This window comes from Carassius auratus, chromosome 36 (assembly GCF_003368295.1).
Source record: "Carassius auratus strain Wakin chromosome 36, ASM336829v1, whole genome shotgun sequence".
NCBI classification, from domain to species: domain Eukaryota; kingdom Metazoa; phylum Chordata; class Actinopteri; order Cypriniformes; family Cyprinidae; genus Carassius; species Carassius auratus.
Window position 1 is genome coordinate 11,858,752 of NC_039278.1, and position 222,643 is coordinate 12,081,394.

Here is a 222,643-nt window from a genome sequence, read left to right on the forward strand (position 1 = left end):
TTTTAATGTTAATCACTATGGTATTTAAACTGTTTCCTACAAAGGCGGGGTTGTTTTTAAAAGCTTTTATGATATGAAAAGAGATTAGATACATCTACCCGAGGCTGTTTTTCCAATGTAAATTATAAATCTCATGTTGATCTGCTGGATCAGTATTCACTTTTTTACTATCACAATTAATAAACATTATATAAAAACTATGCAGTAATGATAATAATAATAATAATAATTATTATTATTATTATATTTTGTGATGAAGCACACTTACAAAGTTTCTTTGTTGATGTGTAAAAAGATGATCTAAAATGCTCTCCTAATCTGGCGAACCAGTTGAATGTCCAAAACCTCTCTAAAATTACACAAAACAAAAATAGCTTTTTTAATATTAATTTATTTAATTTTTAAAGGAAAACAAAACCAAAAGTGTTTCTTAAAATGCCACGTCCCGTCCATGAATTACTCTTTACAAGAAAACGAAACTTTGAACGCAACAGCCAGCAAAGCAGCTCTTTAGTTTCGGATAGTCAGAAGCTTTTTGAGTTTGTCCCCGCCCACTTTTGCATCAATAAACGTAGCCCGCGTCTCTTTCACACGTCTTAGCCTGACCCCGCCCACTTTCCACCCCGTTGTGTGTGATACTGGACGATGCGACCTATCCGTGCGCGCCCTCACATATACAAGATACTGAGCTGATCGTATTTCACTACATTTTCTTCTGGCATATACCCGAAAGGTATCGAAAAGGAAGGTTATTGAGACCGGTGTCACGTACATCACATACAAAGCGGAGAGAAGCGACAACGTTTCGCTTTTAACGTTACTTTGTCCTCTATGATGGCAGCTCAGGATTTCAATTTTTTACTTGCGACGGACTCTTATAAGGTAAGAATCATCTTGCTCGAGCGGTTCAACACCAGAAACGCAGAGACACATGACAGCACTTTGCCTGTTTTGACAGTAGCCCTTTGTGCTTTAGCCGTCACGTATATGTGCGGATAAAACCAACTTTGACCTTGTGAATCGATGAAATGTAAATGAAAACATGACTCAGAATAACCTATAGATAATCCAATATCGCGTTTATTGCGTTTTCTTCTCGTTTTCTTGGAGGAAATCGATGTAAGCTCACGTTCGTTTTAAATGCCCCACTCATTGAACGCTGAGCGCGGGAGGAGGGGCTTATGCGAAATGACCTCGTGCAGCCTAGCTTCGCCGAAGGCCACTGCGCGTGACGTCACGTAACTCATTTTTTTTTTTTTAGAAAACCAAAAATTTTTAAATAATACAAAAAAAAAACTTATTCAAAATGACTACATATTGTTGTACATGTACTGTTTTTGTAAGCTTAAATATAATCTAAATAACCAAACATCAGAGTCTAGAAATCCAGTCAGATAGTAACAGTGGGCTTCAACCGATTTAACCCCACCTGTAATATATCTGTAATCAGAAGCTACGTGTTTCACAGAGTCATAAACTATGAATGAAAGTTCTGAGTGTATTGTTTTTGTTAACTTTTTGTAAAGCTGTTGTAAACATTCACATGATTAGAGCTGTTTAATATCACTTTTAAAGTCTGACTCCGTCAAAGGTCCAGATAAGGAAAGATGCAACTCCCATGCATGAAGCAGCATGATTTGATATATTTAGTATTACAAAACAATTTTGTTAAACTAACAATATATTACATAATAAGACACTTGCGCAAAAAAAAAAAAAAAAAAAAATTAACCCCACATTTTATTATGCATTTTTTTTTTAATCTATATAATGTTATATTATGTAATCCTATGTAATGTTCCAAGCTTCTTGGGAGGTGACTCTATTTATTAAATGTCCTTAGTTGAGTTTAATGCTCTTTACAACAGATTTAGGAATTTCACCTCTGTAATTCTCCATTTTGGTTAATGCTGAATGGCCAAGGTTGTGTAATGATCTTTGTGCTTCTCATTAGTCTTTGACATCTGACAAAACAGCCAGCTGCAAGTCCCATCTGGATCTATGCTGAAATGTCACCCGACAAAAATATGATATGGATACGATAGGATAACTAATTGTTTTATGAGATTTTGACACCTGGCCATGAGAATGAATGCACTGTTGTTATGTCACAAAAACGCTCCTCGAATGCTACTTAGAAATCTATTGTCTAGCTCTAAACAGGTTGTACCAGGTATCATTGATGAGTGATTCAGGTTTAGACTGATGTTCAGCTCCACTCAGAATTCCACTGAAAACTAAGCAGATTTCCTGTGATGGGGAAAACCCAGCATTCATAAAATGTTTCACAAACTGGTGATGTAGAATTTGCAAAAGTCATCAGATTGCACAGCAGATTGTCTTTCCATTTCTTACAAATCGCATGGAAGTTATTTCTGTCTTTATATAAGCAAAATGAATTGGATTTCAGGGTTGATGTCATAAATGATGTTGGACACGTTGGACAACCAAACTAATGGAACATCACAGACCTTTATTCGTTTCTTAAGTAGCAGATAGAAATATATTTAATTTGTTTTGCTTTGACACAACTGTGTCCTCTATTTTGGGGGTCAGGCCACGTGATGTTTATGCAGAGATTGTGTCTCAGGGCACTGAAGGCCAGACCTTTTGTTAAATTAAATAAAGATATAATGGCAGGTTTGTGCTTTATCAAGACACTGTTTCAGCCCACCCCAGCTGTAGCTTTACAGTATGAGTGTACAGTAAACAATACTTTTTTTTTTTACTTTCATTTAGCAAGGATGCCTTAAATTGATCTGAAGCGACAGTTAATAAATGCTGTTTTTGTTTTTACTTTCTGTTAATCAAAGGATCCTGAAAATGCGTCTCAAAATTAAACTTTGGTAACAATAAGAAATGTTTCTTGAGCACCAAATCATCACATTCAAATGATTTCTGAAGGATAACGTGACACTTAATACTGGAGTAATGGTTGCTAAAAATTCAGCTTCGCCATCACAGGAATAAATTACATTCGAAATATTTTCACAATATTACTGTTACTGTATTTTCAATCAAATAAATTCAGCCTTTTTTATTAAATTTTTTCAAAAACATTGAAAAAATCTTGCCCCAAACTTTTGAACAGTAGTGTATTATTAATAGAAGTACTGATTTTGAGAGTGTGTAAACAATTCTAATACTCAAAGCTGTCTTTCTTTCAGATTACCCACTACAAGCAATACCCACCCAATATCAGTAAGGTGTACTCCTATTTTGAGTGTCGGCGCAAAAAAGGGTCACAGTTTAATGAGGTGGTGTTTTTTGGCCTCCAGTATCTCCTGAAGAAATACCTAGCAGGTGATTCTAACTACTTTCATCATTGTGTAACTCCTGTGGTGATCACAAAACTTTTGTGTAGTTTGACTTGTCTCACATGGATGTACTGTTTGTTTTTGAGTCATGCAGTAGAAGTCTGTTTTGGGCCATTTTAATGCTTTTACCCATTTCATTTTTTATAAAAGTGGCCATGAACACAGGCCAGCTCTGTTAGAGAAAGTAAAAACAAGCAGAATACATTAAGTCCCCAAAAAACATTCTAGTTACATAAGGCTGATTCCTCTTAAGCTTCCCGTTTAAGTATTCTAACCCAGAAAGTGTGTATTTTGTGGTTTGCGTTTCAGACTGCAATCATGAACCAAATGTGTGAGCGACAGCATGTGTTTTTGTTTAGTTTTGTTATGTCTCCACTGATTTAGAGTTTCTTTCCAACCAAACTATTTGTACTCTCTCTTTATACAATGAATATTTCATTGAATCTTAAGACGATTATTCTGGTATTGCATTCTCCCTGAAATCATGGCTGTTGTAAACTTTGCAATTTGTAACTACAGAGACGTGCCATGTAATATCTTGCTAAACAAATCTGTGCATTTATTGTCTCATCATATGGGCATATCAGTGTGTCATTAAATGGCCTGCCAGTTTATTGTTTACATATTGGACATTTTCTAAAGAGCATATGCTTTTTATATAAAGATCTTTAAAATGCAACTCACACAATAGTCTGTTTTCCATATACGTGCTGTTCATTATATCTCTAAGCTCATGTATTTATATAAATCTTGCAGGTCCAGTTATCACGGAGGAAAAGATTCAGGAGGCGAAAGTCTTTTATCAGATGCACTTTAAACAGGCAGTGTTCGATGAAGAGGGATGGAGGAAAGTTTTAGAGGTACAAACAGAAGTTCATATCAAAGTTTCTTTTCAGATATTTCACCGTTGCATGACTTTGAAGTCTTCGTACCTTGTTCCGGAGATGAATACAATGGGAGATAACGACCACCTGCCTTCTTCCTCTCCCTTATTGTGTTGTCAGAAATATGATGGCCGTCTTCCAATCCGTATCAAAGCAGTTCCTGAGGGGAAGATCATTCCCAGAGGGAACGTTCTTTTCACTGTGGAGAACACAGATCCAGATTTCTTCTGGCTCACCAATTATATCGAGGTATTACTTGTCGTCTTTCAACATATTATTTTTTTTTTTAAGATGACTTCTGAAGATAATGCAAAAGCATAATTTCTGAGATGTCCCAATCAATGTTTAAAAAAATTATAAGAACAAAAACTGTTCAAATATTAATGGAAGTACACAAATACATAAATATTTATGAAATAAATCATATTTAACATATTTCCCATATTTGTCCATAAAATAATCATTAAAAAAATTGCGTCATGGTTTCCACAAAAATGTAAGAGGTACAAGTTTTTGATAAGGGGTAATGGTGCTTAAGCAGTTAATCAACATATCACAATGATTACAAACGACTGGCATAATGATGCTGAAAATTCACCTTTCCCCTCACACGAATAAATACAATTTTAAATATTTAAATTAAAAAGGTAATCATGTTTTACTGTTTCTACTGTATTTTTGTTCAATTAAATGCAGCCTTGTTCAGTGTTGGGGAAAGTTACTTTTAAAAGTAATGCATAACAATATTGCGTTACTCGCTAAAAAGTAACTAATTGTGTTACTTAGTTACTTTTTATGGAAAGTAATGTTATTTTACTTTTTGCGTTACTTTTTCTCATCTGGGCTGGGCGAATTTTTTTCTTTTCAGCAATAAAAAAGCAAACACAAATGTTATGTTTATCGTAACTATACAAATTTTTGCTTATTAGTATAGTTGAATTGGATCATTGAAAGTCATCAGCAAAGTCACTGGTTAATAAAATTAGTTTAAATGCATAAATTGTTTGTGTTATTGAACCTATTCAACTATTGCAGTTTACTAGTTACTTGAAAAAAGTAATCTGATTATGTAACTCGCGTTACTTGTAATATCGGCTCTCTTAATATTGGATGATGTACTGTTGTTCAGGATGACAGCAGGCTTTGATTTCCAGCATGCTCTTAGCTGCTGATCTTGGACCAAATAACTGAGGGAGGTTAGGACAGGCTGGTGGGGTCCGTGAGGACAGGAGGTCGTTAGGCACTGACCTTGCCTTCTGCCCTGTAGACTCACACAACAGCTGTTACTGTTGTCATTATGTAGACAAATCTTTCTTTCTTTCTTTTTGATATCAGGTCTGGAGATGCATGCCTGTAATCAATGATGAACATTAATTGACTCATTTTTTTTTTTTACTATAGAATTAAAACCATAACTTTTGAGTATTTAGATTTACATTTATTCATGCATTTGACAAGCTTTTATCTAAACATTTTATCCATACATTTTATCATTTTTATCAGAATCAGGCCCATCACATTGGCACTGAAAGCGCCATGTTCTACTGTACTACTGAAAAATTGTGGTATAGAAAATTTTGTCATTACAGTTCCTGAGGGTTCCATCATAATGAGATGCAAAGTAGTTTTCCAGATCCTTCGCTCTCTGATCCTCAGTTGGAACAAGCTTTCTAACACAAACTGATTTCCTAAGACCATCACAATCTTCAAAATTAAAAAGAAAAGAAAAACACTTTTCTTCTGCAAGAAATTTGCATAAACTGCCAACAACCACAATCAAAGACACTTCTTTTACTTGCCATTCTCTTGAAACTTGATTGTGCCTGTAAGGTATTGTAAGTTGTTGCTTTGGATAAAGGAGCCTGCTAAATGACTACAACTTGCAGAAGAAATGACATTTATGCCTATGATTAGAATGTGACATTAGTATATGCACTATTGTGTCAACAACATAACAATCCTTTTATTCAATATATCATGAACAATTTAAGCCAAACCTTATTTGCCTTATTGGCATTCTGGCAGCTTAATCAGCGTGCACAGTTTATTAATTGATGTGAGAAAATGCATAACCTAAAAACATGTAGAACCACTCAAACAGTACAGAGTTCTTTGATTTGGGGCCCCTTTAAGGATGTGCACGTCAGGGACTGACAAAGACAATGTGTTGCAATTAAAATGGTCAGGGCCATAAAAATTGTGAGTGCTATTACAAGCCATCTTTGGTTTTCTCTGACGTCCATGTGATTGTGTGTACATTCTGTCCCTGCAGACGATGCTGGTCCAAATGTGGTACCCCATCACCGTAGCAACAATCTCCAGGGAGTTCAAAAAGATTCTGGCCAAGCACCTGAAGGCCACGTCAGGGAGCCTGGAGGGACTGGACTGCAAACTGCACGATTTTGGCTACAGAGGGGTGTCCTCACAAGAGGTACGATGGGCGTGGATCAGTAATTACACTTCCTGTTCAGGACTGTGTTGTTATTGTTAACTAAAAACTATATGAAAAATATATAAATGTTGTCCTTGGTAACTAACAGAAATAAATGTGTATGCTGCAGTAAATTAATATAACTAATCTGAAATAAAGAAATAATAATTGATGCTATACATAAATATTAAAAAATAAATACATTCATAAAAGCACATATAGCTAAATTACTAAAATGTAAACTAAAATGAAAATAAAAGGTCAGTTAAAATATGAATAAACACTATAATAGTGAATAAAAATAAATAATACTGGATCAGCACTAGAGTTAATTTTGTCAGCTATTTCTTTTTTATTTAGTCTAAGTCTTAGTCCTGTGTCAAATGTAACTTAGCTTTGAACTTTTGGCTCCATTTTTGTTCTTTTAACTTCTTTTCATTAATAATATTGCATGTTCATTTAGTCTCAGTTATCGTTTAATGACCTTATTAGAGTCTCGTCATTATCTCGTTTTTGTTAGGGGGAAGAAACTTGTTGAACATTTTTCGTCATAGTTTTCATTAAGGAAATCAACACGAATCAGCACAGTGAATAGTAGCGGTACTGTGTTTTTTACCATGCATGGTACCTTGCTCGTAATTCTGGATGTGCAAATCTTTGTTTTCATAATCGACTAGTCTGTTGTGTTGTGTTGTTTGATTGATACTTACAAAAAACAATCTTTTATATGTTTTGACTATAAGAGGCTTTATAGAAAACTAGAAAATTACAGATTTTCATGTATTACTGATTACATGATATTGTTTTGCCCTGAAGATCTCATTTCTGTAGCCATTCCCTGCACATTTTGAAAAAGAATCATCCAAAGCACTGAAATATCTTTTAAGTTAAACAGGAAGTGCTTCTGGTGTGAAAATCTCTACCTTTATTCTTTTTTTTAGCTTTGAAATCAAAGCTCGAGCCAAACGTGGTCTTTCCCTCTTCAGTGCTTTTTAACGAAAGTTCGGTCATCTGGGGCAAATGAAATCAGACATTACTTGGTCAAAGGAGAAAATCGATTCATCATGAGACAAGGCCATTCCGTTTAATCAAAAGGAGATCAGACCTGACCTTTTGAAATGCTTATGATTTCTGTATTTCTCAAAGGTAGGAGCCCTGATTGTTGGCTGTGTTTGAGTGAGGTTGTCGCGCTGATGGGTTTTGGGTCATCGGGTGGTGCTGTTTGAAGAGTTGTGTGGGTAAAGATGACCGTTTGGCTCTTGAATCAGCCCGTCTGCTGTGTAAAGGTCACCTCTGCCATGTTTCATCTATATCGCACAGTGGCAGGTTCAGGTGTTGGGTGACTAGTGATAAGCAGTGAGTCAGTTACTGATTGGCTGGATGTATTTCGTGCAGGAGACCTTTGTGTGTGTGTGTCTGTGTGTGAAAGTGAGACCACTGGATTCTGATGAGGTGTGACAACCCGTATGTGGTGCCCTTTTGAGACCAGTGTGCCATGATCTAAAACTGGAGATGGTGACGCAGACTTCATACATCAACCCAGCAGTCTGACTTATTAGAAAAGGTGCACTTTCCATTAACGTTAAAAATACGCTTTAAGGTTTAGGTCATTTCACAGGCTGGATTTTTACATTTAAGTCATATTATACTTAAAAAAAAAAAGAAGGTTCATGTGAAGTGATGCTAGACCCATCATCACTAGACCTGGTTAGACTCAACTCAAGGGCAGACCACAGTCTTTAGGACACTGACTCTTAATATATATTGACTGACATGCAGTTGCCTTTTATATTTGTTAAAAATAATCATAGTTTATAGTTCCTCAGAGATTTGAACTTGCAACTTATGCCACTCCATAGCACATATAATACCACTGCACTGAAAAGGTTTGATTTAATTAAAAAAAAAATGTATTGGATGATTTATTATTATTTTATAATTTAATTAAAAAAAAAATTAACTAGCAGAGATTTGAACTTGTGACCTTTGTAGGCTCATAGCAAATATAATACCACTGTACTGAAATTGATTTAAAAGCTTAGATTAATAATTGAATTTGTAACTTAAAAAATAAGCAAGGTTTTGCAAATTTGAACTTGCAACCTTTGTAATTCCATAGCAAATGTAATATGATTATTCTAAAAAGTTGTAACTTTAATTTAATTTTTTTTATTGTTTTGTAAAAAAAAAAATTAAACTAGCAGAGATTTAAGAGACTTGAACTTGCAACCTGTATAACCTCATTGGAAAATATAAAACCACTGCACTAATATTTTTTATTTATTTAGTTGTGTTTATTTTTTCACAATCAGTTAAACAATCAGTTATATCCTATTGAATTGTATCTGTCAGGTCACATGACTGTCCAATGAAAAACCATCCATCTGGACGTCCTAATCAGGGCCCACATTATATCTAGCTTTGTGGCATATTTCTCTGCCAACTGTCAATGTAATATTGCTTGTGTGCGTGTGCTTGTGTGTGTGTGTGTGTGTGTGTATGTGCGCACGTGTGCTTGATCACTGGTGATTACATTAAATATTTCCTTGTCATCTCATGTGGGGCTTTGTGGGGAAAGTAAGTGCAAAAATTTTTTTTTTAAAAAGGAAAAACCGAATGAATTGGAAGAGAAAGAACATCAGTGTGGGATCTAAGAAAGCCCAAAGCGCTTCTCCCTCAGCAGCTGAAAACAGACTGAATCATGCTGTGTTAAACTATCGAGTCTTCATTAGGGACAGAGGGATATTGATAGTGTATTTTCTAGGATGTGGCTGACTGGATTAATGATGGCTTCAAGAGGAGATTAATGATGCCAAGCAGAGTTTAATGCCTCTGATACTCAAGGATCCTGCTCACTCCCCTGCATCACTCTCTTCTGATCAAGGGACAAGCAGTGATGGATTTGAATGACTTGAGTGGTTCACAAGTGAAAGTTCTGTCATCATTCACTTAAATCCTTTTAAACCCATATGACTTCTGTTTTCAAGTAGAAAAAGTGAAGTACCTTAAAAACATTACTCCATACAAGTCTTGTGCTATATTTCAAGTTTAAATAGAATAAGTAGAATATAATGACAAAATCACAAAATGACCATTATTTAAACTGAAATAAAAATGAAAATTGTAAAATGAAAGCGATTTCAAAATATCGAAAGCGAATCTTCAATAGTATATAAATAATACTAAAATAACACTGGTATTTGTGCTGATCCATCATATTGTGCTGCTCTGTGCCCCTCTGCATTGACAATCACATGAGGTCCCTAGATCCTTGCTCCAATCACAGCTGCAGACTAAAGCCTTGTTACGGATCTGATTTCCTTGAGTTGATATCAAGCCCAGATCTCATCAGTTCTTAAAATAAAAAAAGAGAGAAGAAGAAGAAAGAAAAGCAAAATAGACTTGCTCTAAAACACCTTGTAGTAGAGCAAGAAATATTAAAGCGCTCCTCAGGTGGCTAAAGAGATTTTACTTAGAATTGTTCACTTTTTAGAGCAACATCCTTCCCTTGACCATCACTAAAGGGCAATTCCCCCTTGATTACTGTGACCTTGCGATGAATGAACCGAGACAGACTCGGTACTCTGAGCGTTAAATCAGGGGAATATAGAAAATGTTTTTTTGGCTTTAAACGGGCATACAATTGTACAGTCAAAATCTTTCTTATGATTTGCTTCTTAAAAGCCAGTGTCTATAATTCAGTTACTAAAATAAGATCAACATAATGGGCATTGGCTAATGTTTTAAATGGCTTGAGAGAAATCGCAACATTTGATCTTTTGGATTCCACTGGAGACTTATGAGCCTTAATATACAATAAAGACTTCAGGGACTGGGTTTGACATTAAACAGGTTCATTGGCTCATTTCTGCTTTGTTCTTTCTCTCTTTACTGAAACAGTCGGCAGCACTTGGTGGAGCTGCTCATCTGGTGAATTTCTGCAGCACAGATACAGTGGCAGGTCTGCTGATGGCACAGCGATACTACGGATGTCCTATGGCTGGATTCTCCATCCCTGCTGCAGAACACAGGTAGTGCACGTGTACTTATTGCACACTTATTTTGTGCAGGCATGAACCAATTTCATCCTGCCTAAAATCTGCTGAGCTGAATTTTTTTTTTTTTTTTTATATCCAAATAATAAAAACAAACACTAATAAAAATGACAAGCACAAAAAATAAAAAATAAAACTTTAACTAAAATCAAAAAGGAAACAGAAAAAGTATAAATGGAATTTATATACTATATAATAATAAAACAAAACCGTTTTAGATTGTTAAACTTGACACAGTCTAGTTTAGTTTATAAAATTAACTCATTTAAAAATTATAAAATCATTACCCATTTACGCTTGCAACTTACCCTTTTATCACTCCAAATCCATATGACTTTCTTTCTTCCCTGAAACAGGAAATATTTTAAAGATTATACTGGTTGCTTTTTTTCAGTGCAATTACAATGAATGGTTGTCTGGAGCTTTCAAAACCTCAAAGAATAGCACAGAAACATTATACAAGAGGTATATGTGATCATGTGCAGTATTTCAAGTCTGAAACCTCATGACAATATAGAGCTTGTGTAATTAACGGAGAGAGAAATTTAACTCCTTTTTTTCCATTCCATGAGCTGTTGTTCATTGTGACCAGATTAAAGAATGATTAATTCACAAATCTCCTGAACTCTCTTGAACCTGCCAAAGGGCGTTGGATAAGACGCCAAGATTTTGAGTCATTAACAGCTTAACTTTTGGTCTGTGCATCACATGCAACTATTATGGCTTCAAAAGACTTGGAATATAGTGAACAATTTGTGTGGACCACTTTTTAGTGTTCTTTAGTAGCTTGAAAGCTTTATCATATTCATTGTAATTGCATGGAAATTAGTAGAGAATTTCCTTTTAAGACGGACTGGGCAGCGAGTCAGTCAGACACTACAGCTGCCTTCAAATTCAAACAGCCTCTGTCTTGGAAATTCAGCGCTGACGTTAAACACCTGCGTGTTAATTTGCATTTGTTCCATTGATTTCTAATTAGTTCTATTAGTAGCTACATGCATCTCGCAGCTGTAGCGCCTTTTGTCTGTGTGGTTGAGTGCATTTCCCAGTATAGCTCTCACTCTTTTTCAGATCACACGACGACATCTGTGACGTCATTCCATTTTTCAACCATTCCATGAATCACTTGCTTTATTAGCTCTACGGCTAGAGACCCATTTGCTGCAAATGTTTGCTTTTAATTCTTCTTAAGCAAAGTGAAACCGGTTAATTTTAGTCTTAGCCTTATGCACCGTCAAACTAAATAAAGCAGGAGTGGGCGAGACTTCAGTAATTAGTGTTGTCGGACATTTGATGAAGGATTGTAAGACTTTGTTTTTCATGTCTCTGTAGCACTATCATCTCCTGGGGCAAGAGCCGAGAGAAAGACGCATATGAGTGTCTGCTGGACCAGTTTCCCTCTGGGCCTGTAGCTGTGGTTAGCGACAGTTATGACATCTTTAAGGCTTGTAAGCACATCTGGGGGGACAAGCTGAAGGAGAGAGTGATGGAGAGGAGTGAGGATTCTGCCCTTATCATTCGTCCAGACTCTGGGGACCCTGCTCAGACACTCTTAGAGGTGTGTGTATCATGTATCAATTGTGTTCTAAGTAGAGTAGTGTTCACTACAGACCCTAATGCAGCCGTTTCAGTGATTGAACTTTATTTTAGTGAAGTAAAGCTTCAGACAAATGGGTTTGCTTAAAGCAGTCTCCAGCACTGTGGTACATTGTGACTTACAGGGCTTGTAGGATTTGCAGATTTGCATCCATTGCTTCGATGTGTTTATGGAAGCAATGCCTTTGAACAGGGTTCTCCAAACTCGGTCCACTTCATTTGCTTCTTCTGTTTCACTTTCAGGTGATAAAGATTTTGGAGGAGTGTTTTGGATGTTCTCTGAACTCAGTTGGTTACAAGGTGCTCCCGTCATACCTGCGCATTATCCAGGGGGATGGAATTGATCTGAACTCAGTCAATGAGGTAAACTAACCTCAGACCAAGAGAGATCAAACATACACTACACTTCGAATGTTTGGGGTCAGTAAGATTATTTTAATACTTTTTTGTCAGCAGGGATGCACTAAATTGATTGAAAGTGACAGTACAGAAATTTATAATTTTACTTTAGATTTTTATTTCAAGTAAATGCTGTTCTATTGGACCTTTCTATTCATCAAAGTTTCCTGAAAAAAAAAAGTCTCATGGTTTCACAAAAATGTTTTTAATAACTGTTTTTAACATTTATTTTTATAAGATATGTGTTAAGCAGCAAATCAGTATGAGAGAAACATTTTTAAAAACTCTTAGCAACCCCAAACATTTGAACTGTATAGTGTATGTACTTCAATAATTAATATTGGTTTCAGTGTGATTTAAAGTGGGGTCCAAAAGTCTGAAATTTAGAATTTAAAAACAGAAGTAATTTAAAACTGTAAGTTACAAATAAAATAAATATTTAAAGATTCTGCACCATTTAAACATCCCTTATCAAATTTGTGACCTTGATCATGTGAACTCCTTCATCCAGAGAGTCAAATGTTCTTAATTTCATTGAAGCACAAGATGCTTTTTGCTTCAAATCCTCTATAAATCTATTTAGGATTTACAAAAAAAGCTAACTTGAGCACTGCCACCAATAAAGCAAAACAACAAAACCATGTCAATTTTTCAATTAGCACACACATTATGCACATTTTTTCACAAATTAAATGCAAGCAAAGTTGTTATAAGTAATGAATGTATCAAATTACAGAAATTCAAATTAGAAGCATTTACACTTTGGTTTCAGACCTCACTGTAGGTGTGCTCATACGACTAGTACAGGGATAACTTGATATTGGCTCTGAATGTTTATCGGCTATTCATGACCACTTAATTCTAAACATTATTACGGTTTACACAGAGGTAAATCAGTGATCATACTCTGGTCAGTATTACAATATTCGTTGTTTTTTTGGCTAGCGCAGATTCTGGAGAAGCTGAGCGATGAAGGTTGGAGTGCCGAAAATGTGTTTTTCGGCTGTGGAAGCGCACTCTTGCAGAAAATCAACAGAGACACACTTAACTGTGCATTTAAGTGCAGCTATGTGGAGACCAATGGCAAAGGCGTGAGTTTAAACGAGTGCAAAAGGTAAATTTGATCTGTTTTGCTATTTGTTTCTTTGACTATCATGTCATTTGTGTTTGCATAGATGGACGTTTATAAGCAGCCAGTGACGGACCCATCTAAAGGATCCAAGCGTGGTCGTCTCTCTCTGAGGAGAAACTCCGATGGCTTCATTGAGACGGTGGAAAAAGGAGCGGGCAAACCAGAGGAGGTCAGATCAGCTGTATATCTGCTCTTAACCCATTATTTCATTATTTTTCCAAAATGTATATAGATTTTTTTTGCATTTGTTTTTTTGCAAACATTTTCCCCCCACATTAAACTTTCAATGGTAGTTACATATAAATATATAAATAATGAATTTAATTCTATGCCAATTCTAGGCTGAATATATGAATATTGTGAAATCTTACAATTAAAAAAAATACTTTTACTTTTTAAGCATTTCTTTTTATTATCAATGATGAAAACAGTTGTGCTGCTTAACATTTTTGATGTCCTCCGTGAGCATTTTAATTTACGAAGTTCAAAAGAACAGCGTTAGTTTAAAACAGAAATCTGTTGTCAGTTTTTTTATCAATTTAATGCACCCTTGCTGAATAAAAGTATTCATTTTTAAACCATTGTGTATGTAAAAATATAAACATGGCTGATCCTTGTTGGTGATTCTCATTAATATGATGATCTTTTGTAGGACATGTTGGTGACTGTGTTTGAAAACGGGACCATCCTGCAGGAGTACACTCTGGATGAGATCCGAAAAGCTGCTCAGCTTTGGGAGGAAGACGTGAGCCCTTCCCAGCACAACGAAGAGGACAGCACTACTCTGGAGATCCACCAGAAATGCATAATGAACGGCGTGCATTAATATATATACACACTGTTCTCATCACTGCCCCCTACAGACCAAACACAGTCCTATTCCACAACACTTAGATGTTCATCAATATAACCGAACACAGTGTTACAGTACACTATACAAATACACATCACATCTGACGTTTCAGGAAATCCTTAAATTTGGGATTTGGTTGCCAGAGTTTTTTTTACTAGTTCCTCCTTCATTTTACCACACTTTAAGATGCCAAATATCTTTGTTGGTGCTTCAGCAGGGTTTGCATGCGATTGCTAGTAATGCTGTTAAAGCATCACCTGGCAGTACATTGATAGATGAAGAAAACTTCATTTGGAAACTTCATCTGCACATGACCCTGGTTTCGTACAATGAGACGCTCTGAAAATGCAAAAATTAGATTTAGAAAACACTAGCTATTTAAATTTTTGGAGGATTCTCAGTGTTCTTTTTAATATATATTTTTTTAAGGATACCCTTATTGTCAAGATAGCGCTTATGCATTTCTAATTTTTTTTTACTACAAAAGAAATCTGTTTTAAGCTATTCCCGTGTTGTGTTCAACATAGAGATGGCAGACTTGAAGGTTATCCACCCACTTTGTCTTCTCGCTGTTACATAGCTCACTTAAACTTGCTTCCTGACCTTTCAGAATAATACTTTCATTGGTAAAAATGGACAAATGTCTTCTCTGGAGATAAGTGGTTTTCTTAGAACAGCAAATTGATCCTGATGTTATAAACACACTCAATGCTGCATAGAAACGAATAGAAAGTTATCCTGATAATAGTTATAGTGTGATTTTATGTCGAGTTGGTTTTAGACTTCCATCTGAGATGCAAAAAACACATCATGCAAACACTTCCCAGTAGTCTGTCTGTCTCCATACAGCTGTTGATGGTGCCTTAAAAACCTCTCCGACCTCAGCGCCGGTCACTCTTTCTTTTGCTTTTCCTTTGGTCTTATTTTTTTACACTTCATATTGTCCATCACGCTCGGTTTCTCTCTTTTATCCTTCCCTTTGCTCTCATTCTGTGACTCAAATATGAATGATGTTCAGTGATTTATTTTTTTTTTTTTTTTTTTTTTGCTGTCAATCTTCTGTCAATGAGATGTGCAGTGGGTTTAATTACAGTGAACATTTATTATTGTGTCATCATCTTTGTGTTGGATCATGGAAATGACTCATTTCTGGGTTGTTGTGAACATCTGAAATGAAGCAGTTTCGCCTTACCTCTTTTTTTTTTAACTAATAAAATTGTATAATAATATGAAGTGATGATAATTACACTTAAATAGCATTTATTCTGTTGTGTAAATACTCTTTAATGGTAGTTTCAATGATAAAAATGTGTCTTGAAATGTTTGCGTCCCTGTTGCATTTTTTTGATTTTACAAAAGTGATATTTTGGATTACAAAAAGACAAGCAAACAGAAAAGACCTATTAAAAATAGATTGAACTGCTTCGTCTTAATATTCATCATGTTTGATTCCTTCTTTAAGGGAGTGTTTTGGCAATTTTGAAATGCATATATTTTGTACAGAATATATACCAAAAATAATGATGGTCCAAGTATTTCTGGATTCTGTCCCAGTTTTTAATTGAATAAAAAACACTGTGTCCTAGCAGAAAGGGAATGGAATGCCAAGGAAAGGAATGTGGCTTTCAGAATGAAAACAGTTATGTGTTATTTTGCTCTGCATGTTGCTTTGAGTTGTGCATAACAAAATAGAAATGTCTGTATTTCCAAATTCCAGTGAAACTTGACAATGGTTTGTATCCTCAAGTTTTTATTCCCCAGAAGGTGGTTTGCCATGTTTTATTGTTGAACAAATATATTGTATTCACATGAAATTTACTTCTCAAACACATCTTAGTTGGCATCCCAAAGCTCCTACTGTCATTACGTTTCGCTCTCAGAAAAAAGGTACAAATCTGTCGCTGGGACGGTAACCCAAGGTACAAAGATAAAAGGGCCATCGTTTTCCCCTAGTGCATATAAGTACTTTAATCTATTTTATTATCTAAAGTGTACATAAAACATTTTAAAGCAGGATGTGAGAGCCATGGTTTTATCACTGCAGAGTTTGGGTGAGGTTTTTTCAGTCGACCATGTGCAGCATATTTGTATAATGCAATTTTGTTCACTGACCAAAATAGTCACACACTTTTAATTTATACAAGGGTTTGGTCAGCACGCTTATGTGAGTATGAGACATTTTCAGCATTTAAAATAATAACCATTCTAAAATCTTAAATTGCTGTTCAAAGGTTTAGGATGTACTTTTTATACTCACCAGACTGCATTTGATCAAAAATACAGTAAAAAATAAAATAAAATAAAAATTCCCCCCAATCAAATTTTGGATGAATACAAACTTCAAAAGAACAGCATTCATTTGAAATATAAATATTTTGTTTCATTATAAATGTCATTACTGTAACTTTTCGACCATTTAAGGCACGGGTTTTCCCATCTAATCCAAAACTTTTGCATAAAGAAAAAAAAAACTTTTCCTTATGGAAGCTAAGGATGTTTTTTTTTTTTTCAGAATAAAAAGGGGGCCCTCTATTGATCATTTTGAAAAGTGCATTTCTAATTTCCACCGACAACAGAAGGACCAATTTATAATCGTGGACGTACCAATCAGTACATCTCATCAGACAACTGCTCGCACTCATAATTGATCATTAATCCAGTTGCGTATGCAATCTATTCAGTGAATCCAGAAAATGAAAGCTATGCTTACTTAATTCAATAAGGCTGCTAATGTTTGCTTGCGCAGGTTTGTTTTGTCCATTAATGCCAGTCAGAAATTATAAATCAGCATGTCTCAGAGAGTAAATGGCATGCAGGAAGGAAAGCATTTACAAAGTATCTGTTAATTGGCTAACACTGTCACTACTGATAGGCCGCTCGGCGCTTTGAGGATTAGTTGCTAAGCAACCTATTTGTTAAACGTGTTGGAAGCAGATGTTCTGGTTCTGCTGACCACTGATAACAGGGTGAGGGCAGAGGTCACACTCCAGCTCAGGATGCGCGAGGACGGCTGTGTCGCACCTGTCTGACATTTGCGATGTTAAATGTCGTCGGGGAGCGCGTGCATCATTATAGACTGCACCAGAGAGAGACTGCACGGCACGCATTGTGTAGACATGCAGACGAACATCAGTTGCATTCGCTCATTTGTACGACGTTCACAAAGAAGAGCGAATCGTAAGCTGTGCACCGCTGCATTAATTGTGTCTGCTCATTATTTGGTTTCTCTCATTTGTTCTCATTTCACCCCCGGAATCCAAATTTTAATCCTGATTATTTCCGCCAGATTAGTGGTGCAGAATAAGAGGAGGGATAATGCATTTACACAGCACAATTCCAGAAGTTCACGTTTTGTCTTTTATATTTAAGCATGTTTCATTTTCTTTGTGTTTTGGTATGAGCATGGTGATTGGTTTAGCAGCATGGTGTGAAAATGGAGCTGAAACCAAATTGAACTTTTCACAATCTCCATTTATATATAGATGGCTGTCAAAAATAAAATAAAACAACAACAAAAAAGTGTGAATTTTGAAATTCAGAAGAAGTGCTCATTCAGAAACAGCCAGAGGGTTCAACACTGCAGCAGCACACCAAAGGTTCATCTTCAGCTCTATAAAATAGTTATAAAATAGTTTAGTTTTAGTTGAATAACTTATGTCATTCCAAACTGGTATGACTTTGATTCTACTATGGAACACAAAAGACGTTTAGAATTTTTTGTCCGATACAATCAAAGTTAGAGGGTCCAGTGTTGTTTTGGAAACCAGTAGCATTCATTGTAAGAGATAAATAAATACATTTTCTATTGTGTTCAGCAGAAGAAAGAAAATCATGGAAGTTTCGAATGACATAACAGTGAGTATGCTAGCAGTTTTGTTATTGTTAACTCAAATATAAAAATATATAACTTTTTACATTTTTATAAAAAAATGGTAAATGAAATAAAACCATACATATAAATAAATATATAGATTTAACTAAAAACATATTTAATATAAAAACATTAAAATACGCAGCTAACTAAAATAGGCTAAAGTACTAAAATGACTGAAACTGAAATAAAAAAGCTAAATAGACATAGGAAATCTAAACTAACAAAATTACTAAAGCACATTAAAAAAAATTGCTCAAACTAAAATCAAAATAAAAACTGAAAATATATACTCTGATGACAGAATGTTACGTTTTGGGTGAAATATCCTGTTCTTTAACTGATAGAACTGATAGATCTTTTAAAATTTGACAATTTCCCTTTTAAAATTTGACAAGCATACTTGTGTTGCTATATGATTATGTGACCCTGGACCACAAAACCAGTCATAAGGTAAAATTTTTCAAAACATTTATACATCATCTGAAATAAATAAGCTTTCCTTTGATGCATCGTTTGTTATGATAGGACAATATTTGGCTGAGATACAACTATTTGAAAATCTGGATTTTGAGGGTGCAAAAAAAAAAAAAAAACCTTTGAAGCCTTTAAAGTTGTCCAAATGAAGTTCTTAGCCATGCATATTACAGCAGGAGAATTAACAAAATATATTCATGGAACATGATCTTTACTTAATATCCTAATAATTTTTGGCATAAAAGAAAAATCAATAATTTTGACCCATAAAATTTATTTTTTGCTATTGCTACAAATAAACCCCAGCGATGTAAGACTGCTTTTGTGGTCCATATGTTTTGCATCCACATTTTAGCATGGTGGCGATGCGTTAACACAGTTAACCAACATGGAAAGAATGAAACCATATTATTCTCACTATACATGGAATTTTTTTTTTTTTTTTTTTTGGGGGGGGGAAGTTGCATGCTTATTCAATGTGGCAATTGTTGGCACAACTGGAGGAAGAAATCCAGGCATGCAGTAATTGTTCTGGGAGCTGCGCTGTGCCTCTCAAGACTCTTAAGTGACTGTCTTGGCCGCTGCCATAATTCCTTGGTGAGCGAGCAGCGGTGTGAAACAGAATGATGTTGATTGTTCCCCAGGTCGCTCCATCATGCGTGTGCATTCCCTAGGCTTATGTCTGTGCTATTGTGCCACATTTTACTCCAGATGCCAGTCATGCCACATCTAGCCTCTTCCCAGGCAGAGAAATTAGGACAGACAAGTGGCACCATGCCACCTCACATTCAAATATAACTGCTCCACAGTAAAAGGGTGTTACATAACATAATTCACCTATTATATAGTACACTACAAGTGCTTGAAATGATTGTGGGTGTATATGTGCTCTTGCTATTCATTAAGTTAAAATTTTATGCACTTTATCCAAAGCAGCCTGCAGTGCATTTAAGGTAGGGATACATTTATGTGCTCCCTGCTCAAGTAATGTCTGTAAATGTCATGCCACAAGTGTGGCTTGTGCAGTGCAGGGATCGGTTTATTTTCTGTGCCCACTGTAAGCATTACAAATGTGTTTATTGTCAATATACATCAGGGATAGGCAACTCCGGCCCTGGAGGGCCACTATCCTGTAGAGTTTAGCTTCAGCCCTCATAAAAACTCACCTGCCTGTATCTATCTAGTATTCCCGAAAACACTGATTGCCTTGTTCAGGTGTGTTTAATTAGGGTTTGAGCTAAACTCTGCAGGATAGTGGCCCTCCAGGACCGGAGTTGTCTATCCCTGCTATACATGTTAATTTATTTAAAAAAATAATCTTAATACAGTAGTGTACTACTCTGGATCTGAACCCAGGTGTTCTGCAGTATCAGGTTGTGATGAGTGTGGCACCTGTCTGTGTCATGCACCTGTAGGGAATATTGTTAGTCTTACTTCAGTATCACCAAATATGCATGCAAACAACATTACCACAGTTTTGTGACATTTCACGTTTGTTGATCCCGGGAGTCCTTCTTTTGAAAAGGTGAGGGCAACAGCTGAGATGGCATCAGGTGTGTTTATCATAATACCTGAAAGAACATTGATCGGCATAGACTTGACTTCGCCATGGCTGGCAAACACAGATATAAACACACAGTAATACACAGTGAACTTTAAATGAACAGTGTCTAATAAAAAATCTCTTTGGGGCTCATATCCCTAAAACCTTCATTTTGACAGTTACACTTCCTGAAGTCTTTTCCCCTCATTTTCAGTGAATGCTTGAGTCCCTTTAAGCAGTATATGATCTAAGTGAAAGGAGTTATGTCAGAGTATGTTGCAAGCAAAATGAAAATAAATAAATAAAAAATGCATTTGGTGACTTAATTCCATTTGTCTGACTTTGTATATTGTATATTGTACTGTGTACATGATGACAGATATAGGCTAATATAGTATTATGTGAAGAATAAATGGACACATTTAGTGTGCACTGGTTCTTTAACCCAGCCTTCTTGGTCGAGTCAAAGGAGATCATGATTATGTAATGTAGCTGAGTTAGAATCTGTACTGTGTTGCACACACTTGAGTGAGCTTTAAGCAAATGTCACTGGGCATAGAACTACTCCTACAAAATGCTAAATGGTAAATTGAATAAAACACAATATAGCCTAATAATTATGCTACACATTCAAATAGCCTAATCTTGTCTACACCAAAATAGTTTGTGCAAGCTGATGAGTTTGAAGGTAACAACTGCTTCATTCCCACTTAAATTTGAATGATTAAACAAATATGTTCAGTAAATATTTGATACCCGTTTCTTAAACTGACAAAGCTCTGTTTTATAGTGTAAATAAATTGTAATTAGATACTGTCCAGAAGAGAAAATATTATGGACACGGTTCATTTTATCAAACCCATTCCCCGTCTGTCTCCATGGAGCTCCAGAGCGTCTTTAAAGCCGAACACACTCGGTTCTTTCCGTAGAAGCGGTTTTTGCCGAAGACACTCGGCTCCTTCCTTGTCACTGAGCGGTTTATGATAAGGGTATTCGGCTTATCCGGTGTAGAGGATTGACTGAAGCAGAGGTCTCTCGGCTATTTTCGTATCGCGAAACGATTATTTCCGATGTTACTCGGCTCTTTCCGTAAGTAGCAGCGATTGCAGCCGATTCCCCGCTCCGCGCTCGCGACTCTGGCACATCACTCATCTAGTGTTGTTTTGGTCTTGACCTATCCTACTTACAAGCTCATTTCTCTCAAACAAGAAAATGGAAACCGCTAATCAGGTAGAAAATAGCATTTGTGCATTTGACTATCTAATATAAATGATGATATATAAAATGTAGCCTACTGACATGTGCCTAATCAAACTACATTAAATGACGCTATTGATTATGATAATTTGTTATTGCAGATTGTGTCACTTGGGACATTCCAATTGCTTAAATTACCTTTGGGATTTATCCGCGTTCTGGAATGGGTAAGTGTGCGTAAAGCACGCGTTTTTCCTGTTCACCTTTTTCTCGTTCGAACTCTCGTACCTTTACTTTTCTCAATTGGCTCAATAAACTTGGTCCAGGCCTGTGTGGGGGAGATTTACTATCTTTTATTACCATCATATGCTGTAGTCAGTTTTGAATAAGTAGCCTATATGTGGTACAGCCATATTTATAATAGGACCCAATCCATTTGCGTAGCCTATATTATAAATGGAATTGGATTTGGGCATACTGAACGGATACGTTTAAGTTTTGATAACCATGTCATATATATTTTAAACATGTAAATTACTCCTCATAAGTGTAAGTGAGATTCTTTTGATTCTATTGATCAATCCCATACATGAACGGAGGTGCTCGGGTTTATATAATGCACTCATTCATTACATGGGATTTGCTGAACTCACATTTCACTGCTGTAAAGAAGCAATCGGTAAATGTAAATAGATTGAATATTAAGAAGACCCCCAAACGTTATTTCTGAATTGAATGTAAACTGTAAATATATAATTAGTGATATAAGATTTAGCTTTTTTTTTACATAAGAAATTGTGTAAATACATTTATTCCTTACATTTATTTATTCCTTGTGTCTAATCCAATATTGGTGCATGCAGTAAGAAGTGTACAGGGAAGAGTTCATAACGTGTCACTTGTTTTAAACTTTATGTAGCCATGAACATAGGTTTAATCGTTTGGACATCCTGCTTGATGTATTAGGATCAAATAATCCTGTTCAGTTCAATCAAAAAAAAAAAAAAAAAAGTCAGTATAAGATGTTTGAAGTTGTTTTATTTTTAAAAAACTGTAATAAAACTATAGAAATGACTACCCTGCCACTAGTATAGCCTTTAGTGTGAAAAATGTGTTTTCCCAGAACTATCTGATGAGTGTGTGTCAGGGAAGTGTGTGTTTGACTTGCCATGGTGTCACACTCTGCTGCTCTGACATAATCTGCTTGATGAGACTCTGTATCTTAAAGTATCTGATCTCTGAGGACATGTCCAGCTTCTGTGTATGTGCGTCCATCTGTAAGGCTTTCTGCATTGTTAGTGCTGGTATGTGGATTGTGTGCCCTATCAGACACTTTGCAGAACACAAGCAGGAATCCCAGAAAGCAAAATGTTCAGGAAATAGTCTTTTGAAATGGGATGCTATCATTAGCACATGGCAAGACATTTGTGCTGCGAGCTTGTAGCTTTTAAGGTTAATTTACTGTGCTTGGGGGGGGGGGGGGGCAGCCTAAATCACTGATAAAATCTCTTTCCCAGATAATAGAATAGAAAAGAAAAGATATATATATATATATAATTATTATAATTATTTTTTTACAGATATTTTATTTATAACCTCAAAAACAGTATTTCTAAGCCTCGCCAGTGCTGGCCCCTGTTCTCAGCAAAGCTACTGCACAAAGTCACAAGGCCAATTGCTTAGACCCCTTTTTCATCATCAAATATATGGAGAGGTGAAAATGAAAACATTTACAACACCAACCATAAATGGCTCTGAGCTATGCAAATGTGAGGCAGGCATAAGTGGCAACGCCATTTTGGATCATTATTGCAATTGAATGCTGGGGGATTGGAGGATGCGATGCATCTTCTCCTGAGGAAATTAATCTCTCCGCTCTCCATTTAAAGTGTCCTCTGGGAAAAAAAATGAAAAAAGGAGAAGCTTATCACTGGGGAAACATGCAGTCTTAATCACTTTTGGTCACACAGTGGCTTTTTTGTCTGTGTGTCTCTCTCTTTATATTATTATATTATATTATATTATATTATATTATATTATATTATATTATATTATATTATATTATATTATATTATATTATATTATATTATATTATATTATATTATATTATATTATATTATATTATATTATATTATATTATAGACAAATACAATATGAATACTCCAAATATTCAATTATAAACATTATAATTTGTTTACATTGGTAAGACTTTGACCAAGATACATCAGTAAGCTTATAAAGACACTTAATAAAGTCAGTTTAAAGTCAATAAAGTGCTTATAGGTAGAATATCAACAGAGATGACAGACCACTGAGAGACTGAGCAGACATGTGTGATTCACTGAGGTGAAGCTGACTGAAAGACTGAAATTCACAGAAGAAAGAATGGTTGACTACATGGAAATGTCTGTCAGTTTACTGCAAAGGCTGACTGGCTGTGGGCAGATGTGCAAAAATTCATCTGTGAAAGGTTGGCTGTCTCTCCATTTTTCGATCTTGAGCCTGCAATAGCATGAGGTGCCTGTTTCATGACCCACCTTATTATCAGATAAAACACAACAGCGGAAAGATCAAAGAGCTAAACCAAGTTGTGACATAATGTCTAATAAAATATAACAAATAGTAGTATTAAAGCTGGAAAACGATAAAATCTTCTGGTAAAATCATTGAATAACCAGTTCTTTTACATGATTTGTGATCAGTTCATGACAAAATCCAGAGCTATCAGTGTCAACACATAAGCTCCAACAACCTACGTGAATATAAACAAACTCAAACACACACACACACACACATTCTCAAATATACAGTCGGATCGCATCCTAGTCGGGTGGCCGAGTCTGACTAACCGCTGTGACAGTCTCCTCAGGGCAGGGGGAGGGGCTTTGTCATGTCATATGACCAAGTAGCCATGGAAACTCCATAGGGAGACAGCAACTGAAGAAAAGAAGAGGGGACAGTGTTTTGAAAATAAAATGAGATTTTATGCCTACTTTTGATCAGTGAAGCATACAAAGAGCACCCAGATACACACTGGCTGTTTTAGGCTTGAGCGCATTGTACAGAAGAATAATGAGCTCTGGGACCATCCAATGAGTGTTATACCCATTTCAACACAGATTATTTCATTAAACACTACTTGCAGTTTCCAAGAACATCTGGGAGCTAGAAATGTTTTCCAGTGATGTACATACTCATAAAATAAAAGACCAAAAGTGGGTTTTCAGTGGGTTTTCACTTGCTTTGAAAATGGTCAGAAAGACATTTGTGTTCCTTTTATAGACTTATTTAGATCCCTTTAGATATAGTATGCATTCATCACGTTATCTGGTTAATGCTAAATCACTGTTGTTAAACCAGTCTGACATCTTGAAAGAAGTGGCTGTTACTGTTACCTCTGTGAGGGAGCATGGGATAATTTTATTACCACCACATACTGGGAATCATTTAAATGAAGCGTGGCATGAATGCAGCGGTTGGGGGATGGAAAGGATGGCAGCATTTTTATGTGTGTGTCTGTATATGTGTATGTGTGTATGTATTCAGCAGGATTTAGTCACCTACCAGAAATATTCAGGAAGTGCTCTGCTGTCTGAGAGAGATGCTGAAGTGTTCAACACAGGATGAAAGTGAACCCAGACGCAGCGCTCTTGAGCATGTGTTGTGTGTTGTGTGTGTGTGTGTGTGATCACCCGTGGTTAAGGGATGAGTGGGTGCTTTAATGTGACACAGGTGCATTATAGTTTATATCAAATGACAAAATAATTTTAAATGTAGTGTACATAGGATGACATTGCTCTTTAGGGTTTACATCTGTTCTGCAGTACTCTATCAAATGCTGTAGTAACTTTTCTAGTTCTTCCTTTCTCCTTTCCTAAAAAATCCATGCAGTGCAGTGATTATATCAGATGGTAATAGTTATGGTAATAGCAACTTTGGTATAGTTACCCAGTTGTAGTTGTTAAGACTTAAAATATGCGTTTTTTTTTTTTTTTATAAAGATTAATCGAAAGAAACTCTGTAGTGGTTAAACATCAGATATAATTTGTTTTTGTTAAATCTAACGGGTATCCTTTGGTATAATTAATCTATTATTTGTTCTTGAGCAAATAGTTTTGGCTGAGGGCAAAGTCTAATAATGTTTCCTTTTAATTTATTTAACTTTTAATGTTGTTTATCAGAGTGCTGCCTTTGTACTTTTGACTGAATGGTTAAGCAACTTTTATGATGGCTGTTGTTGTTGCTAATGAAATATTATTATTCAATAAATAATATTTTATATAAATAATAGTAATATTTAAACAGTATATGACAGATTTAATGAGTGAACCAGTAAAGACTTTTATACTGAAAGAGACTGAAACAGGTTTATAAACAAGGAAATTATTTTTACTTTCAGCAACACCTTGTAAGACACAGCCAACAAAAGCAGTGAGCAGCGCTGTCATTGGAAATCACCCTTAACAGATGAAAGGACAGTATGACGAAGATATCGCTTTCCTCAGTGGACATTCAAACTCATGTTTTATTGTGAATATGAGACTAAGCTGAAGAATGCTGTATCAGACGGAGGTAATCACACTCAGTCCATCTCTCTCTCGTAATATTTAACTCTACAAAATACAGTGAGCTTTTAGTAATACAATAAGCTTTCAAAGAAGCAACTCAACATTCCTTCGTTACGAGTTCTAAAGTGACATTTGCGAATAGGCTTGGGCTCAACTGTTACTGGCAAACTGAGATTTGAATCCATGGCAGAAGATAGTAGCTCCACACAAAAGACGTTTAAAGGCACCTTGTTGTTGTCCCTTTTTTATTTACACACGTATGCCATCAGACTGTTATATAAATGCAATATCACACTTGTAGCTGTGCAATATGGCTGTATATCAGCACGCTGTGATTACCTACAGCTGAATCAAAGCCTTGCTGAAAAACAGCCATATCGTACTGCTACCCGTGTGATATTGCTCATATATTCTAAGTTGTTCAGTACTTTAAACACCAGTAGGGCCGTGAATTAAATCATAAGATCAGTCCAAATCTTCTAAAATAGCTGTTATATTCTAAAATAAAAAAAAATCTTTCCATCAGTCTCTCTTGTTCTCTGTCTCTCATTCAGAATTGCTGTGTGTCTGTGAAGGCAGTGCGTCTGTGTTGGTGTAATCTTCTCCCTCTCTCTTCCTCTCTGTGCTCTTCATCCTTGCCCTGCAGAGCACAGCTGGGAAAGCTTGATAAACAAGCCATGGCATCGTAACACTCACCCGCTCGTAGTCACACCAGTGTGCGCATGTGAGAAAGAGAGAGACAGATAGAAACTGAGAGTGGAGGGATGGAGAGGAGAATGCAGCTGTGACGGATGAGGGGAGAGGGGGTGGGTCTCCAGAGCTTGATGCGAGTGTGTTTGGGGTATGTGTGCATGTTTGTTTGGGCAAGCGTGTGTTCATTCATGTGAGAACTGTGAGAGTGTGCATCTAGTGCAGTGGTGTGAGCTTCACTGGCTCACACATTATGCCACACATAGTCACACACATGCTGGACACTTTGCCTTTGATTGTTTTATACTGACACTAGTGGCATAATGTTGTATACCACAAACAAAATATCTGGGTTACAGTGAGGCACTTACAGTGGAAGTTAATGGGGTCAATCTGGAAAACAATGTTATTTTGGAATTATTTATATGATATAATAGTAATGTAATAAAATATTTGAATTATATTTTTATATTTCTTCTTCTGAATAGCACAAAAGTTTTTTTTTTTTTGGTCCATACTAAGTCAATTGTCACCAAAACTGGTTACCAACATTCCTAAAAAAAATATCTTCTTTTGTGCTCCGTAGAAGAAATAGTCATAAGTCAGGATAAGGGTGAGAAAATTATGGCAGAGTTTTCATTTTTGGTTGAACCATCCTTTTAAGTTTTTGTAATTTAATTATGTATTTTTTTATATTATTTTTTTTATTTAGCTTTTATTTATATTTATTTTGATTTCAGTTTGAGCATTCCTAATTTTCAGTTGGGTGTTTTAAGTCTTTTTTAACCAATATTTCTACTGTATTTTAATGAAAAAAAAATATTTTAGAGTTTTAGTTTTATATAACAATAACAACACTGCTGTAAATATTAAAACACTCACTGTTTCAATTGCCTCAAGATATCAGCGTTGTTGTTGTTAACATGACTTCAGAGTGGAAAAAATAGCTTATTAACCTTTCAAATTATAACCTTTTACCTTTTAAACCCTACAAAAATTGGTCACATTTATTTCATTGTTAGCTCCTCACTATAACCTCCTTTTTATTTTGAAGGACATTATTTCTTGTGTTAATTAAAATGATGCCACAAATGCTGTTGATTAAGCTTAACCCTTATTAAGACCCTATTAATTCACACATGTGGTACTCCACAATTTAGGCAAAACCTGACTAAAGTAGGCATACACACACCAAATGTGAGCTACATCAGGATGAGTTCCTCTGCTTAAATTACTGCAGAAGAGATAAGTGAGTAAGTGGCAGTCGCTTGAGCAGGAACAGACGAAATCTGAAGCATCATCATTGTGACTCACCTGCCCCTTCTGGGTCTTGACTAGATCCCACAAGTCCAAATTATCTGTAGTGCATGCTCTGTAATACAGTTATGTGAGCAGTCCACACTTATTGACTTGGTATTTTGAGTATAATTTACCAGAATGTTTCACAAGTTATTTCTAAACAACTGTAAGAATGAACTGTAGTGAAAATCCCCTACAAACTTATCACTGTGACTGTGTTATTGCTCATTCAAAGCGTTTTATTAGATGCTTATCTTTGTGCTGCCACCAGATGGTGCTAATTGCTTCATTTTCATTTCAAGTTATCACATCCAGTTACATAAGCATCCTCTTTCATTTACAGTACAGTCTAAATGGCAGAAAGACAAAAAGGCAGAATACTAGTTACGATATAGCTTGTTTTTCTATACATTTTAAGGTTATGTTAATTATTACGGGGTTAAAGTTAAAAAAGTCTTATGCTGGTGCTATTACACATTTAACGAATATTATTTTTTTGCTTAGAATGGAAATGGTTTAAATATGTTATAGTCTCTAATGATACAGTGTAAGTGTAAGGCACTCAAATGCAATAATATTGTTTATTATTTATTTTATAATATTTATCTTTTACAGGCTTGTATTTCCTAACTAAAACAGATGAGGGCACCAGAAGGGCTCATTTAAAGAGGTCTTAAAGAAATGACAATGTCAGAATAGCTAAAAAGAAAAAGTAACTTTTCAATTTGTGGTATTTTGTGTATATGTAATGTGTGTGAATGTGTCCTGCCTGTTTATTTTATTTTTATTTTAGTCCGTTTTTTATTTGTTTTATTTAAGATACACTTGTTAGGCTATTTAAAAATACATTTTTATTAATTTAAGTTAATTTAGTTTTAGTTAAGTCATACTTAAATTGAAACTAAATGAAACTGAGAAATGCCTTGATAATTAGCTGACATAAAATAAAAAGATGTTTATATTTTATTTTATTTCTATTAATGTTTATTACAAATTTTATTTATTTATTTTATTTATTTATTTATTCAAATTATTTTTACTTTTAGAATCCTGCTCCAAACCTATATGATTCTTTCTCTTTCAGGGATCAACATGAATGAGTCTGTCTCTTTTCTGTACAACAAAACAGTGACTGTGGTCAGGGTTCAAATCATCAAAAAAAGTACCATAAAAGTAATCCATGACACATTCAACCTGTGTTACACTGTTTAGACAGAGAGCTGTAGCCCCTTTCTAGTGGCCTCCATTACAGTGAGCTCAATGTTGAAGCCACATTCAAAACAAATGAGTTCTCTGATGACCATCAGTGCGCTGTCGATACAGGGCCACTTCTTCTGCCATGCTCTACCGATTCACATAAATGAGATATTGGATTCCCTGAGTCTCTCAGGCTAAGGTTTAAATAAATACTTCCCTCTGTAACTCAATACTAACCACAGGATAAATTAATTTCAAGCACGGTTTCAAAGGGCTTTTCCTACACTCAGCTGTGAAATATAAAGGCTGTGTGATTCCAAAGCTCTAACAATAAAACACCAGCCAAGCTCTACTGTGAATTCAGGCAACACAATTGTATGAATTTTTGACTAATTGAAATCATGGAAAATTAGATTTCAAATTATTTTTTAAATGATGAAGCATCTCTACATGTAGATGTATATTTTCTGCATCCCTGCAATACATTTCAATGACATGGATCATTGTCAGCGAAATCAGTCCAGTGCTCAGTTTGTTCTGTTGCTTTCTGGGAGTCTGTGTGAGTCTGGATATCTGTGCCTGTGGTTGTGTGAAAGTCAAGTAAGTATCTGAAGTTGTTTAACAGCCCCAGTTCTGGTGCAGTGAAACTGAATGACCAATAAGGGATTGTGAGAGCTCTTTGCAGTGACACTGTGGCGTAGGTGCACATACTGTATCTTTATGAGTTCTTCATTGAAATGCATCTGTTACCATTTATTTGAGATGAGTTATCCTGATATACAGCAGGTCATAACCTAAATGTAATGTCTATTTGTTCTGTTCTTTATAAATTATGTCTTGATATTGCATGTTTTAGGTTCACTTAAATTGTTTTATTTTAAAACATGTTTAACTATTTTATTTTATTTTATTTTATTTTACAGCTGTTCTAGAACTACCAAAAATGTAAGCATTTTACATAATGATTGCAATAGAAATGACCTGAAAAGATTGTCACAGAAAATTAGGTTTCATTGTTTTGTGGATAGACACCAGAACTTATAAATTTTTTAAATCTGAGTTTCTCTAGGGATTTGAAGACCTATATAGTAAGCCACAGGCACATACTATTTGGTACCCACATCTTTTACCTTACAAGAAGGTCTTCTATTTCTGTGGAAGCTCTTCATCTTAAAATTGAAGTGAGGCATTCCCCAAACCCCAGGTCACCCACAGCCTCCACTGAAGATGGAAGCATGACACAGTTTCTGTTTGACACAGTTTGAAGTCGTCTCGTTACTCTGTTGTTTAGAAACTATTCTGGTAGGGATAGACAAACAGGGGACACCTCTCCTCATTACCAGCTCAACAGGTGCTCTGCACATATGGGTCACTGAGAGAGAAGCATCTTTTCTACTGGCTGTCGAGCTCCCACGCACTGCTCAGCGGTCTCCCATGGGTTTCTCACACCTGTCCATTAGATTCAGCTAAAGTGGAATGTGATTCTATTGCTGTCAGACTCACTTTCATTCGATTGCATCAGCTCAGGTTTGGACTCCTTGTGGTGAGTGTATAAATCCGTCACAATAGGATCTCAGCTTTTGGACTGGATGCTAAGTGGAGTCTGAAGGCCACCCTGGGGTGTCCTCATACTTAAAACTTGTTGAACACTAGAAGGCAAAATAAAGGGAATAAAGTTTTCCTTTAACTTTTATGAAAACATACTGTAGCTTTCAGAACTTAAGTGATCTTACAGCCCTGTGAAAACAGCATTTATTGAACATAAATGTATAAGCATATAAATTCATTTGTATTTAATTTTGTTTTACACACATTAATAAATACATTCTTTTTAATTAATAAATGTTTTTTTCTAATGAATAACTAAAGCAATTATATAAAATAAGATATATAAAGAAAAACTAAAATAGCCTAACACAAAATAAACTAAAAGCTTTTTGAAAAGTAAAAGACAATAAAAACTATATAGACAGATTTTTTTTTTAAATAAAAAAGGACAGAAACACACAGCAGTTTTAACAATATGTTTATCTAACAATAAACATTATATTAATGATACTAAATGTATTAAAGCTTGCAAAATATTTCATCTTATTATGGAAAGTTGGAAAGTTTTTGCTGGGATAAAACATCCTGAATGTGTGAAATTCAGCACCAGTTCTGTTATGTTGAGATGTTCTAATGCACATCATGAGATTCTAATTCGTATTCCCATTACCTAGACATAAGCTTCATTGTCGAGGGTTGTAGTTTTTCCAAGTTGCTTTGGCATGATATGTGAGAAGGCATTTTGTTGTTAGCCTTGAGACTGCATCTTTTTTTGCTATAATGAACGGCCAGTGCTGGTAATTAATCATGTTGTTTATTAGCAGAGCTGGCATTTTCCATAGATCTGAAATAAGCATTTACATCATGACACTGGCGTTGACAATAAACTCTAAAACTGTTATCTGTATGCCATCTAACAGCTTCATAACATGCAAATCACATTTTTACAGTTTACCCTTAAAGATAAAAGTGCAAATGCGCACAACCTTTTTAAGGGACAACCGTAACCCTTATTCGTAACAGAAATATTCTGTATTGTTGATATTATCAAACTGTGATTGAAAAACTCCTGCATAACAGGATGGTTAGAACAAATGAACTGAAAAAGAACAACAACAACAACAACAAAAAAACATTTGGAAAGCGTTCACTATTTTAGCATTATTATTATTATTTTTTAAAGACATTTCTGATAAGTAGACCTAAATAAAATCTATGTAGCGAATCTATGTAGCTGAGACTGCTGGTGATTATTATACATTAGCAAAATCAATATATGGACTCTAAAATTATTTACTTTCTTAAACATTTATTTATTTGTTAAGCATTGGTATCTTTTATCACTGATATTGCCACTATTGCAGTGATGTTGCTTTGATTAAGGGTTTAGACTCTGGTTTAATATGAATTGTTTTAATCCATTAACATGCTAATTGTTTGATATAACACAATGTATGCACATATCAATCCTTCCTTTTTGTTATGTCAAAATCACTGTGTTCAAACCACTGTGCCACACAGTGATCTCTCTCATTTAAATGTAAAAGTATGACACGTGACTTCATTGTGAAGTGATATGAAGTTGGGGAGACCCTCTGTGTTCAGGCATGTGTGTCTGTGACTGTGAAGCTGCCCCCATCCTCCGAGCAAAAGAGGGAGTGCAGGGTTCTACTTAGAGAGCCACACAGAAGCACCAGCCCTCTCCTGAGCTCACATTCCCCCCTTCAGCATCTACACTATAAGACGAGCAGACAGAGCAGAGAGAAACGACGTCAAGATACATCTAATATGTTCTGAAGCTGGATATCTCTTGGGCTTTTAAATGTGTATGGTCATATTTGCTCCGGTAAGTCCTGGCTTCAGAATCTCTGTATGTCTGGTAGCAGTCATCAGGTGGTACATATTCATAGAGTTAAACTGACTTTATATTAATATTATGTGGTAGTTTTTGTTGTAAGATATGGGAGGTTTATGAGTTTTGTGGTGCAGTTTCTTCAACAGTAAGGCTCCAGATCTCCCAAAATCCCATTCATCAGACCTTTAGGTGCCGACATTCGACTGAATCATTTGTAATTCCAAAGGAGTGAAATGTCTATTTCTGGTAGCTTATGAATGAGTCATTATTTACGATCAATGATAGAGGTGCATAAAGGCGATTTGGTTTGCAGTGTTATATAGTAGATGTTTAGAGGTCATTGAACTCACACTGATTCTATGCTATTGTGAGCTTTTTTAGGCTTACTAGAAAAAAAAATTAATAACTATAATTGAAAAGATTGTAGTGATCAGGTTGAGGAGAATCACTGTATATTTAATTTATCTTTATGTCACATGGTGACATTCTGGCTATTATTTGTTATGAAGATATGATGTTTGAAACCTGTACCCCGAATAGACTTTTACAATAACAAGCTAAAATGTAAAAATATGAAAAACTAGACTAATAAAGGAATAAATATGTGGGAAAAAAGTGGGCAGGCTTAGTAGTCCAGTCCAGAAGAGCTTCTGAAGTCTGAGACGCTGGCCCATTTACATTTTTCAACATTTTCTGAGCTGATTTTGTGTTAATCTGTGAAATGTATTTAAGTATGGTATGTTTTTTATACACAGCCATTCAACTATACAAATCAGTCGTTCAAAATATTGTGGTCGGTAATAATTCTTAATGTTTTTGAAGGAGGTAAAAAAACATTTTTTGTAAAAAAAAAAAAAATCCCTTTACTATGTTCATATACAGTATTTTAGAGTGTAATTTATGTGATGGCAAACTGATGTATTCAGGTGAATTTCAGCATCATTACTCCAGTCTTCAGTGCCACATGATCCTTCAAAAATAATGTGAATATCCTGATTTGATGGATATTCAACATTCCTTATTACAATTATGTTGAAATCAATTCTGTCCTTATTATTATTTTTGTGGAAACTGTGATACGCTTTTCCAGAATTCAAGGACAGCATTTATTTGAAGCAGAAAAACATTTGTAACATCATAAATGTCCCTTCCCTGTAACTTTTTTATGCCATTTGAATGTTGATTTCCTACACTTTTGCTCTGTTTATTTGAGGGGCCTGATATAGAAACAACCAGTTGAGTTTACAGGACCGCATTTTTAGATGACCAATGACAGATTGTGCAGAGTATTTGAGGAAACCTTTCTGAAAACAGATGTTAGTAATGGATATAAGTTACACATTTCACTTTTAAAAAAGTTTGTATTCTGGATCTTCTTTTTTTATTATTATTACATCGACTGACACTGTCATTGCACCATTAATGTATTTTTGTCCCAGAATTCTTAGAACACTATTACAAAAATAAATAAATGAATAATGTGTTTTGAGTTCTATAGCGATGTGTGCATTCGTTCCTTCACATTATGCTCGGTCTTGAATTTTGAATATGTTCTCATCATTGATTTTCTTTTCTTTTTTTTTTCTGGCTTTCATCATTGCATATCCGCAGAATAACTTGTAGGAGCCTATATGGGTTCACTGAGATGTATTACCTCTTACAGAAAGCCCATTCTCATATGAGTATCACAGAAATGTGTTTTATGCTAGTCCGTTTAGCTCTCAGACAGCTTGAGCATGTGCTTAATAAGACTTCACAATAGATCTATGGCCTAAATAAAATGGGGTAATGGACATATAAAGAGAAAAATAGTGAGAAGGAATGGGACAGATCCAGGGCTATAAAGGTATTGGGAGAGGTTGTTTAAAAGAGATAAATGACACAGAAAGACAGAGAAAACTGTTCAGGCATCATAGTTTCACTCAGTGTTGGCAAATATCCTTTTTTAATCAGGGAATTAATCAGTTGTTTACTGTGGCTTGGACTTAATTGAAATGGATCAATTTCACACCAATGCAGCTAATACAGTTTCTAAATTCCTGAATGAATCAGTGGTTTTGAAAGAATCGGTTGAATGAATGAATTAACCGACGAACGACTCACTTGGCGCCACCTACTGACGTGTTAATGTAACCCGCAGTAACCTGCATTTTTCATGCACCGCAAATTTCAAATGTCACAATTATTATAAATAATAACAGTTGTGCCTGTTATATCCCCTCAGCTTTTTGCCATCTTTGCATTTGCAACATGTGGAGGCTACTCTGGGCAACTGCGGGTTAGTGTGGACTGCATCAACAAGTCCGACAGCAACCTCAGTATTGGGATCAACTTCGCTTACCCATTCAGGTAAGGCTTATTTAAAGCACCCCTGCATATTCTCTGCAGGGCAATAGAGAGAGATAATTACCTGACTTTAATTCAATACTCTAATACGCAGGAGCATTTGAATATGTGGTAATGGTTTATCTTTATATTCTATATGTGTGCTATCAGTTACAAGTTTGCTTCTTGGTAAGCATCACTGAATACAGTGTTTTACATGGAAACTTTTTTTATTAGTTGATTGTGCTAACTGGACAGATTGGACTTGTCTGACATTCTGTCCTGATGAATGAAATTTTAATCAGTTCATGCTATGAATCAGTGAATCTAGTGGTTCATTCAGTGTTTTCTTGACCTAAGTCATATTTTCTTCCAGTTCAAGTATCTCACAGCATTCTCTTACAGTACTGTTTTAAATATACATTATATTCTGCAATGTCAGAGATGATAACTTATTTCTGAGTGACAGAATCACACTCACCCATTTGTGCTCAATAAATGAAATGGCTGACACATACACCAGAATCACACATCAGGTCTGTCTTCATTGTTATCCATTGTGGCAATAGAGTTACATACAGTCACAAGCTGTCAATCTAAAGAACAGAAGATATACAATAGAGTTCTGGAACGGATCACCAATATAACTCTGCATACACTGGAAATGTTTTTGACAGACTGAATCTTTTTTTAGTCTCAGATTCTATGTGTCCAAGTTGCTGTTGTTGTTTTGCCCTTAAAGGTCATGCACACACACACACACAAGATGCCCACAACAATGTGATGCTTTGAATAGCCCTTAGGTCTCACTGTATTCTAGAGCTGAGCTTCAAGTTCATAGTTATCAAAGGAGGATAAGGCAGAAATAGACAGGGACTAAAGTAACCTTATGACAGAAACTAAATATCTTACTATCCATTGTGCTTATTCTTTTAACATAATGGTAGACTGACACTGAAGAGTAGCTTACCTAACTGCAAATTGTTTTAAAAAGTATGATGCTTTTGTGCCTGACATGAAACAGGTTGAACCGGGTGGATTTTGATGTCCCGATGTGTGAGGGAAGGAGGCAAGAGCGGCTTTACCTGATTGGAGACTTTTCCTCCTCTGCCGAGTTCTTCGTCACCATCGCTGTGTTTTCCTTTCTGTACTCCCTGATGGCCACTGTGGTCTACATCTTTTTCCAGAACAAGTACCGCGAAAACAACCGTGGACCTCTCATTGTGAGCCCTGGTGTTATTTTAGACGAGCTAAATGCTTGAGCCTTTGTGGACTGTCAAAGCCTTCGCAATTAGAGATGATGAGCTATTTGTACTGTAAAACACCCACATTAAATGTAGTCCTACTTAGCATACAGTAATTCATCCTTGCATGCAAATCATTGTTATTGAGTCTAATTGAGCTGAAGTGTGTAATTCTTTCAATGTTAAAAAAGTTCTTCTTCATATTATTCTTTATATATACATTTGACCAGAAATACATGCAACACATGTACATATTGATGCTCTGCAGGACTTCATAGTGACGGTGGTGTTCTCATTCATGTGGCTGGTGAGCTCATCTGCCTGGGCAAAAGGTCTTTCAGATGTAAAGGCGGCAACTGATCCGGATGAGGTGGTTCTGCTCATGTCTGCATGTAAGGTCCAGACCAACAAGTGCAGCTCAGTTTATGGACCCAGATGGTCTGGCCTGAATACATCTGTGGTAAGGCATGAGATACTCAGATTACACCAACCGAGCCACATATATCAGTTGTATTTCAGTGTCTAATCTTTCATTTGCTACCCCGTAATAACCACATGCTTCATGTGTTAAACTATTAAAAAAAAAAAAAAAAAAAAAAAAAAAAAAAACAGTATGTCTGGGTATCAAGGATGCATTAAATTGATTAAAAGTGACAGTAAAGATGTTTACATTGTTACAAACAATTATATATGTACTGTTTGTAACAGAATTTAACAGAACCAAATCAGTGCAATAGAATGATTTCTGAACGCTTGTGTGAAAAACATATTAAAAAACTTTAAATATTAAATGTAAATTGTAATGATCATATGCAATATTAACATTTTAATCTTTGACACATTTAATAATTTAATACATTTGAATAATATTTAAATATATAATATTTGCACAACTGCTGAAGTGCTTCAATTTTATTCAAAAGGCTTTGGAATAAAACTATGTTCATTTTGTATTCATCAAGGCATTTTATTTTATTTTTTGCACAGGTATTCGGTTATTTAAACTTCGTGCTTTGGGCTGGAAACATCTGGTTTGTGTTTAAAGAGACTGGATGGCACAAGGGAGGTGCAGTAAGGTACCCTGCCTCATCCTCAGAAAAACAAGCCACGGCCTTCAACCAACAGGTCTACAATCAGGGAAGCTTTGATCAATCAGGAGGTGCTTTTACTGGAACAGGGGATTTCGCCCAATCAGAGTACAGCCAGGTGGGAAATTATGGTGGGCCCATCTCCTACACCAATCAGTAACAACCTCTGCCTCTTAGTAATCCCTTAATACAGGGGACCCATGTCTTAGGGCAAAGTTCAACACTGAGCACATGAGAAGAAGGAAACGATTAGTTTAATAGATAGATCAATAAGCATCCTTTATTCCTGATTATATAAATAAATAAAGGCTTGTTTGTCCAGAATATTAATATGTTTATAAAACGAATGACAGGGATCTTCATATGTATGGTTTTTTAATTTAACTGCCTGTAAATGTCACTGAAATATCACTGTTTACTGAACAAAAGTCATTACATCCAAATGTGAAGAGCAATGCAATAGTTCTTGCAAAGAACACTGCAAATCCATTGGTTTTAATGGAGACGGTGCTCCTGAAGGACGAGAAATAATGAAGAGTTTACAAAAGTGACATAACATCACTTAGACCAAACTTATTAAGAGACACTCCATATGTAATTTAAATAGTGTTCCTGCTGGACCGTATGTATCCACAAGTTTAAAATGATTCCTATTCATCAGAGCTTTTTCAAGTGTGTAGGCAACCTTAGAATCAACATTAATTGATGTTTGCAACCTAATTTACTTCCAGAAGGTGAAATATTTGACATAATGAAATAACAAATATGAAGTTGCTAAAATAACAGCTATTCAGTCACTACCCATCCACTATTGATCAACACCGGAAAGAGGCAGAACAAATTATAACATTTTTTAAAAATAACATTTACAGATTAATCATTCATGATAACAGCATAATTGTGCATTAAGAAAGTAAATGCGGTCTGTTTTGATTTCATGTTGATTTTTAAAGAAATAGCTCAAGCAAAAACTCATCCTCGGGCCATCCTAGATGTCGACGAGTTTGTTTTTTTATCGGAACAGATTTGGAGAAATGTAGCATTATTTAGAAGTGAATGGGTGCCGTCACAATGATAGTTCAAACAGCTTTTGTCACAGTAATCAACAAGTAATCCACACGACTCCAGTCAATCAATTAACGTCTTATGAAATGAAAAGGAAAAATGACAATGACAACAAGGGATTGACTTTTCAGGTGTTATTATGGATTATGGACTGGTATTTTGGCCAGAATCAATGCTTTAAAGTTAAAACAGCTCATTGATGGATTTCTAACTTACACATTGTTTACACATAGCTTTTCGCTTTCCAAGATATTAATTAATGGACTTGAGTTGTGTGTATCACTTGTGGATTATTGTGATATTTTTATCAGCTGTTTGTCGGCTGACGGCACCCATTCATATACATTGGTGATTAAGTGATGTAATGCAAAATTTCTTCAAATCTTTTCCGATCAAGAAACAGATGCATCTACATCTTAGATTGCCTGAGGGTAAGTTTTCAGAAATGTTTCATTTTTGGGTGACCTGTTCCTTTAAGTGTACCTGTCCTAATGGTATGACGCAGGTGTTTGTAATTGACATTATATAACAGATTTCTGTTTTCATTTGTCAGTATAGATGTTAAGTTACTGTTTGTCTGGTTTCCCCATGTCATGCTAGTGCTCGTTGGCTTGGTGTTTGCACTACTGTGTTTCCACATTTATATGGCTCTTTAATGTTTGCACTGTATTGATGAACTGCATGAAGTTGTGCCATATTAACCTGGTTTAAGTTTGTATATAATTTCTATCCTCACTAACAACAGGGTCATACCATCTGTTCTGTGACCTTTATTATGATCACAAGGTGATTGAAATACAATCAACACTTAATTATCTTACATTTTTATGTGTTTTCTTCTTCCTCAACTGGTCTTTTTAAATGCATGAGGCTTTATTAACCACAAAGGCTATAGAGCAAAACAAACAAACAAAAAAATGTCAATACGTTAATGTTCTGATTGCTGTTGCATTTTAATGTGAATGGGTTTCTGTCTTGATATACAGTAATTGCATTTTCAATCAGTGGGTGTGAATGCTTTGATGCACTTTGTGCAAGGCAATAAAGATATTGTACATTCCTCTAGACTGAACGCACTGCAGTGTTTTCTGTTCTAGGAGCCATTATCGTATTGATGAATCCTCAGTTCACAACAATGAATCAGCTGTTTCAATAATATGGAGTTATACAAAAGAATCTGATGACTTTCTGACTTCCATTAAGTTAATAGACAACAGCCCTAATCAAATCTAAATTTATCACGAGCAGACAATTGCTCAGAAAGTGCAGAATAAAAGTCTCTCTGATATCTTATTTCTCACGGACATTGCTTATATGAGATTTGTGATGACAGCTCTTTTTTTTTTTTGACATTGAAAACTAAACCTATACTGAGAAATAAAAATATACTGAGAAATATTCACTGGATAAGAAATGTGACAACTTGTGACTGCACAGTCTTCTAAAATCCATGCATTCAGGATGAATAGATCCCTAGGTTTTTTAGCCAGGATCTATTAATGTCTTTAAAAAATATGTTAAGTATTCAGTTTATACATGCAATGCATGATTCTATGATAAATGTCTGTTTAAGTTCTTAATCAAATATATTTTTATATTTTGTTTTGTCAGATTGAAGTCAAAATATCAGGGTGATACAACTGTCATGATATCAAAGTGAAGAAAAAGCTCATTAAAAAGAATAAAAATCTTAAAAAAAGAAACTGACTAGTTATTAATTAGTTAGGCACAATATTTGATTATTTCTTAAAAAAGAAAACATTTAATCACTATGTGTGTGGGTGTGTGTGATATATATCAGATGTGATGTGGTGTGACACCCTTATAACCAAATTAAGTTTATAAACTAATTCATAACATCTTTTAAATCTACTATTAACTTTTCTTGAAAATGCCATAAAAGACAAATCAGTATAAAACTAAAATGACTACAACAAGCACATTTATTAGAAGTTTCAACATGTGTTTAAAAAATAAATAAATTACAATCTATTAGTGGACACTCTTATGTCAATGACCTTGCTATCAACTAGTAAAAAAGTGAATTGAGAAGTTAACTCGCCAAAGATGCAGGCTGCAACATTTCGAGCTCAGAAATGTGACTTATTCAGAGAGACAACTAGAAGTGAGTGTCATTGTCCAACGGACTGCCTTGGTGAGTGAATGGATCACCAATAGCGGGCCATTCTGACCCAGTCCTGATCTAATGTTCTTGTGTTACAGCACATTGGTTTGACTTCTTTTCATGTACACCTCAGTGCCGTTACCATAGCGATGGAAAGATGTGTCACGGCATGTTATAGTCACTCTCAGGGAGACGAGCTCTATCTCTCAGAAAAGGAAGAATAGGGCTATCTGGAGTTGCATTTACTGGGAGAAAAGTATACAGTGAAAGGAGAGAGTGTCTGCAGAAACACAGACACAGGATAGATTAGTTCTGTGACCTCTGGCCATTTAAATTACTTTAAAAGAACTGACTACAAAAAGTTGTACCGCTTTAACACATTTCTATCAGCATATGTAGTTTATCTCAGGATGCAAATGCAGATTTTCACATTGTGTCATCTCCTTTCCAGAAGGGAATTTGACTGTAGACGTTTTAAACCAGGAACCCAATTAGAATCACTGCAGCTGACTGCTGGGACTCCTCTAGACTGTTCATGGGATGTGGCAGAATGCGTAATACTCTGCTGTTCTTCACATCTCTCTGTGTGCATTCAGAGCAGCACAGCTCAGCTGTAATTAGTCAGTGGCAATAATCAGACATCATGCACAGGGAAGCCTTTACCTGTGTTGAATAAACTGAATAACGGAGATTTGGCTCTTACAGTAAAACTGCAGATGAATCAATAATGTCATATGTATTTGGTTAGATAAACAATGTAAGGATTTTTTCTGTTACAGATTCCTTTAACACAAACTCATAAAAATTATATTTGCAGTGTGATGAATTCATATTTCTGTCCAGTGATTCTGGTATTCAAAACATTACCATCTTTAATAACTGAATGACTAACTGAATTATGTCCAGTATGCAATGCCTGTATTCAGGCACTACCCTCTATAAAATAATAATAAATCCAGTTGTCTTTTCTTTTTCTTATCGATCCTAAAACAAAAGAAAATATACAAAAAATAAATAAATAACCGAATTTGCATCCCTAACTATTTTTCTTAGATGCACCCAATATCAGTGATTTGGAAGGGTAAAAGCCATCATGATGTCTGAAGTGTTAATATGCCAAATGTGACCTTGTTTGAAACCTTTAAAATATTCTTGTTTTGAATAGACATAGTGCAAAAGGTTGTGGGTTCAATTCCCAAGCAACATGCATACTGGTAAAAGAAAAAAAAAGAAAGAAATGTATAGTTTCTGCTTACTGCCTATATGTAAAACGTTGTCTTTCAGTGTGCACCACCACACTGCTGATTAAAACAACCCCGAACTGCCAGAAAGAATAACCTTTTCTCTAGCATGCTATTTGAAACCTTTAAAATACAAAATGCATGCCAAAAGCACAGTACATAGTTATTTTAATAATTAGGAGTTAGGCCTATATTTATTTCTAAAATCTAAACTTGACTTTCCATTTAAAACATGCAGTATTTTTTTTTATATTTGCATTACTTCTGACTGATGTGACTCCATGCTACTCTTCTGACTTGAGTGGGAGCTCTGTGAATGACGACAGCATCGCAGCTCTTTCTCTACTCTTTGCCTATATGTCACTTCTGATGTGCGGTCAGAGAAGTGGAATACATCTGCACAGCATAATAACATCCTCAGTGTCCACACTGTTCCCTCACTCCATGTCTGAAGTCATTAAACTCACTCACACACTGCACTTCAGAGTCCTCCTGCAAGATCTGCTCACCCTGACCTTGCATTTATGAGGTATATGTTGCAGTTCTGAGCATTTATCCTATGCTGTCAATACATACAGTAGAGTTTAAGAGTATTACTACATCATTTACAGACAGATTGATACATTTTCTATGGATACAAAGTTGTGTAGTTTCAGTAAGTCATGTCAAACATTGTATCAACAGCGACATCTGCTGGTTAAGCGGCACGAAACATCTTGCCTTAAAAAAGTGTGGTTGTGCCAACTTTCCTTAAAATAAACGCTTCTTTGTTTGATGTTTTATCATATTTAGTTTTTCCAAGTATTGCATAGGTGTTGAAATAAATTTAGATTTACCATTATTGCAAGTGTTTTTTTTCTTCACATTTTATGATGTCTATGTGTCTTGATTTATTTACTAAACAATAAATAAATAGTTAAATAATGAATTCATAAATGATTTAATGTTGCATCTTCATTCGAATTCATTTTAGTCTGAACATTTACCTCATCTAAGAACAAAACCACATATAGAAAGTGCCATATGCTAAAATTAAACAACTTAGATTCAGTTGGTAAAGAAATCACTTTAATTCTGTACATAATCAACTTAAAGAAAAAAAGAGACTAAAATGAGAGAAGAGGGTAATACATAAATCTTCAGGAAAAACTGGACAAATGTAAATCTAGTCTCCATTTTCCATCGGGCTGTCCTGTGTATCATCACTTTCCATCTTCTCATCATCTAAAAAGATGACAAAACACAAATTTAGACCATGACACAGGCATATGATTACAACCTGATCAGGACGAAAACTAATTTGGCAACTGCAAAGCAGATCCTTCACTCTTTATTCAGTTAAACTTCTTACTCTCCAAAGTCTGCTGAAGTTCCTGAATCGTGGTGAGAAGGACGTGGAACTGTTTCTTGCGAAGTTCTAACTAAATATGGTTAAAAAGAAAAGAGAAGATCAGAGTGAATGTTAAAGTATACAGAATGACCAAGAAATACCACATTCCCTTACCTTGTCCTCCACATTCTCCTTGATGTGTGAAAGCTGCTGAAGCTCTTTTTCTAAAGCCTCAAGCTGCCTGCAGAAATAAGATCACATAAGGAATTACAGGATGTACAGAATACAGATTTAATACACAGTCAACCAGGTAATAAATAAATGTTAATATAGATGTGATTTGAACTAAACCTACTTTAAGGTCTCATGTCTGTCTGGATGTTGCTTGATAACTCTGGCCAAAGCATCATACTCTATAAATAAGAGTGTTAAATTAGAGAGCAGAAATTAGTGATAAAAAACAAACAAAACAAAAAAAACACATAAAAGTACAAAATGTCTGTTTTTTTCAAAAGGAGCTGAACTGAACCTTGGCGGTTTTTTCGTATCCTTTTTGCTCTCTGGATTTCCTTTTTGCACTCTGCAATTTTTTCATGGGCTGATGTTATACTTTTCTCTACATTGAAGAGAAGAAATAAGAATACTTTGCTTAGTAAATGAACTAACGGTAATGAAACCCGACAAAGTCCTACATGCACATCCACTGGAGGTCTTACCAATATCTGCATAGATTGCTTCATAATTCTCCATTTCTTTCAGGTTCATGTCATACACAAGCAGGGTTTTCCCCATGGAGAACTCACACTGAGCCAAAGAGGTCACCATCCTCTGATATTGTGAGAACCTGCAGCAACAGAGACGAGCATGCAAGTCATTACACATAAGGCTATGGTAACTAATCAGTGGAATAAGGTACATCATAATGAATTAGACAGATCACAGATTATAATAATAGTTTAAATTACCCTTCCTCTGGTGAGAAACTGGAATGGCACCATTTGGTAAAGCTCTTCATAAGCACATTAATGCGCCTGTCATCTCCAGCTCCATCTCCATCGATGAGAAGACGCTTCCGGATGACCTCATCTGTGAAACGATACAGACACAGATGCCATTTCAGAAGTATTGTTGAAGCTATCTACACATTAAACCATATGAAGCATATCGCATGGCTAACTAGCTAGGACTCCTCATATTGATCTCATTTAAAGTGAGTTTATTTAGTTTACAAAAACACATAGTCGGCCACCATTGTAATGAATCACGCTGATATGCCGCATAAATAACAAACACAAACTAAATATACACCAAAACAAAGAAATCCTTACCATCAGTGATGCTACCCATTATCCAACAAGCTAACTAAGCTATTTGAAAAAACTTTATTGACATGCGTACACGGACACACGAGAGCATCAGAGCTCCGCCTCTGTTGCGAAGCAAATGAGCCGAAGCCGCCGACCCCCACAGCGCGAATCACAGCAGTTTACTAAATTACAAAGTTTTGTTTCATCGTTATTCAAGTCATTTACAAGTTGTGGGTAAATTACTCTTTCAAACGTTTAAACTACTCGCGTGACTTCCAGTATAAGTAGACAGTTCATTAGTTTTTGACAGTGGTGAGAAGTCTTACTCATTTCTGAGAATCGGTTCATTAGAACAATTCGTTTCAAAGAACCGTTTAAAAAATAAAAAAAATAAAAACAAGATTTAGCTTAGAAAAACATATAGTCATTTATATAAAATTAAAGTCATTAAACATAAATATATATATGAATTCACATTAAAAATATTAAAATTATTGACAAAGATTACTTGTCATGTTACGAATTTGACGTAGAATCGACTGTTCGCGGTTCAAAGTGTCGGTTCCATTGTGAATCAAGATCCGACTCAAATATTCGCTTCAGTTTTTTGACCGTAATGGTCGTAGATCTGCGTATCGGTTCATTCAAATGAATGTATTTTAATGAACCGTTTTAAACACGGATTCGGCCTTTCTTTTAGTTCGTATCAGAAGTTCCGTTTTCTGTAGCCACGAGTCAGCTCATGAAACATGAAGTAATTTAGAAAATCGATAAAATATGCATTCACATTAAGAAATTTAATCAGCTCAGTCACTCATCGACTCTTGGCTAATTACGAATTTGACATTTTCGAACATATGTTCATATTCATGTTCAAAGTGTCGGTTGCACTGCGAGTCGGATCGGCTTAGTGAACTTATTCATTGAAAACCCGACTCAGATTCACAAACGGCTACAGTATACTACAGACAGTACATCCCTGAACGACAATGTTTCCACCCTCATTATTAAATCGCCAAAGTCATTTCAAAGTTGTAACGTCTGCGCGTGGCTTCGATTAGTATGTTTTAATTCAGCAGACGCAATAGCGTTATAGCCGAAGTACAGCAGCAGCAGGCTCTGTTTCAAAACCCACTGAACCGCTTAACGTTACCTAGACAGTCTATTTGGGCTCCGAGGGCGCGTCTGGGACGCTCGAAAAGCTGTTATGAAAGCATCCCAACTAAATGACTAAAAAAAACTCCGCACTGGAGCGTAACAAGCCCGCGAACTACGCCCAGAAATGCTGCCCAGACAGGCAGCACACTCGTTTTTGACACACCACCATACTGTGCATTGACAGGCGTGCTCGGTGCATGCGTGCTGCTGGAATCAGTCAGTGACGTTCTTGTCCCAGAATGCTGCCTGGTAAACAGACATGGAAGCACCTGGTGAAGACCTCCACAGTCACTGAGCACTGCACTCGCTCTTTGAACTGATATTCATTTTCAATACACTCTAAAGCCTGCGCTTTTGTTCTCTGAGGAGCTCAACCAGGACCTCTGAAGTCCAGGGCATTGGTAAGAGAACAATGATGACATCGAGATCAGCTGCTAATGTCTGTTCTGCCAGTTAGCCAGTTGCATGCTACAGCAGTGCCACCAATGGCTGGTTTGAGCTGCTCAGCTAGCGAGGAAGCTAAACCTGCTGTCGTCCCCCTCCCCCTCTTATGTGTCTAACATTTTATTTTGGTGACGTAATACTCAAGTTTACTTGGTCCGTTTCGCTTTGTGACAAACCCGCTATGTTTAGTCCTTAAGGAAAAGTTGTTGTAGAAGCCATTGTGGATCTTGCCACTATTGCTTTCACTTTCCCAAGTGCACTTGGTTAGTTGAAGTTAACTAGTGGATGCAAACAAGTGGACAACGCTAGAAATGAATGTCATACGAATTGAGAGGGGGGTCTCGGGCCTCACATAAGTATTAAGGGTCTCCCCCATAACCCCCCCCCCCCACCACCACCTCCCAAATAATAATAATACTTGGGTGGTCCCTTGGTTTAAAAAAAAAAAAATAATTCTTTAGATGAAGTTTCGATTACTGTATTATAGTTAGACCTGGTTATGCTATCCTACATATTTTATTTTTAATGTTTTACAGTGTTGCTCATTATAACCAATCACACACGACTCACTGTTGTGAAAGCAGTAATCAATCAGAGTCATTCAGATGTGTCATCGCTGAAACACCAGAGTTTTGTTCAGAGTGAAACTCGCAAATTCCCTCATCATAATCAACAAAGAGTAGATGCTCATATGATGCAAGTTAGAGATTAATTTGTCATACCTTGTATGGACAGCTTCACTGATTATAAGAGGAGTTATGAGTGCTTAAACACTAGCTAGACTGAATGCTCATTTAAGACCCTTTCACACTGCACGTCGGTCCCGGCATATTGCCGGAAAATTGCCAGGTCGCCTTCTGTGTGAAAGCAACCACGTCCGGGGATTGATTCCGGCATTGAACCCGGGTCGGGGACCTAGTAACATTGCCGGGTTCGACCCACTTCAGTGAAAGTATAACATGCCTAACGTTTTCGACTCGTACATTACACGTCACGCCCTGATGTCCCGTGTCGTTATGGGATCTTTACGGGTTGTGTGTGAAACCACGCACATATCCCGACTAATCACTGGCAGTGTGAAAGTGCAAAATCTAGTGACCCGGGAATAATTGCCGGGAAACTTTACCCGTGTATTTGCCGGAATGGCAGTGTGAAATGGGCTTTAGAGTGTTCTTTCACTGCATGATTTCAGTATAATAAAATGCATTTAGAATGCTCCTAAAATTTAAGATATTGGGGCAGAACACACACACACACACATACATATATAATTTCATAAAGTTGATCAATATTACATGAAAAGTGCAATTTTTTTTCGCAAAAATCACAAATGTGAAATTTATTTTATACAGCATTTCAATAAGAAAGAAGTTATTAAGAGACTTATGTTTTAGGCACCACATTGCCAATAATTATATTTTATTTTTGCTGTATTTCACCAACAAAATGGTTCCAAACAAAGCCATAGGACTGTTTTGCGTCTCTGAAAAACATAGCCAGTGTTTCGTTCCTGAATGAATCAACTGTTTTAAATTCACATTTTGAAGTACCTTTATATATATATTTATATATATATATATATATATATATATATATATATATATATATATATATATACCGTATTTTCCGGACTATAAGTCACTTTTTTTCATAGTTTAGCTGGTCCGGCTGCGACTTATAGTCAGATGCGACTTATCAAAATTAATTTGACATGAACCGAGAGAAATGAACCAAGAGAAAACATTACCGTCTACAGCCGCGAGAGGGCGCACTGTGCTGCTCAGTGCTCCTGTAGTCTACACTGACGACATAGAGTGCCCTCTCGCGGCTGTAGACGGTAATGTTTTCTCTTGAATCTTGGTTCTAAATAAATGTGACTTATAGTCCAGTGATACTTATATATGTTTTTTTCCCTCATCATGACGTATTTGTGGACTGATGAGACTTATACTCATGTGCGACTTATAGTCCGAAAAATATGGTATATATATATATATATATATATATATATATATATATATGTGTGTGTGTGTGTGTGTGTATATATTAGGGGTGTAACGATACGCGTATTCGTATTGAACCGTTCGGTACGACGCTTTCGGTTCGGTACGCGGTACGCATTATGTATACCGAACGGTTCGTTGGAGTAATTAATTATATTTGAAAAAAAAAAAAAAAGAGAGAGAAAGAAATATAATGATATGCGTTCAACAAGGTAGCCCAATAACCCAAACAACGTAACAGGCAACGCCCCTGACACTCCCGAAGAAGAAAAAAACACCATCTTATATGTTTATGTTAGGCTACTCAGCAGGCGCTCGCTCACTCAGTACGCGCTGAAGGCTCGTTGCAAAATAGCCAATGCGTTTAACAGACTAGAAATGAGAAGATCCTCCAATAACCAACAGGTCTGGTGTTTGGGTGCACTTTGGATTCCCTTTAAGCTATAATGGTGATGGCAAGAGAGTGGTGGATAAAAAAACAACGGTATGTCGCATCTGCAACATGACAGGGTACACCAGCGGGATTACAAAAAAAAAAAAAAAAAACAGCGGGAATATCTGGGATATATGCGTCAGTACTATCTGGGAAAAGACGAAAAAAAGGAGAAACATGCACGCAGCAAACTATCCCTGCAGCATTTAGACACTATAGCTTACAGGGAATCCAACCCAAACACCAGACCTGTTGGTTATTTTAGGATCTTATATTTCTGGTCTGTTAAATGCATTAGACATTTTGCAACGAGCCTTCAGCGCGTGCTGAGTGAGCGAGCGCCTTAGGGGCCGTTCACATATCGTGCCTAAAAACGCATGGAAAACGCTAAGCGCGTCTTTCTCCTGAGGCGTCTGTCTTTGCTAAGCAACAATGACGTGCTCTCTCCATGAGACGCGGAAATTTCAGCGAAGGATAAATGGATTTGCAGCTCTAAAAATCGCTTGCAGTAGCTCTGCTACTGAATTTATTTCAAAATTGCAATCCATATACAACTATGATCAGCTGTTCCTTCATCTTGGCTGAGCTCTCAACGTTGTTACGGGAAAGGATGAAGCTGATTGGTTGGTTCTTGTCACATTACCCGCGGTGCGCTTGCGGCATTCTGAAAAGTTGAGATGTTTTTACATGTTGCTGTATCTAAAACGTATCGAACCGAACCGAACCGAACCGTGACATCAGTGTATCGTATCGAACCGAACCGTGAATTTTGTGAACCGTTACACCCCTAGTATATATATATATATATATATATATATATAATCATTTCAAATATCAGTAGGGCTATTCAGCATTTTAGGATTAAAATATCAAAACATTATTTATGAATTTGTAACTCCAGGTTAAAGCATTCACGCCTTGCATTAAACAGTGCATGCATCCAAATGCTACTTCAGATGCAGCTTCTGTGTTTCCTCTGCATTGCATGAATTTAGTTAATGATTATTTTAATTTGTTTGGTAACAGCCCCAAATATTTTATTTTTGTAATTGACTTTATGGATTAAATGTAAGAATTTGACACATGTAAAAATGCCTAAGAAGGGTAAAAATAATTTAAAACTTGTTGGAAAAGATTACTTTCTGTCAATCCTTGTGAACTGACCAGCACACAGAATCTTCTGTCCATGCCAGTCCTGCAGTGCAACACACTTAGCAAAATTTGCCTTTTTAAGGTCATGCCACAGCATCTCAACCAGATTCAGGTCAGGACTTTGACTAGGCCACTCCAAAGTCTTAATTTTGTTTTTCTTCAGCCATTCAGAGGTGGACTTGTTGTTGTGTTTTGGATCATTGTCCTGGTGCAGAACCCAAGTTCGCCGCAGCAGAATTCATGGTTCCATTTCTCACAGCAAATCTTCCAGATCCTGAAGCAGACCATCACACTACCACCACCATATCTTACTGTTGGTATGATGTTCTTTTTCTGAAATCCGGTGTTACTTTTATGCCAGACGTAATGGGACACACACCTTCCAAAAAGTTAAACTTTTATCTCGTCAGTCCACAGAGTATTTTCCCAAAAGTCTTGGGGATCATCAAGATGTTTTCTGGCAAAACTGAGACAGGCCTTTCTGATCTTTTTGCTCCGCAGCGGTTTTCGTCTTGGAACTCTGCCATGCAAACCATTTTTGCCCAGTATCTTTCTTATGAACACTGACCTTAACTGATGCAATTGAGGCCTGCAGTTCTTTGGATGTTGTTGTGGGGTCTTTTCTGACCTCTTAGATGAGTCGTCGCTGTGCTCTTGGGGTAATTTTGGTCAGCCGACCACTCCTGGGAAGGTTCTCCTCTGTTCCATGTTTTTGCCATTTGTGAACAATGTCTCTCACTGTGGTTCACTGGAGTCCCAAAGCTTTAGAAATGGATTTATAACCTTTTCCAGACTGATAGATCGCAATTACTTCCTTTTTATTATTTTGCTTTTAATGGATCTTTTGGTCTTCTTCACTTTGTCAGGCAGGTAAATTTTAACTCAGGTGTGATAAACCACAGTTTTAACAGGGGGGCAAGCACTTCTTCACACAGGGCCATGTAGTTTTGGATTTAGCTTTCCCTTAATGATAAAAACCTTCATTTAAAAACGGCATGTTGTGTTTACTTGTGTTATCTTTGATATAAGTATTTAAATATTTAAATTTGTTTGATGATCTGAAACATTAAAGTGTGACAAACATGCCAAAAAAAATAATAATCAGGAAGGGGACCAACACTTTTTTCACACCACTGTATATATATCCATACACATACATATTTTTAAGCATGATATGTATAAAATGTAATATTATGTATAATACCTTGATTGCATATTTTTACTAATCATTTAACATATAAAACTGATTATTCCTTCAAATTAAAATCTCATGTGTCATGCTATTTTCACAGTTCTTCAAATATATTGTAATAAGCAAGCTTTGTACATCATGGCTTAAGCTGTGCATGCTAAATTTAGAATATTATTATTTTTTTCAGTTTAACTAATATGCACCTCCTGTAAGGTGTTGATCAAGAGTGGGTGTTTGTGCTGCAAACTGAAATGCTTATGTAGCTTTGCAGAATGATCGCAGACTGAAGGGGAAATCTTTGACACCGCAAAGAACATCACATCATAAGTCATAAATTAGCCTCCCATTTCACTCATGCCAACGCTTGATGCGTAATGCATTCATCACTTTCCATTGACACAAGCAACAGGCTGACAGTCATCCAATTAACATCAGAACGATGCTGTTCATGTATATCTGTTATTTCCCCTCTGTTTTCAAATTAGTTTTAAAGGGATACTCCATCCCTAAAATGAAAATTTTGTCATTATTCACTTACCCCAATGTCGTTCCAAACCTGTGAAAGCTTCGTTTATCTTTGGAACACGATTAAAGATATTTTGGGTGAAAACCGGTAGGCTTGTGACTGTTCCATAGACTGCCAAGTAAATAACACTGTCAAGGTCCATAAAAGGTATGAAAAGCATCATCAGAATAGTCCATATGCCATCAGTGATTCAACTGAAACGTTATGAAGCGACTAGAATACTTTTTGTAGGTGAAGAAAAAAAAATAACGACTACAATTCCTTTCCTCTGTTTCGCTCCACTTAACCATTTTGGAGATTATGAGCTGAACGCAGGCAGCATACGCTCTTCTGTATCAGTGGCGCCACAAGGATAATTTTTTTAACGTATATTTACGATTTGATTTGAAAGAAAACAGCGCAACCTTGTGGCGCGGCTGACTCAGAAGAGCATATGCTGCCATTCATGGGTACAGCTCATAATCTCCAAAATGGTGCTACAGTGATGTGGAGAGAAACAGAGGAGAAAAATTGTTGAATAAAGTCGTTATTTTTGTTTTCTTCGTCTACAAACAGTACTCTCGTCACTTCACTGATGCAAATTGAGTATTCTGACGATGCTTTTCATACTTTCCTGGAACTTGACACTGTTATTTATTTGGCAGTCTATGGGACAGTCACAAGCCTCCTGGTTTTCATCCAAAATATCTTAAATTGTGTTCTGAAGACGAACAAAGCTTATACGAGTTTGGAACGACATGGGGCTAAGTGATTACTGACAACATTTTTATTTTGGGGTGGAGTAACCCTTTAAGTCAATTATAATTTATTCAGATATGTATTTTGCAATGCCTTATTTTGAAAATTCATACTGGAAACATTTTTCGTCTTAGATAAATGCATGAAGTCTTACAGTGAAAACGTTGCTTATTATTATGTTAGTTAATAAGGTTATGAATTTGACGTTACACTAAGCATATGATGGAAAGTCAAAATGTTTTCACTGGTTCCTTATATCCCTGAGACGGATTATCAGGCTGTCAACTGAAGGGTTCTCAGATGGTTAGCCGGGGATAGTCGTTATTGGATTGGATTACTCTGTAGCGACGGGCTCCTTTATAAGTAGATCTTGAGCTAGTAAAAAACTGTAGAGAAGAAATCCAAAGGCTCCTTTGTCAAAAAACAAACGGCTAATTCCCGAAATTCTGATTATTATACAATGACTACTTAAATAATGCTGCTAACATTAATCCATCCCTTCATCTGTTTCCTTTCTGCAGATTCCCTTTCCAGCTTGTGTGGCAGTCTGGAATCACCATAGCCGATGAGGATCTACTGACTTGACCAGTTTAGTTTTTTTTTTTTTTTTTACTTTTGACGAGGTATGAAATAATGATAACAAAATCACTCCAGGTTTTTTATTTTATTTTATTTTTTTCTTGAAAAAAGGCATATTAAATTAATTTTGCGATTTCTAAACATATTCCTTTTTAACAACTCATTATTTTTTAGTCCCTCACAGGTGTTACTATGTCTTTAAAAGAATAGTTCACCCACAAATGAAAATTTGCTGAAAATGTGCTCACCTTCAAGGCATCCAATTTTGTTTCTTCAGAGCGGATTTGGAGAAATTTAGCATTACATCACTTGCTCACCAAGGGATTGTCTGTAGTGAATGGGTGCCGTCAGAATGAGAGACTCCGGTCCATTTGTTAATGTCTTGTGAAGCAAGGAGCTGCCTGTTTTTAAGAAAAATAAATCCATCATTAAGGCGTTTTAACTTTAAACGGTTGCTTTTGGAAGTAATTTCAGTCCATATTTCATAATAGTGCTTCTTTCAGTGAAAAAGTCCATCCCCTGTTGTCCTCCCACATCAAAATCCAACTATGTATTTGTTTCGACTGTTAAAGAAAACTATATTATGGATAGAGGACTCCTCTAGGATTTTACATAGAAGTAGTAGAGTATCCATTGGTGAGCAAGTAATGCAATCATGCATTTCTCCAAATCTGTTCCAAAAAGCAAACAAACTCTTCATCTTGTATGGCCTAAGGGTGAGTACACTTTCAGAAAAATTATATTTTTGAGTGAACTAATCCTTTAAAAGGCTTTAATAGTAAATTATTAATACTGTAGGTCCATATTATAAAAGCGTAATAAAAAAATAAATAAATACAGTGGAATTTTTGGCCACTAGGGGTCACTCAATCAAAATAATAACATAAGACGTACTTTGATGACGTCGGGAAAGAGCGTAAGGCTCATGGGAGTTGTTGTTCATTGGAACACGCGCTCTGTCGCTCCCTATCATTCCTCACTCATTCTAACTTAGTATTTTGACAATCACGTCTTTTCGAACGGAGAGATATAGAAGGTTTCAACGGCAACAACATAAACAAACGTTACTGCGCATGAGCGCTTTTGTGGACCTAACTTAACTTCCAGTAAACTTCCAAATAGAATCAATAACAACAGCCAAGTCCGTCTAGAGTAGATATTTTTTGATAACAAACAAAATGTTTGCTGCGTGGATCAGGCGGACTTAATGAAAATGCAAATTCATTATTTGCCAACAGGAGATGTTTTAAAGCATAGACATAAAGCGCGAGAAATAGAGGTTTCCCCAGTAACAGCTGTAAACGAAGCTGTAACATTACTCAATGAAGCCTTTTTGAAAAAAGTTTTAAAATTGTGGCGAGTCTCCAAAAATAAATAAATGTATGGGAAACACATCCCACAGCACAACCACCTGAGCCCAACTTCAGTCTACTCACCACCTTAACTTTAACTGCGTTTGTAGAAGGCACTGCAGCCAGACCCATATACACAACACAGACCGGAAGTTAACTTAGGGCCAGGCGCGTGCGCCCGTTGAAACCGTCTACATGAATTATGAGACCCCTATCAAGTCGTGTCATTTATTTCACCCGTGCGTTTGCGCTTCACAGAACGTGCAGGCAAAGCATAATCATGATCCATAACTAAGTTATTGATTGAGGTTTAAATACAAATATAAACAATATAAATATAAAATATAATAGTCTAGATAAAGGCTACTACATTTTCTTCTTCGTCTCGTCTTTGTTTCTGTTCGCCTTTGTATTTGGCGGTTCCGCAGGAAGTTAGATAAACTAGAGGGGTCAAAGTTTATATGACGCCATAGATGGGCGAAAAAAGGAAATAAAGAAACGTGCCGTGTCTTCTAATTAAACTATAATTTTCTCCGGATTTGAAAGCTTGTGGAAACTGTCGGGATGATGTAAGTACACAACTAAAAAATATATATAACATACATATAGTGATTTCTGCTATTTTTAAAGCAGAAAAATTACATATTGCGCCTTTAAATCCTAATATCAAATATTTTTTGCTGTCAATTTTCTCAGTAGACCAACTCCTGCATATCTTACAGACATAACCTATCTTTAAAATGAAAAAGTATAATATGAAAGGGTAATCTTAAAGGGACAGTGAAAAGTTTAAATATTATCATCATTTTAGTCACCCTCATGCTGTTCCAAATCTGTATGAATTTCTGAATTTCTTCTGCTGAACATTAAGTTCTTTTCAAAAGAAGTTATTTTGAAGAATGTAACTAAACCATTGACTTACTCATTTTTGGGGGAACTATCCCTTTAATGATACAATAATAATAAAAATAATAATAATAGACCATTTAAATATAACACAACTATTTAAACTTGTTTCAGATAGGGTCATTTAATCTATATGAATGGTTTTACATGCTTCCTTTCAGAGGGACAAACTGTAACTATTTACATTCGCCGAGCAAAAATGTTAACGTGAAATCAAGACAGCCTGCATTTTTATTTCTATTTGAGAACTGTATAAAAACACATAGGCAACATATTCTAGACCCTTTTTTCAGTTGTTCACAAATATTACTAGTGGGATTAAATGGGTTACATTTGTTCTAGGTCAAACAAAGTCATACAAAGGATTAGGTATAATTTTTATTATTATTATTATTCCTCAGGAAATGTATTTTCGTGTAATTGGGGAATTCCCAAGCCGATTGATTCACCTTTTTGATCAAAACATATTCAGATATTCGTTTTAATGTGTGTGTGACAGCATAATAAAGTAAACATTCCTCCCAGATTTCCCTCACTATTTCGCACATTCGCTTCAGGGAAAGGAAGTTTTGAGGTCGTCCTTAAACTTTTATCTCTGTAATCTGCTCTTAACGTGCGTTTCGTGACACGCTGCCTCGTGCGGCACGCATCGGGAAACGAGAGACAGTCGAGCTCGCTCTCTAGTGAGTGACCAGCGTATTCGGCTCGATGTCATTCATTGAAGGAATCCGCTCGGCCACCTAAGCGCGCTCACTGCTGTGTTTGTTACATTGTAGCGGAAAGAATGTCGGAAAGGGCCGATGATGACGTCAGGGGGGAGCAGCAGCAACAGCAGCAGCGCAGAGCGGCCAGGCAGCTGAAGCAGCGGGGAGAAGCCTCCACAGCAATGGCGACTGTAGCGGAGCGCAGATCCCTGCCTAGTCCTGACATAATGCTGGGACAGCCTTGGAGCAGCTGGGTCGATGCTGTGAAACTCTACGGGAGCGACGGTGAGTTGATCGGCCGTCGGCCATTGCGTTTCAGCGGGCAAGCCGCGTCAGATCGCGAGCGTTTGCCCGATTGCGTGCAGTTTTGAAATACTAAGACTAACGCGAGAACAAGCCAGCAAGTGTAACAATTTATGTAACACGATCCAAATCGCTTCCTCAGGTACAGAATTGGAAGAAAGTTTGAAAGAGTGCGGGAAAAATCGCGAAGCCATGAGACTCTGCAGAGACGGTAAGTAATGTTGCTTTCTCTGGTCAAAGGTGTGTTTTTGTTTTGGTGCTGTGTTGCACACTTTTCACGCACCGGCTCACCGTGAAACAAGTGCAGCTGACTTTTGATAGTACTAGCCCTGAGAACTCTGATATTACGACAGTTACACGCGTTAAAAACAAGCTCTTGTATGCCTGTTTACACTGTTTGTAGAAACATTAGTTACTGTACAAGTCTGGGTTGCATGTCGGAACTTGTGGATTTGAATTGAAATGAAAGTAGTACGAATATAATACATGCTATATACATTAAATCGTCATGTTTGCAATGTCTTAAATATGTTCAAACACTGGAATTACATTTGAACCTAAATATACAAGCATAATATTTTTGGTTACGTTTATTGAAGTCACACATTTTATGATACACTTATTGTTTAAATGGTAGACTTATAAAATCTTAAACATATGTAGAACTATATTATTACATGACTCTCTGAAATACTTATATGTAAATACAAATTAAGTGTTTAATGCCAAAGTATTTGCTCATTTGGTATCCTTTTAATAAAAAGGGAATTACAGTCTAATTTTAAACACGTACATGTAGAGATTTCTTTAGTGTTCCTGGACACCTCAGCGACTTTTTTCATCTCATACAATAAAATAATTTACGCTCAAATCAGTATTTCATTTATATTTATTAAATATTTGTTAACTAGGTCTTTCACGTTAAAGTTCTCATCACTCTATATTTATTTAGCGAGCTGGATGAATGTTAGATCTTACTTCAATTTAAATAAATGTAAGTGACTCAGCTGTATTATTTATGCGACTGATGATCAAGGTAATTGTCAATAAGATTAATCCACCTTTTATAAATTAAATGTGTAACTAGCATTTTAGTAACCCCAACAAAGCAGGTGACATCTTACAGTGACCATCACGCCTGTTTTTAAATACATTTGGATTTCTTAAATTGACAATAGATTATTTGAACAGATCTTATCTTTATACTTAGTTGCCGCAAGGTTTATAAAAATGTCATCGCCAGGCGTCTTTATAGCTCATTTCTGTTAGTATAGGAAGCACCAGATACTGTACCTGTCAGGGCATTTATCAACTGTGCATTTGCATTGACAAACAACAGAGTTATCATGTGCACCGCTGCTCCATTGAACAATTTAGAGTAAATTGGTTACGTCTTGGAAGACCAAAGTCGTCGCACAGGAATCTGTCAGATGTGTCAACCCCTAGGGTTACATAAAATGAAAAACAACACCTTTTTGCCTGTGTGGACTTTAATCAGTGCTGGTTTTCTGTTGAGCTGTTGTCAGTGTTTTTATTTTTATTTTATTTTTTATTTAAATCCAGAATTAAGCAGGACTGTTCTCAGGTCAGAGTAAAGTCAAAGCTTCGAACACATCTTTATTAAGATTTAAGTTTCAGTTTCAGCTTTGTCTACACCTAAAATATTAATGTGTGAGGATGTATTGAAAGCAGCATATGTTGTGCTTTATATGTGGACTTTATTGCTTCTATACCTAAGCTTAAGAGCACTCTTGTGCTCTAGTATGTTATTGTATAGTCAGGAAAGGGTTGTCAGTCTGGCCTGATTGAGGGGGGGGGGGGGATGAATAAAATATCCTTAAAACATTCACGTCTATGTATTGTATAAATATAATATATTCATACTGATTAAAAAGAAAGTTCATTTAAAAATGAAAGTCATTTATTCACTCTCATTGTGTTACAAACCTCTTTGACATTCTTTCTTCTGTGAAACGCAAACTTCAAAGTTGAAGGATGTTGGTAACCAAACCATTTTAAAGACCATTGACTGTATGGACAAAAACGCATTTCTCAAAATATCTTCTTGTGTTCAACAGAAGAAGGAAAATCAGACAGGTTTGATACAACATGAAGGCGAGTGAATGATAGCAGAATGTTTTTCTGGTGAACTCTCATTTTAAAACTTGTACAGCTCTTGGTTATCAGCTGAAACTGAAACCATATAAATACAGACAGGTACATGGGAGACTATTAGAGGTGAAAAGAGAATTTCACCTTTCAGTATTCCCTGATTGATTTTTAGAGGTAAATTAATACTAGTTTATCGTCGCAGGTAAATGTTCAGTTTTAAAAATAACAAACTAAAGCTATCCAGCCAATTGCAGTGAGTGAGTTGCACTTTTTCTCGCCAAAATGATATGATCAATATTTGACGAATAATTCCTAATTAACAATTGTGTATTTACACTCACCTAAAGGATTATTAGGAAACACCGGTTCAATTTCTCATTAATGCCATTATCTAATCATCAAGCAATTTTGAGCGTGGCATGGTTATTGGTGCCAGACGGGCCGGTCTGAGTATTTCACAATCTGCTCAGTTACTGGGATCTGCACGCACAACCATTTCTAGGGTTTACAAAGAATGGTGTGAAAAGGGAAAAACATCCAGTATGTGGCAGTCCTGTGGCCGAAAATGCCTTGTTGATGCTAGAGGTCAGAGGAGAATGGGCCGACTGATTCAAGCTGATAGAAGAGCGACTTTGACTGAAATAATCACTTGTTACAACCGAGGTATGCAGCAAAGCATTTGTGAAGCCACAACACGCGCAACCTTGAGGCGGATGGGATTCAACAGCAGAAGACCCCACCGGTACCACTCATCTCCACTACAAATAGGAAAAAGAGGCTACAATTTGCACGAGCTCACCAAAATTGGACAGTTGAAGACTGGAAAAATGTTGCCTGGTCTGATGAGTCTCCATTTCTGTTGAGACATTCAGATGGTAGAGTCAGAATTTGACGTAAACAGAATGAGAACATGGATCCATCATGCCTCGTTACCACTGTGCAGGCTGGTGGTGGTGTAATGGTGTGGGGGATGTTTTCTTGGCACACTTTAGGCCCCTTATTGCTAATTGGGGATCGTTTAAATGCCACGACCTATCTGAGCATTGTTTCTGACCATGTCAATCCCTTTATGACCACCATGTACCCATCCTCTGATGGCTACTTCCAGCAGGATAATGCACCATGTCACAAAGCTCGAATCATTTCAAATTGGTTTCTTGAACATGACAATGAGCTCACTGCACTAAAATGGTCCCCACAGTCACCAGATCTCAACCCAATAGAGCATCTTTGGGATGTGGTGGAACGGGAGCTTCGTGCCCTGGATGTGCATCCCACAAATCTCCATCAACTGCAAGATGCTATCCTATCAATATGGGCCAACATTTCTAAAGAATGCTTTCAGCACCTTGTTGAATCAATGCCACGTAGAATTAAGGCAGTTCTGAAGGCGAAAGGGGGTCAAACACAGTCTAAGTATGGTGTTCCTAATAATCCTTAAGGTGAGTGTATATGAAATCTAAATGCCTCTGGTCAGTGAAAATTCACTTCATTTTACGTTTAGTTGTACTTGAGTATTGGTTATTAAAGAACCCCCAAAACGATTCTGAACTTTAGAAAGTCCAGAATAGCTAATTGATCATGACCATGCAACAAATAAAAAATGTAAATTTTAATTGTGTGTCAGATAGATGTTGCCTTCATGCACGAATCTGACCAGCACGCTTAACTCCTGTTCTTGCAAAAGTGCCCTGAGATAAAAAAAAATTAAAAAAAGCCTGAACGATGACATGTCTGACCACATAACTTAGGCCTGTCTCAATAATCAATATATCGACTTATCACGCAATATATGTACATGACCTCAAAAACTTTTGGTTGACGCAATATGTTGTAGATTATATTTACTTCAAAATTTGTCACTGTTTTGTACATTCCACTTTCCCGTGTCTTTTGCAGCTTCTTGTACATAGCATTGTGTAGTTGGTGCTAGTTAAAAAAAAAAAATGCTTCTACAACAAAAGTTTCATCTGCAGATATAATCTTGTTTAGGGATCTGTGCCTTTGTGCAAATGGACATCTGACTGCTAAGTAGTGATTGTGTTTTTCAGCAAAAGTGATCTGTGAACCTTAATTTACAGAGAAAAGAAGGTCAGGGAAAAATCTGTAGAAGGACAAATCTCCATACCATTTGTTTGTGAATTTTTCTTTTTTCTACTTGTTACTTTGCACTCTTTGTTAGAAAATGTTTATTTACTATGTTTATTTTGGAGAAGTCGTGGCCTAATGGTTAGAGGGTTGGACTTCCAATCGAAGGGTTGTGAGTTCTAGTCTCAGGCCAGACGGAATTGTGGGTGGGGGTAGTGCACGAACAGCTCTCTCTCCACCTTCAATACCACGACTTAGGTGCCCTTGAGCAAGGCATCGAACCCCCAACTGCTCCCTGGGCGCCGCAGCATAAATGGCTGCCCACTGCTCCGGGTGTGTGCTCACAGTGTGTGTGTGTGTGTGTGTTCACTGCTCTGTGTGTGTGCATTTCGGATGGGTTAAATGCAGAGCACAAATTCTGAGTATGGGTCACCATACTTGGCTGAATGTCACTTCACTATTTATTTATTTTTTTCACTATTTTTTTTTCCACTATTTTTTTTTTTTTTCACTATATATTCAAGTTTAAGATATCTAATATTTTGATACTTCATTTCCATGATCTAAATATATAAAAAAGTTTGTTGTCATTTGGAAGTTTGTAGGCCTTCTTGTATTATTATGCTATTACATTATAATTATATATTCAGTGGCATACGTTGTTAACTGACTTAGACATACCTGTTATTTAGATTCTATTATATTTAAAACTGAATATTTAGTCAATTCATGCACAAACACTAACATTTGGGGTTGGTAAGATCTTTTCGAAAGAAGTCTCTCATGCTCACCAAATCTACATTTATTTAGTAAAAAATACAGTAAAAACAGTATTATTGTGAAAAATTACAATTTAAAATAACTTATTCTATAGTAAGTATTTATGTGATGGCAAAGCTGAATTTTCGACATCATTACATATTTTTCTTTTCAGGATTCTTTGAGCAGAAATTATTTAAAATAAATTTGACAATAAATAACTTTTTGCAACATTGTGAATGTCTTTACTGTCACTTTTGATCAGTATGATGTATCCCTGCTGAATAAGTTTTTTTTTATTTTATTTTTTTATTACTGCTACGAAAAATATTACTGACCCCAAACCTTTGACCGGTGGTGTGTTTTTATATAAAGCTGATGGATTTCAGATGGAAAAGATAAGTTTAGTTTTGTTAATTAGTTTCAGTGCCAGTTTTTGAAGAGGGTGTATAACATTAATATATTAACAGTCCTCATTGTCATCAGTGACTGAAGAGTGATTACCAAACCTTGCGCTTGCATGATTGCTGTAGGATGATCAGTGAAAGGTGACTATATGGAGAGATGTGTGGAGAGGATCTTGCAGCTCTTCATCAGATGGGGAAAAGCGAGCGGGGAGGAGACACAGACACACCAGGCGTGGAGTTAAACCTGCGAGTGTGTTCGTGTGCTGGGCTTCTAAGAGCTTCTCTACTTAGATCGTTTATCAATGACAATGAAAGGGATGGTCAAATTATCCGCTCGCAGTCTCTCTCTCTCTTCCTCTCACTCTCTTGCTGTCTCTTACTCTCACCTTATCGCCATCTCTGTCTCTCTCGCTTTGTCACAGTCTCTTTTTCTCTCCCTCTTTTCTCCCTCCTTCCTTTTCTTATCCATCGCTTCCATCCCCATCTCTATTCTCTCTATTTCAGCACATTCTGTCTGTCCTCTACTTCCTCTCAGACCTGAGACACATCATTAGAAGACACTAGAATATCCGTGGTTTTCATGTCAAGCCAACCCGGCTCTGATGGAGTGAGCGTATCCTGTCTGCATCTCTGATATGCTGTCTTAAGCATGTTGTTGTCTAACGTTGGGATTGATATCCGGAGGAGCTCTAAGGCTCAGATTTTGTTTTCGCTGTTATGCTGGAAAGCTCATTTTTAATTTTTAAAGGACACATTCTCCTCATGTTCTTTGAAATGGATGTTTCCTTCTGTGGGAATCCCTCAAAGCTTTAGTTAAAAATATAGCATGTAACCTTTAAGGCTACTCCTGAAAATAGGTCCTTAGTCCCTATAAATCTTTGCTTGTATGACACGTTTGCATTTGTATACTTCGAATGTGTGTGAAATTTGTCTGCCTTTTCTTGTTGAGGTTGTGCTGTCTGGTCTAGAAGTGACTTACTGACAATTTAAATATACCTTGCCAACTTAGATGACTCAGCTTTACGTCAACATCTGCATGTTATGAATATTTTAATTTCTTGGTAAATCATACAAAAAAGTCAGGTCTATGTATGTATGAATCAGATGGACATATTTGTTTGGTTGTTTTGCCGTTTCTTAATTGTTTGTATGATGGCATGTCAAAAACGTAACCATTTTTTATATGATCAGTTCAATCAAATTAATGAATTAAACTTGCAGCCCTATTTCTAATGTAATGCAGTGTTTAAATGTCTATGTGATCTGTGTATATTATAGTACATATACAACCATTTTTCTTTTTATACGTTTTATTTTTCATACAAGAATGCATTGTTAATTAAAAGTGACAGAAAATACTTAAGTGACAGTAAAAAATTCCAAATAAATGCCATTCTTTAGAGTTTTCTGTGCATCAAAAAATCCTGAAAACTATTAACATTTCCACAGAGATATTAAACAGCTCAATTGTTTTAACATTGATAATAAATGTTTCTTGAGCAGCAAATAAACATATCAGAATGTTTTCTGAAGGATGTGAAAATGAAAACTTGAGTAATGAGTGCTAACAATTCAGCTTTACCAACACAATAATACATTACATAAAAAAATCTGTTAAAATTGTTAAATTGTAATAATAATTTGCAATATTACCCTTAATATTTATTTATTTATTATTATTTAAATTTTTTTTTTATTTATTTTTTTTTTTATCAAGCATATGTGGCCTTGGTGAGAATATTGATAATTTAATATTTCGTCCATTGACATAACAAAAAAAAAAAAAAAAAATGTTTTACATATACCTGACAGCAGTGACTGATATGTATGATGAGTCATATTTGTTTTGCCTTTTTGACCTTTCCTTTTGTATTTTTACCTTTCTTTTTAATTGTTTTGTTTGAAAAGGAACACAATTCAGTTGGACTCACAAAAGAAAAGGCGTTGTTTTAGAGATTAAAAAGTAATGTTATGTAATGTTATAATTATGTAAATTATTCATTGAACATTACTGAATTGTTTAGTCATTAGGCGCAGCTATGACATTACAAGACAGATGCTGTCAAATTTAGTTTGATAAATAATGTAATGACAAAATAATGAATAATAAAATAATAAAATAATGACAAATGTCTTTGAAACAAAAAAACATGTTGAATTGCAATAACTGAAAAAAATAAACAATGCATTGCATTAACAGTCCTTGCATTTTTATGCCTTGAATTTTCAGGGCTTGCATTTTTAGGGCCAGAAATTTAACAGTTGTTTATTTAAGCTGTCAATATTTAAATAAAAAAAATTCACAAATATTTTCGTAATTAAAATTTCAATTATTCATATTCATTTTCCAGAGTTCACTTCCAAATATTCAATCTGTTTAAAAAATATGATGTATAATATTTAGACAGACAATTTTCAGTCCATTTCATTTCACTTTACAAGTTACTGCACGAAATTCGGCAGAAAATTCTGCATATGACACCCGGGAACTGCAGGAATAGCAATAGAGTACCGATGCATGATCTGCATCTGCTGTTAGTCGCTCACCAGCAGGTGGCGCAAGCGGGTGTTGATGGAGACCAAAGCAACAGATAGAGCAAGTAATTAATTCACAAAAACTGATCTGCAGAAATGGAGCAAGAAGTAAGTAGAATCTATGATTTATCAAGATCAGTATGTATATACGGAAAAGCTATTTGAGACTCAAAAGCTGTGTTTACGTTAAATTCAGCATCTTCGCTATTACTCGTTTCGACGTGAAGCCACATGTAAGCAGCTCCATAGGAGATTATAATACTATTTTACCCAACGCTGATATAAAGAACTAACATTACGTCTAAGACGTGTTGTTTTTGGTTGCTTTGTTTCCTTAACTTTATATCATGGCTTGGCTGACTCGGAGTTGTAATACTGAGGTTTCCCTCTCCCAACGACGCTTAACGCGCCTCAATGAGCTAAAAGAGTGACATGAACAAGACCTCAGATCTCAGTATCTTTATCAGCTTTTCTGCAAATACATACTGGTTCTGATGATCATAATTCCTTACATTATGCTACAGAAGTCCTAACTAAGAGTCCATCGATTAATATTTTTCTTTGTTTTCTTGTGATCACGACTTAATTTTCTCATTATCTCACCATAATTAAAGTTGTTTTCTTGTTATAATGAATATTTTCTCATTATCTTGACATAATGAAAGTTTTTTTTTTGTGATCACGACTTCATTTTCTAGTTGTCTCAACATAACTAAAGTTTACAATGTTTGATTTGTTTGATCTACTGTTGCTATAGTAATGAACGCAACAACGCTCCTCTAATGGACAGATAAACCGTGAGCTCTTACTATGTGTTATGGATATTTCTGCACATTTTGCTTCACTTAGTATTAACGTCTACAGTACATAAAGGCTAATCAGTCACTGTTGATATTTCTTACAGAGACAGCTTAACATAAACCCTAAACATTTTGTTTGTGTAATTAATGTTTTAGTGGTCAAAGCAACACTGCAAACACAGGCAGAGCACCTTCAAAAGGATGCAGAGAACTAATATCAAATCTTTTAGAGCTGCTTGAATTCAACTCGCTTTATTTTCCTTTTATTTGAAATAATTATACACATTTAGTATTTTTTTTTTTAGTACTGATGACTCATGTAGGATATGCTGTGACTGATATCATGTATGTTAAAAGCTTGTGATGCTGATTGAATACGGACATCTGATTGATATGTAGTGATTAGGTTGTTCAGTAATACAGTGCACCCTTAATTTACAGAGAAAAGAAGGTCTTTTTTTCTACTTGTTACTTTGCATTTTTTGTTAGAAAATGTTTATTTACTATTTATTCAAGTTGTTTAAGGTGTTTCATATTTTGACTTAATTTCCATGATCTAAATATTCTTAAGAATTAAAAATGTGTTGTCATTTGAAAGTGTTTTGGCCTTCTTGCATTATTATGCTGTTATATTATATATTCAGTGGCATAAAATGGTCTTTAAAATGACAATGATATTGTTTATCTTAATCATTTTTTTATGAGGCAGAATATCACATTGTTATCGTGACAGGCCTGATGCTGACGATTCAGTGACATCTTTTCAGGCAGTGATGTTTTTGGAGTGTCCCTGTGTCTCTGTGTGAATGAGCTTCAGTGAAACGACGAACATAGTGCTCCTCCTTTCCCCTCACTTAACAGGGCTCGACAATAAGGATGGCCCGGGGCCAGCTTGAAAGATGCTCGGGACAGTTGACGGATTTGTCACTTTCATTTGTAGCAAAGCCTGCATTAAGCCTTGCTAAAAAGCAGAGACTAAGAGTGAATTTCTTTCTTTCTTTCTTTTTTTTTTTTGTGCAGATATTTTTTTTCTCTGCTTTCATCTATTTTGGGTAGACTGTTTTTCACAAACTCTGCTGTCAATTCAGAGCACTTTCTGAAAGTATAAATTTTGAAAGCCAAATGACACCTTCTACACGGCTCTCTATCGCACGCTTGTTTTTAATCGTTCGGTCTTGCAGATATTTCACAACTTTATAACTGCCATTCTTAATCTGCAATCTCACTTTCTTCTTCTCCTCGTTCTCCCACCCAATTACTCTCTTCCTCACTGGCTCTCCCACACACTTCGTTCGGTGGAGGATCCCCTCCCCAGACAACCTTTTGAAAGGCTGGCTGGTACTCTGTATATTTCCAGTCTGGATCTAAATGAAGTTCTGGTGTAAAAAATGTACCCCTCAGAAAGTACCTGCTCGCTAGGTAGTATCTTTTAGTAGTATTAGTATTAGTCCGGAACTTTCGGGGGTGGGATTTGGTCACTGAGCATGCTGATTGGTTGATTTCACGCTTCATTATATTTCAGCCACCATATTCGCATAATTTGTTAAAAAAAAAAAAAAAATAGTTATTTTGTCAGGAAATGTAATTTTAAGAGTATTTCAGGTGAGAATGTAGTTGTTTTAAACTCAAATCTGTGGTTTATTCATAAAGACCATGGCTATTTGAAATTGTGCTTCCTGATTTCGGAGACGTGAGCTCCAGGCAATCACCGGGCACTCGGTGCTCATGTATCCCAATGAGAGCAGCCTCACCTCGGCTAGTCCTTCTGACAATTGCCCCCAGCTGTGATGTCTCTGTAGTGGTTAAGCGAAATATGTAATTCATTTTGGGTAAATCTAACATGTAATCTTTGATCTTTATTCTGTTATTCAATTAATCTATTAATATGTTAAAAGGAAAGTTAAAAGAGAATTAAAAAATACTGTTTGATATAATATTTTGTTTCACTGTAATGTATGCATGTTCCCTGAACTACATTCTGGGGCTATTAATATGTTTAAATGAAACTGAAAAGAGGCAGTGGTGTTTCATATCATATTTTTGTCTTTTTTTGACAGCTGAAGCTGATGTCGATATCTTGTAAAGCAGGGAGTCTGATATGTGTATATATTTATATTATTATTTTTTTTATTCATATTAAGAAATCTGTTTTCACATTAAGAAATTTGAAATCATTTGACAATGTATTAAAAAATAAATGTGTAAAACCAACAGGGCACTCATTATTCTGTGAAGTCTGTGTGCATTGGGAATCATATTTTTCAAATAAAGCCAAAGTAACACTTATTTACACAGCACACAGTCAAAATGACATGAATATGACAGTGGGTGAATGCATAAAGTGCAGCATAATTTAAAATAATGTTTAAAGTTTAAAGCATTCAATTAACACGGACTGATCATCACACAGAGATCACGTAATCATGCTGGATAAAAATGCACACTTCAAGATCTCACAGCTGGATTCGACTAAGTTTGCATGGTTTGTGAAATTAAATGCGTATTTGCTTAATGCTGATGACAAAAGAGAAAGTATTATAATGTTTGCCTTTCTATTATTAATAATATAGAAGCAATTGTTATAATACTTTCTGTATACATTAATTCCTTTATTTAACCATTCTATCTGATTATTAGATAGACTTATATTCGTATTAGACAGAACTGTTAACAACGACAGCGAACAAGAGAGACAGAGTGAGCACTGTGTGCGCTCAGGTGCTGCCTTTCTTAGCGCCGTCAAAATAAATGTCCCACCTCGAACACATCGGCCGAGCAGAAAAACTTATTGGGTGATATTTGAAAAATGCCAAATATCGGCCAATATATCGGCCTTGGAGATATATCGGTCGACCAGTAATTGTAAATTTGAGGTAAATTGCAGTAGCCAAGGTGAGCTGACTGATGTTATATTTGCAGAATTACCGAAATTTCGTTGTTCCGGCCGCGGGAGTTCACACTTTCGCAGTCCAAACTACCAATGATGCAGGTCCAAAATTTGCGCAAGTTACTTTGTATTGAGAAATGTGCAAAGACTTACGTCCAGACTATTTGCCTAATCTTCTTGGTACTTTAGACCGTGATGCAAATGCTGACAGCAACAGGTCTGGGGGGAAAACAGTTTCTGGGACAAATTGTTCCAGGTAATTTCGGTGGAAAAGCGGCTTTTGTTTCCTTTCTTATGAAAACGGTAGCGCTGCTGCAGGTGAACCCTGCACCACATGAACTCACCCAGGCACCTTTCCCGGAACATCCCCGTCATGGTCTGGGTCACCTCACCTGAACCGGGCTGTTGATAAAGTGTAGCGGATAGAGACTGTTCATCAAGTCTGTGCACTGTTTACACAAGTGTGCTTAGGTATTGTGTGTGTGTATGGTCTGATGGCAAATTAGGATGTTTCAATTCAGGGTCCATTCACTGGTTAGGGCAGATTCTACATGCAATTTACACTCGATTACACTGTGTGCCTTAATCAGGAGTGACATGATTCTAGCAAGAAGTAATCTGTTCACAATGAAAGAGAATGCTGCACAAGAACATGCAACCAGAAATAATTTGCTCTATAATATACACTATAGAAATGTGCAGTGTGATTTTGATGTTTTATTTAATTCATGTTTAAACCAGTTGTTAATTCTACAATTACCATTCAAATTTTTCTATGTTGTTGAATGAAGTTTCTTATGCTCGCCATAAGAAACTTCTTATGCTTTACTGTATTTATTAGATCAAAAATACAGTAAAACAGCAATATTGTGTATTATTATTACAATTTGAAATATATATTTTCTATTTTGATATATTTTAAAATGTAAGTTATTCCTGTAATGACAAAACAGATTTTTTTTTTTTTTGATTGTCACGATCCTTCAGAAATCATTCAAGTCTTTGCTGAAAATAAATTTAGAATGAACATCTTTTGTAACAGTGTAAATATCTTTACTTTCACTTTTGATCCGTTAAATACATCCTTGCTGAATAATAGTGTTCATTATTTTCTAGAAAAAGAAAAAAAATCGTATTGTCCCCAAACTTTTTAGTGCTGGGGAAACAATGCATTTAATACACGAAACAAGAAATTTCTACATTTTCATGACGCATTTACATATAGCTTTTCTTCGTCCATTTGTGTGTTAAACATTTAAACTCATTAACTAAACTACATTTAAAAATAAGTAAATAAACCGTATTAGATGTTTATCTATTTGTAGGTTTGTTTTATTTACATCTTTATATTTAAATGAATACATTATTTTTGAATGAATCAGTAGATTTTTGAGTTCTTTAGTTATATTGATTTATTTTTTAATTTTTTTTATTATTACATGTAAAGACTTTATCAGCATTGTAGAGAGATGAGAGAAAAGCCATATTTGTTCATTCATTGCATTGTAAGCTTTTTTCCTTATGAGCTAATGAATAATATTGACTTCTACAGTCGTGCAAAGCTGAAAGTAGCTACATCTTACTGCATTGTTACAATGGCCTCATGCTGTGTTAGAAGAGCACAAGACATTTTGACTTGCTAATGAGTGTCTGTGTGTGTTTTCGCAGACATGCCCATCTTTGGCCAGTGTCCTGCACAGGATGACTTCTACCTGGTCATGTGCAGCCACTGCAGTCAGGTAGTCAAACCCCAGGCCTTCCAAGCACACTACGGTAAGCTGATTCACTCTGTTTCTCTAACTCTGCTCTCTCTGCCGTCTTCAATTAAGGTGTTTTAGTAAACTCCTAAGACAGAAATCCCTCCTGCACCCACCTCTGCTCTCCCTCAACTATCCTAACATGAAGAGGGAAGAACACAAGCCTTTGATACCCACCGCCAGAGTTCTGTTTACTATCCTCAAGTTAATATTTGATGTGCTCTTTTTAGTTGGCACGTCTGTGCTGTTTTATCCAATCTAGATCATGTAAAACCTCCCGTAAGCCAGCAGACGTTTTCGGGAATAAAAAATAAAATCACTCCAACTTTAACAAAACTCTGATCTGTATTTTGAGGAAAATAACTTACTTGAGGATTTATTTATTTTTAACTTGTCAGCCGTGGTTTAATACTATAGCATTTGTTTTAGCATATGAATGTGACACATTATTCTGTTAAAATGCTGAAATTTGAGCATTTTTACAAATTTCAAGAAAGCGCTGTTAATCGTATGGATGTATTGTGGGAGAGAACTCTTAATGGAGCTGGGATTTTTTGATGTAGAAAATGCTTGGCCCAGTCAAGGTCTTGCTTTATTCCCGCTCTGAACATGATAGTTAAGCTTGAACGAAGTCTCCATTACCAGATGATGAATCAATTCGTTTTTTAAGATACTGTAGTGAAAGTAGCTGTTCACGTGGACTCATTATTTCAGAATTAACCACAAGGGGCAGCCAAAATGTCTTTAAATCTCAGTGGTAAATTATTTGGTGCTTTTTTCATGCTGTAAAGTAGGGCAACAGAAAGAATGAACGAATAAATAAATGAATACAAAAAAATCCACACCTTTCTAATGTGAAGTGCATATGGTAGTTTTTTATATTTTTATTACTGTCACAGTTCAAAACATGATTCATTTTTTTTTTGATGAATAATACTTAAAAATGTAAGAATTCTTTAAAAAAGTAGTACAATTTTTCTTTGTAGCATATATGCAGAATTTCTTTTCAACTTTTTTTTGCCGTTTAACATCTTCCTAATATGTGGATATTTTAGTTACTCTCTCAGAGCAACATGTTTGGTGTACATGAACGTTCATGAACCATTAATGACACTGTGCACCGGTTGTCAGGCTATCTGGACCCAAAATTAAACCGATATTTGAAAGAAAGATTTCCTGTGGCCATAATTGAATCCAAAAACATGTCACAGGACTGAGATTTTGTGCAGATTGTGAAAGTTGCAAAAGAGGCTAAACATGTTGACATTAGTGCACTTGACGCTTTGTTCAGCTTCCAGAAGATCAGTTTTTCAGGACGGCATTGATGGTTTAATATTCTACAGTATGATCTATTTATTGCACTGTGACTGAGCCAGTTCTGCCGTTTAATATTTTTACTTTTATTTATTTTATTTTTTGTGTGTGTGTGTGGTCAATTTACACAATCACACAAATGTTATGAACACTGGGACTCTTTTATTCTAGAAAGATTAATGAGCAGTTTTACTACACAGACCATGAAACTTTTACATACTCAAGTGCTTGACTAATAGCGTAGGGAAGAATCAAGTTCTGGCAAGTGCTTATCCAGCATGAGAATTAATAAATCATAATGAGCTGAAACAAGCTGTGGTGCTAAGGAATATGTATTGCAAACAACACATGAATCTGCAGTCAGAAAGTTAAGTATATTTTAGAAGCGATTTCTAAGATGATTGGTAACCATTTTAAGTCATATTTTGTGTGTGTTTAAATCTTGCCATCATTTCAGTTTGCTGGTTTAGATCTGCATGTTGAACATTTGCATGTTAAACACTTTGCAGGAGACTTTTGCACAGTTATTATGAGTATTTTATTACCTTCTTAAATAAGAAACAAATTTGTATCCTCTTTAGTGATCATCAGTTTAAAATGGTCTCAAAACATCCCCTGTGCTTTTATTGACCAACTGACTGTATATCACCTTTCACTTTTCTAAATTATGCTTCTGTGGTTATTTCTGGATTATGCAGTCACACTGAACCGCAGGATGCACAGATATTCTTGTATATAGAAAGATTGCACTCCCTGTGATCTGCTTGACATACTTTTCCCACTTTATTGGTAGTATTTCAATTTTATTGATGATAGCGAAATTTAAATTTGCAGTTATAAAGAGCTCATTTAAAAAGTGGGAATATTTGCGTTACAGTATTTCTTTGTCATCATAAATGAGCAGCAGCATCATCATCACAAAGTGAACTCTTATACACGATATTAGAGTGCTTAGATTAGATTGTGGCATCTGCCATTTTTCAAATGCATTTTAGAAATATATTTTTTAGTTCTGCAAAATGACATCACTGATATAAGATCTTGACAAACTATTCTAGAGACACAAAAAGTTTTGAAGAGATGCTGGCTTCTTGATTTGTTCTCCATTTAAAAAAAAAAAAAAAAGCTCAAAATGGTACATTTCTACACTGTGATTTTGTCCACGCCGATCATCCTTCTTTTGCACAAGGCTCTTGTTTTTTACGTCTTTAGTTCCTTGTAGTCATTTGTCAGGTTGCAGTATTTGGTGTTCAGCTTCCTTACAATAATCTCAGATTGCGTGGAATGATATTGTAGATTGTTTTGTTGTAATTGGGGCTTTGTTGATTGGGTCTTTGGTTACTCAAATTACTGTTGGCTCACTTTCTCAGAGCAGCGCCAACAACCCAGCAAATAGCTGCAAGCGTCTGTGAGAAATAAATAAGTCAAGGATTTCTTCCTGGTGTCCTTCATTTTTTATTTTATAAGTGTGTCGTGTCATGTGTGCTTTTGATGTAGTTTTATCAGCACAGATAAACACAGGCGAGACATCAGGCTTGTATGTGTGTGGGTGTGTGTGTTTGCCCCCGGTTTGCTGGAGGGCTTAGTGACGAATGCTAGGCTGAAGTAGCAGGACTGTGTGTGTGTGTGTGTGTGTGTGTGTGTGGTGTTGACAGGCAAGTACAGAGAGACCAGAGTGTTTGTTAGTGCAGCACAGCGGTTCACTCATTTGACTAAATGCTCTTGCACATTTGTGTCTGGTATTTACTACTGAGAGAAAGCAAATGTGTGTATTTAGAAGCGGAGAGTGTCTGAATGTGTTTGTCTAAGTAGTAATCATCTTAGCTTAAATGCAAGTTTGGTCAGCTTCCCATTAAAATAGATGTCTTGGACAAAATGGTAAGCCAGATGAAGATTTTTGTAGTCAAAAATCCTCAAAAGTTAAGCGTTTATTTACTTTTGCCATCAACATTTTGAGCATTCAAAGAGTAAAACCTTGCAAATGTCTTTGCCCCTCAGAGAGAAGACACAGCTCCAGCAGCAAGCCCCCATCCAGCTTTGCAGCGTTCGCAAACTCTCGAAACAAGAGCAGCAAATCAGCCAAAGAGAAGCCGCCTCACTGGAAGCCTCCCTTCCCCTATAGGGTGCCGCAAGAAGAGAGGTGTGTATGTGTGTTTGATGGAGTGTAAGAGAATTTAATGCATAAATGTGTTAAGATAAGCAGCCCATACTTGACTAACACAAAAGATGTAATCTGAAACACACCCACATTGGGACAGTATAAGACTCTTAATTTCTCTGCCTCCCAGTCCCATCCCTGCAGCTAAAGGAGAGAAGGACCTTCTGAAGGTGGAACCCTCACCCAAACTTCCCCATGTGCCCGCCTCTTCTTCCACTTCCTCCTCTCCCTTAAATACTGTGAGCCCCTTTACCTTGAAATCAGGCCATAACTTCCCCTCCATACCAAAGGTTCCACAGCTGGCCTCAGGTCAAACCCTTAATGGAAAGGGCCACCTCTCATCCCAAGACAAGAAACAAGACAGTAGCAGAAGACTGTACAAGAGACCAGGTGAATGCTAATACTCACTGCTGCTACTCTATATTTATGTCACAGAAAAAAATAAAAATAATAAAAGAATTATCTAACTTTTTTTTTTTTACTGTGTGTTTGTTCTGTTCTGCTATTTTCCTTAAATCAGAGCGAGAGTTTAATCCAGATATCCACTGTGGGGTTATGGATATGACAGCAAGTAAGCCATGCACGAGATCCTTAACATGCAAGGTATGCCATCGTCTACACTTTGAAATATGTTTTTAGTTGGAATTAGCAATGCACTTTGGACATTATGGTCCTCACAAATAGGGAGTTAATATGTTATTAACAATAATCAGTATTGTAGAAATATTTAACACTTTACAATAAGGTTCATTAGTTAACTACTTCAGTTACTTAGAATGAACAATACTTCTAAAGCATTTATTGATCTTAGTTGTTGTTGATTCCAACATTTATCAATACATTATAAAACTCAAAAATTGTGCTTGTTAACATTAGTTAAGGCACTGTGAATTAACATGAACTAACAGTGAACAACTGTATTTACATTAACAAAGATTACTAAACACTGTAATAGCACCAATATAATATTTACTTTTTGAATTTTCATCCTAATATAATAATATAGCATTAACACACACACACACACATTTTGAATATAGTAATATTGCAATATAGAATTAATAATACAGCAAAATATTCGGTTGAGATTGCATTTTATTTTTGTATTTGGTTCTAATATAATAATATACCAATATAACTTTGATGTTATGCCGAAAAAAGTTCAAATATTATCCCAGTTTTATATAATTTCTGAATATCATCTTAAACAGAATGGTCCTGACCTATATCAATATGGTCACCATCAGTGTATTCTATATAGGATGTCCCTAATGTTCAAATTTCTTTGAATATGTGAACCAATTATTTAATTGTTTGACTGAACTGTTAAATATCCCCTGCATTCGACCACAGACACATTCCATTAGTCAGAGGAGGGCGGTGCTCGGACGGCGGCAACTCTTTGACACGCTGCTTGCTGAGCACAAGAGCAAAGCACGCGACAAGGAGCTGCAGTTCAGGTTGGACCCCTCACACCCAGCACCCCCTCTCAGGGACCCTCACCCTCCCCCCTCCCGCCTCTCTCAAGACCTTCACCCGGTGTCCCATGGCAATGGCACTGCCGATGCCACCAAGCCTTTGCCCCTCAGCAAACCCAAACCTCATATTTCTGGGCTTCCACGGTGAGTTGCTTCCTCCTGCCGCACTACTTACTCTAAACCAGCTTCCTTTTGATTCATTCGCCAAATTTATTATAGATCTCCAGTTGTTGTTTTTTTGGTCTTTGTTCGGGTGGTTGAGGTTAAGGTGCTCTTCTGTATCTTCAGACTCAACAGCAGTAACTCTCACAGTGGAGGAAACCCAGCCATGGCACACGACCAGGCCCACCCCTCTCACTCGGCCCCTGTCGGTCCCGAGACCAGCCGCCTCTCCAGTGACGAAGGGGAGAACGAGGAGAGAGAGGAGGCCATGGAGAAACTGGACTGCCATTATTCAGGTTACCACCCACGACCAGCAGCTGTAAGTACAAGAAACCTTGTGATCTTAGTGTTAGGGAGTTTTTTGTTGTTGTTGTTTTTGTTTTTTAATAAAAGTAGTGAATTTTTCAATCTGAAGTGCCTGCTTAGAAAGTCACTGGCATTTATTTCCCATTTTTGAATCACTAAGCTGTTTTAAAAGGAGTTTAAATGAATATCCATGGCCTCATCTGAATCCAATTTTGTGTCGAGCCACCCTCTTTAAAGTGGGTTTCAGTTTGATTCTGCCTTGATCTGAATGCCTGAAGAGGATGTTCAGTACCATGTACCAATGTACGATATTTTTTAACAAAATTAGATTTAGGATTAATTATAAATGTACTCTTATTTTTCTCAGAAAGAATTCTGCACATTTCTTTGTGAAATTGAAATCTATCAAATAATAAAACTAACATGAAATATTTACAAATCCAAATAAATAATACAATCAATTGTATTTTAATCACGTCTGTGTTGTGTATCTTACCAGTACTGCTCTTTTGGAAGTCGGTTGTACGGTAGAGGTTGTTACGCGTTCGACCGGCGCTGGGATCAAGTACGTTGTACTCTCACCACCATGTTGGACAAACATGTCAACTCACAAATGTGGAAGTAAGTGTGTGTGACACCATTCCCACAATCAGCTGTTTTTCCATTAAACAGAATCCTAATTGTGATTTCTTGCATTTCATTTGTAGGAAAATCCCTCTGGCCTCAGAGAACTCTGCAACAACACTGACAGCCTCTCACCGGACAAGCACAAACTCCCATTCTTCCTCATCCTCCTCCATTTCTGCAGGGTTTCTCAGCCTGTCCTCACCACCACCTTATGACAGCAAGCCGGTCCTGTCATATGGCACCACCCTGAACGCCCGCTCTTCTCCGCAAGCCTCCGCCACCGAGCAGCCTGCCTACAGTGGCGCTTCTAGACACGTGTCAGCCTCATCACCCCAGATGCCTTCAGCCCACTCGTCCTCGCTACCCTCGTTGGGCTCCAACCGACCCCTCAAATCCCGATCTGGTACAAAGTCCTTTAAGGCTCGGGAGCCATCCTCCAGCCTAAGTAACTCTATGGTCAAGGGCAGTACTAACAGCAGTGTTAGCGTCAGCGGTAGTGCAAGCAGTAGCCTCAGTTCGGGAAAGAAGCGGAAAAACAGTTCCCTGTTTACCACCCACAGCACTTACACCTCTGAATCCTCCTCCTCCTTATCTTTTAAAAAGAACTGTGCGATAAACTCCTCAAGTCTTGGCAGTGCCTACCACACCTCGCTCACCTCCACTCCTTCTTCATCTTCATCGTCAACAACGCTGTCGTCATCCCACAGTGGGGTGTACAGTGTGGGGGTAAACTGCACCCCAGGCAGGGCCAACTCTTTGAGCTTGAAGCAGGAGTCGACAGGACGTGGCCCTCCTTCAGGCAGCCCAGCCGAGTCCATTAAACGCATGAGCGTGGTGATGAACAGCAGCGACTCCACCCTCTCCCTCGGGCCATTTGTTCACCAGAGCAGCGATCACCACGCAGATGCACGTCTGGAAGCAAAAAGGAGGAAGGGCTCACCTGGCTCAAGTAGCCTCAACAGCACAGGTGCATAAACCTTGTGTTTGGTTTTATTTATTTGTTTTTATTCTGATTCCTGTGTCATTTAGGGTTGGGCGATGGCTACAAATTTGGCATCGGGCGATGTCTACAGTAAAACATTGTGATGGACGATGACATCAGCGGGGGCGAGCGCGGCGGGGGTCGGGGGGTGGATGTGGCGTTAGGAGGTGTGCCCAAAGCATGAATCCTTATAAGAGAAAACAACTAACGAATCCTAACACTGTATCTACACCGTGCGAGCGATATGGTGCGACACGACAAAATACTGCAGAACCACTGATCTATAATATAGATGAATTTATCTATAGATCAGTCAAAACTCATAATCAGTGATCAGATGTATAGCTGTAACGTCTGAAGCTGAGACAAATACACACACAGCAGTCCAAATGTCTTTCATGTAGAATATCTCACATAAATACAGTTTATGGATTAAGTGATGGTGAACAGGTAGGTGAAAACTGAAAGTGTGTCAGTATCGCATGCCTTTTGTTTTAAAGGGACAGCATTCCTACCTATCCGTGTCATTATAATGTTAACCAACCATTTTAAGTAAACCTAATGTATCTGAAAAAATATATTTTATAGTTTTTTTCAAAAATTGTAAATTATATATATTAAATATATTGTATATGAGCAACTATAATTTTTATAAGTTGCTACCTTTTCACTACTGTTAAAGGAAAAGTTCACCCAAAAATTATAATTGTCGTCATTTATTCAAGTTTTTCCAAATTCAATCAATCGTTGATTAAAGTTAATGATTTTTAATTAATTTGGTCTAAAGAGAGAAGAATTAAGGCCCGTTCACACCAATTATGATAACTATAAAGAAAACGATATTAGTGTCCACTTCAGCGAACGATATTGTCTGTGTATTCTAAGCGGACGCGCGTCTGCTGCTTTAAATTCTCCAGCTCATTACAGCAGGATTGATTCTGATTGGTTGGCAATGTTTTTATCGTTCATCAGAAGAAAAAAAATCGTTCTGAAAGTGATTCCAACGATAACGTTTCTCTGTGCCTTTATCGTTATAGTTGTGGTGTGGACTCCGCTATTCTTTAATATTGAGAACGACTTATAGAACTATATCTTTATCGCTATCTTTATAGTTATCGTGCTTGGTGTGTGAACGGGCCTTTAATGACGGTTTTTGTTTAAAGACAGAAAATAACTACTAAAATGTTGCTAACTGCATCTTGACTAAAAGTAATGACTAAAAATGCATCGACTTTTCATCGACTAAAACTAGACTTAAACTATATAAGACTAATATGACTAAATATGTGATATTAAGCATTTTCGTCTGAAGATAAAGACTAAGACTAAATCAAAAATCCCTGTTAAAATTAACACTGATCCTCAAAACCACTGACAAACATATAATCTTGTAAAATGTGTGTTCGGTATTATAAACAGAGATTATGTGTGATCGCGAAGTGAAATTAAAAAGTGATCGGGAATTCTAAAACGGGTCGGGGGGTAATCACGATGCCAGCTCATGATGTCTATCAGCCATCGGGGATGGATGATGGGATCGTCTACCGGCCCAACCCTAAGTTCATTTTGGTTTTGATCTAGATGTGGTTTCATTCTAGTTTATTTCAGATTTCATTTGGTTTCTGTTTAATTTAGTTTTTATTTGAATCTAGTTTCCGTTTCATCCTATCTTGGTTGCAATCCAGTTCGTTTCATTTCAGTTTAGTTGTAATTGAGAATCTAATGTCACTTTGGTATTAGTTCAGGTTCGGTTTCACTTTACTATTAACTGCAGTTTCTATTTCATTTCTTTTTTTTTTCTTTTTTTTTTTACATTGAGTTTAACTTTGATCAAGTCTGTATTTAATTTTAGTTTAGTTTTAATCCAGATTTTTGTCTGCAGTAATCTTTTTTTTTTAGTATTCAGTTTCTGTTTCATTCCAGTTAATTTGGTTTCTGTTTTATTTCAGTTTTAATTCCATCAGTTTCTGTTTTGCTTTATTATTAATATGATTTCAGATTTAAATGAGTTTCTTTGATCCAGTTTCTGTTAAGTTTTAATCCAGGCTGGCTAATGCCTTTTTGCCAATTTTTTATTTATTTAATTGTCTTTCTTTAGATCTAGTTCCCATTTCATCTCATTTTGGTTTCAGTCCTTTTTTCATTTGGTCTAATTGTAATTTAGTCTAGTTTCCATTTTGGTTTCTGATTAATTTTAATTTAGTTATGATCCAGTTTAGATTTTATTTCTTTGTAGTGTTGATCCAATTTCTTTATTGTTTCAGTTTTACTCCGGTTTTGATCCGGTTACATTTTCATTTCAGGTTGAATAGAATTTTGCTATTGCTTCATCATACACATCATACAGAACTCTCAGGCTGACTAATCTTAATTTTTTTTTTTTTTTACATTGTTATAGAAAGTCCTGAAACACTAAATACCCAATTTAATTTGTAAACATGGAATAATTATTATATGCTGTTTGCTTGATTATAAAAAAGTGTTGTCTCTTATTTATATTTTGCAATGACTTTGACAGCGTCTGGAGCAGGAGGGGGAGGGGGACAAGGTCCTGGCAGGCTCAAAATGTCCAAGTCTCCATCAATCAACAACATCCACAGCAAGCAAGCTCGCTCTACACCTGGACCACCAGGGCTCCCTAACAATTCACTCATACATCAGGTTAGTAACCGCTTCTGATTCACTGCTTTAGTTTAGAATATAATACTGTCTCTCACTCATTACATTTCTGTATTTGTGTGTGTGTGTTACCCACAGCCAAAGGCTCGTCCCTGACACAGGTGTGGAGGCTCTGAGCGTGCTGAGCAGTAGGCTGGACCCAGAGCTCCCTCAGCCCCCTCATGCCACTCTGCACGAGGCCTTCTTTTTCTCTTACTCTTCCCACAATCCTCAGGGTGGAATGCATACTGGGTGGCCCATTGATGCCCTTCGTGGGGATTTCCTCCCAAAGCCATGCAGGGGCACTCTCCGGGGATAGGATAATAAGCCAGAGAGATCTAGTTCTACTGTCGGAGGTTATGATGAATCTATACAATGCACCACTGGGTACAAAGCCTGCTACATAGAGCGTGAGCTGCCCAGCCTGAGCACTTGTGCTGGGGCCGGAGGGTACAGATTTTGGCTGGTGCGTAGCCTCACCAACACTACCAAGCATAGGAGGGATGTGAGACACGAACAAGATAAGTTGCTTTACCGGTGTTCTCCGGTATGTTAGTTTGAGCGTGTGGACATATGGGAATACTGGAAACTGAAATCCCACTCAGCCTTGGAGGAAGTGTACAGGAGAGAAACATCCCTAAAGTCTACACACAATCAACTTAAGTTAATCATACACATGATCTCTCACTGGAAGGCTGTATTAGATTAAACTACACTCACTGCAGGAGTGGAGTTTCAACATGAGCAACCTAAACTTAAAGATTATGCAAACTAAACATTTCTAGACCACATTTTGTTTACAAGTTAGCAAACAGAACAAAATATTTATCATATACCATTTTTCATGATTTTTTTGGGGGGGGGGGGCAATTTCTTTTTTTGCTGAAAAATCCAACCCCAAATCAAGCTCGTTAGTGTAAGCACTTGTTCATACAACATGTTTATTTTGAATAATTGTAGGTTTATGTTAGTAGCCTAGCATGTTTTTACTGAATCTCTGAGCAACAGTCATCTCTTGAAGCTCCAAAAAACTCAAGACAATACTGTAATCCTCTTAAAAACCATAACTTGGGACAATACGGATATTTAGTTTTAGGTACATTAAGGGCTCGATTCATTAAACCTTTCAGCACGTTCTCCGGCAGGTGACGTTTCACCTCTTTCAATTACCCATAAAGAAGCATGTGCTGAAATCTTAATGTACTCAAATCTGCAGTCTCGCTCTCATATGATTGTAAGAGTGTTTCCTAGTGAAGATGCCTTAGGCGTGGTATCGTTATGTGCCGTTTCAGTCTCAGAATGGGGCTTGTGGCTAGCTGATGTTGAGCCATAGACCAACATTACAGACACACTATCATCTCAGCAATGGAGTAGACATCTACACAACACTCAATACTGTGAGACACATATACAGTAGTCTGGTCAGCACCATCTCAACAAGTGAGACTTTACACCGCGACTGAACGTTTCTGCATGGATCCGACACGAGCTTTTGTTCTTTGTGACCCTAAAGAGGTTGGTAGCTGGACATTCTGATTTAAATCTCATTTTTAATGTGGGTCTGTCAACTTAAAGGCAATAGATCCTTTTTTGACTCGTTGATCTTCATAAGAGACGTTGAGCTGGATTTTCTTGTGTAAGTTGGGGCTTCTCTTTAAAACTCCTGTAAATTCCTGAACTCCACTGATGTCAGTCAGCAATGGTCGCTGAGAAGAAGAGCATGGTTTTTTTATTTTGTGTGCGCGCGCGTGTGTGTGTATTTTTTTCCTTCAGCTTTTTCGTACACAAAACCGAATACAAATATTGAATTATCCCTATTTCAGAATACATATTTTGTTAAAGAATTGTACATATGGAGATGTATTTTTGCACAGGCATTTTCGTAAAACGATTTTTGGTACAATTGAGATCATTATTATTTATTTAGTAAATGGAAACATTCTAAGATTATTAGAAGTGGTTCACTGCCAAGCCGATGATGCAATATGCCACTCTATCAGAACACAGCTTCTAGTTTATCACACACCGAGTTCACCTGGACAGATTGTTGCCAGAGTAGTGGGGAATCATTGTATTATTTTTTCGGTGTCAGTAGTGCTTCTTTTCCCCTTTGGTTCCTCCCCGTCTCAAACCAAGAGGTCAGAGAATGTGATCAAAATGGCCTGTTTAACTGTGCAAAAGATTTCTGGCTGGCTGATGTATTTTGTAGGACTTTTCTAACTGGGAGAGGGAACAAAACAGTTGTACAGTGCAAAATGTGCACCACTGTTGCCAAACGTTGTAATTGGATACACTGCTTTTTAATTACTTGTTCGTTTGCTTTTAACGAGAAAAAAAAGTGCCTGAATTAGTTTCTCATCAACTGTTGTTATGGCAGAGCTTTTTATTTCATGCATTTTTTTTTTCACAGTACTTGAATGTTATAAAGGTTTAGAAACTTTTTAAACCTGCCTAGCAATCTCACACATCGCCCTTTTCCCCTTCAAGTAGAGCGGTAACTCTGATTGATGAAATGCATGGCAGAGTAACACTTACTTGACAATGACATGAGAAAAGCTTCCCGTCTATCCCTTGTATTCTTTTATGACTACTTTTGATATTAGAAAATTTCAAAGCGAGAGGGATAGATATTTTGGTGGCTAAGTCTGTGATTTCAACCAATGATTTAGGCAGATAAATGTACTGTTTACCTTGAAATTGTAACTCTGCTTTCAGATAATGAAAGCTTTGTGAAGAGGTTTTATTTAACGCCACAGATTCGGAATGTGAACCGAAGATAAAAACAGTTTGCTTTTTGGGGAAGAAGCCTCTTACATATAAACTTATGTACAAGTGTGTATATTTCGATTTTTTTTTTTTTTTTTTTGTATATGTATTCAAAAATCATTTGATCAGCTGGACTTTTGTGCATTGGCTGCTATGTAATTCATGAACAAACACAGTAGGGTAGATTTACTTAATATTTAAAGAAAAGATTGTATAGTATATTTGTTTTGTAACAAGTTTCTGTAAATATGAAAAAAAAATAATTTATACAGTTATTTATAAGAAAAATGTGTCGGACTCATTTTTTCCCATTCGCTCAAACACCAAAGACAAGCTCAAACATTTCCTGCAATTCATTTTTATTATATACTGTACATAAAACAAAAGTCAGGTTGTTCACAAGAAAAGACATGGCTATCGATCAAATGCCACATGTTGGACTACATGTTGATTACTCTGGACAACTTCTGCACCCTGTTCAGCAGAAGATCGCCCTTCTTTATGGTTTCCTGGTACTGCCAGTTCTTACTGTCAGGTCTGAGGGGACAAGAAATACACAGTAGGCTTACAGATCCAACAGAGATATAAACCAATACACACAAATATTAAGGTCTTCACCTGTTGGTTTCCACAATCTCATTAACTTTGTCGATCTTGCAATGTAAACGTCCTGCGGCGATGAATCGCGACAGCTCCCTTAGGGAAGAAAAAGACCAAGGTAAGCCTAGAAATACTGCATGTTTACATATTTGTTTATATGACGGTGGGATCGTACTGGTCGATGAACTCTGTGCTGACTCCAAATGCTTCGGCCATGTATCCCAGTGTCAGGGAGCGGTAGGATTCCAGCAGCTGGCCATAGGCCAGGATGCGCATCTCTCGGACATAGTAACGGTAATGAGGAGCAAACAACCAGTCTTGCTTCATCTCCTGTTCAACTCGAGCTACAGAGGAGAAACGGATGGAACATCTGACCAACACATTTTCAAACGATAACAAGAGCCAAGTTGGAGAAGCACTTTCAATAAATAACATTAATCTTAAAACAGTGCGGCTAGTTCAGTAATAACATTTTCCTCAATTGTTCTTTAAAGGCTAAATGAGCTACTAACATGCTCCGGCAATATTTTACTTACCCAATGACTGAAAGAATACGGAATAACGGCACTCATAGAGAGAGAAGAGGTACTGACGGACAGCAGGTAAACTGTGCAACACCTCTAAGATCTCAGCACCCTTAATCACCTGAGAAAACAGATCCTGCTTAATATTTTGTGCAAAATGGATTAGGATTAAAGGATTCTTTTGGGATGAATAGAAAGCACAAAATAAAAGCATTTATTTGAATTTGAAATCTTTTGTTACATTTCTTTTTTTACTATCACTTTTTATGCATCCTTACTAAAAAGCATTCATTAATTAAAAAACAAAAAACTCTTACAGACCCCAAACCGCAGTGTATACATACTGTTTTTGTTTTTAAGGCTTAGTTCTTACCTTCTCTCTCAGGTCCGGCCTCTTGAGTGCGATCATACACACATACACAGTGTATGTGACGAACGTCTTGTAGTCCATAAGCTCATACGAGGTGAAAGTGGAGACAGTATCCAGAAAGAGCTCCGCTGCCTGCTTGAAATCCCGAATGGCCACGCAGTAGAGGCCCTGATACACCTTCAGCCGATTCCTCCGGTCCCAGTCACCACCTTCTTCAATCAAACTGTTGTTCACACACGCAGAGTTCAAGCATCAGGCCAACATTCCCGGGTGAGATGCATTTAAGTCAGTCTGCACTCTATACTGTACCTTTTGGCTTTCTCAGTGTTGCGGGTGATGAGGTCATTGTCCATATAAAACAGACCGATCCTCAGCAAGTAAAAAACAATATCTAAGCGATGACCAAGAGCAACAGTCTTGTCATACGTCTTCCTGAAGGCAGTCAAGGCCCCTTCCTAAATGAAAGAGAGAAATATTATCAGTGTGTACAGAAGAATGAAATATACATGTTCGATGCTGGCAATAAAATCCAATGTAACATGTAATCAAACTATAAGAGTTGAAAAATGTTAAATATTAAACATTATTTATAATCTAGCGTGAACCGTTCAGATTTGCACCTTGTCACCGATGCGTATGAGATATTCAGCTTTGGCCATCATGGCATCTCTGATCTCACTCTCTCCCTGGTTCTTCTCAGCATCTTCCAAAACATCATCCAGCCGTTTCAGCTCGTCCTCATTGGCCTTCTTCATCTTGCTCAGCAGATCCGTGTCCGTCTGCCATTTCAGCTCTTTACACAGGGCTTCATAGTATGGGGCCATATCTACAAAACACAATCACAACATCATGACATGCACATTTAAGGTGCTTCACTTAAATATTTTCACTTAAAAAAAAAATGTATTTACTGCTTCTTAAATAAAATGACACTGCTATAAAATGCACGTCAGCCATCATATATCTGAATACATTCATATGTAAGCACATGCACATCCACACGCATGTACATACCTGTATGTGCTCATAAATATATGCACAGATTACATATACTGTGTACATATTAAAGAAGAGAGGAAAACAACTATGTACTATAGGAATGATTTTTCTGATTAAAAAATAAAATCAGGTCTTTGAGATTTAGCATATTTGGTCCATTTTTCCCAGTGCAAAACAAATTGTTCCAATTTTTTTTTTTTTTTACAAATGCAGTAATTCTCTCCATTTAACAAATGTCTACTGTAATTTCCATCCATGCATTTAAGGTAGAACTCTCCTGTGGCAACCAATTTTTTTTGGTAAAACTATTTTTAACAGCCACTAACAGTATATTTAATAGGTATTTATCTCCTTGTAACCATTCCTTTTGTATGTATCAAAAAAATAAGTTTTACTATCAAATGGTAGCGCACATGTAAAGATATCTTGTAAGGCAGTATGTATACCTTTCCTATATATTAATAATATATTATTAATTCCCTTTCCTCCTCTGCTATAATGAAATCTTCCTTCTCCCATTTTATTTTCATATAAGAAGTCATGGGTGTTTTAAGATTTAACAGACATTTGGATATGCATGCAATAATTCTATGAAAATATGATTCATATGATTTCTAACCGATTCTATTGAGCCTGTCCTTGTCTCAGTCACATTCTTCATCTTCATATATACAAAATGTTGAATCTATAAGTGTTTCTAGTGAATGCTTTTCTTTAAGTGCTTCAAAGTGGGTTAATTAAATTATCTTCTATTATATTACATAAAACTATCCACCCCTTATCTCTCCAGTCCTTAAATCCAGCATCTAATCTGTAAACTCAAAGTAATATACACACCATTTAAGAGCCATAATTTCTCCTTTTGATTTATATTCTACTATAACAGATTTCGTTACATTAAGAGTGCGTTTTACCTATGGATTATCAATAACCTTAATATACTCTTGTAAATTATAGAAAAATCAACATTTAAATGCGCCAGAAGACCAAGTGTGTGCATGATAACAAGCAAATACATTAGTAGCTAATTAGCTGGTGTGCTAACGTTACTTGGCTTAGCCGGCCAGCTAACTAAACGCAGAGAAATTATAAAGCTCGTGCATGAAACAGCTTCATATATTGAGGTAGTACCTACAGAAATGTTGAAATATAACATTATATCTGCTAAACGAGCAGCGTGAGCGAGTGAATGAACTCACTGTTGAGTTTGATGGCGTCCATCAGCTCGCGCTTCACTTCAGCATCATGTCTGTGATCATCCAGAGTCAGTAAAAACTTCAGCTGGGCTATTCTCAGGTTGGGGTTTTTAGGTAAACCCTCTTCCTCCAGGTTTTCCAAAGGCATATTTGCAGAGTTAAACGCGATTTACAGGAGGACGGGAGTCTGTGTTATGGCTGGGAGTGATAATGACAGTGACAACGATGACTAGGGGGAAATCTAATCAAAGAAATGTGTAGATTCACTTCCTCTTGCTCGAGACGATGACGCAGGGAAAAGACAGTACATCGAAGTCAAACAACGTATTAAAAACTATAACACTGCCCCCATCTGGTTAAGCGTTATATTTCACCCACAAGGGCTTTTAATCTTTTAGAAACCACGGTAAAATGTTTTTTTAATCACATTTATTTATTACTTCTCATATATATATATATATATATTTATTTATTTATTTATTTATTTATTTATTTATTTATTTATTGGAGAGAAGCAGTGATATACTTCATGGACACAAGACAAGAAGATAGACACCGAGCAGATAGACATGAGGAGAGTGTTGCAGGAACTGGTAGGAGCATGTTATTGAATTATATTGCCAGATCTAAGAAATTAGATGAAATCTGAAATTTTTATAGAAGAATTAAAGAATTGTCGTCTCACTATATTTCTGTGCTGGTTTTGCAGTTTAATGTGAAATATCTAAAGTATTGACTTTGTTGAATAATAGTCAATGAACATTGTCTGTATATTCAGGTTGATGTTGGTAAAGCACTTATCTTTATCGTTGTGTTGGGATAGAAGGATCTTTTCAGAATGGATTTCATCTCACAACGATCAGCTCTCCATCTCCAGTGTGCACTTGAATTTCATTTATTCTTTTCCTGTACTTTAACAAAGCAGGTCACACTTTATTTTAAATGTGCTTGTTGCAGTGTAATTATACTGAGTAACAAGATGTCCAAAAGGGAGGTCGGAGATTTTTTTTTATTTTTAGTGTGGTTCCTCAAACAGCCTTTCAGTAAAACATTCTTGAACAAACAATTTTGTGTGAAGAGCATTGGAAGAAGAAGAAACTTTGGTGCAAAAGGAATGTTCCATGGATGTTAAATGTTGTTCACGGAACCATAGAAGCCAATAAAGAACCTTTATTTTTAAGAGTGTACATACTATAGTTTAGGGTTTAGTTTAGTTGCTTGTAACAACAACATCAAGTGTAACCAGAAGGCCATTTAAGTATCACTATTTCTATTGCCATTTCTATTACCACCATTTTTGGATTCATTTTCCCATTCCTTATAGTACGTCCATCACCATGCCAATAACAAAAAAATAAAATAAAGCAATGTTTGTGGATTCAGCCACTTTATAGAATATGACATTGTGCTCCACAAATGCAGCATTAGTAAATGTCATTGCTATTAGATGTTTCACTAGTTTATGTAAGAAGCTTTTGCCAGCATATAAAGCAGTGATTATGACTGTATTGTGAAAGTTTCTCTTCTCTTTATTTTACACTGTCATAAAAGACCAGAATTGTTCTTTTAGTTATGCCCTGTTATATATCTTGTTCTTGAACAATGTATAATACCAGGCTTTCAGCACACCTTTTCTCTGTTCTACAGTCTGTTGTCTCGCTTTAACAAAAGCCCATGTTTCTTATCCTTGTTTCTCCAGGCCGTTCTGAAGTCTCTGTGCTTTGTTCTTTTCTCCTGCGTTTCGTCTGATAGCTGCTCTCTACGTCTTCTTCATCCTTCCTGAAACACAAGGCAAAACTCCCCTTGAGATTTCCCAAGAGTTTGAGAACATCAGAGCATGTGGATCCTCCAGAAGATGTCATGTGCTTAGAGACCAAGCTGTAACGTTCGAGTCTTGGTATATTGATGTAAATATGGACTAGATGTGGACTTGCACAAGAAATAATAACTTATCATCAAATTTATCAACATTATATTGATAAAGACAGACTGCTGTCAGTTGGATGGATGGACTTTAGTGTTTATTTAGCAATAATGGGCAGATGACAGTACATTATCCTTCTTATCAATAAATAAGGAAATGTACTGTTAAATTAAATTATTTGGTGAGAAGGAAAATACTGCATTAAAACAGCTGTGTAGAAAACTGGAAGCCATAACGGTCAATATATTATAATGACCCGAGAGCTGTTTAATAAAAGACATTATATTTGACTAGTTTTTTATTGGATGAAAACATTTAAAATATGAAACTTATGTTATTTAATCTGCATGTTCTGTTGTGAGATGTGTCCCAGGTTAGAAAAAAAAGGGTAATTGTATTGCTATTATTTTCACTACCACTCAGAACACCTGAACAATGTCCAATTACATTACGTATTGTCTGAAGTAACCCATGCTTATTCCTTACATGACCTGCTGGTTGTTCATTGAAGGCTGGAATTCACTATTACTTTTTCGTCCAGATTTTTGCACTAATGTACATCTGGATGAGTACAATCCACAAATTAGAAAATTATGTAGTGAATGATGAACACAGACTTTTTCTTTTTCTTTCAGCTTTGTTTTCATGTTTTTATTAAAACATGATTGATATTTTGAGCCATTTTTTGATCACCTATTGTTTTAAATTGTCATGCTAGCAATGATGCATGTGTTTCTGCATGAGTTTTATTTATTTATGAGGTAATTTATCAAGTCGGCAAGTGTATGATGCTTATTGACATAAACAGCACGTAGTCTATTCCAACATTATAACATACATCTCTGCATGATTGCCGTCATTACATTTCTATTATAGTGCAGATCTCTGAACTATTAAGTGAGGCTGACCCCACTGAATCAGCCCACCATGTTATTGTACAGGGCCTTTGGGTTTGTAGAACCCTGTGAAGGTTCCGCTCAGGGACTTTCTGTCTTATCAGTTCTTGACAGGCTGTAAGGGACTTCCTAGCCTCATTAGCAGTTTAATAGGTACTTTGTGAACTTCACAGAACAATAATGTCTGACATAACTAGATGCTTTATCGCTGCCTCAGTTATTTCACAGGATTAATTTAACTGGCTATCAATGATTATAGACATTCCAAAACACCCAAAATATACTGTATCGGAACAACATGTGCACAACATGTTCCCTAATGCAAATGACCCAGTTTTAGTTAGAAACTAGGAGATTCAAATATTCTATATGCCAGAACCTATTTAGACAACATTTAGTTATGTGCATGCGTGTGTTGCAGGCAGCAAAACTAACCATGGATATTAGGAATAATATCACATATATGATATATTTTTGTGTTTCTTTAGCTTTGTTTAATAGTTTTATCAATTAAATGAAAAAAAAAAAAATTGTTTTTTTCACTCATTATTTACATCATCAGTTTTAATAATGTAATAATATAATTTTTATATTTGTTTCTATTTGTTTTTATATTCTCAGATTTTAAGATTGAATACTGGGTCTAGAGTAAAATATAACATTTAAATATAGCAAAAGTAAATGATTAATATATAAGTTTCCAAGACTTTTTATATGAACTAAATATGATAAAAACAAAAGTTGAAATCAAATGAAAAGTTTTAATAAAAATAAATTCCGTGACATAAAATTAAAGAACCATGCTATATGTATATAAATAATAAATCATTTAAATTATGGGACAATACCTTAAACTGTCAATGGGTGGCGCTGTTTATTCACTGCAGAGTACTGTGTGATTATTAGATTTTAATAAACAAGGAGTCCAAGAGTGCAGATGTATTATTAAATTCGTACACGATACATAAGAATGCTATACTGGAAGCATGTTTCTTTATAAACAAATATGCTTTTACTTATTTAGCAAATTCTTTTATGAGAATATTATAATTGTCAGTAATGTTTCCTTTAAATGTGTTTATTTGAGTGATCATTAACATTCAGATTCTTTTGTGACATACCTAAATTGTGACTTTTACTCTATAATTTACACAAGTGCAGTCTCCCATTAACTGAAGTGGGACTTATTATTGTCTAATGAAATACTTTGCTATTAATGCAGTTCTCCCTTGCTTTTCCCCAACATTCTTTGGATAGAATGGATTAAGATATAATCAGACAGACAAGATATATATAAATGCAAATCTCAGCTGTGTGCTGTTCAATTTTGCTAAGAATATTCTTATAGTTTATTTTTGCTAATTCAGTAAGAAGAATGAGTTACACTACCATTCAAAAGTTTGGGGTCGGTTATATTTTTAAAAATAGTTTAATCTTATTCTCACCAAGGCTGAATTTATTAAGTCAAAATTTTAGTAAAAACACTAATATTGTGAAATATTTGTACAGTTTGACTACAACATGACACCAGTTCTCTGCACATGGATTTTGTTCATTCTGTGTGTCCTTGGCTTTTTAAGAGTTGGACAATTCTGAGAGCAAAAATGTTTTAAAGGTTGAACACACTTATAATAGCTGGCACGGCACTGAGCATCAACAAAGTCATTTGTCCTTGACTCATATCTCTGCTAATCCGCAAATGCAAATTACATAATAGTATCGAATCTGTGAAGAGATGGTCAGACTATGTTAATATAATTAGTTTCAATAAAAACAGCTCGTTATTAATACTCAGGTGTCATCCTGTTGAGTGCGTAGCTGAAATCGATCATTAATCTAGGGAATGAGTGCGCAAGCAGATGCACTCAGACTTTATCATCACAAGGTCAATATGAAAAGCAAATTCTTCATGACTCAAGTCAATGCTCACTATAAACTGGTGGTCTAGTCTAGTCATTTTAACATTTTAAAACACCCATCTGAATTATAATACAAACAGTACTAAGTATTAAATAGGGCTAGGAGATAGAAAAATGTGTATATATTTTGTTATAAATGCGATACTTTTTATGATTTTTTTTGTATATATATATATATATATATATATATATATATATATATATATATATATTTTTTTTTTTTTTTTTTATTATTATTATTTTTTTTTTTCAGTTTCTCTTGAAAAAGTTCAAATAGTGATGGTGACTTATATTCGCAATTTGCATTGTCTTAGCATACAATTTAAAATTGTGACCCTGGACCACAAATCCAGTCTTAAGTTGCTGTGGTATATTTCTAGCAATAGCCAAAAAGAAGAAAAAAAAAATCTTGTATTTATTGGTCAAAATTATAGATTTTTTTTTTTTAATGCCAAAAATCATTAGGATATTAAGTAAAGATCATGTTCCAAGAATATATTCAGTAAATTTCCTAATAAATATATAATTATATTGGACAAATTTAAAGGTGATTTTCTCAATATTGTAATTTTTTGCACGCTCAGATTCCAGATTTTCAAATAGCTGTATCTCGACCAAATAAGGGATCACACATGCCATACATTATGGACTAAATGTTACTGTTGTGGCAAAAAATACAAAAGACCCTTAGTAAGAGTAGGGCAATTTTTAATTTTTGACAGGAATGAATTGCATAGTTTTATGCGTAATGCCAACGTGTCCCAGTTAACAAGCATTAACGTGTGTAAGTGCAAAGAAGGGCATGTTTCAGTAAAGTCATTAATGTCTGTATATGACTGGGGCTGCAGATGGAAATCATGGGGCTTTTGGCATAATGGGATTATCTCCTATGTGTGAGTAAGAAATAAATGTCTCTATGAATGCTAAACAGTCCTGAGACCTCCTGATCTGAGAACGGAGCTCTGAATCAGTTTCATTTAGCTGAGGGTGCATCACAATGTAGACATGCGGTGCTCATTGTGATGGATTTGTGTGTTGTTATTGTGTACAAATAGCACAGGTTGCTGTATGGATATTTCTGAATCTGAATGGAACAAAGAGCAGAATGGATTCAGATTCAGTGTGTTGTATCATGGATCATTGTTTCTGATAATACATTCACAGTATTTTAAATTAGCTACATGCATGGACACACACACACACACACATACATCCTTATACAAGGATGGGCTTTGAATTATTAGGGGGCCAAATAGAAACCATAACCAAAGAAAGTATACAATGAATGTTTCTCAACAGTTTTGAAATATTTCTCAAAACATAAAAACATTGAATCAACATCAGTGTCTCTGGCAGGGGTTTTTTTTTTTTTTTGCAACACTGATTATCTAACATCTTTTTGCTCAAAAGTCATGTTGAATTCACATATTCTTTCTGCCTGAGATCAGTCATCACCAAGTTACTCAGGTCACATATTTCTCTGGTAAACAGGCACTTGCAAAAAAAATAATCACTTTCGCCTGCCATGGTAACCATAGCAACAGCAGGCAGTTTAAGCACTTTTCATTCTTTTTGGAATAGTGACTAAACATACTGTCAATATATATATATTAAATTAAAAATTAATTCTATCAATATATGTATCGCATTCTAGATTTACATTACAGATTTACATGCCACAAAAAAATGCACCCTTTGCTAATTTTTTTAATGCACATTTTAATCTTGATCTTGAACAATTAATCTAATAAAATTGTATATTTCTTTTAAAAAAATAGTCAGCATATTCAATCAAACTGCCATAACTGGTCCTTCCATTGAAATGCATGCTTTTCTCTGGTGATGTATTCAAGGTCAAAACTCCTGAAAGACCCTCTATCGCCATCTAACTGCACATGCTTGAAGGCCAGTCCAGGAAGTTCTTGCTCTAGGCATACACCTTGTTGAGGAGCATATGATGCAGCAATTCTAAAGCATTGTAAAGCATTTGAGAACTGAATCTAGCTTTGTTGCCAAGCAGTATAATTATAAGCAATGTTCCCTAATTGTGGCTGTTAATAACACCCAGAAGAGTGTCTGCACTTCCCTTCAGTAACAGTAATGCTTTGCAGCCTGAAATGAAGCTGGGCATGTTTTTTTTGTTTTATTCAGCTGTATGTACTTAGTGCAAAATGACCACAGATGATCACAGTTAAGAGTAAAAAAAAAAACTTTTACCTGCTCCTGATTGAGTTTACATCTCATTTTTAGGAAAGGGGTAATCCTTTTTCCAACTCAGTGATTTTTTTTTTCTTACATGTTGGCGTTATATCTTTCACTTGGATGTTATAATTTTAACTGAATGTTTACTAAATATTTGATCAAATAAAGCTTGTGACATATGTAGCTCCAGTGACATCATCACAGTGGCATTCTCTGGTTCTGAGCCCGACATGCTTTGAAATTTTGGTTTTGAAAACATGTAAAGGAATATTTGAAATCAGACAACAAAGATAAACTGATTTTAAACTCATAAATTAAGTGAGATTAATGGACATTTACACATGTAAATATAATATTTTAAACTAACATATTATAATTGTCCCAGCCAGATTTGAAAAAAAAAAAAAGGAAAATCCTAAAAGAGACCCGCTTGTCCAAGTAGTTTAGTTTACTGTTGTTTGAGGTCATTTTTGCTTAGTCTTAAATATTTCAGTTTGAAACTGGATGACTTTAATAGGACATGGCTTTGAAAAATATAAAGGGTGTTAAAAATGTCCTAATATATATCAAACTCTATATAAAAGACTGTGGCTTTAACTTTAATGCTCCAAAGATAAATAAGCATAAAAACTCTGGATAAAAGACATTCATGTTTAAATAGGAATAACAGCATTCAATTCTCTCAAGTCAACAAATAATGATGGCAATGGTCATGCCACATCATTGAAGTGCTTTCTACATCAGTTACCTCTGACATAATTGCTCTAAACGCATAAAATTAAACCACAAATTGGTTTTAAATAAAATGCCTGCTCTCAGCTCTGGTCCTTAAATTAATTCAGTCATGGCCCACAGATTAATATAGGGTCATAACGTCAGCTCAGAGTCTCTTTCTGTTTTATGAGGTATTCCTTCAATAAAGGACAGAAAGAGGACTATCTATAAACGATTTAAATGCCCAAAGAAAAAAAAAATCTGTAATTTGCTACTTGTGAACATGTCAGTTCTAATCTGATAAAAATTAAGATGTAATTAATCTCTTTTAAAGGTCAGGGAACATACAATTTAAGTAAAATGACTTAAAGGGGCCAAGTCAAATGGCTTTGTAAAAAAAAAAAAAAAAAATGTGGTAAATGAGCATAGATAGGAGGCAATTTGCAAATGATTTTAATCTGTCAGGGTAAAACAGACATGGGCCACTGCACAAAGACAGGTCTGACACTTTCCATTTTGACTTCAGTTACGCCTGGGCTGTTTCACAATTTCATGCTTTTGCTTTGTCTGCAGGATCAGCCCTCAGTGGACCTCTGGGAACTATTTTTAACATTATGTCATGTAGTCCGTGCCAATTTGCTGTGCCTTTAGAATTGCCCCTGACATTCAGCAAAACACACACTGAAAAACAGTGTGAATAAATATCCATCAAACAGAAATGTGTTTCATTTCCTGAAGTGGTACATGAGGTTGAGCAATTGACCCTTCGCCAGGATCTGACCAATCATAACCCTGAATTTGAAACCCGATATAGCGATCTGTCATGACCACTAATCTATTATCTTTAACACATTAAAGTTCACCCAAAAATGAAAATTAGCTCATAAATTACTCACCCTCAAGTCATCCTATGTGTATATGACTTTCTTCTGCCACTGCATCAGTCCAAAAGAAGTTAAATAAAAAGTGACCATTTATTTAAGAAAAAAAAGGCTCCTGTAGCGAAGCGATGCATTTCTATAAGACAAATATATTCCAAACATAATATTCACTTGAATCTAGCTTGCGCTCACTGCTGTAAACTAAGCAGTTCCAGGGGAATGATGTATGGAGGGCTTGAAGACCCTCGTTTGATAACAGGATCAAAGGAAGTAAAGTTTCCTTACTTTAGCAAAGGAAAATCTGTCTCCTCTTGACTTATATCGAAATCCTCCCACATTTTTCTTTACAAATCCTTGTTTTGTATCTCTAATTACGGACCGCTGTATTGATCTTTCCATTTTCTTACAAAAATGCATCGAGGCCTTTGTTCAACTCGCAGAGCTGTGAGAGACACTTTTTTTAAAAAAATATATATACAGATGGGCGCTTTTTAGCTAACTTCTTTTGGACTGATGCATGCAACACCCGCTGAGTGGCATTTAACAGCTTGAAAGATCAAATAAATGTTTTTATGTAACTCCGACTGGATTCGTCTGAATCTATGCCAGCTTTCATTGGCCAAGGCCTGGCCATGAGGCCCTTTGACCGACATGTCAAACAACCATTTCATTTGATCAGTGTCATGTTTCGGGGCGTGGAATTGTCGCCACAATTACAGACCGGTGTGTAAAATTCTAAGATGTATTTTAAAGATCATATGCCGCGAACTTTAAATATTAAACATTCTTTGTAAAATCCATAATTTAGTTGATCCTGATAAGGACTCGTCGTCACAGTTGTATACTCGATGGCTTTCTTCTTTCGTGAGGGGGTTTGGCACCAAAGCATTTTTGTTTCCAGGTTGAATGGCAAAGAACGCGACACACATGTGTATTGTTCAACCACCCTCATGTTGTTCAGAACCCACGACTATTTCTGAAGAAAGCAAGCAAGCAAAATTTTTGAAGATATTTTTGGGGGGTACTGAAGCATTTAAGCTTCAGAAAGAATACAAACCATTATAATTTTAATCAACACGCATGAGTCTTCTGAAGTCATGCTACAGAAACAGAAGGAAATTTAAGTCAATATTAATTGAAAATCTGTTCATTCATTCCACACTGACTAAATGATCCGATCGTTGTCGTTAAAAGTTGGCTGCCGATTATCAGTATACTTGAAGCTTGGTCTGTTCCTTTCACATTTGTGAAACAGATGAACATTTATATTTGAAAAGTAGGATTTATTCAGAAATCAGATATCTCTACAAAATGCAGCTTGGGTGGATGTCAAGATTCTCAAATATTGTTGGACTTTAAAAGACTTGGAATCTAATGCGTGACACTACTTTATTAAGCTAAAAATTATTGAATTGTGACATAACGTTCTGGTATTATTTATTTAGAAAGATATCAGTTTCTCAGTTCAAAATTTTGTAAATTTTTATATATATAAGAACCACCAATTCATCATTCACTAGCGAAAATGAGAGGAAACGGATTGTAAGAGAGAACTTAAAAAGATGAAAAGCTCTAATGTTGCGCTCATTTATGCAGCTGGTTAGGTCATAACACTGCAATGTAAACTTTCTTTCAAGACTCTTCTGACCACTACTAAGTGGGCAAATATTCCACAAGACAGTAACGCAAAGCATCTCATGTTTCTGGCCTGTCAGGGACATTAGCCACTTTTTCGATAAGTTCCGATACATTTTTTGCTCTTATAGCACATGGGACTGTGGTCATGGTTTATGGATAAATATCTGAAAACCACATATGTATTATCCAGCAGCTAAAATAACATTCTGAATCTCCACGTAAAATGATATTCTCAAATCTTATTGCTAAAACAGATGCACTATTGACAGAATGATGGTTTAGAATCCAAACATAGAGCAAAGCATGAACTAGAGATGCAAAAACCTTTCCCCATGGTTTAATCCCCAAATCGAAGATGGAGATCTAAATGAATCCTTGTGTTTTCATAAGCACTGTCATTAGCAATGAGGTGTATCGGTAAGCGAGACTAGCCATTTGGATCCTGCGGATGCTCTGTGGTCTTTAGCATTAATGCATGGAACAGATGGGGAGGGTGTTGGTGTCTAATCGGAGTCAGAGATCACAGAATGCTCTGATGAGGAAGAACCAAGAGCTGTCAATCAAATCGCTCACAGAAATACCTTTTAATTTCCAATACAGGACAAAGTTCAGCAAATTAACGTGCATGCCTTTACTATTTTCTCTACATTATGCTTAGTACATAAATGATTCTATTGATACAAAATATAAAAATATGTGGTACATTTACAATTTATTTACAGTACATCCTTAATTTAGTGAATTTATTCATTCAAATGCGTATATACATCTTATTAATGGGATTTTCAGCCCAAAGCAAACACCATACAAAAAAACAAAACAAAAAACACTGTGCCTGAATGAATTACTTAAAAAAAATAAAAAATAAAAAAAAAATTGCACATTAGCTGTAACAAATGCGGCAACAGTGCTGCAGATTTAATAATTAAGAAGTCCTAAAAATAAAAGTGTAACATCCAGAATTAATTTGGAAATATCACATGGGGAAGCATGCATATGTAATTGAGCTGTGAACAAATTAAATTACTGCGTATTATTCACTGACAGCCTCACAACACCAAAAAGCCTTTCAAACTACAGGGACAGGGAAAAATGATTGTGCAAGGTTGTGGAGCATGCAGCAGGAGCCACTTTTAAGATATAATGCAATTCTTGCTTTTCCTACGTTTGCGTGTGTGTAACTGTCCTCGGCTCCCAAACTGACCGGATGCTCCCAGTCCTGCAGAGTTGTATTTGCGTAGCAGCTCTTCGCTGGGCATGTACCTCAGCTGGACCGGTCTGGGAATGGGCTCGCCCAGAAAATACCCTTCATCTTCTGACTCGGAAGATGAGGAACAGGTCGAGCACCAGTCATCATCGTAATCATACTGGTCCCATGAATAAGGGCCTTGGTGTCGGTGCAGCGCAGGGTTCTGAAGTGTAAGGTCAGAGGTTGTCCGAGGGCATGGTCTGAAAGGCTGCTGTCTCAGCCTGCTGCTTCCACTGCCATAGTGGTCCCGAGGCCCACGGGGTGGAGGGAACTGGTCATAATCCTCACGAGCATGAAGTTGAGATCGTATCTGAGATGGGCGGTGCTCGGCAGCGAGGTTAAGTGCATTGTCTGAACGGGAACGCCTGGAACGATGGGAGCGACGGTGGTGGTGGCGACGGCGTGGCTCATCATGGTTAATGCTTCGACGACGGGAACGTTCGCTCATGGGTGGTAGACGAGCATTGTTGGCGTTGCTAACCAAACTCACACGATCCTCCTCCTGATAGGTAAAACCAGATGGCAAAGCATTAATTCCAGGTTGCTGACGGGGGTATTGCACAGGGAATTTGACTTGCACAGGGGCTTTGAGCTCCAAGTAGGGCTGTGTGGAGTTCAGGCTGCGCAGAGATTCAGAGCTGTGGAACTGCAGAGAGGAGTTGAGTGTGCCCATGTTACTCTTTTCAGACACATTCATGCCAGAATCTTTGCTCAAATCTGGCATTGAGAAGCGAGACAAGTGCTCCTGTCGTTTACTGCCACCATCTGCAGAGGTGCCTGTAGACCGGAAACACATGTCAGACAGTTGTAATATTCTCTTGCATCTCTGAGTGTGACAATACACAACAAAGTTGAGAAACGCAAGTAAAGATTTTTAATCCCAAGAAGGCCTTAAATTGATCAAGTGACATCACAGACTTTTAAATTACATTTCTGTTCCAAATAGTTGGGGCTTAATGGTGAGAGAGTCGGACAACCCAAAGGCTGCAGGTTCGAGTCTCAGGTCCAGCAGGAATTGTCGTTGGGGGGAGTGAATAACCAGCACCCTCTTTCAGTCTCAATACCATGACTGAGGTGAGACCCTTGAGCAAGGCACCGAAACCCCCAACTGCTCCCCGGGGGCCACAGCACATGGCTGCCCACTGCTCCGGGTGTGCGTTCATGGTGTGTGTGTGTGTGTGTGTGTGTGTGTGCATTTGGATGGATTAAATGCAGAGCACAAAATCAGAGTATGGGTCACCCAACATGCTTGGCACACATCACTTCAATTTCAAATAAACGCTGCTCTTTTGAACTTTATTCATCAAAGAATCATGAAAAGAAATGTATCACCATTAAATATATTAACTATTTCCCTACAAGGAAAATGTTTCTTAATCAACAAATATAAGAAGGATTTCTGAAGGATCATGTGACACCGAAGACTACCACGGGAATACATTACATTGAAATATTGAAAAAATTACATGAACTTTTATATTTTAAAGTATTTCTGCTTTTACTGTATTTTAGATTTTTTTAATGCAGATTCTTTAAAAAAAAAAAATTACAAATCTGTAAACTTTTTTTTATATTTAAAATAAAAATAAAATGGAAAAAAGCAACAAAGAAAATAATGAAATACCTGTAGCATTAGATAGAGCCAATGACTCCATAGATCCATGTGGCGTCTGCTCCATTGGTGTGAGCTGTTCGCTATAGCCAAGAGCACTGATGGGGTTCCTGCTACGGCCCATCTGCGGTCCAACATCCTTTTCCTTCTCCCTCTGGAATACATGCAGGCTCACGGAGCGCTTATCCATGAAGCTGTTGTGTGGAACCTCTTGAAAGCTCATCTGTGTTTGCAGTCCAGGTGGGTAAAAGTCCTCTGGTCTGGGTTGGAACCAGTTCTCATTCATAGACTGTCCTTTCAGAGCTGATACGGGGGGTCTCTTGGAGGCCACAGGCTCCTTGGGCCTTGGATCTGCTGGGTGACCAGGGGACAGATTTGAAGAATAGGAAGTCCGGGTGTTGCACTGACTGAGCAAATGAAAAGGGTTTGAAGAGAGGTCATTACGGCTTTCGTACCCATACACCTCAGCCGGTGTCTTCCAGGACGGAGATTCTCTGTTCAGACTTGGCGTTTGACTGGACAGACTAAGCAAATCCATTTGCAGGGACAGTGGGTCAACCTCAGCAGAGTAACGCCCGGTTGAACCTTTTCCACCCTGGTTCCCATCTCCTCCACTACCACTATTATTGCTCTTGTTGAATTTGGAACTGCTGTGGTGGGCCTCACGTGAACGAGCGCTCTGAAATGCAGAATCCGAGGAATCAGAGCCATTCTGGTCGTCGCCAACACTACATGCCCGAGAGCAGAAGATCTGACCCTGCTTTGGTAGAAAAGGACGACCGAGCAGGGACTTCTTACAGCGAGCACAGCTAAAACAGGCCTCGGTGGCATGCCAGTGCTGGCCATCATATGTCATCTGACCCTGGTCAATACCTGCACAATCAGAGGATATCCATTACACACAGAATATATGCATCTATGCCAAAAAGCAAGTAGTGATTGCTCATAAATGGGTCACAAATTATTATTATTGCTATACTTTGTTCTCAAATGGTTAATGTTATGCCCAATAATTGATTTTGGATCATTTTTAACCAAAAAAAAGTTGAAGGAATGCAGCTTTAAATTCATTCTAGTTACTTTTTATATTACATAGTTATATTTTTACCATAAAAAAACACACACACATATATATCCTGAACTAACCTTCCCTAGTAGTCCTTTAGACACAAGCACTTAACAGCACTGTGTGAAAATCTGAGCTTAAAAATGTGTGGATTTTAAATGACAGCTCCTTCAGGTAAACAAATGCAGAACAAAGATGTCTTTGAAGGATCACGGCCTCATGAGGTGTAGTCGTGTTTGGAGAAATCTGATTAAATGGGGTGCCACATATTGCAGAAACGCATTTGATTTTAATCACAGCTCACTTTAAGCAGCCACGGAAACCATCTGTTTTAAAAACCTGCACTGTTGCTTCCTGTTTAGAATACGTTTCTTGAAAATACTTTCTTGTGATTCTGTGTGGAAACTAATTCCAGAATAAATTTCTACGAAACAATCTGGCAGAATGAAGAACGTGAAGACCAGACTCCACCATCAACACAACGCAGCTATTCATTCATCTTCTAAACATTAGACAAAAAGCAGGTCAGCCGTCTCTTGGCAGTTGCTACAGGGCAATTTCTGCAAGAGCAAAGTAGACCGGCCTTGCATGGACACGAGAGGATTCTAGGATGGCACTGATAGATGAGCTCTTACCGATGTGTTCCCCACAGGAGTCACAGTACTCTGCGTACAGGGACTCAAAGCAGGTGCAGCAGTACGGCCGGCCCTCTTTCATGATGTAACGCTGGCCGCCCAGAACGGTCTCACACTCAAAACAGCAAAAGTGCTTCATGTGCCAGTGCCTGCCCTCTGCCTCCGTGCACTCATCTGAAAAAATGATCTAGAAGACAGATAAGAGATAAGAGTAAGACCATTTTTCTGCGATGGAAGTGACAGGACTAAAACTAAAGGCTCCACTGAGGCAACAGCCGGAGCTGCAGTACAGCAGTAACTCTATTATCACTATAGAGATGAAGTTCTGTAACCATGGCAATCATGCAATGTATTCAGCTGTCTTTACACAAAATCAGAACTAGAGAAACAGGGCTCATTGTGTGCTGTCTTTAACTACACAATGAGAGACGTCTAAGTTATTAGCATTTTGCAGCGTATTCATCATTTTATTTTCCCTTTGCACTTCAAGAGTGCAGTCACATTTGTTTTTGTATGGCAAAATTTCATGAGTGAAATGGAATCTCAATGAAGGGAAAAATGATCATGGATTTCACAATGGATTCCAGTTTGCTGTACTTTGCACACAATATTTCGCTGGGTTTACCAATATGTCCCTGCAAGACCTGGCCCAAGGATTGGCCCACATCTTCACATGATTAAAGGAACAGTTCACCAAAAACTATTATTAAATTAAAAACTGAAAATGTAGCCAAGATATTTTTGTGTCTTTATTGGGACAGATTTGAAGAAATATATCATTCTGTAGTGAATGGGTACCGTCAAAATGAGAGTCCAAACAGCTCATTAAAAATATCACAATAATCCACACAGTGCATCAATTAAAGTCTTGTGAAGTGAAAAGCTGCGTGTTCATAAGACACAAATCCATCATTAAGCTGTTTCAAACCGTAACTCGTGGATTATCATTATGTTTTTATCAGCTGTTTGGACTCTGACGGCACCCATTCACTGCAGAGGACAAACTGGAAAGCATATGATGTAATGCTAATGAAAAATAAAGAAACAAAATCATCTTGGATGACTTGAGGGTGAGTACATTTTTTTAGCATTTAAATGTTCTGTTACAACTCTAAGACAATTATAGCATCATTCCTTTGAAAAAAAAAACATTGATAAACAGAGTGATTTGTGCTGTTTAGATATTTTCTAATTTAAAAAGGATGATATTGCAAATATGTGCAACATTATATAAGGTAACAATGGTTTATTAGCACATACAAGATACATACTAATGTACAGAGGTTCATGTCTTGTAATGGCAAGGTTAGATTGTCTAACCTCATCGCAGGCCGAACAACGGGGTTTGAGTCTCTCAGCGTGGTGACGGCCACAGAAGATCTTCCCATCCTGGGAGAAGTAGATGAGATCCACCAGCAGCTCGTCGCACATGCTGCACACAAAGCATTGTGGGTGCCAGCACATCCCATGGCCTGCCCGTGATGCAAAGACGGCAATGTCACCTCCGTTTATCTGTCCCCCACACTGAAAACGAGAAAAACAGATGGAAAGAGAATTGAAAGGTAGGAATGAACGTTAAAAAGGAAAATTGACATTTAACATGAAAAAATTTATTTAGCAGCAGGGTAAAAGAGAAAATCAATAATAATATCTACCTTTTATTTAGTGTTTACAGACTGCCTATTTATCTACCAAATGATCAGATAAAACTAACTAATATAAAAGTTCAATATAAAAGGAAGAAAATGCACCTCAAGACTCTTGTATTACTGTCAGTTCTGAATTTATAATATATTCATACTGAATAAAAGTATTAATTTCTTTCCAAAAAAATTATCTAACTGATCCGAAACCTAAGAATAAAAGTATATTTTTGCACATCCCCTGACAAAGCATAGAGAATATTCAAATTCAAAATCTGAATTTATAACAAGCGGTCAACATATTGTATCTGAAAAGAGAAGGGAACAGCTGATATGAGCTGGTTTCTTCATTAAAGCTCTCCTTCAGCATTTTCCAATATCTTGTGCTATGGAGAGTCAGCAAATGTTAAATGGGATACACAGATGCTTGCAGCTACCCACAAAAACACACACTTGTGTGTCAGTTACTTCAGAAACCAATATTTATTAGAAAGCCTGCATCTTTTCAACAGCGCTGAGGGCTACATAGGGGCTTTATATCTTTAAGAGCGTCACTGCAGAGGATACATTTAAAACGTGAAAAAAAGCCAAACTGTGTCAGTGTGACATCTGTTCCTGAGAAGTAACGGAAGAAGAGAGAAACCAGGCAGGTGGTCACCGACATGCATATCCAGCTTATATTCAGCTCTAATTCACTTACTGGCACTTGCACGACATCCCAGGTGGGCTAACACACACAACCAGAGGAAACCTTAAAACCGACAATGAAAATAAGCCGCTACGAAAAAAAAACTACCCATTTCAAACAATCACTGAAGCTGAACTCTTCCTGTGGCCAGAAACGTCCTCCATCCCAAACCACGGTTCATTTGGATATCACACACACACCTGTTCACAGATAGCTCCAGTCATGGTGACCGGGAAGGGCCTGACATTACCACGGCCCAGGTTCTCCCTCTTCCTCTGGTTGCTGAAGAGCTTCAGCTCTCGTTTTTCCTCATCATCCAGACTGTTACAGTATCGCACCTGCGCAACAAGAGCTCAGGTCAGCTGTGTCACATAAACATGGACATACATGTGTGTTAATGATGGCACACACAAACATGCATGCATTCTGACCGGTGACCTTTTCACGCAAGACCCCGAGCTAATCTTACCTCGTTGTCATGTGGGGGGAGCTGATGCAGAAGCTGCTTGATGCGATGCTTCTCCCCAGGACTGTTCACGTATGGTACTTTATCCTCGGGCAAAGAGCTGTAATACTGATGTACCTGGAATGACATTTGAAAACTATTTAGAATTACTATGAATGATGCGAGTACGGTAAGTAAATAAAATATTGTTTACATAAAAATAAAGATTTTGATGCTTGGGTGACAAGGTCACAAACACAGGTGTATATTACTTCAGTATAATTTATGCTAGAGAATAAATAAAGCACCAGTGGGTTTAAGGGCATCAAAGTCATATTTCTTTTGATCCATCAATTGGATTTTGTTGTTTGTAATAATAATATAACATAATTAAATAAACATTATTATGATTTTAATTAAAATATTAAAAAACTAATAATAAAGCACCAGTGAGTTTGAGGGCAAACAAATCTGGTTTTCACACGCTTAATCGAACGCTTGGATTTTGGCACTTGGGTGACAGTCACAAACACTGGGGTGGAATTTCTATATCCCAGTTGTTGTTAACCCCTTCCCCCCAAACTCGCCCAACATCCTTGCATTGCACAGACCGCTATAACAGCCAGAGTGATTTATGGAAGAGCGATGCATGAGTTAATGGAACCGGCCCCTTCTATCCCCCCCATGACACGCTTATATGGAGGACCCTTTATCTCAAGATAATAAGAATGTCCAGAGCTCATCCCAACTTAATTAACCATACGAGGCTTACATTTTTGGATGAAAATGGACATTATCACAGTTGTCTAATTAACATAATAAAATTTTAAATGTAACTACATCATGCATTTCATTTTATAATTGGCCAAATAATGAGAACACAAGTCTAGATTACATTATAATATACATGTAATTGTCTGTTGACTTGTGGCTGGAGTATTGTTTTGGAAAGCGAACAGGCCGGTGAAGAATCCAGACTTAGTAGGAGCCATAATAAAGTCCTACAGCCTCAGACCACCCATCCAAACCTATTACACAGATTTGATGGCGTAATCTGATATATCGCAGGGGCCATCTCCCTTCGTCCCCATACCATATAAACACAGAATAAAAAACAGTGCTTAAGAGCAACTGAGAACTGTAATAAAATACATCATGAAATAAAACACAAGCAAGCAGCATTTCTCCTTTTTTAAATTTGAAATAATACAATTGAAATTAGAAAAACAAATAATAATAAAAAAAAGACTAGATTTTTTTTTTGAAAAACTAGGCAACTAACTGAAATTAAAACTAAATTGAAAACTATGTAAAAAATTCAAGCTAAATTTAAATGTTTGAAAATTAAATCTTATTAAATTATATATATATATATATATATATATATATATATAAAAGTATATTTCAAAAATACTAAAATAAAACTGCTGCAAAGAAAATTACATTTATCTCAATGCTCCCCACTAGCACAGGACATCACAGGACCGACTCCATGAGGAATCTGCAATCTTTGCTCATGGACATTTTTTTATGCTAATTACTTGAGCTATAAATACCATGTGTGACTAATTTAGCTGTATAAAAAAATTTTTTTTTTTTATATTAAACATTTGCCTTTAAAGAATGACATGAATGTGGTATTACTCTACATCGACAGTGTTTTTAAACTGTGTGAATGACTGATATGTAAAGACACGGATGAAATATTGTTAATCTCAGACATCCATCAAAATGTGTTTTTACAAGGACCAAGAAACATTCTGGATAGATTCCAAAACAAAATCATCAGCTTCTTCGGTGAGGCGTGGGATTTGTTTTTAGAGCTCCGTCCATGTCCGGTGTTTAATGCCTCCCTGTAATAAGGAGCTGTCTCTTTAAACGTGCTGATGGCTCTTCCTTTGCCTTTGTTGGCCGTTACAGTGTCAGCAAGGGGTTTCTGGAGGACTCGTGCAGAGGTTCTTTTGGGATAGCTGAAAATTTCACGAAACACCAACTGTGGTTTGGTCCTGGTTAATTACAGTGCAGACGTCCAACAATAACACGCTCCCTGGGCCAGCAAAAGAACTGTTGTGATGCAGCGATCAGAAGCCCAAAGCACTCACACAGAGGAACAGCTTGTGGAAATAACTATAATCAGCAGGAAGAGATCTGGCAACCTGCCCTGGTGTCAAGGGGATCTGGCAACTGCATTTTGCATCAGACAGAGAGGGTGAAAAAAAAATGCAAAAGCTCTTGATTTGAGGGCAAAACAACCAGAGCTCAAACAGCTGTTTTCCACTGAATAAATAAAGCCAATGCCTCAGAGAAAGGAGGCATAGCATACGCTGGATGACAAAGCAAATCTGCAACAATTTGTTGATGAAAAAAATAAAAAGAACTATAATCAAGTTTTAATTAAACTGGCTACACATCACTAACACTTAGGGCTGGGTCACATTTCCTGATTTTGATTCACATGGTCTTGATTTGATTCCAATTATTTGTTATAATATACATTTTGCTTACATATGAAAAGGCTGTTTCAGACTGATTCAAACCAGTGATTCACATTTTTGAAATATTCATTAAAAGAGCCAGTTTATAAGATTATTTTGTATCAGGCATCTTGCAACACTGGTTACACAGTTTATTTTTGATTCGCCAAAAAGAACTGGCTCATAAGTCATTTGCTTGTAAACTAGACTGCACTGATCACACCGTATGTCCTTGATTCACTAAAAAGAACCAGTTCATAAGAGTCATTCATTCTGGAAATCAAGCTACAGTAGTTGTACAGTCTCTTTTTTATCTTTCTAAGAAGAACTTACTTAAAAGAACATTTTTTTCAGTAATTGGACTACAATGGTTATGAGGTATACTTGTTTTGTATGGAGCCCATCTGAAAATACAGCAGATATATTACAGCATATTTAGGAGAAGAGGAACAATATTTGAAGCAAGTGGAGCTGCTTGATATGACATTTCTTAGCAGCTAATTGGATTACTCGACTAATTCCACTCATGTGAGCATTTGTGAGCATCAGAGAGATTTTGGGAAAAAACATGGTTGGTGTCTTCACTGCAAGGACCATATTTTTAAGTATTTGGTGGATAATGACTTTTGCCAAGATGTTCACACTTTCAAATTAATATGGTACAACATTTTTTTTTTTTTTTGCCCATGGAGTCATGAAAACATGTTTTCTTGTTCTAAACCAGATCACACATGTTCTGAAACGCATAGCAGAGCTGAATCTTATTTTATTATGGATGTGGATGGCCTAAATTTCCCACTCTCTGTCTAAGCGAAGCTAATTTGTCATGGCCTGAGGTAATCACTGTCTCTGGGTGAAACTGCAGATACCAGCTTTCAAAGTGCAGAGAAAGGCATAATTAATAGCTTGCTAATAACATGCATGGACACAGAGTTCTTGTATCCCAGCAACTTCCTCCCATCCATCTGCCTGAACGGTGAAAAACTGCTGGTACTGACTTAAGCCAGAACCTCTACAAACCGAGGGCTCTTGGAGCATAGCTTAGAGAACCATTTAGGAGATATACACTGGCTACTATCATTTTTACCAAGTATTCATAATAAATAAGGGATTAAAAGGCTGCATATCAGTCTAATGTCAACCATATGATCATTCAGCCAGGCAAATTTAAATAAATAAACAGAAATGATCAGATGCACATGGTTTGACCTCCAAAGACCCAATATAGTCCACAGCCCTTGCAGATGGTAGAGGTGCTTTATTGCTTATTGACCCGTTTTGCTGTTGCGTTAACAAGGCTTTCTTCAGTTCATCAAGAAAATGAAACTCACATCTATAAATGATTTCACTGGCCCATAAAGAGTTCACACACACCGGTGCCTAATAAACCCCATAACACCTACTTTCTGAAGCAGAGAAATTTCTATAGTCAAAAAAAAATCAGTACAGAAGGAATGAAGGGTCATAAAGAGAGTATTCTCATAGATATTCCTTGTCAATGTCATGCAGAATGCTTTAATGCTTCTTCGAACATCCCAATTAGAGTAAAAACTACATTGTTAACATGCCGCATTCCATTTATTAACCCATCTAAAAATTATTCTACCATTCACATTTTTGTGGTCAGTAAGATTTTTAAAGTGCCTTTTATACTTACCAATGCAAAACATCTAAAACAAAGAATAAATGTATTATTTAAATCTGTATGATGACAACCAGTCTGAATAAGAACGCATATTTCAGTGCCTCTTAAATGCCTAAGCAATCGATTGAAATATTTGTCTTGGCTTTTTTAGCGGGGCTGTAGCATTTAGCTCCATACACCGTACATAAATTCTCAGAGTCAGTGCACTTTAAATTTGATATGAAAATGGAGGCAGATCTGTCTCCTCTCAGTCTTTCAGCGCGCTCTTTAATCCACAGACCACAGCGGAGAAGCATGGGCGGACGCAAACAGAAATACACGGTGCATGTTTATCTATAGATTGTTCGAATATCTGTATCTGTGTAGTTCTTTGTCATAAATACGGTTTACAAAAGGTCACGAAGAAGCAGTCTGTTTCCCATCTATTGTAAAGTTTTCGCTGCGTTTACCGCTCATCACAACACGGCTGTTTCCTCCAGCGAAAATCTAGCCCTTAACACATATGAACGCATACTTTAATTACACTTATTTAAGTATACTTAATTTAATCATACATACTTTATAAATACACTACTGTGCAAAAGTCTTAGTCTGTTGTCAGACTCTCACTAGATTATTATTAAAATGGCAAAATGAATGTTTGGAAATGTAAACTGATATTTCCTACTGACATACTAAAGCAAAAGATATAAATAACTGGATTAAAACCCTTTTTTGGGGTGAAAATACTAATGTGCCTCAGACTTGTATGTAATGGAGCCAGGGCATTTAACAATTTAACAATAAACTGTATTATCCAAAATGAGTCTTACATCAGTGCAATGAACAGTAAAGTTAATCCAATTCAATTCCATTGAACTTTATTCTGTTGAAGTTATTTCTCTTTCGGAACATTCATTCACGAATCTGCGGATGTTTGTCTTCACACACAGAAAAAAACGTACTAAAGAAGTGTGAAATAATATACCTCTGTAAATAAATACAATATAAATTCAAGTCTCACGCACTTTAATGCCCTTCGAATGTAACGCATACGCTCCCTTGGAACTGGAATCATGGTGGAATTTCATGTGAAGTCCACTTCATAGGGCACTTACGGTCGAATAAGACGATGCTTGAATGCTGTTGCCTGAACAAGAGACTTCCTTACTGAAGTGAGTGTGGACTGGTGTCACTATCTCACGAATGCGCCAGCAGATCTCCACCAAATTCAGGAGATCCCTTCAGCTCGAGGAGCCCTCTCGAACGTCTCCCTCCACGTTTTGACTGCCCCCCGGGGTTGCTAGATTGGTCAGCGCCAGACCGTGAATTTAACCACCCACTGCCCCGGAGATATAACGGCGACAGGCTCATATCAGGTGACACATTTTTTATATCGTTTTGCCGATATTATCGGCCGGGATCTATTTAGTACTGTAAGTCTGATTTGGGTACAGGGTTGTAAAATGTGTCACCTGTTCAGGTTTGAGTCCGGGCGGCACCCAGGCATACTCCTCCAGAGCACAGCCAGAGTCATCATCAGATGTAGAGTTCCTCTGGAAGTCGTACATCAGCTTGGTCACGGTCTTCTCCATCTCCAGAGGCATGGCGGTCACAACATGCTCCTCCCGAGGGCACTTACAGTGGAGGCAGATTTTCCTAAAATGGCAAGGTAAAACAACTGTCAAATTAAAACGTTTAATAGTACACCTTGCATTTGTTTATTATTAATGGAAATCCCTGTTAACAATCTTGATTAGTTTGGTTAGATATAAGACCCTTGAAATGGACAGATTCTTCCATAAATTCTCATATATTACAACTGATTCCAGATGTATCATGATTAACTCATTTAATATATTGTGTTATAAAACAACCAAATGAAATTGTTTCCAATGTTGACTTGGACAAATCATGATGAAGTGCTTATTTTACCACGTTTTTTCAAAGATGCCGACATGACATAAATATAAGTTTGGAATATAAACTTATGAAATATAAACTGAAACAGGTTTCTAAGAGTAATATATCTCAATAAAATGTGTGTTTGACACATTAAAACGTTTATTTCTCCGCTCCCTCAAACAGTAAACTCGTTTAACACAAAGAATGAGCGATACATGAGCTGCATACAATGAGTTCACTTTGTGCTAACATCTCAAGTTACAATTAAAACTCCCAAGCAACCCTCCCACACACAGCTTTTCTCTTTTTGTTCTTTTACTTTGTCAATCAGCATATCGACATTTGGTTAAAACCAGGAGCAGCCCAAACATTCTAACAAAACCCCTCAACACGTCCAATGACTCATGTCACGATGAAACATACACTCCACGAATCAAACACGTAGTGTCTGGTTATTGTCCAGACAAGCAGACACAGGCGTCAAGCTCTGCCAAAACCACACTTTCGGAGCACGCCGGCCAGTTGGTCAGATTAACTAACCTCTTAGACCAAAGGAAGAGAAAACAAGCTGCCCACTTAGGGCCAATCCCATTAGCACCTCAGAGGCCTGACAGGCTGCAAGGTGTCAAAGACAGACACCGGCCAGTAACACAATGATTGACTGACGTTTTCACATCGGCCAGATGGTTAATTTAAGGACATCTATAAAATCATGTGCGTCAAAAAACTCTAGTTGCTATGGAAGCAAGACAGGAAAAAAAAGGCTTGGTTCAGTTTAAGCCATCAGCAGATCTGTCATCATGCTTCTATTGTCCTAAGGATATAAAGAGTGAGTCATGGTATTTCTTCAACAAGCTTGCAATAACAAGCACTTAAACGTAAGATTTCATTCGGATTAAAACAATTATTTGTCTTTTCAAAATGTCATGTAAATACACACCAGTCCTGATTTAGTTGTCTGACTAACACACCTAGATAATGCAACTGCACAAACATTTGAATGGTAGCGTACAACTCTTTTTACATGAAATTCATATCTTCTCAGCACTGACTGTGTATTCACTTGAAAACTTCATTTAACACTAGTTAAGTCTCTGTAGTATTTAAATATCACCATGCAAAGAGTGCAAATGACTTTTGTTAAACATATGGATTTCATTCTCTGTTAGATCTCTCAGAGAAAGTTTGTCTATGATAGCCTGCAAAACGGTCAAAACTTGCCGACACCAAACAACCTCTGGTGTCTTGGTGGCTAGGGATGCACCAAATCTTCGGCAACTGAAATTATTCGGCCAAAAAGAGCAAAAATATATATTTCGTGTTCAGCCGAATAAGCGAAAAGGCAGAATAACTGAACAATAACAGAATAACTGTACTGAACAATGACTAACGCAATCAAATAGAGGCAGTGTGAAAGTAGGCTATTTAAAACTTTTAGAGAAAGACGCAGAAAACATTACAAGCATGAAGCACCGACAGCGAGAAACTGTTTATTGCTGCTGCATCACATCTCCGATGAGAAGAAGAGGTGGCTGATGCTGGTGGTTTGGTTACTGTATGATGATTGAAATCAAGAAATTACCTCAAACGATTAGTAAATAAACTGCAGAGTGCTATATTTTCTAATGCACGCAGGAAGTGCATGTATTACAGTACTGGACGAGCTTGCGGTGCAAGGGTGCAAAGTCCAAAACGAAAGAAAATTTTTAGAGGCATGTGACAATTTGATACGTGCGACAAATATCTTCCCAAATTCATAATGAGAATAATTTATAAATATGCATGCTGTTGTCAACAAAAAGAAGTACCGAGATCTTTCTCTGGGTTTCTGCCAAAATAAAAGAAGCAACTTCATAAACATTCATAAATTATAGTATTGTAATTTTACCCTACAACAGTTCTATTATACATTTATTATAACATTCACAAACAGTGTTCAAACTGGGACCTGTAATATATTCTAGTTCTCTTATACTCAGCAAGGTTGACTTTATTTGTACAGTAAAAAATATATTTTACTAACTTATTAATTTTAAGTTCAATTGTGCTTTGTTGGTATAAAGTCTTCTAGAAATATTTTGGCAATTTAATACAATGGTGAAAAAAAAAAAAGACAAAATAGGCCTACATGGAGGGAAAATGTGAAAAACCATGTTTGGAATTTGGCCATCAGCACAGCGTTTCATTTTATTCAGCTTCTGCCAAGAATTTTCATGTCGGTCCATCCCTAATAACTGCCACTTTAATAACATTAAATTCAATGTAACAGAAGTAGCAACGGAATCTTTCACATTGTAATGTAGATCCAAGTGAAATGGATTAATGGAAAAAATGCAGGTGCTTGATTCTTTCCATGGGTTGTCGATTTGAAGGCAGATTGCAATGCAATTACAAGCAATTGGTTGGACAAAAAGATTAGAAAATTCTGGCATACATCGCCAGAGGGAAGTCTACAGTTTCACCAGAAGATCTAGTTACAAGAATGGATGAATTGTTTACAAGATCAATAACTTGCATTCAGAAAAAAATATTTAATTTCATGCTCACGATAATAATAATGCCAAATAAAATTCCAGTACAATGAAACTCAAAAGAAAACAAATTCCTTGTAATCGATGAATTGGTACTTACAAATAGGGCTACGTCGGTTCACTAGAGAAAAAAGGGTTGGGAAACCCTAGCCTAGAACACAATAGTTTACTTATATTTAAGATGAAGGATGCATGAAGCTCTTCTTAAAAGCATTTCTTTAAATCAAAATGAAAGACTCAGAGACTAGATACAGGGTTTTGTGGGAGGTAACTGTGAGCAGACTTCATATATATATACACTGTATATATATATAGGCCATGCAGCTGGTCTCTCTGCAGTTCCAACACCCTTGAGCAAGGACAATTCACCTGCATTACTCGAGGGTGGCAACTTCACAACTCGCATTAATACTGAACGCTCACAGGAACATTAGAGGCCCTCACATACAATCCATCTGTGAAACACCAAACACTGATGACACTGATGCTCTCTCACACAGTGCTTGGTCTTTCTGCAGAGCATATCAACTAAAGGGCGGAAAACAAAACAAAAAGGGATCACTACGGAGTAATACAGCCCTCTTGGAAAGTGTAGTCTTGGACCAGAACATTTTAACCAGTCATAACTAAAATTGTATGCTTATCTGGGAAAGATAAACCCATTTAGCTGCAGTGAGATTTCTGAGATGAATGTGAAAAGAGTTCCATGGAGATGTCAGTCTGGTCTAGATAAATGAACTGGACAAAAATGAGGTCACTGTAACTTCCTTCTTAATCACACAGAAAGGCCTGAGTGAAACTCCTTCCTTGTTTTGACATGCTCATGACTGCAAATTCTAGGCTCAATACCACTCCACAGTCCAATGTATGCTCTTCTAATTGTCTAAATGTGATCGGAAATTAAAAAAGATGCCGGGTTGCAACTATGCATGCTGATTTCAATAAAAACGTCATGCTTAAACCAAGTCAATGTGATCTACAAGACTGCACTTTTGAAAGGGTTTGTCCTACATAGCAAATATGGAAGACTGGGAGTGTAATCTAGAGATGGCGCAGAAGGTTGTAATGCCCCTGAGGCCTCCAAGAGGAATGGTAAATGTGATTTATGATCGGATCGGACAATTGCATATTGTGGGTTAATCATTGCATTTTTAAATTGCTCAGACAACAACAGATGTGGACTTATTGTTAGCTTGAGGGAAACTTATCCCTTAAAATTAAGGCCTGTGCAACCACCAGACTCATCTCATCTAATTCTCTTTAACAACAGCCTATGTCTAGACACAATGGCATTGTCATCTTTGATACAACTTCCATTTAAATAAAGGGAGGTCAGCTGTGGCCAGCATTATAGTTAACTAAAACCATATATAAAAGTAAACCTTTTTGTTACTTAAAAAAACAAACAAATTAAAATTCATCATTCCGGATGGATTAAACAAGCTTTTTAAAGGGCAACTCATAGTGGAGGACACAGCTGGTCACAGCTGGGTGGTAAAAACCAATTCATCTTCTATTCTCACTTATCTTTTGTGTATATGCAACAAAAAAAGATAAGTGATAAGTGATTGATTCTGTAATTTTTATGTCAAAAGCTTTGTGTTGTGGTATTGACCAGTGTTGATATCGACAGGCATTTTTGATTTAGTCAGTCTTAATCTTTATCTTGAGACGAAAATGCTTAATAGTCTCAGTCACATTTTAGTCATATGAGTCTAGTTTTAGTTGACTACAAGTAATTCCATTTTTGTCTACTTTTAGTCATTATTTTAGTCAAATTGCAGTTACCAACATTTATTTTGGTAGATATTTTATTTGTAGTTTTCAAACAAAAATAGACATTTATTAATTCTCTCTTTAGACCAAATCAATTACGCTTATGAGAAATTTTTATCAAGCATTGAATTTGGAAAAGCTTTAAATAAATGATGACCATTTTCATTTTTGGATGAACTATCCCTTTAACAGTAGTGAAAAGGGAGCAACGTACAAAAATTTTGACAATACAGATTATGAAAAAATATATATAATTTATACATTTTGAAAAAGCAGCACAATAAGACAATTAACACTGGTATTAACTGAGTTTCAATAATACAGAATACAAGACAGCTGTATTCCCTGGAAGACCTTACTACTGTTGTCACTTTTCTGTGCCTATATTACTTTAAAAGCTCCCATAATGTAAACACTGACACAAGTAATTGATTTAAGACAACCATCATGACTGATAACCTACTACTATATGAACAGGGAGGTAAATCAATTATTCAACGAAAAAGAAACCAGTTTAAATGGAGGCTGCTTCAAATGGATGAGGGGTGTGAGAGGAAACGATATTGATTTAATCAAAATAGTGCGGTAAAATAAGATGGATTCAGCCCAGAGTAACATCCCATTGACAGCAAACAAGCAAAGCATCAAAACAGTGATGGAAAGCCAGAGTCATTCCACATTTCAGTTCTTTTGATGGTTATATAACTGATACAGATATTTTTACGTTAGTGATCGAGTCAGCTGTTGCGTTGGGTAAAACTTTGTAGTTCTTGGTGTGAACCGGTTTTTATCATAGGCGAATTAATCGATTTGCGAAATTGACTGTTCTCAGTTTAATAAAGTTGTTGACTGGAGAACCACTTGGACCGATTCGTGAACTAATCATTCAACCCGGTTTCTTTACCCGGGTCAACCAAATCACTGAAAAAGATCCGACTAATAAAAACGATTCATTGACGAATCGGGTATCTGAGATCTGCAAACGCGAGAAGCGTGAAGCGTCTCCCCCTTTTACGAATTCAACTCTCCTGGTATTATTATCCGATTCGTCCCTTCATGTGTTATTCCAACAAAACACCACCAAACAAAGGCCTAATGATTAGTAATCCGACTAACTGGAACAGGTCACCGAGCAATGACTCAAGATTAAAGATAACTAAACTGAAAAGTTCCATTTATTTCAGTGTTTCAGTCATTTTCGTAATCTTGTTAGATGAAATCAGACGTAGAAAAAGGTAAACGCCAGAAAAGACTCTTTATAATAACAGTATTTTTAACAGACGCGTCGATCCGTAACATTCGCCTAATAGTTACGTTACTTGACCTGCGTTTGATTTTTAAGTTTATGGATCGACTTTCAAGGAATACCTCGACCACATCACGCAGCGAACGAAGGGAAAAGTCATCACGCATCATTTTAAACTGCAGTCCCGATTAAAGTAACAGAGCCACAAACGCTTACCTTTCACCGTGAACGAAGACGAGAGTTTGATGTCGTCCGTCGAGAACCGATCCGTGCACGCACTAAACATATCCAGCATTAAAGGCGATCAGTTGGCGCACTTTCACTTCTCCACAAACAAGCGCTCAATCCGCACGGCTTTTTCGCACTATTGACCAGCCTTAGTTCGTACAAAGGTGTCGTCCAGGAATGACATGCCTAAAGCGCTAATGCTTTTGATAAATCATCTACAATAAGGTGAAAGCACGAAGCGTCTCCCGCAGATCCAGCGCGATTCTCCGTGATAGCTCCACCAGCAGCAGTGGCAGCATTCGGGGCTTAAAGCCATGAACAGCCTGCGCTTCTCCTCAATAACAAGCTATGAGAGCTCGAGAACTCAAGGCTTGGACTCGACTGGCTCGCTGTTCGCTCTGCCCACTCGAGCTTGTGAATGGTAATGAGCGTCCATGATGTCAGCAAGTCAACCTTCTTACATTAGTTTATTTAGCGACGTGAACAGCTTGTGTTCTTGAAATCATTTACATGCAAATCAGTCGCTTTCCCTCCGACTGTAAAGACCCCAGGCAACAGCCTACACAAGGCAAAAGTATCCGAGCAGGAGAAAGAATACCCGTTATATGTAAATAATAGCTACCATAACTTCAGAGGTTTTGTTAAATTTATAAACTGCATTAGCTTAACTTCATTAAAAAAAAAAAAAAAAAATCCTGATGCCAACGTTTCCTTTAGGCCTATTAAACCCTAAGACTATTTATTTTTGTATTACTTGAACTTAACTTACATAATGCATAACATTATGCAGAGTTTGCAAGAATAATTTACCCAATGAAACATTTGACCTACTCTCCCCTTATCCAAAATCTCCCAGTCAGTCAAAGACCACCAAAACCCAACACAGAGCATTCAAAGATGATGCTTAACAGCAAGAGTTGTGCCTGGCTGGGTAAATAAATTCTCTTATCAAAAGACAAATATCACAACATTATAGGTCACAACAAAGAGAAAGAAAGAAATTTGCCAACAGTATTACTCAATAAAACATCCATTTGAATGCAACTGGCTTTAACTTCCAGGTTGTTGGTGTTGATGTGCATCCATCTGAATGAAGAGCATCTCCTATTGGATTGTGCTTCTCATTTCAACCTGAGGCAAACCCCTACACGAACACACACACACACACACACACACACACACACACACACACAGTAGTATCAATTACCCCCATCTCCAGTGCTTTAGGCTTTGGAGTAACATACACTGACAGCCACTCGGTTCCCCACAGCCACAAGCATACACTGCTGAAATCCAGCAAACCCACTGTTTCCCAAATCATGAGGCTGATTGGCTTCTTTTATGATTACATTATTCTGCCCATCCGACATCAAAAGAACAAAATATAGCTTGTTGAAAGCATGACAGTTTTCACTATATAGAACTTTGAATCATGTGCTACTAACTTCATACCAGAGTCATTTTTTATTTTACATTGTACATTGTACATTTTCAGTTAGTTTAATTTGTAGTGTTTTGGGAATATTCATTATTTACTATGTAGGTTTAATCTATATTTCACGTTTAGGTTTATTTCCAATTAATTTACATTTATAGTTTTTACGTCTTAATATATTTTTTTAAATTTAATTTCAGCTTTATTTCAATTTACAAATTGTTTACGATATAACCTTGATAATAACTAATACATTTGGTGAAATAAGAAATGCAAAGGTGCATTACAATTTATGTCCTTTAATTTCACAAATGTACCACATCCCCTTTCTTAGCCAAAATGCTGATTGCTATCATTCTAAGTCAACACTAGGGCAGCTGTACAGCTCAACAGCTGATTGCAGAGGAATGCTTACATCTCTTTTTCTGGTGTGACCTCAGGATGAGATAACCAAATTCCATCTGGGGAATAGGCTTCAAGGAAACAAGGTACAGGAAAACACATCAGCTTTAAGTGCAATTGGCTGTTTTATTTTATGCAAAATAACGTGCAAAAAAAAATGTGATTGTGGTATTAAAAGTGAAATAATTTTTGTGTTACAACACAGACTTTGCTTGAAATTAAATTTGCTCGGGAGCTTTGTTAACTATTTACAGCCTGTACATGTGAAGAAAGGGAAGAAAAGACAGGCTGTGTATTACATTAAGCTATCCAGAGCTGCATTGGGACCCTGAGCTCCTGTATGACCTTGTGGATTCACTGGCTATTTCTGCCCCACTTCCACTTTGAAAGGGCTCTTCACTGTGTGGAAGTACTGCTGTGCCACATCCATCAAAGAATCAGATTAAAGGGAGGACAGCAGCTGCACAGCACGATGGGAAGTTTTCTGAGCCATCCAGATCTATTTTTTCAAACTCAAGCCAGAAGCAGAGAACATTTGCTTTGACAGTACCAAAGAAGGTTTTTACCGCACTGAAGAGTTACAAGTGGAGATACAACACGACACATGGACTATTATATTCTACATTTAATGGTGCACTTGGCTTGTTTCAAGATAGAACAATAAAGTGTCTCTAAAAATACCCAAAGCATTCGAGCTGCACTGATGATTCATCTACTCCAAACATTTCTCTCTCCCTCCATCCCTCGATCCTGCACATAGCAATCATACGAACAAATATAAACCTGCGCTTTCAGTCGGAACAATGTGAGGGGGCTGGATCACTGACTCTCAAAGGGTCTTACATCACATTCCAGAGCCCATTTCACTGAACTTCCATTCATTCACTACTAGTAGATCCACTCAGAGATGGTTGTAGGTGTTACATCCCACAGCACAGTCATGTTATTTCTCACAAAATACACAGGAGATGGTCTTGCCAGTGGTCTTTTTATTAAGTTAAGAACTATATGCACTTAAATTGGCATTATGTTGCCAGTAAGCTACTGAAATCCTTAAAGTTTTAGTAAATATAAGAATAGATATACTGTACTGTAAAAATGACAGTGATAAAATGTTAATGGTGAACTAAGTCACATTACCATATGTAAAAAAATTGTAAATGGTTTAAACAGTGCATTTTATTTTACTATAAGATATTGTCCAATTTATGGTTCTTGCATGGTAAAACTATGAATTTCCCTATAATTTAGAGTGAAAAACAATCAAATGACATTAGCCTGTGTAACACAAAGATTTTTAATTGAAACCATGGTCCTTGGTGATGATTCGTGAAATGCAAATCAATGGCTACCGTCGTTTGACAGTTAGAAGGCAACATGAATGTCTGTGGCTCCTAATGAATATTATGGTCTTAAGAAGTACAATATCTGTCAGCAAGAAACTATACATTATTTACAACCTTAATCCATTCTGCTAAAATCATCTTTTCTGTTCTATGGAAGAAAAAAAAAGTCATCTACATCTTGGATGGCCTGAGCCATTGCATTACCATTGCATGCAATTTTACATAAAATACTGTCAAATGTATGGTTTTTGCCTTTTAAAACTGAATCACCATATAAATTATGGTGAAAAACAGTAAAAGGAAATTACCCTCTGTGACATATGACATATATGCTTTATATAAATAATTAAGTTTCTTCTCATTTTGGTATCAGTACTGATGGGTTTTGTCTTTATAAGTACTGGCCATGTTTTATGGAAAAGCCACTCACAATAAACTGATTCATAATTTCTTTGTTTGTTTTCTTTATTAGACAAGGTTTAAAACAATTGTACAGGAAAGCACCATATAGTCTAACCATAAAACATTTCAAAAACTGCAGATGATATATATAGCCTATATATACAGTTCACGCAAAAAAAGCAGTAGGCTTATTTCCATTGTGTTTTTTTATTGTGCCACCTGTATTATTTTGGTGGTTATCAGTACATTTTAACGTAAAAAAAAAAAAAATTAAATCTCCTACTGAAATGGTGGTAAATTGTACAATATACATGCACCAATATGCCAAAACCTACAAAAGAACAGGAATATTTTGATAATTATACCATTGAGTGCAAGGATATCTCTAAGGAAAGCATTCTAGCTTCCCTTTAGCGATTTTCAATGGTTTTAAAGCAGCAAGTTACATTTTAAAGTTAAATAAATGGGTGCTCAAGTATGCCCTGTTTAAATATTTAGTTTGAGGAGACTGCAGCAGTCAGGGAACAGTTATTTACACAGACCTGAGCCTGAGATAGGCCTGACATGTCCGGAAGAGAGACAGATGAAGTGGAACGGTAAGATAAATGTGCATGTAAAGTTTATTTGGCTATATTTTGGCAGAAAAAAGAAACTAGTTCTCACACTTATGCTCCACTTCCTCATAACTAATAACCTTGTGTCGGTATAATGTATCATCCTAAAATCTTCCTAACACATTAAAAAACACAATTTTACTCTGTTTTAAAATAATTTATTTAGTTAGATTATATGCAATACATCTCACATTTCAGCAAAGTAGCTCTGGTGAAATCTTATTGATACTTTATTAAAGTTACAATTGCCCAGAAAATGTTCGTATTAGTATTTAAACATTGATATCATTGATATCATATCATTGACATTTATTATAAAGAACAATGGTTTAAATTTTTCATCAGACAGAGACGTAGTAACTATCAGCCCAAAATGCTCTGCATACACTCCCTTCTTACAGCCAAACCATGTCAGGACTCACTTTCAACAATTCATCTTCAAAGGAGATATATTACCTCTGGACTAGCCTTGTACCTTTGAGATTTCCAGAGGCCAGCGGTGGAAAAACAAGAATACTAGTATCCATTATAGTCTGATTTCACCCAGAAATGGGCAACAATCTATTAGAGGAAGAGGGAGCCTCAGGCTGCTATGGAAACAACAGAAGATAAAATAAAAAGGATGTTTCAGGAATGACATAAGAAAAGGAGGAGACTTTTAGAGAAGACTTCACCTATTCATTATGAATGTTAAAGAGTTTAAATAGCATATGGTAAAGGAAGAAATGGAATTAATTTGTTTTACTGCTCCAAGGCAGAAATTCCAGATAGAAGAACAAGCAAGAACGGCAGAAAATGAACTAATTCAATTATAGATGTGAAAATATTAGAGAACAGAGAAAAGAGCCTATTGAACATCGTCTCTATCTCACTCACATGCATAGTGGGTAATCTGAAGTTCAATAAGTTCAATCTGATGATAAACTATGTCAAATATATAATGTATCTTGGTCCAGAAAGGAAGAGGTTCTTTGGATGGTAGTTTTTTTTTATACACCACTGTTTAGGGTCAGTAATAGAAAATAAATAAATAATGATCATTTTTATTCAGCAAAGGATGCATTAAATGGATCAAACGTGACATTAATAATGTAAAATAAAAAAAAAGTCTTTCAAATTAATGTTATTCTGAGCTTTCTTGTGACAATAAAGCTGGAGGAATGACACAAATTAAGGACATTTTAAAACATTAAAATAGTAAGCTCTTACAACTGTAATAATATTTCACAATATTACTGTATTTTTGACCAAATCAATCTTATGCTGAGAATAAGAAACTAAAACATAAAAAAAAAAAAAATTGTACTGACCCCAAACTGTAGTGTTAATAATATTCATGAAGTAAAACCTCAAATATAAAAACCCGAGAAAAGAGTGAGGTGATCAATCTAAACAGAAACAGAGCGAGAAAGAACGATGGACTTTATTTCCCAATATTAGATCTTTGCACTTCAACAGTCAACACTCATCTCTCTAAATCTTGCCCCGTGGTCTGTGCTTATTTACATTTCCCTCACATGAATTCAAGAAGAATGTTACACCCTACACGGCATTAATGGCCCGGGCAGGCATCAAGCAGAAAGGGGAGCACACACATACACACACACTTACCATTTTGGTGTTTATTTGAATTGCAAATGATGGGGGATACAGTGTTAGTGTGTTTGTGAGGGACACTGGATATGGAGAAGGTTTGGAGTCTATTTCACACATATCTACACTCTTAGTATGCTTTTCACAGTGCGCTTGTTTCTCGCAGACTCCCTCTGCTTCATACACAGACACTCCTCTGTGCAGGCCGTCCCAAAAATGGATCAGAGCACAGGGCTAGAGGGGAGTTATACACTCATCCCAAACCTCTGAGCCTTGGAATTAAGCCGTCTTGAGTCTTTACTTATTTTCCTAACTTACTAGGAAGAAACTGAGGCACAGTGGGAATTGTCGGGCCAGATATGAACCATGTTTGAAAAACAGCCTTTCTGCCACACAATGGCATTGACTAGAGGCGTTCCAAATCTTCACAGTCTTAAACAAGCTGCCAGTGATTAAATATGGAGATTTAAATATTCTGTGAGATCCAGAGCAGATATTTTGACATTGTATGAAAGACACTAAGATACTAACTCACTACCTAATGGGTACAAATTAAAAAACAAATTAAATAAATTAAAAGAAAAAAAACAACAACAACATACTGATACTGTTTTCCAAATGTGAATCAGATCTGCCCGACAATTCAGTTTCGATGAACGTTTCCATAGACGTAATGATTTTTAGACTGTATTTTCTATCCCCTTACCCTAAACCTATCCCTAAATCTACCCTTCACAGAAAACTTTCTGCTACTTAAGATTTATTTATAAGCTTGTCTCTTCATGGGGACCAACAAATATCCCCACAAAAACAAGGATTTTCTCCCATTTCTCCCCCATAATGTAGGGTATACCTGAATCACACACACACTCACTCTGACGTGGCACACCTGCCTTTTCGGAGTTATTTTTTTATCCCTGTTAATTGCCGGTTGAAAGTCGTTGAAATCTAAAAAAACGTTTATGTATGCCGTGAGATGCCGGAGAGGAGGTAGGCTGTATAATTCTACAGTGCCAAATCAGAGCGGTTTCTTAACCCCCCCCCCCCCCCACCTTCTGTGGGTGTAGAAAGGACATAAATAGCATGCTTTCACTAAACACACAAAAAACGAGCCATTTAAAACCCTGAAATCTAATAGGTGAATTTAAAGGAACACTGTAATAAATGCTGCTGTGCTTAAAGCATCATTAATTTGTTAAGTGTTTAAGAGACTGAGCTTGTGCCTTCTGAAGATTTTAGTTTAAAAATCACCAACCAAATGAACAACAACTCCACATTCAATAATGAAAAATTAAATCCAGTTTTTCCTGCATCTACCAACGGCATGATGTTAATTACTGATTAAAATGTTAAAACTGTTTAGCTTGTGGCTGGAATATGTAATCGCTCTACTTTATCATTCACGGCTGGTGCCGAGAGACCAATCCACCAAACACTGCATCTGTCATCCCCTCCGGCGATTCGTTACTGTGCGGGTGTAACAAGTCACAGGATATGACATAATTATCCCATTTTGTTCATCTGTGTTGCACGCTAGCTATCATACCCTGAATAAAACCCCATAAAAACAATGAAGCAACTATGTGTGACAAGACTTGAGTGCCAGGCCAGAGAAAAGGGCACCGTGTTTGTTTTCATCATGCTTATTACGAATTACCATATTCAGGCCAGAGGTCAGTAGCACAGTGGCTAGCTTTTGAGCTATCGATGTTGACACACACATGCCTGATAATTAGCACTTTTGGCATATTAAAGGTCTTGTCTTACAGATATGTTGCTAATATAGAATAACAGTACAAAACAGCATTAGCATGCATTAGTAGACACTATATCCTGCAAAAAAATACCAAATAGTAGAATATATTGTGTTAGATGCTAAAGTGCTTGACTAGTTACTTGAACCAGCAACACCAGCTAAGTTTTGAGGCTACAATATGGCTATGAAACTCCATTCGCTAATCGAGAGCCATAATTGGCATAAATTAGCATGCGCTAGTTGCAGTTTTTTGACATCCTCTGTAGAGACGCTAACAGACACACAGCTGTTCTTGATCATATTATTGATCTGTTTATACTATCATTTAGTGTTAAATCTAGGCCTAAAGAGGTCTTCCTATCAGCTATCCACAGATCTTGTTTTATTTATTTATTTTTGCTTAGTATGAAGCAAATGATGTAGCAAATCAGGCCATATGTGCATCTAAACATGATCTAGCAGACTTCTTAAGCACTCATATCATATGTAGTGCAGAGGCAACGAAATTAAATAAATATGTAAGGCTCACAGATTTGTAATGACGCTAGTAAGCAATTTTTCCTTCCTCACAGGATTATGTGTGTGGGAGTGTGAACAATGTATGAACTCAGCCATCTGGTCTATTTTACAGCCTGTGTGCAAATCCTTCCTATTTCTGAAGTATCATCTCAAGTTTTCATTTGTCCACTTTTATTCTTCCCTCAAGAGAGTCGTTTTTGTTGGTACTAAGCAGACGAACATGCCTTCTACGAGATGTTGTTGAGATAAGAACAAAAGAAGTCCAAGACAAGAACGGTCACACTCACACGAGTCTCCACCACAGAGCTCTGCTTAAAAGGCCAGTTGAAGAATTCGACACACTAAAGCTGGTGACCTTCGTAAACTTTAGAGATCCTGTGTCGGCCACAAACAGACAGATAAAAACAGCTCTAACCCTCCTCACACCCAGGCCAAGATGTTTTTCATGAGGGAAATTACTTGGGTTTATCTGCCAATTATTGGGTCTCATTCACTAATAATTGCATGGATTTTTTTTCATGTGTGTACATACAGAACATCTCACAAAAATGGTCTAACTCATTACATTCATACAAACGTGAATTTGTTCTTAACCTCGTTCTAATGTTAACCAACTCTGAGTATTCCAAATGAGTGACCACATTCCCGAGGTTAGTCATTTGTAATAATTTTAGAATAAATTTAGTTTTTTTTGTGAAAGCATATAGTCTATACGCAGATTTCACGAACAAATTTTCGAATATACAATAGGGGTATAACGATACACTGAGAAGTCATGGTTTGGTACGTATGTCCATTTTGGGGTGGGGTCACATTGCAATACGAGATCGGTATTGCAGAAAATGTTTTTTTTTATTTGTTTTGAACAGGCAGTAGGCTAGTGCTATACATGTAGCATGAGCAGTTGTTTATAATTTGAATTAGATTGTATAGTTTCAAGATTTAAAGCAAAAAACATAATGGTCTGACTATAGATTTGTGAAAGAAAGCTACATAAGACACCTGCAAATGGACTGAATGAAAATGCTGATTTTTTTCTCTGACAGCAGGTGGCGCTTATGGAACAGCAGCAATATTAGTGTATCCTTGGTTAATGTGCTAAACAAAGTAGCTGTGCTTAATATAAACGCTAAAAGCCTATGCATTATATGGAGGTAAGAGGAAAAAAAATGCCATTGAAACATTTGTTCTTTCCTGCTGTGACGGTTAGAGCTGAATTAACACGCGCACCCCTTTTGGACTGATCGCCAATGATTGGCTGTATTTGTCGTCTGACCCCATGAACCGAATCGTGGTGTCCATACCGTGATGATTCAGGACAAATACATATACCATTACGCCTCTAGAATAGGCTACATGCTTGGTGAATGAGCACTGTTTTTGCAAATTCAGTGACATACAGTAAGTGGCACAGAAATGACACACTTCAGCTATAAAGCAAAATTTCCAGAACAGCGGAAACAAAATTCAGCATATGAGTCAGACACACAAAAAAGACAAAATGGAAATCAGTTGTATCAAAATCTGACACCTGCTTAATGGAGGAAACAATCACTATGATTCACTTCTATGTCCTTTATATTTTCGAAGCGAGTTTTGCTGCCTCTAATTGCCTTGAGTTGACATTAATACTGAAGATATGACTCACTGGGGGTCTCACCCTCTCTCTGCTCATCTGCTTCCAGCTTTCTCAACTACACTTTTTAGGCCATTGCAAGGGCTCTACAAGGTACAATCTTAGATTTGTTTAAATGGGCAATTCATCGCATGACTAAGTTGCCTCTTCATCAGCCAATAAATTACAGAGATGAAAAATGACAGCAGCCCATTAATGACAGACATTGTCATGATGAGCATTATAGGGCTGGTTGTATCTTAAACTATTGGGCATTAAAATTAAACAAAGCTTAAAGGGACAATTCACTCTGTCACCATTTTTCATCTTTCTTTGGTTGACAGAAATGACATAACGAATTGCTTGCTCTTTTCCATGCAATTACAATGAATGAGGACTCAAATTACATGATATCACCACAGAAGTACCTTAAAAGTGGTTAATACAATTCATGCACTATACTCCAAGTGCAATATTTGTTTCCCTTCAGATTTAAAGTAATAATTTACCAAAACAAAATTTACTCAAGGCTCAAGCCATCCAAGATGTAGATGAATTTGTTTCTTCATTAGAACCGTTTTCGCTTGATACTTGATCTGTGCATATTTCTCCCCTGATTCAGATGAGATGACTGTATCACTGGAGAATTCAACAGTTAGAGCATTTACATTTTAACCAGAAGAAACAGTTTTAAAAGGTCAAATTTCTTAATGAATTTATTACAAACTGGTAATGAGTATATTTGACAGATTTGGGTTAGGTGTTACAGAGAGCTGTTTGTGTGCGTATATCTCAATAAGATTGAACAAATTAAGAAATATTTAGGCTTGAAAACTCATCGTGGCCATGGGAGATTCTCTTTCATTACTAGAGAAACAACCCCTCTTCAAGCCCCAGGGAGTTGTGTGCATGTGTGGAACCTTCAGGAGGAACCTAATTGTTTGCAAATGGTTTAGTCAAGCAATGATGAAAAAGCGCTATGGGGCTAAATGTGTTCATGTGAGTAAATGTTCAACATATAACAGGCAGACTGAAAAAACAAACAGAGAACGGGACAAATCAACAATCCAGCTCATTTACTGAAGCCTGACTGTTCAATGGGAGGGATCTATCAGACATCTCCTCTTGCTGGCGTCTGTTGTGCCAACCATTTATTTAGCTTCAGGTTTAGGGCTTTGTGTGTTTTTCTCGGGGGAAATATCAAGGTTGGGTTAGGGTGATAATGGTTAAATGTTTCGCTCACCTAGTTCCGTTGTCATTGGATCAAGACATCTTCCGTAACGACACAGCATGTGGTTGAAATTAGACCCCAAATGCAAGGAAAACCTGGTTCTATGTGAAATCTTGAAATGCTTAATTTCTGGTCATAGATATCAGACTGATCTTAGAAAAATACTAACAATTAACATTCTTTCTAGACTTTCTTTTTCAACATTTAACCCAATGTTAAACAATAGGGTGAAAAAGTTTGAGGTCACTGTCCATATTTAATGACATACTGGTTTTATTTGACAGCATTGCCATTTATTTCGCTGAGGAATCGGACAGAAAGATGTATAGGTTTCTAGCAGTGTCAGTGTTTAAAATGAGGAGGAACAGATGAAAAAAGCAGAGAGAGGGAGGAGAAAGAGATAATATGAAGTTTGCTCTCTCATGCTTGCACTGACAGTGTCAACATGAGTCTTGCATTTGCTTTTTTGAAGAAAGTCACGAAGTCACATTTTTCAATAGTGCTGAGCGTCAGAACAAACACTATCTATTGTGAGCCTTAGAAACAACTTAAACCAACCGTTAAATTGTAGTTTTCATAAGAAATACATACAAAAACATTATCATGATTAATGGTTTAGAGTTTAAGGGAACAGTGCATAGAGATAAACCTCATTTCTTTCTTGTCCTGCATGCATGCATAAGTGTTAAAATTCACTCGGGGCAAATCTTGTGGATAGCTGGGTTGTGTAAAGCCCGAGGGAAGCTAAAGAGGAGGTCTGTGTAATTTGAAAAAAAGCAACGGTTGAAACCCAGAATGAATGCCAGCAACGACTTGAAGGGAAGTAATATTTGACTTGCCCTCTGGAGTTACACACATGCAATATGAACAAACAGAGGGCACAGTACACACCTCAGCCAAGTTTAAATAGGTCATATGATGCAATTTAAAATGTTCCTTTCTCTTTAGAGTGTTACAAGCTCTTGGTGCATAAAGAAGATCTGTGAAGTTGCAAAGACTAAAGTCTCAAATTCAAAGAGCTATCCTTTATAAAAGTTAGGACTTGTGCACACCCCCCTGAAATGCCTCGTTTAAACACACCCCTACATATCTACGTCATTGTGTGGGAAGATTTGCGTAACTGCCACCCAACTGTTCACGCAAAGAAAGAAGGTGTACCTTTTATTCTCACTGTTGCCGCCTGTGTGTTTCATTGTGAAAACAAAACTACTTTGGTCTTCCAAAAGAGTACGATATCCGCTTCGTCATACCTAGAGCTGATCCGAGCTGGTCGCTGAGGAAATACTTCAACTTTACGCTGTGGATCGCCAGATCGGCTTTCACCGTGAACGAAGCGGAATCCGCCGGCCGATCCTTCGTCGAATTCACTGGCCGTTCCTCACTCTAGCCCCCGGCCTAGTATGGTGAGGGGCATAACATTTCAGTCATACCCACATTTTGCCAATCACAATGCAATGGATAGCTGGCCAATCAGAGAACACCTCACTTTCAGACTAATAAGCTTTTTTAAAAATGAATGAAAATAATGTGTTTTTTTAACCTTAAACCACATAAACACATTTCATTACACCAAATACACAAAATAATGTCCTTTTTACCATCATATGACCTCTTTAAGCACTAAAACTCATGGTCTCTACATATTTACAGATCTTGCCCACCTAATTACATTTGCACATTTGTCAATCAGTCCCAGTGAAAGGCTACAGAAGTGTGTTACATTAATAACAATCACTAGCAGTCTTATCAAACTCACTACAGCTTTCACCAGCTTAATGAGCAAAGGACTGCTTAGCAAGACCTGCAAAACAATACCACCAGGTCCGACAGCAGTGGCCGAAAACTGCACCCTCAGTGTTATTCTGATAACTAATGCCCTTTTAATATTTCTGATGTGTGGTTTGCACTCAAGCACTATATATTGCTATGTGTGAAGAGCAGAAGCAGACTGGATGCTGTGAGGTGCATTTCTAGAAAATCTGGTTGTAATTCTCATGGGGACTTTTTGATTTATAAGTTTATTTTTTTATGATAAAAAAAGACAAAATAAAATAATAATAAACACTCCTGGATGGTATCCTCTCTTTATGTCTGCTGTATTTGGCAATTCAATTACAAGCAACTGTGCATTTTTACTTGTTTGGAAAAGATTCACCAAATGATCTTGTGTCCCAGAGGAAAAGAAGAGAGGAAACGGACAGAGAGAGAGAAAGAAAATGGGGGGGGGGGGGTGGATTTGCAATGCTTGAAAGTGTGCCAGGCTTGGACCTGTATCTGTATATTGCTGTGCATACGGACGCCAACAAAAACCTGATCGAAGATCAGATAAAACAGTGCATGATGGCCAAGTGTTGCCTTTGCTGGAAGAGCTTTGTATGCAAGGAGGCCAACATTGGGAATTTAATCTCTACTGATTATTACAGGACTACAGTCATCAAGCCCACACACACACTCACACTTCAGTATGAATCTTTAACTTGAATTATGATCAGCTAGGACTTAATCTTGGCTGAACATTGCCTAAATTAATGGTTTTGAATGAGGAGAAAAGAAACATTAGAGTTGAGTATGTTTAGGATTTGAACACTGTAATGTTCTCTAATCTGAATTAGGCTACTACTACATTTAGATAGTAGAATATCATAGTAGAATCTTTGAACAAATGCATTGGTGGGCTTCTAAAAGCTTGAAAAAAAATTAATTTAAAACAAACACTATCATTCAAAAGTTGATCTAAGGAAAATGTTCATAATGTTATGAATGTTATGAAAGATTTCTATTTCAAATAAACGCTGTTCCTTATAACTTTCTATGCGTCAAATAATCCTAAAAATTGTATCATGGTTTCCATAAAAATATTAAGCTTTAAAAATATCAAGTTTTCATCAATGATATAAATAATAATAAGAAGAAATGTTTCTTAAGCTGTAATTGAGTCTATATGCAAATCTGCGACAATAGATGCTTTTAAGAGCTCTCCAAAAATGGGTCAATTTAAATAATATACAAAAAACTACAATAAAATGTTATTAATAATAATAACAATAAATCTGTCGAAGCCACATAAAGTATAATGCTTAAAAATGTTACCTGGTTTTCTTAAATTACACAAATATATGTAACTCTCTGTCTCTCTATTAGTTTATTGTTCTCTTTTTCCATTTTTTCTCCGTTATTTTCTTGTGTTTTTCATTTTCCTGCCATAGAATATCTGAGGGCATTAGCATAACTTGGAATCACGCTGCTTTCTGCACGATTACGCACACGCACAAACCTACAATTTTTCTCACTCCCTTGGACAAGAGCCTCCAATTGTGACAGGACTATGAAGACATCACGCACAGCAAATTGGTGGAAAAAGTCCCCTTATGTCACTCAGCGCACAGAGGAAAAGCTGTTGTAGAGTTCTTGCATGTTGTCTGGCAAAACACCCAGAGGTATCTCAAGCATGCCCAGCCGTTGTATCCTCTTTCACACACACACATACACACTACGGGACATTTGGAAAGTTCCAGAGGTATACAAACATCAATGCTAGCTCTACTACAAATTTAGAACACACTTCATTTGGGAAGCTTCTCTCTCCTTTTCTTTGTTCTAGACATAAAATGCCAAAGTTTTGAGAGTCTAGTAGTGGTACATGGCCCATGATACTGTCACAGCCTGACAAATATAACCATGCATGGTCCGTTTCATCTGACATCCATTCATCTTATCATATCGAGAAAAGGTTCACGCTTGTCACACTTAAGCATGACTTTTTGAAAGTCATCCCTGGGGGTCTGTTTGCCATTTTGTGCTGCAAAGCTCTGAAAACGAGTGTGTATAGACGAGGTCCGCTGATTGCGCATGGCGTGCTGTGATGGAGTGGGGTGTTCGCTGCCAAGGCTGCGGTTTTGGACAGCCAGCGAGAGAGAAAGAGCCCCTTTTTTCATTCTCGATGAAGGAGAAAAGAAGGGGGGAGGGAGAGATATATTCATTATAGACTCATTCATCATCATAGGTATTTTAGCTGTACCTTCAATATTTCTTTGTCCATTTTATACGTTCCTCTTTTTCTTTCTCAATCTTGCTGACTCTGTTCTCCATCTAAATCTTACAAACAGTGACCCCAGACCAGTATCCAGTTTTCAGGCTGACTCTGGATCAGTACTGCTAGTTCTAAAGGCGCTTGTCCACCACCTGTTCCCAAAACACATCAGAAGATCAGCAGTTTATACATTTAGAACAGGCTTCTTATGGCTATACACACACACACACACTTGCATTTGTGGTTTTTACAGGGATTGTTTTTATACTGTACAAACTGTATTTTCTATCGCCCTACACCTAAACCTATCCTTTAGAGAAAACTACAAAAACAAAAACAAAACCAAATCTACGATTAATATTTGTATGTGGGTTATTTCATCATAAAAATGCACACTGTCTATAGATATGCACGTATTCACAAGCCATTTACTGAGTCATAGTTTTCTAATCATGCCGAAGTATTCCTGGGTAAATTAATCTTTTCAAAATCTCACACACAGTGAGGCCACATGACTCACTGCATTCAATTCAATGTCACCAATAACACAAAGACGCTCTTTGCTACATGTTAGTCAGCGACCTATTTTATTATTTTTTTTTTTCAATAAAAATCATTGCAACTATTAAACACACAATATTCAGGACACAAGTTTTCCCCCATTAAAGCTCAAGTTTGTCATCCAGCCTTGTCTTTTCCGCTCACCCTCTCACGGTTCACCATTCTCACATGCCACAGACATTCAGACTTGCCAGCAGCTATGAACATTACCATCACAAATGCTGCAGACACACCATTTTCCAACCAAGAGGATAATTTCACAAAGTATCCACAAGAAAGAGAAGATTGCAGGTCTTAGAGAGAGCTGATACCCCTATATAATTCAGTTATTGTGAATGAAATCATGTCTGTTTCAGGATATAGTGATATTTTATGCGCATATCTGACAAATCAGCCCCGCACTTGCACGTACACAGCAGATATTAGACATGCCTAGGGGCTGCCTCACTTTAACTTGACACATGACATATGACACTTGGCATTAACACACGACCTTTGGCTCCCTAGTGTTTGACTTTAGTGGTCATGTCAGTGTCTGGGAGATGATCTATGATCCCAATTAGTGTGTGTCATCAATAATCACAGACGGCTCCATGCAAAGTGATTACGACCGCAATGGTTGCAAGAGTCCTTGGTTTAACCATACATGCTCTATCTGGAGCAGCCCTCAAAGTTTCCATAGGCGAAAACTCTACCAAATGGTCTGCCAAGACATGTGCATGTGTTTGTGGGTGTGTGTCAGCAACAGGGTTGAGAACTATTTTTAAAAGATACTGGAACCGAATGATCTTCTTCTTGGATTTTGAACATCTGCACTCTAGCATTGGTGCATTCAGTGTAGTCTTATTAACAAACAAATGACTCTTACGATTCTGATCTTTTTTAATTAATCAGATGAATTGGTTTAAATCGTTCTAATGTGTCTTACTGAATCAGTCAGAGTGGTTCTTCACAGCTCGTTATTTTGTCAGGCCAAATTGAACCATTTTAACTGCTTTTATCCTTTTTAACCCAAAAATAAAAATGCTGCTATCAACTACTCACACTTATGTCTTTTCTTTCTTCTGTGGAACAAAAATGGTGATTTTTAATTTTTTTTTGGATGCACTCTTCAAAGCTTAACTGGATTAAAAAAAAAAACTTTATAAATAAAAGTCTTGTTGTAATAAATGTCAGTTTAATAAAATAATAATAATAATTCTGATAGAAAATACTTCAAGAACCATCAGAATTGAAACCAGAATTGTTAAATTCCTTATAATTCTCATCCCTACTCCACAAAAAACCCCTGACATTCTGTCTCTTTTTAAACATCAAAGACTATGAGCCAATAAGAGACTACAGTAAAAGCACATTAACCCAGTTAATCCTATAACTCAGCTTAGCATGACACCATTTAATTAATCAAACAGCTCAGAATCAAGCTAGTTAAACCCAAAAAGAGCTCCTTATGGTTCAAGAATCCGCAAAGCAGGCGACCAAGCCTTTCTAAAAGCCCTTTCCTTGTTTGGTGACACATGCGGCTCCACTTTGAAGACTAATTGCTTGGGAAGAAAAAGTGCACTCTGTCTTGTCTATGTTCAGATTGATTCTAATGGATATATAATAGCATGCACGATCTGTCTTTAAGGAAGATTAGAGCTTCATGGCAACTTGTCGTTAATTTGTTGCATGCTTGTCTGTGTGTGTGTGTTTTAAATACAGCAGTTTGGAAAGCTAGAATGTAGAACAAAGATGATCAGTGAACCAGAGACTGGCAACCAAATGATTTGACCAAAAGGGATTATGGACGGTTGAAAAAAATCAAAGAAGAAACCTTTCCCTTTTCATTCTCTCTCTAGGTGTTTTTCACTGTCATCACCTTTCATTATTCTACCATCTCTCTGGCATTTCTCTTTTTCTCACTCCTTCAGAGGATGGACAGAAGCACCTGTGTTTGACTGACAGCTCCTCAGAATAGCGTCTGGTTTGTTTGGCTCCCTGCCTCTGTCTTACACGATGGGGGACGTGGGGGGTGGGGGGGGTGTCGCAACATACCGCAATCTGATATCGTTGACACTTAAACAATGAAAGGAGCTGTGAATCAAATGTGTTCTTTTATAAAACACCACTGTCTTCCCACGGACGCACGTCATGCTTTACGTCACTGAAAAGAAAAAAAATGATGAGCAATCTTTTTCAGTATAAATTTAGCTGCAATTAACAAAGACATTGGTTTATGCTACAGAATCAAGCATTACTGTGAATGCAGAGGGATGGAAGACATACATTTACTGCAGTAAAAGAACATTATATTTGCTTAACATGAATTGGATTTTTCACACGTTCATGGCTTTTTGTACTTGTAGGGGTCAAAATATGATAATGGCCACACTGTAAACCCTGATAAGTTCACAGAACTCAAAAAATATTTTGTAACAGATTACACAAAAACATTTAAGTGATGTTTTTAAATGTTTTAAGTTTACATAAACTTAAAAAATTTAATTCCAGTTGCCTTAAATTATCTCAGAGTTATCTTAAATAATTATATTTCTGAACTTATAATTAGGGAGTAATTCACTCATAATTTTATCTATTTTTCAACTCCTATAATGTGGGAAATACACTCAAAATTAGGCTTTTGCTGTCCATCCTCAGTCTAACCACAGGCTCTACTCTTCACCACAACGGTAACACTACAAATCCAACATAACATAAACCTTTGTAAAATCTAATATAACACAACATTTATGTATTAACTTATGTCCCTCTATGTTAATCTTGTGTAAAAACACACAAAATAACACTTAATTTCTAAATTTATTTTCCTTGTTTTCTGATGCAAAGCATGCTGGGAACTAGAAAACACAATAATTTTAAGTTCACCTCACTACAACAAATTTTTGAGTTAACAGAACTTATTTAAATTAAGTCCAATGAACTTTCGTTATTATTTGAGTGCAATTAACTAATTTCATTTGATTAATTTCACTGTTCGATTTTACAGTGCACTAATCTGAAATAAAAGCGATATGGTTCAGTTAAGATGAGGTTTATCGTCCATTACTAGCTATAGCCTAAATGAGGCATAGCTTTCAAACCAAGCAGTTTTCCGTTGGTCAACATAGCAAATTCACGTGACCAACTTGAGTGCAATGTGAAATATGTTTGGGGAAATCTTACATTCTTTATTGTGAAAGATTCCTATTTAAATGATTGGATTTCACACAAGAAAATCGGCTGAACATCCATCATAAAACAGAAATTAAGAGAAGACGACACAGCATGAAGCTACTATTACCGCACTAAATCATGTCAGATGAGAAGACAGGCATAAATACTCTAAAAAAGTTAGTTCCAGTGTGGGAGTTTTTTGGATTCGCCTCCCTTTACTCATATGTAGAGTTTGATTAATTTGCCAAAAAAAGAGAGAACATAAAATAAAATTAAGCATTAGTTTGATAGCATTATTAATTATTATTTATTTCTAAGATATTGCTATATTATTGCTATCTTTTGGGCAGGATAATCATGTAGAAAATTAGAAATTGAAAAAAGACCAGCAACTATTTGATTTACCTGTTGATTTAATGATGGCATCAAGTCGGTCACTCAAACAATGTGTTTTGCGTGACGTAGCCTCATAAAATGCTGAACAGAATTCAGCATTACACAAGCAAGTGTGCTTTTTTCCCTGAATACTTCAGAATCATAAACAAAAATGTTAATATTGTGAATAAAATTTTTGACACAATACTGCTAATATTGTGTGTTTTGCCAACGAAAATAGTTCCAAACAAAATTGCTCTTACAATGGTAAAAACACCTCAGGAAATCTATAAGGTAGCAAATATCACCCTTAATGAAAAAGTTTATATCTGTCACTTCTGTGAAGGAACCACTGCACACAATATGAAGAATATGAAAGGTTTTGGGAATCAGGAACCAGTCACACAAAACACTCTCAGGAAAAAAAACTGTCTAATTATCATTATCAACAATATGCCAGAAACTGAAGTATCATTTTTTGTCAATATTGCACACCTACAACATTATCATATGACAGCCCAGCTTTACACATCAACACCTGTTTGCTGATGCTTGGCCCATCCATAAGGATTAAGCATAACAGATAATGTTATTTCTAAACACCAATTACTGACAAACTAAAATTGAAAATGTATGACTGTGAATCAAACATTGTTCTGGGAGTGTACTACCTTCCATTCTGCATATCTAACAATCCCAGAATATTCAGAAAAACTAAACACATAGGTGCAAACAGGCTGTTATTGAAGAATGGGGCATGTGCAAAATCCATCATACTTGCAATTCTACAAATTTCTAGCATTTAAAATCAATTTAATGAACCAGCAGCAACAGCTTGTTTGAAATCAAGGGTCAAAGAGAGGTTAGAAAATGTTCATGAAAAAAAAAAAACTTTAGCAGTAGAAAAAAAAATTGAGTCATGTAAAATTAAAGAATAATAATAATAATAATAATAATAATAATAATAATAATAAAAGTTATACTTATGACCTTTAGTTTATTGATGCTATAATATACTTTGTGTTTACATATGGGGTATTAAAGAGGGCCATTATGAATCACTGGTGACCCGAATGCCGTCTGGGTGATGAACTCAGATCTCCTGGAGCCCTGCATGCTGAGCTTTGATTGGCTGTGACTGTGAGAGCAGGAAATAGAGCAAGCAGCAGGAGGGAGGTAAGATTGTGCTTAGGAGGCAACCAAAAAAAAAAAAAAAAAAAAATCAATGGCCACATTCACAGCCTGCAGTGTGCATGAAGGTAGACTGAGAGTTTTGTGTCCTTGTCACCTCTCAACATGCCTTCTCCTATCTACACATTCACCTCATAATCACTATTCTCTAAGTACGGCTAGACTCTTCATTCACTGGCTACTGTCTCTGTATTTATCTTCAGGCCACAGCGTGCTCTCTATCCTGAAAGAGCCAGAGAGAAATAAAAGATAAAGTACAACAGACGGCAGAGAAATAAGACAGGAATTTTGTGTAGTGAATGCATAAGGCTCACAGAGAAGACCACTCCGACCTTCATGACTGTGTGTCAAAGTAAAGCAATCTTTAAAAATATTGGATAATTCGACCTTTTTATGACAAGGCAAAGTAGAAAAACTTTGCGACGTGACTCCCAAAAAATATATATTTACAAATACATTATTCATGATATTTGAGGTAAAATATGCTTATTTGCAGAAATATTTGTTAAACTTCATTTCAAAATAATTCATTTAAAAGGTTACTCCACCCTAAAATGAAAATGTTGCCATTAATCACTTACCCCCATGTCGTTCCTAGCCCAAAAAAGCTTTGTTCATCTTCGGAACACATTGTAAGATATTTTGCATGAAAACCAGGAGGCTTGAAACTGTCCCATTGACTGACAAGTAAAATACACTGTTAACGTCCAAATAAATATGAAAGACATCTTCAGAGAAATCCATCTGCCATCATTATGAAATGACGACAATACTTTTTGTACATGAAGAAAAACAAAAACAATGACTTTTTTCAACATTTGTCTCCTCTGTGTCATTTTGGAGAATATCCACTGAAGGCAAACTGCATATGCTCTTTTGTATAAGGCGTGACACAAGGATACATCTTCTATGTGAATTTATGCTTTGATTTGAACAAAAACAACACATCTGTGCAGCACGGAAGAGCATACACTGCTTGCGTTCAGCTCATAATCTCCAAAATGGTGCTATGGTGATGTGGAGAGACACAGAGGAGACAGATTGTTGAATAAAGTCGTTTTTTTTTTTCTTCATGTACAAAAAAGTATTCTCATCGCTTCATAACGTTACGGTTGAACCACTGATGGCAGATGGATTTCTCTGATGATTTCTTTCATACTTTTCTGAACTTTGACAGTGTAACTTGGCAGTCTATGGGACAGTCACAAGCCTCCCGGGTTTTCATCCAAAATATCTCAAATTGTGTTCTGAAGGCGAATGAAGCTTTTAGGGTTTGGAACGACATGACAAAATTTTCATTTTGGGGTGGAGTGTCCCTTTAAGATACACTTGCATGTATTAAAAAATAAAAGTAAAAATAAAAACAAATGAACTTGGTTGTCTTTTTTAATTTTATTTATCATGCACACTTAAGGTCAAATGCTAGTTGACTACAGAGCACGTGACAGGAAACCCCCCTCTGTGCGTGTGCAGGATATCACAGGGTGGCACGTTAAATCTGTCTCTGATGCATGCCGTTGCCACGAGCCTTCACACATGAGTGCCATAAACAATGACAACAGCAAGTACTCGTGAAGTGCATCATCATGATTTACAGTCCTATCCAGATGCACAACAGAGATAAGCTGTCTCAACACTAGACAATAACAAAACATACTGCCTATTTCCTGTCTCAGAACGCAGAATTACAGGCAACAAGGACAGTGACCCCAAACTTCAAGGATCTTGCAACAAAGGCAAAGTTCATAAATATGAATGTAGCGGCATAAATTCCTATACTATGCAGCTCTGGACTATAAGCTGGCCTGCCCCACTAGCACTGTAGACCAATAAAACAACAGCAGAGGTTAAAAATAAAGCAAGAGGCATGTCCCACAGCTGTGAGATACTTTAAGATTTGTGTGCTGTCAGTCTGCTTAAATCTCAACAGCTGAGATGACAAGAGGTTGTGGATTTCTTTAGCTCTTAGCATTTAGCCTGGTCTGTTAATCATATGGATTGCATTCAAGACACATTTGCTCACAATACAGCCATAAAACAAAGACATTCTCACCAAAGCAAGATGAAAAGCAAGCAGCACAAAAACTTTCAAATTCAGCACAAGAATGACAGGTGATGTATGACAGCATATGGAACACACAAAACCAGAATCCTAACAGTGTGTAAAATGTACTTACCACTTCTCTTTGGCACTCGGTTTCTGAGGAGAGTTTAAAAGTCGTTACACCTTCATGGAATAATCACTTCTGAATAGCAGGCCTCAGTAAAACCTCTCAGCCTTTCCTTAACTTGAAAATATGCACATTTGAGTGCAGAGAGCAGGCCAAATGGGATAAGCAAGAGAAAGACAAATGTTTGGAGCTAATCGTTATGCCAGAAAGCGAATTCACTCTTTCACTCCACAACCTGTGGCAAAGCCATTAAAAACAAGAGCTGATCAAATGGAGGAACAAGCAGTGAAGACAGACAGAGAGAAATAGTCTAAAACGAATACATGCATTGCTGAGAGGTGGCAAGTCTGCTTCCTCAGACTAAAATTGCTTCCCAGCACCCTCCACCCACTAAACTCTCTCCCACCGTCTCCCCATCATGAGTCATCAATCTCTCTGCCAATCACAGCTCAGCAGTCCAGCTGATTAAAACACCTCTCAGCTGAAAAAAGGTAAAATAAATAAATAAAAAAGACCAAAAGTGTAATGCATTATTCAGTGTCCTACACACAACCTACGAAGCTCGCCATTCTGTACCAAGTAATGTCACCAGCAATATCTCCCAAATATTGCTAAAAAAATCTATCTATCTATCAATCAATCAATCAATCAATCAATCAATCTATCTATCTATCTATCTATCTATCTATCTATCTATCTATCTATCTATCTATCTATCTATCTATCTATCTATAGTAAGGTTATAGTTATTATAGGTTATAGGTATTATAGCATACAATAATGGAGTAATAACAGTTGAAAATTCAGCCTTACCGCCAGGGGAATGAACACTTCATTTTAAAATGATTATTATTATCGTAAAGGTATTTCACATTATCACAGTTTTTACTGCATTTTTGATCAAATAAATGCATCCTTGACAAGCATAAAAGATTACTTTCAATCTCTTTCAATTTCCGACTCGAGTCTTTTGAAGAGTAATATATTGTAAATAGAATTCAAGTAACATTAAATCACATCGAGTCTAGTGGCTCACAAAGGATGAACTGACATTTTTGGGAGAAACATTCCCATAAACCCAATTTTTCGCACCCCATCTTGCTTGCTTTTTCCACAGTACATAGGCACATAATACGACCACGTAAGCAACATTCATTATCTCTTAAGGTGGAGACTATGCCAAGACTTAGAGTGGTAAAAATTCCATGGCTGCTTGCACGACTCTTTAATGTAATTATATGTTAGCTCGGCACCAGGCAACCTGCTCTGAATGCCTTTGTGAATGGAAGCTTTTTAAGTGCAATTTAAGTGTGGTTGGTCATACGATGTGAGATAGAGCACCTCGACAATCAGCTGTTGTCTTCTGACTTATGCAGTTACACAAATTTGCATTCCGCTTATTACTTGGTGTTTTTTTATGCTCAAAATATGATGTTTTTTATATTGTGAGTGCCTGTATTTCAATCAAAGATGCAGTTAAGGAGTCTGTAATGACACCTGAAAATAAATCTTGACTGTCCTATTAAAATAGTAAAGTTAAGGGAAGAGAAAGTCTTTCCCTGCGTGTTCCAGTGAACACGTAAAATCTCACATCATCACTAATTGAAGTTATCAATCATAGGGACGTCCCAAGAGAGAAGGGTTGTGGGGATTTGAGAGAAAAACAGACAGAGAACTGTTTCCACATTTAATGAACGAAACAGCTTGACCTGCCAGTTAACAAATGCACTCTATTCTTGTTTAAGTGGGAAAATAATGTGACCCATAATAGACATCTTTGACTAAGCACAGAGTGCGGAAAACCTCAAAATATTCTGAAGAGGGCAAAGACAAAGGATGAGAGAGCTCCATGAATAAAAAGGCATTAAGAAATGCGTAATGAAATCTGAGAGCGAGAAGGAAAAGTAATTGACGACAGGACCTTTTTGGACTATTTGGACTGGTACTGGATAGTTAGACACTCCGACACTATTTGCATATAAGACAATGTTTACTGCACTTTGTTTTTCTTCTTGTTATTTCCCTACAGCAGCTAATGAAAAGGAAGTCCCGCACATTCACAGAAAACAGCTTACTTCCACGTCGAAAAATAAGGTAGACCTCCAAAAATATGCAATTTAATAATTACAAGAAAGAAAAAAAAACATCTTAAACCAGATGTTTTATTTTTATAATACTTGGTTTTAAAGGATTTTGAGAGGGGGTAAGAAGCCATGAGGCCAGTTAGCCAATCAGTTAAACCAGGTAAAGCCAGTTTGACTACATTTACGCAGGCTGGCTTGACTAGGTTTTGTTTTTGTAAGCAAGAATACCAGGGTTTTTATTTATTTATTTGTATTTTTATTCCTATAGATCTCTTGAGAAGTGATGAGCAATAGCTGGTCTAAGCACAGGCTAGTGTGGGAGGGAGATCTTTCACTGCCTGCTTCTCATTATAGGGACTTCTGCAGATCAGAGTTTGTTCTTGTAGAGTGAAGAGAAAGAAAGGAAATGATTATATACAAACAAATTAAATAATATAAACAATTTGTTATGAAGATGAATATTATGAAAATTATTATAATTAAGATGAATTACAAAAGCATAAGTACGGTTATAAGATGAATGTTTTACTTTTTTTAACACACAAATAAGAAATGTAATGATACTTTTAAATATGAAACCAAAAGACCAGTCGCTAACAGCAAAGGACAGTTTAAATTAGTAGCCTAAGTAATTTAGTCATTCATTCAAATGATTCACTTGGTTAATGTTAACCAGAATTCTTGTGCGAAATGTTTTGGTGGAAAATTACTTTTGCCTTATATGTGTTACAAAGTGTGAACTTTATGTCTTCTTCACTCACATTGAAGAACTTCCAAGCCAATATTTACATGTGGATGTGAGCGTAGCTGTTACATCACAACTGACCGGCTCGGAACCAGTGTTACACCGAATTCTGTCCCCGAATTTCCGGTCCTTGGTCAATTGAGTTACGCATCTCTAATTAATAATATAACGACAATGATGGAATCTATAATGTTTAGCAATTTCATAAAAATGCAACTGAGATGCAATGACTTGTAGGGTTGGGAAGATAAATGATGCCGTCATCTATTGCCAATGGCTGACAGACATTACCTCATCGTGATTCCACCGTGACCTCATGAACATATAAAATTAGGTTTCCAAGAGCACTCTCTACTTAAAACCAACAGGAGAGATATCAGACAAAGGACGGGAGAGATGTGATGCAAGACCTCTCCTGGAAAGCACAGCATCAGCATATTGAGGGAACTGACAGTGTTCAACGTGGAGGAATGTCTTAAACGATAACAGACTCTTTGAGCAATACAAAGATAAATCTTGATGTTTACATCCCAAAAGACATGACCATTTTTGGACCCTTTGTTATTTTGTAATGCATTCTGGGAATTGCTACTTTTCCTTTTTTTAACTCTTTGTGGTACTAACTTTGCTAAGAGCAGCTCACATGTACAGAAACCTTGTAAATGATTACTTATTTGCATGATGTGGGTTTAGAGACATATAAACAAAACAAATAAACCAAGACCACATCAGACCCACCGAATGTTTGAAGGGAAGATCTTAATATAGAACCAAGGATGATTGATGGTTGATAGATGGAAACTGTGCCACGCAAGCTTTATTGGGTTTTTCTACTCTATTTTAAAAGCATTCTTTGGTTAGTAGGTGTAAACACAAAATGCTTGTTTATCTTATCAGCATTGCCATTTGTAGAACAGCCAAACAATAGCCTATAAAACCATCTCCAATGATACAAAACAGGTTTCCTGCTGTAATTAAAGACCTATTGCCTTGAAAGCGACCCAGACAATAGACCAGTCAAGTAATCCTGACCACAGAATTGAGTAGGTGTGGTAAATTCCTTTCAGAATCTATTATGGCTGGCAGGATTCCCTGTTACAGAGCTCTTGAATGTGACATATGATGCTCACACTCTCACAAATAAAACAGAATCCAATCAGGGATACCTCATCCTGTGATGCACTGACAAAATCAATCGGCAAATATTACCTCTATTGACAAGCGCAGAAGAGGCCCTGGTCTGTTGGTCGAAGCACTACCCTGCACACACAGGTAGGCACACATATCCTTACTGACCAAAAACAGCAAAAACTTACTATTTCCCCTCTGGGAAGACCTGGGCTGGCTTGATGAATATTACATTTTGGTAATATTGCATCATTTGCATTAAACAGTAACATAAAAGGGGAAAAGCCTATTAGAGAAATAACTTAATATATTATGGGTGGAATAAATGACTTTATGATTCTCAGTATGTGCACTTTCACTAAACTCTCTAAGAACAGTTTTTGGAAACCTTGTCATCCACTTCACGTATTTAAAAATCTATATGATGTTTTTCTGGCCGTGAGATGCAAAGGAGTTTCCATTTAATGAAAGTGGATGGTGGTCATGGCTATCAAACAAGATTTTCAGCGAATAACAACTTAGACTTCAGCCTGTTCCTCACACAATGGCATACAGTGAATGAGTTGTATGGTCTACTTTTATGATGCTTTATAGTAATTTTTGCTGTTTTAAACAGAACTGAATCAACAATGAACTGATTTTAACTGAATAGAGATCAGAATTAACTTATGTTTGAATCACTGAATTATTATTTAGCTGTTTATCAATCAGCTTTGAAACAATCTGTATTGTATAAAGGGCTATTTTTTTCCCAATGTATGGAGAAGAACAGCATGAGCATTCTTCAGAATATCTCTTTTTTTGTTCTGTAGAAGAAATAAAGTCATACACATTTGGCAGGTGGGCAAATTCATTGTTAAAGGGTTTACTATAAGTATATAAACAAAGGTGATGGAACTAATCATTCCGTCATTTTTGTAAAGTGATCTTAGAACAGTGCTTCTGTGAGACTAAAAGTGGGGAAAACCTCCAGAGGATACAGACAACAAGGGATAGGAGCTGCACTCAGAAATGCGAGAGAGAGACTACTATGGAGTCCAACTGCCATGTGGAAATAAGCAATTCACTTACTGACAGTGAAGTGTAAAGTTCACAGTGCTAGTGTTGGCCCATCTGCCGGTTACGCATCAGAGAGTTTTATCTGTGACGAGACCACAGAGACCATCTTTCTTTGTGCTTGTTCCATCCTTCTTGCTGACTTGCTCTTGTTATCTATCGCTTTTATTCTTTCACATTTTTCACATCTCTCTTACCTTGGCTTTGCCGTTCTTGTTTTATAGTTTTCTTGGTTTCTACTCAGATTTTGTAAAAACTATTTTAAATATGATCTGCTTATAAACATGGTATCATGCACACCATTTATTTCCTGAAGCTTGAGATTATATTAATAATTAATGTTTAAATGTCACCTAGAGACTTTTGTATATGTATACAGACATTTAATATATAAATGGAATACAACATATGAATATAATATAATAATTATGAAAAATTTTATTGAACCATGGTAAAAGACATTTCCCAAAATGCTCTTATTTTTAAGTCTTCAAGATGGAGCCAAACAACAAGTTTATTAGAATTTTATTAGACAATTTCAATATGTTCTTTTCCATTATGTTGGACTAATGAAATTCCCTTTTTGTTTCTTTGAACAATTGCAATTCCTCTACCTGTCATTCCGATTCAAATTCCAATTCAACATCCCGTGGAGCATGTGGCCAGCTAAATTAAAACTCATGAAATGAAAGAGAATCAGTTGTTAAATTCTGAGTTTTGCACAACCCTGTATAAAAATACAGGAGACATTTGACCGGCTGCCACACGGGACTCACTGAAATCCAATTTCACATAAACAGATGTCATATATCAGAGAGTGAGTGAAAGAGAAAGAGAGAGAGAGAGTGGGACAGGAGGGAATTAAAGAGCGAAGAAGCTTGCAATAAGAGCCAACTGGTTTTCCGTCTGCCCTGAGAACAAAGAGTCATCTGCGGCCTGCTCTGCAAGACAGACAGACTCTTCCTCTTTTGTTTTCTTTTATTTTATGAAGTGTGGATTCCATCCCACAATCCCTCTAGCTGCATGTGTTGGGTGTGTATGCGTGTTTCTGTGTCAGAAAGCTTGGGAATGATTTAATCATGAGGAGGCAGCAGGAAGAGCCAGAGAGATGGAAGAGTGCTGAAACGCGACCCCTTTCAGACATCATTCCTCAAACAATGACCGACCCCCAGCCCCTCCCTCTCTCTCTCTTTCCCTGTACAGATGAGAAACAATGTAGAAGGCAATTTACCATGAATGCAATCATTTCAGCACTGAAAGGCTATTAAAATGGGCTCCTTCACTTCTGAGCAATTTATAGAAATTGGCGCACAATGCCAGCCTGTCAAATACAGCACTATTATTGGCTTCAAACAAGGCACTCGTGCTGATTTCAAAGTGAAATGTGTTATTATTTGAAACAATCAAAGAAAAAAGCTTTTCTCTCTATTGAAGTTTCTGATGGGGAGGGGGTTGGCATACAACATCAGCTAATGAGTGGCATTAGGGCAATGACAGCGGGGTGAACGTTTCATTTTGCAACGTAAATCAACAACTGCAATAAGTTTTCTGCAAATTGTATTGTCCTGGACCTCAAACAGAACATGTGGGTAAAAGTGTCCCCCTTCTTTACTTCAACTCATTCTATTTTAGTTGTACAGCTGAACATGGGATTTATATGTCTACATAATGTGAGTTAGAGTGAAAATGGAATAAAACTTCTTTCCTCAACTCCCTCTCTTTACAAACAATCAGCCACAGTCAATATTAAGGACACTTGAAGGTCAAACCTTTAAAAAAAAAAAAAAAAAAAAAAAAAAAAAAAGATTTCTGCACTCAGATATTAGAAAATCACTGCATTGACATGAAAAACATTGTTTTAAAATTCTAGGAGATATAGTCTGTTGCTCTAATAAAAAAATTGTGTCTTTTATTGTCCAGTCAAGTAAAGACAGAAGATACCGTGAGATTATGGTACTTTCCCATTTTTTGTACACTCTCAAAGAGACAAGATAATTTGAAAGCAGAGAAAATAAACACTTAACATGAATTTGTCCTGAATCACTCACAGCGTTCAAATGTGTGAAACAGATGTGCACGCAGAGACTCCGGGAGACATTTCAGTCTGTATAATCATTATCAGACGACTGTGAGCTTGCTCATTTCCAAGCAGCACAACAAGGTTTGGAGGCGCGAGCTGTCAGACTGATATTTATGAAGAATACACAGCTAATTTGAACTTTGCAGAGGTCAGAGAGCCATATCAAAGTTAACTGAATATGTGATTATAAATGCAGTGAGGGTTAATGTTAACTGATGTTTGTGTCTGACATGAATCATACTAGCAACGTGATTTCTCTCTTTTTCTTCTCCTCATTTGTCCACAAACTCTTTATGTATCTGATGTCACTATCCATCCATCTAAAACGCTTTTGGATGGTTCACTTCACACAAATATTCACTGCACTGGATCAGAGCTCATTAAAGTGAGGTTAAACTCGATTCGGGTTTGCACTACAAAGGCTCAAATCATTCGGATGCAAATAAATGCAAGAGCGAGATAAAAAGAAAGAAATCACTTCAAAGTAAGTCTGCATGTGTGTATGCGTGTGTGTTTGTGTCTGGATAACCATTCCCTCTGGTGCTTAATCAACAGGTTATCCCAAAATCCTCTCCCCAGGCTCTTGGCCTCATTGCCAGCGATTACACTGCTAATTTACACCACTTGGAACAAAGACTGGAGCACACACACACACACATGCAGTGTAAGAGAGACAACTGAAACATGTTTTACATTTTCCTTCTCACAAGCAACTTCAAATTTAACAGCCATCTGTTGGTGCAAAAAACATATGTGTGTCAATAAAAATATAGGAATAATACTAAAAGCAAAATATTTAATTTGATCATAATATTAAACTTAAAATAAGTAGTCTGAGTGTTAAAATCAGCCTTGTTACTGTGGTTGGTAGCATGATACTAACCCACAGTTTGGCAAAAACGGCACACTTTGAGGCACACCTCAAAGAATAATAATAATATTAATAATAATGGATTACAAAAATTTTATATTTATATACTTATTAATAATACTAAACACAATATGTATTTTTATCTATTAAAAATTATTTCAGTTGACAGGAATAAAAAAGGTTTTACAGTAAAAGTGTTGCCAACATTAGTATTATAAAATAATATATATATATATATATATATATATATATATATATATATATATATATATATATATATATATATATATATATATATATATATATACAAATAAAAAGATTACCATTTAAAAAAAATTACATTTTCTTTAGTAAAATATAAATCACTGGTTAAACCAAAACAGTCTATATACTTTTATTTAAATTATGTTCATTATATATATTTTTTTAGCTTTAATCTTTTAATTAATTAAATTCTTTATATCTAATGATATAACTATCATTTATAAATACAGGACAAAATATTAGCAATAAATACTGAAAAAATAACTTAAACTTTACTGAACTTACAATCCAGACTCACCCAAAGAATACCTTATCAGTTATAAAAGAGTTTAGGCAAACGACCACAAAAACGTTTTGTTATCATTATTAATAAAAAAAAAAAAAAAAAAAAAAAACGCTTTAAGTGGAGTATTACACAGGCTACCATCCTTTAAAATTATTAAGAAACAGCTTATGCACATGGCCACCAAATCTTTTGTATGTCCTTAGACTCTGAGGCATAAACAAGTTTAAGTGGAGAAATGTACAGACCACCAAAATTATTCAGCATTATATACAAACCACTTGTGCTCTTGAACGGGTGGGCAAGTTTGCTTAACTTCTATTGCTCTTCTGAGAATCTTTTTAAAGAAATAAGGTGGTCTAATAAGATGTGACTTTTAATAAAGCACACACACACACACACACAAAAATCTGTTTGGCGTGAAGCTCAGAGCCTGGGACTAATACCATCTGCTTACAGCCCACAGACCAAACATTTACATCACTGCTTTGGATAACAGGCTTAAATAGACCATCTTAAATGTAGAACAAGTCTACAGAGGGAACGAACAGGAGAGGGAACGAATGAGAGACAACTTGTAGCAGAAAGAAGGAACACGCAAACCCATAATAATTTATCTAAGAAGCATTACATCAACAGTATTCCTGCATGTCATTCCAAACACAAACAGTTTTCACTGGTGGTTCTGCGAGAAGCAACAACACTTCAACAGAGGTGAAGAATATACTGTATGTACCTCTCACAGGAGCACATTGTCTGGCATGTACTACCGTAGCATATGGGAGATGTGTCAAGTCCAACACAAATCACAAAGTGTTTCAGTATCCACTGCCAAGCTCTCAGTTACTCCTCGTTTCAGGGATTTGAACTATGCTCATAATTAAGAGAGGAGACTTCCAGGCCTGGTGGGACTGCACTCAATTACCTAATTTGATTTGAAACATTAGCTGGACTGGTTTTCAAATTCATTTTTATTTCTGTGAAAATCTGAACACAGATAACAGCCAACAAAAAGTTAGCTTACTCTCCTGCAGATAGGCTATACGAACTCTTCATGACAGTCAGACATGACTCAAATCATGTGCTTGAAGAGAGCAGAGAGATCTGACTGAATAAAGCAAATCAAGTCATCAAGAGGAAGCTGATTGTGATGAATAGGTGCAGCAATCAGCAGCACTCATGGCAAGTCTGTCAGGAGGCTGTCAGCATCATTCATGTTCAGCTCGACCTTTGCTGTTGGTTTGGATCTTCTGTCATGGTAACACGAGCAAGCAGGTAAAATTACATGGTTTTTCACCTATAAAGAACAAGTTACATAAAACAGATTATCATAGACTCTGATGATAGACTAATTCTAATTTAGCTGCAAAGCAATCAAAATAACACTTGTATGAGGTAATTAATGAATATGGATGGAAATGTATTGATCACAGGATATAAACACAGAATGGAATTAACTGCAGTAAAAATATTTAAATATTACTTCAATTAAAATGAACTGCTTTCTATTGAATTAAGATGCAATTTATTCCTGTGATGACAAAGTTGAATTTTCAGCAGCCATTTCTCCAGTCTTGCTGATTTGTTGCTCAAGAACCATTTATTATCAATATCATTGTCGAAAAAAGTCATGCTGTTTAATGTTTTTGGTGGAAACCTTGATACTTTTTTTCAGGATTATTTGATGAATAGAAAGTTCACATGAAAAGCATTTATAGAAATCATTATAAAACAACATAGAAATCATTATACATTTTTATATCACTTTTGATATTTCTAATGTGTCCTTGCTGAATAAATGTATTCACTTTGTTCAAAGACATTAATTTTGACCCCAAACTTTTGAAAGGTTATGTATATGCTGACATACTCCTAAATGTTGACAAAACTGAGACACACATACACTTTCTCTTCCTAAAATACACACTTACTATCAACACAGACTTTACAAATGTATTAAACAAAAGTGGAAATCCACATAATATGCTTAATAATGATACAATCAGCCTCCTTATGCAGATTACACATGAACCATGGCTTCTATTTTAGTTAGCGAATTTTGGTTTCCAAAAATAGTTGAAAGTTTTGCTGTCAGAGGGTATGATCTAAACTCTAGACCTATCAAAGCCTGACGTCAAAGCCTCTTCAAGGTTGCAAAAACTCTGATGCATACACCCAGCTTTGATCAGTGTAGAACAGAACACACAATCTCACTCTGACAACAGGAGGTTATTTTAAAAGATAATCCTAGGGGTTTTTCACATTTGCAAACATCCAGTTGAGACAAACTGAGAATTATAAGTATCATACAAAGGTGTCATTCACGAAATAGCATCATTAGATCATCAGAAGGTTGTTATGAAGAACGGCATTGCCTCTTGTTGATACTTTATGACCATAACCATCTTCTTGGCTCATGCTGGAGAGAATTATGTGTGATTTTTGATGACACAATGGACAGGAGACAAAGCCGGAGGTCTCAGCTCTCACTTCACTTGTAATAGGCACTGGAAAATACATTATAACAGTTTATTTCCTCTTTACAAATGGGGCAATATTAATTTATTTCATAAAATCTCCCCATAGATAGTTTTAGCATATGGAATGTCCCTTACTGGATCACAAGTGCTCCATAAAGACTAACCCCAGTGGATCCAGGCCTGTCCGAATGTGTGTGTGTGTGTGTCGTCATGGCAGGCCTATTGTATTTGCGCAGTAAGGCCTGTCAGCTCTACAGTCAATTGTCTGCTGTCATTAATCAAGTCAGACTCTCCATTGCCTTCGGCTAATATATGTACTAGATCTCAGCGGCTAACACAGTCACTGCATTACAATGACCTGGGCTTCAAGGAGAATTTACAAAAACTCTGCAAGTGAAAGTCCCCCCTTTGATTTATGTCTAATTCACATCCTGATTTTAACCATAAACTGAACCTATACTATGAATGTGAACTGATAAAACAGAACATAATTTGGTAATGTCTTATTGCAGAAAGGTCTTTTTATCTAACTTTGGCTAAGTCAGCATTTTTCTTCATTAGATACGATATTACAATCTACCACCTTACCACTTCAAGTGTAGCAGCAAAAATAACTTTAAAGAGCACTCTTTAGATTTACTCCAAGAATTCATCTTCAATTATACTGATCCTGAACACGTGTTTTTAGTAAACATGATACTTTATAGTACGCTATTGAAGTGTTAACTTTCAGTGCATGGAAACAACATCAAATATTCTACTTGCTGTGTATATTCATTATTCATACTAAAGGTGCACAGCTTGCAAGTGTGCTAGCATTTACAATTCAAACAAGGTATTGGGAGGGACTGATGGCAAGGTGAAGTTGCAGTCTATGGCAACCTAACAGCAAGAGATGGACAGAGAGAAATAATGAGCCTGTCCTCCAACAAAAAACGACTGTATAGGTCGTTTGTGCAAGCACCTTATTACGACCTATATTTAAGTTTTAAAGTAAAAAAAAAAAATAATGACAGTATTGCGTTGTGTCTGTCGTCATGAAATGACGTATAACGTCATTACCAATCAAAACGCACGTTTATTTAAATACAATGTGTGGGTTTTTTACACCGATCTCACAGTATTTCCTACATATTTTACTAGGTGGCTTATTCGTTCGAATGAACACACCTTACCCCTCCCCTAAACCTAACCCTCACAGAAATCATGCTAAATTATGATTTATTTAGCACATTCATTTTCGTGCACATCCGTTCCCTGGGATCGAACACATGATGGCAAGATTACATATCAAGGTATAACACAATAATCTACTAACTGAGCTACACGAAACGAAAATAAGGGTGCAAATAAAAGAGTACAAAACATTAAACGACCTTATAGGGACGAATTGTAGTATGCGCTCTAATGGGATTTAGACAAATGACCTATACGAGCGTATTGGTTGGAGGACAGGTTGTCATCGTCCATAGCCTCACAGGACATTCACTCATAGAAGAGCAAACTGATCCCAGACATCCCAGCCAGCAGACCGGGTAACATATGACTAGATAATCGGAATGTTGCACTTTCAAATTTCCAGTCAGCGTGCAGGAGCCCCCCAGTGCACATGCAGACTACACCCAAATCCACCAGCATGGTTACACCCGTAAACACAAATGCAAACACATGGTGCAAATGGTAAGCGTTTGCCTCAGGGCAGGAAAGCAGGATCACCCAGCATCTGCTGAGTCTACTAATCCACACACACATACATACAATAACCTGCACTGGAGAAGAAAGTGCAAATGTCATCTGATGGAGAAACAAGAGCTCAATCTTATCCCATGCCTGTCTCACTCCCCATGGAACCATAATTCAGATCTGCTCGCTGTGTAAGAGACTAGAAGAAAGACAAAAGCACGCAGAGGAAATAGAGGATTAAGTGGCATAGATCTCCTTCAAGAGGCAAGAAAATAAAAGTACCTCTCCAAAGCAGGAGAGAGTCAGCTGAGAGATTCACTCAACATGTTTGAGCATGAGTAGGCTCTCCTTTAGACAAATGGGTTGATCATTGTAAGAAGATGACAGACTTCCTGGAATGCAAAAACAACACTCAGACACGTTAAATAATGGAGGATGTTGTCTATAAATGAGGACAAACCATACTGCTTTGTAAAACCTTTTGATATCGTACATCCCACAATAAAAACACAACAGATTTTGTCACAGTTATGAAACTGGGAGTCTTAGACATCGATGTTTATGTTCTTATTCGGAAAAATAAAAGGAATGTTAAATTGTAAGATAATTATATTTACTAAAAAGTAAACTAAATTCGCAAATGAGGATGGCCCCAAATGTCCCTAAAGGGAAGTTTTGTTACGTTTAGCTAACCTCCAGGGACATTTTTTCTCCCAAAGTATAGCTAAGTATAGATATAATTAGGTGCCTAATGAACACTAGCTGACTAAAAGCTGGCAAATGAAGATACATTTTCTTTGTTTTTCAAATGAAGCAATTACTAACCCTTATCCAAACTGTAATCTGAACCCCAAAACAGCTCTAAGCATTTAAAACTTAAAGATTCTAGGCCTGGTTACACAGACAGGGCTTAGACTATGCCAGGATTAGGACATAATTCAATTACATTAAAGTAATTTTTATAAAAGTTTCTTTCAGCTGAAACAGCTCAGACTTAGAATTTAGTCTGGCATCAGACTTAAGACTTGTCCGTGAAACCAGGGGCTATAGTGGGTTTTACCAAAGAACCAGTTTTGCATTTAAAATATATAACAAGAATTACATATATATATATATAAATACTAACTTTTATAATTATTTCAGCTCAAAATGTTATTAATGTTGAACTTTTAGTTTTCTTAAATGCAACAGTCGACCTTGTCATGTTTTGATATCGTATACCCATTCATATGTGGCCCAAAGTGTCTCTTTTTCAGATTTAGCTAACTTCTGGGGATAATTATGTCCCCAAACGATCCAGTAGTGCTTGAAAGTCTGTGTACCCTATAGAATTTGCTCTATTTCTGAATAAATATGACCCAAAAGATCATCAGATCCTGAAAGTCCTGAAAGTTGGCAAAGAAAATAAAATCAAACTAACAAACAAAATATATACTTTAAGCATACAAAAGCATGTAAATCTTTGTTTTCAGAACCTGGTCTGACCACCGTTTGCAGCAATAACTGCAGCTAAATGTATCTGCACAATGGCTTGTTGGAATTTTAGCCCATTTCTCAGCTCTGTGATGTTGGTGGGTTTCCTCCTTTGAACTGCTTGCTGAAGTTCTTGTGAAGTTGTCCTTCCACAACATTTCAATTGGATTAATTATTCTAAAACATTAACTTTGATCTTCTTTAACCGTTTTTGGTAGAACCATTTTTGGAAGAGTCTTGTCTTGTCTTTCTCCATGACCCACATTCTCTTGAGATTCAGTTTTCAGACAGTCCTGACATTCTCCTTCAGAGTTTGCTGGTTTTATTCATTGTACTGTTTGACCCTCTGATTTGTCCACATGCTCTTTTCCAAATTCAGAATGGCAGCATTGTTATTTTTGGAGAGCAGTGGCATTCTCCTTGCAACTCTGCCATGGACACCATGGACACCATGGTTGCTCAGTGTTCTTTTGATGGTGGACTCATGAATATTAACATTAGCCAATGTGAGAAAGGCCTTTATTGAATGTTCTTTGCTGGCCAACCAGTAAAGGGGAGGGTAACAATGGTCTTGAATTTCCTCCATTTGTACACAAATTGTTTGAATCTGGATTTGTGGTGTCCAAACTCTTTAGAGATAGTTTTGTAACCTTTCCAGTCCGATCCAATCTTGAATTGAGGGCGAATGAGGGGGGACAGCATCCCCCTGGTTGAAAAAAATTACAAAATGCATTGCCTTGGTAAAACCACCATCCCCCCTTACCATCCCCTTTAGATTAATAAAGTGTATTATGTAAAACTTATCATGCAAATAATAAAACAATCTCTACTTTATGATAATTCACAAAGTAAATAGTTTAAGCTTAATGGTTCAAGTGCAACTTTTGAAGTTCTTTAAAAAGATGACAACAGAAAAGGTATGATTTTTCCTTGATTATAATAAAGACACTCCCGACATAATGTTATTGTGCTGTATGTGGGACTATGAGGGATTGAGAGACAATAGTAGAGCTGACATTATAGACTTTAAAAAACACGTCTTGAGAGTCCAAAAGCATGATTAAGCCTGTTAGAATATAGACAGAATGTCCTTATAATTCAATCAATAAAAAAATACCCATGCATGAGTTTTTACGTTTTTATATTCATTGCACAAGCAATGTACTGTTCTGAATATTAGCACATGTGTGGGAGCACAAATGTGCTATTCAGTTCATACAGCTGTGCATAGCAACAGTGTTTGGGTCCTTAAATTGATCTGATTCAACAGTCCATTGAGATGGACTCACTTGTATCATTTTGAATTGAATCAGCTGTTTTGAACGAATTGTTTAATTTATTAAAACATGAAATTGCTGCCAACTACTTGTTTATGTGACAGGCCTAAACCAGACAAGGTGCCAAGCACTACCAGCACAAAAACACAAAACTCCTCCATTTCAGGCACTGGTTCACGGCGCTGTTGATGTATGACGCTGCTGATGTGTTTTCTGGTGTGCCAAATAAAAAGGTAACACGTCAGCAGCGTTGAACTTCAACAGTCACAGTAGTCGCACTCACAACAGACACGGAAGAGAAGACAATGCTAAATAAAGTCGTTGTTCTTGCTATTTTTGGACCAAAATGTATTTTCGATGCTTCAACAAATTCTAACTGACCCTCTGATGTCACATGGACTACTTTGATGATGTTTTTATTACCTTTCTGGACATGGACAGTATACCGTACATACATTTTCACTGGAGGGACCGAAAGCTCTCAGACTAAATCTAAAATATCTTAAACGGTGTTCTGAAGATGAACGGAGGTCTTACGGGTTTGGAACGACATTCGACATTTGGAGTCATTAAACAACGTTTGGAGTCATTAATAACATAATTTTAATATTTGGGTGAACTAACTCTTTAATTCTAGCTCGTACCTAAACTTAATAACTACCTTATTAACTATTAATAAGCCGCAAATAAGGAGTTTGCATCATTAGGCTTTACTTCCTCTGAGTATAGGAGACTGGAATGCTTTTATAATGCAGGGCATCTGCATCTGTCATTTGCGAAGCTGTTTCACAGTAACACTTCAAAGACTTTAAGGAATAGGTCATCCAAAAATTAAAGGTCTGTGACCATTTACCTGTGCACTTTCGTGGCTTTCTAAACTCATTATTTTTTTCCATTGAACAGAAATGCAAAACTTTCAATTTTAAGGGGAATTATCTCAAATGTCATCATTGCAGCAAAAAGTATTTAATTTAGATTCTAAAATGCACATTTAGAGGCATAATATTGCACAGTGCATAACTCTGTCTAATGTGAGTATGCCTGAGCAAAAGAATTGTTCCTTTTACAAATGACTAGAAAAAAATGTGGATCTCAAATCTTCTTTGTCAAATTCAGCTTTTGCAGCTGGATAGATAAAACATGCAGTTGCTGATCTGAAGCTCACAGCCAGAAAATCAATGTAATTATTGGCCTGTAGTGACTTATTACTCCGTGATGTCATCGACAGGACGTGTGAAAATTTAACAAAACTAGTCAAAACAAATTTCAATGCTTTCAAGTTCAAAATCAGTGACTATTGCATTTTGTTCGAGCTACAAATATATCATATCAAGAGATGAATAGCTTTCAGCCTTTGAAAAATGCATGACCTTGTGCATGTTTCGTATTTCTGAGGCACGTGCTCACAAAACTGCCAAATCTAAGACTCACCTTAGGTCACTAAGTGAAGGCTATCTGCATTCTCTTGAGCCTAGGATTCTTTTGAAATGATCCTCACACAAGTTTATTTACATTACCAATAATCTCTGTTAAAAATGCTCTTCTAAAATGAATGGAAAGAGGCCACATCTGGTTTTGATTTTACACTCGTTGTATGTTTGGGTGGGGATGTCAGATCTTAACAGCTGGCGACTTAAAGCATGAAAAAGGAAGGTGGATTATTCCTCTTAAAACTTTTCATTGGCTCATTGTCCAAAAGTAGAATATTATTCAATGATTTCAAACAATTAGGACTGTCAGGGACGTTAAGAATGCTATGAGATTTTGGCTGAGATTTTCCACAGTTTATCTCGGCTTTTGGGTTTAAAAGATGGCCTATCTTCAAAACAGCTGTCAAAAACATGGAGAGATGAAACTGAAGGAGAGAGGATCCTCCTCAGATTGTTTGTTCATGTCTCGGGGGTGTCGTGTTTGATTTTGGACCACTCTCACCCTCATTCGTTTGCCTTCTAGTGTGGTTGTCACAGCACCAAAGGAGTGGGAATAGTACCATCACCCTGGAAACCGGCGCCTAGAAACACGTCTTTTTATATGACTCACTGAGAAAAAGACAGCATTTCGAATGAGAGTTGCTTCTTACATTTATGTTTCTTACATTTGAGAAAATGTTCCTTCCATTTAGCTACTCTTGGTTAAATTCACAAAAGCTTGGATGTGTTCAGTCCAACCGTCTGTCCTATAATAATTTAAACACATCCTTTAAATAAAAATGCCTTTTTACAGATATAATTATCTAAGGTGAGTGATATGCACTTACAGTTTATAATGTATTAGTACACTAGGTTATCAAAATCAATATACAGGATTAACAAGATCCTGTTCAGTTCAGATAAAAGGCAAAACATGCATTTGAGTGTGTGTACGTGCGAGTTAAACTCACATGAGAGCGCCCGTTCTGTGATCAGAGGAAATTGGAACTACTTCCTATTTCCTGTGCTTTCCTTTCAGATGGAATGATAGGCAGCGGCAGAAAGGCCATGACTGCTTTCCAGTCATCCGTGAAATGCTGTGCAGGTTATGTACTGTACATATGCATGCATATGCTAAAACACATGCATATAGGGACATAGCTGTAATTTATATATTAATTCTCTCTTCACCTACTAAATGGCTGAGATTTATTTTGTCACAGAGAGATTATTCAGATAAATCTGAGCATCCTCTCTTCTATTCCTTTAGAACTCATATTTATGTTCACCCAGGCACCTAAAATAGTAACTACCGATATGTATGATTAGGTAAACTGTCAATCCATCAGCATTAAAACAAAACTGATCTATAATAAAAGCTGATTTCGGCCCCAACACTAGATTGTCAAGTTTTAAATGTGTTCTTTTATTAAGGATAACATCCAAGGGTCTGTAGAAGTACTAAACAAATGCAATGGTGCCCTCTGTTGACAAAATAAAGTTACAGTAACCAAATATTTCAGGGACAACAACCATCTAGTCTTATATATTCTAAAGTGTATCATAACATAATTTTTTAATTTTTGTAGACTACTATTAAATTAACTGGAAATGTGTGGTTATATTGAGAAATTTTATTTTTCAAATGCATTTAATACAAATAATGTTAATAGTATACAAATTTAAATTATCCTACTTAATCATCCTTACTAAAATATAGCTGTTAAGTCAAGCACTTTTTTCAACTAGACATTAAATTTAACTTTAATTAAATTGTTTAAGTGTTTAAAAGTGTTTAAAAGCCTTTCAATTCTGTCATACAGTTTTTACTTATATTGTTGCAATTGGCCCTCACCTCACAGCCGTGATCCAATCACGTTTTCCAGAAGCAGCAGCAGTTAGTCACATGTATCCATTTAAAGCTCATTCACAACAGAGCAGTTTGCACACAGATGCAGTTTCTAATGAATGACAGCCATCTGAGAGCTAAGGAAAGAAAAGACGGTGATGGAATAGAGTAGAGAAGAGACAGAACATTAAGTTGAGAGATCAATAAAAGTTTCAATTTGCAGCCTCGAGAACAACCCACACTACTGCAGAGGTGGTGTAAAAGTTCTCAATGTAAGTGAGAGACAGATGACAAAGTGTGTGTGAGTAAGTGAGTGAGTGAGTGAGTGAGTGAGTGATTGAGTGAGAGTGTGAGAGATAGAGAGAGAGAGCGAGAGAGAGAGGAAAGAAAAAAAACTGAATCAAAGGACAGTTTGAAGTGCTGCAGGGAGCCGTGCAGATATCTGCGGTTCACAGGCTGTTTGAATGTTTGTGGGTGTATGCGTGTATATGTGCACATGTATATAAAATACTACAGTGGACATAGCCCTGTTTTCCACACTTCACAATTAACATCCACTGGACACTGGAGACACAAGGATAAAGTCTACCCAATCCTAAGTGCATTCAAAGAGCCTTTCTTTCCTATAGCTCTCTGGTAGGGTTACAGATCAGCAGTGTCACAGAGACACGTCGCCAGCAGCCGTTTGTTCTCTCCATCTTGAGATGCAGAGAACAGTGTACAATGAAGAAGAATTAGTATGGAGCCAAAATCCGATTGTACACAGTACTAATACCTCAAGAAATCTTAATAGCCCAATGTGGGTGGGTGCTTATAAATTGCCCTAGGCAAGATAAAACACACACATATATATATATATATATATATATATATATATATATATATATATATATATATATATATATATATGTGTGTGTGTGTGTGTGTGTGTGTGTGTGTGTGTGTTACCAATTTTAAATCCAAATCCGTTAAATACATATATAATACCAGTCAAAGTATTTATTAAATTGATCGAAAGTGGCAGTACAGACATATACAATGTTACAAAATATTTACATAAAAAGTTTTTCATATTAATAATAATAAGAACCATTATTAAAAATTAAGTTCCCATAAAAATAATAGAGCATATAATAATATACTACAATAATAGAGTATAAATCAACATATTAGAATGATTTTCCTGATAGATCATGTGACACTGAAGTATGAAGTAATGGCTGCTGAAAATTCAGCTTTGTCATTACAGGAATAAATTACATTTCAAAACAGTTCATTTAAATTGTAATAATATCTCACAACATTACTGTTTGTATTATAGTTCTGATCAAATAAATACAGGTAATGCAGCTCAAATAAATGCGAAAAATGTTTTTTGGTAAACGTAAGAGATTTCTTTCAAAAACATTAAAGAAATAGGAATTATTCCAAACCTTTGACCAGTAGTGTATTCATACATATATTAAATTTCATCTTTTTATTTATCTGGAAAAAAGAAAAAAAAAGAGCAGTTTTGAAATATGATGGAATAGGCGTGATCTCTAAATATTACAACTTAATAAAAATGTGGAAAAATGCTTTAAAAAAACAGAAACAGAACAGAAATGACCCTTGTGGTCCTATAATTCTAATGATATATAAAAAATAGTGCTGTTTGTTGTTTAATACATGGATATTAAGGGGAAAGTAATTTAGAAGAGCTTTCAGAAATGAGCTTTTAATGCCTGCTGCAGATGGAAGACAAAACACCAAATAAGGACTAAATGAATTTTTAATGTAGCATTTGACACGCACACATTCCATGCATTTATTCTATCACTTAGCTGGGTGTGGATTCCAGTGGCACTGTGAGGTTCTTGTGTAAGTTAATTAGCTGTGATAAAGACATGATCTGGGTATTTAGCAGCTGCAGCTGGTCTTGTCTGGTCGCATGAATACTGTGCATTTTCACTTGGCTTAACTATACATCTCTCTCTCTCTCTCTGATTACAAAAAATATGAATACAATTTCAAAAGCTTAATAATGAGTAATCACTGTCTTCAAGCTCAATGGTATTTGAATGTACTTGCATAACAATCAACTTAGCCTCAGTTTGTTGAGTTTGCCACGGTTCTGCTGAGTGGCATTTGATTTGAGTTTGAGGGGTTTTTTTTGTGAATGACGTAAAACAAAATACTAGAAAACAAGTATAAACTTTTAAATGACCGACTGTAATTTAACAGCACTGGTATTACATCAGCAGACTCAATGAATGTAATGCTTTGTGTGATTGGACAAGACTGCTGAAAAACATTATTTTGTTAACAAAGACCTATATGATGACATAACTACAATTAAGCATGCTGAAAAGCAAAAAAAAAGAGTGAATCGAAGGCAATGTGACACCAGTATCAGGCTCCATCCTGTCATCATGCGCTCTCTCTCTCTCTTACACACATTATAATAGGAAAGTGAAAACCAAGCTCACCATGGTAAAGATGGAGTACCCAAAAGCTGGCACATACACACACACAGACACACACACACAGACACACACTCTCCTCTGTAATCATTAGCACAGCTTAAGAGACAAAGAAAACATTCTCCACTTACACCCACTCCTTTGCATCTGCTAGGTGTAAAATATGAAGGGGCAATAAAAACAAAACCCTAGAGATGTTCTTTTTCTTCCTGTGACACAAATGCATGTTCAAATTCATCTTTTCAAAAGGAAAGCTCTTGATACGAAACTCCTCATGCCAGAGAAGCTCTCCATAAATGAGCACTATGTCTGATGTTAAGACATGGCCTCTTACGTCAGTCTTGACCAACCAAAGACTTCCAAACCCATATAAAATAGTAAAGCTTCGACTTAGATATTAACCTGAATGCCCATGGCTACTTTCACAAGCACTGAGCTGTGATTTGTGTATCCAGTGGGTCTCAGTCTGCATGCATGTGACCCACACCCCACCGTTTCCGTGACCACAATGGTAAACAAATGACCCTATCATTACACCCAATCAAAGTTAACCACATACACACGCAGTCATCGCAACCCCACAGTCAAAGCACTGTCTGAATCTGAATAGTCAACTTGTGAATCATCTGCATGGCTATACTGCAGCCCATCTATTTACACAGGCCCCAAAATATCAATCTTTGTTCAAAATAACCTCAAATGGCCACATAAGCAACAAAAGCTCATTTTAGCTCATTTAGCTGATGAGTGGACTAAGCATTAGCAGGCAACATAAATGCATCTGGTAAGCACGTCAAAGCACACTTGGAGCAGATATAGTGATTTCGTTCCATAAGAGGTGAAAGTGTTTTAGCAGCTCTGTAGGACTATGCTTACCTAAAAAAGGCCCAGTTGTTATGCTATTTTGCCCTCTTTGTATATGTCTAAAGAGCAGGGTGTCCCTCTCTTTTTCTCCTCCTCTGACTTACTGAAAAGGAGACTCCACTTTAAAGGCCCATTCAGTGTGCTAGACTGCCCTGATGGATTGGTTTGGCTGGGCCACTTGTTAACACACTGAAAGACACTGTTATGCAGATTGGAGCAGGTTACTGGGAGGACAGAGCCCAGCGGCTCTCACTTCAGCCACAACTGACTTTAGAGACATTTTGGTTGCACTTTATTTTACAGTATGTGTACTTACATGTACTTATAGTGTACTTATAGTGTGTTTATCTAAGAGAGTTCTGGTAATACAATGTAACTAGATTGGGTAGGGTTAGGTATAGGGGTAGGTTCAAGGTTAGTACCTAGTTATTACATAGTTATTGTAATTACAATAATAAGTACATAGTATGTACAGTACATGAGGACAGGACTGTAAAAAAAGTGCTACTGAGATTTTATACACTGCAAAATTAATTGCAATCAGTATTTTGTCTTGGTTATCATATTTACATATTCTTAAAACAAGGTAATTTTACTTTAGAAGCAAAATGTACATAATATTATGATTTTCAGAGCATATATCTTGTTTAAGTTTATTTTTGTTGGCAGTTTTGCTGGCTCTCTAACAGTTGTTCCAAATGGGAAACATTATTTACTCACATATTAAACCTTGGCAACATAAATATTTAATAATGAACAGACTCACAGTTCAGCTTTTAAGGGCTTCTTATTTTATATAATTTAATTACAAAATATTTTAAATGAACACCAATGAATTTGATAAAATAAAATAAAATAACTTATTAAAAGTGAACTAATCATCTTTATATTTCACATTTTGCAAAAACTAAAGAAAAGTGTGGAAACAAACCAAAATAAATAAGACTTTGGGGTATACTGTATACTGAAGAGTTGGTATAATAATAAAAACCACTGACAATGAAAACAGGTCTTTGATCATCATGAATGAGAATTTACAACCTAGAGTTACATGCCAACCTGAAGAAGTTGGTCATATAAGCCGGCTGATCAGATAGCAAATACTGAAAGCACTGAAACTAATAGGGGCGGTAATGAGACTCATTAACACAAAGAAATCAATCAAGCCAATGGCTCTCATAAATTATTCAACTCATCGTGTTACACATGCTACCATCTTGGTTCCTTCCTTCTACAGAGCATGCCCAATACAATAAAAATTTCACATAGACATAATGTCTGGTCCACAATGCAGTTTATTTTAGCCAAAAACTGCCTGAATGCCATGAAAAGAGACCAACCATGGGTAATTTTGTTTTTCCATGTAATTTAGGAATAAGTTAATAATAATTTGATTTCATCACAATAACAGACATGTATTATTAACCTGCTACTAAAATCCCTCAAGAAAAACTGAGCATTCAAAGATCTAATATTAGCCTTGTAAACTCTAGTTCCAGTCTAGTTCTTCCTCAAAAATGCTTATTGTTTAAAAAAGAAAAAAAAAGGAAAGACCATATTAATCCTGTAATATGGTCACCAGAATAAGCTATGAGCAAACTGCTAAAGCTGACCAGTGGTTAAATTACTCGAGTAGTTTTCTTAAGTACAGTCTAAGAGTAACTAATACAAAAATCCTTGAACAGACAATTCTGTTCATACCCCAGGATACCTCTTTTTGGTTTTATAAAATGGTGGAGTAGACGGGGGAAAAGATTCTGGCAGCAGATATTCAAACCATCTCATAAATATTTAGAGATTTATGAATATTTAAGGACATTTTAGGCATTGCAGATATTAAAAGTATTGAAATGTGAGTTGATGCATGGCCTTTTCGTTTTCATCAATTCATAAGTTCCCTGCTATACCCCACTGCTTTTAAGCAAAGTCCCTGTATGGCACATCAATTCTTTTAGGCGTTTTTAAGTAGACATAAAGTAGAGGTCTTATCTAGTTGCACACGAAAAGACCAAAATCTTTTCATTCCTACTTCCACCATCCATTTCATATCTTATGATTTATACTATTAATTTTCCAACAAATGGTGCATCTACATATTTTCCACACAGACTCCCAAGAATCCAGTTTGAAAATCGCAGAATGATCTAGCCAATGCACAATGTACTTAAACCTCTGACTAGATAAGAATAAGCATGGACACTTGGTTGTTCTGTCTTTGGTCAGATCATGGTCACATTTTACTTAAACTCTCTCTGTTTCTCGCTCTCTTTCACAAACACAACCACAAAGCTATCCAGAAAGCGATCTGCATCCAAATATGCCCTTTCACAGTCTTCATAAAAAATCTTTAGGAGTTACTGTTGTGTAAGAGACCCTATACTGTTCCATAGGTCTCCCACCACTCACACACAAAGACGGATACAAAGTACTTTTTTTACAAATGCCGCGTTTCCACCGAAATTACCCGGAACATTTGTACCAGGAACTTTTTTTCCCAGGAACTTTTTTCCCCCCAGACCTGTTGCTTTCTGCGGAATTATGTTATGTTTAACCACTAAAGAGACATCAGAGCCAGCGGCACATATCAGAAGATCTGTCCGAGATGAGGCTGCTCTCTGCGGATACATGAGGACTGAGCTTTCCGCTGATCGAGTGGAGCTCACCGTCTACGAGATCGGCGAAATACATTTTTAAATAGGCGCTGTCTTTATAAATAAACCATAGATTTGAGTTTTAAACAACTACATTCTCGCCTGAAATACTTTTAAAATTACATTTCATGACACAATAACAGTAATATTTGAAAATGATCCAAATAAATGGTGTTTGAACTCAACCAATGCTGCGTGAACTCAGATCGCTTTGGCTACTGTTATTTTCCCCTCAGTATATTTACAATAAAACTAAATAGGATATAAAATACCACTGCCTCCTTTCGTTTTCATTTAAACATAATAACAGCTGCAGAAATGTACTTAGTTCAGGGATATGTGTAATGTTATATACAGCCATTGCAATGAAACTAAATATTATATAGACTTGCCTTTTTTATTTTCATTTTAACATATAGATAAATTGAATACAGACCAAAGAAAACCTGTTAGATTTACCCCGCAGCTGAATTATATTTTATGTTTAACCACTGAAGAGACATCAGAGCCAGCGGCACATATCCGAGATGAGGCTGCTCTCTGCGGATACATGAGGACTGAGCTCCCGCTGATCGAGTGGAGCTCACCGTCTCTGAGATCGGCGAAACACATTTTTAAATAGGCGCTGTCTGTATAAATAAACCACAGATTTGAGTTTTAAACAACTACATTCTCGCCTGAAATACTTTTAAAATTACATTTCATGACACAATAACAGTAATATTTTGAAAATGTTGATTCGAATAAATGGTGGTTGAACTCAACCAATGCTGCGTGAACTCAACCAATCAGAATGTTTAGCGCCAAAGTCCCGCCCCCGAAAGTTCAGGAACTTTGAAAAAGTACCACCTCGCCAGCAGGGACTTTCTGAGGGGCATTTTTTTACCCGGAACTTTATTTAGTTCCTGGTTCCTGCGGTGGAAACACACCAAGTACCAGGCCAAAGTCCCTAGTTCCTGGGTAAAGTTCCTGCGGTGGAAACGCGGCTAAATATCCGTTTTAAGTTTGTTTGGAAGACCATTTAGTTTTATTGTAGCACTGCAAAAGGTAATTAAGGCCACATTCCAGAGCTGACTGTTGCCCCGTAATAGTTTACAGCAATGAGGGGTTCCTCTTACCCTCCATCCCAGCAACTCTGTTGACACTCATAAAAACACCAATGGCTTCTTTATAAAGCAGAGTAACTGAAAAACAGCCAGAAACACACCACACCATCAAAATCGTCCCAACAAGGTGCAAAAACCAAAAAGGTTTCCTAAAGGTGAAATACATGCGAAAAGTCTACACACTCCGCCAAAAAAACAAAACAAAAAAACAAGTTATTTGAGTTGATTTGATTCTTTAGATCTTGGTTAGATACACTACCAAAAGTGATTTTGAAAGTAGTGTCTTTATGATATCCAAATCTGAAATTATTTAATCAAAATACAGAAAAAACAGTAGTACTGTAAAATCTCAATAAATAAGAATGTCGTGGAAAAAGTTCATTTATTTCAGTAATTCAACTCAAATCGAGAAACTTGTGTATTAAATAAATTCAATGCACACCGAATGAAGTAGTTTAAGTCTTTTTTTTTTAATTCTGATGATTTTGTCTCAAATTTAATCTCAACAAATTAGAATACGTCATAAAAAAAAAAAAAAACATTTTTAGTGAATTGTTGGCCTTCTTGAAAGTATGTTCATTTACTGTACATGTACTCAATACTTGTACATGTACAGGTATGGAAGCCCAGGTTTCTTTGACAGTGGCCTTAAGCTCATCTGTATTTTTTGGTCTCTTGTATCTCATTTTCCTATTGACAATACCCCAGATTCTATATGGGGTTCAGTTCTGATGGGTTTACTGGCCAGTCAAGAACACCAATACCATAGTAATTTAAACAACATTTGTTGGTTTTAGCAGTGTGGGCAGGTGCCAAATCCTGCTGGAAAATGAAATCAGCATCTTCAAAAAGCTGGCTACGACCTTCTCTACCCTTCCTCCAGACTCTAGGACCTTGGTTTCCAAATGAAATACAAAACTTGCTCTCATCTGAAAAGAGGTTTGGACCACTGGGCAACAGTCCAGTTCTCCTTAGCCCAGGTAAGACCCCTCTGATGTTGTCTGTGGTTCAGCAAATTCCTTGACATGTCTGTGTGTGGTTGCTCTAGATGCCTTGACCCCAGCCTCTGTCCATTCTTGTGAAGTTCACTCAAATTCTTGAATCAGTTTTGCTTGACAATCCTCATAAGGCTCCGGTTCTCTCAGTTGGTTGTGCATCTTTTTCTTCCACACTTTTTCTTTCCACTCAACTTTCTGTTATCATGCTTGGATACAGCACTCTGTGAACAGCCAGCTTCTTTGGCAATGAATGTTTGTGAAGGGTGTCAATGATTGCCTAGTGAACCAAACTGAGAGACAATTTTGAAGGCTCAGGAAACCTTTGATTGGCATGTCATCATATTCTATTTTGTTGAGATAGTGAATTGGTGGGGTTTTGTTAAATGTGAGCCAAAATCTTCACAATTAAAAGAACCAAAGACTTAAACTACTTCAGTCTGTGTGCAGTGAATTTATTTTATACAAAATACATTTCTTAATTGTATTCATATTCTTTCATACTACACGTTACATTTATATTTCAGCAAATTCTAACCAATCATATTCTCTTCTTCACAGGGTGATCCAGCACAGCAGTTTATCCCACTCTTGAGCCAGAAACAAAATGTTGGCTTTTGGTCTCACCCAAGCAAATATGCAGCCTGAATGTCCAGGAAAGCATGAATAGCTAGCTTAGTGTATGCTGTTATCTTTACACATGCAGGTCCTGCAAATTGCCTGCTGGCTCAGACACACACTGTCAGCTCTATTCAGGTTCTATTGAATCCTCCTATGGCGACTCTATCTGAATGCAAAGAACCTATATATTTCCACTGAACATCCCAAGAGCTCAGAAATGCTGATGCCCTTCCAAACTAAGCGTATATGGCAACAAAATGCCAACTTTAACATTAAAAACCATGGTGAAGACTCTCTTGCACCAAAACCCGACTAGCAATATTAAGTCAAAAAACATCTCATTCTCCACGTAATACCTGATCATGTAATAAAATTTGAAAAAGCTTGTTTAGAACTAGCAAGATGGGGGTCTCACCTCCATTTATGCAGAACGAAGCCAGGACACTGCTCCCCACACATGCTACAAGGTTGTCCTCTTTCTAGATCATCAAGCACAGTGGGCTGCAGAGGTTGAGTAGAAAGCCAAGAATTACTTCACATAGAAACTTAAGTCATGCAATGCTTTGTGGAAAAGGTATTACTATATGAAAACTCACATTCACTTGCTGTAGTAGGCTACTTCTCTAAAAGGTACATTTGAGTTTTAAGGGTTTAAAAAGAATTCATTACTTGATAACATTTTACATGGCAGGTGTAAACAGTCGCATGACTAGTGTGGGTTATTTTAAGTTCATCCCTCTGAAAGATGTTTTGTAGGTGAATGCTCCATTAAAATAAACATTTTAAATGAGAAATAATACAACCAAAACTCCCATATTTAATATACATAATATTTATAGTGTTTATTATTAATGTAATTACTGATTAAACTCATTTAAGTCATGATCACAAGTTAACATTTCATCGTTTCATTTTCAACAATTGATTCAAATATTTTTTTTTTTTTTTACATTTTAAAGCATATACTTACATATAGTTATAAAAGCAATATATTTTTATTTCCAAATAACTGCCCCACAAAAAATAATACATTGTTATTTTATTGTTTACTTACTAGCAGTCTTTTCCAACAGGTTACTATTGTGAACAAGAATAAAACACTTCGCAAACTTTTATATATTTATAACTTCTTTTTTTTTCAGAAAAGACATGCAGTTTGTTTCATTCGGCTGTCCAAGTAAAACACGTTCTCACCCAGTACAATTCACACAGCAACACATCTGCAAAATACTGTCACATCATAACACTGATGTTAAACTTAAGAAAAAAATATCATTTGTTAATCTGACAATCAGATGCTTTAAAAATATATATATATTGTTTTACAACAATAAACACCAATCTGAGGCGTTTCAGGCTGAGGTATCAGACCTGTCTGATGTAGAACCGAGTATTTGTTGTTCATAACTTCACACATCACAGAGCGGCTCCTGCACGTTTCATCACATCTAGCCTTTTAATTTCCTTCCAAATAACTCACTACAAACAGACCCTTTCTTAAATGTCTTACTGATGCGCGTGAAGTCACACAAATGTAAACATCCCGTACCACTTTACTCACCAACCGACTGGAGTTTCTCTTCTTAAGGCTTCGAGCAAACATGACAGCGTGACGAATTGAATGCCAAAGCGTAGTGAAGCGGGTCACCGAGTCGATATGAGAGAGCACTGGCAGAAATGCTCATCCCCGCGCTCTCTCTCGGCTCTTTCAGTCCGTCCCATCAGTTTTGCTGCTGGCTTGTGATTGAAATTACTGCGTTAACGTTCCTGTGTTAAAGTGTGAGACCTTTTCTCCAATTGCAATTATATTAATCACAGATAGTATAATTGTTTCAAATGGAAGTTTTGAGTCTCTTTGTAGCCTACGATTGTTTTTAGACAAAAAATTTAAATTTGTGAATTGTTTCATTTGATATGTAATGTATACAAAGCATTGAAACTATAACGCTTTGTATACCAAAATTGTGGATGGTGAATTCTAACTTGTTTACCATTTTACATAATATATATATTTTTTAAGTTTATTTATAAATTGGCGATGGGTGATGATAATAATTCTGAAAAGGTTTGGATGTATAAACTTAAAATGGATAGGCCTATATGTTTAGGTTATAGCATATTGCTTGCAACACCTGTCTAATGCATGAACTGTTAAACATCATAAAATTGAAGTCCTTAGTCTTGTTATTTAGTAAGATGCACTTAGAGAAAAAGGAGATCAACAAATAAGGACACTTACAGAGACATTTCCTTGATCCTTGTGAAAAGTTCTTGGTTTTCAATATTCAAGTAAAGCTCAAAGAGCAAGCTCTGTATTTCTGTGTAGGAGTATGTGCAGTGAATGCCATACAATATGGATAGAAGAAAAGACTAAAAAGAGCTGTAAATACCTTACTCCAATTCACTACGAAGTTTTCTACAACTTTTGGTGTAGTCAACCTTTAACCTAATGTCAATAATAAAAGTTTGTGAAACAATACGATGAGTTTTGAATCACAGAATCTCCTCTGGCCAATCTTAACGCAGTCCGTTTCAATAGATGAGTCTGAAGAAACAAGTGAACTTGTAATTTAATAAACTAAAATTATTAACTATTTACTATATTGATCTGAGAAGAAATTAGGTACATTAACTAGCTCCTAGGTTTAATCAAAGACAGTGGCACTGAATCCAGCGGATGTCTCCTGCAGGTGTTTAGTGGAGATTGTGTAATAAGCCTGTGTGTCATCATGGTGACAGTAAACATGACCTTAAATGAGTTCTGGGTGATCCCACCCTCCCGTCACACAGCTTCTTCAGTTTCCCATCACACAGCCCCCCCCCCCCCCCCCCATACACACACACTAACACACTGGGACCTGCAGTTTAAATAAAGAACTGCTCTTACGTATCAGTAGCGCCACAAGGATGTGCTGTTTTCTTTCAAATCAAAGCATAAATACATGTAGAGACAGTGCATCCTTGTGGCGTGGCTGATACAGAAGTGCATAAGCAGTTTGAGTGATGGGGGAGACACAGAGGACATTGTTGACAAAGGAATAGTTGAATAAAGTAGTTATTTTAGTTATCTTTACTTACAAACATTGTTCTTGTCACTTCATAATGTTATGGTTGATGGCAAATTGACTATTCTGATTATGCTTTTCATACTTTTCTGGACCTTGACAATGTAACTTGTCAGGGTATGGGACAGTCACAAGCCTCTGGTTTTCATCCAAAATATCTTTAATTATGTTCCGAAGACGAACAAAGCTTTTACTGGTTTGGAACGACATGGGGGTAAGTGATTAATGACAAATAAAAACACAACATTTCTATTTTTTAAAAAAAACTGTACTTTTAAACTTTTTCCTCATTAAAATGTTTTACCTTAGCTTCCACAAAAATATAAGGCATCACCAATCAAATAAATAGGTAAATATAAAAAAAAAAAACTCTTAATTTTTTTTTTTAAACCTGACTTTTGAATGGTAATGTAAATGTTTATTTCATATTCAGTTAAGTGGATTAGTCTGAGACCAAACTTATAGTGGTTTTAGGTGAAACTATAATTGGTCAAACACCCTATCCATAACTAAAATGATGATGATTCTTAGTGTTCTACACAAAATAGAACCACTGAATAGTCAGCATTCCACTTCCTTGGACACAACACGTTCCCTTTACCAACAATGGTAAACACACAGTGTATTCTGGACTGTGACAATGCTTCATTCATTTTGGCGTACTCTGCTTATATTGCTTTCTCTGGTATTTTCTAGAATTAATTGATGAAACAGATAATAAAAGATTAAGATAAATAAACAAAAAGCAGTTCAGGCAATTAATATATATCTTCAAATATAATGGAATTTTAAAACAAAAGAAAATTCTTACTCTTCAGATGATTAAAATTCTGTTATTTCTTCCCAAATGTGTTTTTTTTTTCCAATCAAAATCCCCCCCAAACATGTTAATCGTAATTAATGTTTCTTGAGCATCAAATCAGCATATTAGAATGATTTCTGAGGATCACTGAAGACTGGATTAAGTCAGACATTTGTCAACAGACCTCACCAGTACGCTTGCATCATGAAAATTCAACAAGAAGTCCAGAGCTGGAGGAGGAAGTGCATTTTCCACAATAACCGCCACATGTACCAGAAACTCTACTGCCATCCAGTGAATACAAGAAGAACTACATGAAACGTTTTCCTAAGCGTTTTGGAATATAGCTAACACACAAAACGCACTAAAAGAATAATTTAGAGACATTTTAACCCCAAGGGAAGGATTTGTGCATTAAAACACATCTCAACTGACTTCAGATAAAGATTAAAGATATTAAAGATATTAAAGATTATTCAGATAAAAAAAATAAAATTATGCATGTCCTCCAGAGCTCTTGACTTATATTAGTGGACCATTTTGAATGGATTCTGTTTCATCTCTGCCTAAATTTGTCCCTCTGATGATTTCAAGAAGGATTGACTCTGCACAGCAGATGCTCAGTTGTGTTCCAACAGGACACTTTTAGAAAATAAGATTGATGATGTACTACAATTCCAATACTAACCAATTCTACGCCAAAACTGAACAATATACTTCATTATTCATTCAGAGCTGCAGGTGATTAAACAAAGACAAACATGTTATACAAATGTTTGTTTATATTATAAATAACAAAAATGTTACAAGTTATAAGGTGATTTAAGAAAAAAAAAATCTAATACTTTCAGATGTTACAGGTTGTTATAGATTTTTGCTTATTTCCAGAGTGTGAGTATTTCTGGTTTTAACATGGGCACACTCCACTTCACACTACCCTGGTTATCCTTGTTCTAAATCCTGTTTCAGACATGTACTTTAGCAGGGTAAGCACTGTTTTTTTATCCTGGGGTTTTATCCGTTTTTGCAGTGTTAAACGCTGCAGCGATTAAATGTTACAGCTAGATGCTTAGCAACAGACCACAAATCACATGTCTCGTATTCACATGCTTTGGACAGTCATGGAAACACTGCGTGTTGTATAAACATTAATGTCAACATTGAAAATGTGAAATAACGATGGAAAGCGTGTCAATAGGAGTGAATAAGAGATCATTTCAGGTTCATTCAGGACAACTTTACAGTCTTAATACAACTTATATGATGCTTAATATAACTTTGATGGTCATTTTGCTGAGCTCAGTTCTGACTTTTGTGAAGGAAGAAAGACCAGCACCTGTGTAGTCTCTTGGCAATCTAGGCACTGTGTGAGCTCCATCAGCCGGGACAACAGCACAAACAACATAAAGAAAAAATAATATAATACAGTATATAATATAAATATCAATTGTAAAAGCATACAAGATAATCCAATGATAATGCAATAAAGCATATGTATACCCTATGAAATGGAAATCAAGGGAGTCCCTACAAGGCAACCACTGACTCCACACCCCTTTACCTAAATTCTTCAGACTTATAAGCTCTACAGAAGCTTGCGTTCTGCAAGTAAATGGCACATTATGTTCTATTTCTATTATTTTCACTTGTTTTATTATTATTTTTTATTTAACAAAAAAACTCAGCCCTCTATAAGATATACTTTAAGTACAGTTAACATATAATAAACGAACTTCGTGCACAAAGATAAATTAAATCTTATAATAATTGTTCTTGTGTAGGATGTATAAAATGTGCAACAATCTTAATAAACATTTAGGCCTACATTATAATGCGGCATGGCTGAACTATTCTGACGATGCTTTCATACTTGACCTTGACGCTGTTATTTATTTGGCATGGAACAGTCTATGGGACTGTATCAAGCCTACCAGTTTTCATCGAACATATTGTGCTCTGAAGACGAAGAAAGCTTTCACAGGTTTGGAACGACATGGGGGTAAGTGAATAATGAAAACATTTTCATTTTTTGGTGTAGTAACCCTTTAACACTACGAATGCAATATATTTTTGGCCACATGTAGATTTCATGGCGCTGTTTTGCCTTTTCCGTGGCGCGGAGTTCCTCAGTTTAAGAGAAGTGTAGTGTCATCTGTCAGTCATTCGCAGTGGTGGAGGGGAGACCAGTTTCACGATCGGAGAGATATCTGTTTACCGAATTGTTGTACAAACAAGACAAGTTTGCTGACAAGTATTTACTGTCTAAACTACCTTCGCACAACGTTTACCTCAGATGACCACTGTTTTTACGTCAGAGTTCGAGATCAACGCAATTAAGCTGTCACACTGAGGAGGTAAGCTGAATGCTATACTATACTGTATGTATTGTATATACTTTTTCATCTACATGACATGTATATTCTCATGTAGTGGTATTTTTGATTGTGTTGAATGGTTTGTGATGTTAGGAAACTCGTCGTTGCAAATACAGCTGTTGTTTTACATAATTTTATTGTTTCTTTGTAAGAGTGAATGCTTCATCATTGATCTCTTACTCTTACCATGTAACGTTACTTAAAATATGTCTAGAAATGGTTAAGATTGCAATATGATACTCATAACGTAATTAATATGTTACACCCGTATATTACATAGATATAGATATATACACTATTTTTTGATGAATCGTTTTTTTTTTTTATGACGTCGATTCGATATCGATTCTCAGAAGCCGTGAAACGTTGTTTTCCGATATTTATTTCAGCAAACATTTAAAAAGATTTGTTTAATGTGAATCTTCTCCACTAGATGTCACAACAGAAAGCCTTTGTCACTCATTATTCAGTGGTCATCGTGGCGGAGATACTGTTGACAAGAGCCAAGAACAAAGTGAGATTTGCAATGCTCAGGTAATTTTTTTTATTAATACTACAAATCTGTGGAAGCATTTTACATCAAGCATAAAGGCGCCATAATTTCCAGAATAAATGAATGAATGAATGAATGAATGAATGGCAGATGGTGCAAAGCACTGTTTGTTTACACAAGCGTGGACTCGTTCATGGTGTTTTTAGCTTCTGTCGTCTCACTAAGAGGATATGAATACACGAATTTCATCCCCAGCTGCTCTGAGAGTCACTTCATTTGCATTTTATTGTTTAATTTGAGAAAACTATCATATCACATACACAGCAGCTGCAAGTTCCTCATGGCAAACTGTCAAAATAAAAGTTTAGATTAACGTAAAGAAACTGTCAATATATATATGACTATTTAGCAGTCTCAAGAATCAATGTGACAACAATGCTACTACTAATAAATATGAATAATTATTTACTTTTAAAGGAATAATCACATTTGTTTTCTTTTTAATTTTAACTGGAAACCTCAGTTGTGCAGCACTTTGTTTGCCAAAAATACAAGTTTTATTTTTCCTTTGATTAGGATACATTTTATAGTTTTATGCCTTCATCTGATAACCATAAAAAAATAAGAAGAACATTTTATATGGACCTATAATTTTTTTTAAAAAGGACCTTATAAAAAAAAAGTTTAAAATACAGGCTTATGGCTCTTAATTTCTTTTTATAAATTCACCATTTGTAAACTGATGTTTAATGTTAATTCTTTAGAAATTTCAATAGCATTTGTATAAAAACTATATTTACTGAATGTTATAAAAAAAATTATATAGAAAAATTGAGAATCAAATCAAGTCGAGAGCTTGTGAATCGAAATCTAATCGAATCGGGACATCTGGAGAGTCAAGGTGCCTTTCAGGAAAGGCCTTTCAGGCCATTTCTGCTGTAACCCATCAGAAGAGGCAAAAAGAATTGAAGACAACCCTTCCCTGCAGGACAAGTCCACACCTCAAAGAGAAGATCTAATCAGGATGAATGCCCCTTTTGTTGTCTTACAGAGAGGAGGGGATGTCTCTGACAAGCAAGAGGTATTGGGAGAATACAGAAAATCTTCTAATGTGACAGGTGAACACTCCTAATACTACTTAAATGACTATTAGTGCAGTGTTTATTTCAAAAAGCTACAGGATGTTTGCACCAAAATTTTGGATTTCAGCGAACGTCATAACCACTACACGATGGAAACCTTGCTTCTAAAGATTTTTTGTACTTTCCACATAATCTTTCAATGTGACAGACGATGATACTAGTTCTACTAGATGTAAAAACAAAACAAAGAGACATTTTGACCCCATACTCGTTTTTTCAATATCTGACCTAAAAGTGCATTTGGGGGGGGGGGGCTGGGTGGTGCCTGGCAAAAATAACATGTAACTTTTTTGGGGGAAAAAATTAAAAAGCAAGGAGTTGATTTGACGATTTTAGGGTCCAGAATGATAACAAATACACAACAAAGAAGAAAAATGGCAGCATATTATAACCACTATACTACATAAACAATGACTACTTTGCCCTGAAGAAGGGGTTTTCAATCTACCCACTCTACTCTATTTTAAGAGAAAAGAGAGACATTTATCTCTGTAAAGCAGACAAGTCAAGCTGTCTAGTCTCTGTTTCCCTGGGTGTCCACTAGTGGGCTCACTTCCCCTTAGGCACTTCACCGTAGGCACTGGAATTCCTCTAGTCTTGTCCTGTCATCACAGTAATTGCACTCCTGTTAATTCACCAGGTGCAGTCACTTTATTGTCATTAGCCTCCCTATAAATACCAGTCTTTTCTTGTTGTTTGTATGGAGTCCTTACCCTTCGTGTATCTAGCCTTCTCGTCCTCCGAGATTCTTCCTTGTCTTCTCGTCCTCCCAGTTCCTGTTCCGTTCCCTTTCCTGTTCTCTCTTTTGTTTATTTGTTTTGGACTGATTGTTTGGTTTTGACCTTGGCTGTTTTTGACCACGATTTGGATTACCCCAATAAACATCTGCGATTGGATCTCTCTCTCTTCCTGTGTCTCTCTGGGTCATCTCCATCTCTGAGATCCAGCGGTATGTGTGTTCATATTTCCTCCCCAGTCACCGAGCGGGAGAAGAATGGTTTCGAGGGTACCCGCCTGGTCGTGATTCGTGGCACCAGGGGGGGTCGCTCAGGAATGAGTGGTCAAGATGAGGTCCGGCATCACTCTCCACTATGGCCCCCCGTCGACCCTGGATTCGGGAGGAACGGATGGGAGCAGCCGTCTCACCATTGTGGACAGAATGGGGAAAGAAAGCGCAAGTCTGCCGAGCCAGCACAGCTGCACAAGATGGCCGCCAGCCCAGCGCCGCTGCGCAGAATGGCTGTCGACCCAGTGCCATTTTACAGGATGGCTGCCAACCCAGCACCACGAGGCAAGATGGACGCCAGCCCAGCGCCACAGCACAAGATGGCCGGCAGCCCAGAGCCACTGCACAGAATGGCCGCCAGTCCAGCACCACTGCCCATGATGGCTGCAGGTCCAGTGACACTGCACAAGATGGTCGTCAGCCCAGCGCCACGAGGCAAGATGGACGCCAGCACAGCGCCACAGCACAAAGTGGTCATCAGCCCAGCGCCACGATGCAAGATGGCCGCCAGCTCAGCGCCAACGCCCAAGATGGCCGCTGTTACGTTTTTGGATTATTTCTCCATATGCTGTCAAAAATCCTAGAGATTCCCAGGAGTGTTCACGTCACGTCTGCTGATCCAGAGACTGTTCACTTCACGTCGAGTTGAGTCGAGTCATATTCCTGTTGATCCTCCAGAGTTGAGTCAGGTTCCAGTTGACCCTCCAGAGTCGAGTCACGTTCCAGTTGATCCTCCAGAATCAAGTCAGATTCCTGTTGACCTTCCAGAGTCGAGTCAGGTGCCTGTTGATTTTCCAGAGTTGAGTCAGGTTCCGGTTGACCCTCCAAAGTCGAGTCAGGTGCTCATAGACCCTCCAGAGTCAGGGTTAGTCACCGTTGACCTTCCAGAGTCAGGGTTAATCACCGTTGACCTTCCAGAGTCAAGGCTAGTTCCTGTTGACCTTCCAGAGTCGAGTCAGGTGCCCGTTGACTTTCCAGAGTTGAGTCAGGTTCCGGTTGACCCTCCAAAGTCGAGTCAGATGCTCGTGGACCCTCCAGAGTCGAGTCAGGTGCTCGTGGACCCTCTAGAGTCAGGGTTAGTCACTGTTGACCTTCCAGAGTCAGGGCTAGTCACCATCAACTTTCCAGAGTCAGGGTCAGTCACTGTTGACCTTCCGGAGTCAGGGCTAGTTCTTGTTGACCTTCCAGAGTCGAGTCAGGTGCTCGTGGACCCTCCAGAGTCAGGGTTAGTCACCTTTGACCTTCCAGAATTAGGGCTAGTCACCGTTGACCTTCCAGAGTCAGGACTAGTCACCATTGACTTTCCAGAGTCAGGGCTAGTCACCGTGAAATTTCCAGAGTCAAGGCTAGTCACCGTTGACCTTTCAGAGTCAAGTCACTGGTGATCTTCAAGGACAGAGTCAAGTCACTGGTGATCTTCAAGGACAGAGTCAAGTCACTGGTGATCTTCAAGGCTGAGTCAAGTTCTTCATGGGAGAATTCAAGTCACCAGTGATCTTCATGAACAAAGAAACGCCATGAGAGTACCAGAGTCTCTTCATTTCTCTGTTGAACTGTCGGAGCCTCTCCACGTCTCTGAGGAACTACCAGAGCCTCTCCACGTTTCTGCTGAACTATCAGAGCCTCTCCACGTCTCTGATGAACTACCAGAGCCACTCCACGTATTGGCTGATCTACCAGAGTCTCTCCTTGCCTCTGCGGAACTTCCAGAGCCTCGTCACGTCTCAGTCGAACTCTCTTAGCATCTGACTGATCCTGTTGTGGCCACGGAGGCAACCCTTAACTTGTTCATGTTCTTTGTTTCAGACTTGCCCAATCAGACTTGTCCTCCTGTTCATTCGACCACATGGATGTGGTGGTCTTCTGTTGCGCCCTGGGGGGCGTTTGTTTTGGCCGCACGGATGTGGTGGTCTTCTGCTCCGCCCTGGGGGCTGTCTGTTTGGACCGCACAGATGTGGTGGTTTTCTGCTCCGCCCTGGGGGCATCTGGTTCGGCCGCACGGATGTGGTGGTCTTCTGCTCCGTCCTGGGGGGCGTCTGGTTCGCCTGCACGGATGTGGTGGTCTTCTGTTACACCCTGGGGGGCGTCTGATTCGGCCGCACGGATGTGGTGGTCTTCTGCTCCGCCCTGAGGGTGGCGTCTGGTTCGGCTGCACGTATGTGGTGGTCTTCTGCTCCACCCTGGTGGGCGTCACGTGATGTCCTTCTTGGACTTGTGTTTTTGAGTTTGTTTTTTTCTTCTTCTGTCTGTTTTCCTCCTATAGACCTGGCCCTCCGTCCCTTCCCCTGATCCTCCGCCGGTCCACTTCCCTCCTGGGTTTCTTGTCTGTGTCTTTCTTTCTGTTTCCCTCTAAGGACTTGGCCCTCCGTCCCTCCGTCCCTCCCCCTGATCCTCTGCCAGTTCACCTCCCTCCTGGACTCCTTGTTTTGTGTTGTACTCATCTTGTCTCTGTATCCCCATTTTACCTGGTCGTCTTGTCTCTGTTTCCTCATTTTACCTGGTCATCTTGTCTCTGTTTTACCATTTTACCTGGCCCTCCGTCCCTCCCCCTGGTCCTCCGCCACTCCACCTCCCTCCTGGTCTCTTTGTGTCTTTGGTCTTCCCTTGGGTTCGGGTGGAGCATCTGGCAGCTGCTCCGTGGAGGAGGGGGTAATGTCACGCTGTCTAGTCTCTGTTTCCCTGGGTGTCCACTAGTGGGCTCACTTCCCCTTAGGCACTTCACCGTAGGCACTAGAATTCCTCTAGTCTTGTCCTGTCATCACAGTAATTGCACTCCTGTTAATTGTACCAGGTGCAGTTATTTATTGTCATTAGCCTCCCTATAAATACCAGTCTTTTCCTGTTGTTTGTATGGAGTCCTTACCCTTCGTGTATCCTGCCTTCTCGTCCTCTGAGATTCTTCCTTGTCTTCTCGTCCTCTGAGTTCCAATTCCGTTCCCTTTCCTTTTCTCTCTTTTGTTTATTTGTTTATTTGTTTTGGACTGATTGTTTGGTTTTGACCTTGGCTGTTTTTGACCACGATTTGGATTACCCCAATAAACATCTGCGATTGGATCTCTTTCTCTCCCGGTGTCTCTCTGGGTCACGATCGTCACAAGACATTGGCCCTCAAAGAAGCAATTGTAAAAATGTTGTTTCCACCCAGTCTAGAACCAGGGACCTTTGAGGTGTTAGGCAACTCAAAGCCTTATATTTTTCTTAGTCACTGCCCTTGGGGAACTAAAGGGGGGTCATGAAAGTTGAATAAAACTCAATAATTAAATTGGTTTACTTAAATGTCATGTGACTATTAACCAACATCAGAGAAACATAAACGTGAAATTCACATGTTGTTAAATATTGAAATATAAGCTTAAAATGTCATGGGGTACTTCAAGTATGTATTTTAGGTCCAATAAGTTTTGGGTCAGAACTTCTCGTGTTTAAATTTTATTGAATCAAACAGTATAGTAGAGATTGTTTCTGAAACCCTATCAAATCAACAGTTTGTAGAATGATATACAATAAAATTGGCAAATGTTTCCGCCCGGTTTCGAACCGGGGACCTTTCGCGTGTGAGGCGAACGTGATAACCACTACACTACGGAAACCTCCCTATGTCTGCCAGATGTCTTATTTTATGAAATTCAACATTACTGATAATTGCCCTTCACCAATTTTATACTTTTGGTCCATACCTACAAATAAAGTTCTTAAATATTTCAAAATATAAAGATGTAGCCGTAAGAAGTTGTTTTGACCTATAACTCATAAACCTAATATATTTAATGAAACTACCCCCCCCTCCCCCCTCTAAAAATTTCAGGTTATGTTTTAACAATTTAAGGACAAGTGGACTACACACGTTCACGTTTATTTAAGTGTTTTACTTTGATCTAGTTTCATGAACTCACAAACCCCCTGAAGTTCTTCGATAATGCCCCAGGCAATGATAGGGAGGTCAGCAGCTGTTTCCGTAGTGTAGTGGTTATCACGTTCGCCTAACACGCGAAAGGTCCCCGGTTCGAGACAGGGCGGAAACAAGTTTTTAGATTTGTTTTTTTGGGGGAAAAATTGCTACAGAGTTGTAGAGGCAGTGTGTCTATTATTGCTGAGTTGGTTTGGACAGATGGTGAGTCCTCTTACAAGGCATAGTAGTTTGCTTAGGTTTATTTAGGGCTGCAGGATAAATAGAAAAACGATTTGGTGGTTGCCTGTGATTTTTTATGCACTGTTTGTCAGTGAAGTATGGTTCCATGTTAGATGTTGCTGCATCTAAAAGCCAGAGGGCACTGTTTCACAGAAACTCCAAATATGACCCGCAGAAGAAGTGCCATAACACATGTAGTTCCAGGAAATCCCTATGGACATCTCTCTATCACTGTTCTTTAAGCCTTCTGAGGTATTTTCATTATAATAAAGTAGGGCTGCTTGATTATGGCAAAAATCATTATCGCGGTTATTTTGCTCAATATTGTAATCACAATTATTTAACACAATTATGAGGGATTGATTTACTTAAAGATAGTGATACATAATGTAATAAACCTAAACAGGAGGGTTAATGTTGTGGCTAGAGGAATCTACTCTATAGAGCAAGCAGCACCACAGGGGTAGAAACAATAATCTTTCTTATATATACTTCAGGCAGTTTCCAAACATGTCAGACTGGGTCAGGTTCTGGAAGTCCCACGCACTAATTTTAAGCAATCTAGGTGAACAACCCCACCATGGAACATGCTACACAGAGAACCGCAATAACTAAATCATAAAAAAAACTAGCGCGCATACAATAAATAGGCAAAAACTATGAAACACATATCACCCCCGCAGGACACGGTAACACGTTCACACAGCACGTAACCTTCACACCCAAGATGCCATCATACTGCCACATAAGAGTTCAGTTCATCATAACCCCCTCACCCCTGAAATGGCTATACTGCTAGATTTGAAATTATACACCCACACACACACACGCACACAAAAAGTTAAACTCTTAACTCTCCCGGGATGCGAGACCCTCACCCGGGAAGGAGGGGGAGGTTTAGCGCTGGTTGGTAGAGGGGAGAAAGCAGACACTAGCCCAGTGCTCGTGAGGCCTCCGACTGTAGCGGAAAAGGAGCACCCCTTTTCTGAGAAGCCACGCCGCCCAACGCACTCCTATACCCGGTCTTATCTACAGGTTAGCCCACTAAGCTATCTTCACAGCCGTCAGCCTTAAACAGCATGTGAATGGCACCCAACCCCCAACCTTGAGTTTAGCAAAGACACTGCTTCCCAGAGCCCCACACGCTTCGCTGTGCCTTTCTATTTATTGTTCTCTCTCCTCCTTCACTCTCATCAATGGTCAGGTGCAACAATTATTTAACTCAACCCCCTCTTCCCTCAAATCCCTCCCCCACCACACACGGCAGTCATAACAATTCACTTCATTACACTCCCCCCACCCATAAGGCAGACTCGTCCTCGAGTCAAATTCACAACATCTCATAGTCCAGGGACCACACCGGTGCCCTTCTTGCTTGTCTTGGATGTAAGTCTTTGGATAATGTTGCACCTTGTTGGACCTCCCCGGTCACTGGAACTTGGCCAGTCATGGATGGTTGCATATGGCCCATGTGTGACCAATTCTCCTTCAGAATAATATTGGAAATGTGCTCTGAAGTCATAGTCTCCCTTCTGCTTCACCGCAGCTCTTAACTGATGGCCCTTTACCGCCTCTACCACTGTAGACAATGTCTCCAACAGTCTAGCCACATACTCTGACGTGGAAGAGAATATTTCCCCTCCACCAAAATTAGGCATAACATTGACAGGAAGGACTATCTATTTCCCAAAAACCACTTTGTAGGATTTAAACCCAGTACTGGAGTGAACGCTGCTTCTATAAGCCATCATCACATATGGCAACAGGATATCCCAGTTAGCTTGGTTATCATCTACAAACAGAGACGACATAGAGGCCAGTGTTCTGTTAAACCTTTCAACCATCCTATCCGATTGAGGATGCTACGGTGACGTCCTGGTCTTATAAATGTTCAGCAACTGGCACACTTCTTTAAATAACCTAGATTCAAAATTTCGGACCTGATCAGTATGGATTATCCTGTGGGCTCCAAAGAGGCACACCCACTGTTCAACCAGCAAATTAGCCACCGTCCCCACTTCCTGATTAGGAAGAGGGACACCTCCGTCCATTTGGAAAAGTAATCCCCAATAACTACAATATATTTGTTTTCTTTGGGGGTTTCGTGAAGAGGTCCCAAAATATCCACCCCCACCCACTCATAGGGCCTTGATGTTACCACCAATTGGAGTGGGGCCCGCCATTGTTTCCCTACAGCTTTCCTGGACCCACAATCCACACACTCATGACACCATTGCTTCACATCCCCAAACCAGCCCAGCCAATAAAACCGATCTTTCACTTTTGCTTGTAATTTCTGTATTCCCAAATTTCCACCCGTAACATCATTATGCAACTGTCTTAAGATGTCTGACACCATTACAGTGGGAATAACCACCTGGACCTGGTTTGCGGCATCCAAGTTCAATGGAGGAAACCTCACCAACTGGGAGCCCTGCATTTGTAACTAGGACCATACTGGTGCATACTTTTGTAGATCATCCGGTGGTTGCTACCCAGTCCCTCCCCAGCTCATCCCCTTACCCCTACTGGGGTTACATTGGGAGGCACATTTTGTACTGCAGCTATTACAGGCGCCTCTCGTGTCAGTGGGGCTGGCTCCATGGGTACTGGAGTTGACATGTAAGCAGGCAGCCTAGAAAGCGTATCAGCATTAGCATGCCCTCGTCCAGGTTGCTCGTGTCGTTGCTAACTGCTCCACCCATCTGGCTTACTGTCCCTTGTTTTATGGTGTTTCCTTTATCTATACACCTTTTACCTGTTTATTTATTATTCTCAGGTAGGTAAGGAAAGTCGACTCTGGACAAAACTATAAGCATTCCGAAAGTAATTTTCTCAGAAGACTTCCCTGTGGTCAGTTCTTGCTTATGGCTCTTAAATTACTACTCTTGCAGACCATAACTTGTCAATAATAAACTACAAGTTGTATTAAAGTTAACAAAAGTTACATCAAAGTACAATAGTAAAGTTACAAAATTAAGGTATAATCAGCTGGTATCAGGCGTCGAGGAATACTGTGCTTGTTCAGTATCCGTCCGTCGAGTCTCTCTCTCAGTCTTTTATACACAGATGTCGAACGCTGGTTCTTCTGATGTCATCACCTGGAGTGCTGCCAACTCCTCTGCCGAGGCTTTCAGTTGTTTACTTCGCATTGCTTTAGCCCTTTTCCTCTTCTTTTTCCTCTTAACCATCTATGAAATACACCTTAACTACTATATTGTCCATTTATCATAAAAACTATTTCTAATAAGTAGGGATGCACCGAATGTTCGGCAACCGAAATTATTCGGCCGAAAATAGCCAAAAAAGCACTTTCGGTGTTCGGCCGAATAAGTAAAAAGGCCGAATAAATTTTGCCGAACAATGACGTTTTTAATGACGCAATCAAATAACCCGCGTAGAGTGATAGGCGCGCGCTTTATGCAGCAAACATGTCAGCAGTGTGGAAACACTTTAAAAAGTGTCAGATAAAGATGCAAAAACGGCCGTTTGCAGACATTGTTCTGGATTTGGGAAAGCCGCTAGGTGATGGAGACTGTCAGGTGATGCACAGCGCAGGAGATGAAAACAGCTCAGAGAGTAAACTGGCTCGGCCTCGTACTACAGATGAGCAGCGCACAGTCTCGCTGTCTGACATGTTCGATGAGATCCTCCAAGAGAATAACCCATTTGCATGACAGAGGACAAGCTCGACTGCTCAACAGTTAGATGGGCAGTGTTGTGCCTGAACGCGTTCATTGAACGATAGTTCATGAACTCGTTCATATTTTGGGCGAACGTGAACTGAACGTGCTGTATTACTGCCTGATGAACGTTACTGTCAACTCGTTCATTCTGGTGTCTGTGAACGGCACGCTCTCTCAGGTTAACTTCGTTCAATAGGGTGCCAGATTTCTATAGAGCCTTCCTGGCGAAAGCCCGGCTAAAACACACCGTAAACGGGTCTTAATATGTAGCGAAAAAACACCCAATCTGGCAACACCAGCCACCAGTGGCGTACAGTCGTCCGCCGCATGCGCGACGCGTCATCAAAAAAAAAAAAAAAAAAGGCGACAGCAGCATGTAGCAAGAAGGTGTATGATCATTTAAAATAATTTTTTATGATGTTTATGACAATGTCGGTGAGAATGGGAGACAAAGCATTAAAGCAACAATGGGGAAATGCTGTCCCCTCAATCCTAATTTTAAACCCTGGTTGGATAAGGATTCAAAATTGGATATTATATGAAGATGAAATCTGACGCATAGCTTCATTGTTAAAACTGATAAAATAATTGCTGTCTGTGATTCTATATGGGCTGTGGCAATAATCAAGGCCGCTTTCCTGACATGGCGCAGATGGCACGCAGGTAGGCTCCTTGTATGGGAAATTAATTTAAGATTTTATTTATATTTTGGATTATGGTAACACTTTATAAGTAGTTTCTATTTTTAACTTTAACTAACAATGAAAAACCCTTATTAAAAGCATTTATTAATCTTAATGTTAACATTTACTAATACAGTATTAAAATTAAGTATCACATTTGTAATTTCTGAATTAAAAAGTATCAAAAGTGGTAGGCCTATTTGTTAAAATTGTTAATGCACTTATACTAACATGAACTAAATATTTTTTATTATCTTACATTAACGAAGATTAATAAATACCATAACAAATGTATTGCTCATTGTTAGTTAATGCAATAACGTTAACAAACATTATAAAGTGTTACTACCTATATTTTATATGTATTTTGTGAAAATTCTGAACTATTTTCAGTGTAGTAAAATAGTAGGCCTACACTGGGTTTCAACCATTTCATTATCTTGAAGACATTGTTCGTTTTGAAATGAGCAACTGTCAGAAAACTGCAATAAAATGTTCAACTATTCTGCAGGTACTCGTCTGCTCCATGCACAAGCACCAACAGTGAGAGACTGTTTAGTGCTGCATCTCATGTCCATACCTGCAAACTCAGAAGGCCTGAAAAAGGTGACAGATTGGCAAAATAAATGGAAAAAATGCGAAACACCGCGTTCGGTATTCGGCCTTCGGCCTTCGGCCAAGCATTTCATTATTATTCGGCTTCGGCTTCGGCCAAGAATTTCATTTCGGTGCATCCCTACTAATAAGTAAGTGTTTCTACTCTAAATCAGTCACTACATACATTTCATCCAAGTAAGCAGTTTTCCTAATGTTAGAGAAGTTACAAAATACATTTTCCATATAGGATTAATCCCAGGGTTACATCTTTGTACTTAAGAAAAAGCATTATTACTACTTAGGTTACAGTATATCTGTTCATAGCAAATTAAGCATTAATCAAGACAGTACAACTGCAAAATCATCATCTCCATTAACACCCTCTAAGCCCTGGAAATTATGCAGCCACCTCAAGGAATTATGATCAATTCACAGGACAAATTCCTTACCCAAAAGGTAATGTTTAAAACGCTTGATGAACGTTACCATGCCTAACAGCTCTTTCTTGGTTGTGGCATATTTTCTTTCCTGCTTAGTAAGGGCTCTGCTGGCATATGCTATAACATGTTCAAACCCCCCATCTTCTTGTGACAATACAGCCCCAATACTAGCATCGCTAGCATCCATATCTACAATGAATGTTTTAGAGGGATCAGGGTATACAAGAACAGGAGCTGACATTAAACTCACTTTGAGCTGTTCAAACACTGTTTGGCATGGCTCTGTTCATTTAAACTGCCTGCCTTTCTCAGTGAGCTGGTGCAGGAGGCGAGCTATCTCAGCAAACCCCTTCACAAACCTCCGATAGTAGAGGCTAAACCCACAAAACTCCTGACATCTGTTCGATTTTTGGGCACCGGCCACTGACGCACAGCCTCCACTTTTGTGGGATCTGCTTTCACCCCCTTTGATGAGATGATGTGTCCTAAATACTGCACCTGAGTGGCAAACAAGTTACACTTAGTGGGCTTGACTTGTTGAACTGAATTCATAAAATGTCGTTCTCCACAACAAAATGCCTTGCAGGTCAAGGGGGTTGAATAATTTTGATTGCAACTGTAGCAAGGTGGTCGGAAGGTGGTTGGGAACCACAGGTGTAGTGGTCATCACATTCAATTTCTATCTATTTAAAAGGTCTTTCAAAACTGTGCGAAAATCAAAAATTCTCTGATCTATGCTGGTCATAGTTTGGATTCTAAGACTCTGTCAATTAATACATAGTCTTTTTATTTATATTTTCTATTAATTACTTTTTATTTCTGTTTTCTATCTGTAAGTTATTTAGATTCATTTTCATGAACTTACAAACATTTACATTTATGCATTTAGCAGATGTTTTTATCCAAAACAACAGTGCATTCAGGCTATAAATTATTATATATATTTTATTTTTTTATCAGTATGTACAAACACCCTTTAGTTCCCCCACAAATCCCTAGGACAGTTTGAGACCGGGTGGAAACAAGATTTGTTGATCAGCATCGATTCTTTGGCCCAATTCACATGGTAATTGTTTCTAATGAGGGATGTAAGGTGTTTTCAACATTTGCAGGGGCTAGTCAGTGATTTTATTGCTGTCTGAATCCAAAAGTGTTGTAAATCCTTTTTGCAAACAGTCAAACACTGTACCACAACTGTTGCGTTTTGCAGTAATGTACATGGACACTTTCATTATTGAAATGTTGGAAACGGTTTACTAGAACAATATTTTAGTATTGTTGCTTTTTTCAGTATTTTGGCATCCATCAAAAGCTTAAAATTGGTGAGGAATGCTTTATCACATTAGAAGATTTTTAGAAAAAGAGAAGAAAAAATTTGCATCGAAGTTTCCACAGTGTAGTGGTTATCATGTTAAAGGGGGGGGTGAAATGCTCATTTTCACTCAATATCCTGTTAATCTTGAGTACCTATAGAGTAGTACTGCATCCTTCATAACTCCAAAAAGTCTTTATTTTTATTATATTTATAAGAGAAAGATAGTCTGTACCGATTTTTCCCGGAAAAACACGAGCGCCTGGAGGCGTGACGTGTGGGCGGAGCTAAAGAATCACGAGCGCCAGTAGGCTTTTGAGTTGAGAGCATGTGGAAGCTGTGACACAGATCCAGAGGCTGAAATTTAACAAGAGCAGCATCAGCAAAGGCGGTATGCTATGTGGTATGTACTGAAACTGTATATATTTGCTTAGCGGTTTTGGAAAATGACTAAGTTCCACTTTGTCGTATTTATTTATTTATTTTTTTAAGCTGTACATGTGGAAAGTGCAGTTTGATGACAACATCGCATGTTGTTTACTTGATGTGCTTAGGCGCTGATAGCTAAGTTAACAACACAGAGATATTTGAAGCAGTTTTACTCACCGCATGTGGTTCCAACACACAATCGTGACCCTTTTCCGTTGGGACTGCATTATTCTTAAGAAATAAACTATGTGCAATCCGAAATGCAGGGAACAAACAAAAACACTTGCACAACTCCTTTGATGCTCTGTAAAAATAAACTCCCTCCACTGGTCCCTTAATGCTGTTTCTCTTTTGGTAATCTGTGCAGGGTTGTCTTGCCCTGGCAACCAAAAACACACTTCTTTTGTGACTTCTCGCGACGCTCTCGCTCTGATCAGGCTGTGCTCAGCCTCTCAGTGTTCTGCTATACGGGAGCGCGCGCACTTAGGACCCATATAAGGAAATTCCGCTCCATCTAACGTCACACAGAGCCATACTCGAAAAAAACTTTCCGAAACTTGTGACAAACCGGAAGAGGTTTTTTTGGAACAAAAATACTCCTTCAAACGTACAACTTAATTTTTGAAACTTTGTCCATGTTTAGCATGGGAATCCAACTCTTTAACAGTGTAAAAAACTCAGTATGCATGAAATAGCATTTCACCCCCCCTTTAACCTCAAGTTGTGTGGCCGAAAATGGTTAAGCCTAGCATCATGGTAGTGCTTAACAGTACAGATGCAATATATTTTTGGCCACACACAGATTTCAAGGTGCGGTTTCATATTTTCTTTGGCAGGGTATTTAAGAGGCACACAGTCATCTTTCAATCATTCACAGCATTTGAGGTCTATGCATAAGTGATGCGCGGGCGGGTCATTAAAAACAAAATTTAATCAATTTATGTTGCGTGCAATTTAGTGGTGGAAATTTTTATTCTTTCAAGAAATTTGTTCATTTTCAGTTCGTTTACCAAAATTTTTTGTTCTGATTCGTTCACTGATTCGTTCAGTGATAATTTCTTCATATTACACAAATATGCCACAGCAGGTGGGCGAAAAAGAGTGTCTTATGTGTTACGTCTTAAGTCAACGAACGTATTTACTTGTGGCAAAAACTGATTTGGCTTTATTAAAATGTGTGCATAATCACAATTAAATAAATAATCTAAATAAGTTGTTCAGATGAACAAAGCACAAGGCTTTCTTGCATAATTAACATTTTAATTGTTTGGTCAGACAGTTCATTTATAATATATTCACATTAATTAATCGGGGATTAAACGTGGAGTAATGTTCTGTATGCTAAATATGAAAACAAGTGTATTTGCACAGTACCTATAACTGTGCCGTGTATCTGCTGATTGCTGATCGAGATTTACATGCTTGGCCCACTAACCTGGTATCCGGTACTATATATATATATATATATAATTTTTTTTTTTTGATGACTCCCCTCATCCCCTGAGGTAACAACACCTATAATGAAGGGGTTTTATATACAGAAGTCAACAGACAACCTTATGAAAATGTTTATGCCTTATACTGTGTTCTTTTAGTACTCAAGAGTCTGAAGCCAGAAGAGCATATTAAGTGTTGTTCACTGTATTTGTGTTTTTACCGAGCCGAGTATGTGCGTTTCACACACCCTCTCCGGCCACATTGAATTGTTGACACTGACAGCGGAAAAAAAAAGTGACACATGCGCTTTTCACTTGTAAAACTCAAGGGTGTTATGGGTAATGTAGTCTCTGCTCTCGGTGGGACGAATTAGGAAGCGCGCATTGTGAAGGGCGCTCTGAAAAGCGGCAGCGCCGGAAAACCTCTATTAAAACAGATGTGCAAATGAGCATACCGGTACGCTAAAAGCATGTTCTGGGCGCACGGAGAGGTGGCGGTACGCTCAAGAGCTATATTTGGAAGTGGCGGTACTGAGTACCGGTGTGTACCGGCCCACTTAAAGCACTGCCTGGTATACTCTCAATCATTTCGTTCACGAATGAACTACAGGTGCTGGTCATACAATTAGAATATCATCAAAAAGTAGATAAATTTCACTAATTCCGTTCAAAAAGTGAAACTTGTTTATTATACTCATTCATTACACACATATTGATATATTTCAAATGTTTATTTCTTTTAATTTTGATGATTATAACTGACAACAAAGGAAAATCTCAAATTCAGTATCTCAGAAAATTAGAATATTCTGTAGGCTACACAATCATGAAGAAGACTGCTGATTTGACAGTTGTCCAAAAGAAGTAGGGCAAGACACAAAAGGTCATTGAAAAGAGGCTGGCTGTTCACAGAGTTCTGTGTCCAAGCACATTAATAGAGAGACAAAGGGAAGGAAAATATGTGGTAGAAAAAAGTGTACAAGCAATAGGTATAACCGCACACTGGAAAGGATTGTGAAACAAAACCATTAAAAAATGTGGGGGAGATTCACAAAGAGTGGACTGCAGCTGGAGTCAGTGCTTCAAGAACCACTAGGCACAGACGTATGCAAGACATGGGTTTCAGCTGTCGCATTCCTTGTGTCAAGCCACTCTTGAACAACAGACAGTGTCAGAAGCGTCTAAAGACAAAAAGGAATGGAGTGGTCCAAAGTTATGTTCTCTGATGAAAGAAAATGTGCATTTCCTTAGGAAATTAGGGTCGCAGAGTCTGGAGGAAGAGATGAGAGGCACACAATCCACCTTGCTTGAGGTCCAGTGTAAAGTTTCCACAGTCAGTGATGTTTTGGGGTGCCATGTCATCTGCTGGTGTTGTTCCACTGTGTTTTCTGAGGTACAAGGTCAACACAGCCATATACCAGGACGTTTTAGAGCACTTCATGCTTCCTGCTGCTGACCAACTTTATGGAGGTGCATATTTCACTTTACAACAGGACTTGGCACCTGCAAACAGTGCCAAAGTTATCAGTACCTGGTTTAAGGACCATGGTAACCCTGCTCTTAATTGGCCAGAAAACTCACCTTAACCCCATACAAAATCTATGGGGTATTGTGAAGAGGAAGATGTGATATGCCAAACCCAACAATGCAGAAGCAGCCTGGGGTCTCATAACACCTGAGCAGTGCCACAGACTGATCGACTCCATGCCACGCCGCATTGCTGCAGTAATTCAGGCAAAAGGAGCCCCAAATAAGTATTGAGTGCTGTACATGCTCATAGTTTTCATGTTTATACTTTCAGTTAGCCAAGATTTCTAAAAATCCTTTCTTTGTATTGGTCTTAAGTAATATTCAGATTCTCTAAGAAACTGAATTTGGGATTTTCCTTAGTTGTCAGTTATAATCATCAAAATGAATGTCACTTCACTCACTTTAAAATGAAAAGAAATAAACATTTGAAATATATCAGTCTGTGTGTAATGAATGAATATATTGTACAAGTTTCACTTTTTGAATGGAATTTGTGAAATAAATCAACTTTTTGATGATATTCTAATTATATGACCAACACCTGTGTGTGTGTATATATATATATATATATATATATATATATATATATATATATATAAATTTATGCATGAATGACCAATCTTGACTGAAGATTGGTCATTCCTTAAAAATTTCTAATTTTATTAGACAAATTAAAATAATGAATAAGATAAACTCACAGGTCCCCAAATACCCACTCTCCATGTGTGTGGGGCTGGACAAGGCAACATAAAGCAGTGCAAGATATTCTCAGGAGGGGTATTAGGGCATTCTAATGAAGAGTTAAGACTATACTCATAATTATCAATCCCAGCGTGAACCTCACTGCAGGACACCAGCCTCATCTGTTACCCCCGACCACAGGTGACTGAGCACTAAAATGGAAAACGGCCTTGATGGAAATGAAACCAAAACCACAGAGTCTATAACTTTACTGTAAATTATCATTGTAAATGGTGAATCATATGTGCACTTTACAAATTGCATCTGATTATTTATTCATTATCTATTAATAGAACATAGAACTTAAATCGACGAATTATTTCCAAATATATTTTTCTAAATAATTGTATTACTTCCTGTCTCTCTCACCTCAGACCATTCTCCTGTAATCCAGATGAACTCACAGGGTTGTAAGATACAAGTTTACTTATCATCTGGTATACTTTGGTTCATATAGTGCGTCTCATGCTCCTTATCCAAACTCACCGCTGCTTGAACCTTGTATCCAGAACCGCATGTTTTGCTGCTCTAAAGTAAAGGAAATGCAGAAAAGTGATCACCAAATTCTAGCAAGGAGGATAATAGTGGTAGTAATTTGATCAGTTATGATAAGGAATGAGCAAAAATTACATCACAACTTCAGGGTCTTTTATGTGTGTACTTTTCTGTTTGAAAACTACATAATTTGTATTTTGGTGGACTTAAAAGTAGAGTTCAGCATTAGCTAATATAATGTATGATGAATGCTAACCTGGACCGTAATTTCTACCATAGGGTTAACTTAAAATGCAGAGAATGTAAAGGAAGTGGGAAGAGAGGTACCTGTTTCTGGGAATCCTGTCGTATGCGTTACATTTTTGACAGTGAGCAGCTCCAAGCTTTTTGTGAGGCAACTTGGCCCCTCAAGCATCCGACAGGCAAAGTGAGCTACTCTAATAGGCTCCAGCTGCCTGTGTTTGCTGTGAAGGGGGGAGAAGTGGAGGTGTTCTCTAGAACAGTTTTCTCAACTAATTACACTTCCTTTTAGTGCTGTGATTCCATGCTGCTAGATGACCCAGTTTTGAGTTTGTTCTCTGAAAAGTTTTTCTGTAGATCAGTGGTTCTTCTCAGCCTTGTGTGCGTTTCCCAAAAGCAACTATGGTTGCAAGTTCTGTCATTACCAATAGAGTTCAATGGAACTTACCACCATAGTTCAGCTAGCAATGCTTTTGGGAAAAGCACCCCTTTTTGATTCAAAGACCCCACAGCTGTCCTACACAATATTCAAAGGCCCACATATAATATAATATTACCAGAGCTACTGTTATCAGAAACTGGAAGTCACTACATGATTTCAGAAGTTCATAGTTATAATTTATATATATATATATTTATATATATATAAAATAGAGTAAATGTCTGAAATTTATTTTATGTTATATAGAAGAAAGAACAACCTTGTGAAGGTGAGGGTGATTCAATTATGAAAGATTTTTCATTTTTAGGTGAACTATCCCTTTAAAGAAAAACTAAAAACTTACAGAGCCTGAGGGCACTAAAAAGTAGGCGGTCACTATTGTGCTCTATTACAATTTGCCCGTATAATCTCAGATGCTTGAGATAGCCTGCTTTCTTATACTCACACACACTTGCTGCTGCTCATGCACACTCATTTCATTCACACTCTTTTTCATACATATTCACTTCTTGCCAGTCTCCTTTGCCTCATCGGTAGTGGGAGACACAATCAGTGACCTGACAAGGCTGGGTAGAGGGTGGACAAATGAGACGGGAACATTTAGGCTCCGTCTTGTGCTTGTCACCACTGACACAAGAAACTTCATGATGCTGCAGTCCATTCCCACACGATGATGAACACTGCGGAGAATGACAGGTGGGTTAATGGAACTCATCAATTCTACATTTCTGTCATCTGTTTACATACTGTAACAGCCTTAACAAATCACAGCTGTCCTCTAGTTTGTTCAGACAGTGATTACTTCCTCTGAATATCATAAATCAAAATGTGATGACAGGTACGGATGGGATTACGATGAAGAGAATACCCAGTCTGTTGAGAGGTTTGCACGATCCTGCTCTGTTAAATCTCAGAGAAGTGCTGCTGTACCTGAATGTATGTTTTTCAGCTGAGGCCACTGGAAAACCAAGAATGGGGTAAAAGTTGAACTAATGTCTGTATCATGTGTTTTACAGACAACGTTTTGTAAATGTGACAAGCCTAGGTGGGGTTTTCACTACATGAATGCCATCCAAATGCAGGCAAAAGGTAAAAGAGAGAAGAAAAGGAATTCAACTCTTCCATAAAAATAGCCAACTAGTATTTTTGGCAAACAAATCCTGCCAGTTTACTTTAACTTTAATTTCCCCATATCTTCCAGTCTGCTTGTGGTTAACACAAAAGATGAAGTTTTACATGAGTTTAAATGTTGGTCATAGTGTGTAGATCATGCTGGGTCATTTGTGCATGTGTATTTGGTTGTTGATTGGAAATGTTGTTGCATTGCATAATATTAAGAATATGTCATGCAGATATATTCCATGTATGTGAGTCATTTTCATAGAAAAGAGAGATTTTGAGTGCTACTATGTATCCCATTGAGAAATATATTAAAACTGTGAGTGGACTCTGCACATCTCACTCTCTGGATTTTATTGCGTTTGGAGAAACAGTACTATATTCATTTTAAATTGTTTGTTTCATATATTATTTTGGTTTTGGTGGGGCAGTAATGTTTCTTTGAGAACCAAATCAGCATATTAGAATGATTAATCACTTTGTAATGGCTGAATTGTAATGAAAATTCATCTTTTAAATTTACATTAAAGTTATATTCAAAAATGCATTGTTTATTAAAACATAAACATATAGTAATAATATTTCACTTTGTACAGATTTTACTGTACTATTGATCAAAAACACGAATCTACGGACCCCATAGTTGTAATGGTAGACTATATATACACGCACAGTCTTATCTCTCCACAACTTACGGCCTTCCAGTTGGAGCACCTCCCACCTCTGCAGCGCCTTTGCTTTTGTGGGAGGGACAGGTGAAGGCAGTTATCTTCTGGGATTGGCTGGCTCCAGTGACTGACACAAGTCACATTTTGGTACTTGTATCCTCTCCCCCAGGACAAAGAGCACTGCAAGAAGGGGAAAAAAAGCTACAGTGAAATCCAACTGCTTGATGAACACAAGCTTAATTAGTGTGTCATTTGTGGTGATTATGTTTGATTATGAAGCTGATTATGTCTAAATAGCCTATGTGAATTTATGGGTATGTTAAAGTAAACAACAGAATAAATCAATCCTGTGGTAATCATTGTAATTACGGTTACATTTATTACAATTTTGATAGTACATCATGTTGTGTGGAGAATTAGTATATGGACATTTACAGAATAAGACCAACAACATAATATATTATATACAATGAAAACAGCATAACCAAATCATAATCATTTACAGTATAAAAAGGGGAAAGAAAGTGTCTCTGAATCATAGTGAATTACAGTCGCTACAACTGCTTGCTGAGCCGAAGAAACAGTGACATATTTTCTGGCACCAGTGGATGAAGAGAAAAAAGAGAGAGGCTTCCCTGGACCCCAGGAGAGGAGAGGAATGGATATGATGTGACAAGTCTAAAGTTGAATGAGTCCATTCCCAGCATGCATTTATGAAATACAGGAACTAGGAGAACAGAAACTCCCCAACTGGATAATTGTGTTCCTGGGGATACTTTTTCAAGCAAGTCAGTATGTCACATTTGTATTTAAGGTGTACATTTCCAAACATTACTTTTGTCAATAAATGTAATAATCTGCACATGGAGTCTGACAGCAGAAAGTGCTTCACACAGAGATCTGATCTCCCCATCATCCAGTCTGTCTGGAATAAAATAACAGAACAAACTGAGACAGAATAAATCCGGAAGAACTGTGGAAAAGTCTCCAAAACGCTTCAAGAAACCTGTGCTCGCAAAGCTAAAATTTTTAGGCACTTGTGTGAAAATGCTGCAAAGTGAGGATGCAGTCAAAAATAATGCCATAAATAGATATTATTAATTAACTTCTATTAACTTAACTAAATTACATTAAAACATTTGGTGTGACCACACTATGCATTAAAAAAACCTTTTGTCCTAGGTGCACTTGAGCATTGTTTTTCAGGTAGCTTTGCAGGTAGGTTTCTTGAAGTGTCTTGGAGACATTGCCACAGTTCTTCTGGACTTAGTCTGTCTCAGTTTGTTCTGTTATTTTATTCCAGACAGACTGGAAGATGGTGAGATCAGATCTCTGTGTGGAGCACTGGCTGTTGTCAGACTCCTCCTGCAAACAAAAATCTCACTGGATTATTACATTTGCTGGCAAAAATAATGTTTGGAAAAAAAACTGATATTATACTGACACAATACAGCAAAAGATAGAAATAACTGACTTAAAACCATTTTTTGTTGGTGAAACAAGTGGCCTAAGACTATACTATACTAGTGGCCTAAGACTTTTGCACAGTAATGTGTGTGTGTGTTTGTATGTATGTGTGTATATATATATATATATATATATATATATATATATATATATATATATATATATATATATATATATATATACACACACACACACACACACACACACACACACATTTACAAATATTTACAGTTCAACTGAATATGTATTATACCAAATGCAATACCAACAACATAGACAGCTATATCAAAATAATTATTTGAAAAAGTCACATAAAAAATATAAAAGTACACATTTATCTCTAAAGCAAAACCCCCATGTACCACTGTAATAATGATCCACTTTAATAAGTCATCCAGAGCCCTAGATATTGTCTCATGATAAATCATACACTTGCTTACTCTGGTTCAGAATATTACAGTATGTGTGAGGATGTGTGTGTGTGTGTATATATATATGTATATATAGCTACATAATCTTTTAGGAATCCAATGCAGTTACAAGTATGAAAGATGCATACTTTTAGTTGAATGTGAGTGTGTAAAGGTCTCTTTAGTTGATATGAAACATCAATAAACTTACATTTACAAAATGTTATTACAATCTTGGTGCTGATTTCTGTAATCAGATCTAAAGCACTTAAAATGGCTTTTTGACATTTGAAATGGATTTTACATACAGCAATAACAGTGTGTGTGAATATTTAGGGGCCATATCAAAAATTCTGTTTATTTTCATATGGCAAGACATTTCATTTCAGTCGCAGTTAAGGTGAGGAAAGCTGCCATACTGTTGTTCAAAATGTATGTACCTTGTTAAACGAATGCACCACTGATTTAAAGAGCGCAAATTACCAGTGTTTCCACCCAAAGGCATTGCAATGCAGGCTCATTAACTTAAAAATTCCCTCCATCTAAAAACCACCCACAATCTTGACATGCACAAGCTTTGCTTCCCAGAGTGAACAACATTTCCAAATTTCATCAAACTGACAATGGAAAACTAAAATGCAACTGATAAATGTATATATGAGATTTTTTGCCAAAATGAACAAAACATCTGTATATTTGTGATGCTAATAAAAAAACATGTTCAAAACAAATGTTCCAGTGAATGACATCTGAATGAAACATATTAATTAAACAATTAAAACAGAAGTGTAACTGTAAAGCCACTCTTAACAGTTAATGATCAGATTAAACCAACTTTTTGGGGGGAGGGGGCTTTTTGAACTATGAAAAATTGCTTGCCACAAATGATTTGTACAGGCATATCACTTGGCCACGTGCCTCAATACATTCCAATGTTAGAACTTCAAAGTAACAAACTGGACACAAGATATCCAGGCCATTGCTCTTGTCATTCATTTTTCCCATAAGAATAAAACTCTTTCTGAGAAGTGCATCCATTCTGATTAGATGAGCTGGGAAGGCCGGTAAAGACCTTCCCACAGATCAAAGGCCATCCTTGACCCCTCATGATCTTGCCATTGTTGTTTTATGTATGCTCACTCGGTTGACTGTGACCAAATTCTTGTACAGGTACTAAGATGAGTGAGCACCAAAAAAGATCTCCCTTTTTTTTCTAATCCACGTCAATAATAATAAAAAGAAAATGAATAACTTTGTGTTTAATTTGACCATCATCAATAGCAAGTTCAAACAAATATGGACAAACATATGGCAGCAGAAATAAATACAAATACATACAATTATATACAGAAATGTACATGCACAACTTCATTAATACTGCCATTTGATTTAAACCGCTTCATTTTCAGTCCAGGTACATTAACAGACCATGTCATGAAAGAGCACCATAGACACTATAGCACCACAGCATCTTTGGAAAGAAATAAAAAAAATTATAAATACAGTGCTGTGAAAAAGTAAGTACCCCCCATGAAAAGTAGTTTTTAGGAGAGATATTGGATTGCATTCCATCAGTGTTAATAGATTATTTATAATCTAATAAACCATACTTAGAATGGATATTTTATAATTATTTGTGCCATTTCTTGTGTTGGGAAATAACATCACTGTACGATTCTTTAAATAAATACTACTATATCCATGAGAGATTAGAGATCCAATTAAGCAGTGAATGGTTGTAAATACAAAGCAGATTGAAGACGTATGTCTTCATGGAGGATGAGGTAGACACAAGTAACTGGCCAACAAGTAAAAAAAAAAAAAAAAACTGGCCTTCCCTGGGTCTGAGGGAAATACAATGCAATACAAAATTTTACACATTATGTAAGAACATGGTTTATGTTTCTTAAGACACAAAACTGAAATAATACTGATGTTGTAAAAAAGTAGAAAAATATTACAATCACGGAACAAATCACCAGACATATAATGACACAAAACTACATCTGATTTTTGTTTATGTCACAACTTTCATATTTACTTAAAAATGTACTTCTGTAAGTTACCTTAAATATACAAAAATATAGCGACTATACACAGATTTTCACATAAAGTCTCCCTTGTACTGAAAAAGCACCATGATGAATTTGAAAAAGGTCAATGGCTAGCTGAGTTCATGTGAGGTATGGTTGAAAACAACAACAACAAAAAAACTTATTCATGAGAAATGAATTATGAAGAGCTATAAAAAAACACAGGGAGATAGTTTCAATATAATAAAGTAAACCACCTGTGGCCAGATGTTTCAGCTCTAGAGTGGAGCAAGTGTTGCTGCCCATGTTTCAAATACTATATACAACTGTACTGTGTTTTGAACACAAGCAACAACAGAGAGCGTCACAATGATTTGTATTTATCCAAAGTACAGCTGCGTCAGGCAAAAGAAACCTAACATAGAAAATTAAATAGGGAAAAAAATCTAACAAAACAGCATTTAAACAAACACATCAACCAAAGAGATGCTCACTTTTTCAGTCAGGAAATAAAACTCTAAAACAATATTTAACTGCATGTTTGGTGGATCTTTAAGTGCAACCGAAACTCACCAATAAGCCGCAAAGGTTCAAACCAGTTATTTGCTTACTCAAAGATCAAACCATCATAGTTTCAGTTTGTTTTCTTCATGTCTTGAGTGTAAAGAAACACGTGGCATGTTGTGAGGATGAGAGCATATGAAGGGAGAAAGTTAAAATAGTTACGAGGGTACCGAGCTCCATTGTTCTGTGCTCCAGTAAGGGTTAATAGAGCAGGGCTGAGTATTGCACTGTTCTCGGTCGGGTGGTTTGTCAAGAATTTCACAGCTTAGATCGTTTAAGCGCGCCCCGTTGGGCCGCTGACAAGCGACCAACCGGGTCTTTATCCCTCCTCCGCAGGATTTTGAACACTAGGGAGGCAAGAACAGAGTATGGGTGAGAGAAAGGAAAGAGTGGACGTCTTGTTTAATTAACAGATATAATTTTTCTGTAGTACATCTTTTAAAGACAGTTTGGATCCCAAATATAATGTCAAAATGACAGTTTTCCAGTGTAAGGACATTTCTAAAGCTTCGTTCAAATAGACAAAATAAGATGTCTTGACCTATCAAACCTTTTATATGTTTTTTTTTCTGAATTGCAAACAAATTTTATATTGACCTTAATGCAAGAAATCTACAAATCAGATACAAAACACATTTGAATGAGTTTGTAAATCTGATTAAAAATGTAAAAGTGTGATTAAAATGGAAATTGTGTAATGTGACCAAAACCTTCTTACTTAGTCTTACTTAGATACTGGATAGCATCTACATGCATACACCAATTCAAACTTTAGGGTAGATATTTTTTCTTTATTTTATACGTACATTTCAAAATGTAATTTATATCTGTGATGGCATTGATAAATTATTCCAGTCTTCAATCTCACATGATCCTTTGTAATCATTCTAATATGCTAATTTGTTGCTCATATATATATATATATATATATATATATATATATATATATATATATATATATATATTTTTTATATATAGAATAGAAAATTCAAAAGAACATGTTTGGGTAGGATTTTACAATAAGGTTCCACTAGTTAATATTAGTTGATGCATCAACTAACATGAACGAACAATGAACAGTACATTTTTTACAAGTATTGATTAATCTTTGTTAATGGTAGTTAATGAGAATACAGTTGTTAGTTCATGTTAATTCACAGTGTGTTAACTAATGTTAACAAGCACAACTTTTGATTTTAATAATGCATTGTAGAATAATAAATGCTGTAGAACTATTGTTCATTCTTAGTTCATGTTAACTAAAGTAGTTTACTAATGTTAACTAATGAACCTTATTGTAAAGTGTTACCCATATTTGAATTAGAAATCTTTGATATGATATTGTGATATTATGAATGAATTTTCTGTCACTTTTAAACATTTTAATGTGTCCTTTCCAAATATAATATAAAAATATAAATTTCTATTAATTTCTTGAAACAAATCTTACTGACCTCAAACTTTTCAGCAGTAGTATGCATATATTTTTAAATGCAATAAAACAAATTCAATTTAATTCAATTCAATTCAGAGCATCTTACCTCACCCCAGCTGCCATAGAACCACTGAGGGCAGGGGCCGGACTCACAGGAGCGCTGCTCTATGGGTTGAGTGATTTCATCACAGCTGTTGGCAGGGTAGCCATTCTCATCCTGACACACCACCACACGCCTCTGGAATCCTCCAGCACAGGTACTTGAACACTGAGAGATGTGAAAGATGAACAGAAGCTACATAATGAGAGAAGGGCCACACACACACACCTCCCACATAATCACAAACACTAGCCAGCACATTCTCAATGGACCAATTTCACATCCCATTAGCCTTGACAGAAAATATACGTCAATACATAAACACCGACCAACACTGACAACTTTGATGGGAAAGATTATGACTGGGAATCAAGCAGCATGTTTTTTTTTTGAAATGCTGAAGCTGAATGACATTTTGTTTCATGCACTCATGATTTAACTATTATGGCAAAAGAAATAATGTTTTAGATGTGTTATGAACAGTCATCATTAAATGTTATGAGAGAAACACAGAACGGCAAAAACAATACATAAACAATAATTAAAAGTGAATTTATGTTGTTTTGAATTCACTACCATATAAATTACTGTTCAAAGGTTTGTGGTCGGTTTATTAAATGTTTTTGAAATGAATCTCTTATGCTCACTAAGGCTGCATACATTTAATCCGAAACATCGAAAAAATATTTTTATTTATTATTATTATTAAAAGATTATTGTGAAATATTATTAAAATGTAAAAAAATATATATTTTTAATTATTTTTTAATACATTTAAACATTTTATTTATTCCTGTGATGCAGAGCTGAATTTTCAGCAGCCGTTATTCCAGTGTTCAGTGCAGTGTTAATTTAGGTGAGGGATCATTTTTATCATATTGTTCGTCAACAACATTTTTTCACAGACGAAAATGAGACTATAAGAAAATAAAATGACTGCCCTGCATGCAACAGTTGAGGCTCTCTACACTGGACGCATCAAAGTGACCACTGCAAATCATTTGTGTCAGTACATCATAAATAGAACGAGGCATCAGTTTACTTTAAGGGATTTGTTGTCGCACCGCACTGCATCAAGTTTGGACATTTTAGAGAAATGCTTAATAAATGCATTACCTTGTAACTAAACCAGATGGATGGATGATTACTATTGGATCATAAAATTTTAAATATATCATGAATAAAATCCTTAATATGTGGAAACGGAATCATTCAATTCCTCATGACTACCATCATTTGGAAGGATGCAAATTATATATAGCTATAAAGGAAGCACTTTTCAAAAGGTCTACAGTTACCTACTTTAAGACAAAAAGGAAGAGCTTCCCAACTGTTGCACAACATTTAGCTGTTCTTTGAATTCTAGAGACTATTTAAACTGATATCATAAAAGGAAACAGCAGGATTTATCAGAAAGAGTTTTGGAGTAAATCCAACTTCTGAGGTACTTACCGCCCCCCATGGTCCAGTCCTCCATTGATGAGCTCTGTTACGGTCAGTTTGTCCAGTGGGAACCGTTTTTTTCCGAGAATCAGGATTAGGTAAAAAGCCGCCGTGGTCGCTGGAGCGAGACGGACACTGGGGCATGGCACACTCCTGCTCTGTTGCTGGTTGATCATCTGGGTCACACTCACTCATATCCACAACTTGATCGCTGATGTTCATGCACACTGCTTGCCGTGTAGTTGTACCCTGACCACAGGATACAGAGCACTGTAAATACAAATAAATACTGTAAATACACACACCAAATACATAATTATACAGAAACACACTGAACAATAACACCATATATTAAGAGGATAACCTACCACACTTAATTTGAGCCTTAAAATGACTGCCAAGCTATGTATTGGCAGAATTTGTATTTTGATATGAACTATTACTTAAATTGAAAAAGAAAGAAAAATAGTCCCCTTAGTTTAGCTTTCTTGACTTTTTCATTTATATCAGATATCGGAAAGTCTCAATTTAAAAGCTTAAGGCAGGAGGACATTGGCTAAAGCAATCCAGTTACTCTATAGTCATTTATTTTCTTCCTGTATAAATGTGACCAGTATGCACACCGAACCCCATCTGCACACAAAATTAACTCTCATCAGTTTCCAATTACAACAGTAACCAGCTCTGAACACCAGAATGATCAAGGTCAGTCTATGACAGACTATAGAACAGCTGTGAATGAAAATACAAATACTTCCAGTCTTGAAAGAATGTTGGCTAACCCCATGGAATGATAAAATTGCAAATATTTACTGAATAAATAGAGTGGGGTCCAAAAAAAAACATTTTAGCATTTTGAAATATGCATACATTTATGCATATATAAATAAATAAGAATATTTCATATTATGCACTATTTCTATGTAGCTAAATAGGTGACAAAATGTGACGCTGACTATAGGAATTCTCTGTATAAAAGGTCAGATTTCCTGCTTCCTTTGAAATACAAAAACAATTTTAAATTATGCTAGATAAAATGATCATCAGGTTAATTTTTCAACTCTAAACTAACATTTTAATAATCGAAAAGTTAGGCAAATAATAAAATTTAAAAAATAATCAGAACATTACATTCAAATAAAAAAGGTAAATTTTATTTACCGCAGTCCATTCCAGCACCTTCCACTGTCCGCATGCCACCATGGAGCAAATCTCACTAGCAGGAGGTTTTGGAAGATGGGAGCAGGCTGATTCCTCTGCTACTCCACCCTGCTGGTCACGGCAACTCACGTAACGCATCCGCTTGCCCTTCCCACAGGTGGCACTGCACTGTTGTAAAGAGCAACTATTTTAGGATATCTAAAGAACCCGCTACAGCGTCTAGCATAATAAGTACTACTAATAATTCATATACATCACATTATCAAGAATGTACCTGTGTCCAAGATCCAAAGCGCCACTGTGTTTTATGACCAGGATGTGATATCACTTTGGTCTCTGGGGCAACAGGATGAGTGACAGGGCACTGTGAGAGTTCACAGTCCTATGAAAGGGAGAAAGTGGGGAAGAACAATCAATTTTTTAATAATGGAGATCCCTGACTCTATAGGGCTGGAGCTAGTGTGCTTGATTTATTCTCGACTGGATGTAATCACTTGTTCTGGGTCAGTGTGTCTTATGGCAAATAGAGGATTTAAAACCAGGGGCCCTCCTGCTTTCTTGTTTGGAGGAAGCAAACAAACTACCTCCACTTAACCCCCTCGGTTTCTGCCTTCACCAATCATTTTACATATCTCTCTGAAATACCTGACTCTTGACTGGCCAATCACAACATTCTGTGGTCAAATAGTTTTGTATAAAGACTGTATAGCATAATTAACTATTTTCCTACATAACAACAATTTACTCATAGGCGTTATTCATGGGTGGGATGGTTGGGACATGTCCCCACCACTTTTTGCCAAAGTCGATTCTGTTCCCACCACTTGAATGTGTAGAAGGCTTATAATGCAAAGTAAATGCATCTACAGTTTGAATCCATCTCCAGTCCTTCTTCATAATTTAATTCATTCATGTAACACAAAATATATTTGTGCCAGCTTGTCACATACATATCAGCATGTATAAACAGTAAATGGCGTAATTATCTCTGAACACACTCTTTTACTGTGTGATAGCAATGAAGTAAACCTATATTTGCACGTTTAAATTAAATATACCATTAAGTTAAGCACTCAAATTGCATGATAGAATTATCGAGAAGTTAAATCAGAAGTAAAAAATCACCCGTTTAGAACAGAGATAGTACTGTATTACAGGAGTCATATGTTGTGATATACATTTTTCCTTTCTCTTTAGAGTGTTACAAGCTCTTGGTGCATAACGAAGATCTGTAAAGTTGCAAAGACTCTCGAGTCTAAAATCCAAAGAGATATTCTTTATAAAAGTTAAGAGTCAACCACACCCCCCGAAACGTCTCGTTCAAACACGGCCCTATATGTCACTGTGTGGGAAAATTTGGATAACGCCGCCCAAGTTTTCACACAAAAAAAGTGTTCCCGCTTGTTGTGGAGTAGCTGTGTGTTTCCTTGTGAAAGCAAAACTACTCTGTTTGGCCTTCCAAGAGAAGACACAACCAGAAATTCAGTGGTTAAGTTGTATTTACAACACTTTTCTAGAACAATTCAACCCAAATATACAGATGTGTGCAGTGCATTTTATGGAGAAAAAGATATGTCTGTGATTGGTTACATTACTCAGGACAAAACACAAATGCACACTGATCATTTACTAAATCTGTTTTGCCAATATATTATTATTACTAAAGCGCTTGGAAATTATATTTATTTTTGCAATAATTGTAGTAATTTGTAGATATATATTATATATACTGATGGTGAGAATAAAGGGCTCTTTCTTTTATCTCTTAACAACCATGTGAAAATGAAGCTCTATAAAAACAATGCCTTAGGATAGTTCATAAAATACTCTGTAAAACACAGCATGCTGCCACTCCAGCTCTGCAGCACCATTACACGGGGGGAGAGGGAATGGGGTAAATGTAATTTTGCAGGTATGTGCAGATTGTTAAGTAAATAAAATTAAGATCCAGATTACTACAAATGAACTTAAATAACTATTAAATATAAATCTGTAGTGGAACTATTTAGACATATAAGTTATAACCATAACAGCTCAACCTGAAAAAAAAAAAAAACACATGCAAACAAGCAAGTTAAAGGTACACACACATACATGTTTCCCACACTGTTTGACCAAAGTATTTCTTTAATCTTTCCAGTTGTCAATGATTAAATTATTAAAAATACTGTACTTATATATATATATAGAGAGAGAGAGAGAGAGAGAGAGAGAGAGAGAGAAAAGGAGAGAGAGAAAAGGAGAGAGAGAAAAATAATTCAGATTCAGATAAATCAATAATTATTAAATAGATTTGTGTACCTATTTGGCTAATTCATTGAAGTAAACTGATTCAAAACACTGATTCAACCACAAAAATTACTTCACTAAAGAAATTTGTGAAGTTGTACCAATTGCCATGACGTGTGTGTGTGTGTGTGTGTGTGTGTGTGTGTGTGTGTTTCTTCCTTCAATCAAGGCCTTATTGAGTGAAGGTCATACATATGCTGTTTGGGAAACTTCCTTCCTGCCTTTCAGGCTATACCTGCACGCACATTCTTTTCTATTTTCCAGTTTCTCATTCCAGGATGGTGTTAAAATAATTAGTAAAATGATACTCGTGCATACCTAAGAGACAACTAAGTAAATAACAATGTATAAAATGCAAACAAAACATTCAGTTCACCCCTAAAAGAAAATTGTGTAATCATTTATTCCCCTTAAGTTGTTTCAAAACTTTAACAATTGCTAGTAGTCACTAACTTCCATAGTATGGAAAAAATTGAAGTATGGAAGTCAATGGCTACTGTTGTATGGTCCAAAATGTCTTTAAAATGTTTAAAACTTTCATTTTTGGGAGGACTATCCCATTAATGTATCACAAATCATGTCTATTTCATGGCAAAACAGTGTTTGCAGTAAAGGAAAACACATAATCTGCTAAGGTTTCTTAATTGTGTTGTGGTTTAGTTAATAAAAGCAACTTTTAACCCCCACACTGGCTTCTCGCTCTTTCATATCATTAAGCATACAGCAAACTCAACCAGGAAGACTGATTCAGCCCTTTATAGTTTTCAGTCTTTAATTATGTAAAACGAACATATTTCTTAGTTCACAATCAATGCTGAGAAACAGAGAAATTATTAGGAGTCAGTATGAATGTTAGAGATCAATGCTCCTACCTGAGTGTGGGTTGGACGTGTTGCTGCATTACATTCAGAGTCATCCATGAAAGAGCCGTTTGAGCCAACCACACACTTCACAGCTCTCATCTGATAGCCCGGGCCGCATGTGGTGGTACACTACACACACAAATAAAGAGGGAGGTCAGTTAGGGCCAGTATCCCATTTAGTGGTACATAGTAATGCCTATGATTTACCAAAGAGAATAAGATGTTCACCATTTGCCTGTTGGCATCAGATCAGCACTGCTGTGATAAGCACCCACATGGGCAACCTGGGACGTGGGCCATTAATTTGTCCACCTTTCTTCTTTTTTTGTAATCTCATCGCTGACTTGACTGCAACAAGGTCAAGCACGTGTGGCGGCACTTGCAGCTAGATTGCATATGCTTCAGTAAAGCACCTCAAACATGTATTTATCATGATTGCTTAATCTATGCAAGAGTTATGACTAATCTCTGTCATACTTTAGGATTTAAAGATAATTTGCCCATACAAATGTTACAAATTGTGTGATTCCCCTCTAGGAGATCTCTGGAAACAAACAATTTGCATTTCTAAAGACAGCCATAAACTGCTCAAGTGGATAGAAAACAGATGATCCATGAATGGATGATATTCACGTGCTGTATGCAATCATTTAAGTAAAATTTTACAACAAAAAAAGATTTTACGCCACATTCTGCTGAACTGTATGATTGGCAATAGCCTACAAATAGCCTTTCTGTTCATCTAAGAATCTTGAAAGAAAACAAACAATAACAACCAATCTCGACAACATATTTACGCAACTGTTTTTAACGTTAATAATAATCATCATAATCATAAATGTTTTTAAGCACAAATTTAGTATATAAGAAGGAATTCTAAAAGATCATGTGACACTGAAGTCTGCCGTTATGCTGCTGAAAATTCAGAGTTGCCATTATAAAACAAAAGGTATTTTTTAAATATATTAAAATAGAAAACAGATGTAAAACTTCTTGAGTATTCAACATGGTTATCATTTAAGTCTTATCTCCTTTGCAAAGGCAGTACAAGATATAAAAAAATGCACATTCACAACAGATGTTTTAAAGCAGCAGAGTCTATTGCACCATTGAATGTTGATTACTGATTTTCATGCACAGCTGACAAAAAACAAACAAAAAACACCAGATGAGTGCTGATTGCCAACAAAAAGCTTTAAATTTGCTCTGCTGGCATTTTATTAAAGTACATGCAGCACAGCATCTTTAATTCAGAGTCCTATTAAGTCGGCTGCCTAAAGAGAAGCAAATCTTTCAATCAACAAAAGTAGGACCTCTGTGAACAATATTTAAAACATTTTTCTCCGAGATGCTTCAGAATTTCATGGCCTTGAATTTTGAAAAGCAAATGAAACACATTTTTAAACCTTTCAAGGATCCACAGACCTTATAAAACAGCATAGTTGTTTGTTTTCCATGTGTTACACACCGGCACAGAAATACCAAATTCTGTTCTTTGTCTGGTCCCTAACCTTGTAAAATTGTTGTGGTTGCTTACCACCCACACTGCAGCTGTAATAATCTGTATACAATATCTACGACTGCACTGACTCCTGGAAATTATATTGCATTTAATTTCCATTTCACAGGCATAAGCATCAAATATACTTCATGTAATAGCTGACACCCCAAAACAATGTTTTATTCACAGCAATGAAATAAACAGTTTCTCTCACCTGTCCCCAGGGTCCCACCTGCCAGGATGCACATTCTTGCTGCTGGCAGGCCTGTACCGGCTCTGGTTTGGATGAGTCACAGAAACGGTCATCCAAACGCTCTTCTCCAAACTGACACCAAGTCTGACGGTGCTTATAGCCCTTGCCACATGTCACTAAACACTACAAAACGAATTCCAAATTAGCATTAGGATAAGTCGCGGTGGACGACTACATTTTTTACTTTGAAGGTTTAAGCATAGTCTGCATAAATCCAGATTAAATTGGATGCTGCCCATATTTTTAAGGGATGCATTGGTCAGTGATTACCTCAGACCAGTCTCCAGTTTTCCATTGAGGACACAGGAAGTCATTACAAGGCTGGACTATGAGCTTTTCTTGTTGGTTGCACTTGCTTTCGTCATCAGTTTCTGCTGACTTTCCACAAACTGCACTCCTACGGCGTGTTCCTCCTCCACAGCTCCTGGAGCACTAGATAACCAAGAAAAACATTCTGGTGGTAAGTTATATGTCAAAAATATACAGTTCACATTTTTACCAGCAATATGTTCAACAAGAGCTGATTTGAGACCAATGAGTTTTTTTTGCACCTCGGACCAGAGGGAGTACTCCCATCCACGAGGGTTGCACTCTCCATGGCACACCTCCTTGTCTTCAGGCTTGCGCTGGCCGCTGCAATACCAGTCGTCAACCTTCTGGGTTTTCCCATCTAACCTGCTCTGTTTGATGCAGTAAATGTACAAAGTACGGAAACCCAGGCCACATACGGCTGAACACTCGCTTTTGCGAACAACCTGCCACCTGTAAATTGAAGAAATGTAACACAATGTTGCTTTTATATTAATAGATACAAACAAACTATCATTCAACATTTTGGTTAAGGCTGTTTAATGTTTTGCTCACCAAGGCTGCATTTATTTGATTAAAAAAACAGTAAAACCAAAATATTAATACTATTTAAAACAACTGTTCTATTTTTATTTATTTTAAAGTGTTAGTTCAGCCAAAAATGAAAATTATGTTATTAATGACTCACCCTCATGTCGTTCCAAACCCGTAAGAGAACTGAGAAAATCGCCTTTTTGTTTTTATATATTTACAGTAGGAAATTTACAAAATTTCTTCATAGAACATGATCTTTACTTAATATCCTAATGATAATATCCTAATAATATCCTTTACTTATCCTAATAATTTATTATTGATAAATGTGTTGTGCTTTTGCTGAATAAAAGTAACAACAGTGAACTTTGCTAGCAAAATTAGCAAATTGTCAAAAATGAGTTATTTTATTATTACATTCTCCATTAAGAGACATTCAAAATGATGTATGATTTGTTGCAATCGGACGAAAACGAATGTGCTACGCCCGTTTAATGTCGATAGAGTCAGCAAAGTCAAGTTAAAGTTTTCTGAAGGTACCAAAGCAATATCAGATGTTTTTCCCCAACAGGGTTTTTCCAAACATCCACTTAAAACATAAATTTTATGTTTGCGTAAACACTTAAATACTGTAATTCCGTGTATATGTGTATATTCATCGGGATCGCGGGCAGTCGGAAGCGCCTTTATGCGCGATCTTCAGATGACAATCAGCGTGAGAAACAAGCGGAGAAAAGGAAAATTTACAAATAAAGGTAATTAAACATCTACACTTATTATTTGGAGCACTGGGATTGCTAGACGAGAGCTTAATGAACAGATTTTTTGTGAAAACCTCAAATCGATTAAAATCTATATATTTTTTTTTTTTCTGCCTGTAGCTCAAAATTAGCCAGTGCGCATTCCAACAAATTTTGCCAGCACGGGTCACAATTTCCTTCAGACACACATACACACACACACACACTCTCTCTCTCTCACTAACTCCAAACTTTTTAACGTTAGTGTAGGGCTGCGCGATTATGACAAAATTATAATTGTCAATTATTCAATATTTAAATCGATATTTATATCGATATTTAAATCGACAGATGTTATAAACCCATTGTTTGATGCAATTGAATGCTGCATTCTTTTATGAAAATAAACAAGCTGAAAACAGTCTAACTGAAAAACTTTTTGTGCTTTTCTATAGTATTAAGTATACAATCGGATTTGTTTCTTCTTTGAATTATAAAAAAGTTAAAATTTGATTAGAATTAAAACTAAAATTAAAACAATAGGAAAAAATCCCTAAGATAACATGTAGAATGAAAAAAATCCATCTTAAGCAGACAGAATAACATAAGTGGACTTTAAATGATTAATTGGAGCTCTGAACGATTCCGTAATTGTGGTATCCATACATTTTTATTGCGATTAGAAATTTGATTAATTGTGCAGCCCTACGTTAGTGTATAATTTGGTTAAACAAGACACTAAAAGTTTATAAAACTAGTCAATGTGGACATGTACCTGAGTTCACAGTCTGTGTTGCATGGCTCAGAGATCACAGCTGGTTTGGGAGAGCCATTGCACCGCTGATCAGACACAACCACTCGATCCGACTCACGACTGCACGTGATCTTCCTCTTGCGCTCTCCTGATGCACATAACATACAGCACAAGACATACACAAGTTCAAACACATGTTTGTGATCTAGACAAAGGAAGAAAAAAGAAAGTTCCTCATTGTATTCTCCAAATTTCCAAGAAACACCAAACTGGATGACCCCGTCAGCATTAAAACGTCTGGTTCAAGTTTACCAAATTCTAAACTGACATTTCTGGCAACTGTTTCACAAAAAAAATATTTGTTGCTGCTTTCACACCCACCTTGGCACAAAAGACTGCAATCCTGCCATGGGCCGAACGCATCCCAGAAAAACTGCTGAGGTTTGTCCTCTATAGGAATATTGTAGGAATACCTGACGTCAGGGTTGAAGAGGCTACCTACGGATAGCACCTAGTTGGAAAAGATCACATATAGACCAAAAGAGTGATGTTACAAAGAGTTCCAAAATGATTGACACGTTCTTTAAATATGAAGTTGCAATATTCCACAATGTAAGACAACATAAAAGTTCAAATTGAATTCACTGAAGCCATATTACCTGGATAATAATCTCCTCCTCTATGCGGTCAGTGCAGTTGATTCTCTCAACAACATGGTCAGAGCCACTGTATTCAATAACAGCATTCCCTACTCTGACTTCCCTTTTAAACATACTGACTACAAAATCTCCATTGAGTAAGTATTCTCCACGGCCGTTGGACAAGGCTGCAAAACAAAAATGAAACAACATGCATGCTTTATATATGTTCAAGCACAAAAAGTTAATATGTATTCAGGCATGTGACAGGATCACAACAAGACCTGCATGACCTAAGGAATAAAACATTTTCATATACAGTCAGATTAGGCTAATCGGGGTAAAGAAATCCAGTTTTCTGTGAAAAGGCCACGTCTTGCTCTGCTGAAGTCAGTATGCTTCAAATATGCACACTAATGTGATCATGTAGTTACTTTTCTCGCTGCTTCACATATTACACCGGCCAACCCTTGTTCCTCATACATAAACACACACATATGAGCCAAATAAACATAGGCATGCAAAGATATCAATAAACACACAAGCACAGCTCCATAATCTGCTGAAAGCAGCACATATGGCCACAGGTTTGTAGAGAAGCATTAACACAAAAACGTCTATGAAAACTTTTGCCAAAGCCTCTTGAAAAGCTTAAGTTAAATCTTGACATTGGTTAATTTATAGCACATCAAAGCAAATACATAAGATTCATTTTATATTAGGATTGTTCATGAATTCAAAATCAGATGTTTTTCAGAAATTATTAACATTTATTTTCAAAAGTAGGATATTTAATTATATACAAATTTGTCAATTTTTGCCAACATCTAATGTTTAATTAAAGCAAATCTTTAAATAATTAAACTTATACATTTTTTAAATGCAATTTTATCTTAAAATCAAACATTAAAATGACCATCCATTTTCATACTTTACATTATGATGTTGTTCAAAGCAATTGTCGCATTTAGTATTTTATAGAAATATAGGTTTTTAAGTTTTATTTTTTAAGTAAACAAAATATTATATAGTTTAAATATAACATGAAAATAATTTTCGACATCCGTATTGGCCACAATTATCAGTGCATCTCTAATATTTATTATTACATTGTCAAGTTTTATTTAAATCCTCTGAACCACCATTGAACTAAAACTGAAAAAAACTAGACAAAAAAAAAAACAATCATATGCTTTTGTATTTAACGTCTAATATAATTTGTTGCCTTACCGAGGTAGTTATCGTCCTCTGGTTTCCCTGAATAGCTGTGTTGTCTCACATCTATGTTTCTAGCACCGCTGGGAATTCGTACCACAACATTGTAACCTAGAAAAAAGCAGAAATCAATAAAATGCTCTTCCAAAATGATTAACATACAGTAAATATTATTGTTCTTTTAGTCTGTAATTGGGTTGAACTGCGTGGACCTGAAGAATAAAGCTACTCTGAGTTACTTTGATTAACATGAAAAAAAAAACTGATCTGAACCTCACTAAACTTTTGACTTGTGTCACCTACCATAATGCACTATGTTGAATGTTCCTGCCACAGTCTTGCAAGATGAGTTATCTCCACCACACACTCCACACTTATCTCTCCTGGCCTTGGAGTTCAACACGTGGTCACATCCTGCTTGCTATAGAAACAGGATGTGGAATTAATTCAAAGGACCCTTCAACAGGATTACACAGGACTATCTCTTTAAATTCTGCAGGAAATTAATTGATTTGAGGTGCATTTTCACACCATACATACACACAAAAGCACCCACCCTGCACAGGCCTTGCACACAGATATCGTTGGTGTCAGGTCCACACTGCGTGCCATCAATAACTCTGTCCCTGAGTTGGTAGTAAGCTGTATTGCCTGCCACACGACAGAACAGCTTACAGCGATCCTTCATCAGAACTACAGCACACAGAGCCATGAGAAAGAGTTAGTACAGTGTGACTTCAGACTTACTGTATTTAGGACATTGATAGTATGTTTCTCATCAAAGCTATTGTACTACACTATTCCCTAGGTAATTAAAATGTAATTGGGTTTGGTAATTAACATTTTTTTTAAAGTATGGAACCTTTGAAATTATTGTCTCCACCATGTTTCAAATAATGAGGGAACTCTGGGGAATTTTTTTTTTATATGGGTTAATACATGCTGAAAGCAATTATATATTGGTTTAACAATCAGTTAGAACTTAAACAATTAAGAAACTTATTCTATAGGGACATCCTCAACAAACATTGAGGGCATATGAGCAGAAATTACTGGAAAACATCAAGTGAGAAATCTGCATGCAAATCTATTTATTTATTAATACAGTATTTAATAATATTTAGAATTATCGTTTATTGTTATATTTTCATTTTAGTTTTTTTATATATATTTCTAATGATAATTTTTTTCAGTGTAACACATATGGAAGATATATGGAAGAAAAGCAGAAGCAACAGACATTGGTCATATTTTCGGAGTTTAACACACATGGTCACTTGATCTTTTATTGTTTGAAAAAGACCTGTTATTTTTTTTCAAAACCTAGTATTTTGTTTTCCATAGAATAAGGTCATAATGGTTTGGACCAACATGACGGTGAGAAATTAATGACAAAAAGTTCATTTTTGAGTGAACTCTCCCTTGAATTTGTGCCATTTGCAATCATTGGACTAAAACCTTACTTCCACTATACTTTGGCACCCAGCGGACATTTGGAGGTAGACCATTGATGTTGAAGTGTCGCCCATCAAAGTTGGCACACTGTTCCTCCCTGAAGTCTTTCTTTTGCTTGGAACATGGCTCAGAGTTGCAGGAACGGAATTTCATTCTGCGTCCAACACAATACTTCCCCCCACTTCTGGGCCTAAATGTCATAAATACACATAAACAGAGCACATAGTCATATTGAGAAAAAATTAATATAAATGCCAACTATAAATGCTTTCTTAGAAATTTAAATTTCCTGCTGTTTACTCATGTGTATTAGGTATACATTCTCTGTTGAAGAATATTCTTCTTGAGGATGGCTGTGATGCTATCATTTTTCCAGGAACATTAAGAAACCTGGTGCTAATTCACAGTCCAGTGAGGATGCAAGACTACAAAGAGCTGCAGCTTACACGGGTCGGTTGCAATCACGCACAGCGATCTTGATTCCCCCTCCGCAGGTCCTTGAGCATGTGCCAAAGGGACTCCAGACACCCCAGGCACCATCTAATTGAACAGATTCATGCTCTTTATGGATGCACAGGCCATGTTTACAGTGCTGCAAACGAGAAGCAAACACAGAAAAGATGAGATCATTGCAGAATCAGTCAATGCAGCCTGTTTGTTATAAAGTCCACCGACTAGAATGACAAAGGAATGATATTAATACACAGACAACATGAAAATTCAAAGTGTGTTTTGTTTCACTCAAAACCCTTGTCAAGCATCTCTTTGTTTTGGGAGTTAAAAACAGCTTGCCAAAGTGAACTTTCAAGGAAAAGTTTACTCCACTTGGTAAACGCCTTCCACCTGCACATGGGTCAAGTTGGGGGATGCAAAGCTTAAATGTAAAACAATTTCAACCAATGATTACGAGACAATCCACATATCATGGCTGGTCCCAGTGTGAAAATCAAAACAAGCTGCAAGAGATCTAGATACATCAAGCTGCATGATTCCACACTGAAAGGATTTATGATTTTCAAAGAAAAACAATGCATGGCAGCAATTCAATGCTGAGATACCTGGCAACCATGTAAAATTGCCCTTTTGTGATGTCATCTGCAATGCTTTTCATATGGAGGTCATGAGACTGACATTCACTATAACTACCACTATGTAAATCTGACTTGAGATAACAATCTGGGAAACATTGTAAAACAGAGAAAGCATCAATTAGTGAGGACGAGTGTCAGAGTGCACGTGATTTGGTCGCTATTTGGAGGAAAAATGTGTTTGAAGATGCACTGATGAATCTGCTTTTCATCTGCTTTGCAACTGCAAAAAATATCTGTTGGACCTACACACAAATCACATATTGTACAGCCATCTCAAGCGACCAGCCAAGTGTATTATTTCTTCATAATAGAAAATGTTACGTAAATCTTTTTTTAAAGAGACAGTTCACCCCAAAACCTCACTCATGTCATTTAACACAGAAGATATTTTGGAGTTTGTTGTGGTCTAAACAACATTTTTCTCATTATTTTCCAATTTGATATACTGAAGTGCTTGCCTTTCCTGGAGAACACTCGGTCCCATCGGCCCATGGCATGTGTTGGGTCCGACAGCCACGCTGAACTCCTTCTGGACTGGTGCACCACAACCTCCTGCACTGTGTCTGCACACCATCCAAACACTTACTGTTAGCTTAACAACTCTTAAACACTCACACACAGCATTTGCACTGATGCCTGATTTTTTTCTGCACATGTAGCATGCTTTGAATGTCACTTTGATATTACTAACAAGCTCTATTACAGACTCTCTTCGTGTTTTTTTTTTATGAATAATGTTAAACAGCAGATAATACACAGTAGAGGACGTCTATGTCAGTATGTTGTGCAACTCCCTGAGGGATCTTCTCACCATATATGGGCACACCTGTGTCCCAGGCCCAAATATCAGCTCACATTGTTTATTGACACTGTATATCTGTCCAGGCAGCTGCTTGGACAAACTGTATGGCCTAGAAACTGGCTCATCGAGCAAGCACTCACCATACCCTGTGCTAATGAGAAATGATAAACAAATGAGTTGAAGAAAAACAAAACAAACTAGACACAAACAACAGAAATGTTCTTAGTGAGTGACTGAAGACAAAAAAAGAGCAAAAAAATGAATCTGTTCCATTTGCTACTGATGACATTGTTTCCATTTCAATTGAGTATGTTTAGAAGAAAGCAAATTAATGTTGACACTGGACATGTGGAGTGCAAAACAGAGAGTTCAAGCCAACATCACAGGTTTACATACTCGAGAAACTCTGTGATGTATTTCCGGCTACATTTGGACCACATCCATGGATTGGTGTAATAGTTGAGCGTAGGGGCCATCACATGTTGCTGGTTCTTCACTCCATCCTCCTTGCATTTGTTACTGTCATCGTGAGGCATGTTGAACCTGAGAGCATAATTGAAAACACACACACACACACACACACACACACAGGACAAGATGATGAGCAGGTTCAGGACACATGTACTCTGAAACTGATCCACACAATAGCTGTAAGACTGACCAGTCTTCTACTTCAAAATTTCATGATTAATTCAATGTTTCTTTGCAATTCTTTGTAACTGAATTTTCCTAGCAATCTCTGAATGAAAAAAAATAATAATAATTTTTTCAATGTATTTTCTGTCAAGCTGGTCAATTTTTCTTACATATATATAAAAAAAGTGTGTATAAATAAATAAATACACATACACATACACAAAAACATACACAACTCTATATGTATCATTATTTGCACAATAAATATTTAACATTTACATAATAATTGCCCAGCTATATATATATATATATATAGCTGGGCAATTATTATGTAAATTTTTTTATATTTAATGTATGAGTGTTTTAACATCAGCTATATATATATATATATATATATATATATATATATATATATATATATATATAGCTGATGTTAAAACACTCAGGACTATAAATAAAAAGTAAACAAATTAAACTAAAATCAATGCTACAATTACATTTTAAGCTTTGCAGCATTATGATGTACAGCATGAGGAATGGATTTTCATTTCGGGATTAGAACAGATAACAAATTACTTTACTGTACATAATGGCTAAGGTAACCTAAATGTAAAAATAGGGGAAGTGAGTCTGTGCAATGAAATATCCCAAACCATAAAGGAACAATATTTATTCATTATTTTAGTAAATATTTAATAAGAACAGTGTAAAATATGTGCTCATTTTAGTTCAGTAACATTTTTTTCATTTGTCATCAATAAATAGTTTTATTTATATCAGCATTAATAGACCATATGCCACCCTGCTCTCAAGATATTGCTTGCAATACTGGCAATATTAAAAATCTCATAACAGTCGGCCATTAGTAAGGAAAGTAATAATCCCATGAGCAGATTCTGTGACGGCCGTAGCGGAGAGATGTGGTACCCGCCGCATAGCATTGAACAGCACCAGGACTAAATCCCACTCAAGCGCACGACACTGATGCCAACGGATAAGAGTGGAATTCAAAAAGGGAGTTCATTTAAAGGCATTTAAAGGTCATTTTCATATGACTGTACATGCTAAATTTAGGTGTAGATGCATTTGCCACAACATGTTAGCCTTCTAATAAAGATTTTCGGCAAGCTATGACTAAAATAGGTACAGAGAGACACTGACAGAATGTTTGTTTTAATATACTTGACCATCATGAGATCAGTGTATATGCCATGACATAATTTATTTAGATAATTTACCTCCAAGAGTCTATTAAGCTAAAAAGTTATTTCTGCAGTGATGAACAAGACCTTGAGAAGTTGCATATCAGACACAGACACACTGTTATCGAGCTGTACAAAAGGCAAAGGCATCTTCCCAAAATATACCAAAATAAAAGAAACACATCTAAGGAAAAACTGTAGTAGAGAGGCCTGAGAAACTTGTGGACCTTGAAGAAGTGGAGTTTTTTAAAAGCAGTACTTAAAAAATATAGAACACAACAGTGCATAAATGATTTACAAAGACAATTTAGTTCTGGGTATAATAAAAGCACCTCTCAAGCCAATGTCAATGTGACAAGAGCATTTGAGGATAATTCGGGAGACGTTACAGCCCAAAAAGTATTTGGACACTTAGGTCACATTTAAAACTTAAAAATGCATGACTGTCATTGTGCTAGATAACAAAAACTGAACTCCATTGGCATTCATTTCAAAGGAGGAAAGTACACACACATTTACAAAGAGAAACATTTCATAAAAACAGTACTCACACATGGCCAAGCTCATGAGCAATGGTGAACGCAGTACTGAGTCCATTATCCTCATTAATACTGCAACTTCTGTAGGGATCACAAACTGTACCCAGCTCAGCAAGACCTGAGCATGAGAGAACACAGTGGTTATGGGCAAAACTAAAGGAAAAATATTATTCATAGCTGTTGTTGTCATTCTCATCACTGCCATCAAAATCATTCTCATTGTCAACATAAGTGCAATCATAATCACCATTTTCAAACAAAGATGATTTACCTAAAGTGTCACACTTGTCCCGTGCTCGACAGATGTCCTGCCTAAAAACGAAAAAAGGATAAGGCGTCACAAATTCAGATACACTTTTATCTTGCATTTGTGTCTTTGCTGCGCACTGGTTTCTTCTTTCTGCACTCATAGCCTTGAAAAGAATGACCCAAGTAATTGTACCACCAAAAATAATCACTTCGTTACTCAAATCAATTATATTAAACAGATTTTTGCCAGTTTCAATGTTCACACCAAGTATGCCGTTTCTGTGTTGCCACATGAATGGCACTGACACCACACTGTGGAGAGAAGCCACAAAACATCACACAACTAGACTTATTGTATGTTCTGTATTCTACAACAGCTGTGAGCAATAAGACTAGGTAAAGAAATATGCAAACTCTAAAGCATCCCATAAAAATGGTTTTTACCTTGTGATTAGAATGGCGGTGTCATGATGTGAGTGATGGCTGTCATCCGGATGGTTCTGACTCTGCTGCCATATGCAGAAGTTTTTCAAACTGACTTGTGCATTGAAAGAGATAGTGGGACCATCCTGTAGAAGAACAGAGACAGACGAGAACATTCGATTACATTTAGACACATGGAAATAATTAAGGCTTGACTGTAATAATCTGCTTAAGTACACTTTAAAAGAGCTCGTAATGCAACCATTAATTACCACACTTCCTCAAACAGAACTCTTACCAGCTCATTCTTTATGATGACCAGCTTCACAATAACAATGTTAATCAGGTTTCCAATGCTGGGATCCTTATAGATGGAGGAAACCTAAGTGAGAGAACACAGACAATTGGAATTCACTGTCAAAGCTTCAAATGACTTTACAACAGGGTTATCAAACTATCAGCCTCAGAGTTTCAGCAGTTATTATATTACAACTGTTCAAAACTGTTTGAGGTCAGTAAGATTGTAAGAAATTGGACTTTTATTCTGCAAGGATGCATTAAATTGATCAAAAGTGACAATGATGGTAAATGATCATCATAATAATGCTGAAAAAATCAGCTTTGCCATTACAGAAATGTTAATTTTTTAAATATATACAGTATTAAAATTGTTGTTTTAAATTGAAATAATATTTTACATTATTACAGTTTTTACTGTATTTTGATCAAATATGCAGACTTGCTGAGCATAAGAGACTTCATATATGTGTACTGTATATAACCGTTGGAGAACATCACGTAACTTGTAGGATCCTGTAATATCAGTTTGAGACCCTTGCTTTATAAGATGACATTTTGTGTCTTCACTTGCATTCATCTTGATGTAACTAAAGAGACACCACTGAAAACATATTTCTCACTCAAAATGTGAAAGTACTTAGTAGGGTGGGGTTTTTTTACATTCGCTGACTTGATTTTTAGATTTCTGAATTTCAATACACACAGACCTCGTTTAACATGTGACATTAACTTCAGCTGTTGAAAAAAAAAAAATGTTTCTTGGCCATTGAGAACTAGCTTGTGCTGCCAGATCCTGCTGAGAATGCAGTCTTTGCCAAGATCAAAATATAGGTCATCTAACCTCCCTGTGTGTTCCAACCAAAAAAGCATCTAAAGCATGCGGTCCATGCAACATACCTGGTTTTATTTGTTTTATATTCACATTCATCAAGTCTGTCAGACACATTAACCTCATGCCAATGATCTGTCCCATAAGAGAATAGTAAGTGCAAGTGTCTATCTCCCCATGAGACCCAAAGCAACAGACACAAACCCATCAACCCAGGAGACTATTGTTAACTGGGCAGAACTTACGATGGACATCAGTGTAAGAATGTAGTGCTGGAGGTTGCTTCCATGATGTTCCACCATCTTACTGTCTGCCACAACCATGACTTCAACAAAACGGGGGTAGGAGAGGAAACGCTTTGATCTCCGGTGTGGCTCCGAGTCACTGCTTTCATTAGTGGAGTTGTGCTTGTTTTCTGAAGGGAAGGCTGCAGAGAAGAGTCTGGAATTAAGAGTCTCCAGGTTGGACAACAAGCTTGAGGGTGACTTTCTCTTCAGTCTGTTCCTGTTCCTGTGTCTGTGGTGTGGCTCTTTATGTCCTGCATTGAAGGAAGAAAACAATGCATGTTAAGAAATATAAAGAAGTGATAATGCATCCAAGCCTCCTTGTTCATCATGATCTATATTAGATGATAATATGGATTTTAGACAGGTGAGTCATTTTTAACAAATAAATGCAGCCTTGATGAGCATAAGAGAATTACTCTCAAACATTAAACATAAACTTTTGAATGCTAATGTATGGCACGGAATTACAGTTTTATTGTAAGCCTGGCAACCTGCCAAAATAGTAAAAGTTGCATAATGACTTCTCATCTATGGACAGTGAAATCTTAGGTCACAATAGATGTTTATAGAGCTTCATTATGATTACTACTTAAATGTAATAGCTGGACAGTCTTAATTTCCCTAAGCTTAAAATAGCACAAAAATGAAACACAACCCAGTGCTTATACTCAACGTCAAACAATGGGTAATTAATTTTACACAAAAATCACATTGCAAGAAGTGTGTGCTGGGAATAAAAATCCTATTCCACTAGACAAGAAGAAAGCCACAATGGAGCTTTCAATAAAACTCTTGCCATCTAAAAAAAGTTCTTCTCCCAGTAATTTTGGGGGCCAAACATTTCCTTAACATAACACAATATCAATTGGGTATTTCAAAAAAACAAAGCTGTTGTTGCTTGCTATTTACTGTATACAAGTCACGTGCATTGTTTCTGTAACAATGAATTTACAAACATTTTAAACTGGCATTACTTTACTACAGTGCTACTGACCACGTGGCTTTCATGGTATTGGGCCTCTTGAGTTTTCTCATTTTCAGGCCACAGGAAGTGCAAGAGTCAACAGGATTTTGTGGCAGCAAACTAAGATTGGAATGATACCAAGAACTTCCAAAATGATTTTTCCTGTTCCACTGACTTCTACTCAATGACATTTAAAAATAGAAAAGTGAAGGATGCATTGTGAATATGCACTATGAGTATTTGAACGTCTATGATAGCATGTCAGTTTCCGTTTCTAGAGGCGCTGTGCTGTGCATATATTCATAATCATATTTAGATTTACAGAATTACAACTGGTCACCTTAAATATACAATTACATATACAATTTGCATAACTATACAAAAACAATATGGCAATTTTACACTTCTAATCTTGAATAGATTGAGTACAATGCACTGGGAGGCAGTGAATTCACTGCATTGCCAGTACAATATCAAACGATGGAGTTCCGTTGTTGTGAATATAACAGTCATTGGTTTACTTTAATGTTTAAAATCAAATCTAATCTTAATCTTTCCCATTCCAAAGATAAGAGTTAGGTGTCTTGCTACTTACCTGAAGTTTCACATGTAGTCGAATCATCTACAGTCTTTTTTGAGGCATCTTTTCTGTACACAACATGAGGTTTGAGGTGTTCTTCTTCATAATGTTGACCATTGTAGCTATGAAGGGGTTCTACAAAAAACTCCCCTTCTGGTGACCTGAAAGTGCCAAGCTAAAACAAATAACAACAATGTTTAAATTGGTCCATGGCCAGTGAAGTCTATAGACACATTCTGTGGGTGGCTGTAAATTGTCCATACAACTTTTTACTTGGCTACAAATCCTAAATGGGCGATTGAGTGATAAAGTAAACCTATATTGCATGCATATAAGTGCACTGGCCTCTGGGGGGTAATGAATGCAGAATGTTACTGATAACTATCAGAACATTCAGCTACATTTATGAAGCATAAAGATTATTTAATTTCCTAAAAGCCAGTGAGAAGCACTTTGGTAAATCCTCTACTTATCTTCAAGAAGAAACATATTGAACAGGTTGGAGGCTGGTTGTTATATTACAGAAAACAGATTTTAGACAAATAATTTGCATACACCTGAGTATGAAGGGATACAAACTGGCCATCACAAACTAGCCTGACTATTTTACCAAACTTTGCCTGAGATTCTGAATAAGAAAACATGTGCAGAAAATGTAATGTTAAAAATGGCATATGACCATAATCTCCAGGTTACACACCCTCTATGCTAATTGCGGTGGCACAGCGTTATCTAGGTAGGTAATCCAGACTTCATACTGTAGGTTCAAACCATGAAAGAAGCAACAAATGAATCATGTTATGTCAGAATTTGAGTAGTTTCTTCAATTTGTAGGTTTAATTGGAATAAAGGGTAAACATTACATTTTCTCTTTGAGGTTTTGTTAAATGACCTGGATATTTTAAACCAATATTATCAGATGCCATGGTGCCTGAGGACAATCAAGAGCAAACTTGGCTGCAAACATCAAATTTATTGAAAAGACAGGTAACTAGGGACACACATCCTCCATAGTTCAATACATTCAATGAAAGCCTACCACTGTCATGATAGCACATTTAAAAAGAATGGACTTCTAATGCCTTGTGACAATATTATTTTTTGAAATAAATATGACATTCAATAAACACATAATTTGAAAGCATATCATTATAGCAGATGTTTTACCTGTAGCATTGCTTTTGGAGGGCTCCTGATAGTGTGAAATTGACTTTTCCCTGTCTGAAAGCTATGAAAAGTTTGTGTTCCATTTCAGTTTAATTAAGCAAGCTAAAACACTTTCAGATGAAAGATATACCTAAATAGATTTTTTTTAAGTGTAAGTTAAAGGTTCTTAACTGAATCATGCATGCAACAAACTGTATTGGGAAACAAGAAATTGTTTGGGGGGAAACGCGTTTTAATGTTTAAGACTTGCCATTACCTGGATGTCAAGGACCACGTGAATCGGGTTGGAACAAACGATTCGAGAGAAAAAAAGTTCCCATTAGTTCCATTGACTAATTTTGATGAGTGAAAGCAGTGTATGTGAGTAACGGGGTTCTATGGCGCGAACTCGCGTTCACATCAACAGACATCCGAGTCCCATATCGTATCTGAGTCCCATATATGGACTGACATTGACGTCAGCACACAGTGGTGCTGCTTATGCTACTGATGAGTGTGCGTCACCTAGATCATTTACAGAGCGTAATTGTGTATAGTCGATTGGTCGTTGACTTAATATGTTGAGAACGAATATACCTTCTAAGTGATCTGCCTCAAAATTGGTGCGCATATATCCGACTACTAACTCGCGCTAAACTTCTCTTTATGTGTACTAGTGTCTGAAGTGCAACATTTGCAAAGTTTCCGAAAGCTTACTGCGACCTGTATCGCATAAATTATGATTAAGATAAGTATTGTTAACAATAAACATGTATTAAACTCACCAAACCGGAGCAGAGGCTGATGACTGCAGTGTGCTCCTGCCCAGCGTTCACATGTCCTTTATAAAAACAGTGCTGATACTCCGTGTCCTCCTCCTCCTCCCCCTCTTCTGAATTATCACCTTCACTGCATGCTCCGAGTATCGTGACAGTGTAAACTGGCGCAATAAATCCCGACTCGAGTGTAAGATTAAGGGAATAGTCCTGCCCAAAGGCAGATATTTGATAATAGACGTGCGGAGAGGTCCAGTGATGGGAGATGTTGCCGGTAACTGGCTCGGTACTCCGTTTTGTCCTCTTGAAATGCACGCCCGTTGGCAGTGTGTCACCGGCTTCATTCACTCTGGCCGGAGTTACAATCTCATATGTGCCAAACTGCTGCAGTTTCACTGTGAACGAAAACAGAGATTGAATAGTAAAATTCAGTAACAATACTATTTTATCAATATTTTTGTAACTATTTTTCAGACAAATTGTCCTCTAATTGATCGAATATTGGACTGCGCTTCTTTGTAACGTAGCCTAACAGGATTGACAGTTTACATTTTAATTTGACATTACAATATAGTGAAACTACACTTAATACAAAGGCAACGATGTCGATAATTCTTTAAAAACCTGCGTTTCTTTAGTTATCAATGACTATGGTAACAGGGTTGACACCGTAAGATCGTTCCCTACTTAAAAACATAAAACATGATGAAAAAGAGAACACTTAAACCTGTCCTTGAAGAGTTTTTGAAGGAAAAAAAAACTTTTTGAAGAAAATTTTTTTTACTTAAAATAGAAAAATATAATGGTAACAGGGTTGATGAATAACCTAGGAACACAATTTAAGTTTCTTTAACAATTCATAATGTCAGCCTACACTTACATAAAATTAGCTACCATCTCCAAGACTCCACGAAATTAATCAGGTGTCAAGTGAGTTAGCTTATTATTACTCGAAGAGTCTTCATAGAGCGCGTGTTGCGCGTGAAAATTCATTCATTCTTGCACAGAGTTGAATGAGAGAGTAAAAGATCACCATAAGAGCCCATACCTTTCTCTGATCTTAGCGGTCTCCCTGCTGAAGCTAGTGCATTCATAGAATCAAAGAGCAATACTAAAAAACTGAAGAACAAAAACATGATTGTCCACGAAGAAAAAAAAAAGATGAATGAATGAATGCAAGCAAGCTCGAATTCAGTATTCCACTATCCCTGAAAGCAGCGCTCAGCCGGGATTTCTGCCGCACGGTTGCCACATCCAAAGCGTTCCTTCTCTACTTAACAGAAGTGACTTCCATGTCGCTAACAAGAGCTCGATCGGAGCTCTTGGTTTGCATGCATGATACCAGAAAGGGGGTCGATGCAGCTGTGGTGGTCTCCAGTTTGCTGATTACTTAGTCGAGACTTGGGCGTACTCTTAAGAGACACCCCTCTCTCAGAAAGCCACTCCTGCCATATGTGTCGCTAATGTAGCGCACAGACTTAACTCAATTTTAAAATCACTGAACATATTACTCATAATGACCAATCACACGTGCATTATGTTCTTGTTCCTTCTTCAGATTGTGCAGTTAAACTGTACATGCAGTTATTTCCTTTTCTCTCTCTCATAAGAGTTCTCAGTCAAATTGATGTTTACATTAATACAAACAGCTCTGAGTCAATACATAAGTACAGTTCTTCCTTTAAAGAGCAAGGAGCATAATCTTGAATAAAATATTACATGATATGCTTTATATATTTCATACTGTATAAAGTCTCTAGGAAACTTATGTTCTCTAGGAAACCCCTTGTATAGTTTCCCTCTTCTTGGTTTATTTTTAAGCATTTGTGTCTGTCCTAACACCTGTCTCAGCAATGTGCATTTATATGACTGATAAATGTTTTTCAGTGGCCAATAGTGATACCAGTTATTAAGCAGCAGTGTGGCAGAATGCCAATACATCATGCTGATATGGGTTATAGATATGGACAGGCTACAAACAGTTTTCCATTAGGTTTAGATGAAAAGCGTTGGAGTTTATAACTACACTGTAAGATTAATTCCTGGAGTGGATATGGATTTATGCATCAGCTGTAAGGCTCCTGAATAAAAAAGCATGAATGAGAGAGAGAAAGGCTGACTGTAGTGATTTGCAAATGT

General features: G+C 36.8%; 7 protein-coding genes, 2 long non-coding RNA genes and 2 other non-coding genes across 14 annotated transcripts; 5 read left to right on the top strand and 6 right to left on the bottom strand.

Moving 5' to 3' along the window:
* The first annotated feature begins 595 nt into the window (after window positions 1-595).
* LOC113055252 (nicotinamide phosphoribosyltransferase-like) lies at window positions 596-15,987 on the top strand. Its single transcript, XM_026221407.1, has 11 exons — window positions 596-882; window positions 3,168-3,303; window positions 4,074-4,177; window positions 4,322-4,450; window positions 6,474-6,632; window positions 10,533-10,663; window positions 12,020-12,245; window positions 12,527-12,646; window positions 13,633-13,773; window positions 13,858-13,983; window positions 14,467-15,987. The coding sequence occupies exons 1-11, from the start codon at window positions 832-834 to the stop codon at window positions 14,638-14,640; spliced, it is 1,497 nt and encodes a 498-aa protein (XP_026077192.1). The 5' UTR covers window positions 596-831; the 3' UTR covers window positions 14,641-15,987.
* Window positions 15,988-21,674: 5,687 nt separating this feature from the next.
* On the top strand, window positions 21,675-39,966 carry LOC113055253 (synaptoporin-like). Of its 2 annotated transcripts, XM_026221408.1 has the most exons (6): window positions 21,675-21,788; window positions 21,917-21,982; window positions 35,137-35,261; window positions 36,262-36,460; window positions 36,750-36,941; window positions 37,469-39,966. In XM_026221408.1, the coding sequence occupies exons 1-6, from the start codon at window positions 21,771-21,773 to the stop codon at window positions 37,727-37,729; spliced, it is 861 nt and encodes a 286-aa protein (XP_026077193.1). In that variant the 5' UTR covers window positions 21,675-21,770; the 3' UTR covers window positions 37,730-39,966. The 2 variants fall into 2 exon arrangements, with proteins under 2 accessions (XP_026077193.1, XP_026077194.1); XM_026221409.1 differs by lacking the exons at window positions 21,675-21,788; window positions 21,917-21,982 and adding an exon at window positions 32,547-32,903.
* Window positions 39,967-43,046: 3,080 nt separating this feature from the next.
* thoc7 (THO complex 7) lies at window positions 43,047-44,801 on the bottom strand. The gene is made up of 8 exons (XM_026221413.1): window positions 44,659-44,801; window positions 44,296-44,416; window positions 44,047-44,174; window positions 43,860-43,946; window positions 43,686-43,743; window positions 43,505-43,571; window positions 43,352-43,421; window positions 43,047-43,224 (listed from the first exon to the last, which is right to left on the bottom strand). Exons 1-8 carry the CDS (start codon window positions 44,675-44,677, stop codon window positions 43,166-43,168), a joined length of 609 nt encoding a protein of 202 aa, XP_026077198.1. The 5' UTR covers window positions 44,678-44,801; the 3' UTR covers window positions 43,047-43,165.
* Window positions 44,802-44,943: 142 nt separating this feature from the next.
* On the top strand, window positions 44,944-82,179 carry LOC113055254 (ataxin-7-like). 2 transcript variants are annotated; one of them, XM_026221410.1, is made up of 14 exons: window positions 44,944-46,196; window positions 52,805-52,906; window positions 55,897-56,109; window positions 56,270-56,338; window positions 69,384-69,488; window positions 72,785-72,926; window positions 73,075-73,334; window positions 73,465-73,547; window positions 74,298-74,566; window positions 74,711-74,903; window positions 75,390-75,511; window positions 75,598-76,484; window positions 79,018-79,160; window positions 79,257-82,179. In XM_026221410.1, exons 3-14 carry the CDS (start codon window positions 55,905-55,907, stop codon window positions 79,272-79,274), a joined length of 2,496 nt encoding a protein of 831 aa, XP_026077195.1. In that variant the 5' UTR covers window positions 44,944-46,196; window positions 52,805-52,906; window positions 55,897-55,904; the 3' UTR covers window positions 79,275-82,179. The 2 variants fall into 2 exon arrangements, with proteins under 2 accessions (XP_026077195.1, XP_026077196.1); XM_026221411.1 differs by having other exon boundaries at window positions 52,805-52,871.
* An 86-nt stretch (window positions 82,180-82,265) lies between these two features.
* On the bottom strand, window positions 82,266-85,885 carry LOC113055255 (26S proteasome non-ATPase regulatory subunit 6-like). The gene is made up of 8 exons (XM_026221412.1): window positions 85,616-85,885; window positions 84,038-84,243; window positions 83,727-83,872; window positions 83,421-83,640; window positions 83,060-83,168; window positions 82,699-82,867; window positions 82,542-82,619; window positions 82,266-82,460 (listed from the first exon to the last, which is right to left on the bottom strand). The coding sequence occupies exons 1-8, from the start codon at window positions 85,758-85,760 to the stop codon at window positions 82,364-82,366; spliced, it is 1,170 nt and encodes a 389-aa protein (XP_026077197.1). The 5' UTR covers window positions 85,761-85,885; the 3' UTR covers window positions 82,266-82,363.
* A 10,466-nt stretch (window positions 85,886-96,351) lies between these two features.
* Window positions 96,352-137,649, bottom strand: LOC113055258 (prickle-like protein 2). 2 transcript variants are annotated; one of them, XM_026221415.1, is made up of 8 exons: window positions 137,312-137,649; window positions 108,698-108,881; window positions 103,149-103,262; window positions 102,880-103,017; window positions 101,669-101,872; window positions 100,349-100,535; window positions 98,660-99,520; window positions 96,352-97,812 (listed from the first exon to the last, which is right to left on the bottom strand). In XM_026221415.1, exons 2-8 carry the CDS (start codon window positions 108,827-108,829, stop codon window positions 96,920-96,922), a joined length of 2,529 nt encoding a protein of 842 aa, XP_026077200.1. In that variant the 5' UTR covers window positions 108,830-108,881; window positions 137,312-137,649; the 3' UTR covers window positions 96,352-96,919. The 2 variants fall into 2 exon arrangements, with proteins under 2 accessions (XP_026077200.1, XP_026077199.1); XM_026221414.1 differs by lacking the exon at window positions 137,312-137,649 and adding an exon at window positions 114,897-115,385.
* Window positions 137,650-149,860: 12,211 nt separating this feature from the next.
* On the bottom strand, window positions 149,861-166,399 carry LOC113055259 (uncharacterized). Its single transcript, XR_003277508.1, has 4 exons — window positions 166,248-166,399; window positions 165,102-165,187; window positions 150,304-150,371; window positions 149,861-150,178 (listed from the first exon to the last, which is right to left on the bottom strand). It is a non-coding gene; the product is annotated as an uncharacterized LOC113055259 (long non-coding RNA).
* A 4,321-nt stretch (window positions 166,400-170,720) lies between these two features.
* LOC113055261 (uncharacterized) lies at window positions 170,721-191,259 on the top strand. Its single transcript, XR_003277509.1, has 5 exons — window positions 170,721-170,907; window positions 171,362-171,462; window positions 172,473-172,539; window positions 190,246-190,425; window positions 190,568-191,259. It is a non-coding gene; the product is annotated as an uncharacterized LOC113055261 (long non-coding RNA).
* On the bottom strand, window positions 177,087-177,159 carry trnav-cac (transfer RNA valine (anticodon CAC)). The gene has a single exon. It is a non-coding gene; the product is annotated as a tRNA-Val (tRNA).
* On the top strand, window positions 177,519-177,591 carry trnav-aac (transfer RNA valine (anticodon AAC)). Its single transcript has one exon. It is a non-coding gene; the product is annotated as a tRNA-Val (tRNA).
* A 3,378-nt stretch (window positions 191,260-194,637) lies between the features above and the next one.
* On the bottom strand, window positions 194,638-222,009 carry adamts9 (ADAM metallopeptidase with thrombospondin type 1 motif, 9). Its single transcript, XM_026221417.1, has 28 exons — window positions 221,553-222,009; window positions 220,514-220,899; window positions 218,598-218,757; window positions 216,997-217,289; window positions 215,921-216,004; window positions 215,644-215,768; window positions 215,222-215,262; window positions 214,963-215,068; window positions 212,970-213,116; window positions 212,583-212,724; window positions 212,230-212,334; window positions 211,127-211,272; window positions 210,689-210,870; window positions 209,782-209,918; window positions 209,529-209,646; window positions 209,241-209,336; window positions 208,032-208,198; window positions 207,754-207,883; window positions 207,394-207,520; window positions 205,587-205,797; window positions 205,306-205,467; window positions 204,997-205,158; window positions 203,291-203,410; window positions 200,404-200,511; window positions 200,130-200,297; window positions 198,978-199,238; window positions 197,532-197,693; window positions 194,638-196,337 (listed from the first exon to the last, which is right to left on the bottom strand). The coding sequence occupies exons 1-28, from the start codon at window positions 221,638-221,640 to the stop codon at window positions 196,149-196,151; spliced, it is 4,323 nt and encodes a 1,440-aa protein (XP_026077202.1). The 5' UTR covers window positions 221,641-222,009; the 3' UTR covers window positions 194,638-196,148.
* Between the last annotated feature and the right edge of the window lie 634 nt (window positions 222,010-222,643).

What these genes read in the sequence shown, in the direction of transcription:
- LOC113055252 (XM_026221407.1), top strand. Translation starts at nt 832, where the DNA reads ATGATGGCAGCTCAGGATTTCAATTTTTTACTTGCGACGGACTCTTAT. An exon ending in GGCTCACCAATTATATCGAG is followed by an intron (nt 4,451 to 6,473) that starts GTATTACTTGTC and finishes CTGTCCCTGCAG; the next exon opens with ACGATGCTGGTCCAAATGTG. An exon ending in TGGAGACCAATGGCAAAGGC is followed by an intron (nt 13,774 to 13,857) that starts GTGAGTTTAAAC and finishes GTGTTTGCATAG; the next exon opens with ATGGACGTTTATAAGCAGCC.
- LOC113055253 (XM_026221408.1), top strand. An exon ending in TTATCCGCGTTCTGGAATGG is followed by an intron (nt 21,983 to 35,136) that starts GTAAGTGTGCGT and finishes ATATCCCCTCAG; the next exon opens with CTTTTTGCCATCTTTGCATT. An exon ending in AACTTCGCTTACCCATTCAG is followed by an intron (nt 35,262 to 36,261) that starts GTAAGGCTTATT and finishes GACATGAAACAG; the next exon opens with GTTGAACCGGGTGGATTTTG.
- thoc7 (XM_026221413.1), bottom strand. An exon ending in GACAGACATGAGACCTTAAA is followed by an intron (nt 43,572 to 43,685) that starts GTAGGTTTAGTT and finishes TTATTTCTGCAG; the next exon opens with GCAGCTTGAGGCTTTAGAAA. An exon ending in AGGAGAATGTGGAGGACAAG is followed by an intron (nt 43,422 to 43,504) that starts GTAAGGGAATGT and finishes AACCATATTTAG; the next exon opens with TTAGAACTTCGCAAGAAACA.
- LOC113055254 (XM_026221410.1), top strand. Translation starts at nt 55,905, where the DNA reads ATGTCGGAAAGGGCCGATGATGACGTCAGGGGGGAGCAGCAGCAACAG. An exon ending in CATATTTCTGGGCTTCCACG is followed by an intron (nt 74,567 to 74,710) that starts GTGAGTTGCTTC and finishes CTGTATCTTCAG; the next exon opens with ACTCAACAGCAGTAACTCTC. An exon ending in GTCAACTCACAAATGTGGAA is followed by an intron (nt 75,512 to 75,597) that starts GTAAGTGTGTGT and finishes TTTCATTTGTAG; the next exon opens with GAAAATCCCTCTGGCCTCAG.
- LOC113055255 (XM_026221412.1), bottom strand. Translation starts at nt 85,760, where the DNA reads ATGCCTTTGGAAAACCTGGAGGAAGAGGGTTTACCTAAAAACCCCAAC. An exon ending in GGACGCCATCAAACTCAACA is followed by an intron (nt 84,244 to 85,615) that starts GTGAGTTCATTC and finishes TGTGTTTTGTAG; the next exon opens with ATATGGCCCCATACTATGAA. An exon ending in AACACTGAGAAAGCCAAAAG is followed by an intron (nt 83,641 to 83,726) that starts GTACAGTATAGA and finishes TGTGAACAACAG; the next exon opens with TTTGATTGAAGAAGGTGGTG.
- LOC113055258 (XM_026221415.1), bottom strand. Translation starts at nt 108,829, where the DNA reads ATGCCTCTGGAGATGGAGAAGACCGTGACCAAGCTGATGTACGACTTC. An exon ending in CTCCTGTGGGGAACACATCG is followed by an intron (nt 99,521 to 100,348) that starts GTAAGAGCTCAT and finishes CTGATTGTGCAG; the next exon opens with GTATTGACCAGGGTCAGATG. An exon ending in GGCTCTATCTAATGCTACAG is followed by an intron (nt 97,813 to 98,659) that starts GTATTTCATTAT and finishes TCCGGTCTACAG; the next exon opens with GCACCTCTGCAGATGGTGGC.
- adamts9 (XM_026221417.1), bottom strand. Translation starts at nt 221,640, where the DNA reads ATGTTTTTGTTCTTCAGTTTTTTAGTATTGCTCTTTGATTCTATGAAT. An exon ending in AGAGGACGATAACTACCTCG is followed by an intron (nt 208,199 to 209,240) that starts GTAAGGCAACAA and finishes TTTGTTTTGCAG; the next exon opens with CCTTGTCCAACGGCCGTGGA. An exon ending in GCTTTGGATCTTGGACACAG is followed by an intron (nt 200,298 to 200,403) that starts GTACATTCTTGA and finishes TCTTTACAACAG; the next exon opens with TGCAGTGCCACCTGTGGGAA.